Raw genomic sequence first — 288,358 nt, 5'->3', positions numbered from 1 at the left:
CTGATTCAACTCAGACTCTGGGGACAAAGTTCTAATTAAACTAGGACTCTCAGATTTTTGGATTTTATGAGAAAACAAATAAGAGAATTTTGAAAAATAGTTAAAAACAGGATGAAATGGAAGGAGATCTTCAGAAGCCGAAGATTTCTTTTCATGCCATGAAGATTGGGATTATCTAGGTCCCGGTCCGGCTATCACATGCTTTGCCCAGATAGTGAAAGTACACTAGGATCTAGGCAACGAGCACTAGAGGGGGGGTGAATAGTGCTTTTAAAAATTGTCTGCGGAATATTTAATGACTTTGCAAATCTCAAAGCAAACACACAAAGAACACAAGATTTTATCCTGGTTCGGTCTAACCCGACCTACATCCAGTCCCCAAGCAAAACCCGCTTGAGATTTTCACTATCAACCTTGTAAACTACAAGATCACACAGACCATAACTGGTCCCACTTTCAGTAACAACCCTACTGAAAGCAAACAACTCCTTTACACCAAGGAGTCCTTTTTTTTTTTTTTACAGAAAATAAGTAACAACTTACAAAACAACCTATGAGCCTTCCTTTTGAATGCAAATGAGATGCAATTGGCTTTTGAGGTTGTTGAAATACTCTACTCACGAATTCACTATCTCTCAAAGTGATTTGAGTGAAAAACTGAAGTGAAAATATCACGTGAGTGAGAAAACAAATACTTGAATGAATAGGAGTGAAAAGCAATAAGTAAATGATTCAAATCGATTGAATTCTTGTTGTTTTGAGTGTAAAATGCACTCATATTTATAGTTAAAGTTTTCCATACATTGAGGGTATGAAAGGGTATCAAAACTGTCCATTTCGAACGATCAAAACATTTGAAAAATGAAAAGATACGTCTTTTTGAAGTTTCAGGAAAACGGCAAAATTAGTCGACTGAAACATCAGTTAGTCGACTAATAGTTAGTTATTAGTAGACTGACAGTTATCGTCGGTCGACTGATCTGTTAATCGAGCCGTTTGAAAATCTGAACTTTTGAAACTTAGTCAACTTGAGAAAAGTTATTCGACTGATAATATCATCAGTAGACTGAAAAACCTTTTAGTCGACTGCTGCTAAAATCTTCTGAAAAACAAACATTCTGTTCGGTCGACTGATAAAAAGCATTAGTCGACTGCTGCTAAATTTTCAGAAAACACATGTTTTGTTCAGTCGACTGATATAACCATTAGTTGACTGCTGCTAATTTTCCAGAAAACAGACATTCTGTCCAGTCGACTGATAAAACCTTCGGTCGACTAATTTGACAAAAATGACTTTTTAGAAAATATGGCACGAAAGGATTAGTCGACTGGTAAGTCTATTGGTCAACTAATAAACATGAAAATTTAAGAAAAGAGTTTTCTAAAAAGATTTTCATGAGGGTTCTTTTTAGAAAAGTTTTTCTAAAGACTTTTAAGGTGAAATACAACCTAAATATGCACTCTAAGTAAGGCTCTTACAAGAATCTAAGACTTTTAATGAATTAAACATTTGCACACTAGTCTTCAAAGATTCTTCACTGAATTCTTCAATTTCTTCATAGCCTTAGCTGAAATACAGTTGATTCCACTTGCTCATCATCAAAACCTTGTACTTGAAGTATCATGTATGGCTTCATTGTCGTAACAATCTCCCCCTTTTTGATGATGACAAACTTAATCAAAGATGAAGCATTTAGATGCATAGATGGAGATTTTACTCCCCCTATCAATATGCTGCAAAACATTAAAAGTTAGCACATTTAAAGCACATATATCACATATTGATTGGTTTGCATTTCCATTCATCATTTCTTCATGCATTTAGAAATACATTCATTCAAAGCTTTCTTTTTCTCTTAATTTTGCATTTCTCATGCAAGATCTCCTGCAATGTAATTGCTATCATCTTTTTCTCCCCCTTTGTCAGAATAAAAAAGAGTAAGGGCAGAAATAGCATAAGCAAAATAGAGATACAAGTTTAAAATATTACAACCCATAAAGTATGAAAGTTCAGACAACAAAGATTAGAAAAGTGAGTTGAGCAAATCCTTGATTGAAGTAATCTCTTTCTGAATCGAAGATAGTTGTTGAGTCACATCTTCACGAAAAGTATGTTGATGCAGCTCTAAAGCTTCCAGTCTCTGCATAACTTCATCATGGTCTTGACTTGTCGAAAATTTCTTTCTTTTTGTATGAGATGAAGGTGTCGCAGAAGGTGAAGGTTCAAAAATTGATGGTTCATTAGGATCAGATGGTTCAGTTTGATCAACATTTAAAGGAGGCAGATATTTAATTTTCATTCTTTTAAAAATTGTTTGATCAAAGAACTCTTTTTGCTCAATGTATTTTTAATTTGTTAAAGGAACTTTGAAATGTCTAAAAATACGGGTTAAAAGACAACCATAAGGAATAAATGGTTTTTGTTTTCACAAATTTATAAAATACACATTGGCCTAGTTGACAGAAATATTTCCAAATAAAACATAAAGAGCCGTAGATAGATTTGTGGAATAATAATCAAAAGAACCAGTTTTGGGTAGAACATTGTGGGCAAGGATTCGTCCAGCAATGCGTGCACGAGTTTGAAGATTAGTATTTTTGAAAGGAGGGCAGTGAGGTGCTCCTGGAAGAAGAATTTGTTCAAAAACTCTTTCATCATTCAATTCAATAGTGTTGAAAAGAGTGTCTGAAGGTAGAATTTCAAGAATTTCTCCAAGTAATTTCGAATCAAACTCGATTTCAACATCACGAACAAGAGAGGACAAAACTCCAATTTCATGATCTATTTGTAAATTCGTGTAAAACAAGTGAATAAGAAAAGGATAGTGAAGGGTATCTGCACAAGCATCAAAAAGATGTGAAATACCAGGAAATAATTCTCTTATTTTGTAACGAGAAAACAAGTGAAATAGAACATTTCGGCCTGGTAAAATAGGTAGTGCAGAAATTGATCCAAAAGTATCATAGAGAAGAGGATTGCGAAGTAATCTTAGTGAAAATCCATGTCTTGAAGTAGGTGTAGGAGGAGGAGAACCTAAATCTTTTGCAGATGCAGACTTCGTACGAGGCATGGTTAAAAATAGAGTTACCAAAAACAATGACGACTTCCAAATGATTTCTGGCAGAAGTAGAACGCTGTCCGGCGATGTGAAACAGAACCAGAGGAGGATACAATGGCTGACGGTGAGTGAGAAGTCGGCCACAAGGGGATTCCGGCAATGCACTGTCACACAAGAGGGTTCCAGCGTGTTTTGAAGATGCGCCAGTTACTGCAGGAGGATTCCGGCGTTTTAAGATCACAACCAGAAGACTCCGGCGTCTCCTTGTCACGGCAAGAAAAATCCCAGCGAAAATGGGATCGAACGGCACTCCGAGGGTTTTTCGGAAGAGAGAGAGGAAAGAGACCAAAAGGGGTTTTTGTTTTTAAGGGTTTCGTTTTTAAGAAAAACGAAAAGATACGAAAACGAAGTGAAACGATGCTTATTTTAAAAAGAACGAGTGTTTTAAAAATCCAAGGGGTATCGGGTCCCTTCATTTAAAAATTTTAAAAAAATTTAGTCGACTAAACCTTTATCGGTCGACTAAGAATGTGCGACTCATTCTAAAAATATCATCAGTCGACTAGAAATATTTCGGTCGACTAATATGGTGCGATACATTCCAAAATTTAAAACACCAGTCGACTAGAATTTTATCGGTCGACTAATATAATGTGATTTTGAGATTTTGTTCAAAAATCAACATTTTTATAAATCCAAAAACGAGCAAATACCTAGTTCTCTCCTAATTCTCATAAAATCTTCATTTTTAAGAGGTTTAGTGAAGATATCGGCATGTTGTTCTTTAGTGGAAATAAAATTTAACGAAATATCTCCTTTTAACACATGATCTCTTAAAAAATGATGTCTAACTTCAATATGCTTAGTTCTTGAGTGCTGAATAGGATTTTTCGAAAGATTTATAGCACTAGTGTTATCACAATAAATAGTTGTTGTGGAGTAATTCAAACCAAAATCTTTTAAGGTCTGTTTCATCCAAAGTACTTGTGAACATGCTAAACTAGCCGCTATATATTCTGCTTCAGTTGTTGAGAGTGATACTGAATTTTGCTTTTTACTAAACCAAGAGACTAAGGAATTTCCTAAGAAATGACAAGTTCCACTAGTACTCTTGCGATCAGATTTACTTCCTGCAAAATCTGCATCACTATATGAAACTAAATCAAAGGAAGATGATTTTGGGTAAAACAAACCGAAATCTGAAGTATCTTTCAAATAACGAAGAATTTGTTTTACTGCAGTTAAATGAGATTCCATTGGATTAGCTTGAAATCTTGCACACATACAAACACTAAACATAATATCAGGTCGACTAGCAGTTAAGTATAATAGAGATCCGATCATACCTCTGTAGAGCTTAGTATCTACACTTTTACCATTTTCATCTTTATCAAGAGAAGTAGTTGTACTCATAGGATTCCTTCTTGATTTCGATGAGTCCATCCCAAATCTCTTGAGAAGTTCTTTTGTATACTTAGCCTGATTGATGAAGATTCCTTCTTCAGTTTGCTTTATTTGAAGTCCAAGGAAGTAGTTTAATTCGCCCATCAAGCTCATTTCAAACTCTTCCTGCATAGCTTTAGCAAATTCTTTACAAAGAGAATCATTAGTAGAACCAAATATTATGTTATCAACATAAATTTGCACAATAAGAATATCTGAATTAAGATTTTTAATAAATAAAGTGGAGTCTACCCGACCAATGGAAAAACCAGATTGTTCTAGAAAATTTCGTAGTCTTTCATACCACGCTCTTGGTGCTTGTTTGAGTCCATACAAAGCTCTTTTCAATTTGTAGACTTTTTCTGGATATTTCTCATTTTCAAAGCCTGGAGGTTGCTCTACATAAACTTCTTCATTGATGTATCCATTTAAGAATGCACTCTTAACATCAATTTGCTATAACTTGAAGTTCATGTAACTAGCAAAAGCAAGCATCATTCGAATTGACTCTAATCGAGCCACTGGTGCAGAGGTTTCATCAAAATCTATGCCTTCTTCTTGATTATAGCCTTGTGCCACTAGCCTTGCTTTGTTATGAATAACTTCACCATTTTCATCCAGCTTATTTCGGAAGACCCATCTTGTTCCAATTACCAGATGATCCTTTGGTCTATCAACTAGATCCCAAACATCATTCCTAGTAAATTGGTTAAGTTCTTCAGACATGGCCAAAAGCCACAAGCCTCATTGATATTCTTTGGTTCTAATTTAGATATGAAAGCAACATTTGCAATATATTTTTCTAATTGCCTTCTTGTTTGGACACCACTCTTTATTTCACCAATAACTTGTTCATGTGGATGATTAGGAACTTCTTTCCAAACCGGTTGAAGAGGAATATTTTCTTGAGAAGTACTCTCTATCAAGGGTTCTTCTTGAAGTATTACTTCTTCTCCTTTGCTTAGAGGTATAACCTGCTCACAATTCTCATCAAATGCAACATGTAAAGATTCTTCAATACAAGATGTTCTTTTATTGAAAATACGATATGCTTTACTTCTAGAAGAATATCCAAGAAATATTGATTCATCTGATTTTGAATCAAACTTATCAAGATTATCTTTGGTATTTAACAAGAAACATTTACTACCAAAAATTTTGAAATATGAGATCTTTGGTATACGATCATAATACAATTCAAAACATGTTTTATGTAAAATTGGTCGAATAAGAACACGGTTTAAGACATAACATGCTGTATTAATTGCTTCAGCCCAAAAGTATTTTGGTAAATTTTTATCTTGAAGCATGGTTCTAGCACATTCTTGCAAAGTTCTATTCTTTCTTTCAACAACTCCATTTTGTGGAGCCGCTCTAGGAAAAGCAAAGTTGTGAGATATACCATGTAAATCACAAAACTTTAGAAAAGATTCATTTTCAAATTCACCACCATGATCACTACGAATTTTAATAATAGATGTAGATTTTTCATTTGTAATTCTTCTACAAAGTTTAGAAAATTCTGAAAAGCATCATTTTTGCTTTTTAGAAAAATCACCCATGTAAACCGAGAATAATCATCTACTATAACAAGAGCATACTTGCTACCATTCAAACTTTGAATTCTAGATGGTCCAAATAGATCTAAATGTAAAAGTTCAAGAGGACGTTTTGTTGAAACTATATCTTTTGCTTTAAAAGAACTCTTGATTTGTTTACCCCTTTGACAAGCATCACATAAGTGGTCCTTTTTATATGGTATTCTAGGTAGGCCTCTTACAAGATCATTCTTGGATAACTTTGAAATAATTTTAAAGTTAACATATCCAAGTCTCTTGTGCCATAACCATTGAATTTCATTTGAAACAATAAGACATTTTTCATTAAAAAAGGGTAATTCATCTAGATATAGTTCTTACACATTGTTTCTTCTTTTACCTTTAAACATGATCCTTTTAGATTGAAAATCAGAAATTAAGCATAAATCATTTTCAAAAGAAACATGAAAACCTTTATCACATAATTGACTGATAGATATTAAATTATGCATTAAACCATCTACTAAAAGAACATTTTCTATCAAGGGAAATTTTGGATTACCAATATTACCAATACCTATCACTTTTCCCTTGTTATTGTCACCAAAGGTGACGGTTCCTCCATCCTTATTTTGGAGGGTGAAAAATAACTCCGGCCTTCCAGTCATATGTTTGGAACAGCCGCTGTCCAATATCCATTTGCTCCTTATGTTGTGTACCTACAACAAAATCAGAAAACAGAGCATTTGACCCCTTTCTATTTTTGGGTCCATGAGAGTTAGTCTTAGGAACCCATATCCATTTGGATTTTGGTTTCCTTTGATAATAAATATTCTTTCTATAAAAGGATTTAGAATAAACATGTCTAGAATAATCATATCTAGATGCATTTCTATTAGAACTAGAAAGTTTAGTTCTATGAACAAAAGGTTGAGAATAATGTCTTTGATTTTTCACCACATAGTTTTGTAAGACCCGCAATTTATCAGATAACTCTGAATAAATTCCTGAGGCATTTTTTCAGTGAAAAATAGCGTTTTTATCGTAAAGCGAATCAAACTGATTCCTGCGATCCAAATATACTTAGGATATTCGTATCTTCACGAATATATGCTCAAACGCTCTGGAGATCATAACTTCCTCCCTGATCGAAATCAAGAGATTCCTGCGAGCCAACTTTCTTAGTTGCATCAATACGAAGATAATGTCCTACTTAGAATTTTTCGGAAAAAAATGCCGAAAACTCAACTTTTTTGTGGGACCCACGAAAATGTTGGTGGGACCCACAGAAATATTCTTCAGAAAATATCCGGTGGGACCCACGAAAATATCTCAGATGGATAAGATCAAACAGTCAGATGGATAAGATCAAACAGTCAGATGGATAAGATCAAAGGGAATTTCTGAAAAAGCTATGGACTAAAATGGAAATTCTGAAACTTGGGGCTCAAGTTTCAGAATCTATAAATAGAGGAGCCCCCCTCCTTTGAAAAATCGTCTAGCCCTCTCTCTCTCCTCCTTTTCCAAACCTCCCCTACCTAGCCTAGCCCACCTGAGCCCACCTGACCTGGTCTGAGCCTGCCTGACTTAGCCTGAGCCTGCCTGACCTGGTCCTAACCCACCTGACCTAGGTCTGAACCCACCTGACCTAGCTCAAACCCAGTTGACTTGACTTGAACCTAGTTGGGTTGGAAGTCAAAGTCAAAGTCCTTTTTGGTCCAACTTTTGGTTTGGATTTCTGAACCCAGACTTAGCCTACTTGAGCTGAGTTCGAACCTGCTGAACCCAGTTGACTTGAATCGAACCCAGTTTGGTTCAAACCACTTAGGTTGAGTAGCTTGACCTGCTCTACCTCTTTCTCAACTAAGTCAGCCTCATCTGACTTAGTCTGACCTCTCGAAAGAAGGCTCGAAGCCAAAGAAGCAACCCGGAGTCGTTTCTTCCACGATTTGAAGTAAGTTCGCTTCATTAAACCATCTCTCTCAAGTATTTGATTGTTTGTATATAGCATATACTTTCTGAAGTAGTATCTTACTTTAGTTCTTGGTTGAGCCCTCTAGGACGCTTCGGTGTTCACGCGCTCGCCTCGTAACTATCGTCGGATATATATGTTCGAATACGCAGTATATGCGTTCTTCAAAATAGTATCTCACCCTAGTTCTTTGTTGAGCCCTCTAGGACACTTCGGTGTTCACTCGCTCGCCTCGTAACTATCGTTGGATACAGATCTAGGTGTATATCTGCTGATACTGCCGACGCGTCTTATATCGCACAGGCCATGTAATTTACCTTTGCCGTCGCGTCGTATGATGCCAAGGCTCCCTGCTTTCTGTACTTCCGATTACTGCACTTCCGATTATGCATTTACTTACGCCGTCGCGTCGAACGATGCAAAGGCTCCTGCTTTCTGCAATGTATTTACTTACACCGTCGCGTCGAACGATGCCAAGGCTTCTGCTTTGTTATATATGTAGAATATTTCGTTCAGTTACACACCCTGAACAATAGTATATGCATTTCCTTTACGCCACCGCTGTATAAAGCACAGGCTTCTGCTTATATTACATATATGGCGCGTAAGTGAGCGTTCAAATGGAGATCAACTCCAAAATCGCCCATGCGATTCCCTTACCGCTCCTCGTATAAAATTCTGCTTGACGAATGAAGCCCCTATTGGAAAGGCTTCGCCTTTTGGCAAAATGCTCTTTACGTAAAGACTAAATCAATTACGTATGGCCTGGCTATGACCCAAGGTTCCGGTAACCTTGATGAATGCAAAGTACGCACAACGGTGCGCATCCATTTTCCGAGTTAAGCGTAGCGATTTCCCACCAAAGAGGGGAGATGCCGCTGAAATGGATAAAAGAAAACGCACGCTTTCTCCGTTAAAGAGAGGAAGTGTTGCTAAAATTCTTGAAGGGCTAAGAATAGCTCAGAAAGAACGTAGCAAAAGTGCTACCCAGTTATGGAACGCCTTCTACGATGTAGAAAGGTTCGTCGCACCACTGCCGGTAGAGCACAGAAGGTGTTGACAGAATGGTTGGCAGAAGAGCTGCCAAAACCAGTTAAGTGGCACAATGATGTCCTTTGTTGGAACGATGTCAGAATGACTCGTCTCCCTGACATCTGCAAGGGCATCATACTTGTAAGAGCCGTTGCGCCAAAGTAGTGGTAGCGCCTTGACAAGGTCCTGAGCTCGTTGCGTAAAAATACGCTGAGTAGTCGATCCGTAGAGATCGAGTCATGTGCATGCTCATTGAGAATTATCATACAACCAGACTCGTAAGGGCCGCTGAGCCGGAGTGAGTTGTTTCCACCGAAAGAGGTGAAGTGCTCGTCAAGGCCGAAGTGTCGAGAGCAGAGTTAAGCATGCATATGAATAAAACCTTTGTTCCACGGTGAAAACCGTGTGGTTGATTGGGGTCGGGTACATACTTCTCAAAGGCTGCCCTATAGGCATGCAATGTTCGTCAAGTAATTGTAAGACCGGCAGGCCCCTTTCAGAATTTCTCACCGAGTAAGACGGTGATGGCGCAGCCTTGAGTGACATATATTTCACCCGAACCAGATAGAGTTCATTGATGGCCTTCGTCACTCAAAGGTATGGAGGTCGTGGTTATCCTTAAATATCTAAGGATTGAACCCAACTACTGCAGTAGCAGAATGCATTCGGATACCTAGTAAGGATCTCTTCTGGTATGTTGTACCGTCCTACTAGGGGGATGGGGTCAACAGGCCTCTAGGGTATCTAAAATACATAGAATAATCAACCCCCAGATCGTCGCGTTGTCGCCCAGATATGAGTCCCCTAAGCCCAGGGGGAGGTGCAATTATCGAAACAAAGCATTAGCTTAGGTATAACGCTACTTTGAATGTATGAGTGGATGACGTTGTTGAGTCAGTCCTGCATAACCTTTGTGAAGGTGTCATGGTCGGTATACTACTGGACCGATTGGGAAAGAACCCCATTGATATCCGTACGACTAAGTGAAGCTCGGAGAGCTGTCCTTAGATTCGTAGGATACGGATGTGCCAAGCATAAAGGCTTGAGCTAGACATCCATTCGTGACTCTGAGGAAGTCAAGGCTAAGTCGTAGAGACTTAAGAGGTTATTCTAACTCACAGCCCTGAAGAGGCTTATGCGAAGTCATGACGACTTGCGTGGATGTTCAACTCATAGCCCTGATGAGGCTTTTGCGATATACGCTAAGTCATGGAGGCTTGAGCGTCGTATTACGAACTGCGACCCTGAGTGGTCTATGCATTTACTTGAGTTGAATAGATAGGTGTTTGCCTACTTACCAGACCATCAGTGGTTCTGACCCCGTTTTATGGGGATTTCAGGTGTTGAACCTGCGTGGCGATATGCGGAGCAAGGCGGCATCGAGTTCCAGGGTTTCTCTAGACAGAGTTGTACTGCTTCCTTTTTATTGAACCTTCACTGCTTTTTTAAGCAGTAGTGTTGTAATAAACATGTGCTTTCGATAAAATGGAACACTTTGGTGGTCAATGAGTTGCTTGGCCACATACCTGCAACGTGCTCGGAGTTTTCTAAAACCGACGACTCATTATCGTCTTATTCCGCTGCTAAAAGCTTTTCTAAGTTCCGCTGCAAAGAAAAAAAAAAAAAAAAGAAATCCATGAAAATTTTAACTTAGCTTTGTTTTGGAAATCCGGGGCGTTACAGAATTGGTATCAAAGCATGAGTCTGAGAAACCTGGTTCAAGATCCGTCATGTTTGCGGTATCGCACTGTAAGTATAAATCTTATACTTTCTCTAATTTGGGTGTATTTGCATGAATAGATAAATGGCTCCTAAGGCGAGGAGAACCATGTCGAGCGAGGAGTCTCATACACAGGGCTTCCTGTTGGAGACGCTCAACAGGCTTGTGTCTGCCATTCGTGAATCAAGGCAAGCACCAACCCCGCCTCGCAATGAGCACTTTGGAGGAATAACTTATGAAAAGTTCCTCAAACTAGACCCACCAGTCTTCGTTGGCAGTGCCGATCCAGAGCTTGCAGAAAGCTGGATTGAGGAAACGGAGCGTGCCTTCCTGGTATTGGGAGTACCAGAAGAAAAGAAGACCAACTTTGGCACGTACAGGCTGAAAGACAACGCACGGAAGTGGTGGGATACCACTAAGATAATCCAGTTCTCTCAGCTTGAAGTCATCCCTTGGGATGATTTTCGGAGAACTTTCTTGGATAATTACTTTCCGATACACTCCAGAAATAAGAAGAAGATGGAGTTTCTGGAATTGGAGCAAGGTGTTATGAGTCTGATGGACTATACCACTAAATTTCAAAACCTTGAACGATATTGCTCCACGTTATTCGATACTGACCAAGAAAGAGCCGATAAATATATAAATGGATTGCAAGGAGGGTTGCGATCTCGTGTGATAACAAGCATGTCCTCGACTTTTCAAGCTGTTGTGGCAGCATCTTCAAAGATTAGCGAGGATTGGGCGCGATCTAAGGTGATCATAGCAAAGAGGCCCATAGTTGATGGTGGGAATAATAAGAGGACGTTCCCCGGTGGCCAGGAATCACGACCAGCTTTTTATAAGAGGGATTTTCGGGAGAACAACTTTACTCCACCGACCGAGCAGCCATTACAGATGGTAGAAGCTAATCAGCCCTACCAACAGCCTAATTTTCGATGCCCAAGGTGTAGCTCAGATCATCCCGGAGGGGTTTGTCCTCGCGATACGGGAGGTTGCCTGTATTGCGGCAAACCAGGGCATCGTGTGAGAGAATGTCGCAAGAAGGCCTCAGATCTTCAACAGAGAAATATGGGATCTGGAGGACCCTCTCAACAAATACAACGACTGCCACTATCCAGAATAGAGCAGAAACCTGTGGCAGGTCGTGTCTATGCAGTGACAGTCGAACAACTCACGAATGATGACCATATCAAGGAATCTGGATACCTTGATAGATAGAGTTGTAATGGGTAAAAAGCTATCAAAGGACAAGATCCAATAATCGCTCGAGACAAGAGGCTTATGACCTTGTGTACGGTCATCTGGATCGATATGTATCATTGCTCTCTAAAGTAATGTTGGATTTGTTAAATTAAATCTTAAGTGCTTATGCCCAAAATTTATGGCTATAGACCACATGATTGAGAAATTAAGTTTGCGTAATTAGAACGTTAAAAGTTACTTAATAAAATAAACCATCGAGGAATTGTTCTCAAGAAGAGAGTCCTGTGAGGTTTTACATATTCAAGATCAGATCGTCTAGCCAGAGTGAGCCTGTGAGGGTATACAGCTCCGTGCGAGTGTATATGTTCCAAAACCAGTAGCTTGGCTAGTATGATTCTGTGAGGGTGTACTGATCCAATATCAGGTAAGTCTGACGAAGGCGAACCTGTGAGGAGGTACGTTTCCAATACCAGGTAGTCTGACAGGGGACTTATTCCAATATGGTTAATCTCTACAAGAATGATCTGTGTGTACAAAATAGTTACACAAGATGGCTATGTTAAATAGCCGGTTGGAAGAACGTTGATTCAACAAACTATCGTGGTTGTAGCATGATTTGAACTCAGATATAAGAAACATACCTCATCGATCATGAATCATGATATGAGGTAATGATTGGAATAAATACAATGTTGAACTAAGTGAATAAAATTATGAATCTAACATATGGGAGAAATATCCCGAGTTACGCACTTAGTACTCTTAACTAAATTTCGCGGACGAAATTCCTTTAAGAGGGTAATGATGTAAGACCCGCAATTTATCAGATAACTCTGAATAAATTCCTGAGGCATTTTTTCAGTGAAAAATAGCGTTTTTATCGTAAAGCGAATCAAACTGATTCCTGCGATCCAAATATACTTAGGATATTCGTATCTTCACGAATATATGCTCAAACGCTCTGGAGATCATAACTTCCTCCCTGATCGAAATCAAGAGATTCCTGCGAGCCAACTTTCTTAGTTGCATCAATACGAAGATAATGTCCTACTTAGAATTTTTCGGAAAAAAATGCCGAAAACTCAACTTTTTTGTGGGACCCACGAAAATGTTGGTGGGACCCATAGAAATATTCTTCAGAAAATATCCGGTGGGACCCACGAAAATATCTCAGATGGATAAGATCAAACAGTCAGATGGATAAGATCAAACAGTCAGATGGATAAGATCAAAGGGAATTTCTGAAAAAGCTATGGACTAAAATGGAAATTCTGAAACTTGGGGCTCAAGTTTCAGAATCTATAAATAGAGGAGCCCCCCTCCTTTGAAAAATCGTCTAGCCCTCTCTCTCTCCTCCTTTTCCAAACCTCCCCTACCTAGCCTAGCCCACCTGAGCCCACCTGACCTGGTCTGAGCCTGCCTGACTTAGCCTGAGCCTGCCTGACCTGGTCCTAACCCACCTGACCTAGGTCTGAACCCACCTGACCTAGCTCAAACCCAGTTGACTTGACTTGAACCTAGTTGGGTTGGAAGTCAAAGTCAAAGTCCTTTTTGGTCCAGCTTTTGGTTTGGATTTCTGAACCCAGACTTAGCCTACTTGAGCTGAGTTCGAACCTGCTGAACCCAGTTGACTTGAATCGAACCCAGTTTGGTTCAAACCACTTAGGTTGAGTAGCTTGACCTGCTCTACCTCTTTCTCAACTAAGTCAGCCTCATCTGACTTAGTCTGACCTCTCGAAAGAAGGCTCGAAGTCAAAGAAGCAACCCGGAGTCGTTTCTTCCACGATTTGAAGTAAGTTCGCTTCATTAAACCATCTCTCTCAAGTATTTGATTGTTTGTATATAGCATATACTTTCTGAAGTAGTATCTTACTTTAGTTCTTGGTTGAGCCCTCTAGGACGCTTCGGTGTTCACGCGCTCGCCTCGTAACTATCGTCGGATATATATGTTCGAATACGCAGTATATGCGTTCTTCAAAATAGTATCTCACCCTAGTTCTTGGTTGAGCCCTCTAGGACACTTCGGTGTTCACTCGCTCGCCTCGTAACTATCGTTGGATACAGATCTAGGTGTATATCTGCTGATACTGCCGACGCGTCTTATATCGCACAGGCCATGTAATTTATCTTTGCCGTCGCATCGTATGATGCCAAGGCTCCCTGCTTTCTGTACTTCCGATTACTGCACTTCCGATTATGCATTTACTTACGCCGTCGCGTCGAACGATGCCAAGGCTCCTGCTTTCTGCAATGTATTTACTTACGCCGTCGCGTCGAACGATGCCAAGGCTTCTGCTTTGTTATATATGTAGAATATTTCGTTCAGTTACACACCCTGAACAATAGTATATGCATTTCCTTTACGCCACCGCTGTATAAAGCACAGGCTTCTGCTTATATTACATATATGGCGCGTAAGTGAGCGTTCAAATGGAGATCAACTCCAAAATCGCCCATGCGATTCCCTTACCGCTCCTCGTATAAAATTCTGCTTGACGAATGAAGCCCCTATTGGAAAGGCTTCGCCTTTTGGCAAAATGCTCTTTACGTAAAGACTAAATCAATTACGTATGGCCTGGCTATGACCCAAGGTTCCGGTAACCTTGATGAATGCAAAGTACGCACAACGGTGCGCATCCATTTTCCGAGTTAAGCGTAGCGATTTCCCACCAAAGAGGGGAGATGCCGCTGAAATGGATAAAAGAAAACGCACGCTTTCTCCGTTAAAGAGAGGAAGTGTTGCTAAAATTCTTGAAGGGCTAAGAATAGCTCAGAAAGAACGTAGCAGAAGTGCTACCCAGTTATGGAACGCCTTCTACGATGTAGAAAGGTTCGTCGCACCACTGCCGGTAGAGCAGAGAAGGTGTTGACAGAATGGTTGGCAGAAGAGCTGCCAAAACCAGTTAAGTGGCACAATGATGTCCTTTGTTGGAACGATGTCAGAATGACTCGTCTCCCTGACACCTGCAGGGGCATCATACTTGTAAGAGCCGTTGCGCCAAAGTAGTGGTAGCGCCTTGACAAGGTCCTGAGCTCGTTGCGTAAAAATACGCCGAGTAGCCGATCCGTAGAGATCGAGTCATGTGCATGCTCATTGAGAATTATCATACAACCAGACTCGTAAGGGCCGCTGAGCCGGAGTGAGTTGTTTCCACCGAAAGAGGTGAAGTGCTCGTCAAGGCCGAAGTGCCGAGAGCAGAGTTAAGCATGCATATGAATAAAACCTTTGTTCCACGGTGAAAACCGTGTGGTTGATTTGGGTCGGGTACATACTTCTCAAAGGCTGCCCTATAGGCATGCAATGTTCGTCAAGTAATTGTAAGACCGGCAGGCCCCTTTCAGAATTTCTCACCGAGGAAGACGGTGATGGCGCAGCCTTGAGTGACATATATTTCACCCGAACCTGATAGAGTTCATTGATGGCCTTCGTCACTCAGAGGTATGGAGGTCGTGGTTATCCTTAAATATCTAAGGATTGAACCCAACTACTGCAGTAGCAGAATGCATTCGGATACCTAGTAAGGATCTCTTCTGGTATGTTGTACCGTCCTACTAGGGGGATGGGGTCAACAGGCCTCTGTGGTATCTAAAATACATAGAATAATCAACCCCCAGATCGTCGCGTTGTCGCCCAGATATGAGTCCCCTAAGCCCAGGGGGAGGTGCAATTATCGAAACAAAGCATTAGCTTAGGTACAGCGCTACTTTGAATGTATGAGTGGATGACGTTGTTGAGTCAGTCCTGCATAACCTTTGTGAAGGTGTCATGGTCGGTATACTACTGGACCGATTGGGAAAGAACCCCATTGATATCCGTACGACTAAGTGAAGCTCGGAGAGCTGTCCTTAGATTCGTAGGATACGGATGTGCCAAGCATAAAGGCTTGAGCTAGACATCCATTCGTGACTCTGAGGAAGTCAAGGCTAAGTCGTAGAGACTTAAGAGGTTATTCTAACTCACAGCCCTGAAGAGGCTTATGCGAAGTCATGACGACTTGCGTGGATGTTCAACTCATAGCCCTGATGAGGCTTTTGCGATATACGCTAAGTCATGGAGGCTTGAGCGTCGTATTACGAACTACGACCCTGAGTGGTCTATGCATTTACTTGAGTTGAATAGATAGGTGTTTGCCTACTTACCAGACCATCAGTGGTTCTGACCCCGTTTTATGGGGATTTCAGGTGTTGAACCTGCGTGGCGATATGCGGAGCAAGGCGGCATCGAGTTCCAGGGTTTCTCTAGACAGAGTTGTACTGCTTCCTTTTTATTGAACCTTCACTGCTTTTCTAAGCAGTAGTGTTGTAATAAACATGTGCTTTCGATAAAATGGAACACTTTGGTGGTCAATGAGTTGCTTGGCCACATACCTGCAACGTGCTCGGAGTTTTCTAAAACCGACGACTCATTATCGTCTTATTCCGCTGCTAAAAGCTTTTCTAAGTTCCGCTGCAAAGAAAAAAAAAAAAAAAAATCCATGAAAATTTTAACTTAGCTTTGTTTTGGAAATCCGGGGCGTTACAAGTTTGGTCTATTTTGAGTATCAAAGAAGCTATATCCCAATCCGGTTTTATTAACCGAGCATCTTTGAGAACCAAGAAGTTTTTCTAGATTCTCTTGACCATTTGTGAATTTGGTCACTATAGAAAGAAGATCATTTGACTTTTCTTTAAGACTAGATATTTCTTTTTGTAAGAGATTGGTTCTAACTCCAATTTCTTGTATCTCAAGTGCTTGGCAAGAATTTTCCTTCTTGAGATCTTCTATTTCTTGAAGTAACACTTTATTTTGAGAGTCAAGAGTTAAATTTTCAGTTTTTAACTCTTTATTTTTAGACCTAAGTCTCTTAAATTTAGCATATAAATCATTAAATGCTTCAAATAACTCATCATAATCAAATTGACTTACTGAATCTTCTTGTGCTACAAAACACATGTTGGCAACTTCTTCATTTGATTCTTCATCGGAAGAGGAGTCACTATCATCCCAACATGCTTGAAATGCCTTTTTCTTCTTGAATTGGTCCTTGGGCTTGATTTTGAGAAGAGGACAATCTTTCTTGATATGTCCTGCCTTTTTGCAGTTAAAGCACTTTACTTCATTGGGAATGGAAGAATCTGCTTTCTTTGCCTTTCTTTGAAATCTTCCCTTTTTTATGAATCTTCTGAATTGCCTTGTGATGAGGGCAATATTTTCATCTTCATCTTCTTCTGAATTTTCTGAGTCAGAAGTAGCCTTAAAAGCAAGAGATTTCTTCTTAGGCTCTTCTTCTTGTCTGTCTTGAAGTTGGACCTCATATGCCATTAGGTTACCAACTAAGTCTTCAAGAGTGAGAGTATTGAGATCATTTGCTTCTTCAATAGCAGTGGTTTTTCTCTCCCATTCAGGAGTTAAACACCTTAGAATCTTTCTGACTAAATCCACTTGTGAATATTCTTTTCCAAGGGATTTCAAAGTGTTAGTTATATCGGTCATTCTAGTTACCATGTCCGATATAGATTCATTTTGCTTCATTTTGAACAATTCAAATTTATGAACTAAAGAAGCAATTTTAGATTCCTTTACCTTTGACGTACCTTCGTGAGTTACTAGAAGAGTATGCCAAATTTCATTTGCTGTAGAGCATTGAGAGATGCGATTGAATTCTATCTTGTCAACGCCACAATATAATGCATTCATGGCTTTGGCATTTAGTGAAGCAGTCTTCTTTTCATCATTGATCCATCGGCTGAAATTAGTTGATGGAGTTTGGTACTTTTCTGAAACAACTCTCCAGATATCGAGATCCATGGATTGCAAGAATATTGTCATTTTTACTTTCCAGTATCCATAGTTTGTTCCGTCGAAGAGAGGAGGACGAACAGAGGAGCTTCCTTCTTTGTGCTGAGATGTTGTAGTTGCCATGCTAGATGATGGTCAAATCAAAATAATAGCAAACCTGTGCTCTGATACCAAATGAAAGTGCACTAGGATCTAGGCAACGAGCACTAGAGGGGGGGTGAATAGTGCTTTTAAAAATTGTCTGCGGAATATTTAATGATTTTGCAAATCTCAAAGCAAACACACAAAGAACACAAGATTTTATCCTGGTTCGGTCTAACCCGACCTACATCCAGTCCCCAAGCAAAACCCGCTTGAGATTTTCACTATCAACCTTGTAAACTACAAGATCACACAGACCATAACTGGTCCCACTTTCAGTAACAACCCTACTAAAAGCAAACAACTCCTTTACACCAAGGAGTCCCTTTTTTTTTTTTTACAGAAAATAAGTAACAACTTACAAAACAACCTATAAGCCTTCCTTTTGAATGCAAATGAGATGCAATTGGATTTTAAGGTTGTTGAAATACTCTACTCACGAATTCACTATCTCTCAAAGTGATTTGAGTGAAAATCTGAAGTGAAAATATCACGTGAGTGAGAAAACAAATACTTGAATGAATAGGAGTGAAAAGCAATAAGTAAATGATTCAAATCGATTGAATTCTTATTGTTTTGAGTGTAAATTGCACTCATATTTATAGTTAAAGTTTTTCATACGTTGAGGGTATGAAAGGGTATCAAAACTGTCCATTTCGAACGATCAAAACGTTTGAAAAATGAAAAGATACGCCTTTTTGAAGTTTCAGGAAAATGGCAAAATTAGTCGACTGAAACATCAGTTAGTCGACTAATAGTTAGTTATTAGTAGACTGACAGTTATCGTAGGTCGACTGATCTGTTAATCGAGCCGTTTGAAAATCTGAACTTTTGAAACTTAGTCGACTTGAGAAAAGTTAGTCGACTGATAATATCATCAGTAGACTGAAAAACCTTTTAGTCGACTCCTGCTAAAATCTTCTGAAAAACAAACATTCTGTTCGGTCGACTGATAAAAAGCATTAGTCGACTGCTGCTAAATTTTCAGAAAACATACGTTCTGTTCAGTCGACTGATAAAACCATTAGTTGACTACTGCTAATTTTCCAGAAAATAGACATTCTGTCCAGTCGACTAATAAAACCTTCGGTCGACTAATTTGACAAAAATGACTTTTTAGAAAATATGGCGCGAAAGGATTAGTCGACTGGTAAGTCTATTGGTCGACTAATAAACATGAAAATTTAAGAAAAGAGTTTTCTAAAAAGATTTTCATGAGGGTTCTTTTTAGAAAAAGTTTTTCTAAAGACTTTTAAGGTGAAATGCAACCTAAATATGCACTCTAAGTAAGGCTCTTACAAGAATCTAAAACTTTTAATGAATTAAACATTTGCACACTAGTCTTCAAAGATTCTTCACTAAATTCTTCAATTTCTTCATAGCCTTAGCTGAAATGCAGTTGATTCCACTTGCTCATCATCAAAACCTTGTACTTGAAGTATCATGTATGGCTTCATTGTTGTAACAGATAGTTCATCGAAAATTCCTTTTTGACTCCGGTTCTGGCTATATTGTCACCATCTTCGGCATACGTTGGCAAACCCAGCACGTCTGTTCGACTTCTCGTACCTCGCTTTCAACAGCTGTCGAACGTGCTACTCAGGGGCCCCGAAAAATCTATTGCAGCTAATTTTGATTATTATCCTACTGGTGATCAGTCTATCATTATTCTCCATGCTCATGCTCATGCTCATGCCCATCAAGGTTTCTCTGTCAGTACCTCTGTGCTTTACACGACTAGCGCCCCTTCTGAAGGTGGATTGGCGGCTCGGTTAGACAGTCATGCAAAATGTGGGAAAGGGTTCACATTATAGCATTTAATGCTCATTCCAATGAGGCTCACAAATGCATGATTATTGGCCTATTAGTTCCTTTTTCTTTCTCAGTGGTCGTCACTGAGGCCACTACTACTGCCCCTGTCGTCATTGATTTCGTGTGTAGTTCTTGGGGGGGGGGCTCTCCCAAGTGTGTCTCTCCCTTCTGCTCCACCCCTTCCTCGGCAGTGCCCCCCTTTGTCGCCTTTGGGTGTTGAGGTTGAAGAGGTAGCCTGGATGCTTGATATCTCTCTCTCCTCATTGCAGCTGCTTCATATAGTTGTTGATATGGTATCTACCGTTTTGGTAGTCTCTACTATCCTATGTGGATCCCTAGGTCCTTCACTTGGTGTTGTCTCCGGTCTGAGGGGTGATTTTCCCAGTTCTTCAAGGGCTACTGAGCGTGCGGGGGTTGTTCGGCACTGACACGTTAACAGTGGTAGTAGAAGTAGGAGGAGCAACCCAATCAATGTTACGACTTTCGATGGTAGGTCTCCACAAAGGTCGGCAAGGCCACACACTCCCCAAAATTTTCTTGATTGTGTGTCATGAAGTCTTTTTGTTGGAATATCAGGGGCTTGAATTGCCCTACTAAGCATATGTTTCTGGCTAATTGGGTTAGACAGGAGAAGCCCGACCTGATTGCTATTTGTGAAACTAAGATGGATGACGTTTCTCATTCTATTGCCTTTGATATATGGAGGGGTGCTGACTATTTTTTTAAGCCTGTGGTCAACCATGCTGGTGGTATCCTTATTTTGGGAAAGCAGTCTTTAAATATTTCCAAGCTGGACATGAGTCTTTTTTCATTGTTTGTTGCCTTCACTTTGCAAGACAGTGGCAGGAGAGTCGTGGTCACTGTTGAGTATGGCCCTAATCACGCTGTCATGAAGCCTGCTTTTTAGAACGACTTAAATAAGATTGTCGTCTCAAATGGGGAGTACCATTTTCTTATGGGGGACTTTAATTGCCTTTTGTCTATTCAGGATTCTAATAACCTCGTTCTTCCCAATCCATCTATGCGAGGTTTTCAAGATTTTGTTCATCAACATCACCTTTACCCTAATCCTTTTATCAGGGAGCGTTTCTCTTGGTCGAATAGGCGGATTCGCCCATGCAGTAGAGTTCTTGATAAGGTTTTTGTCACTCCAAATCTGTTGGATCTCATTCCCGATGTCAAGTGTGTTTTGCTAGCTCCTTCTATCTCGGATCATGGTCAGTTAATCACTCTTTGGGGGGATGGTTTTAAATCTGTCAGGAGTTTTGTGTTTGAACAATGGTGGCTCCAGAAGCCAGACTTTCACACGATTATTTCAGACTCTTGGAACAAGCCCTCCAATGAGTAGTGGGCAGCTATTCGGTGTCATGAGAAGTTGTCTCGTCTCACTAAAGATATCAAAGCTTGACTTCATAATCGAGATGTGGTTAAATTTCAAAAAATGGCTACTTGTGAGTAAGAGATTTCAACATTGTATACAACTATCTCTTCCCCAGAGTCTCTATCTGATTTGCACCTGCAGAGTTTGCAGGCCAGATCTATTGAGTTATCAACGCTTTTGAAGAACTGGAGGGTCAAGGAGGAAATTAGATGGAAGTAGCGGGCAAGGGTGAAATGGCTTGCGGCTGGAGACGGTAACACTAATTTTTTTTCACTCATATGCTTCTCATCGTCATAGGAGGAATGTCGTCCCATCAATCACCATTGGGAGTGTTTTGTACTTAAATCAACACATTATTTTAGCTATCACTCAGTATTTTAAAGATTTATATTTTGTTTCTCTTACTGTGGAGGGTGTCATTGGTCCTGTTTCTGTTGGTTCGATTTAGCAAGATCAAGCCAAAATTATGCAAATGAAGTTCTCTGAAGATGAGATTTTTAGTGCCATCAAAGGTTTGTCGGGGTGGAAAGCTCCAGGTTCTGATGGGTTTCATGTGGATTTCTTTAGAATTTTTTGGTCTTGTGTGAAGCCTGATGTTATTAACATGTTTGATGAGTTCTATCGCAACTCCAGATTGCCTATTCAAACCCACTTGGCAATTATTTCTTTAATTCCGAAAGATGATGTTGCCACTGATATCTCTAGGTTTCGCCTGATTTCTGTTATGAGTGCTCTTTATCGGATGATTGCCAAGGTGTTGGCTAATAGGTTGAAGGTCGTGACTCACCAAATATTTTCGAACTTTCAGTTCGCTTTTATCCACAATAAGAGGATTCACCATTCATTCATCTTGACCTCTGAAGTCATTCACTCCTTATATCTTAGTTGTCAGCCCTACTTTTCTCTTAAATTAGATTTTCATAAAGCCTTTAATTTTGTGCATTGGCCCTTCTTATTTCAAATGTTATCCAATTTTGACATTGGTTGTCACTTTTCTAGGTGGGTGAGAGAATTGATCTCTAATGCTCAGGCCATGATTAAGATTAACGACATTAGAGGTGGCCAGATCAAGTTGGGGCATGGATTATGACAAGGCTGCCCTCTCTCACCTTTGTTGTTCAATGCCATTGCTGAGGGTCTTGTGGTGTTGCTCAAGCGTGCTGCGGAGAAGCGCCTGATAGATCCTTTCGATGTTTCAGATTTTTTGGACCATATTTTTATTTATGTTGATGATATGATTATTTTTGGGTGAGCAAACGTACAACAGATGCTTAGATTCAAACTTATTCTCCAGTTCTTTCTCTCTCTTTTTGGGCTTTCCCTAAATGATAGCAAATGCTCTCTTACTATGTTCAATGTTGAGTCTTCTATGCTTGTAGCGGGTCAACGGATTTTTAATTGCGCATTCTCTGAGTTACCGATGACGTATTTGGGCATGCCGTTACAAGTGAAGCGCCTCTCTTCCGCTACTTGGGCTCCAATTATTCAAAAAGTAAAAAACAAGCTTTTTTCGTGGCGGGCGTCTTATCTCTCCATCGTTGGCCGTCTGACTTTAATCAGACATGTTCTTTATTCTATTCCTGAATTCTTCATGTCAATGTTCGTGATGCCTGTGGGTGTGGAGAAGCAGATTTGTCGTTTAATGACAGATTTTCTTTGGTCTGGGTGTCAACTCCAGAGTAAGAGCCATTTGGTTGGTTGGCGAACGGTGGTGTTACCTATGTGTGTGGTTGGCTTAGGTGTTTTTTCTTCAAGATAGAGGAGTATTGCTCTTGTGGCCATGCAATGTTGGATGGCCCATCAACCAGGTTCTCCAGGTGCTTGTTTGCTTCATGCTAAATATGGTGCTCTGATTTATCTCTTTTTCATCATGGAACCCGGGGGTTGGCGATCTCGCACTTGCGAAGCATGTGGCTGAGAGCCTTATCGTTCTTCAGAGATCAAATTGGAGATGCGGAAAATTACGATCAGTGGATGCAATGGGTGATTGCACCAAATGGTGCGTTCCTCACCCACAAAGTGTATAGATTGTTGCTCCCCCCAGGGGAAAATTGGTTCCCTGAGTGTGTGTTATGGGCTAAGGGCCTGTAAACACCCCAAGTTTTTACCCTCATCCAAGCTTTACATTTTATATGTCATTGCATATTACTGCATGCATTCGACAAATCATTTCATTGTATTGCACAACATTGCATCTCATCATCGAGATCTAGAACTCCTGTTTTCAAAATATTAAATCCAGATTCGAGTTTTTAAAACTTTTCTTTCAAAGTCAATTTCAAAACCTGGGTTTTGAATCGACATTTAGCCATTTGCCAACTCTCAGGACACTTATATTTTAAATGTTTCGCTCAGAAAACAATCTGGATTAATTTTAAACTCAATTTCAATTGATTTCAATTCTCAGATGAGACCCATTTAAGTGGTGTCACTTCTGGATTCCTTTATTTATCAAAAAATCTTAAAAATTTCAGAGTCCTAGTTGGATCAGGACTCTATCTTTTTATCTTTTTGAATCTTTTCAAAACTCCATTCTGATTTTAAACCAGATGTAGTCATATCCCTTGCCTATTCTTGTCATTTTTGGCCAAAATCTCAGAATCCCAGTCCAATCAAGACTCTTTTTCTAGAGTCCTAGTTGGATCAGGACTCTTTTTCTAGTCTCAGTAGGATCTGAACTCTACATTTTACTACCATTTTACATGTTTTTGAGAAAATCTTTCAAAATTCTTCATTTTGGCCAAAATTCTAGAGTCCCAATTGAATTAGGACTCTTTCTCAGAGTCCTAATCGAATCAGGACTCTATCTTGATCTCATCCTTTACTCATGTTCTTCACCTGTTTTCGAAAACCCTCTCATCTGATTTTCAAAAGAGCCAAAATTCTAGAGTTTTAGACAGATTAAGACTCTTCCTTAGAGTTTCAATCGGATTAAAACTTTATCTTTTATCGCTATTCTGTCTGTTTTTAACCAAATCTTTTAAAGAGAAGTCAAAAACTCAGAGTTTTAGTCAAACCAGAACTTTATTCAAAGAGTCCCAGTTGGATCAGGACTCAAACCCTGATTTCAATTTTGAGAGAATCCTCCTAAAATTTCTTCATTTATCTTTCCAAATTTTTAAATTGTTGCATTTCTTTCACAGAGTTTCAAAATTCTGGGATTTTATCCTAGAGTCCTGATCGAATCGACAGAGTCTTGATCAAATCAGGACTCCATTCTGAGCTCATTTTCTCACTTCATTTTCACTGGTTTTCAAAAGTTCCTTTTAAAGTCTCATCATTTGTTTTCTAGAAAACCAAAATTTTTCAGAATCCTAGTCCAATTAGGACTCTTCCTTAGAGTCCTAATCAGATCAGGACTCTGAACTAGACTTCAATTTTATCTTATTTTCACCTGTTTTTAAGATTTCCTCATCTATTTTCTCAAAAAATCTAAAATTCTGAGAGTGCTTGTCTGATTAAGACTCTGTCCCTAGAGTCCCAGTTGGATCAAAATTCTGTTTGATTTCAATACTTGTTATTTTTATTGTTTTCACAAATTCATTCATCTGTTTTTTTAGAAAATACCAAAAAGATCTAGAGTTTTAGTCTGATTAGGACTCTATCCTAGAGTCCTAATCCAGTTAAGAGTCTATTCGAAAGTTTGTTTTTACTTCCATTTTCATTCATTTTCAATTGTTTTTCAAAAATTAGGTCATTTTGCAGAGTTTTAATTGGTTCAGGACTCTATTTCAAAGTTTCGGTTGAGTTAGGACTCTAACCCTGACTGTATTTTCTGACCTGTTTTACCAGTTCTAATAAAATCTTTTAAAAACTTCATCATTTGGCTTTCAAAATTTTAAAATCTCAGAGTCCAAATTGGTTCAGGGCTCTGGTCCAGAGTTTCAGTTCGCTCAGAACTCTGTTTTCAAAACTTTTGAATTTCACTTGTTGATTTTAACCCTTTTTCAAAGCTATTTTCAGTCTTTATTTTAGATTTTTTAAAACTTTGATGTGGAGCCCACTCAGTTGACACCATATCTGGACAAGTTTTGACCCAGTCAGAACTCTATGCCATTTCAAAACTGTCAATTTCAAGTTACTGTGAATATCTTTTGAAAAACCTCTCATTTTCAAGTTTTAAAATTGTTTTTGAAAATTCAAGTGGGGCCCACTCGAGGTGGCACCACATTTGCAAAAGTCAGGGTTAGACTAGGGTTAGTCAGTGTCCTACTTAGGTTAGATGTCTAGGTGATTCAAAGTTTGTTTTTAAAACTTTCATTTTTACCTTTTGTTTTTAACTTTGATTTTAAAGCTTTAAAATTTAGGGGTTTTTTTAACCCACATGAGGCCCACTTGGGGTGGCGCCACATTAGGTGTATTATAGGGTTTTGATTAGGGCTTAGATAGGTTAGTAATTAGGGTTTAATTAGGCTGAATCCTTTATAAAAAAATTGCCCCCACTAATGGTTTTGGATAAATTTTAAAAGGGGCAAACTTGGGATTAATTAACTTTTTTAATTAACCCTAATTATTTCCTATTTCAGAGAGCCCAAGTGGGGGTCAACCCCTATTCCTTTCTCAAGGGTTTCTTGGAGCTTCTCTCTCCTCCTAGCTACTTCCCCATTGCTGCAAGCATCCAAGATAATTTTCTATCATATTATTTCATGCTTTCACTAATTTTTTTGATGTTCTACCTTGGATTTCATTATGGGCGTCCCTTGAGTTCATGGATTCAACCATGATTTTTTATCAAGAACCCTAAAATCGACCCAAGAAAGTGATCTAACTCAGATTGATGGGATTTTCAATGATTCTAATCCATTAGAATCTATGAGAGATACATTTTTTATGTTCTTAACCAACGAAAGATGCGATTTACCCGTTGAATGGGCTTAATCCATCATTTCAATAGTAAAATCAATTTCTGTCATAGATTTGCTGTATTGTTTTTTTATTTTCTGTCATAGTAATGTTTATTTCATGTGTTTCAGCATTAAATTAGATTTTTCTTTGCTGTTTAGGTATTTTTTATTGTTTTTCATTGTTAAATCATGTTTGTTTTTTAAGGTTTTCTTAGATTTTCTTGTGTTTTGATTTTAGATCTGTAGAAATCATGATATTTCATATTTAAATATTTGTTAGAAATTTTTGATTTTTTTATATGCAGTTCACGAATATGTTAGTGAGCCCCTGTAAAAAAATCAGAGGTTTTGGGATTCAGGAACTCTATTAAGAAAATATAAAGTCGAATCGTGATTCCTATCGGTTAAAATCATTATTCATATTCAAGTATAACTTGTAGTTGCATTATTTTTGTCATCCGAGATTCGATTTACAATCCGTAAATTACAATAGCTTTGTATTAGAGTCTATTAGTTACTGTAAATTTTTCATAATTTTATGTCACTGTTTGATATTTTCCTTCTATCAGAGAGTCAGATCAACTTTTTAGAACTCGTTATGTCTTATTGAAACCCTAATTCAACTTGTGTTGATCGTATCTCCCAAACCGGATATCCGATCAATAATTCAAAATAGAGAAATTGTTTAGGTGTCTATCGGCTATTCACTGCCGAAATTTTAGAATTTTTTGATGAAGTCTGCTATTTTTCCTTGTATTTGCAACCGGAAGTATCTGTTTTGATAAGTTTTATATTCTCTAAATTCAAGTACTGATTGCCAGAACAATATCTCCCTAACCGAAGATGGTTTTTCCAATTTGTAAAAAATAGAATCTCTGTGTTTTTGTCTATTATATCTTTGTAAAGTTTTATACATTTCTATGGTGGATTGTCTCCTAATCCGGGTCTGACACTGAAACAGATACGTGCCCACGGACAAAAATAGCATATTTTAAGATTTTATGCAATTTTCATATTAAAATTATGTCAAAATTTGATATTTCTATTTTCAAATTAATTTTAGGGTTATAAGAAGAGCAGATGTCGATTTTTATTGATTTTGGATCTCATTTGATGCTTGCATGAGTTAAATTGCAAAACAGGGTGCTCGTAGGATCCCAAAAAACGTACAAAATCATGATTTTTATGATATTTTGGATTTTTTTATAGAAGTTCATGTTTTTAGGGTTTGTGTATGTTTTTAATCATGTTAGGGTGTTTTCTTATCCGATTTTATGTTTATTTGATTTCATTCAAGCCCCAAATCCAAAGTTGTTACCAAAATATTTTTTGAAAACCCTGATTTTAAGGCCATAGTCTTGCTATCAGAGGCATTTTGGTCATTTGACCTCATTTTAGAAATTCCTAACTTGGATTTTCTTATTTTCAATCATATTCTATCATCTTGTATTTGATTTATTTTCATTCAAATTTCAAAATCTCATTTTATAAAATATTTTTTTGAAAAACCCTGATTTCAAGGCCATAGTCTTGCTATCAGGGGTATTTTGGTCATTTTGACCCCAATTTCGATTTTTTAAATCTCATTTTCATATTTACAATTCAATTTCATCATTTATGTTTATATCAGGGAAGTATGAATTGGGTTTACATTTGGATAATATCCGATAATTTTCTAATATTTTCAGATAAATCCAAATAAACCTACATTTTTGTGTTAACTTGTTTTCTACTTTTGTAGGAATATTCAAGAAGAAGATTTTTCTTTATTTTCATTTATTCAATTCAATGTAATATCAGAGTTGTAATATTTGGAATAAGATTTACATTCTCTGCTTAGAATAGGACTGCATTGCATATAGTTTAATTCTGCAAATTTCAATATCTGATGTATGCTAATTCATGTATATTCTTACAAATCTACCTTGATCTACATGAATGGCATGTGCACAAGCTCTTAGGGAGTTGACAAACTTGGTGGAATTCGTATTCATGGCCATAGTTAGAATACAAATGAGACCAGATTTGTGATCTTCATATTAGCCATATTCAGCCTACACTCTTAGGCTAACTTCAAAATGCACTTCATTTCTCAAAAATACAAGAAGATTTTCTCAATTCTTCAAAACAATGTCTTTCAAATCCATATTCATTCATTTCATTCAATTTGCAAATTCTAATTCTAATTCAGAGAAATCGATTTTCTCAAAATTTTCTAAGTCTTACTTAGAAATTGATTTTCTCAAAACTCTGAGCCTTCAAATGGTATTTCAAGTATTTTCTAAACTCAATCCACGATTTTCCAAGTCATAATATCTTTAATTTCAAAGTCTGAATTCAGAGAAATCAAGTTTTTCCCAAAGTTATTTAAAATTCCTCAGAAATCGATTTTCACAAAACACTTGTATTTCTTCAGAGATCAATTTTTTTCTTCAGAAACTCTCTCCCAATCATGATTCATGATTTTCAAAGTGTTATATTTTTCTAGAGTTTTCCAATTATTTCAAATATTCAAAGCAAACATCATGTTTTCAATCTGCATTTTCAGAAAATTCATAGCACATGCCTGATTCTTTGTGCATTTAGGAAATAGAACATCGGTTTAGACAAGTTGAGCAAAGCTAAACATAGTTTTGATCCTTAGTTCAATTACCCCTAGTAAAGGTGCCAGGAATGGTTGAACCTCGTACCTACAGGCGAGTCTCATTCTATAGAATTTTTTCGCATTTTAAAACGGAGGTGAGTTATTTTCAAAATCTTTTTCAAAGGTCAGTTTGACTTGCAAAAGTAAAATTTTGCAACGATAACAGGTTTGACAACCACGATGGGACCTGTCTTCGTCTGATCAATTGTGTGCTTGACTTAGCTCAATTATCAAAATCATGTTCTATGGAATGTCAACTTTTACTTTCTGATATCATGTGAACCTAGGAGCCTAGGCTTGAACCCAGCTGACATGGACTGCATGTTGACTAGGCATGGTTTGGTAGGACTATATTGAGGAGGAAATTTTCATGCTCACATAGACTTAGGTCTAATATAACCCTCCTCAATCTAGGATTTGTATGTAAACAATGTTTGCTTCTTCAAAATTTTCAAAATTCTATCTCTTTTGGTTTTAGAGCCCTCTCATGTGCTCATTTTTCAAAAAACCACTCCACCTATGTCTACCCGGTCTACACGTTGTTGGGCTTTCTTCCAGAACTATAGTTCGGGACAAAGCCGCACAACTGGAACACTTATTTGGGCTACCCCCCCCCCCCCCCCCACCCCTCTGCCACGTACCAAAGGCTATAGTCCAACGTATATCGGTAGACACTCAAGGATGTTGGGAAAACACAAGCCTAGAACTGGAGATGAATCTTTTATGCAACATACATCTTGTCTCAGCTCGAGTATATCGACATATCATGATTGGACACAGATGATCTGAGCCTAGAGTCAGGATTAGGGTCCTACAAGCTCTTTCAAAACTGATGTATTTAAAGTCAGCTTTTAGGGAATGTTGTGTGTGCATACTTGTTTGTGCAAGATGTGATTGAATGTACTGTAGTCTTCCATCTTTTCCCCAATTTTTCTAAAATATTGGACGATTTTTCAAATGCCTTATTTTTTAATTTATGAAGCATTTCCTTGCATTTTCTCAAAACCCTGGACGATTTTCCAAATTCATCTCTATTTTCCTCAAAACCCCAGGTGATTTCCGTCCTTTCTTTCTTCTGGATCTCGAATTGCTTGCTTTATTTTTAACCTGCCTGCAATTTTTCAAAATTCTTGTATTTTCCTAAATCTAATTTCGATTTTCCCCTTTTTCTAGACTGATGGCATCCAGTCAGCTTGATTCTGTCTTTTCTGAGGGCCACATCTCCTACAAGGTGCAGCAAGGTCTTCTCGAGCATCAAGTCCTCAGCACCGGATCCTTCATTCTTCGGTGGTACTATTCCTGATTCAAAAATTTCTCTCGTATGTTTCTGGACCATTTGAGCAATTGTGGGTTAGAACTGGCATCCGCTGTAGGAAAACAGACAGTCAACAACAATTTGATCTATGCATTGGCAGAGCAGTGGAATCCGCGTACGTGTACCTTTTGGTTCCCATGGGGAGAAATGACCTTGTTGATGGATGAGTTTTCAGAAATCATGGGATTGTCCAAGCCAGCCGATCATCCAGGAGATCCATTGGAGCAACAGTTCTTGATCAATGTTAAGGGTCTAGATCCCCGAGACGCGTTAGCCCACGTGACAGGACGCAAGTCTTGGCCATTGATCGAGGAGAATGGACTTGAATATGTAGACCTGCTCGGACTTTATCACGAATATGGGGCATTCTCATAAGCCAGTTCATTATCCAGGACAACTCGAGAGAGGATCCAGCATGCCATGGTTTTGTGTACCGTGGGACTAGCTTTCTTTCCAGACGAACAAAATTATGTAGACATCAATATAGTTCAGCTTTTGAGTAGATGGGGAAGTCGACAGACTAACGATCTCTCGATAGCCATGGTCGCACTTGCTTTTCTATACCGAGGGTTGACTCGCTTCGCGCTTGGAGAGTCCATCTTAGTCAAAGGGTGTACATATGCCTTGCAGTCCTGGTTCCTCCAGCATGTGCCGACCAGAGCTAGTTCGTTCAGATACAATGGTGAAAAACTTCTTCCAGTGGCACGATACTGGTTCTTGATCGATAATCTGCAAGAAGAAGAAGTTGTGTGGGACTACTTTGATCGAGAGCTATCACCTCCCAGATATACTTATGCATACGGCAAGCGGTTCAGGCTACTTGGACCATTCTTTTGCGCCTACTGCCATTCAGAACGATGTGTCAGGAAGTTTTCTCAGAGACAAGTACATAGAAGCTCGTCTACTACCAGGGATCATGCCAGAGTTTGATCTCACTTCAGCACAGTGGTCCGGAGCATATCATTCTGCCAGATATGGCTGAGATTCTTTTGTCACTCTTACTCTTTTCTCGGGTCCTCGAGTATCTGCTGATTATTAGGAATATTGAAAAATTGTTTGTTCCCTTCCTCTTTGCCAAATTTATTATTAATACAATCATGTTTTTCCTTCAATAAAAATTCCTTTAAATTTTCATCCTATCTTGGTTTGACGACCTCGCCTAAGTAACAGGGCGCATTTTCAGTCATTTATTTTGCAAAAAATAGCAGCACAATTGTCGTGACTCCAGCGACGACTCAGTTCCTAGTGATGGGACATCTTCCCAATTGTCTACCAGATATCTAGCAAATATTTCCTATTCAAAACCATTTTCAGCAGCTAATCCTCAGTTTTGCCCTGCAGAGAGCGTTCGTGATACTTAATAGTTCAGACGAGGCAAGGAAAGAAAACTACACCAGTCGAGCACATCATATACTCAATGGCCTCAGAAGAAGAGATGGACTCCCTCCGGTCAGTCAAGAGCCAAGGTCAGCAAGTGTTATCATCGCAAAATTTTTACTTTTACAAATCAAACTGACCTTTGAAAAAGTTTTTGAAAATAACTCGCCTCCGTTTTAAAATGCGGGAAAATTCCGTAGAATGGGACTCGCCTATCGGTACGAGGTTCAACCGTTCCTGCCACCTTTAACAGGGGTAATTGAACCAAGGATCAATCTTATGCTCTACTCTATTCAACTTGTCTAAATCATATTCTAATTTCTAAATGCACATAGAATCAGGCATGTGCTATGAATTTTCAAAAAATGCACATTTGAAAACATGATGTTTGCTTTGAATGATTGAAATATTTAGAATAGGTATCACATGGAAAATCGTGAATTGGGATTTGAAATATACTTCTGAGAGAAATAAAAATCGATTTTGAGAAATTCTTGACATTTGGTGAAAATTGACTCTGAGAGACTTGGTTTCTCTGAATTCAAACTTTGAAATTGAAATTCTAACTTAGAAAATTTGAATTTGGAACTTGGGAAATACTTGAAATATCCTTTGAAATTCAATGTCTTTGGGAAAATCGATTTTGCTATAAGACTTAGGAGATTTTGAGAAAATGAACTTCTTTGAATTGAAATTTGAATTGGAATTGGCAAATGCATGAAATGAATGAATATGGATTTGAGGAATACTTTTTGTATTTTTGAGAAATGCAGTGTATTTTTGAAGTTAGCCTAAGAGTGTAGGATGAATGTGGCTAATGTGAAGATCATAAATCTAGGTATCATTCGTATTCTGACTATGGCCATAAATACAAATTTCACCAAGTTTATAAACTTCATAGAAGCTAGTGCATGTGCCATTCGTGTAAACCATGGTGAGTTTGAATATGCATGAATCATCATCCATCACACATTAACATTATTAAAAAAAATAAACTATATGCAATGCAACCTAAGCTAAGCAGGAAATGTAAATTCTTATTCCAAAGTTTAATTACAAATTACATCACTATTGAAATTTAAATACATGAAAAATAAAGTCTTCAATGTACCTGCAAAACTAGAAAACTTGGTTAATGAAAATATGTTGGCTTTTCTAGATTTATCTAACAATATCAGGAAATTGTTGGATTTTGCTAGATATAAGCCTTTTTGCCATGATTCCCTTAAATCAAAAGTGATAAAGTATGAAACAAAATGGAATAAATAAAGAATATAAGATATGAAATTTCGAAATTGGGGTTCAAATGACCAAAATACCCCTAATAACAAGACTATGGCCTTGAAATTAGGGTTTTTAGAAAGATATTTTGATAAAATGCAAGTTTTGAAATTTGAATGGAATAAACTTAAACCAAATATGCTATGACATGATTAAAAATATGAAATTAGGGTTAGGGATTTCGAAATTTAGGTCAAATGACCAAATTACCCCCGATAGCAAGACTATGGCCTTGAAATCATGGTTTTCTGAAATAGATTTTGGTAAAAACCTAGGTTTTATGCACTAAATGAAATCAAATGAGCATCAAATTAAACCTAGAGCATCCTAATATGATTATGAACATGATTAAACCCTAAAAATATATGCTTATGCACGAAAATCCAATAATATCACAAAAACTGTGATTTTAGCAGTGTTTTTGGATCTTTCAGGAACCCGGTTTTGCAATTTGCTTAATTCAGCCATCAAATGGATTCCAAAATCCACAAAAATTGGTACCTGCACTTTTTATAACCCTAATGTCGAATTGGATTTATAAAAATAATTTTTTGACATTAAATTAATCCGAAAATTGCATTAAACCCTAAAATATGCTATTTTTGACCTAATTCACCAACCAGTTTCAATCCAAGACCTGAATCAGGGATCAAATCTCCATGGAAATTTATGCAATTTTATAGAGACTAACTAGGAATAAAAACAGAGATTTCCCAATTTACAGATCGGAAAAATCATCTCCGGTTAGGGAGAAACCCTTCCGGCAATCTGAGCTAAAATATATCACTCTTAACAGGGATTAAAACGGCTATTCCAGATTGAAAATACAGACATAAATAGCAATTCTAAACAAAAATCTCTGAAATTTTAGTGGTGAATAGTAGACATAAAAATAACAATACTCACTTTTTACAGATCTAAAATCGGATCTGTGGTTTGGGATTTATGACTAACACAAGTCTGATTAGGGTTTTGGTAAACCCTAACGAGCTTTAAATTTAAAAACAGATTCTCTAAAAGGGAAAAAATACTAAACAGTGATAAAAAAATCCGCAAATTTCACATAAGACAGATCTACTCAATGTGAATCCATAGCACTTTACAGATCTAAAATCGGATATAAGATGAGAGAAATATCATCACAGCAAGTTACCTTCTTGATTTTAACCACGATTTTAAAGCTTTAAAAACCCGATTTGATGTCTGATTTTTTTGACAGGGTTCCCGAGATCCAAAACCTCTGATTTTTCTACAGTAACTCAATAACTCATGCATGCATCACATATAAACAAATCAGAAATAAACAATGAGAACTTCAATCCGAAATAACATTATCTTTACTGGTCTAAACCTAAAACACACAGAAATTTAAGAAACTTGAAAGACCATGCATTAACTAATGTAAATAAATAAAATAAACCATAAAACAGTAAATAAAACTTATTTCTATGCTATAGAACGTAAAACAAACATGAATAAACCATGAAAATAAATTAAAAACAGGGAATTAATGGCTGGAATTTGATATCACCTTTAAAACATAGATTTAACCCATTAAAAAGGGTAAATCATATATTTTATTGGTTAATAATGTAAAGAACCATATTAAAATCAATTCTAATGGATTAAAATCCCTGTAAATCACCCAAAACAGGGTTAGATCACCTTCTTGGATCGTTCTTGCTGATTCTTGATGGTTCTTGAGGTTGAATCCATGGTTTAATCCATGAAGGGGATGACACCAATGGCTAAAATTGATTTAAAACATGAAAAAGTATTAAATAAAACTAAAAAATATTAAAAATATTACCTTGGTGCTTGCAGCTGCAATGGAGGAAGGTGGAGGTGCTGGAGAGGAGAGAGAGGCCACGAAAATTTGAGAGAAAAGAGCCCTCCTTTTGGCCCCCCTTAGGTCCCTTTTTATAGTTTTTCAAAAAGTCACTTAATTAGGGTTAATTAAGAGGTTTTTCATTTTTTAGGACTCTTTCTAATAAATCCACTAAAGGCAACGATTTTTTGTGGTTTTCTAACCTAGGTGAGACTCTAATTAATCCCTAATTAGCCCCTAACTAAACCTAGAAAACCCCCAAATGTGATGCCACTTGGCATCTTTCACATTTGGGTTTTTAAAACACCTTTAAAAACATTTAAAAACACTAGTTTTAAAAACTAATTTTCAAAATAGTTTTGACTCTTCTAAACCTCTAACACTAACCAAGACATCAACTAACCCTAGTCTAGCCCTGACTTACTCGAATATGGCGCCACCCCGAGTGGGCCCTACTTGAGTTTTTCAAAAAGTGATTTTAAAACTTGAAATTGAAGGAGTTTTCAAAAGATTTTCAAAAGTAAACTTAAAATTAGGATTTTTGAAATGGCATAAGGTCCTAACTGAGTTAGAATTCCTCTGGATATGGTGCCAACTGAGTGGGCCCACATCGAATTTTGAACATTTTTGAAATAAACACTGAAAATGGCTTTGAAAATGGGTTAAAATTGACATTTGAAATTCAAGATCTTTGAAAATAGGGTCTCAAGCGAACTGGAACTCCGGGTTAGAGTCCTGAACCCTTAGGACTCTGAGATTTTAGATTTTAAAAGCTAAATGAAAGAATTTTCAAAAGATTTTATCAAGAAATGATGAAATAAGTCAGAAAACACAGTCAGGGTTAGACTCTCAACTCGACCGAACTCTAAAATAGAATCCTGAACTAACTGGACTCTGTAAAATGACCTAAATTTCGAAAACAAACGAAAAAGATTAAAAATGGAAGTAAAACAGACTTAAAAACAGACTCCTGACTGGATTAGGACTCTGAGACAGAGTCCTAATCGGACTGAAACTTTCAAAAATTTGAGAAATTTAATGAATAGAGGAATTCAGAAGCGGCACCACCACAATGGGTCTCATCTGTGAATTGAAATCGATTAAAATTTGAATTTGAAATGAATCCAGATTGTTTCCTTGAGAAAATATTTCGAAATATAAAGTCCTGGGGTTGGAAAATGACAGAGTATTGAATAAAAACTCAGATTTTGAAATTGATTTTGAAATAAAGCTTTAAAATTCAAATCTGGATTGAATGTTTTGAAAACAGGAGTGTTGGATCTCGAAAATGAGATGCAATGACATGCAATGCTATGCAATGACATGCAATGCTATGCAGAATACATGCAATGACATGCAATGATCTGTAGTGACTTATGAAATGGACAAACACTGGATGAGGGTGAAAATTTGGGGTGTTTACAGCAAGCCAAGGATGACATCGATTCCCAGATATACACCCTACTCCAAAAAATGATGAAAAAGATAATGAGTGAACAAGCTAGAGCCAGTTCAGAGAAGATTTTCTGCAAGAAGAAGGTCAAAGGTCGGACAATCAAGAAGCCGGTAGAGATATCCAAGAGGCATACTCAATATGAGAATACTTTCGATGAAACTGAATCAGTGCACAACACTGATGAAGAGTATGAAGCCCAGCAAGCATTTCAAAGATCCCATCATAGACAAGGGATAGCCTATAAATTGAAGAACCAAGCAATGGATGATCCAGTCCAAGTACAGTTGAAGGAAATGGGTGAGATGATTAAAGATTTGCAAGCCCGCGACAAGGGAAAGAAGGTCTTCATGAGCAAAGACGTCTATGAGGGCATCACCCCCGTCAGGAATAATCAAGATTAAAAAAAGAAGACAAATTTTGCCTTCTTCGCCAATGCCAACCTCAATGATTGCAAAGATAATAAGGGCAATCATATAAGTCAGAAATAAAAATCTTCAAAGCAGAGTGAAAAATTGAGTCAACAGAAAGAGAAGATAAAACATGATGGTTGGGGTTACGATCACAAATTTACTCTATATCAGCCTCTCGAAAAGATCCTTGAATAATGATGGTCAAGGAAATGGTTAAACTCCCAAAGATTGCTAATCCTCCTGTCGCAAAAGGCAAATGAAAAGATCGATTTTGCAAATTCCGCCAAACAACGGGGCATGATATTGAACATTGTTTCATCTTCAAGAACATTGTCCAAGATTATATCGATAAGAATTTCTTCATTGATGATGAGAAAGAATTCCAATCTGTTGAGAAATTCGGTTTTGATGTCACATAATATGATACACTGTCTCATTTGATTTTATATGATATGATAATATGTTCTCTTGAAATAATGTTATATTATGACTGAATATGTTTTGCCATAAATCTAACGAGTATTTGATGCAAGGATATCTCACCCAATAAGGATGGAGACTTCCTGTTCAAGTACAACAATGGTGCAATCATACTCCTTGAAGAAAAAGCTTGATGAGCCATGCTTTCCTAAAGTTCAAATGAAGAGATCGGCTACCTCAAGATGAAGATTTTTCTCTTCTTTAGAGTCATATGTAACAGAACCTTCAGGAACTTGCATATTGCATATTACATACTCATTCATAATCACTATATCATAAAAGTATACGATAGTTTCAAAAAGCTCCTTTTTGAAAACTAATAATTGTACCTTCTTACAACCTTTCATGAAACAGATACTTTGTCATATAATAATTGTACCTTATACTATATACAAGACAACATAAAAAAAAAAGGAATGTAGGAAAAAGACAAAAACATAACATCGACTACATGGAGAAAACAAATATAATATGTTTTTGAAAAGACTTTAGTTTCCCTCTTTAAAGAAATATGTTTTATAAGAAGAAGACAAAAACATAAAATCGACTACATAAGAAAAACAAATAAAATATGTTTTTGAAAAGACTTTAGTTATCTTCTTTAATGAAATGTTTCTTAATACAAGAAGAAGACAAAAACATAAATCAGCTACACAAAAGAAAAACAAATAAAATATATTTTTGAAAGGACTCTAGTTACTTTTTCTCATAACCATAGAATGTCGACTTACTTGAAGTCATCATTCTCTTTACAAAGCATTAAATGCCTCCTGTAACAAATCCTTGTTAATATCCTTCTCAAAGAATGTCGACCTTCTTTTGGTTCTTATTCTCTCTGGAGACTTTGAAAAACACAACATAAAGAAAACACTTGACATGACTATGTACAAATAAATATCTCAAAACACTCATAGTACTTACACTCATTTAAAGCAAAGAAGTACTAATGTACCTCAAATCATTAATTAGAATAAAGACAAAACTACAACCCAACGTTCAATGTACTATTGTAAGAAATAGACTTTTTACATAAAATATGTATTACCTAAAATAATACAACGACTAGTGTACCCTCTATTTTACTCTTATGGAAAAAGGCATTCTCGAACTTCTCTAAAAGATATTTTTGAAATGACATAACATTTCACATTTCAAAAAGTTACAATTCCAAAATGTAACGACTACTTTTTAAAGGCTATATAAACACACTCAAATAAACTATTCAAATGTGTTGAATGGAATAGACGTGTGAGCTTACAAAGAGAAAAATTTATATTCGTGATTTGAAAAGAGAGCCTTGAAAGAGAAAGAGAAAAAGAAAAAGAAAGAAAAGAGAAAAAGAAAAAGAAAGAAAAGAGAAAAAGTCAAGTCCAGCTCTTTGACAAAGAGTATCCTCTGAGTGACAAACAGATCATTCTGAGAATCCTTCATTTGTGCATTCATATCATTCTGAAGGTTCTATAGGAAGTATTGTAACTCTGTTATTCACTGTATTCCTTCTTTGTTTAAAGAAGTAGACCTCTGTGAAAGAGGGTGTTGCCCTTCTCTGTTGAGAGAAGAAGACCTCTTGGGAAGAGGGTGTGCCCCTTCTCTGTTGAGAGAAGAAGACCTCTTGGGAAGAGGGTGTTGTACTATTTATCCGGTGACTCGGATGTTATAGTGGAAATCTCAAGTGGTTTGCTTGGGGACTGGATGTAGGTCTGGATACTGACCGAACCAGTATAACTTCTGTGTTTTATGTGTTGTGCCTTATTGCTTAATTATTTTTATTTTATCGATCATTATCATATTTCACTATTCACCCCCCCTCTAGTGGAATTTCATTTGGTATCAGAGCAGGTTTGCGGGTTTCGACGTAACAAATCTTCCAGCACATATGGCATCTACCTCTTATGCTCGTGATATTGAAGGTCAACACACATCTCGTCCTCCTTTCTTCAATGGCTCCAACTATGGATATTGGAAGTGCAGAATGGCTATCTTTCTCAAATCCATAGACTTTGCTGTATGGAAAATTGTTGAGCTTCCATACACATCTCCATCCGCAGACTATAACTTATGGTCTGATGAAGAAAAGAAAATGGCAAACCTAAATGCAAAGGCTATGAATGCCTTATATTGTGCCATTGATCAGAATGAATTCAACAGAATATTTATATGTGAATCTGCATATGACATTTGGCATTCTTTGGAGGTTATTCATGAAGGAACCAACAAAGTAAAAGAAGCCAAAATCTCATATCTAGTTAGAAAATATGAGTTGTTCAAAATGAACAAAGATGAACCCATCACAGAGATGTTTACCAGATTCACCAATATCACCAATGATCTGAAATCTCTGGGTGTAACATATTCCCAGACTGAAAAGGTGAAGAAAATCTTGAGATCTCTCACAACTGATTGGGAGAAAAAGACTACTGCTATTGAAGAAGCTCAAGATTTATCTAAGCTTACATTGGACGACTTAATAGGCAATCTTATGGCCTATGAAGTCCACATGAAAGAAAGAAGGGAAGAAGAGCAACCAGTAAAGAAAACTCTAGCTTTCCCAGCCCTATCTGAGGATGAAGACTCAGATAAAGAATCAGAAATTGCGCTGCTTACCAGAAAATTCCAGCGCTTCATGAGAAGGAACCGGCTTCCAAACAGGCACAAGGAAAGAAAAGATCTTAAAGAAGATCCCATGTGCTTTCAGTGTAATAAGTCAGGCCACTTAAAACGTGACTGTCCTCTTCTCAAAAGAAAGTCCAAAACAGAGAAACCAAAGAAGAGGTTCTTCAAGAAAAAGGCTCTGCATGCTCAATGGGATGATTCAAAACCATCCACTAGTGAAGAGTCAAGTGATGATGAAGCCGAAACTGCAAATATGTGCTTCATGGCAAACGAAAGTTTGGTAAGTGAAATCTCTGATTTTTCCTTTGAAGAACTTTTAGATGCTTTTCAAGAACTATTTGAAGAATCTAGAAAATTGTGTTTCAAAAATAAAGTTTTGAAATCTGAAAATTTAAAGCTTTCCCAAGAGAATGAAAAACTCAGCAGTGAAAATTCTGATTTGAAAAAGAAAAATCTTATGCTTACATCTGAAATTTCTTCTACTAGCTCCAAAACTAAAAATATGCAAGTAGAAATTTCAGAGCTAAAAAGTAAAACTGAGAACCTCATGAAAACGATTTTCAAGTTTACTAAAGGTAAAGAGAACTTGGATAAACTCTTATCCTCTCAGAAGGTCTCTTTTTACAAGAATGGTATTGGCTATTCTCATTTCAAAAAACCTTCTTATATGAATCAAAAGACCACGTTTGTGAAAAGTTCATCTGAACCAAATAAGGAGTATTATAATGATAATCTTTCTAACTCCCCTAAAGATATAGACAAACCCAAATCCAAATGGATATGGGTTCCAAAGTCTAACAAAAAAGGACCCGATTGGGTACCAAAAAGGAGATTTACTTAATGTTTTGCAGGCTCCAAAAAAGAAGAACAGATGGATACTAGATAGTGGATGTTCAAAGCACATGACAGGACATCCAGACGTTTTTGTTGTTCTTCATCATAAAGAAGGAGGAACCGTCACCTTTGGAGATAACAACAAAGGTTTGATAATTGGTATTGGAAATATTGGTAACATAGATAAAACTCTTATCAAAGACGTTCTTCTTGTTAAAGGCTTAAAACATAACCTACTAAGTATCAGTTAAATGTGTGACACAGGTTATAATGTAAGCTTTAATCATGTTGCATGCCTCATAGCTGACTCCAATGAAAACATCATCTTAAAAGGTATAAGAAAGAATAATATATATGAACTATACCTAGAAAACATCACAGAACATTGCCTCATAGCTAATAATGACACTCAACATCTATGGCACATGAGAATGGGTCATGACAATTCTAAATATATGTCTAAACTAGCTAAAGATAAGTTAGTACGTGGGTTACCCAACATATCTTTTAAAAAGGATTATTTTTGTGATGCATGTCAATTAGGAAAATTGTCAAAATCTTCTTTCAAATCAAAAAATGTCATTTCAAGTAAAAGACCTTTAGAGCTTCTCCACCTGGACCTTTTTGGTCCTTCTAGGGTAGCTAGCCTTAATCATAATAGATATGCTTTTGTCATTGTAGATGATTACTCAAGATTTACTTGGGTAATATTTTTGAAAAACAAAAGTGACACGTTTTGTCAGTTTGAAATCTTATGTAAAAAATTACAAAACGAAAAATCTTGTTCTATTGTTAAAATCCGTAGTGACCATGGAGGAGAATTTGAAAATGAACTCTTTGAAAATTTCTGTAACTTGCATGGTATTTCTCATAACTTTGCCTTTCCTAGAGCTGCACCTCAAAATGGTGTAGTAGAAAGAAAGAATAGAATCCTTCAGGAATCTGCCAGGACTATGCTCCAACACAATAATCTTGCAAAATCTTTTTGGGCAGAAGCTGTTAATACTGCATGCTACATAACAAATAGAGTTCTCATTAGACCCTTATTAAATAAAACTCCCTATGAACTATTCTATGACAGAACTCCAAGAATAGACTATTTCAAAGTCTTTGGATGTAAATGCTTTATCCTAAACACAAAAGATAGCCTGGATAAGTTTGATGCTAAATCTGTTGAAGGCATATTCTTAGGATACTCAAGTCATAGTAAAGCATACAAAGTTTTCAATAAGAGTCATAATACTATTGAAGAATCTATGCATGTTAGTTTTTGTGAATCTATTGATCAATCTGTTCATATACAAACTAATGATGATGATGTTGAAAGTACAGATTTATTTTTAGATAACACAGCTAAGTCTAATGAAGATGATCATCAAAGAACCTTTGTCGATATCAAAGATCATCCTCAAAAGCAGATTTTGGGAGAACTAACAAAGGGGGTTCAAACTAGAGCTCAGCTAGAACGGATTGCAAACATGGCATTCATTTCTCAACTTGAACCAAAGAAGATTGATGAAGCCATCATTGATGAGTTCTGGATGCTAGCCATGACTGAAGAACTGAATCAATTCCAAAGAAATGACGTTTGGGATCTTATACCTAGACCCAAGGATCATCCAATCATTGGGACAAGATGGATCTTCAGAAACAAGCTAGACGAAACAGGTAATGTTATAAGAAACAAGGCCAGACTAGTAGCTCAAAGATACAACCAGGAGGAAGGTATTGATTTTGATGAAACATTTGCTTCTGTTGCTAGACTTGAATCTATTAGAATGCTTTTAGCATATGCAAGCTATATGGATTTCAAATTATATCAAATGCATGTTAAAAGTGCTTTCTTAAATGGTTTTATAAATGAAGAAGTTTATGTAAAACAACCTCCAGGATTTGAAAATGAACAATACCCAGATCATGTTTTTAAACTCAAACGTGCTTTATATGGTTTAAAACAAGCACCTCGTGCTTGGTACGAAAGACTTAAAACCTTTTTATTAAAAACTGGTTTTTCTGTTGGCAAAGCAGATTCTACACTATTTGTCAAAGTAGTGAATAATCATACCCTAATTATTCAAATTTATGTCGACGACATCATCTTTGGATCTTCTAACAGCACTCTCTGTGAAGATTTTTCTAAGTCCATGCAGAAGGAATTCGAAATGAGTATGATGGAAGAACTCACCTACTTTCTTGGACTGCATATTAAGCAAACCAAGGATGGAGTTTTCATCAATCAATCTAAGTATGCTCGTGAACTTCTGAAGAGGTTCAACATGAACTCAACTGCTTCAAAATCTACTCCTATGAGCACTACTACTGTGTTGGACAAAGATGAAGATGGTAAGTCTGTTGATACAAAGGTATACCGAGGTAATATAGGATCACTTCTTTATTTAACTGCTAGCCGTCCAGATATAATGTTTAGTGTTTGCTTGTGTGCTAGATTTCAGTCAAATCCAAAAGAATCACATCTTAAAGCTGTAAAAAGAATAATGAGATATTTAAAAGACACGGTTGATTTTGGATTATTCTATTAAAAATCCTCTACATTTGATCTAATCTCATACAGTGATGCTGACTTTGCTGGAAGTAAATCTGACAGAAAAAGCACAAGTGGAACATGTCAAATGCTAGGGCACTCACTAGTATCATGGTTCAGTAAGAAACAAAATTGTGTATCCCTATCAACTACTGAAGCCGAATACATTGCTGCTAGCCTAGCCTGTACACAAGTCATCTGGATGAAACAAACTTTAAAAGATTTTGGTTTAAATTTTGAAAATACAACTATTTTCTGTGATAATACGAGTGCTATCAACCTATCTAAGAATCCTATTTTACACTCACGAACTAAGCACATTCAAATAAGACACCACTTCTTAAGAGAACAAGTCTTAAACAACATAATTAAACTAGAATTCATACCCACTAATCAACAGTTAGCAGACATATTCACTAAACCATTAAAACATGAAGACTTCACACGAATTAGAAGAGAACTAGGAATATGTAAACTAAGTAACTTATAAATTAATCACACTTATTATAATACCTCTTATAAGTTTTGTTTAAATCTTAAATAGCTTTCCTTCTTATCGATTTTTTGTCAAACTAAGTTTCCATATTCACGTGCTCTTCATATTCTTATAAGACACATTCTTTATGTCTTTCAACTTGTCATATTTCAAGTACACATCCATTATGACTCCTTGTCCTATCTCCTTTCTCTCATATCCATAAAAAAAAACTAATTATATTAAAAGCTATCATAACAATGTTCACATCACTCAACTCCTTTATTATTTTTGACCTTTTATGAAAACTTTTCTTACGATAAATTGTTTCACCTCTCTACTTAGTTTATGAGAACTCATACTTTTCATTAGTTAGAATTGAGTGACTCTTTTTGGTCCTTTTACCTTTTTCTAAAAGATCTATTTGCTATATTCTCACGTAAATTGTTTTTACTATATCATTTGTTATATCATAGCCCAACAAACTATCTATTATCATCTCTCTCATATACAAATTGAGCCTCCATTCTTGTCAATTCGTGTTTAAAACTTAACCTTATTATCTAATAACTATAAACTTCCTCAAATCGAGTTTCTTTAAGAATATAAACAATAATTCATATCAATCATAACATTATGTCTTTCATCAATCATTTTTTATTACTTCTTTATCCTACACAAAAATCCATATATGTCATCTCATTTCTCTCTATGACAACTCACAATTATTACTCTTCACTCATAAATATTTCTTTGCCTCCTCATTTCATCTCTCGAATACATTTTTTTATATATATATATATATTTTTGAATCCGACTCCTCCATGTCTATTCTTATTTTTAATCTATCATTTATCAATTCTTATATATTTTTGACTCTTTCTCCTTTTTTGTCTCATCATCTCTCTTACCACTAGTCAAAGTCAAATTGTGTCCTTCTCATATCTACGTATACTCATAAAAATTACAAATATGAAAACACATTAATCATGAAACATTTTTTAAGGCACTCTTTTCCTTAAAATGTCATATCTTTCAAAGTACACATCACATGATCACCCTATGACCTATTTCCATAAAAACTATTTCTATATTAAATAGGCAATCATGACTTTTCTTTCCATCCGTGACCTTGCCTCTCTCTTATTGTATATCTCACTAAAATCGAGAATCATTAAAGTCTTGTCTCCAAGCAAACCTTTATTTATTCTAACTCTACTTTATGTCATATCTAAATCAAGTAAATGTTGTCCTTTATCACCTTTCTCTCCTTTCTACATATCCATATCATCTTTTTATGTCCTTAACTCTCCATTCACGAATTTAGAATCCCTCCACATAGAGTAAAAAGTTGCTTGTTTTATTAGGCCATTATTTTCAAGATCAATCATTTTTTTTTGGTTCAACATGACACCCCATACTCTATTAATGGCTTCTCTCACTAGTCGATAAACTCACCCATAGTAAAATCTATATATTTCAATAACTATGTCATCCTCAATCTAATATAATACACTATCCTCAAACATTGATTTGATTTGTCATTCACAAGTCTCTTAACTTACTACTCACGGATTTCCTTATTTGACTAAATTCTAAAAATCACTCACTTCCAAATGTCATTCAAAACATATCTAAATTATTGTCATTCTTCTATTTAATGGATTGGTTCATACCTTACCAATTCCACTCGTATCTATCAATTCTCCTACACACTATTACCCTCTTCAAACTCACTCTCCTTAGTTTTTTTTTTTAAACTCTTGCAATGGCCTCTTCCTCCTCCAACAATATGATTACAGCAGTCGATCTAAGGTATCCAGATTTGTTTCACACTTACAACTCACTATGCTCTCGTCCCATTCATGAAGGTAAATTGGTCAACTTTGACGACTTCATGCTCTTTGACTTAGACACCTATCTCCCTGAACTCAAACCTCTAATAGGATCTTCATCCCCAGCTGCCTTTTATCCCGAACTAGTCTGACTGTTTTATACCAACTTCTCTACTGATCATGAACAAACCTCAATCACCAGCAAAGTCCGAGGACAGCTGATGATTTTCGATGCTTCCGACCTAGGTAGAATTCTAAACCTACCTACCACCGGTACCGACCTTAACACCATAGTACCAATCGACCGATCGGTACTTCGAAAAATACTTCTCTGCACCAACTGCTACCAACTTCCGTGACACATGAGGAATCTCCAACCTCATGCTCAGCTACTTGCCCAGATTCTTCTCCACAACATCTATCCCAAGCTTCTCCGCCAGGGATTAGTTCCTCGAAAAATCTCTCTTCTTATCTATGCAATCTTTTCTTCTCTTCCGATAAATTGGTCATCCATTCTTTTCGACCTCTTTATTCGTTATCAGAAATTCGAGCCTCTTCTTTTTGGGTGTTTCATAACTCCCATTCTCAAATACTTCCAAGTACCACTTCACAACGAAGTCATCCTCCGTCCCTCTCAAGTCCTCGATGGTACCACCTTCAATCTAAGGTCCCTGCACATGCTCGGCTCTGATGAAGCAGATCCAATATCCTCCTTCAATTATTTTTCTGCTATGATGGATATCGAGCAAACTCAGGATCGAATCCTTCGTAATCAAGCCCTGTTGCAGCAGACTCGCAAGCGGAATCATGCCAACCGACCACATTCACCTTCGAGATAAACTCTTTTTTTTTATCTGTAATAACTTTTAAATTACTTTTATACTTTCGGTCTGTAATATTTTTTTTACTCTGATCCCTCCTTTTTGTCCATGACAAAGGGGGAGAAAACCTGTCTCCATTATTGGAGAAATATTCTCTTTAAACATTATTTCAAACTTTTTTATCATATTATTATTTCTATGCATAATGTCTTTTTGACAGGGGGAGCATATTTTGTCATCATCAAAAAGGGGGAGAATGTTGAGAAATTCGGTTTTGATGTCACATAATATGATACACTGTCTCATTTGATTTTATATGATATGATAATATGTTCTCTTGAAATAATGTTATATTATGACTGAATATGTTTTGCCATAAATCTAACGAGTATTTGATGCAAGGATATCTCACCCAATAAGGATGGAGACTTCCTGTTCAAGTACAACAATGGTGCAATCATACTCCTTGAAGAAAAAGTTTGATGAGCCATGCTTTCCTAAAGTTCAAATGAAGAGATCGGCTACCTCAAGATGAAGATTTTTCTCTTCTTTAGAGTCATATGTAACAGAACCTTCAGGAACTTGCATATTGCATATTACATACTCATTCATAATCACTATATCATAAAAGTATACGATAGTTTCAAAAAGCTCCTTTTTGAAAACTAATAATTGTACCTTCTTACAACCTTTCATGAAAAAGATACTTTGTCATATAATAATTGTACCTTATACTATATACAAGACAACATAAAAAAAAAAAGGAATGTAGGAAAAAGACAAAAACAAAACATCGACTACATGGAGAAAACAAATATAATATGTTTTTGAAAAGACTTTAGTTTCCCTCTTTAAAGAAATATGTTTTATAAGAAGAAGACAAAAACATAAAATCGACTACATAAGAAAAACAAATAAAATATGTTTTTGAAAAGACTTTAGTTATCTTCTTTAATGAAATGTTTCTTAATACAAGAAGAAGACAAAAACATAAATCGGCTACACAAAAGAAAAACAAATAAAATATATTTTTGAAAGGACTCTAGTTACTTTTTCTCATAACCATAGAATGTCGACTTACTTGAAGTCATCATTCTCTTTACAAAGCATTAAATGCCTCCTGTAACAAATCCTTGTTAATATCCTTCTCAAAGAATGTCGACCTTCTTTTGGTTCTTATTCTCTCTGGAGACTTTGAAAAACACAACATAAAGAAAACACTTGACATGACTATGTACAAATAAATATCTCAAAACACTCATAGTACTTACACTCATTTAAAGCAAAGAAGTACTAATGTACCTCAAATCATTAATTAGAATAAAGACAAAACTACAACCCAACGTTCAATGTACTATTGTAAGAAATAGACTTTTTACATAAAATAGGTATTACCTAAAATAATACAACGACTAGTGTACCCTCTATTTTACTCTTATGGAAAAAGGCATTCTCGAACTTCTCTAAAAGATATTTTTGAAATGACATAACATTTCACATTTCAAAAAGTTACAATTCCAAAATGTAACGACTACTTTTTAAAGGCTATATAAACACACTCAAATAAACTATTCAAATTTGTGGAATGGAATAGACGTGTGAGCTTACAAAGAGAAAAATTTCTATTCGTGATTTGAAAAGAGAGCCTTGAAAAAGAAAGAGAAAAAGAAAAAGAAAGAAAAGAGAAAAAGTCAAGTCCAGCTCTTTGACAAAGAGTATCCTCTAAGTGACAAACAGATCATTCTGAGAATCCTTCATTTGTGCATTCATATCATTCTGAAGGTTCTATAGGAAGTATTGTAACTCTGTTATTCACTGTATTCCTTCTTTGTTTAAAGAAGTAGACCTCTGTGAAAGAGGGTGTTGCCCTTCTCTGTTGAGAGAAGAAGACCTCTTGGGAAGAGGGTGTGCCCCTTCTCTGTTGAGAGAAGAAGACCTCTTGGGAAGAGGGTGTTGTACTATTTATCCGGTGACTCGGATGTTATAGTGAAAATCTCAAGTGGTTTGCTTGGGGACTGGATGTAGGTTTGGATACTGACCGAACCAGTATAACTTCTGTGTTTTATGTGTTGTGCCTTATTGCTTAATTATTTTTATTTTATCGATCATTATCATATTTCACTATTCACCCCCCCTCTAGTGGAATTTCACAATCAACTGTCTCGGCCAAGTTTCAGCAGAAATTAAGCATGCGGCAAGAGGTACAACATGACAGTCGGAACTAGGACCACAAGATGGCCCTATTGAATCAAATATTCAAGGGTTTCTTGGAATACATGCTCGCAAAAGATATGGTTTGGCCTCCGAAGGCTCACTTCACTCTTTCTGCCAACGATAACAAGGGTAACAAGAAAAATTGCGATAACAATTCGAAGGGATCCAAGGGCCAAAAGGAAAAATCCTCCAACAATAATAAGCTTCTTCAGTCTAGTCCTCAACATAAAGAGAAAGATCAGGGAAAACCAAAACACAAGGATTGGAACATTGATCGAAAGTTCACCCTTTTGGACCAGAAACTCGAGACTATTCTGGAATATATGCTCGCAAAAGATATGGTCCATTTACCTAAAACCGCTGATCCCCCGGCAATCATGGGCAAATTCAAAAAAAAATTCTGCAAATTTCATCGGGTAGTGGGGCATGACACAGAAAATTGTTTCGTTCTAAAGAACTGTTATCATCACAAAATTTTTCCCCTCCCTTGCGAGAGAGAAACGAATTTGCGAGTCAAACTCGACCAAAGTTTTGAAAATTTACTCGCCTCCGTTTTGAAAATTTGTGGGAAAATTCCATGGAATGGGATCCGCCTGTCGGTACGAGGTTCAACCGTTCCTGGCACCTTTACCAGGGGTAATTGAACCAAGGACCAATTATGTGCTTTAACTTGACTCAAATATCTAAATTATGCTCTATTTTTCCTAGAATGCACAAAGAATCAGGCTTGTGCTATGGAATTTTGAAAAATGCAAGTTTGAGAAAATATGATGTTTGCTTTGGAAAATTGAAATGCATTTAGAAAAGGACTGGAAAATGCTTGAAAGTGGAATTCCTGAGAAAATCATTGAATTTTATTGGAAATCAGAAATTTGCATTGGAAAGTGATTTCTCATGAAAATTTGAACTTTAGAAAATCGATTTTAAAATTTGGAATTGCTTTTCTGAGAAAATGGATTTGAGAATTCTGAGAAAATCTAAGAAATTCATTGGAAAATGACTTTTGAAATGGAAAATGAATTCTCAGGAAAACTTGAAAATATGAGAAAATCGATTTCTGAAAACTTGGGATTTTGAAATTTGAGAATTTGAAAACATAGGAAAATCTTGATTTGAACTTGGGAAATGCTTTGAAATGTCATTTGAAAACTTAGGATTTTGAGAAAATCAGATCCTGAGAAAGACTTAGAAATTCTTGAGAAAATTGATTTTTTTTTAAATTGAAATTGGAAAATGAATTTGAAAACAATGCAATTTGAATAATATGAATGAATGAATATGAATTTGAAAAGGGAATTTCATTGAGGAATTGAGAAATCCTTTTGAAGTTTTAAAAAAATGCAGTGCATTTTTGAAGTTAGCCTAAGTGTGTAGGCTGAATGTGGCTAATATGAAGATCATAAATCTTGGTTTTCTTCGTATTCTGACTATGGCCATATATACGAATCCCACCGAGCTTATAAACTCCATAAGAGCTTGTGCACGTGCCATTCGTGTAAACCATAGTGAATTTGAAATAATGTGCATGAATCATACATCACATATTGAAATTTGCATAAATTAAACTATATGCAATGCAACCCTATTCTAAGCAGAAAAGTAACTCTTATTCCAAATTATTACATTTGAGGTTACATTGAATTGAAATAAAAAAAATAAAAGCTAAGTCTTCTTCTTGAATGTTCCTGCAAAACTAGAAAACAAGGTTAGCACAAAAATGTAGGTTTTTTTGAATTTATCCGAAAATATGGGAAATTATCGGATATTATTCAGATATAAACTCAAATTCATACCCCCTTTGATATAAACATGATAAATAATGAATAAATTTCGAAAATAAACTTGAAAATTCGAAATTGGGGTCAAAATGACCAAAATACCCCTGATGACCTTGAAATCAGGGTTTTCTGAAAGAATTTTTATAAATTTTGGAATTTTGAAAATCAAATGAAATAAATCAAACATAATATGATAAAATATGATGATATGCATGAAATTTTGGAGAATTAGAAATTGAAAATTTGAAATTTAGGTCAAAATGACCAAAATACCCCCGATAACAAGACTATGGCCTTGAAACCAGGGTTTTCTGAAATAAATTTTGCAAAATTGAAAAATATGAAATACAAAGGAGATTGAAATTAACCCTAATATGATTCTACATGCTTATGTACATGATAAAAACCCTAAAATGGCGAAAATATCATAAAATATCAAATTTAACCTGATTTTCGCTTCTGAATTTAAAGATAAACTAACACATGACTCAAATGAACTTGGAATTAAACCAAATTTGGCATAGACACCTAAATTAACCCTAAAAACAGAATGGATCTCGAAAATCTAAATTTTTTGTATTTTTAAATATGGAAATTCAAATAAAAACCCTAAATTTTGTGATTTTTGCCTAAAATGTTGATTCTAAAGGAGATTTAGGATATCAAACTTCCATAAAATTTTCCTAAATTTTATGGGGTGACAGAGGACAGTAAGGCAAGGATTTTTTACTTTTAAACTTTCTAGTTTTGACCTATGGTCGGAGCTGTGACACTCCGGCAAGTCGGATCAGAATCCGGCGACTCTAGGATTTAGGGGAAACAGACAGGTTTCGGTAGAAAACATGAGAAAAATAGAAGACAGATGGGAAAAAGGCTGAAATTGTGGGGAAATGTCCCTAACAAATAGAGGAAGATTTTACCTTTTGACACCATTGTAATTAGGGTTATGGTTTGGAAAAGGCCATACTGTTATCAGAGACCAAGATCTCTGAGATTTCTGGACATTGGAATCTGTTAGACAGAAAGAGAAAATCCGGTAAAAATAATTACGTAGATTCAAAAATTCCCACATTTTGGTAAATGATAGAAAATTATGTTAGTAACAACTTTTATGTTGAAAGTTTTTGCAGACGGGCTACGGATTGGGCGGAATCGGTGCATTAGAATCTATCTATATCCTAACAAAAGAAAATTGAGATTTTCCCAAGGGTCTGAGAAATACGATTTTTTACAGAGAGTAAAACTAATTGGAAAAACCTCAAAATTTCCAGATCATTAGTAGATTCAATCATGAATCTACTGTGATTTTTAGAAAACAATTCGGATCTCCCATCTAGGAAATCTAAGGATGACAAACCTGCTAAAACAAAATTTAGAAATTCTGGAGGGTTCAAAACCCAATTTAGGTTCTGATTTTCTAAATGAAATTACAAAACCAGATTTGATTTGGGTTTTTTTAGATAAATGAATATTAAACCCATACATCTATAATAAAAATTTCGAAATTTATAGACGAACAATTAAACCTGAAACGAAGGCTGGACTGAATGCTTAAGATTCAAACCTATAGACTCTAGTCAAAGCACTAACAAAATATGCTATATGAATAAAACATTAATTCAAATAACAAAATGAACTTAAATGCAATGTAAAAAACTATATGGGAAAAAATAAAAGGAAAATGTAGAGAGGCATAAAGTATTTCATTGATTTTGGCTATTGAGAGGAGGGACTTGATCCATTCGTCGGACATATCCCTTCCTCTATGCAGCCCACAATCATGAGAAGCCCATGGAGTTCTAATAAAAAAAAACCAATAGAGCATATGCAGGCTTACCTTAGATTGGTTTGGATCAGCTGGAGGTCAATCAATCTCAATAACCAATTTCAATCATTTTCTCTTGCGAGAGACCCTTTTTAGGGAGAGTTCGAGGGAGCTCGTTCTTTTCGCATGCTATCCAATTCGTTCACTTAGCCCCTTTTCAGGGAGAGTTTGAAGGGACTCGTGTTTTGTGAACCGTTTGCAAAACAATTTCCAATTTCACACAAGGAACCTATTTAAAGGGAGAGGCTTGACGGAGACTCACTTTTCTTGTGACCCCCCTATTTCATACTAGGCCATTTTCGTCATGAAAGACCCTCTTTGCAGGGAGAGTGTGATGGACTCGTTCCTTTCATGACCCAATTTTCAGACCTCACTATTATCGTCCCCCTTTCCATAAGAGAAGCCTAATATTAGGGAGCTTTGACGAAAGCTCAATTTCTCTTCGAAAGTTTGTTTTGCAAACACCTCCTCTTCAGGGAAGAGAGGAGTATTTTCCATTTCCCATTCAGGTAAGGGCTAAGCCTGAGTCTCTCTTTTTAGGGAAAAAGAGAGGAGAATTTTCGTCACCGATGTATTAAGCTGGATTTCAAATACTCACTTTCACCAAGGATTTCAAGAAAATTTTGTCAATTTGTCAAATCAATTATTTGTTGATTTCAGAATCTTTACAGCACAAATCTTTATTTCAGTTTGCCTTTAGCATTACTTCCAAAAGAGCGAAGCTTTTGCGAAAAAAAGATTCAAAATTCAAATTCTTTCTATTGGCCAACCTAAAGGATGAAGGATAAATCCTCGATATGGCCAGAAAAAAAGATTCAATGTTAGTGAAAAGCCATGGATGATTGATATTGATCGCAGTCAATGGCACATCTTTAAAGATTATTCTTGTAAAATGAGGCAGTGGAAATATCCTGAGTGCTAGAAAAGAGAACATTTATCCAAGCCCTGTCTCCTCCAAATCACCTAAGCTGCAATTAAATATCTGCAAAAAGGATCTCTCACCTGTCGTCAAGATGAAGGCGAATTAGGCGAGTAGACCCCTGGGGCCAAATAAGATTCAAAACATCTCCAAGATGACGGAGTTCGTGATGGATCCTTCCAGGGAAAGTCCAAAGCACTATCGAGATGAAGGCAGATGCGATGAACCTCTCGACAATCCCTAAAAGATATTTAATTTCAGCTATCATCCAAAGATCTTCAAACCCATCGTCCAAGAAGGATCGAAACATCTCCAAGATGAAGGAGCTTGTGACGTACCCTTCCAAAAGAGAGAAAGAGAGAAAAAGTCAGAACATCTTCAAAATGAAGGAGAATATAGCCAAAACACCAGAGAATCAAAAAAGTGCAGAAAGATTATCAGGAGAGAAGCTCTCAGGATATCAAACTGCCAAGTTTATCTAGAATCCTCTTTAAATTTGTGAAATTCTATTATCAGTATTCTTTCATCAATTGCTTTCATAATATCAAATTCTCTTTCCTGTTCATATTAAGGAAACTGATAGCTTCCTTGAAGAAGGGCAATTGCAAGTAATTTGGGTTTCCAATCTCGATTCTACGAAGTGAACCTTGTTTGGAGGTAATGCTTTGGGTAGAAAAGAAAGAACATCTTTGCAACCATGTGCAACATTTTCAAAGAATTTTGAATCAACAGCAAAATTTCCAACACTTTGACAATATTTTCTAGCTATCCTGACGTGAAGTGAGAGCTTGATGTTCATTTTCGATGCATCCTGACACCAATTTTAAATCCCTCTTAAGGACTTGATTCCTTCCCTTCTTTGAGAGCATGAACTCTCAGATTTGCACACTTCCCTGTGTCCCCACTATCTCACCATAGACAGTCCCATTTCGGTTTGAGGTCGAACCACCAATCATTTTCCCGTAAAAGGCAATTTCAAAAGCTGATTTTAGTCTCAGCAATGAGACGCCCAAGATCAATCCATTTTCAAGCTTTAGGGACCCCATTTTCCTTCCTTTTGCGAAAACCCTGTCGGATTTATTGTGCAAAATCCAAAGGTTCCATCATGGTCTCTTCTTTCAAGGATTCCATTCCATTTTTTCGCCCGATCAGGATAAGGGTATAAACCTGAGCCTTAATCAAAGAGGTATTTCATTTTCCGCCCGATCAGGATAAGGGTATAAACCTGAGCCTCAATCAAAGAGGTATTTCATTTTCCGCCCGATCAGGATAAGGGTATAAACCTGAGCCTCAATCAAAGAGGTATTTCATTTTTCGCCCGATCAGGATAAGGGTATAAACCTGAGCCTCAATCAAAGAGGTATTTCATTTTCCGCCCGATCAGGATAAGGGTACAAACCTGAGCCTCAATCAAAGAGGTATTTCAATTTTCACCCGATTAGGATAAGGGTACAAACCTGAGCCTCAATCAAAGAGGTATTCCATTTTCCGCCCGATCAGGATAAGGGTACAAACCTGAGCCTCCTTTGAAGAGGTATTCCATTTTCCGCCCGATCAGGATAAGGGTATAAACCTGAGCCTCAATCAAAGAGGTATTTTATTTTCCGCCCGATCAGGTTAAGGGTACAAACCTGAGCCTCATTCAAAGAGGTATTTCATTTTCCGCCCGATCAGGTTAAGGGTATAAACCTGAGCCTCAATCAAAGAGGTATTTCATTCCCCGCCCGATCAGGTTAAGGGTACAAACCTGAGCCTCATTCAAAGAGGTATTTCATTTTCCGCCCGATCAGGTTAAGGGTATAAACCTGAGCCTCAATCAAAGAGGTATTTCATTCCCCGCCCGATCAGGTTAAGGGTACAAACCTGAGCCTCATTCAAAGAGGTATTTCATTTCCCTGCCCGATCAGGTTAAGGGTACAAACTTGAGTCTCATTTCTATGAGATATTTCATTCCCCAATCAGGTCAAGGGTTAAAACCTGAGCTTCGTTCCATGCGAGGTATTTCTGTCTCATCCAGGTTAAGGGCAAAAACCTGAACTTCGCTCTCACAGAGTAAATCTTTCCTCTTCATTCTTTGTTTCATATCTACCATCTTCCTCGGACTAATTTCTTCACACCCAGTCAGATCCTTCTAACTGGGGCATTTTTTATATATATAGCCCAAATTTGGTGTGTTTTTCTTTGCCACTAAGCTCCGCCACAAGCCGGATTAGTAGCAAAGAGGGGCATCTGTAAACACCCCAAATTTTCACTCACCTCCCCGACATTTCCACCAAGCATCAGCATCCAGCCTTTGAAATCGCCGGAGGGCAAAATGGTCATTTTCTGAGCCCGGACCTTGCAAAAGTCTAAATTTCATCTGTAACTCTCAAAATTTCTTTATTTTTAGCTCAGATGTTCAAAATTTTATTCCTGACAGGAGACAGGCATCTCCAAGTCTTGGTTCAAGATTCTATTGCATAAGACATGGCATTGCATATCATTGCATGAGCATTTCATATCACTGCATTGCACAGCATGTCATTTCGAGGTCCAGAACTCTCGATTTCAAAATTTTCAATCCAGATTTGAATTTCAACTCTTTTCAAAAGTGATTTCAAAACCCTGGGTCTTCAAAATTATCAACTCTTCACATTTTACCCCCAGGGCTCTGAATTTCAAAATATTTTCCGAGGAAAACAATCTGGATAATTTTTAATAAATTTCAACTCAGATTTTTCCTTTTTGTCAGCTATTTCAACTATCATTCTTTTATAAAATCGCCCTACAGGGGCCAACTCCTTCCAAAAATTTTTGTTTTACCAATTAGTCCAGATTTTATGAAAATTCCAAAAAGAAGTTTTTGTTCTATCCTTATTTCAATAAAGAAGCAATGTGGGACCCACACTGAGGTGGTGTCGCATAGGCTTTTCTTTTGAAAAAGCTGAATTTTTTAAAAACCCAAAAATATAGGAGCCTTGTCCCCTGGATTGGCACTACTTGTCTTTTCTCTCTCCTCCCATTTATCTGCCAAGTGTCAGTGTGGGGCTACCTTATGAAGCCGCCATATGTCATCCCATTTATCTGCCATGTGTCAGTATCCACCATCTTTACCCTGCGCCATGTGTCATTCCAAAGATCACTATGAGATGCCAAGTGTCATAGGTTGTCCTGTCCAGAAAAAGTGGAGCTTGTCTCCTCTGAGGTGGCACCATTTGAAGTGTGTCTCCTGCAGAGGACAAGTGTCAACCTCTCCCTCCTTTAGAAAAAGTAGACTGACACATGTCTCTTCCTACTTTTCTCAGAAGAGTAGGAGACACGTGTCACTCCTAGCTTCCTCCAGAAAAGGTAGGCTTGTCTCCTCTAAGGTGGCGCCATTTGAAGTTTGTCTCCTGCAGAGGACACATGGCATCCTCTACTCTTTTCAGAAAAAGCAGGTGACATGTGTCATTCTCTGCTCTTCTCAGAAAAAGTAGATGCCACGTGTCATTTCCTGCTCTCTTCAGAAAAAAACTGGAATTCAAATATTCAAATCTTTCCAGAGGTGGCGCAAATCCTGAACTTCACCTTTTCCATTTTGTCTGAGATGGCGCCACATGGCATGGACCTCCTTCTCTTCCCTCTGCCACGTGTCATTCTCTGCTTCTTTCAGAAAAAGCAGGATGACACATGTCTTCCCCTACCTTTTCTCAGAAAAGTAGGAGACACGTGTCACTTCTAGCTTCCTTCAAAAAAAGTAGAGGACACGTGTCACTCTTGGCTTTCTTCAGAAAAAGCAACCATTCAAAAATTTTCAGACAAGAACTAGGTGGCGCAAATCCTGGAGTTCTACCTTTTTCTACTTTGTCTATGAGGGCGCCACATGTTCCTTGCTTTTCCCTCCTGCCACATGGCATTGTAGGAGCCACTCTGAGGAACTGCCACATGTCCATCCTCCATTCCTCTAGGGCCAACCTCCATTTGAAATTCAAATCTCCTTCTGAGGTGGCGCCATTTGAGAAAACCCCTCCAGACAGCTGACACTTGTCTGCCACATGTCCAGACCTCCCTGCATCAGAAAAAGTAGAAACCCCCCCCCTCTGAGGTGGCGCATTTTGCTTATTTCAGTCCTGTTCTCCTACCACATGGCAGTGAGGAGCAACTTGGAGATGGCACCACATGTCAGCCTCTCCTTTCCTGCAGAAAAAGTAGAATTTGAATTCCTCTGAGGTGGCACAGTCTGCTTCTTCCACTCATGTCCTTCTGACATGTGTCAAGAGCTTCCAGAGGTGGCGCCACATGGCATGCTCCTACTGTTTCCAGCTTTACACCTCAAACCCCCTTTTGAGGTGGCGCCAATCTAGAGCCCCACTTGGCTTCATTTCTTTTATTTATTTTATATTTTTAATAAAAATAGCCCCTGAGGTGGTGCCATTTGAGAAGCTTCAGAAAATTAGGAATTTGAATTTCAAACTCCAAGAGAGCACCCTCTGAGGTGGCGCAATCTGGGAGCCTCCTGTAGAGAAAATCAAGCAAACCCCAATTTTGAAAATTTTCAAATTCTGCTGCGGTGTCTCACCCACAAATTTTCCCATTTTATTTTCTCAAAAAATCAAAATAGCACCTCTGAGATGGCACCACATGGAGGGCTCAGATTGAGCCTGTTTGAAATTCAAAATTTTTAGAAAAATTCTATAAAAACAAGACTCCACGCCCAGCCTAGGGGAGCTTTTTTTTGGGACTTTGAAATTCAACCTAGATTTTCTTCAAAACATGATGTTTGAACTTTGGAATTCACGCCCCCTTTGGCTCAGTGGAGAAGGTGCAGTGAAGTTTGTGCAGTGGCCAATTCGATTCAAGCGTAGATCGATTTTGGTGAATCATCCGAAGCCCGGATCGAAGGACGAACGAAGCCCTTGGTAGCAGTCCCTTTCAAGAGTTTTAAAGCTGCGTAACAAAGCAAGGTGCACCTCTTTTCCTCTTGATTTCATATCATGATTCGATTGAGTAGTCGTTTGAAGAAAGAGCTCATCCGAGGGATGGATTGAGCTATTCTCATAAAACGACATATATAAAAATACATGATTATGCTTCTTGGATGATTTTTTTAGCATTCATGCATTTAGCTAGATTTAATTTGCATTTTATTTCGTTAATTTAGCATGTTTCATGAGTTAATTAGGATTAATTTTGCATTTATTTCAATTCTGCTCAGTTTCAGTAGTCCTCTGTTTTTGTCAGTCAGTCCACACGTCATTTCATGCATTTATTTTTTATTAAAAATTCCAAAAAAATCATGAAATGCGCCGTTAGGTGTCCCTAAAAATGTGTCAAAAATTCGGAGAGATTTGAATTCGTTTACTGTGGTAAACGTTCAAAAAAGTGAGTTGAGTTTTATTACCCGGGATGCATTTTAAAATCTCTTTTCCGACTTGTAAAATCGAGATCTCCCTCATGGGAGATCTGATTTTCAATCCGAAAGATGTTATGAACTCTGGGGGATGTCTAGTTTTTAACCTGATGTTCTCAGATTTTTCTGATTTTTTTAATGTCTGAAAAAAATCCGAGAGTTCGGGACACATGTCAGAGCCTGATTTGGGCTTTTGAGACCTTGGATCGACTTAGGGCTATGAGTTCTCTTTGGGTATTGCTCCAAATCTGAATCTTTAAAAAGTGAATGTTATGTTCGAGATGTTCTCTGTTTGCATATAAAAGCTTGTGATTTTTAGAACAATTGTGTTACCTGTTTCAAATTTTTTTTTGTCAGTCTCCTGTTTTACTACATTTGTCTGTTCTGTCAATTTAGGAATGAAAAGTTATATTTTAATTCATGTTTATGTTGATCAAATGCCGAAGTCATAAACATGAAAGTTGTCCATGTAGGTGTCATGAGTAGCTCTGTTAAATATCAGAAATTTCCATGGTTGTTCTATTTTTTTAGCATTTTATATTAGATTAGGTTGATTTTTATCTCCGTCAGAACCAAATCCCTGTTATCGAACTCACCATGGCTTAAATCTCGAGACTGTAAAAACAAAAAATGTTCCATTTCGGGTCCTTTAGCAGTCTGCAAAATATCAGAAGTTTTCATGGTGTAAATCTTGCATTATCATATTAAGCATTGCATTTGGTTCGGGTCCATAGGCAAAATCCATCCTTTTTAGGATTTTCTTTAAATTTTAGCATGAAAATCATATCATTTCGTGATTTTCAGCATTCTAGAATGTTTATCAGAGTAGGTAGATGCTTCATACCGAATTTGGTGTAATTTGGAATTCATTTGAGGCTTGATTTAGCCATATCATCAAAATAGGGCCCCGCGGGACCCGGATCCAAGCGAAATTCGTTATTTTGGATAAATTGCAAAATGTCAAAGTCTGATTTTACAGTCCTAATGTGTTAAGCAGCATGTCATAATGTCTCATACTGCATTTCACCATCATTTGTTTCAATTTGAATTTCAAAATCTCAATTTTTACCAAAATTTCCTTAAAAAACCCTGATTTTAAAGGTATAACTTTAATATTAGGGGTATTTTGGTCATTTTGACCCCAATTCCGAATTTCAAACTATTTTCCACTGAATTTCTTGCATTTACATCATTTCAAATATCAATAAAGTATGAGAATATGGTTTATATCCAATTAAATCCAATAATTTTATAATATTATTAGAAAATCTTGGAAAAACCCACATATTTGAGCTATCCCTATTTCAAGTTTGGCAGGGACATTCAAATGAAGGAGCTAAAGTCTGCAATTCCCTTTATTTCATTTATTTAGTGATGTAATAATGTAAATTTTGGAATAAGAGATTCAATTTTCTGCTTAGACTAGGATGCATATCATATAGTTTAAATTTATGCAATATCCTGCTTATGTGATTCATGTATTTTATTTCAAAAGCACTATGGATGTACATGAATGGCATGTGCACCAACTCTTAGGGAGTTGATGGACTCGGTGGAATCCATATTTACGGCCCTAGTCGGAATATGGACGAGACCCAGATCCATCATCTTTCTACCAGTCACATTGAGCCTACACTCTTAGGCTATCTTAAAAATGCACATCATATTTCTAATATTTTCAAAGTATTGTGCATTAAATCAATTAAACTCTGAACATATTCATGGCCACAGTCAGAATATGTGAAGGATTTATTTTGACTTAATACACACTTTTCCAACAAATTTCTTAGAAAAATTTTCAAAGTGCATTCATACACTCATGTCATTTGCATCATGAAATCTTTGGTTTTCCCATGATTTTCTCAAGAAAATTTCATTTCAAGAAAATCGATTTCTTAAGAAACTCTGAGAAATTTTCAAAATCGGTTTTCCCAAGTCAAGTTTTTCCATAGTTTTCCATGGAAAAGGTTATTTTCTCAAGATTTTCAAAAGGAGTTTCCCAATCTTTCTCAAGAATCAAAAATCAATTTTCAAAGGGTAAGATTCCCAGGATTTCAATTTCCCAAGTTTCAGTTTTTCTTCTCCAATGAGTTTTCCTATGAATTTTCCATCATTTTCTTAAGAAAATCCTCAAAGTTCGAGTTTTCCTGAGAAGTGTTTCCCTTTTCAAATGTTCACCTTTTTCTCAAGAATCACTTCTATTTTCCTATGATTTTCAACTATTCATGATTTTCCCACATCTTTATGAACTTTCTCGTGATTTCAAAATCCCTTTTCATCTGAGTTTCCTGAGAAATTGACCTTTTCCTTGAGAAATATCTTTCAACTCCAAATATTTTCTGAGCATACATCATGTTTTCCAACTTACATTTTCCAAAGTTTCATAGCACATGCCTGAATTCTCTGTGCATTTTGGATAGAACACGATTTTGATGATTTAACTAAGTCAAGCACAATTTTGGTCCTTGGTTCGATTACCCCTGTTAAAGGCGGCACGAACGGTTGAACCTCGTACCGACAGGTCGAGCCCCATCCCATGGATTTTCCCGCAATTTTCAAAACGGAGGCGAGTATTTCAGAACAATTTCCAAAATCCGGTCAAGTTTGAATCGCGAAAGCGTTCCCTCTCTCTCTCTTCCGCAAGGAAGGGAAGACGGGAAAAATTTTGCGACGACAACAGAACCCAGATCCTTTCTTCCATCCATATTCCTCCATTTTCTTTCAAATGGAAGAAAGTATCATCTTTGTCAGCTCGAGCCTTTAGCTCCACGTACTGGGATCTTTTAATTGTTCGGCTACGATCAGATCCATGATCTCAGGCTGTATTGTCAGGCTTGACAATCGTATTCTGCCTGTATCAGCTAGGAATGACTTCTAGTTGACAAAATCCTCCATCAACTTCCATTGTCCGGTTAGGCTGGCCAGAGTGCCAACAGTCTTGCGACTATGGGCATCTGCTACGACTTTCGCCTTTCCAGGGTGATCAGAAAGCATGAATTCATAGTCTAAGGAATTTCAACCATCGTCGTTACTGCATATTGAGTTCTTTTTGATAAAAGAGGTATTTTAGGCTTTTATGGTCCGACATGACCTCGAATTTCTCTCCATACAGGTAGTGTCGCCAGATTTTAAGTGCGAACACCACCACGACAAGTTCCAGATCGTGGGTTGGATAGTTCTTCTCATGAATTCTCAACTGACGGGATGCATAGGCGATTACTTTGCCATGTTGCATCAGTACACAACCCAGACCCATTTCCAAGGCATCGGTATAAGTCACGAAGCCTCCTTGAGAACCTCAAAGCACTCCTTACACTGGTCAGTCCATTCAAACTTAACTCCCTTTTTTAATAGTTTTGTCATCGGTACGGTGATTCGGGAGAAGTCTTGTATGAACTTCCGATAATATCCGGCAAGTGCAAGGAAGCTGCGGACCTCAGTGATATTTTCTGGCTGCTTCCAGTCTCTCACAACTTTGACTTTTGCAGGATCTACTGTGATTCCATCCTTTGAGATTAAATGACCAAAGAACATCACTTTGTCTAGCCAAAATTCACATTTTGAAAACTTGGCATAAAGGTGATTATCTTGAAGGGTTTTCAAGACAATTGTCAAGTGCTCCTTATGTTGTTCCTTGTTCTCAGAATAAACGAGGATGTCATCGATGAAGACAATGACGAATATGTCTAAGTATGGCCTGAACACCCGGTTCATCAGGTCCATAAAGGCAGCAGGCGCATTAGTGAGTCCGAAAGGCATTACTACGAACTCATAATGGCCATATCTCGTTCGGAAGGCAGTTTTAGGTATATCCTCCTCCTTTACCCTGAGTTGATGATACCCAGACCTGAGGTCGATCTTGGAGAATACTCTCGCTGTTTTGAGTTGATCGAACAGGTCCTCTATCCGAGGCAACGGGTACTTATTTTTAATTGTTGCCTGGTTAAGCATTCGATAATCGATGCATAACCGAAGGGATCCATCCTTCTTCTTTACAAATAAGACTGGGGCTCCCCACGGTGACATACTCGATCGGATGAACCCTTGTGCCATCAGTTCTTCTAACTGACACTTCAACTCACTGAGTTCAGCTGGCGCCATACGATAAGGGGCTTTGGATATTGATGCAGTTTCAGGCAATGATTGAATTCCAAATTCAACCTCACGAAGTGGTGAAAGTCTTGGCAATTCCTCAGGAAACACTTCGGGAAACTCCCGAACCACTTCCAAATTCTCAAGGGATTGGATATTTGAGCTTTCAGCTGAAAGGCTAAGTAGGAAGGCTACACAACCCTTCCTAAGGTATTTCTGTACTTTAAGAGATGATATAAGCCGTTTTTGTGAAACTGACTTGGATATCCGGTATTCTATTTTAGGCATTCCTGGTCGTGATAGAATCACCCTGCACTCGTGGCATAAGATCCTGACATGGTTCTAGGCTAACCAATTCATTCCCAGGATGACATCGTATTGTACCATATCGATTAAGATGACATCAGTAGGCAAGTGTTGCCTAGCTATCTCTATATCCAAATTCTTGATGCAATGGATACATTTGGTGCGTGAACCCAACGGGTTGTATACTTCGATCATTTTATCAATCGGTTGCACCGAGGCGTGGAGTTGTTCGTTGAAATCATCAGAGATAAAGGTATGAGTAGCACCACAATCAAACAAGACGTAAGTTGCATATCCATTAATAGGTATGGTGCCTTCAATGAGGTCACCGGTTTCGACTTGTTCAGTCGTTATAGCGTATACACGACCTGCAGCAGGCCTTTGTTCTACTCTAGGTGGAGGTCGTTGGATTTGTGACCGCTGTGGTATTTGTTGAGAGGGTCTGGCAGATCTGGCATTCCTCCTTTTCTCATCTGCAGGCTTCTTTTTGCACTGTCTTGCAATGTGGCCTACCTTGCCACAATAAAAGCAACCACCAGTGTCACGTGGACATGGTCCTCTTGCATGATTTACATGGCATTTTGGGAAGTTTGGGTTGGACTACTGTAAACACCCCAAATTTTTACTCACCTCCCCGATATTTCCACCAAACATCACAACTCCTCCTCGGAGATCACCAGAGGGCAAAATGGTCATTTTCTGAGCCCAGACCTCGCAGAAAGTCCAGATTGCATCTACAACTCTCAATTTTTCTCTATTTTTAGCTCAGATGTTCAAAATTCTATTCCTGACAGGAGACGGAAATCTCCAAATCCTGATTCAAGATTACATTTCATAAGACATGTCATTGCATAGCATTGCATGAGCATTTCATATCACTGCACTGCACAACATGTCATTTCGAGGTCCAGAACTCTTGATTTCAAAATTTTCAATCCAGATTAGAATTTCAACTCTTTTCAAAAACGATTTCAAAACCCTGGGTCTTCAAAATTATCAATTCTTCCCATTTTACCCCCATGAATCTGAATTTCAAAATATTTTCTCAGGAAAACGATCTAGATAGTTTTCAATATGGATTTCAGCCACCTTATCTCAGATTTTGCCCTTTTGACAATTTCAAATATCTTCCTTTTACAAAATCGCCCTACAGAGGCCAACTCTTTTCAAAATTTCTGTTTTGCCAATTAGTCTTGATTTTATGAAAATTCCAAAAGGAGGTTTTACTGTCTTGTCTTTATTTCAATAAAGAAGCAATGTGGGACCCACACTGAGGTGGTGTCACATAGGCTTTTCTTTTGAAAAACCTGAATTTTGAAAAAACCCAAAAATATAGGAGCCTTGCCCCTGGATTGGCGCTACTGGACCTTTTTCTCTCTCCTCCCATTGCCCTGCCATGTGTCAGCGTGGGGTTCACCTAGGGGTGGCACCACATGTCATTTTCTCTCTCCTTCCATCCTCCGACACGTGTAAGTGTGGGGCCACCTTAAGATGCCGCCATATGTCATTAGACATCCTCTTCATTCCATGCCACGTGTTAGTGTCCACCATCTTCACCCTATGCCATGTGTCATTCCAAGGTCACCCTGAGATGCCACGTGTCATGTGCTGCCTTGTCAAGAAAAAGTAGAGTTGTCTCCTTCTGAGGTGGCGCCATCTGAGGTATTCTCTCCTGCAGCAGACACGTGTCATTCTCTGCTCTTCTCAGAAAAAGCAAGTGACACATGTCACTCCCTGCTTTTCTCAGAAAAAGCAAGTGACACATGTCACCCTCTGCTCTTCTCAGAAATAGCAAGGGACATGTTTCTCTCTCTGCTTTCTTCAGAAAAATCGAGTGACACATGTCACTTTCTGCCTCTTTCAGAAAAAGCAATAATTCAAATATTCAAACTCCAGGCTGAGGTGGCACAAATCCTGAAGTCTCCTTCCTAAATTCATTTTTGAGATGGTGCCACGTGTCCTTTTCTCTCCTTTTCCTCCCTCTTGCCACATGTCATTGTAGGATCCACCCTGAGGTGGCACCACATGGTCACCCTCTATTCTTCCAGAGCCAGCCTCATTTGAATTTAAAATACAACCTCTGAGGTGGCGCCATTTGAGAAGACTCCTTCAGCCAGCTGACACTTGTCAGATGCAGAGCCATCCTGAACTGCCACATGTCCAGACCTCCCTGCATCAGAAAAAGTAGAAACAACTCCCCTCTAAGGTGGCGCATTATGCTTCTTCTGTTCTTGTTCTCTTGCCACATGGCAGTATGGAGCCACCCTGAGGTGGCACCACATGTCAGCCTCTGCTCTCTTCAGAAAAAAGCATAAATTTGAATATTTAAACTCCTCAGAGGTGGCGCCACGTGGCATGCACCTTCTACTTTCAGCTTTAAACCTCAAACTCCCTTTTGAGGTGGCGCCATTTCAGAGCTCCCACTTGGCTTCATTTTTTATTTTAATTTTATTTAAAATAAAAGTAGCCCACCATGAGGTGGCGCCACATGAGGGCTCCCTGCAAAAAGCAAACTTTGAATTTCAAACCCCATGTAGCACCCTCTGAGGTGGCGCCATTTGGGAGACTCCTGCAGAGAAAATCAAGCTACATTTTGAAAATTTCCAAAAAAATCCCCTGCTGAGGTGTCTCACCCACAAAATTCTCATTTTTATTTTCTCAAAAATCAAAATGGCATGCCCTGAGATGGCGTCACATGGAAGGTCCAGATTCACTGTGTTTGAATTTTGAAAATCTCTAAAATTTCTACAAATACCCTAGCCCACACCCAGCTCAGGGAGAGCCTTGTTTGAGAACTGAACTTCATAATTCCATTTTTTTTTCTCGTTCTTGGTTTCCTCTGGATTCACGCCCCTCTGGGGTCCATTATCAAGGTAGCCGCTCATTTCGGGAGTTCCAAAACCACAAGAGAACACAAGGTAAGCCCTTATTCCAATCGATTTTATCATGATTTGATTTGTGTTGTCGTTTGAAGAAAGAGCTCATCTGAGGGATGGATCGAGCTATTCTCATAAAATGACATATATCAAAAAAATGTTTTAATGCTTTTTTTATTAGATTTCATGCATTCATCATGTTCATGCATTAAAAATAGGTTAGATTTATGTTTTATTTTATTTAAATATCATGTTTCATGAATTTATTTAATATCTCATGCATTCAACTTCATTTATGTAACTCTCTATTTTTGTCAGTCAGTAGGCGAAATTCGCCCTTTTTTAGGATTTTCTTTAAATTTTCGCATCCCAACTATGTCATTAAGTGAGTTTTATCATTCTAGGCTCTTTATCAGGATAAAGAGATGCTTCATACCGAATTTGGTGTGATTTGGAATTCGTTTGATACTCGGTTTAACCATATCATCAAAACAGGGCCCCGCGGGACCCTAATCCAAGCGAAAAACAAGCAAAATTCATTATTTTTGATGAATGGTAGCATGTCAAAATTCTGATTTTCAGTCCTAATGTGTTTAGCAGCATGTCATCATGCCTCATACTGCATTTCATTATCATTTGATTCAATTCGAATTTCAAAATCTCAAGTTTACCAAAATTTCCTTAAAAAAAACCCTGATTTTAAAGGTGTAACTTCAATATTAGGGGTATTTTGGTCATTTTGACCACAATTTCGAATTTCAAACTATTTTCTACTAAATTTCTTGCATTTATATCATTTCAAATATCAAGAAATCATGGAAATAGGGTTTATATCCAATTAAGTCCAATAATTTCAGAATATTATTGGAAAATCTTGGAAAAACCCACATATTTGAGCTAACCCCATTTCAAGTTTGGCAGGGACATTCAAAAGAAGGAGCTGAAGTCTGCAATTTACTTTATTTCATTTATTGAGTGATGTAATAATGTAAATTTTAGAATAAGAGATTTAATTTTCTGCTTAGACTAGGATGCATATCATAAAGTTTAAATTCATGCAATATCCTGTTTAAGTGATTCATGCATTTTATTCCAAAAAGCACTATGGATGTACACAAATGGCACGTGCACCAACTCTTAGGGAGTTGATGAACTCGGTGGAGTCCATATTTACGGCCCTAGTCGGAATATGGACGAGACCCAGATCCATCATCTTTCTACCACTCACACTGAACCTACACTCTTAGGCTACCTTCCAAATTGCATATCATATTTCCAATTTTGCAAAAAAAAAACATTGTGAATTAACTCAAATAAATTTTGAACATATTCATGGCCACGGTCAGAATATGTGAAGGATTTATTTTGACTTAATACACATTTTCCAACAAATTTCTTAGAAAATCTTTCAAAGTGCATTCATTCACTCATATCATTTGCATCATGAAATCATTGGTTTTCTTATGATTTTCTTAAGAAAATTTCATTCTCAAGAAATCAATTTCTTAAAAAACTTTGAGAATTTTTCAAAATCGGTTTTCCCAAGTCAAGTTTTTCCACAGTTTTCCATGGAAATGGTTATTTTCTCAAGATTTTCAAAAGTTATTCCCCTAAGGTTCTCGTTTCGAGGTGCGACTGGTTCTGACCTCATTTCACGGATGACAGTAACCAGATTGTTGAGCGTTTCTAGCAGGAATCCTTGAGTATGGGACTCCTCGCTCGGCATGGTTCTCCTCGTTGTAGGAGCCATTTATCTATCACTCACAAGCAACATGTTTTAGTTTCTCAATGTATATATTGAAGCAAAGCTTTATTTACATAATATACATCATATTTTACAAGCACACCCATCGCCCTTATATACAAGTGCCATGCCACTCTGGCGGACATAGGTGGCGAGAAACTATATACATGAGTCCATTGACTCCAAAACATTACCAGTATCTTCTAAGAACTGGGTTTCTTTCTTGACCAAAACTGTAAGATCCATTGCATTTCTAAAGAAATTTTATATGAAGTATGCTTTAGTGTTGAAAATTTTGTGTTCTAGGCGAGAATTGCTTATAAATTTGGCGTATATTGTTTTCTGAGGTTTTGAATCTCGTAAATTCGCTTTACGAGGCGATTCAAAGCTAACCATGATGAATTTAGCCTTGATAATTCTAGAGTTTATTTATATTATACTTAATTAGTTTCACCCCAAATTTGGGATCTAAACGAGAAATATATCTTGTTATTGCATGGAATTGGCGAAAAACGGGTATATCGGTAAATACGAGTCACGATGAGAGCGAATTTTGTCAGAATGGAAAACCTAAATGAATAAACTTAAAACTTAGGTTTTAATTTATAAATGATAAGGTTTGAAATGGAATTATTTAAACTATTGAAATGTAGCTTTTAAATGAAAAACCTACTAAGGTTTTATGAGATATTAAAATTGGATTCTTGTAAAGTTAAAAGAGACTTTTTCAAAAATCTCCAAGACTTGAATTGGAATTTGGAAAAGGTGGTTAGCATTAGGCCCACGTGAGCATGAGCTCATCCCATGCTACTTTTAAAAAAAAAAACTAAACTATAATACAATTTAAAAAAAATGGTATTTAATAGGCATTTTTGAAAAGGTTGAAAATTTTCAAAATGGGGGTTGGTTTTTGAAATTTAGAGAAGTGGGTGGCTTAGCCCCCATAGGCTGGACGCCCCTTAGGGGGTAGCTCCAGCCCAACATTCAAATATATATATATATATATATATATATATATATATATATATATATATATATATATATATATATATATATATATATATATATATAATTTGATTTTTTTTAAAAAGGTTTGACCTTTGGTCAAAAAAGTGGTCAAGGGAGACATACCCTCCCTAATTTAGGGAGAGTGGTTGGGAGCTAGGCTCAAGGGTTGTACACCCTTGAGCTAGGTCCATTATTGAAGGGGTCAAACCCCCTTGGACCTAGCCTAGCCTAAAGAACCTTGGGAGAGAGAGGGGGGGCGTGAGAGGGGAGAGCCCTCCATCTCCACCTCTCTAATCCCAACCCTCCATCTCAATGGAGGGCCTATAAGAGGGGGTGAGGAGAGAGAAAACCATTTTCTCTTCTCCTCCCCCATCCAATTTTCTCATTTTTCTAAGAGAGATAGAGAGAGATAGAGTGCAAGTGAGGTGGTGTGGGAGCTACTACAGCACTCCAACTGGAATCCATCTCCGTTCACTCGTTAGAAGACCTCTAGGTGAAGGATTTCAACCTCATTTCTTTTCCATTTTATTTTGGAAAATACATGTGAATAATGGGCATGATGCCCTAATTATTTTGTTTGCTTGGGTTATGCTGTCCCATGACAAAATGTGTATCACCTAAGCACGAGCACACACACACCGGATGTTCTACGCAATGGAGTTGTCCTTAGGTGTTTTCAGAGTTCTGGAACTCCGGAGTCCGCTCTGCTAAAAAGACCGTATTTCACTGGATACTGGTCCAAATGAGGCAATTTTGAAGTTTTTGGAAAGGGAAGACGATGCTCTCTAACACTCGTGTTTATAGTTTTTACTGGTTCGGTCTGAAAACCTATCTAAAAACCCCCGTTTTAGCAGATGTCCAAGGATTTATGTCAGTGTCCAGGAAGTCCTGGACACTGTCCGGTAATCCGGTGCTATCGCTCAGACCGATCGCCAGAATTTTTCACTCTAGGACTTTTTGGAAAGGTAAGACAATTATCTCTGACTTCGGTGTTGGCGATTTCTTTTGATTCGTTTTGTAAATCCTTCAAAAAGTTCCCTCTTAGCAGACTGGCGGGTCTCCGTCAGTGGTCCCAGAAGTTCCAGGCACTGTCTGGTAACCCTGTGCCACTTCCCAGACCGCTGGCCGGATCTGAGTGATCTTGGACTCTGTGCGAAGCTAAGAAATGGATCTACGAATTTTGTGTTGAAAACTTTCGCTGATTCAGTGCGTACAGACCCTGAATTGGGTCATCTTTTAGGCCATTTCAGGGCAACGTATAGGACTATGTATATATATATATATATATATATATATATATATATATATATATATATATATATATATATATATATAATGGTAATGGACTCGCCGTGTCCCACTGTGAACTCTGCAATGTCGTGTATGGCAAAGTGGTCTGACCCACCTCGGGGTTCAGACCCACCCGTAGGGTCTTCCCCAATCACGTGTGGAAGGGGCGCCACATGGGACGCTCCACGGTTTTGGGTAACCGCGTGCGCATTGCACCCGAGGCACCCTTTTGTTGGAACACGCTGTGATCATCGCAAAATTTTTCCTCTCGTAATATTCTCTCTCTTCCTTCTCTTTTCCTTTCCAACCTCTATTTCCTCCTTTTTTAAGGGAGAAAATAAAAGACAGAAAGAAAGAGAGAAGAGAAAAGAAAAGAAAATGAGAGAAGAGGAACTTTTTTTGTGGGGTCTCACTTAACCTTAATTTCAAAAATATTTAAGAAAATAACTCGCCTCCATTTTGAAAATATTTGCGGGAAAACTGGGAGACGGGATTTGCTCATCGGTACAAGGTTCGACCGTTCCTGGCGCCTTTACCAGGGGTAATCAAACCAAGGGTCGAATTCATGCCTTTTGCTTTGCCTTAATATTACTTAAGAATTTATCCTAAGTCTAAATGCACAAAGAATCATGTTTGTGAAATGCAAAAAAAATGTATGCTCTTTTCGAAAAAATGATTTTGGAAATCTCCAAGTGTTTCTGATGAAAATAGAGTGAAGAAATGGTTTTTAACTCAGAACTTAATATTTAAAGTTCTAAGTTTTGGAATAATCAGAGCTTGGGAAAATAATGTAGACTTTTGAAAGGAAGGATCTTGAAATTGAGATAAAAGGAGAAGAAAGGAAAGTCCATAGTCATAAATGGACTTTGAATTTAGGGTTTTAGAACTTGGGTAAATGTTTTGAATTCTAACTTTGAAGTCTGAAATGAGAAATGAGTTCTAAGAGATCCGAATAAGATTGAGAAATAGACTTGGCTTTTGGAATTTTTAGGAATCAAGATAAACTTGGTTTTTGAAATCTAGAATGAAATGGAGTTGGTTTTGAAGATTTGGAATTGAGAATGGGTTTTGAATCCAAGGTCTGGATCTAAGATAGATTTGAAATCCAAAATTGAATTCTGGATTTAGAGTGGAGTTGGTTTCTAGATCTGGGGTCCAAGATAGAATTTGGAAAAATCTGAGATCCAAGGTAAAATTGAATTCGGGATCCTAAAGGGATTTTGGATCTGAAGTCTAAGATCCAAGAGGGAATTGGATTTCTAGATCCTAAAATAGAGTTTGGACCTAAGATCCAATATGGAACTAGATTCTGGATCCTAAAATGGAATTGGATCTGAAGTCTGAGATCCAAAGTGGAAATTGAATTCTGGATCCTAAAATGGAATTGGATCCAAAGTCTGGGATCCGAAAGTGGATATTGTACTTGGAAATCAGGATCCAAGTTGGAATTTAGGATCTAACTTTGGATTTGGGTTCTGAAAGTCCAAATGGGACTTTTGAAGATGGATCTGGGTTTTGAAAACCCAGATTGGATTTAAAATTTATGAAGAGTTTTTGAGATTTAGAACCAATCTCAAATTTTGAACCTTATTTGAAATCAGAAGATAACTTAGAGGTTTCAAAGTTAAATTTAACTTTGAAAGATGGAATTTTGAGATATCTGAACTGAATTTGAATTTGAATTTGAATTTTGAAAATGAATCTTGAAATTTCAAGGTTGATTTGAGAATGAAATTTCGAATATACACATGAATTTCAAAATTGGATTTTTTTTTAATTTGAAGTTGATTTTGAAATTTAGAGAATGAATCAAGATTTTCAAAGTTAAATTGAACTTTGAATTTGTTTTCAAAGTCAAAATTTGGACTTTGAAGATGAGATAAAATTGATGAATTGAAAGAGAAATTGAAGAAAAGATATTCACAATCACTTGGGTTTTTTAAAAGGGGAATTTTGAAAACATGATGCAATTCTATCCTAAATGATGAATGAATTTAAATAACTTTGAAATTGAATTTTGAAAATCATATTTCATTCTTAAAATGAATGTAAATAAGATTAATGATATAATACACTCCTTACTATGGTCATTGAATGTATTATATAATAACCACATTTAAATTCAAATGAAGAATAAAATACATTTTTGGTGCTTTTATAGAATTTAAAATGAAATTAACCCTCAATATACCCTGACTATGGCCATTGGTATATGTATTGACTTAATTTTAAATTATATTCTGATAAAAGAAGAAAATATTTAAGGAAAACATGATGAATTTTGAAACTGATCTAGTGTGGATCCAGTGTTATTTTATAGAAGATAAGAATCCTAAGTTTTATCTACATCCTGACTATGGCCATTGATGTAAATCATCAACTTAGGATTAATTACCTCTTACGAAATGGTGCACGTGCCATTCGTGTTTCACCATTGTGAGAATTTGAAAAATAAAGGCAAAAAGCATGAAAATAAGTAATTTATGATATTTACAATGCTCATTCATTCTATCTAAAACAGGAAATATAGATTTTCATTAAGACCTAACTATTACATCAATTATAATTACAAAGCTTTTGATTTCAGAAGGAGGATAGCATTACATATTTTCTGCAAAACAGGATTAGTACCACATAAAAGATACATATAGGAAACAATTTACATCACATTGAGCCTAACTAATAAAACACTCACGCATACTCATGGAAATAATAATCTAAAAGGAAATTTACAGGTATACAACTAATAAGATGTATGCGTGTATGATGGTGTCAGTGAGTTAAACAAGAAGAAAGTAGATGCTAGTACTAATAACAATACAACAAAGTCCACTGAAGAGATGCAGCTCCTAGATACACAGCTATATGCAGGGTACAACATTGATCATCTAATGAATATGTATGGCATATGTGCAGCAATGGTGAAGGACTGGGGAAGTAAGGTGCAGTGTGTGAAGGTAAAAGATGCATGCTGGTGATCAGTAAGGTACCATGGTGAATGAAGATGGGGTATGTGCAGGGTATCGAGGTGATACTGTTGATGACATATCATGGGAAAAATCTGGTGGGAGTTTGAGCTAATTATAGCCCACGAACTTGGGTTGTCATGCATGACAACGAACTTTAAATCATCAAACCAGCGAGTGATGGACTCGTGAGACTAATTTTTGAAACAGGCATGGTCTAAATTGCGCCCAAACATTGAGTAGATCAGTTTGTTTTCATATATACATCTATACTTTCATCTAAAAAGAATGTTGACAGATTGTGAACACCCCAAATTTTTCAAAATGTGGTAAATATTCCCTTTTTGCCCCTGACCCCATTTTCTGAGTAACTGAATATATTTTAAATCTAAATACCATTTTATTTCTCAAATTTTACTGAAATTAAATTCATTTTATATGTCTGACTTGATTTCGGATCCAGATCCATTGTCCAGATCCAAATCTGAGTCTCATTGTCCAGTTTTTCAATTTAAATTATAGAAAATACCAAAAATAGTTTTTAATAGCTCAGACAGTCCATCCGGCATCCGTTTAGATCCATCGTGCTGTATTTCTCGATTCAAGTTTCAAAACTCAAACGTTTTCTGAAAACCTGGATCCAAACCCATTCTTCTGAAGAAATTTCCCCAAAATAACCCTGACTTTTCATAAAAACCCTTCTTTTGTAAATATCTTGAAATTTTGTAAAATCAGTTTAGATTCCTTAGTTTTTAGAGTTTTGTTTTCAAAAAATACAAAAAAATGTAGAAAGTTCAAGAAAAGAACCAAAAAAATAAGAAAAAAAAAACTATGCAGTTTACTCTCTTGCTTTTGTTAAAAACCCTCTCTTAAAACTCTTTTTTTTTTTAAAATCAAAGACCATTTTTTAAAAAAGACCCTTGAAGGAAGCCCTTTTTTGGAATTTTGGAAAATGGAAACGACCATCGCCTTCTCTCCCACTGGATCTCCCTCCACCCTCCATCTCCAACGACTCCCCTCTCCCGACTCTCCTTTTGCACTTTAAAAGGGGAGCATGCTGGAGGGAGAAGGCATCCATTCCTCATCCTTACACTGCATATTCTCAATCCATTCCATCGATCCAGCTTCACCCCACCATCGCCCTTTCTTTCTCTTTCACGAAGTTTCCCCTCTTCCCCTGCATTTTATATCCTGAAGGAAAACCCACAACAAAGCACCATTCTTCTCCTTCCTACTTCAGAATCCCTACAGCTATAGGGAGCTTGACCAGAGAGAGTAGAGGAGAACTCCCCCTTTCTCCTACAGAGCCACAGGTAAGTAATCGTTCTTTCCCCCCATTTTTTTTTCTTTTACAAATTATCCATGAATTTCTTGATTTTCGTAGATTTCTAATACCTGTTATAATTCAATTTTTTTTCTTTTCTTCTTTTTTTGTTTTCCTTGTTTGTTCCTTTCCACATCATCTCTTATTTGCATTCTAGGTTCTCATATTTATTTCAGCTCTGAAGTTACATGAACCCCTCGGTTTTATTTTTCATTAAAATGCTGGTAGACGATGATGCCTCGTAATGGCATCATCGACTCACCTGGGCTTCGAGTCTTTGAGTTTATCTTACTTTCTCCCTTTTGTTTTGATTTGCAGTTCCCCGTCTGTAGCCTAATTCCCCTTCTGATTTTGATCTCTTGTCCATATTTGGCTTTCTATCCTATTGTTTTACCTCTTATTTTCATCTCAATGAACATCTTCATACTCTTTTCTTTCTTCCCTTTTAATCTCTTTCACGAATCTCTGTTATTTGTCCTTTATTGTTCAAAGATAAGCATCATTGTAGAACCAGTCTGTATATAACAGTGTCGGTCTACACATTGTGATATCAATGGAATATTCATTCCAACATTCCTTTTTCTTGGTTTATTGAAATTCTCTGGTTTTCAGTCGAATGTCTATGTATGCCCGATTGTTTTCTTCTTTTTTTGTTTTTCTTATGTTTCTATTTTTCTTAGTTGTTTACATGTGACTTCTTATTTGCGTTTCTTTGATTTCTCACATTCATTCTAATCTCCAATTTACAGTGGATTCCTTGTTTCATTTAGGACATCAACATCAACATGTTCTGCACTAATTTCCTATTTTATCCATGTTTCCTTTCATTTACGCGTATTTAGCTACTATTATGATTCTACAACTTATTTCATTCCCTTCCTTTTTCTTGTTTTTATTTTTATTTTTATTTTTTATTAAATCATTTTGGGTCATCATGTTTACGTAGGATTCTACAATCCCCCTTTGTCTCTGTAGCACAAGAGTATTGCATAACCTTACATTTCAGTATCCATATGCATCGTTTGTTTTTTTATTTCTTTTCTTTTGCTATTTTCTTATTGTTTGTTTGCTAACTCTAATTATCTGTGGAGTTTTGATATCATGTTCTCTCTCTTGATCCATGCTTGTTCCTCTTTGCTTTCCTCAATTTTATGCGTTTAAGCATCTCAGCGTTTGGTTTTTGCATAATATTTTCTGTATGCAATGGTCCCTCGTTAGGCATATGGCACACACTTTATCCGCTCCCTCCCCCCTTTTTTTTAAGGCACTCCCTCTGCATCCAGCTGGTACGATGCACACAAGCACATCCGAAGGAACTACTACCCTGCGATGGCTGCCTCAATAAGAAATCCACCTCTACAATCTCTTCTTTGTCATACGACAACTTCACTTCAAACCCTGCAATGTTAGGCTGCGGTTGAGCCTTTGAGCAGGTTTCTGAAAGTTGGGATGAGTTAGTTGAATATTCTGACCAGTTCATGGTCGCATCCGATAGTTCTTCCAAAGAGCCTCCAAGTCTTAATCATATTATTGGCTCGCTACCAGATACTGATCGTGATGACAGAAATGTCATCTCAATGGTTAATATCTTGGATAATTCTGCCCATAATCCTTGTAATTCTAGATTTCATGAACAATATCAATCTCAATGGTGGTGCGAATGAATTTAGCCATAAAAGTGATGGGCCATCACCTACGGTTGAATAGGTTAGCAGTACAAATGATCCCTTTTGAAGATTTGAACTCGGAATTACAGGAATCTATTGCCAAAAAGACTGCTGGAAAGGGGAAAATCTAGAGTTATTTTTTTTTATTTGTCTTTGAATATGGCCTACCCAGATCTTTTTTTTTCTTTCCTATTTCTGTTCATTACTTTTTAGTTGATTGTTGGCTTTTGTAAATTTTTTATCCTCACCATCTTACTGTGGAGAGCTTCTCTTGAATTCTATGGTGAATTTTGATTTTGATGGAGTTTTACTGGTCATATGCTAATTGGTACTCTTTCTGAATATTTATTTGATTGGTTGATGAACAACATTCATAAAATTTACCTTTCTGTCAGTTGGGCGGGTTTTCTGGTTTATATGACTTAAATAATTTGTTTCCTCATGAGTTTTAGAAAATTGCCAAGACTCAAATTGAAGTGACCCGATTAAATTCATTCTATTCCTCTATCTTTTTTTTTTACTTTTTATTGCTTTTTCTTTTGTTGAAGTGAATGAGGTGCTTGGAGTGAAAAACCTTGTACGCCCACTGTATTTGATCTGCAAGTTGCAGGTACACAGCCTGCAATAGTTATTATTCAGGACAGAATCATATGCATATCTTCTCTTGGTTCTATCATTTCTTTGCTACTGACAAACTTCATTCTGAGACATAAATTTCAGTGTTATGCACCCTCTTTTCTCTTTAATTCATCTTTAATATACCTTGCCTCACCATCATCTACTTCCATCCATATTAACTTAGTATTCACTTTAGTACCTGCTATAGCTCACAGCAATACTGTTCATATTCTAGCACTAATTATATCCTCCATTCCCAACTGCCCTCTCCTTAATCATACACAATGCCCTACCCAACTGCACTCACACACTTGAATTTATCAGCAGTATCCCCTGCACCATTTCACTATGCTTATACCCTGTACATCTTATCTCTTTATGTTAAATTTTTGCATTAACATTATGAGCCAATACAAAATCTGCACATCATTTTACATATCATCGTACCATTTCCTCTTTAAATTCCTGTCACTAGGTAGATGCACATTATATGCATATAAACTATGTACCTGTACATTAGGCCCACAGTCATCAAGCACTTTTCACTGTATACCTATACATAACCCACATCATCCACCCACTACAACCTACGACTGCATCCACAAAAACCTTCACTTGTTATATTCTGCACTTTCACCGTGCCTCAACATTCCATATCCCAGCTTCATCATCAAATTCCTCTCTACTACAATCCTGTGCATGCTGCCAGCTACACGATTTCCAGTTATAATCCCCTATGCACCACCAGTTGTCATTACAGCCACCTTTCACACTACACGTACACCTTCCCCATTTCCTATGTTCTTACCGCACTACCTACCTGCACATTTCCATCATCAGTCACATTTCCTCCCCTTGCCACTCCCATAGCATGTACCCTCATCACTTCATCAACATCATTCTCATCCACCTATGTTGCCGATACATCATATGTAATATATATATATATATGCATATATATATATATATATATATATATGTATATGCTTATACATATATATATGTATATGTATAGGTATGCATATATATATATATGAATATAGGTATGTATATATCACTTCTCACATCCTGAATCACAAAAATCATGGCATAGGAGCATCTCATTTTGCATCTTTGAAATCAAGGTAATATTCTCTTCTATTTTTCATGCTAATCAGGTGTTTTGCAGGGAATATGTGGAAAATATCATTACTTGGAGTTGTAAATTCAATTTTATATGTTGTAATAAGTTAGGTCTTAATGAGAATTTATATTTTCAGCTTTTTTTTAGATAGAATGAATGAGCATTGTTAATAGCATAAATTATTTGTTTCATATCAATTTTCTCTTTATTGCAAAATTTCACAAATGGGAACACGAATGGCACGTGCACCATTTTTAAAAGGTAATTAATCCTAAGTTGATGATTTACATCAATGGCCATAGTCAGGATGTAAACAAAACTTACGATTTTTATCTTTTATAAAATAGCACTGGATCAACACTGGATCTTTTTCAAAATTCATCATATTTTCTATAAATATTTCCCTCTTTTATCAATGTTTAGTCTAAAATTGATTCAATACATATATCAATGGCCATAGTCAGGATATATTGAGAGTCAATTTCATTCTAAACTCTATAAAAGCACCAAAATATATTTTATTTTTCACTTGAATTTAAAGGTGATTATTATATAATACATTCAATGACCATAGTCAATGATGTATTATATCTGTAATCTCATTTACATTCATTTGAAGAATGAAATATGCTTTTCAAAACCAAATTCAAGTTCTTTAAATTCATTCATCATTTAGGATAGAATTGCATCTTATTTTCAAAATGCTTCTTCAAAAATCCAAGTGATCTTGAATATCTTTTTCTATTTCAATTCATCAATTCTATCTCATTTTCAAAGTCCAATTTGACTTTGAAATTTCTTTGTATATTCAAAATTCAATTCTCAAATCAACTTTGAAATTTCAAGTTCATTGTCAAGATTCAAATTCAAATTTCAAATTCAATTCAATATCTCAAAATTCCATTTTCAAAGTTCAATTTAACTTTGAAACCTCTGATTCATCTTTTGATTTCAAATTCATAATCAAGTTTAATTTCTTATCTTCAAAATCAAAGTTTATTCAGAACCAAGTTTATTTTCTTATTCAATCTGGGTTTTCAAAACCCAAACTCATCTCCAAAAATCCCAATCCAAAGTTAGAACCCAATCTCATCTTGGATTCCAGATCTTGGATCCAATTCCACCTTTAGGATCCAGAATCCACCTCCACTTTTTGGATCTCAGACTTCAGATCCAAAATCCAATTTAGGTTCCAGATTCCGGATCCAATCCACTTTGGATCTCAGACTTCAGATCCAATTCCACTTTAGGATCCAGAATTCAATTTCACTTTGGATCTCAGACTTCAGATCCAATTCCATTTTAGGATCTAGAATTCAATTTCACTTCGGATCTCAGACTCTAGATCCAATTCCTTTTTAGGATCCAGAATTCAATTCCATCTTGGATCTTAGACTTCAGATCCAAATTCCATTCCAAACTTTGGATCCAATTCCATTTTGGATTCCTAGAAATCAACTTCATTTTTTGGATCTTAGACTTCAGACCCGATCCCATTTAGGATCCAGAAATCAACTTCACTTTAGATCTCAGACTTCAGATCCAAGTTCCATTCCAGATTTCAAAATCTTAAAGTGTATCTTGAGTCTCAATTTCCAAAGATCAATTCCATTTTTTACATCTCATCCAATTCTATTCATACTCAATTCAGATTTCTTAAATCCCATCCTAAATCTAAAACTCCATTCCCCTTCAAATCTCATCTCCTCTCTTAAACCCAAGTTTAAAATTCAAATTCAAAGTCCATTTCTGATTTTGAAGCTTCATTTCTCTTTCTCTCAACTTCAAAATCATCTTTTTTCAAATTAAAGAATTATTTCCCCAAATCCTATCATTTCAAAGACTTAGAACTTCAGATGTCTCTCCTGATCTATCTCAAGTTCTAAGTTTAGATTGAATCATGTCTCCACTCTATTATCAAATTCATCTTAGAGAAACTTGGAAATTTTCAAAAACATTTTCTCGAAAAGCATACATTTCTGCATTTACATTACACAAGCATGATTCTTTATGCATTTTTGTGACCTAGAATAAATTCTTAGATACTATTTAGGCAAAGCAAAAAGGCATAAATTTGATCCTTGGTTTGATTACCCCTGGTAAAGGCGCCAGGAGTAGTCGAACCTCGTACCGACGAGCGAATCACGTCTCTCCATAATATATTTCAAAATGGAGGCGAGTAATTTTTTTTAAATATTTTCAAATCAAGGTCAAGTGAAACCTCGCAAAACAATTCCTCCTCTCTCTTCTCTTCTCTTCTTTTTCTATCTTTTATTTTTCTCCCTTCAAAAAGGAGGAAAATAGAGGTTAGAAAAGGAAAAGAGAAGGAAGAGAGAGAAACCATAAGAGAGAGGAAAATTTTTGCGATGATCACAGTTTTGGCGACCGTGATGGGACCCGTCTCCGTCCGGTCGAATTTATGCCTTTTCTTCTTTGCTTTAATATTATCTAAGTCTTTATTCTAACATATGTCAGCTTCATTTCCATGCAAACCTTAGAAGCCTAGACTCTGTCCTAAGCTGACATTATTTTCATATAGGATCTAAGTATGGTTTGGTAGGACCATATTGAGGAGATTATTCCATGTTCACATTAGATTTAGGTTTGAAATACAACTCTCCTAAATTTTAGGGATTGAATATAAAAAATCTATGCAAGTGTATGCTTCTTTTCATTTAAATCTATCCCTTTAGGACTTGCATTAGAGCTTTCTGGTTTTATCTGCATGTTGATCATGTTTTTGAAAACATCCCTACCTATATTGTCCCGGTCTTCACATTGCTAGGCTGTCTCACTGAACCATAGTTCGGGAGAGAGCCTCACAACTGGGCCACTTATTTGGGTTCGCGCCCCCTACCACGTACCTAAGGGCCATAGTCTGAGGTATATCGATAGGTGCTCAAGGATGTTGGGAAACCATTACCTTAGAACCGGAGAAATATATTTCTGCCACGTACTTCGAGCTTCGACTTGAGTATATCGACATACCTTGATTGGAATCAGATGATCTAAATCTTAGAGTTAGGATTAAGGTCCTACAAGCCATTTCAAATATTGCATATAGAGTCAGCTTTAGGGAGTGTTGTTTGTGCATCTTTGCTTGTATATCTATGATTATATGATATTTTATATCTTCCTTATATTTTCTAAAACCCTGGGTATGTATTTCAAAATTTCCTCTTTGTTTTTAAAAAACCCATGTGTATTTTTCTTTCTCTTCTTCTTCTAAAAATTTCTTCAAAAATTCTTCTGATCCTGCCTGCAAGTTCTTCAAAATTTAAATCTTTACCATTTATTTTCAAATTTCATTTTTTTTCTTATTTTCTTTTGATTTTATATTCTTGTTTATATTTTCATAAAAATCTCTTTTCGTCAAGTGATATCCTTTTCAAAATGGTATTTTCTTTCATATTTTTAGTTGGTTACTCTCCCTCGTAGAGTAAAACAACACAATTGTCACAAATTTTGTGGCGACTCAATCCCTAGTAATGGGATACAAATAATTTTTTTTAGATTTCAACCTAAATCCTTCCTCTTATCAAAACTTCTCCAAAAAGTTTCTTTGGTCTAAAAAACTCCACTTTCATCTACAGAGAGCATTGATATTTCAAAAATGGTTCAGACAAGAGCTGGAAAAGAAACACTTCCTCAACACAGCGACAGTGAGGCGGAAGGGATGAGCTCTCCTAAATCAATCAGGGGACAGGGTCAGAACAGGAAAGATGACATCGACCCCGCTATGTATGACATGTTCCAAAAGATGATGGCAAGAATGATGTCGGAGCGAGCCGAGGCCAAGCTGAAAGAGGCAGTTCCTAAAAGAAAGTTGAGGAAGAAGCCTGTAAAGAAGCAAGTCAGAATCATCAGAAAGAAGGTACAGCCAAACACTGCTTTTGAGGAATCAGAGTCAGTCGTGGAAGAGTCAGAAGAGGAAGAGCAGATTGTCTACAAACAGAATCCTCTGAGACAGTCGGTAAAGATAGCTGCAGAAGAGCCTGAATCCGTCAACAAGCCCAAGTCTGGGACCCCAGCAGAGGACCCAATGAGCAAGCAGATGAAGGAGATGAATCAAGCGATCAAGGGCATTCAAGCCAAAGGTAAGGGCAAGCAGACCTACACTGGCGAAGATTTTTACGATGGTCTAGATGGGGATGATAACCTGAAGAATCTTCCTCGCAAGTTTCTCAAATTTGACGGGACTGACAACCCTAAAGCCCACTTAGCCACATTTTATGCAGAGTATTGTCGTTTCAGAAAAGACAACAGGGCTCTATTCATCTGTTTTCCCCGCAGTCTAGAGGGTGTAGCAGCCAGGTGGTATGCTGACCACATCAATCCTATCGAACTACGAGAGTTCGATAAGGTAGTAAATTTGTTCATCGAGCGCTTCTTATTTAACACTGAAGCCTCACCTACATTAAATCATCTTTACAACCTGAAGCAAGGCGAGACTGAAAGAGCAGGAGATTTCATTCACAGGTGGAGAAGCACCTGTAATAAAATGAAGGTACCCATTCCAGAGGAGCATGCATTGCAGGTAATCCTCAACAATTTCTCTCAGCCCATAAGGAGCCTCATCGCCACTTCCCCGACGAAATCCTTCATCAAATTGATTGAGCAAGCCGAATGGCTCGAAGCAGGAATAGAAAGCGGACTTTACGAGGGCACGCCTCTGGTCAAGAATATCCAAGACCAGAAGAAGAAGGTGCAATTCGCTCATTCAGTTGATCCCTCCTGTAATAATCTTGGCAGTAGCAGCAAAGGAAACAAAAACAACAGTGGCAGTGGCCCGAGAATAGATCAGAGCAAGGGGCAGAAGGAGAGATCCTATAAGAACAATGACAAACTGCTTCCAATTGGCTTTCAGCAAAAGGGTGATCTTCAAGAGAAGCCCAAGTATATCAAGTGGGAGAAAGATCGAGTCTTCACCCCGTTAGCTCAAAGTTTAGAAGTGATTATGGATTACCTTTTAAAGCATGGGATGATCAAACTTCCTAAAATCGCAGATACTCCCGTAATGTTGGGAAAATTCAAAGACCAATTCTGCAAATAGCATAGGGCAACAGGGCACGACACAGAGCACTGCTTCGTCCTCAAACATATGATACAAGACTGCATTGACAGAAGTGAGCTGATAGAGGACGAGGAAGAAAAGCAGCCAATAGTCCTGATAGAATCATTTTTGGACCACTCAAAGCATTGTTAAAGCCAAAGTTTTTTGCTTTTGTCTCTTTTTGTTAGTCGTCTTGTAGGGGCAAGTCAGCCCAATCTTTTATGAATCTTTTCTTTCAAAGATCTTGTAAATATTCAGTCTAGTTATCGAACCTTTGCTTATCAATGAAATGTCAATTTTCTTTTTATCTTTTTTTCTTTCTTTTGCCATATTGGGGCATTTAAATTCATGTTCTTTTCAGAATGCAGGACAATCCTGACATCATTCATGAGAGAAATGATATTATCTATGAGGGCCTTTCAAAAAATCATGAAATTTTAAAAGTCTTCGTTATGACCAAAGAGTTCAAATATTCTTTGGTCCAACCTTTGTCAAAAATCAACCCTCGTGTTGATCATATTTTCAAAAATAAGTTTTTGAACCATTGCATTGAAAATTCAAAACTGGTGTTGATCTTATCTTCCAAAATAGATTTCAAATCTTTATATTCAAAGATCAACCCTTGTGTTGGTCTTACCTTCCAAAAATGGGTTTCAAATCATTATATCCAAATAATCAACCCATGTGTTGGTCTTGCCTTCTAAAATGGGTTTCAAATCATTATATCCAAAAGATCAACCCCTGTGTTGGTCTTGTCTTCCAAAAAGGATTTCAAAACATTATATTCAAAGATCAACCCTTTCATTGGTCTTATCTTCCAAGATTGGTTTTTAAACATTGTATTCAAAGATCAACCCTTGTATTGATCTTATTGTCAGTTTCAAACTGTTATTTTCATAAATCAGATCTATTGGTGATCTTTTTCAAAAATTAGATTTCAAACCATTACCTTTAAAAAATCGACCCTCATGATGATCTCTCATGTTTGATTTAAAGGATCAGATCTCGCGCTGATCATTCTTCTTGTGGTGGATTTTCTTCCCCCAAAATGATTTCTCACTTATCTTTTAAATAAACATTTTTCCTTTTAAGATCCCATATGCAGGCAGGATCAGAAAAACTCCTTTTTCTCAAATCTTAAAAATCTTCAGTTAATTTTGATATCTTTATCAGTTTCATTCATTTTATTCATATTTTTATCAAGTTTACATCAATTTTATCAAGTTTTATCAAATTTTCCTTAATTCTATTAAATTTTATCAAATCCATTACCCTTTCAGGTTAAGAAATAAACCTGACCCTCGTTATTTGAGGTGTTTCCCACTCAGGTTAAGGGATAAACCTGACCCTCGTTGTCTGAGGTGTACCCTTTCAGGTTAAGGGATAAACCTGATGCCTTTTTCCCATGATGTATTCTTTTATTTAATTTCTCCTTCAGGTTAAGGGATAAACCTGACCCTCGTTGTCCAAAGTGTTCCCATTCAGGATAAGGGAAAATCCTGATACCCCTCGTAGGAGCAATAACGTTACGTGTAAGGATTCTTTTGTAAATACAAGTTTTGTCAATCTTTATTGATTTTCTAGATTTATATCCATTTCCCTTCGTTAAATTTCCTTAAAATCTATTATTTTTCCCATTCAGGATAAGGGATAATCCTGAGACCCCTCATATGAGCAACAAGGCTACCTGTGAAAATTCTTTTCAAAAATAAAATTTTCATAAATTCATTCAATTTTCTCCACTTTTATAAATTTTATTCTTTCCCCTTTTAGGTTAAGGGATAAACCTGAGCCTCGACATTCAAGGTATTCTTTTTTTTAGGATAAGGGATAATCCTGAGATCACTCATAGGATCAACAATGCTACTTGTGAGAATTCTTTTACAAAATAAATCAATTTTCCTCAAATTTTCTCTATTTTTGTCAAACTTTCACCAAGTTTTATCTCCTTCTATCTTCTCAAATTTTATTCTTTCTCCCCCCCCCCCCCCCGTTCAGGATAAGGGGTTAATCCTGAAAATTGGACTGCATACCTGGTCCATCTAAATCATAGAGCATAAATTCTAAATCTTGTCATATCTCTTCTAAATTCAAGTCTCAGGTTATCTCTTCACCAAATCTTCTATTTTCCCCTTCAGGTTAAGGGATAAACCTGAATCATTTTTTCTAAATTCTCATCAAATGTCTATTCTATTTTCCCTTCAGGATAAGGGTTAATCCTGAAACCCCGACAATCATTCCTGTTTCAATCTCTAAATATCTTAAAAATGTCGGTTTCCTTCCTGACTCTCGGTTGGAAAACCCAGTCCTCGCACAGGGTTACTTCTTAAAATCTTCAAGTCTAAAGATCAAGTTCATTCACAAAACTCAGTCCTCGTGCTGTTTGTCTTTCAGAAAGTCTCAATCTTAGATCGAATCATTAAACCAAAGGTCGTTAAATGAAATGTCCCAGCTACTTCGCTGGTCATTAAATGAAATGTCCCAGCTACTTCGTTGGTCGTTAAATGAAATGTCCCAGCTACTTCGCTGGTCGTTAAATAAAATGTCCAAGCTACTTCGTTGGTCGTTAAATGAAATGTCCCAGCTACTTCGCTGGTCATTAAATGAAATGTCCCAGCTACTTCGCTGGTCGTTAAATGAAATGTCCCAGCTACTTCGCTGGTCATTAAATGAAATGTCCCAGCTACTTCGCTGGTCGTTAAATGAAATGTCCCAGCTACTTTGGTGGTCGTTAAATGAAATGTCCCAGCTACTTCGCTGGTCGTTAAATGAAATATCCCAGCTACTTCGCTGGTCGTTAAATGAAATGTCTCAGCTCCTTCACTGGTCGTTAAATGAAATGTCTCAGCTTTTACTGGTTGTTAAATGAAAAGTCCCAGCTACGTCGCTGGTCATGAAATGAAATGTCCCAGTTTTCACTGGTCGTTAAATAAAAGGTTCCAGCTACTTCGCTGGTCGTTAAATGAAAGGTACCAGTTTTTACTGATCATTAAATGAAATGTCCCAGCTACTTCGCTGGTCGTTAAATGAAATGTCCCAGCCACTTCGCTGGTCATTAAATGAAATGTCCCAGCTACTTCGTTGGTCGTTAAATGAAATGTCTCAGCTACTTCGTTGGTCATTAAATGAAATATCCCAGCTACTTCGCTGGTCGTTAAATGAAATGTCCCAGCTACTTCGCTGGTCGTTAAATGAAATGTCCCAGCTACTTCGCTGGTCGTTAAATAAAATGTCCCAGCTACTTCGCTGGTCGTTAAATGAAATGTCCCAGCTTTTACTGGTCGTTAAATGAAAAGTCCCAACTACGTCGCTGGTCATGAAATGAAATGTCCCAGTTTTCACTGATCGTTAAATAAAAGGTTCCAGCTACTTCGCTGGTCGTTAAATGAAAGGTATCAGTTTTTATTGGTCATTAAATGAAATGTCCCAGCTACTTTGCTGGTCGTTAAATGAAATGTCCCAGCTACTTCGCTGGTCGTTAAATGAAATGTCCCAGCTACTTCACTGGTCGTTAAATGAAATGTCCCAGCTACTTCGTTGGTCGTTAAGTGAAATGTCCCAGCTTCTTCGCTAGTCGTTAAATGAAATGTGCCAGCTACTTCGTTGGTCGTTAAGTGAAATGTCCCAGCTTCTTCGCTAGTCGTTAAATGAAATGTCCCAGCTACTTCGTTGGTCGTTAAATGAAATGTCCCAGCTACTTCGCTGGTCGTTAAATGAAAGGTCCCAGCTCCTTCGCTGATCGTTAAATGAAATGTCCCAGTTTTCACTGGTCGTTAAATGAAATGTCCCAGCTACTTCGCTAGTTGTTAAATGAAAGGTCCCAGTTTTTACTGGTCGTTAAATGAAAGGTCCTAGTTTTTACTGGTCATTAAATGAAAGGTTCGATCTACTTCGCTGGTCGTTAAATGAAAGGTCCCAGTTTTTACTGGTCATTAAATGAAAGGTTCCAGCTACTTCGCTGGTCGTTAAATGAAAGGTCCCAGTTTTACTGGTGAGAATGTCTATAATCATAAATGCAACTCAAGGTCACATCAAAATCTATATTGATTGATTATTTCACAAAGAATTCTCAAAAACTTTGCCAATTTGCTAAAAGTATTTGTTGATTCCAATATTCTTACTACATAAAAGAATCACCTCAAATTACCTTTAGTGTTCTTTCCAAAAAGGTGAAACTTTTTGCGAAAAAGAGGTAAAATTCAAATCTTTTTCCTATTGATCAACCGAAAGGATGAAAGAAACATCCTCGGTATGATTAGCGAAAGAAATATTCAATGATATTGAAAAGCCGGAAGCGAATCGATATTGATCATGGCTATGGCGCATGTTTAAAGACGGCTTCCTGGCAATTAGGCAGTGGAAATATCATGAGCGATAAAAAGAATCCACTCATCCAATCCAGTAAAGTTGCAATCAAATATCTGCAAAAAGGATCTCTCAATTGTCGTCGAAATGAAGACGAATATGCGAGCAGACCCCCGGGGCTAAAGAAGATTTAGATCATCTCCGAGATGAAGGAGTTTGTGAAGTATCCTTCCAGGGAGAGTTCCGATCACCGTCGAGATGAAGGCGAGTGTGATGGACCTACCAACAAACCCTAAAAGATATTTGATTTTTGCTATCATTAAAAGACCCTTTGAGCCTATATCATCAATACTTGAGATAAATGAAGGATCAGAACATCTCCAAGATGAAAGAGTTTGTGATGTACCCTTCCCCAAAAAAGAGAGAAAAATCAGGACATCTCCAAAATAAAGGACGATGTAAAAGCCTTAAAAGCCCAATGACTCAAAAAGAGTGCAAAAGATCATCATGGGAAAACACCCTGATATCAAACTGCCAAAATTGCCAGAAGTCATCTTTTCTTATGCGAATTTTTTTTATCAATATCTTTTCACTACTTGCTTTTATGAAATTAAGAATATTTATTCTCTTCTCATATCAAGGAAATGGATAGCTTCCTTGAAGAAAATCATCAACGCTAAAATTCTAAATTTGACTCTTAAAACCGATGAGTTAACCTTGTTGGAGGAAATACTCTAGGTAAAAGAGGGAATGTCTTTTGCACACATATGCACATTTTCAAGCGTTTGAGTCAACTATAAATTTATTTTATTGGCAAAATTTTCTAGCTATTCTAAGAATGAAATAAATATTCAATATCCATTTTGATGCAACCTAGCGTTGTTTATATCTTTCAAAAGAGTTGCCTCATTCATTTGAAGTATCTCTCCTGTCCCATCACGGTTCCTTCATTCAAGAAATCCGTATGGTTGTTCCCACTCAGGTTAAAGGTCAAAACCTATACTTTCTGCGAGAGGTCATCAATTTCAAAAGTTGATTTAGTCTCAGCGATGAGACGCCCATTTCATCCCCTTTTCAAAGATTTAGGGAACCCCATTTTCCTCCTTTCCCAAACCCCTTTCGGATTTGTTCGTCCAAACTCTGAAGGTCCCATCGTGGTTTCTCCATTTGAAGATTCCATCTTGGTCGTCCCCTTCAGGTTAAGGGTTAATCATGAACCTCGCTCATCGAGGTATCTTCCTTTTTCAGGTTTGGGTTAAACCTAAGTCTCGTTTTGACGAGGTTCCTCGTTTTGACGAGGTTCCTCGTTTAGACGAGGTGTTTTCCTTCTAGTCCCATCAGGGTTCCTCCCATCGAAGAATCCATGCTTTGTATATTCATCCAGGACAGGGTCCTACTTGAGCTTTATCTCACGAGGCATTTTTCCAAAAATGTCCCATCAATGTCCACTTATATTCCTTTCCCCATAAAGATTATCTTGAGATATCTTCGTCCCATCCAGGTTAAGGGCTAAACCTGACTCGTTCCAAAAGTTGATCTTGTCTCACCCACGAGACTTGATCTAAATTCCTATCTTTTATCATTTCGGGATCTTCACCCAAAGTCCCATCGCGACTTCCACATTTCTATCATTCAATCATATCATTGTCGAGGATTTCGTCCCCCAGGACCATTCAGGATAAGGTTTTTAGCCTGAAAAGGCCATGTTTTCGAAGTAATTCTTTCACACTCAGTTCAGATCTGCTGGCTGGGGCATTTTTCAAAATTTAGAGTGTTTTCTTTGCCACTAAGCTCGACTTTCAACCGGCTTAGTAGCAAAGAGGGGCATCTGTGAACACCCCAAATTTTTCAAAATGTGGTAAATATTCCCTCCCCTGACCCCATTTTCTGAGTAACTGAATATATTTTAAATCTAAATACCATTTTATTTCTCAAATTTTACTGAAATTAAATTCATTTTATATGTCTGACTTGATTTCGGATCCGGATAAATTGTCTAGATCCAAATCTGATTCTCGTTGTCCAGCTTTTAAATTAAAATTACAGAAAATACAAAAAATAGTTTTTAATAGCTCGAACAGTCCATCCGGCATCCGTTTGGATCCATCGTGTTGTATTTCTCGATTCAAGTATCAAAACTCGAACGCTTTCTCAAAACCTGGATCCAAACCTATTCTTCTGAAGAAATTTCTCCAAAATAACCCTGACTTTTCATAAAAACCCTTCTTTTGTAAATATCTTGAAATTTTGTAAAATCAGTTTAGATTCCTTAGTTTTTAGAGTTTTGTTTTCAAAATATTTAAAAAAATGTAGAAAGTTCAAGAAAAGAACCAAAAAAATAAGAAAAAAAAACTATGCAGTTTACTCTCTTGCTTTTGTTAAAAACCCTCTCTTAAAACCTTTTTTTTTTTTGAAAATCAAAGACCATTTTTTTGAAAAGACCCTTGAAGGAAGCCCTTTTTGGAATTTTAGGAAAATGGCAACGGCCATCGCCTTCTCTCCCGCTAGATCTCCCTCCACCCTCCATCTCCAACGACTCCCCTCTCCCGAACTCTCCTTTTGCTCTTTAAAAGGAGAGCATGCATAAGGGATAAGGCATCCATTCCTCATCCTTCCACAACATACTCTCAATCCATTCCATCGATCCATCTTCACCCCACCATCGCCCTTTCTTTCTCTTTCACGAAGTTTCCCCTCTTCCCTTGCATTTTATATCCTGAAGGAAAACCCACAACAAAGCACCATTCTTCTCCTTCCTACTTCAGAATCCCTACAGCTATAGGGAGCTCTACCAGAGAGAGTAGAGGAGAACTCCCCCTTTCTCCTACAGAGCCACAGGTAAGTAATCGTTCTTTCCCCCATTTTTTTTCTTTTACAAATTATCCATGAATTTCTTGATTTTCACAGATGTCTAATACCTGTTATAATTCGATTTTTTTTCTTTTCTTCTTTTTTTATTTTCCTTGTTTGTTCCTTTCCACATCATCTCTTATTTGCATTCTAGGTTCTTATATTTATTTCAGCTCTGAAGTTACATGGACCCCTCAGTTTTATTTTTCATTAAAATGCTGGTAGACGATGATGCCTTGTAATGGCATCATCGACTCACCTGGGCTTCGAGTCTTTGAGTTTATCTTACTTTCTCCCTTTTGTTTTGATTTGCAGTTCCCCGTCTGTAGCCTAATTCCCCTTCTGATTTTGATCTCTTGTCCATATTTGGCTTTCTATCCTATTGTTTTACCTCTTATTTTCATCTCATGAACATCTTCATACATCTTCATACTCTTTTCTTTCTTCCTTTTTAATTTCTTTCACGAATCTCTGTTATTTGTCCTTTATTGTTCAATGATAAGCATCGATGTAGAACCGGTCTGTATATAACAATGTCGGTCTACACATTGTGATATCAATGGAATATTCATTCCAACATTTCTTTTTCTTGGTTTATTGAAATTCTCTGGTTTTCAGTCGAATGTCTGTGTATACCCGATCGTTTTCTTCTTTTTTTGTTTTTCTTCTGTTTCTATTTTTCTTAGTTGTTTACATGTGACTTCTTATTTGCGTTTCTTTGATTTCTCACATTGATTCTAATCTTCAATTTACAATGGATTCCCTGTTTCATTTAGGACATCAACATCATCATATTCTGCACTAATTTCCTATTTTATCCATGTTTCCTTTCATTTACGTGTATTTAGCTACTATTATGATTCTACAACTTATTTCATTCCCTTCCTTTTTCCTGTTTTTATTATTTTTTTTTTATTAAATCATTTTGGGTCATCATGTTTACGTAGGATTCTACAATCTCCCTTTGTCTCTATAGCACAAGAGTATTGCATAACCTTACATTTCAGTATCCATATGCATCGTTTGTTTTTTTATTTCTTTTCTTTTGCTGTTTTCTTATTGTTTGTTTGCTAACTCTAATTATCTGTGGAGTTTTGATATCATGTTCTCTCTCTTGATCCACGCTTGTTCCTCTTTGCTTTCCTCAATTTTATGCATTTAAGCATCCCAGCGTTTGGTTTTTGCATAATATTTTTTGTATGCAATGGTCCCTAGTTAGGCATATGGCACACACTTTATCCGCTCCCTCCCCCTTTTTTTTTAAGGGACTCCCTCTGCATCAAGCTGGTGCGATGCACACAAGCACATCCGATGGAACTACTGCCCTGCGATGGCTGCCTCAATAAGAAATCCACCTCTGCAATCTCTTCTTTGTCATACGACAACTTCACTTCAAACCCTGCAATGTTAGGCTGCGGTTGAGCCTTTGAGCAGGTTTCTGAAACTTGGGATGAGTTAGTTGAATATTCTGACCAGTTCATGGTCGCACCCAATAGTTCCTCTAAAGAGCCTCCAAGTCTTAATCATATTATTGGCTCGCTACTAGATATTGATCGTGATGATAGAAATGTCATCTCAATGGTTGATATCTTGGATAATTCTGCCCATAATCCTTGTAATTCTAGATTTCATGAACAGTATCAATCTCAATGGTGGTGCGAATGAATTTAGCCATAAAAGTGATGGGCCATCACCTATGGTTGAATAGGTTTGCAGTACAGATGATCACTTTTGAAGATTTTAACTCAGAATTACAGGAATTTATTGCCAAGAAGACTGCTGGAAAGGGGAAAAACTAGAGTTTTTTTTTTTATTTGTCTTTGAATAAGGCCAGTACTCAGATCTTTTTTTTTCTTTCCTATTTCTGTTCATTACTTTTTAGTTGATTGTTGGCTTTTGTAAATTGTTTATCCTCACCATCTTACTATGGAGAGCTTCTCTTGAATTCTATGGTGAATTTTGACTTTGATGGAGTTTTACTGGTCATATGCTAATTGGTACTCTTTCTGAATATTTATTTGATTGGTTGATGAACAACATTCATAAAATTTACCTTTCTGTCAGTTGGGCTGGTTTTCTGGTTTATATGACTTAAATAATTTGTTTCCTCATGAGTTTTAGAAAATTGCCAAGACTCAAATTGAAGTGACCCGATTAAATTCATTCTATTCCTCTATCTTTTTTTTTTACTTTTTATTGCTTTTTCTTTTGTTGAAGTGAATGAGGTGCTTGGAGTGAAAAACCTTGTACGCCCACTGTATTTGATCTGCAAGTTGCAGGTACACAGCCTGCAATAGTTATTATTCAGGACAGAATCATATGCATATCTTCTCTTGGTTCTATCATTTCTTTGCTACTGACAAACTTCATTCTGAGACATACATTTCAGTGTTATGCACCCTCTTTTCTCTTTAATTCATCTTTAATATACCTTGCCTCACCATCATCTACTTCCATCCATATTAACTTAGTATTCACTTTAGTACCTGCTATAGCTCACAGCAATACTGTTCATATTCTAGCACTAATTATATCCTCCATTCCCAACTGCCCTCTCCTTAATCATACACAATGCCCTACCTTTCTGTCAGTTGGGTTGGTTTTCTGGTTTATATAACTTAAATAATTTGTTTCCTCTTGAGTTTTAGAAAATTGCCAAGACTCAAATTGAAGTGATCTGATTAAATTCGTTCTATTCCTCTATCTTTTTTGTTTTACTTTTTATTGCTTTTTCTTTTGTTGAAGTGAATGAGGTGCTTGGAGTGAAAAACCTTGTACGCCCACTGTATTTCATCTGCAAGTTGCAGGTACACAGCCTGCAATAGTTATTATTCAGGACAAAATCATATGCATATCTTCTCTTGGTTCTATCATTTCTTTGCTACTGACAAACTTCGTTCGGAGACATACATTTCAGTGTTATGCACCCTCTTTTCTCTTTAATTCATCTTCAATATACCTTGCCTCACCATCATGTACTTCCTGCCATATTAACTTAGGTATTCACTTTAGTACCTGTTGTAGCTCACATCAGCACTGTTCATATTCCAGCACTAATTATATCCTCCATTCCCAACTGCTTTCTCCTTAATCATACACAATGCCCTACCCAACTGCACTCACACACTTGAATTTATCAGTAGTATCCCATGCACCATTTCACTATGCTTATACCTTGTACATCTTATCTCTTTATGTTAAATTTTTGCATTAACATTATGAGCCAATTCAAAATCTGCACATCATTTTACATATCATCGTACCATTTCCTCTTTAAATTCCTGTCACTAGGTAGATGCACATTATATGCATATAAACTATGTACCTGTACATTAGGCCCACAGTCATCAAGCACTTTTCACTGTATACCTATACATAACCCACATCATCCACCCACTACACCCTACGACTGCATCCACAAAAACCTTCACTTGTTATATTCTGCACTTTCATTGTGCCACAACATTCCATATCCCAGCTTCATCATCAAATTTCTCTCTGCTGCAATCCTGTGCATGCTGGCAGCTACACCATTTCCAGTTATAATCCCCTGTGCACCACCAGCTGTCATTACAACCACCTTTCACACTACACGTACACCTTCCCCATTTCCAATGTTCTTACCGCCCTACCTACCTGCACATTTCCATCATCAGTCACATTTCCTCCCCTTGCCACTCCCATAGCATGTACCCTCATCACTTCATCAACCTATGTTGCCGGTATATCTCATTTTGCATCTTTGAAATCAAGGTAATATTCTCTTCTATTTTTCATGCTAATCAGGTGTTTTCCAGGGAATATGTGAAAAATATCATTACTTGGAGTTGTAAATTCAATTTTATATGTTGTAATAAGTTAGGTCTTAATGAGACTTTATATTTCTAGCTTTTTTTTTAGATAGAATGAATGAGCATTGTTAATAGCATAAATTATTTGTTTCATATCAATTTTCCCTTTATTGCAAAATTTCACAAACGGAAACACGAATGGCACATGCACCATTTTTAAAAGGTAATTAATCCTAAGTTGATGATTTACATCAATGGCCATAGTCTGGATGTAAACAAAACTTAGGATATTTATCTTTTATAAAATAGCACTGGATCCACACTGGATCCTTTTTCAAAATTCATCATATTTTCTGTAAATATTTCCCTTTTATCAGGGTTTAGTCTAAAATTGATTCAATACATATATCAATGGCCATAGTCAGGATATATTGAGAGTCAATTTCATTCTAAACTCTATAAAAGCACCAAAATATATTTTATTTTTCACTTGAATTTAAAGGTGATTATTATATAATACATTCAATGACCATAGTCAATGATGTATTATATCTGTAATCTCATTTACATTCATTTGAAGAATGAAATATGCTTTTCAAAACCAAATTCAAGTTCTTTAAATTCATTCATCATTTAGGATAGAATTGCATCTTATTTTCAAAATGCTTCTTCAAAAATCCAAGTGATCTTGAATATCTTTTTCTATTTCAATTCATCAATTCTATCTCATTTTCAAAGTCCAATTTGACTTTGAAATTCCTTTGTATATTCAAAATTTAATTCTCAAATCAACTTTGAAATTTCAAGTTCATTGTCAAGATTCAAATTCAAATTTCAAATTCAATTCAATATCTCAAAATTCCATTTTCAAAGTTCAATTTAATTTTGAAACCTCTGATTCATCTTTTGATTTCAAATTCATAATCAAGTTTAATTTCACATCTTCAAAATCAAAGTTTATTCAGAACCAAGTTTATTTTCTTATTCAATCTGGGTTTTCAAAACCCAAACTCATCTCCAAAAATCCCAATCCAAAGTTAGAACCCAATCTCGGCTTGGATTCCAGATCTTGGATCCAATTCCACCTTTAGGATCCAGAATCCACCTCCACTTTTTGGATCTCAGACTTCAGATCCAAAATACAATTTAGGTTCCAGATTCCGGATCCAATCCACTTTGGATCTCAGACTTCAGATCCAATTCCACTTTAGGATCCAGAATTCAATTTCACTTTGGATCTCAGACTTCAGATCCAATTCCATTTTAGGATCCAGAATTCAATTCCACATTGGATCTCAGACTCTATATCCAATTCCTTTTTAGGATCCAAAATTCAATTCCATCTTGGATCTTAGACTTCAGATCCAAATTCCATTCCAAACTTTGGATCCAATTCCATTTTGGATTTCTAGAAATAAACTTCATTTTTTGGATGTTAGACTTCAGACCCGATCCCATTTAGGATCCAGAAATCAACTTCACTTTGGATCTCAGACTTCAGATCCAAGTTCCATTCCAGATTTCAAAATCCAAAAGTGTATCTTGAATCTCAATTTCCAAAGATCAATTCCATTTTTTTACATCCCATCCAATTCTATCCATACTCAATTCAGATTTCTTAAATCCCATTCTAAATATGAAACTCCATTCCTCTTCAAATCTCATCTCCTCTCCTAAACCCAAGTTTAAAATTCAAATTCAAAGTCCATTTCTGATTTTGAAGCTTCATTTTTCTTTCTCTCAACTTCAAAATCATCTTTTTTCAAATTAAAGACTTATTTCCCCAACTCCAATCATTTTAAAGACTTAGAACTTCAGATGTCTCTCCTGATCTATCTCAAGTTCTAAGTTTAGATTGAATCATGTCTCCACTCTATTATCAAATTCATCTTAGAGAAACTTGGAAATTTTCAAAAACATTTTCTCGAAAAGCATACATTTCTGCATTTATATTGCACAAGCATGATTCATTGTGCATTTTTGTGACTTAGAATAAATTCTTAGATACTATTTAGGCAAAGCAAAAAGGCATAAATTCAATCCTTGGTTTGATTACCCCTGGTAAAGGCGCCAGGAACGGTCGAACCTTGTACCGACGAGCGAATCTTGTCTCTCCATTTTCCTGCAATATATTTCAAAACGGAGGCGAATAATTTTTTTTAAATATTTTCAAATCAAGGTCAAGTGAAACCCCGCAAAAGAATTCCTCCTCTCTCTTTTCTTCTCTTCTTTTCTCTTCTCTCTTCTTTTTCTATCTCTTATTTTTCTCCCTTCAAAAAGGAGGAAACTAGAGGTTAGAAAAGGAAAAAGGAAAAAGGAAGGAAGAGAGAGAAACCATAAGAGAGAGGAAAAATTTTGCGATGATCACACAGACCTATACCTTGCTTGACAACACTTGACATTGCTCTAATTTCAGAGCTTATACTGAGTTATGGACAATAATCTAAATAGGAATAAACAATCAATAGTGGGGGAAATATTTCAGAGGTTGTTGTTTCCAAAACTAGCTATAAATAGATTCTGAGATCCCAATTTTGATAAAATATATTCTTTTTCATTTCTGACACATCTATAGACAAACTGTTGAAGGAATTTTATTGAGGACAGTGAATTCAGGGGCCCTAGAGATACCCCTTAAAGACCATAATTGAAAGAATGTATAATCTTATCTACCAGGCTGTTTAGCAGGTATCGATTAGATGTTGTTTTGCGGACAAGCCTAAAGAAAATGTCAATAGTGAAGAGAAGGCAGCAGTGATGTAGGAAAATTATGTAATGGCTGTGTGATGTGAGTGAGAATGAGTGACATGTGCAGAGTGTTGGTAGTGTGAGTTAATATTGACATTTGCTAAAAATAGATATACAGCAGGGAAAAAAAATGTGCAGGAAATGCAGGAATCTCAAACAGGGGAGGCTAACACAAGGGTATATATGAAAATGAACTGATATACATATATTCTCAGGATATATAACAACAAAATTGCAACAAAAATTCTTAGAGAGTCCAATAGAAATTCGAATATGGAATCTGGATTCTACAGTAAATATTCTCAGGAAGTGATGAATGTATGTACACCTAGTATGTGTGTGCATAGTGGAGGTAGCAAGCATTATGAGGAAATGAAGATGCTATCCTAATGTAAGAAAACATGAATCTGATATAGAATAAAATGTAGTGAATTGGCAGCCTCATATCACTACTTAGATTCAGCTTATTAATTTAATCATCATTACCAAATGACAGTGCTAAAAAAAAATATCTTCAATCACTGTGCTTAGAAAAAAAAAAAAGGGAACCAAAGTTTATACAAGTGCAGGAACCTTGAGCACTCCTCGTGGCCATACAAAATAAAATTTTCAAAGATGTAGGCTGAAGATGGTTCTGATGCAGAGGGCCCGGATCATTCAAAACACAAAGTGAATTCAATCCAGATCCCATATGTAGGGTGGCATGGTCTCACCGAACCCTTGACAAAACTAAAAATTGACTAGCCTATGCATAATGGGTCTGTCAATTCCAGAATTTTTGGCATTTTTATGGAGTCCTCTTCAAGGCAATCTGTTTATGACCATATAGGATCATAACAGATATCAATCTGAGTGTCTTTATCTCATTTGTCTGCATGAAAATGCCGATTAACGCCAAACCATTAAGGATGACGCCTCCTCTTCTGATCTCTGCAGATACCTCATGAATCACCCCTCTGGATCCTGATGGCACTTTGATTCTATCGCAGATTTTTCAATGAATTTGAATTGATGACTGGTACTTTATCACAAGAACTAAATGTAATTGAACAGGACCACTTACATAGGGATCAATCATACAATAGGAACATTAAGCACTCAGGTGGCTGAAGGTAAAAGATACTTCCTGAACAGATCACATGTTGACGACCCCAGGTCTTAGCATATCCTTTAATGATAAGTTCGTTTATACTGGAGAGAGTGGTAGGTTAGGCCTAACTTATTGATTCATAAGGGGTTTCACTCTGCTGCAAAGGAGCCGAACTGAATGTAAATTCAGTATGTGTTCCAGATTATGACAATGCCAGCATATTGGCGGCTTACTTTATAGAGAAGTCACAGAACTTCTCAAACCAAAATGTGTGTGTCAAGTGAATGCAGGTGACACAGTGTAAATTAATGAGTGGATTAAAATGGGGACAACAAAATAAGAAGCCAATATGACAATATTTTAAGTGAGGGGAGTGAAACATACAGAGTTAACAACATAATGGGAGAGCTTTCGTGTGATAATGGTAACATTCAGATGAAAGCAAACATAGAGATTCAGGTTGAAACCTCAACCTCCAATCAAACCCGATAGGCTCTGAATGCTTGCAACCTTGGAATTCTTTTCACAAGAATACGATAAATCAGCAGGGAGTCATAACGAGACCTAAAGAGGAGCATATTGAATGAATGTAACGAGCATCAACTCAGCCTCATCATTAGGCAAAGCAATTCCCCTAGTGGTCGCAGCTGGAGATTTTACAGTGAAATCAGCCATAAGACATCATTCCACTGTAAAATCACATATCAAAGACGGGGTGCTATGATGGATGCAGATAGACTAATACTGATGGATCACACATGACGCAATACATGAAACGAAGCAAGGAAATGAACTTGTGATCATCGCAAAATTTTTTCTCTCTCTTGTGGTTTCTCTCTCTTCCTTCTCTTTTTCTTTTCTAACCTCTATTTTCCTCCCTTTTGAAGAGAGAAGAATAAAAGAAAGAAAAGAGAAAGAGAAGAGAAAAGAAAGAAAGAAAAAGAGAGGAGGAACTCTTTTGCGGGGTCTCACTTGACCTTGATTTGAAAAATATTTAGAAAATTACTCGCCTCCGTTTTGAAAATATATTGCGGGAAAATGGAGAGACGGGATTCGCTCGTCGGTACGAGGTTCGACCGTTCCTGGTGCCTTTACTAGGGGTAATCGAACCAAGGATCGAATTTATGCCTTTTGCTTTGCCTAAATATTATCTAAGAATTTATTCTAAGCCTAAATGCACAAAGAATCATGCTTGTGCAATGCAAAGATGTATGCTTCTTTCTAAAAATGATTTGGAAATTTCAAAGTATTTTTGAGATGAAATAGAGTGAAGAAATGATTGAATTTGACTTAGAACTTGAGATAGATCAAAGAATTTCTAAGTCTTTGAAGTAAATCGGAGTTGAAAGAATAAATCTTGACTTTGAGAAAGAATGATTTAAAGCTTTGAAATGAAAGGAAATGAAGTTTCAAAGTCAGAAATAGACTTTTGAATTTAGATTTAGGAAAAGAGATAAACTCGAAATGGATTTGAATTTAAATTTGAAATCAGGATGGAATTGAGAAATCCAAATGGTATAAAAAGATAGAAATGGATTTAGGAAGTTCAGACGAGATTTGAAAATGGAATTGGATTTTAAATCTGGAAGTGAAAATGGAATTGGATTTGAAAGTTGAAAAAAAAATAGAACTAGATTTGAAACCTGGAATTCAAGATAAAATTGGATTCTGAATTTTTAATGGAATTGGATCCAAGATTTGGAATCCAAGATGAAATTTGGATCTGAAATATGAGATCCAAAATAAAATTGAATTCTGGACCCTAAAATGGATTTGGATCTGAAGTCTGAGATCCAAAAAGTGGAATTGGATCTGAAGTCTGAGATCCAAAGTAGAATTGGGTTCTGGATCCTAAAATAGAATTGGATCTGAAGTCTGAGATCCATATGATGTGGTGTTGAAGTGGTGGCTGGATCGGTTGAGGGGGAGGCAGCTGCTAAAGGAAGGTTGCCGCCATGCGTGGAGGTTGCTGCTGGTGGTTGGAACTGATGGAGGAAGCTGCTGCAAGGTGGCTGCCAATGGTGGAAGTGAAGCAAGGATATGGCTGGAAGAGATGCAGCAAAGATGGCTGCAGCCAAAGGAGAGAGAGAGAGAGAGAGAGAGAGTTGAATGGGGAGCAGCCGTAGCCTCTTTTCCTTCCCCCTCTTTCAAAGTCTAAACTTAGGCTTTTGTATCCCCAACTTAGATCTTTGATAACCTAATGAAAAAGAAGATCAAGAAGTTTACGTGAATGGCTGGGCAAGAGGGAAAGGAAGGGAGGAAGGAAGGGAAGAAGGAAAGAAGGAAGGGAAGGAAAAAAAGAAAGAAAAGGGAAAAAGAAAGGAAAGAAAGAAAAGAAGGGAAAAAGGGAAAGGGAAAGAAAAAATGTGGAAAAAAATGGAAAGTGGGGCTGGAGGTTTGGGTGACCACCTTGTGGGTCCCACCTCCTCTCTAAAATAAAATAAAATAAAAAACATAAAAATCAATAAAAACAAAAACAAACAAATAAAAAGAAACATTTTTTTAATAAAGTAGAAATGTAAATGAATGGGCCATCTCAGAGCGAGTCCAAATTCTGATTTTGAAATTCATTTTGACGATTAGAGGGGTAAAATAGTCTTTTCAGAAAGTTTCCAGACGAAACGAGCTATTTTTGGCAGTTTTTGAAACGAGCTCGGATTTTGAAGTTCAATACCCCGTTGCGAAGCAAATCCAGTGTAGAATTTGAAAATTTGATTTTGAAAGAAATCCAGATTGTTTTTCTCGATAAAATATTTTCAAACGAAACGAGCTATTTTTGGCAGTTTTTGAAACGAGCTTGGATTTTGAAGTTCAATGCCCCGTTGCGAAGCAAATCCAATGTAGAATTTGAAAATTTGTGTTTGAAATAAATCCAGATTATTTTTCTTGAGAAAATATTTCCAAATTTAGACTCCTGGGGGTAAAAATGTCAATTTTGGAAACTCGGGGTTTGAAATTGATTTCTGAAAGCTTTTAAAAATCGATCTGGATTAAAATTTATAAAACTGGAGTTTTGGACTTCGAAAATGGAATGAAATGTGATGAAATGTTATGAAATGCTGAGAAATGATATGAAATGATGAGAAATGACATGAAATGCTATGCGAAATGCTAACCCTGAATGAAGAATTTTGGATGTTAGACCCCGATTGACACTTGTACCAGTTCAAAAAGTGTTAAAATTGATAAAATTTGCAAAATAGCTCAAGAAATGGTTTTCGGGACTCTATTGGGTCAGAGTGACACTGAAAATTGGGGTTCAGGCTGAATTGAACTGAGATGAGCTAGATTGAGCTGGGTTTTAGAGTTTCAGAATTCAAATGAACTCACCAGACACTGACTTGACCTTTCCGACTAAATTTTCAAGAAAAGTTACCATTTTTAGAGAAATGGTACAGAATGATCACTGGAGCAAAGTGAATTACGAACCTAAGCTGGGTTTGAGCTAGAACAAAGGTCAGTAATATTGATATGAACTAAAATCAAAGCTTGAACACTAGCTCAATTGACTGAACTCAATTCAATTTCAGCTGAAAGAGCTAAAATGGACTAAAATGGGCTCCTAGACACTTGGAAATGGTGTTGAACTAAAACTGGAGCGCTTGAACTCCTGGTGAGCTCAAGTTAGACTCTGGGGAATATGACTGACTGGGAATGACTGACTCAGAGACAATTGGTTTGGATTTGAGTGAGAAACGAGCTCATTTCTGAAGAAATGATTCCATTTTGGCAAGAATTGTCAGAAATGAAAATGGTTTGTTCATTGTGAGCTCAGATGAGCTTGAGATGACTGATATTCTAACTGTTCTGAACTGACCAATGAGCTTGGTTGACTCCGACTGACTGAGGTCCGGGATGACCTAGGGGTAAAATGGTAATTTTCCTAATGAAAATGGGTAAAATGGTGATTTTCTGAAACTGACTCGGGGTTTGACTCCTACACTGACCTGACAGGGTTGGCACTGCCTGAGGAGGATTGTTTGAGAATGGATGTGGAAAATTTGGGGTGTTTACATATGCCTCTCTTTGCTACTAAGCCGGCTTGAAGACGAGCTTAGTGACAAAGAAAAACACCCCAAATTTGGGCTATAAAAATGCCCCAGTTAGAAGGATCTGACTGGATATGAAAATATTAGCCCTGATGAAAATGGTAGATATAAAATGAAGAATGAAGAAGAAAATTTTACTTGAAAAGAAGTGAGATTCAGGTTTTTCCCTTAACCTGGATGGAACAAAAAATTCCTCGTGTAGAAACGAAGCTCAGGTTTAACCCTTAACTTGACCTGGAAATGAAATACCTCATCAAAATGAGGCTCAGGTTTAACCCTTAACCTGATCGAGAAATGAAATACCTCATCAGAATGAGGCTCAGGTTTAACCCTTAACCTGATCGAGAAATGAAATACCTCATCAGAATGAGGCTCAGGTTTAACCCTTAACCTGACCAGGAAATGAAATACCTCATCAGAATAAGGCTCAGGTTTGTACCCTTATCCTGATTGGGCGGAAAGTGAAATACCTCATCAAAGGAGGCTCAGGTTTGTACCCTTATCCTGATTGGGCGGAAAATGAAATACCTCATCAAAGGAGGCTCAGGTTTGTACTCTTATCCTGATTGGACGGAAAATGAATGGAATCCTTGAAGGAAGAAACCATGATGGAACCTTCGGATTTCCGCACAATGAATCCGATAGGGGTTTTGCAAAAGGATGAAATTGGGGTCCCTAAAGCTTGAAAAGGGGTTTGATTTTGGGCGCCTCATTGCTGAGACTAAATAACTTTTGAAATTGGTGACCTTTTGCGAGAAAATGATTGGTGGCTTAACCTCAAGCCGAAATTGGACTGTCTATGGTGGGACAGTGGGGACACAGGGAAGTGTGCGAATCTGAGAGCCCATGCACTCAGATTATACCAACAGAAGGGAAGGAATCTTAAAAACTCCCGTTATCAAGTCCTTAAAAGGGATAACAACTGATGTCAGGATGCATCAAAGATGAACCTCAAGCTCTCGCTTCACGCCAGGATAGCTAGAAAATATTGTCAAAATGTTGAAAATTATTGTTGATTCAAAATAATTGAAAGTGATGCACATTGTTTTGAAAATATTCCCTCTTTTCTACCTGAAGTATTACCTCTGACTGGGCTTAACTTCATAGAATCAAGATTCGAATTCAAATTTCTTGCAATTGACTTTCTTTCAAGGAGGCTATCAATTTCCTTGATATGAATAGAAAAGAGAGTATTCTTGATATTGTGAAAGCAATTGGTGAAGGAATATTGATAATAGAATTTCACAAATTTTAAAGAAGATTCTTGACAGATTCAGCAGTCTGATATCCTGAGATTCTTTTCTCATGATGATCTTTTTGCCCACTTTTTTTTTCTTGGCAGAATTAGAGCTCTCTTGGGCTTTTGGGGATTTTATTACACCATCCTTCATTTTGGAGATGTTCTGACATTTTTCTCTCTCTTTTTTTTTGGAAGGGTATGTCACAAACTCCTTCATCTTGGAGATGTTCCAATCTTTCTTTTTCTCTCAGGGATTATATCGATAGTTATTAGCTCATTGGTTGAAAATCTCTTGATGATAGCGGAAATTAAATATCTTTTAGGGTTTGTCGGGAGGCTCATCGCAGTCGCCTTCATCTTGACGGTGTTCTGAACTTTCCCTGGAAGGATCCGTCACAAACTCCGTCATCTTGGAGATGATTCAAATCTTCTTTGGCCCCGGGGGTCTACTCGCCTAATTTGCCTTCATCTTGACGACAGTTGAGAGATCCCTTTTGCAGATATTTAATTGCAGCTTTAGGTGATTGAGGAGATATAGGGATTGAATGTATTTTTCTGTATCACCCAGGATATTTCGACTGCTTTATTTTCCAATAATGATCTTTAAAAATGTGCCATTGACTGCAATCAATACCGATCACTTATGGCTTTGCAACAATATTGAATTTCCTTTGCTGGCCATATCGAGGATTTATTCTTCATCCTTTTGGTTGGCCAATAGAAAGAATTTGAATTTTGAATCCTTCTTCGTGAAAGCTTTGTCCTTTCGGAAGTAATACTATCAATTTCCCTGATATGAACAAAAAAGCGAGTATTCTTGATATTGTGAAAGCAATTAGTGAAAGAATATTGATAATAGAATTTCACAAATTTTAAAGAAGATTCTTGACAGATTCGACAGTCTGATATCCTGGGATTCTTTTCTCATGATGATCTTTCTGCCCACTTTTTTTTTTTTCTTTTTTTTTGGCAAAATTAGAGCTCTCTTAGGCTTTTGGGGATTTTTTTACTTCATCCTTCATTTTGGAGATGTCCTGACTTTTCTCTCTTTTTTTTTGGAAGGGTACGTCACAAACTCCTTTATCTTGGAGATGTTTCGATCCTTCTTTTTCTCTCAGGGATTATATCGACGGTTATTGGCTCAGTGGTTGGAAATCTCTTGATGATAGCGGAAATTAAATATCTTTTAGGGTTTGTCGGGAGGCTCATCGCAGTCGCCTTCATCTTGACGGTGCTCTGAACTTTCCCTGGAAGGATCCGTCACAAACTCCGTCATCTTGGAGATGATTCAAATCTTCTTTGGCCCCGGGGGTCTACTCGCCTAATTCGCCTTCATCTTGACGACAGTTGAGAGATCCCTTTTGCAGATATTTAATTGCAGTTTTAGGTGATTGAGGAGATATAGGGATTGAATGGATTTTTCTGTATCACCCAGGATATTTCGACTGCTTTATTTTCCAAGAATGATATTTAAAAATGTGCCATTGACTGTGATCAATATCGATCACTTATGGCTTTGCAACAACATTGAATTTCTTTTGCTGGCCATATCGAGGATTTATTCTTCATCCTTTTGGTTGACTGATTGAAAGATTTTGAATTTTGAATCCTTTTTCACAAAAGCTTTGACCTTTCGAAAATAATACTGAAGGTATTCTGAGGTATTGTTTTGTGCAATAAAAATTTTGAAATCAACAAATATTTAATGACAAATTGGCAAGATTTTCTTGAAATCCTTTGTGGAAGCGAGTATTTGAAGCACAACGCAATGCATCTATGACAGAAATTTTCTTCTCCTTTCCCCAAAGGAGAAGATTCAGAAATTGGAAATAGAAATTACTCCTCTCTTCCCTGAAGAGGAGGTGTTTGCAAAACGAACTTTCGAAGAGAAATTAAGCTTTCGTCAAAACTTCCTAACATTAGGCTTCTCTTATGGAAAGGGGGCCGGTAATGGTGAGGTCGGTGAATTGGTCATGAAAGAACGAGTCCATCACACTCTCCCTAAAAAGAGGGTCCTTCATGATGAAATGGCCTAGTAAGAAATTGCGGTCACAAGGAAAGCGAACTTCCGTCGAAGCTCTCCCTGAACTAAGGGTTCCTTGCATGAAATTGGAAATTTTTTTTGCAAACGATTCACATAGACACGAGTCCCTTCAAACTCTCCCTGAAAAGGGGCTAGGTGAACAAAGGATAGCATGCGAAAAGAACGAGCTCCCTTGAACTCTCCCTATAAAAAGGGTCTCTCGCAAGAGAAAATGATTGAAATTGGTATTGAGTGACCAAAAGGTCGAAGTTGGAATTTGGAAAATTTGAAATTTTGAAATTTGAAATTGGAAATTGGAAATTTAGAATTTGGAATTTGGAAATTGAAAATTGAAAATTGATTGACCCGAAGGTCGAAATTGGAATTGATTGACCCAAAGGTCGAAATTGAAATTGGTTGACTCAGAGGTCGAAATTAAAAATTTGGAAATTGGGAAATTGATTGACCCGAAGATCAAAATTGGAAATTTGGAAATTGATTGACCTGAAGGTTGAAATTGGAATCTTGGAAATTGGGTAGCCTGAGGGCCGAAATTGGTAATTAAATGGCCCGAAGGCCGAAATTGGAAATTGGATGGCCCAAGGGCCGAAACTGGTAATTGGAATTTGAACTTTGATGAATGATCAACACAAAGGCTGAACCCGAGAGGTTGAGTGATACGACCAACCAGGGAGACACTAACCACGAGTGCTCAACTTTGAAAGAACACCAGCATGAATACCGGGTTTTGAAACTATGTCAACATAGACATTGGATTTTGAAAATGTACCAGTTTGAGCACTGAATTTTGAAAATCTACCTTATTTTTAAATTGAAATTTGAATTTTTGAAAGAGACCTATGCTATTAAAATATTTGGAAATTGTAATGAGAATGATTGTCGGGGTCTCAGGATTATCTATTATCCTGAATGGGTAACAAACTTGATGCAAATGCATGCCAATGAATGCAGATGTATGCAAATATGAAAATGATATAAATGAGTGCACATGCGTGCAAAGTGAGAGATTTGTTTATCCTGCCTGCATATAGGATATTTGTAGATAAAAAAAAAATTAAAAAATGCCCCAGTATAACTGGGAAAAGAGAATCTGATCATTATTTGAAGAAAATTTGAGGAATTATAAAGAATAATTGAAGTATAGAATTTTTTCAAATGTCGAGCATTGATGGGATCTGGTAATCCCACTCCATTGGCATTGATGAGCCGATACAAATTACGAGGTAATGCCTCTTTGACAACATAGGGACCTTCCCAATTTGGTGACCACTTGCCACCTGGGCGGTGCTTGAGATAAACCGTTGATCTGAGCACTAGATCATTGACTCGAAATTTTCTTTCAATGATGGATTTTGCATATTGTCTGGCTATCCTCTGATGATATGATTGAGCATGCTCTGCTGCTCTGAGTCTTCTTTCATCTAGCAAATCAAGTTGTACTAGCCGTTGCTGCTGATACTGATCAAGAGGTAATTCGAGAAGTGATGCAAATTTCAGAGCAGGTTTCTGAACATGTAGAGGCAATACTACTTCGGTTCCGTAGACAAGTTCTGACGGAGTAGCATTAGTTGGAGTTCGAATGGTGGTTCGATACGCCCACAATGCATCATGAATCTTCTCATGCCAGTCACGACCTGTTTCCAAAGTTCGCTCCAGGATTCGAATCAAAATCTTATTGGTGGCCTCTGCTTGGCCATTTCCTTGAGGATAATAAGGAGCGGAGAAATGATGATGGATTTTGAACTTCAAACAGAAAGTCCTCATTCTCTCATTCTTGAAATGACTGCCATTATCTGACACAATATCATGTTGTATGCCAAAACGACATAGGATATTCTTGTGGATGAATGAGACTACATGTCGACCTTCTACTGTGCGTAGAGTGACTGCTTCTACCCATTTAGTAAAATATTCTGTTGCGGCAAGAAAATATTTGTGGCCATTTGAAGCAGAAGGAGTAATGGGGCCTACGACATCAAAAGCCCACATGGAAAATGGCCATGGTGAGACGACGGATTGCAAGTATGTCGCTGGCGCATGAATAGAAGGTCCATGCATTTGACATTGAACACACTTCTTCACAAAACGATACCAATCTTGTTGCATAGTTCTCCAGTAATATCCTGCTCGGATGATTTATTTGACAAGAGTTTGGTAGCCAACGTGACCACCACAAATGCCTTCATGTGCTTCTTGCACAACTTCTTTGGCTTCTTCATCCAAACATCTGAAATATTCAGAACTGAATCCACGACGATAAAGGATGTTGGCAAGAATAAAATATCGAGCAGACATGCGCTGAATTGCTCGCTGTTCTTTCTTTGAGAGCTCTGAAGAAAATTTGCCAGTTTCAATGAAATTCTTGATGTCATAATACCAAGGCTTCTTCTTTTGCTCAGCCTGATTTATCTGCTCTACTGGGACGAAAGCAGGTTGATCAAGTCTGCCAATTTTATAGGAGCGACAAGATTCTCCGCTCTTGAAAGACATGATGGATCCCAGATTGGCTAAACTGTCTGCAATTTGATTGAAGTCTCTCTTGACATGAAAAAGTTGGAATTCTTCGAAATTGCTGACAAGAGCTGAGACGATCTTCTGATAAGGAAGTAATTTTTGATCCTTCACTTGCCATTCAGCTAAGACTTGATTGACGACGAGCAAAGAGTCGCCATAAGCATGCACTTTTTTGACATTGAAGTCTTGTAGAATTTTCAGACCTTGTATCAAAGCTTCATACTCGGCCATATTATGAGTGCACTGAAAATCTAATTTGAGAGAAAAGGGGATCATCTCCTTCTCAGGTGTGATCAACAGAATCCCGGTTCCTATGCCTGCCATATTCTTGGAACTGTCAAAGAATAAATTCCAAATTGGGGATTGTTCAATATTGCAGATCCGCTCATCGGGGAAATCATCCTCGACTTTAACATCTTCTGCTAGAGGAAAATCTGCCAATTGATCTGCAATTGCTTGGCCCTTGATAGATTGTTGAGAGACATATTCCAAATCGTATTGCATCAATAGGACTTGCCATTTGGCAATCCATCCGCTGAGGAAAGGTTGCTCTAGAATGTACTTGAGAGGATTTAATTTGGATAGGATCTTGACTTCAGATGCCAACAGATAGTGTCTCAATTTCTGACACATCCAAACTAGAGCTAGACATGTCTTCTCTATCTGAGAGTATTTCTTCTCATAATTAATGAAGGTTTTGCTCACATAGTAAATGGCATGCTCTATCAGGCTGCCTTCTTCATATTGCGCCAAGAATTCGCCGCAAGCAACTTGATTGACTGAAATGTATAGGAGTAGGGGCTTCCCCAATTCTGGCGGTTTTAAAACAGGAGGATTGAGCAAATATTTCTTGATGCGTTCGAATGATTGCTGACACTCTGGTCCCCATTCGAATTTCACTTCTTTTCTGAGCAAATGATTGAAAGGCTCACATCTCCTGGCCAAATTGGATATGAATCGCCGAATTGATTGCATACGTCCCTGAAGGCTACGCAATTTTTTCAGATTAGTCGGGGGAGACATGTCAATGATAGCTTTGGCCTTAGCGGGATCAACTTCTATCCCCTTTTTACTGACTAGAAAGCCTAACAATTTGCCAGATTCGACTCCAAAAACACATTTTTGTGGATTGAGTCTTAGCTTGTAAAGAATGAGCCACTTGAAAACTTGATTGAGAGCTTCAATGTGATCTTCCTCTTCTTTGGACTTTACCAGAATATCATCGACATATGCATCCATGATTTTGTGCATCTGATCATGGAAAATGACGGCCATATCACGCTGATAAGTGGCTCCAGCATTCTTAAGCCCAAATGGCATGACTGTATAACAAAAAGTGCCCCAAGGAGTAGTGAAAGACATCTTGGACTGATCACGAGCGTCCAACTTGATCTGATTATATCTGGAATATCCATCCATAAAAGAGAACATAGCGTGACCTGCTGTGCTATCAATCAAAAGATCAATATTAGGAACTGGATAATCATCCTTAGGAGTCGCTTTATTGAGATCTCTGAAGTCGATGCAAATTCGAACTTTACCATTTTTCTTGGGAACAACGACAATATTTGCTAGCCAATCTGGATAGTCAATGGTTCGAATGAACCCTGCTTTGAGTAGGTCTTTTAGACCTTTCTTAACTTGTTGTTCCACTCGAGGATCCATCTTTCTCAGTTTCTGCTTAACCGGATTGACATCTGGTTTTAGGATGAGACGATGCTCAACCAATTTGGTATCTAGACCTGGCATGTCCTCATACGTCCACGCGAACACTTCTTCATGTTGCTTGAGAAAATGGGTGAGCCTTTCTTTCTCTTCCGGGCTCAAACTGCTGCCAATCTTGAGAATTTTAGGATCGTCTTCTGATCCAATATTGATATCCTCAGTCGGATCCTGAACTAAGGATGATGGCTCATCTTGTTTTTGAATTGCTGCAAATTCTGGTAATTCTTGAAGAGCTGAATCAAATTCTGCAGATTCTTCTGAATGCTTTGTAATCTGACTACATTCTACTCTTATTTTAACCTGATGAATCACTGTTGGCTTCAAAAAGGCCTCTGGATTAAGAACGAGCTTCTTGATAGATCGGGAAGACATTCTGAAAATTGAAGAATAAATCGATTCAGGGAAATCGCCCATCATAAAACAAACTGCTTTTATTGAGAAAATAATTGGAAAAATAAGAGAGCAAAATAATGGCAATTTTGTAAAGATTGGATAATGAGATGTAAAGAGACAAATGGCATCCAGATAGACAAAGGAAATTTGCAACTTTATTGAAAGATTGAATTGAGGACAATGATTGAAATGAAACGGGATATCATCCTAAATGTGAAAATAAAAGAATAGAAATGAAAAGACAAGCAGATGCCCTTAGTGCGTCCCTTTGACAAAGATAGTGCCCTTCTGAGATCTTCTGCCAGTAAAGCCCAATCCGGCCCTTTGAGGATAGTGCTGAGGAATTACTGGCTCGAGACGACCATTCCCATTTTTTCCCAGGCCTTGAAAAGGCTGATAACCATGCTTTACTAACAGATCAAATCCCTTTTTGGCCTTCATAAATTGGGAGAACAATGGATGATCTTTGAATGTGCTATAGTCAATTCGTCCTCCAATCTTGAAAAATTGTGGGTCTCTCCATCAAGTCATGGCCACTGTATGTGCTGGTTGTTCAGCCGTCTATAGTATTCCCGAATTTTCTTCAAAGTTGACCTCATCAATGCCCCTAATGCTAGGGATATCAGTAGTAAAAGTGGGCCTAGGAACCATGGGTTGTGCAAGCCTCTGTTCTGGATCCTCGCCCAAGACTGTTGTGATCATTCCACCTTTTGACCATTTAACACATTGGTGCAGAGTGGATGGCACAGCGTTCGTGTTATGGATCCAAGGTCTTCCCAACAACAAATTATACGTCGATGGCACATTGACCACATGAAAAAGGACAGAGTGGACTGAATAGTTGATGAAAATCTCCAAGAAAATTTTTCCTTTCGCTGTCTGACCATGATTATCAAACCCGTAGATAGTGATCGGGTCCGGGATATATTCCTCTTCTTTGATGCCCAAAGCTTTGGCTGTCATTTCTGGGCATATATTGAGGTTGCTGCCTCCATCTATCAGCACGTGAGGAACCGTCATTCCTCGTGCTCGAATCACAACGTACAAAGCATTGTTGTGAAATACATAAGGCTTGGGAAGATCTTCATCCGAGAAAGTTATCGGAGCATTTGTCATGGCCTGATTGACTATCTGGGCCATGTCTTCTGGAGTTATGCTCGGTTTCACTTTGATTTTCCGCAACAGATCATTCAACACCTGCTGGTGTTTGGTGGAAGCTTGAGCTAAGTCCAAAATTGAGACATTGGATAATGCTATTATCGGCTTTGGTGTGGATGTCTCACTTTTCTCCGGGGCGGGCTTAATAAAGTGTTTGGGGAGCCATGGCATTCTTTTAGCCACCTCAGGAGATACCCCAGCGGGTTTATCAGATACTTTCATTATACCAAAAGCTGCAATGAGATCCATTTTCTGAGCTTTGGACTGAGTCTGCTGCAGTACAAGGACCTGATGTTGGATTTGCATATCCCTTTTAGAGCATGGCCTAATATGCTCCTGCGGCTGAAAAGGTTGTTCAGAGATGACTGCCGTAGAATGATGGGGAAAGGGTTTCTTTAGAATATCCATATTTTCATCTTCGGCACCCTCTACCAGAAGATTCTTGTCGATGAGGTCTTGGATGATATTTTTTTAGAACAAAGCAGTTCTCAGTATTATGTCCCACTGTTCTGTGAAATTTACAGAACTGATCTTTGAATTTTCCCATGAGAACAGGGGGATCGGCCAGCCTAGGCAGTTTGACCATCTCCTTGGTCAACATATATTCAAGCACAGTCTCGAGGGATTGGTCTAGTGGAGTGAATTTCCTATCATAACTCCACCCTTCATGCTTTACTTTTTCTCGGGGCTTCGGTCCCTGTTCTAATTGAAGTGGTTTATTGTATTGAGACACTGACTTGCCTTTCTGATCGTTCTTGTTGGAACTTCCTGCCCCATAACATAAATCTTTGTTCTGCCCCTTACGGTGGTTCCAATTATTATTTCTGACAGAATGAGTGAAGTGAGTCTTCTTCTTCTGCTCAGTTTGGCCGTTGTTCTTAGTGAAGGTGAAACCTTCATAGAAACCATTTTCCATACTCAACTTGAGCCATTCGGCTCGCTCTGTCAGATCAATGAATGTCCTCAATGGTGCAGTAGAAATGAGACCTCTTAGAGGCTGTGAGAAGTTACTCAGAATTAGGGATAGAGCATATCCTTCTGATATGGGGTCCCTCATCTTGTTGCAAGCTGACCTCCAACGGTGAATGAAATCTCTGGCCTTCTCATTTTCTCTCTGTTTGAGGCTGCATAGGTGACTGAGGGTGGGAAGCGCCTCGGCATTGAAGAGGAATCGCTCGATGAACATGTTCACCACTTTGTCAAATTCTTTCAGCTCGATAGGATTGACATGTTCTGAATACCATTTTGTTGTTGTTCCCTCCAGACTGCGAGGGAAACAAAGGAAAAGTGCTCGGTTGTCTCGCTTGAATTTGGAGCATTCAGCGAAGAACATGGCGAGATGAACTTTAGGATCGCCAGAACCATCAAATTTGATAAACTTTTTGGGGAGATTCTCGAGATTGTCGTCCCCATCCAAACCATCATAGAAGTCTTCGTTGGTGAAGACTTTCTTGCCCTTGTCGCGGGCCTGCAGGTCTCAAAGCATTCTGACCACATCTTTGAACTGCGGCTGGTCAGAGTCATTGACGGACTGTTCTTTGAATTTGTGGGCTGACCCGTGCCCCTGAGTAGATTTGCGGAATGCCTGATGAGTCTCAAACTCTTCATCTGATTCCTTTGTTGATCCCTCTTCATCAATTGTATCAACATTCTGGGTAGGCTTTTTAGATATCTTCACGGCTTTCTTGACTGCCCAATCTTTTGTCTTTTGCTTTACTTGTGTTTTCTTTGTACTGGCTTCAGCTTGCTCTGCCAGCATGTTGGTCATCATCTTCTTGAACATGGCATACATCTGAGGATCAATGTCATCCTCAACCTGCTGCCCTTGATTTTTGCCCGAGCACGGGGAATCCATCTCTTCGTCCGAAGCTGTTGAATATGTGATGCCTTCAACTGATACAGTTTTCTTCCCTGACCTTGTGTGAACCATTGAATGTCACGAATGCTCTCTGCAGGGCAAGTTTGAGGGTTAAGCTTTCGAAAGAGATTTTGACTGGAAGAAAGATATTTGCTGAGAATTTTGGTAGACAATTGAAAGAATATCCCATTACTAGGGATTGAGTCATCGCTGGGATTACGACAATTGTGTTGTCATTCCTTTGCAAAGAAAATAAACAACTGAAAATCATGCCTTGTTATCTAGGCGAGGTCGTCAAATCAAGAATTGAAGAATTTGCAAGATTTTTATTTATTGAAAGAAAACATGATTGCATTAATAATAAACTTGAGAAAGAGGGGGCGGATAGACAATTTGCCACCACTCTTTATAACTAGCAGAGACACGAGGACCGGGAAAAGCGAAAGAGTAACAAAAGAGTCCCAGCCATATCTGGCAGAATGGTATGCTCCGGACCACTGTGCTAATGTAAGGTCGAATTCTGGCACGACTCCTGATAGCAGCCGCATCTCTATGTGCTTCTGTCTCTGAGAAAACTGTCGAACACACCGCTCTGGATGATAGTAAGCACAGAAGAATGGACTAAGCAACTTGAATCTCTTGCCATATGCATAAGTGTATCTGGGAGGCGATAATTCTCGATCAAAATAGTCCCACACCACTTCTTCTTCCTGCAGATAGTCGATCATGAATCGGTACCGTGCAACTGGAAGAAGTTCCTTGTCATTGTATCTGAACGAACTAGCTTTAGTCGGTACATGCTGAAGGAACCAAGACTGAAGAGCATAAGTACATCCCTCGACTAAGATGGACTCTTCAAGTGTGAAGCGGGTCAGTCCTCTGTATAGAAAAGCAAGCACGACCATGGCTATCGAAAGACGGCTGGTCTGTCGACTTCCCCATCTCCTCAGAAGCTGAACTATTCTGACATCCACATAGTTTTGTCCGTCTGGAAAGAAAGCAAGTCCCACAGTGCACAAAACCATCGCATGCTGAATTCTCTCTCGAGCTGTTCTGGACAGCGAGCTGACTTCTGCAAATTCTCTATACTGTCGGTAGACCTCGATCAGGCTCACGTACTCATTCCCATTTTCTTCAATCAGTGGCCAAGACTTGCGCCCTGTCATGCGAGCTACGACATCTTTGGGGTCAAGACCCTTGACATCGATCAAAAACTGTTGCTCTAACGGATCTCTAGGCTGACCGGCTGGCTCAGGCAGTCCCATAATCTCTGAAAATTCATCCATCAGTAGTGTCATCTCGCCCCACGGGAACCAGAACGTGCAAGTGCGCGGATTCCACCGCTCTGCCAGTGCATGAATCAGATTGTCGTTGACTGTCAACTTTCCCACTGCAGATGCCAATTCCAACCCGCAATCGCTCAAGTGGTCCGGAAACATATGAGAGAAGTTTTTGAACCAGACATATTACCACCGGGGGAAGAAGGGTCCGGTGCTAAGAGATCGATGCTCAGGAAGACTTTGTCGCACCTCGTAGGAGATGTGACCCTCAGGAAAAACAGAATCGAGCTGACTGGATGCCATTGGACTGAAAGACAAGAAGACTGGAATTAGACTTTGGAAAAATACAAGAATTTTGAAAATTGCAGGCAGGATAAAATGAAAGCTGGAAATTCGAAGTCCAGAGGAACGAAAGAATGGAAAATCTCCTGGAGTTTTGAAGGAAAAGGTGGATAATTTAAAAAAATCGTCCAGGGTTTTTTTAGAAAAAGGAGATATTTCACAAAAGATGGAAAATGAGGTATTTTGGAAAATTATTCGGTATTGTGGAAAAATTGGGAAAAATATGAGAAAATAAGACAAAAATGAATATATTCAATCACAAACAATTATGCACATACAACATTCCCTAAGAAGCTGACTCTAAATGCTTCAATTTTGAAAGAGCTTTAGGACTCTAATCCTGACTCTAGGCTCAGATCAACTGTGTCCGATCATGCTATGCCAATATACTCGAACCGAGGCTCGATGTACGTGGCATAAAAATTCATCTTCGGTTCTAGACTTGTGTTTTCCCAACATCCTTGAGCGCCTGCCGATATACGTTGGACTATGGCCCTTGGTACGTGGCAGGGGGCCGTTAGCCCAAATAAGTGGCCCAGTTATGAGGCTCTATCCCAAACTATGGTTCTAGAAGAGAGCCCAGCAACGTGAAGATCGGGTAGACATAGGTGGAGTGGTTTTTGAAAATATGAGCACATGCAGGCAAACAGAGGGCTCTAAGTCCTAAAGAGATAGAATTTTGAAATTTTTTGAAGAAGCAAACATTGTTTTCATACAATTCCTAGATTGAGGAGTGTTGTATTTCAGACCTAAGTCTATGTGAGCTTGAATAATTCTCCTCAATTGGTCCTACCAAGCCATGCCTAATCTATATGCAATCCATGTCAGCTGGGTTCAAGTCTAGGCTCCTAGGTTCTCATGATATCAGAAATTCAAAGCTGACAATTCATAGAGCACGATTTTGATAATTGAGCTAAGTCAAAGCACATAATTGATCAGACGAAGACAGGTCCCATCACGGTTGCCAAACCTGTTATCATCGCAAAATTTTTCCCCTCCCTTGCGAGAGAGAAACGAATTTCGCGAGTCAAACTCGACCAAAGTTTTGAAATTGGTTTTGAAAATTACTCGCCTCCTTTTTGAAAATTTGCGGGAAAATTCCGTGGAATGGGATCCGCTTGTCGGTACGAGGTTCAACCGTTTCTGGCGCCTTTACCAGGGGTAATTGAACCAAGGACCAATTATGTGCTTTAACTTGACTCAAATATCTAAATTATGCTCTATTTTTCCTAGAATGCACAAAGAATCAGGCTTGTGCTATGGAATTTTGAAAAATGCAAGTTTGAGAAAATATGATGTTTGCTTTGGAAAATTGAAATGCATTTAGAAAAGGACTGGAAAATGGAATTCCTGGGAAAATCATTGAATTTTATTGGAAATCAGAAATTTGCATTGGAAAGTGATTTCTCAGGAAAATTTGAACTTTAGAAAATTGATTTTGAAATTTGGAATTGCTTTTCTGAGAAAATGGATTTGAGAATTCTGAGAAAATCTAAGAAATTCATTGGAAAATGACTTTTGAAATGAAAAATGAATTCTCAGGAAAACTGGAAAATATGAGAAAATCGATTTCTGAAAACTTGGGATTTTGATATTTGAGAATTTGAAAACATAGGAAAATCTTGATTTGAACTTGGGAAATGCTTTGAAATGTCATTTGAAAACTTAGGATTTTGAGAAAATCAGATCCTGAGAAAGACTTGGAAATTCTTGAGAAAACTGAATTTTTTTGAAATTGAAATTGGAAAATGAATTTGAAAACAATGCAATTTGAATAATATGAATGAATGAATATGAATTTGAAAAGGGAATTTCATTGAGGAATTGAGAAATCCTTTTGAAGTTTTTAAAAAATGCAGTGCATTTTTGAAGTTAGCCTAAGTGTGTAGGCTGAATGTGGCTAATATGAAGATCATAAATCTTGGTTTTTTTCGTATTCTGACTATGGCCATAAATACGAATCCCACCGAGTTTATAAACTCCATAAGAGCTTGTGCACGTGCCATTCGTGTAAACCATAGTGAATTTGAAATAATGCGCATGAATCATATATCACATATTGAAATTTGCATAAATTAAACTATATGCAATGCAACCCTATTCTAAGCAGAAAAGTAACTCTTATTCCAAATTATTACATTTGAGGTTACATTGAATTGAAATAAAAAAAATAAAAGCTAAGTCTTCTTCTTGAATGTTCCTGCAAAACTAGAAAACAAAGTTAGCACAAAAATGTAGGTTTTTCTGAATTTATCCGAAAATATGGGAAATTATCGAATATTATTCAGATATAAACCCAAATTCACACCCTTTTTGATATAAACATGATAAATAATGAATAAATTTCGAAAATAAACTTGAAAATTCGAAATTGGGGTCAAAATGACCAAAATACCCCTGATGACCTTGAAATCAGGGTTTTCTGAAAGATTTTTTATAAATTTTGGAATTTTGAAAATCAAATGAAATAAATCAAACATAATATGATAAAATATGATGATATGCATGAAATTTTGGAGAATTAGAAATTGAAATTTTGAAATTTAGGTCAAAATGACCAAAATACCCCCGATAACAAGACTATGGCCTTGAAACCAGGGTTTTCTGAAATAAATTTTGCAAAATTGAAAAATATGAAATACAAAGGAGATTGAAATTAACCCTAATATGATTCTACATGCTTATGTACATGATAAAAACCCTAAAATGGCGAAAATATCATAAAACATCGAATTTAACCTGATTTTCGCTTGATTTTCGCTTCTGAATTTAAAGATAAACTAACACATGGAGCAAATGAACTTGGAATTAAACCAAATTTAGCATGAACACCTAAAATAACCCTAGAAACATAATGGAGGTCGAAAATCTTTTTTTTTATATTTTTAATTATGGAAATTCAAATAAAAACCCTAAATTTTATGATTTTTGCCTAAAATGTTGATTCTAAAGGGGATTTAGGATATCAAATTTCCATAAAAATTTCCCAAATTTTATGGGGTGACAGAGGACAGTAAGGAAAGGATTTTGGATTTTTACACTTTTTGGTTTTGACCTATGGTCGGATCTGTGCTACTCCGGCAAGTCGGATCGGAATCCGACGACTCTAGGATTTAGGGGAAACAGACAGGTTTCGGTAGAAAACAGAAGAAAAATGACAGACAGATGGGAAAAATGCTGAAATTGTGGAAAAATGTCCCTGACAAACAGAGTAAGATTTGATCTTTTGACACCATTGGGATTCGGGTTACGGTTTGGAAAAGGCCACACTATTATCAGAGACCTAAATCTCTGAGATTTCTAGACATTGGAATCTGTTAGACAGAAAATAACAAATCCAGAAAAAATACTGAAAAAGATTCAAAAATTCCCAAATTTTGGTAAATGACAGAAAATAATGTTAAGAATAACTTTTGTGTTTAACGCTTTTGCAAACGAGCTACAGATGGGGCGGACTTGATGCATTAGAGTCTGTCTATACCCTGACGAAGGAAAATCAAGATTTTCCCAGAAGTTTGGGAAATCCGATGTTTACAGAGATCAAAATTACTTGGAAAAACTTCAAAATTTCCAGATCACTAGTAGATTCTATTGTGAACCCACTGTAATTTTTTTGAGGACGATTTGGATTTTTCATGAGGGTGGTGCCGGAGGTTCTTGTCTGCTAAAGCAGAAATTAGAAGTTCTGGAAATGGGAAATCCCAGTTTGGGATTTGATTGGTTTAGATGAATTTTGAAACACAAAATGAATCAAATCTTTGACAGAAAATCAATAATACATAACCACAACTATAATACAATTTTCTAGGATTTTAGAATGAAAAGAGTTACATGAATTCATAATTGGAACTTACATAAAAAAAAACCTATATATTTTAGACAAGACTAATGAAATTTATATTATATGAATAGAACTACTAATTAAATCATGAAATGCAATGCTAAAATACGAAAAATGAGAAAATAACCAAGGAGGCATGACTTCTTTTGTGTTTGTGTCAGCCATTGAAGTGAGGAACTTCATCCATGGAACGGATGAAACACCTCATTTAATGGCCCTATTACAACAAAAAAAAAGGAAAAAGAAACAAAGATGTAGGAGAAATAAAAAAAAATGGCTCACCTTGGGGAAAAGTCTGCACCGTTGGAGGCCTTGAAGGTAGCTGGAAGGCAAGAGTGGAGGAGGCTGCTGATGGAGGTGGTCGGCTTGTACGGTTGGAGCTAATTGATGCTGCAAGGAGGTGAAGGAGTTGGCAACACCGGTTGAAGTGTTTCAAGGTGGAAGGAGGTAGATGCTCTTGCTTGGCTGGAATGGCTGCCAAGATGATGATGGTGCTGTTGGGTGTGAAGGAGGAGTGTTCTTCAATGGCTGGAAGTTGCAGCCAAGAGGAAAGGTGCTATGGCTGTAGCAGCAAAGGGGAGAGAAAGATAGAGTTCAAGGGAGAGAGAGAGAGAGAGAGACGTTGAATGGGGAGCAGCCGTGTAAAGCCTTCTTTTTCCTTTCTTTTTTTTTTGGTCCTCTTAACTTAGGTCTTAATTCATTTTCAACTTAGGGTTTAATGAGAAGGGAATGAGAGGGAAAGAAGGGTTTACGTGAGATGGGTTGGAGAATAGGGAAAGGAAGGAAGGGAAGAAGGAAAGAAAGGAAGAAAAGAAGAAAAGGAAGGAAGAAGGAAAAGAAGAAAGGAAAGAAAAGAAAGAAGAAGAAGGAAAGGAAGGGAAGAAAGAAAAGGAAGGAAGAAGGAAATGGGGTTGGAGGTTTGGGTGACCACCTTGTGGGTCCCACCTCATCTCTAAAAAAAAAAACATCAATAAAAACAAAACAAACAAATAAAAAGAAACATTTTTTTAATAAAGTAGAAATGTAAATGAATGGGCCATCTCAAAGCAGGTCCAAATTCTGATTTTGAAATTCATTTTGACGATTAGAGGGGTAAAATAGTCTTTTAAGAAAGTTTCCAAACGAAATGAGCTATTTTTGACAGTTTTTGAAAAAAGCTCGGATTTTGAAGTTCAATACCCCGTTGCGAAGAAAATCCAGTGTAGAATTTGAAAATGTAATTTTGAAACAAATCCAGATTATTTTTCTTGAGAAAATGCTTCCAACAAAATGAGCTATTTTTGGCAGTTTTTGAAACGAGCTTGGATTTTGAAGTTCAATACCCCGTTGCGAAGCAAATTCAGTGTAGAATTCAAAAATTTATGTTTGAAATAAATCCAGATTGTTTTTCTCAAGAAAAACTATTTTTAGAACGAAATGAGCTATTTTTGGCAGTTTTTGAAACGAGCTCAGATTTTGAAGTTCAATAGCTCATTGCGAAGCGAATCCAGTGTAAAATTTGAAATTTTGATTTTGAAAGAAATCCAGATTATTTTTCTTGAGAAAATATTTCCAAACGAAACGAGCTATTTTTGGCAGATTTTGAAATGAGCTCGGATTTTGAAGTTCAATACCCCATTGCGAAGCAAATCCAATGTAGAATGTAAAAATTTGAGTTTGAAATAAATCCAGATTATTTTTTTTGAGAAAATATTTTCAAATTTAGACTCCCGAGGGTAAAAATATCAATTTTGGAAACTGTAAACACCCCAAATTTTCACTCACCCTCTCGACATCGCCCTCAATCGGCACGTGTCAGTTCTCCAGAAGCAATGAAGGGCAAAATAGTCATTTTCCAAGATTGAACCTTGAAGAAAGTCCTAAATCTCATTCTTGAGCCTCAAAATTTCTTTATTTAGGTTCAGAGACATCTTCAAATTGCAAAATTTCAAAATCCTCTTTCTGGACAAAAGTTAGAATTTTCAAGTCCGAGCTCAGAGTGACATTTCACTGAAACATGTCTTTGCATCGCATTGCATGAACACTTTGCATCATTTCATTACATAGCATATCAGTTTGAGATCCAGAACTCCTGATTTGCAAAATTATCCATCCAGATTTGATGTTTAAACTTTTTATTGATTTTTAAAACCCTGGGTATTCAAAACTACCAAATTTTCCCATTTTACCCCCAGGACTTTGAATTACAAAAATTTTCTCAACAAAACAATCTGGATATTTGGATATTGATTTTAAAGATTTTATCTCAAAACTGTTTTTACAAAAGATTTTAAATCTCTTTACAAATTTTGTTTTTACATTTATCCATATTTTTGCCCTGAAAACCCAATTTTTCCAAATTCTTGAAAAAAAAAAAAAACAAAAAAAACAAATAAGGTTTTATCTCGTATCTTCAAATAAATGGAGCGGGACCCACCCGAAATCCATACCAATTTGCAAATTTTCTTTTTTTATTTTTCTCAATATTATTCATTTTTAGTTAGTGGGCCCACACACATGTGGCACCCCACTTGAAAATAAAAGATTTGCAAAAACAAAATAAAGCTTTATTTTCAAAAGGATTTTAAAAGTGAATTGAGGTGGCATTTCCATAAAAGCCTCTCATTTATTTCCTTTTTATTTTATTTGTTTTAATAAAAATTTTTTTTTTTTAGAAAGAGGCAGCCTTAAAGTGGCACAACCGAACTTCCAAAAAAAAAAAAAATATAATATAATAAATTTACCTAAAACTTAGGTAAATGAAGCAAAGTTTTGAAAAAACCCAAGATGCGCTTTTTTTTAAAAAAATAGCAAGTTTTAAAAATTCGGTTACAAAACTTTCAAAAAGTTTTCAAAAAAAAAAAAAGGAAAAGAAAAGGGTAACGGAAAGGAAAACCTGCGTTTTTTTTTTAAGAGGGGAAAGTTTCTTTTTAAAAAGGGGCAAAGGATTCACGAAAAGGAGGGGGGGATTTCTGCAGGGATTTCATCCTGGACGTGTGCTGGCTTTCCCCATTTTTTTGATTCAGCCCAACAGCAGAGGGGAGGGAGCTTCCCTTCTCAGCGTGGAGTCCCCTTTCATTGACAGCAGCCACCGGTCTTCACCACCAGCGCCCTTGTCCATTGAAGAGGAAGGAGTTTGCATCTTCTTCAGGCCAACCATCAGGAAACAGCCCATTTCCCTCAGCAGCCATCATCTCCCATCATTTCCTTCAACCCAGCAGGCTGCCATCATCCTGCCGCCCAGCCAACTGCCGGACATCCATCTTCAGCCCAGCGTTTTCATCCATTTCAGTCCAGTAAAAGCCCCAGCAGCAAGCTGCCCATCATCCACCATTTCAGCCTCCAGCCCCAGCCACGTCTTCATCCTCCCACCATACCATCCTTCTGCTTGCCCTCATCTTTTCCTTCTTCCAGTTTCTTCAACAAAGTTTTCAAGGAGCAGTCGAGGAGTGCACAGTTTTCCTTTTCCTTTTCTTCTCAATCCCACCTAAACCAAGGTAAAGACTCTCTCTCTCTCTGTATTTTCTTCATATTGACCTCTTGTTTCATCTCCCCTTTTGATTTTTTTTTTAAGCATAACATACACGATTGATCGGCTCATAGCTACATCGATCTGTATTTGTTGCAATAAAATTTTGGGCCTTTACTAGGCTACATCTTTTTCATCATCGGATTATATACCTCTCATCTTCTGCATATTCCTTATGTTTTTTTTTTTTTTCTTTTTCTGCATCTGATTTGTCCTACCAATTGTGTTTGTTCTTATGATTCACTAAGTTTTACCTCACTTATAATCAGATTTTTGCATCAGGTTTTGCTTTAGCGTCCTGTTAATTTGGATATTGTGGATCTACGATTACCATTTTGTATGTTTTACTTTAGATTTCTACATCATTCCTATGTTGAATGCTCTCTAACATATATCATCTTTCTCTGCTGGTACATATGTATTATTTGGTTTTAGCAGTTCGTATCACATATAATTTGCTTCATCTGTATAGCGCCACATTTTAGATATATATGGTGTTATTCCATACTTTGGTTACCCTCTTTATTGAATAGGCTTGCATATGATAGGTATAGAAGCAATCTCTGTTTTGCAGAATTTTCCTAAATTTTCTTCTCTGTGCAATTCTCGTAACACTTGAAGACCATTTGCAGTTATCGATTTATCTGTATTATACCATATTTCCATATCGTCTACATTATATCATCCTCTTATGTATGTTGCACTCACGTTTTCTGTATTTTATATGTCCTTATGTTAAAATTTTGCATCTTACTGTCCATGTTGCCGATCACTAAATGTCCCTATAGCAACCCATTCTATTTTACAGTATGTCATTAAAATTCTTAATAACACATCCTTGGTAGCATTACTGGGTCTCTTGATAGCCTTTCACTTAACATCCTCTTCACTCTATGCATCACTCTTGCCATTCATTTTCAGCATTACATAATGATATCATCACCCTTACATTTCCTCTGCATACTCAGCATTCATAGCATATTTGCTTCTGTAAATTCACATTGCCTCTTGCCATCACCTTTGCAACCCTGTTTAGGATTTTATATTTTTATTGCACCACACTCATACAACCTGTCACTTTGTCAAGTAATCACCTCTGTGCAACATAGTATATTTACTGAAGCCATTGAGGACAGTTGCAGAGTTATGCTTTTAATATATCAAGTCATTGTAAACCATAGGACTGCAAGATATTAGCCGAGTGCCATTAAAAAGTAGTCCATGGAATTACTGCGACAACTTAAGGTGTGTTAAAATCTGCATGACCATGATACTCACTCCATAGCCTTTTTTTTTTTTTTTTGTAAAAAAGTACTTTCCTTCGCAATTGCATGATCCCTTTATCACCTATATATGTTATTTCATGGCATTTGCCTCCAATCTATCATGACCTACACATTTCTCCTTTAGCATAAGTGATATCCTTAAGCATGGTCCTGAAAATCCCTTACTTAGCATACGCATAAACTTTGGTCATTGTATATACATTTCATCATTAGCATAGGTGTAATCGTATGCAGTTTAGTATAAATGTGAGGTTTTCAATTCCTTTGCCTACTTTGTATTTCTATTTCTCGTATTAACCCATTTTGCAGGAAAATCTAGAAGATGCTGATTCCTTGGCTCCATTTCATTTTTTTTTTATGTTATGAAATGTAATAATCCAATGTAAACCTTGGAATAAGATTTACTTTTACTGCTTAGATTAGGCCGCATCTCATATAGTTTGATTTCAGTAATATCTTGATTCTATGATGCATACATCTCAATTTTCCAAATTCACCGTGGATGAACACGAATGGCACGGGCACCAACTCTTAGAGAGTTGATGAACTCGGTGGAGTCCATATTTACGGCCCTAGTCGGAATATGGGCGAGACCCAGATCCATCATCTTTCTACCAGTCACACTGAGCCTACACTCTTAGGCTATCTTGAAAATGCACCTCATATTTCCAATGTCTTCCAAATATTGTGAATTAACTCAAATAAACCCTGAATATATTCATGGCCACAGTCAGAATATAGGAAGGATTTACTTTGGCTTAATCCACATTTTCCAATAAAATTTTCAGAAATCTTTTCAAAAGTGCAGTCAATCATTCACATCATCTGCATCATTTGTTTTTCTCATGATTTTCTCAAAAGATTTTCACTTCATGGAATCGATTTTCTCAAGAAACTATGATGATATTCGAAGTTGGATTTTCCAAATCAAAGTTTTCATATGATTTTTCTTGGAATGTTATTTTCCTAAGATTCTTTTCAAAAGGAATTTCTCATCTTTCTCAAGAATCCAAGTTGATTTTCAGATATTTCAAAAAACCAGATTCTCAGGATTTCAATTTCCTAAGTTTTGAATTTCCTTCTCCAACGAATCTTTCCTATAAATTTTCTATCATTTTCTTAAGAAAATTCTCAAAATCCAAGTTTTCCTGATAAGTGTTTTTCTTTTCAAATGATCATCTTTTCTCAAGAATTCCTTCATTTTCCTGAGATTCTTATTTTTTCATGGTTTTCTAAGTCTTTCTAAACTTTCTCAAAATTTTCTTGAGATTCTCATTTCTTCATGGTTTTCCAAAGACTTTATAAACTTTCTCAAGATTTTCTTGAAATTCTCATCTCTTCAAGATTTTCTAAGTCTTTATAAACTTTCCTGAGATTTTCAAACCTTCTTCGCCTGAGTTTCCTGAGAGATTGATTTCCATCTTTTTCCTGAGAAATACTTTTCAACTTCAAATATTTTCTAAGCATACATCATATTTTCCAATTTACATCTTTCAAAATTCTCATAGCACATGCCTGAATTCTCTGTGCATTTAGGATAGAACATGATTTCGGTAATTTCACTACGTCAAGCACAATTTTTGGTCCCTGGTTCGATTACCCCTGTTAAAGGCGGCAGAAATGGTCGAACCTCGTACCGACAGGTCGAGCCCCATCCCATGGATTTTCCCGCAATTTTTAAAACGGAGGCGAGTATTTCAAAACAATTTCCAAAATCCGGTCAAGTTTGAATCGCGAAAGCCATTCCATCTCTCTTCCGCAAGGAAGGGAAGATGGGAAAAATTTTGCGACGATAACAAGTTTGGCGACCGTGATGGGACCTGTCCTTGTCTGACTAAAATTGTGCTTGACTTAGTTCAATTATCGAAATTATGTTCACAAAATGTCAGCTTTTACTTTCAATATCATGTGAGCCTAGGAGCCTAGATTTTGACCTAGCTGACACTGATTGCATATAGACTAGGCATGGTTTGGTAGGACCCGATTGAGGAGATATTTTCATGTTCCCATAGACTTAGGTCTAAATACAACTCTCCTCAATTTAGGATCTGAATGCAAACAATGTATGCTTCTTCAAAGATTTTCAAAGTCTATCTCTCTAGGATTTAGAGCCCTCTATTTCTGGCATGTGATCATTTTTCAAAATCTCCATTACCTATTATTACCCGGTCTTCACGTTGCTGGGCTCTCTTCCAGAACCCTAGTTCGGGACAGAGCCTCACAACTGGGCCAATGATTTGGGTTAACACCCCCCTACCACGTACCGCGGGCCACAGTCCGAAGTATATCGGTAGGCGCTCAAGGATGTTGGAAAACCTTACCTTAGAACCGGAGTTAAAATTATATGCCACGTACCTCGAATTTCGGTTCGGGTATATCGGCATAACTGGATTGGACGAAGATGATCTAATCCTAGAGTTAGGATTAAGGTCCTACAGCTATTTTCAAATTGATGCATCTAGAGTCAGCCTTTTAGGGAATGTTGTATGCGCATAAATGTTTGTGCAGGATGTGATTGTATGGGTGTTATTTCTTCAATTCTTTATATTTCCCAATATTTTTCAACTCATTAGATCTTTTTCAAAATATCCTTATTTTCCACAAGGTCTTTTTCTCAAACCCTGGAAGATTTTCCCAAATATCCAATTTTTTTTCAAAACTCCAGGTGATTTTACATTCTACCTTTCCACTGGATCTCAAATTTCTAGCTGCATTTTATCCTGCCTGCAAAATTTTTCAAAATTTCTCATATTTTCCTAAGTCTCATTCTGAGTCTTTCTCTGTTTTCAGTTCGATGGCATCCAGTCAAGTCGATCCTATCTTTCCTGAAGGTCACATCTCCTTCGAGGTGCGACAAGGTCGTCCTGAACATCGAGCCCTTAGCACCGGAACTTTCATTCCCCGGTGGTATTATTCCTGGCTAAAGAGCTTTTCCCGAATGTTCCCGGACCATTTGAGCGAGTGCGGATTAGAACTGGCGTCAGCAGTCGGAAAGCAGACCATCAATGGCAACTTGATCCATGCAATGGCGGAGCGATGGAATCCTCGGACGTGCACCTTCTGGTTCCCATGGGGAGAGATGACCGTTTTAATGGATGAATTTTCAGAAATCATGGGGTTGCCAGAACCAACCGGTCAACCAAGCGATCCATTAGAACATCAATTCTTGATCAATGTCAAGGGTTTAGACCCCCGAGACTCCTTAGCTCGTATGACAGGCCGCCGATCTTGGCCCCTGATCCAGTTAGAAGGAAATGAATATGTTGACCTACTAGAGTTATACCGCCAGTACGGGACCTTCGTCGAAGTCAGCTCGTTATCAAGAACAGCCAGAGAAAGGATTCAGAATGCAATGGTTCTGTGCACTGTAGGATTATCCCTCTTCCCAGATGGACAGAATTACATGGACATCAGAATAATCCAGCTTATGAGAAGATGGGGAAGTCGGCAAACCAATCGTCTTTCTATAGCCATGGCAGCGCTCGCCTTCCTATATCGAGGTCTGACTCGATTCTCACTTGGAGAATCTATCTTAGTTGAAGGATGTATCTATGCGCTTCAATCCTGGTTCTTTCAGCATGTTCCAGCCCGAGCAAGCTCTTTTAGATACAATGGACAAGAGCTCCTTCCAGTGGCCCAGTACCGGTCTATGATCAACAACATTCAAGAAGATGATGTGGTATGGGACTATTTTGATCGACAACTATCTCCTCCTAGATACACCTATGCTTATGGTAAGAGGTTCAAGTTACTGGGCCCATTCTTCTGCACTTACTACCAACCGGAGAGGTGTGTCCGGCAGTTCTCCCAGAGACAACAGTACGTCGAAGCCCGATTGTTATCAGGTGTTATGGCAGAGTTTGATCTCACTTCCGCGCAATGGTCCGGGGCCTATCATTCTGCCCGCTACGGCTGGGATTCCTTTGTCTCTCTTAAAATTTTTCCTGGTCCTAGAGTGTCTGCTGATTATCGTGAATGGTGGCAAATTGTCTGTCCTCCACCTCTTTGTCAAGATCAATAAAATCATGTTTTCTCATTTTAATAAGATTCTCTCTTTTTCTATTATGGCTTGATGACCTCGCCTAGGTAACAAGGCATATTTTCGTTGTTTGTTTCTCGTGCCAAGAATTGACAACACAATTGTCGTGATTCTCGCAATGGGATATCTTCTTCAAATTGTCTACCATATTTTTCCAAAAGCCAATTTCTTCATAATCTAATCAGGTCTTTGCCCTACAGGAGAGCATCCACAGCAAAATCTGAGAGCATCCATAACATTTGATGGTTCAAACAAGATCAGGCAAAAGAACAACGGCATCGCAATACTCGTCAGCCTCAGAAGAAGAGATGGGCTCTCCCCGATTCGAGAAGAGTCAAGAGCAGCAACGAGAGGATGATGGCATAGACCCTCAAATGTACGCCATGTTCCGAAAGATGATGAATAAAATGATGAATGAACAGGCTGGAACTAGTGCAGAAAAAAATCAATTCAGAGAAAAGTTCCACGGACATAAGAATGAGAAAGCTCCCAAAAAGCAGATTCAGTCAGAAGAAATCTCAGATGAATCCGAATCAACTGAAGACACTGAGGAAGAATATGAGGTGCCTCCGGCATTTCAGAAACGTGGCCGAGAACAAAGGAGGAGCCGCAAAGCAAAGAATCAAGTCACAGAAGAACCTCTGCAGTCACAATTCAGGGAAATGGCCCGAGTTGTTAAGGATCTCCAAGCCCGCGACAAGGGCAAGAAAGTCTTCACCAGTGAGGACTTCTATGACGGCTTCGAAGGGGATGACGATCTCGAAAATCTTCCCCGAAAATTTATCAAGTTCGATGGTTCTGGCGATCCGAAAGCCCATCTCGCCACTTTCTTCGCAGAGTGCTCAAGATTCAAGAGAAATAACAGAGCACTGTTCCTGTGTTTCCCTCGTAGCTTGGAAGGAGTTGCAGCTAAATGGTATGCTGAGCATATCAATCCCATCGAGCTCAAGGAGTTCGATAAAGTGGTGAATTTATTTATTGAACGCTTTTTGTTCAATACAGAAGCGCTCCCGACATTAAGTCATCTCTGCAGTCTGAGGCAGAATGAGAATGAAAAAGCACGGGATTTCATTCACAGGTGGAGGTCAGCCTGTAATAAAATGAGAGATCCCATTTCAGAAAGGCACGCCCTGTCCCTAATCCTCAATAACTTTTCGCAGCCGTTAAGAGGATTAATCTCTACCGCACCGTCCAGGACCTTCATTGAATTAACTGAGCGAGCAAAATGGCTCGAGCTGAGCGTAGAAAATGGAGTCTATGAAGGCTTCACTTTTTCCAAAAATAACCCCCAAGGTGAGCAGAAGAAGAAAGCTCACTTCACCTTCTCTGCCAACAATAATAACAACAATAGCCGAAATCAGTACAAAGGGCAGAAGAAAGATTACTGTTACGGCGCAGGCAATCCCAACAATAAAGGAGATCAGAAAATGAAGCCTGTTCCTCAGTTCAGCAAGCCTTCTCAGCAAGACCAAGGGCCTAAATTGCGTGAAAAAGTTAAACATGAAGGATGGAGTTATGATCGAAAATTCACTCCTCTCGATCAATCACTCGAAGATGTGCTCGAGTATATGTTGTCGAAGGAAATGGTCAAATTACCGAGGTTGGCTGATCCCCCTGTGCCTATGGGGAAATGGAAGGATCAATTCTGCAAGTTCCACAGAACAGTGGGACACAGCACTGAGAATTGTTTCGTTCTCAAGAACATTGTGCAGGATCTTATCGATAAAAATCTATTGGTAGAAGGAGAAGAAGAAGAAAAAATGGACATTCTTAAGCAGCCTTTTCCTTCACACACCACAGCAGTAGTATCTGCCCAACCATTTCTGCCACATGAGCGCATCAAGCCATGTTCTGCACAAGATCTTCAAGTTCAACATCAGGTATCAGTACTTCGACAAGCAACTCCTGATTCTAAGAAAATGGATCTAATCTCAGCATTGGGTAAGATGAAAGTCTCCGAAGCATCGGTAAAGTCAGTCCCCAAGTCAAAGGGACTTCCTGATTTTCTCAATCAAATCATCAAGCCCAAGCCGGGGAATTCAAGTCAGAAGCCTCTGACCGCTTTGTCCAATATTTCCATTTTTGACTTGGCCAAAAGTTCCTGCAAGCATCAGCAAGTACTGGACGATCTGCTCAGAAAAATCAAAGTTAAGCCCAGTACCACTCCTGAAGACATGGCACAAATTGTGAATTCAGCCATGACTAATGCGCCGATCACTTTCTCAGATGAGGACCTTCCAAAGCCTCATTCCTTTCACAATAATGCTCTTTACATCGTCGTTCGGGTCAGGGGAATGACAGTACCCCATGTGCTAGTAGATGGAGGTAGCAGCCTCAATATATATCCTGAAATGACCGCAAAGGCGCTAGGCATTAAGGAAGAAGAATACATTCCAGACCCTATTACCATCTATGGGTTTGACAATCATGGTCAGACGGCTAAAGGGAAGATATTCCTGGAAGTATTCATTAATTATTCGGTACATTCCGTGCTTTTTCATGTGGTCAATGTGCCACCCACCTACAATTTGCTGCTCGGAAGGACATGGATTCATAATGCAAATGCAGTGTCTTCCACCTTACATCAATGCGTAAAATGGTCAAAAGGTGGAATGATTACAACTGTGCTCGGAGAGGACCCAGAAGAAAGGCTCCCACAGCCTATGATACCTCGACCATCATTTACTGCAGATATTCCTAGCATCAGAGAGAATGAAGAAATCAGTCTCAAAGAAAGTCAGGAGATATTCCAGGCAACATCAGAATTATCCTTGCACACTGTAGCCATGACCCGATGGAAAGGTCCCAAGTTCTTCAAAGTTGGAGGTCGTGTCAGCTACGACACTGTCAAAGATCATCCATTGTTTCCACAATTCATGAAAGCAAGAAAGGGATTTGACTTACTTCTGAAGCATGGTTATCAACCGTTTAAAGGACTGGGCAAAAATGAAGATGGTCGTGTCGAGCCAATAATCCAAAAGCATCGTCCCCACAGGGCAGGATTAGGGTTTTTCGGCGGAAACTCACCAAAGAAGACTGTTTTTGTCAGAGGGGCACATTGAGAATCGTTGTTGCATTTCCTTCTATTCCTTTCAAAATAAATGTCTCCATGTCTTTTATCAATTCAAATCAATAAAATGTCAATTTTCTCTGTTTATCTAGGTGCCATCTGCCTCTTTTGTCTCTACATTCTCATTTTATAACTCAATGTCATTTTATGCATAATTCTTTTTGAGGGTTTGTCGTATGATGGACGATTTTTCCTGAATCACATTTCTTATCCAAAATTTCAGGAATGTCTTCCCGAGCAATCAAGAAACTCGTTATCAATCCAAAGGTTTTCCAGAAATCGGCAGCAATTCACCGAGTCAAAGCAAGCACAGGAGACAGCAAGGTTGCAAAGCAGTTAGATGATTATGCAGAATTTGACCCGTCTCTTCAGGAATTACCAGAATTCACCTCAGTTCAGAAGCAAGATGAACCATCTGCTCTAGTACAAGATCCTACTGAAGATGTCAATATCGGCTCAGAGGAATATCCCAAGATTCTCAAGATCGGTATCAGTCTAAGTCCGGAAGAGAAAGAAAGACTTACAAATTTTCTCAAGCAGCATGAAGAAGTGTTCGCATGGACATATGAAGATATGCCGGGTTTAGATCCCAAATTGGTCGAACATCGACTCGTTTTGAAGCCGAATGCTAAGCCAGTTAAGCAAAAGCTGAGAAAAATGGATCCTAGAATAGAGCAACAAGTCAAAGAAGGACTTGAAGATCTGCTCAAAGCAGGATTTATCCGACCTATTGACTATCCAGATTGGTTAGCCAATATCGTCGTTGTCCCAAAGAAAAGCGGCAAAGTCAGGATTTGTATAGACTTCAGAGATCTCAATAAGGCAACTCCGAAAGATGACTATCCACTGCCAAGCATTGATCTTTTGATTGACAGCACTGCAGGACACGCCATGTTCTCCTTCATGGATGGATATTCCGGCTACAACCAGATTAAGTTGGCCGCCCGCGACCAATCTAAAACTTCCTTTACTACGCCTTGGGGCACTTTCTGCTATACGGTTATGCCTTTTGGGCTCAAGAATGCTGGAGCAACATATCAACGGGCAATGGCTGTTATATTTCATGATCAAATGCGCAAAATCATGGATGCGTATGTTGATGATATTCTCGTGAAATCTAAAGAGGGAGAAGATCACCTCGAAGCCCTTGATCAAGTCTTTAAGAGACTCATTCTTTACAAGTTAAGGCTTAACCCGCAAAAATGTGTCTTTGGAGTCGAATCAGGCAAACTGTTGGGTTTTCTGGTCAGTAAAAAGGGAATTGAAGTTGACCCGGCCAAAGCCAAGGCTATCATTGATATGCCACCCCCGAAAAATCTCAAAGAGTTGCGTAGCCTTCAGGGACGCATGCAATCAATCCGGCGATTTATTTCCAACTTGGCGATGAGATGTGAACCTTTCAACCACTTGCTCAGAAAAGGAGTGAAATTCGAATGGGGACCAGAATGTCAGCAATCGTTCGATAGAATCAAGAAGTATCTTCTCAATCCTCCAATCCTGAAGCCGCCAGAATTGGGAAAACCTCTTCTGTTATACATCTCAGTCAATCAAGTCGCATGTGGCGGATTCTTGGCACAATACAAAGAAGGCAGCCTGATAGAGCACGCCATTTATTATGTGAGTAAGACTTTCATAGATTATGAAAAGAAATACTCTCATATAGAGAAGACCTGCCTAGCTCTGGTATGGATGTGTCAGAAGCTAAGACACTACCTGTTGGCATCAGAAGTCAAAATCTTGTCTAAACTCAATCCTCTCAAATACATCTTGGAGCAACCTTTTCTCAGCGGACGAGTCGCCAAATGGCAAGTCTTATTGATGCAGTATGACTTAGAATATGTTTCACAACAATCAATCAAAGGCCAAGGAATTGCAGATCAATTGGCAGATTTTCCTCTAGTAGAAGAGGTGAAAGCCGAAGATGACTTCCCTGATGAGCAAATTTGCAATATCCAGCAATCTCCAGTCTGGAATCTATTTTTCGATGGTTCTAAGAATATGGCCGGAATAGGCATCGGAATTTTATTAATCACTCCTGAGAAGGAGATGATTCCATTTTCCCTCAAGTTAGATTTTCAATGCACTCATAATATGGCTGAATATGAAGCCCTAATTCAAGGTCTAAAGATTCTACTAGACTTCAATGTCAAGAGAGTACATGCCTACGGTGACTCATTACTTGTTGTCAATCAAGTTCGAGCCGAATGGCAGGTCAAAGATCAGAAGTTGTTTCCCTATCAAAAGATTGTTTCAGCTCTTGTCAGCAAGTTTGAAGAATTTCAGTTATTCCACATCAAGAGAGATTTTAATCAAGTAGCCGATAGTCTCGCCAGTTTAGGCTCCATTATAGCATTCAAAAATGGAGAATCTTGTCGCTCTTTTGAAATTGGCAGACTTGACCAACCTGCTTTCATTCCAGCGGAACAAGTAAACCAAGCTGAGCAAAGGAAAAAGCCTTGGTATTACAACATCAAAACTTTCATAGAAACTGGCGAATTTCCTCCAGAACTCTCAAAGAAAGAGCAACGAGCAATCCAGCGTATGTCTACTCGATATTTTATTTTGGCCAATGTCCTCTATCGTCGTGGATTCAGTTCAGAGTATTCCAGATGTTTAGACGAAGATGAAGCCAAAGAAGTCGTGCGAGAAGCACACGAAGGCATTTGTGGTGGCCACGTCGGTTACCAAACCCTTGTCAAGCAAATCATCAGAGCAGGTTACTACTGGAAGACTATGCAACAAGACTGTTATCATTATGTGAAGAAGTGTGTGCAATGCCAGATACACGCACCTTCCATCCATGCTCCGGCAACTTATTTACAGTCTGTTGTCTCTCCATGGCCATTTTCTATGTGGGCCTTCGATGTCGTAGGTCCCATCACTCCTTCAGCTTCAAATGGCCATAAATATTTCCTTGCTGCAACAGAATATTTCACCAAGTGGGTAGAAGCTATCACTCTTCGCACAGTAGAAGGCCGACACGTGGTCTCTTTTATTCACAAGAACATCCTTTGCCGTTTCGGCATCCCACATGACATTGTGTCAGACAATGGCAGTCATTTCAAGAATGAAAAGATGAAAACATTCTGCTCAAAATTCAAGATCTATCACCATTTTTCCGCTCCATATTATCCTCAAGGGAATGGTCAGGCAGAGGCCACCAACAAGATTTTAATTCGTATTTTGGAGCGAACTGTGGAAACAGGCCGTGACTGGCATGAGAAAATCCACGACGCACTATGGGCCTATAGGACCACCATTCGTACACCAACGAATGCTACCCCATCAGAACTGGTCTATGGAACAGAAGTAGTGTTGCCGCTACACGTTCAAAAGCCCGCTTTGAAATTTGCATCGCTTCTGCAATTACCCCTTGATCAATGCCAGCAGCAGCGACTGGTACAGTTAGACTTACTCGACGAGAGAAGGTTAAAAGCAGCAGAGCATGCTCAATCTTATCGCCAGAGAGTAGCCAGGCAATATGCGAAGTCGGTCATCGAAAGAAGATTCAAAGTCAATGAGTTAGTGCTTCGATCCACAGCTTATCTCAAGCATCATCCTGGCGGTAAATGGTCGCCAAATTGGGAAGGCCCATATGTCGTCAAAGAAGCATTACCCCGCAACGCATATCGGCTCATCAATGCCGATGGGGTAGAATTGCCAGATCCTATTAACGCGCGACATTTGAAAAAGTTTTATACTTGAAACATTTATTCTTCTCTTGTAAATCCTTCCTGTTTCCTTCAGATAATGATCCAACCTTCTTTCCCAGTTACACTGGGGGCATTTTTAAATTTTTGTTCTGTATGCAGGCAGGATAAACAAATTTCTCATTTCATGCACTTGTGCATTCATAGGCATCAATTCATATTCATTTGCATTCAACTGCATGAACAACAATCCAGTCAGTATTGGGATTTCAACAAACAGTCCCATCACAATTCCTAACGATTCAAAATCAAAAGGTCATCACCAATACTGAACCAAAAACCCAGCGCTCGGACTGGTATTATTCCAAAATCCAGTACTCAAACTGGCACATTTTCAAAATCCCAATTTTTCAGAAAACCGAGTTCCGACTCGGGTTTTATTTCAAATCATTTTCATTGGTTGATCCGGGTTCCGACTCGTGATCTCTGTATTTCATTCGAGCTTTGACTCAAATTCATTATTCTCATTTGTTTATCCAAGTTATTTCGATCATCAGAGTCTGTCAGTTGCTCAAAATTCGATGTTTTGCCCTCTAAATTCCAATTTAAATATTCAAATCAGGCAATTCTCCAATTTCGACCTCTGGGTCACCCAATTTTCAATTCTCAATTTCAAATACCAATTTCCAATTTTGACCTTCGGGTCAATCAATTTCCTACCTTCAACTTTCGGGTCAATCAATTTTTGATCTGTTGGGTCGCCCAATTTCCGAAATTTTGACCTTTCGGTTAACCAATTCCAAATTTTCGACCTTCGGGTCAATCAATTCTCAATTTCGACCGTTAGGTCATTCAATTCCCAATTTTGACCCCAGAGTCACCCAATTTTCAATTTCAAATCCCAATTTCCAAATTTCGACCTTCGGGTAACTCAATTTCCAAATTTCGACCTTCGAGTCACATAATTTCGATCTTTTGGTCAACCAATTCTCAATTTCGACCGTCAGGTCATCCAACTTTGACCTTCGGGTCAATCAATCTCAATATCTAATTTCAATCATTTTCTCTTGCGAGAGACCCTTTTTAGGGAGAGTTCGAGGGAGCTCATTCTTTTTGCATGCTATCCAACTCGTTCACTTAGCCCCTTTTCAGGGAGAGTTTGAAGGGACTCGCGTCTTTGTGAACCGTTTGCAAAACAATTTCCAATTTCACACAAGAAACCCTTTTAAAGGGAGAGGCTTGACGGAGACTCGCTTTTCTTGTGACCCCCCAATTTCATACTAGGCCATTTTCGTCATGAAAGACCCTCTTTGCAGGGAGAGTGTGATGGACTCGTTCCTTTCATGACCCAATTTTCAGACCTCACTATTTTCGGCCCCCTTTCCATAAGAGAAGCCTAATATTAGGGAGCTTTGACGAAAGCTCAATTTCTCTTCGAAAGTTCGTTTTGCAAACACCTCCTCTTCAGGGAAGAGAAAAGTATTTCCCATTTCCCATTCAGGTAAGGGCTAAGCCTGAGTCTCTCTTTTTGGGGAAAAAGAGAGGAGAATTTTCGTCACGGATGTGTTGAGCCGGATTTCAAATACTCATTTTCACCAAGGATTTCAAGAAAATTTTGTCAAATTGTCAATCAAATTATTTGTTGATTTCAGAATATTTATTGCACAAATCTCTATCTCAGTTTACCTTCAGCATTACTTCCAAAAGAGTGAAGCTTTTGCGAAAAGAGATTCAAAACTCAAATCCTTTCTATTGGCCAACCAAAAGGATGAAGGATAAATCCTCAATATGGCCAGAAAAGAAGATTCAATGTTATTGAAAATCGTAGGTGATTGATATTGATCGCAGTTATGGCACAACTTTAAGGATTATTCTTGTAAAGACAAGGCAGTGGAAATATTCTGAGCGCTAGAAAAGAGAGCATTTACCCAAGCCCCGTTTCCTCAAAATCACCTAAGCTGCAATTAAATATCAGCAAAAGGGATCTCTCACCTGTCGTCAAGATGAAGGCGAATTAGGCGAGTAGACCCCCGGGGCCAAAGAAGATTCGAAACATCTCCAAGTTGACGGAGTTTGTGACGGATCCTTCCAGGGAAAGTCCAAAGCACTGTCGAGATGAAGGCAGATGCAATGAACCTCTCGACAATCCCTAAAAGATATTTAATTTCAGCTATCACCCAAAGATCTCCGAACCCATCATCCAAGAAGGATCGAAACATCTCCAAGTTGAAGGAGTTTGTGACGTACCCTTCCCAAAAGGGAGAAAGAGAGGAAAAAGAAAGAGAGAAAAAGTAAGAGCATCTCCAAAATGAAGGAGAATATAGCCAAAAAAACTCACAAAGAGCCAAAAGAGTGCAGAAAGACTATCATGAGAGAAGCTCTCAGGATATCAAACTGCCAGATCTATCAAGAATCCTCCTTAATCTTGTGAAATTCTATTATCAATATTCTTTCATCAACTGCTTTCATAATATCAAATTCTCTTTCTTGTTCATATCAAGGAAATTGATAACCTCCTTGAAGAAGGTCAATCGCAAGCAATTTGGATGCTAAATCTTGATTCTACGAAGTGAACCTTATTTGGAGGTAATGCTTTGGGTAGAAAAGAAAGAATATCTTTGCAAAAATGTGCAACATTTTCAAATATTTTGAATCAACAGCAAAATTTCCAACATTTTGACAATATTTTCTAGCTATCCTGACATGAAGTGAGAGCTTGATGTCCGTTTTCAATACATCCAGACACCAATTTTAAATCCCTCTTAAGGACTTGATTCCTTCCCTTCTTTGAGAGCATGAACTCTCAGATTGCACACTTCCCTGTGTCCCCACTGTCCCACCATAGACAGTCCCATTTCGGTTCGAGGTCGAACCACCAATCATTTTCTCGCAAAAGGCAATTTCAAAAGCTGATTTTAGTCTCAGCAATGAGACGCCCAAAACCAATCCCTTTTCAAACTTTAGGGACCCCATTTTCCTTCCTTTTGCAAAACACCTGTCGGATTTACTGTGCAAAATCCGAAGGTTCCATCGTGGTCTCTTCCTTCGAGGATTCTATTTCATTTTTCGCCCGATCAGGATAAGGGTACAAACCTGAGCCTCAAGCAAAGAGGTATTTCATTTTCCGCCCGATCAGGATAAGGGTACAAACCTGAGCCTCAATCAAAGAGGTATTCCATTGTCCGCCCGATCAGGATAAGGGTATAAACCTGAGCCTCAATCAAAGAGGTATTTCATTTTCTGCCCGATCAGGATAAGGGTACAAACCTGAGCCTCATCCAAAGAGGTATTTCATTTTCCGCCAGATCAGGTTAAGGGTACAAACCTGAGTCTCATTTCGATGAGATATTCCATTCCCCAATCAGGTCAAGGGTCAAAACCTGAGCTTCGTTCCATGCGAGGTATTTTTGTCCCATCATGTTAAGGGTCAAACCTGAGCTTCGTTCCATGCGAGGTATTTCTGTCCCATCCAGGTTAAGGGCATAAACCTGAACTTCACTCTCACAGAGTGAGTCTTTTCTCTCCATTCTTCGCTTCATATCTACCATTTTCCTCGGGCTAATTTCCTCACACCCAGTCAGATCCTTCTAACTGGGGCATTTTTTTTTATATAGCCCAAATTTGGTGTGTTTTCTTTGCCACTAAGCTCGGCCATAAGCCGGCTTAGTAGCAAAGAGGGGCATCTGTAAACACCCCAAATTTTCACTCACCCTCTCGACATCGCCCTCAATCGGCACGTGTCAGTTCTCCAGAAGCAATGAAGGGCAAAATAGTCATTTTCCAAGATTGAACCTTGAAGAAAGTCCTAAATCTCATTCTTGAGCCTCAAAATTTCTTTATTTAGGTTCAGAGACATCTTCAAATTGCAAAATTTCAAAATCCTCTTTCTGGACAAAAGTTAGAATTTTCAAGTCCGAGCTCAGAGTGACATTTCACTGAAACATGTCTTTGCATCGCATTGCATGAACACTTTGCATCATTTCATTACATAGCATATCAGTTTGAGATCCAGAACTCCTGATTTGCAAAATTATCCATCCAGATTTGATGTTTAAACTTTTTATTGATTTTTAAAACCCTGGGTATTCAAAACTACCAAATTTTCCCATTTTACCCCCAGGACTTTGAATTACAAAAATTTTCTCAACAAAACAATCTGGATATTTGGATATTGATTTTAAAGATTTTATCTCAAAACTGTTTTTACAAAAGATTTTAAATCTCTTTACAAATTTTGTTTTTACATTTATCCATATTTTTGCCCTGAAAACCCAATTTTTCCAAATTCTTGAAAAAAAAAAAAAAACAAAAACAAATAAGGTTTTATCTCGTATCTTCAAATAAATGGAGCGGGACCCACCCGAAATCCATACCAATTTGCAAATTTTCTTTTTTTATTTTTCTCAATATTATTCATTTTTAGTTAGTGGGCCCACACACATGTGGCACCCCACTTGAAAATAAAAGATTTGCAAAAACAAAATAAAGCTTTATTTTCAAAAGGATTTTAAAAGTGAATTGAGGTGGCATTTCCATAAAAGCCTCTCATTTATTTCCTTTTTATTTTATTTGTTTTAATAAATTTTTTTTTTTTTTAGAAAGAGGCAGCCTTAAAGTGGCACAACCGAACTTCCAAAAAAAAAAAAAAATATAATATAATAAATTTACCTAAAACTTAGGTAAATGAAGCAAAGTTTTGAAAAAACCCAAGATGCGCTTTTTTTTAAAAAAATAGCAAGTTTTAAAAATTCGGTTACAAAACTTTCAAAAAGTTTTCAAAAAAAAAAAAGGAAAAGAAAAGGGTAACGGAAAGGAAAACCTGCGTTTTTTTTTTAAGAGGGGAAAGTTTCTTTTTAAAAAGGGGCAAAGGATTCACGAAAAGGAGGGGGGGATTTCTGCAGGGATTTCATCCTGGACGTGTGCTGGCTTTCCCCATTTTTTTGATTCAGCCCAACAGCAGAGGGGAGGGAGCTTCCCTTCTCAGCGTGGAGTCCCCTTTCATTGACAGCAGCCACCGGTCTTCACCACCAGCGCCCTTGTCCATTGAAGAGGAAGGAGTTTGCATCTTCTTCAGGCCAACCATCAGGAAACAGCCCATTTCCCTCAGCAGCCATCATCTCCCATCATTTCCTTCAACCCAGCAGGCTGCCATCATCCTGCCGCCCAGCCAACTGCCGGACATCCATCTTCAGCCCAGCGTTTTCATCCATTTCAGTCCAGTAAAAGCCCCAGCAGCAAGCTGCCCATCATCCACCATTTCAGCCTCCAGCCCCAGCCACGTCTTCATCCTCCCACCATACCATCCTTCTGCTTGCCCTCATCTTTTCCTTCTTCCAGTTTCTTCAACAAAGTTTTCAAGGAGCAGTCGAGGAGTGCACAGTTTTCCTTTTCCTTTTCTTCTCAATCCCACCCAAACCAAGGTAAAGACTCTCTCTCTCTCTGTATTTTCTTCATATTGACCTCTTGTTTCATCTCCCCTTTTGATTTTTTTTTTAAGCATAACATACACGATTGATCGGCTCATAGCTACATCGATCTGTATTTGTTGCAATAAAATTTTGGGCCTTTACTAGGCTACATCTTTTTCATCATCGGATTATATACCTCTCATCTTCTGCATATTCCTTATGTTTTTTTTTTTTTTTCTTTTTCTGCATCTGATTTGTCCTACCAATTGTGTTTGTTCTTATGATTCACTAAGTTTTACCTCACTTATAATCAGATTTTTGCATCAGGTTTTGCTTTAGCGTCCTGTTAATTTGGATATTGTGGATCTACGATTACCATTTTGTATGTTTTACTTTAGATTTCTACATCATTCCTATGTTGAATGCTCTCTAACATATATCATCTTTCTCTGCTGGTACATATGTATTATTTGGTTTTAGCAGTTCGTATCACATATAATTTGCTTCATCTGTATAGCGCCACATTTTAGATATATATGGTGTTATTCCATACTTTGGTTACCCTCTTTATTGAATAGGCTTGCATATGATAGGTATAGAAGCAATCTCTGTTTTGCAGAATTTTCCTAAATTTTCTTCTCTGTGCAATTCTCGTAACACTTGAAGACCATTTGCAGTTATCGATTTATCTGTATTATACCATATTTCCATATCGTCTACATTATATCATCCTCTTATGTATGTTGCACTCACGTTTTCTGTATTTTATATGTCCTTATGTTAAAATTTTGCATCTTACTGTCCATGTTGCCGATCACTAAATGTCCCTATAGCAACCCATTCTATTTTACAGTATGTCATTAAAATTCTTAATAACACATCCTTGGTAGCATTACTGGGTCTCTTGATAGCCTTTCACTTAACATCCTCTTCACTCTATGCATCACTCTTGCCATTCATTTTCAGCATTACATAATGATATCATCACCCTTACATTTCCTCTGCATACTCAGCATTCATAGCATATTTGCTTCTGTAAATTCACATTGCCTCTTGCCATTACCTTTGCAACCCTGTTTAGGATTTTATATTTTTATTGCACCACACTCATACAACCTGTCACTTTGTCAAGTAATCACCTCTGTGCAGCATAGTATATTTACTGAAGCCATTGAGGACAGTTGCAGAGTTATGCTTTTAATATATCAAGTCATTGTAAACCATAGGACTGCAAGATATTAGCCGAGTGCCATTAAAAAGTAGTCCATGGAATTACTGCGACAACTTAAGGTGTGTTAAAATCTGCATGACCATGATACTCACTCCATAGCCTTTTTTTTTTTTTTTTGTAAAAAAGTACTTTCCTTCGCAATTGCATGATCCCTTTATCACCTATATATGTTATTTCATGGCATTTGCCTCCAATCTATCATGACCTACACATTTCTCCTTTAGCATAAGTGATATCCTTAAGCATGGTCCTGAAAATCCCTTACTTAGCATACGCATAAACTTTGGTCATTGTATATACATTTCATCATTAGCATAGGTGTAATCGTATGCAGTTTAGTATAAATGTGAGGTTTTCAATTCCTTTGCCTACTTTGTATTTCTATTTCTCGTATTAACCCATTTTGCAGGAAAATCTAGAAGATGCTGATTCCTTGGCTCCATTTCATTTTTTTTTTATGTTATGAAATGTAATAATCCAATGTAAACCTTGGAATAAGATTTACTTTTACTGCTTAGATTAGGCCGCATCTCATATAGTTTGATTTCAGTAATATCTTGATTCTATGATGCATACATCTCAATTTTCCAAATTCACCGTGGATGAACACGAATGGCACGGGCACCAACTCTTAGAGAGTTGATGAACTCGGTGGAGTCCATATTTACGGCCCTAGTCGGAATATGGGCGAGACCCAGATCCATCATCTTTCTACCAGTCACACTGAGCCTACACTCTTAGGCTATCTTGAAAATGCACCTCATATTTCCAATGTCTTCCAAATATTGTGAATTAACTCAAATAAACCCTGAATATATTCATGACCACAGTCAGAATATAGGAAGGATTTACTTTGGCTTAATCCACATTTTCCAATAAAATTTTCAGAAATCTTTTCAAAAGTGCAGTCAATCATTCACATCATCTGCATCATTTGTTTTTCTCATGATTTTCTCAAAAGATTTTCACTTCATGGAATCAATTTTCTCAAGAAACTATGATGATATTCGAAGTTGGATTTTCCAAATCAAAGTTTTCATATGATTTTTCTTGGAATGTTATTTTCCTAAGATTCTTTTCAAAAGGAATTTCTCATCTTTCTCAAGAATCCAAGTTGATTTTCAGATATTTCAAAAAACCAGATTCTCAGGATTTCAATTTCCTAAGTTTTGAATTTCCTTCTCCAACGAATCTTTCCTATAAATTTTCTATCATTTTCTTAAGAAAATTCTCAAAATCCAAGTTTTCCTGATAAGTGTTTTTTTTTTCAAATAAGAATCTCAAGAATTCCTTCATTTTCCTGAGATTCTTATTTTTTCATGGTTTTCTAAGTCTTTCTAAACTTTCTCAAAATTTTCTTGAGATTCTCATTTCTTCATGGTTTTCCAAAGACTTTATAAACTTTCTCAAGATTTTCTTGAAATTCTCATCTCTTCAAGATTTTCTAAGTCTTTATAAACTTTCCTGAGATTTTCAAACCTTCTTCGCCTGAGTTTCCTGAGAGATTGATTTCCATCTTTTTCCTGAGAAATACTTTTCAACTTCAAATATTTTCTAAGCATACATCATATTTTCCAATTTACATCTTCCAAAATTCTCATAGCACATGCCTGAATTCTCTGTGCATTTAGGATAGAACATGATTTCGGTAATTTCACTACGTCAAGCACAATTTTTGGTCCCTGGTTCGATTACCCCTGTTAAAGGCGGCAGGAACGGTCGAACCTCGTACCGACAGGTTGAGCCCCATCCCATGGATTTTCCCGCAATTTTTAAAACGGAGGCGAGTATTTCAAAACAATTTCCAAAATCCGGTCAAGTTTGAATCGCGAAAGCCATTCCATCTCTCTTCCGCAAGGAAGGGAAGATGGGAAAAATTTTGCGACGATAACAGAAACCCGGGGTTTGAAATTGATTTCTGAAAATTTTTAAAACTCAATCTGGATTGAAATTTATAAAACTGGAGTTCTGGACTTCGAAAATGAAATGAAATGTGATGAAATGTTATGAAATGCTGAGAAATGATATGAAATGATGAAAAATGACATGCGAAATGCAGACCCTGAATGAAGAATTTTGGATGTTAGACCCGATTGACACTTGTACGAGTTCAAAAAGCATTAAAATTGATAAAATTTGCAAAATAGCTCAAGAAATGGTTTTCGGGACTCTACTGGGTTAGAGTGACACTGAAAATTGGGGTTCGAGCTGAATTGAACTAAGATGAGCTAGATTGAGCTGGGTTTTAGAGTTTCAGAACTCAAATGAACTGACCAGACACTGACTCAACTGACCTTTCCGACTGAATTTTCAAGAAAAGCTGCCATTTTAGAGAAATGGTATGGAATGGTCACTGGAGTGAAGTGAATTACAAACTTGAGCTGGCTTTGAGCTAAAAAAAGGTCAATAATACTGACATGAACTAAAATCGAAGCTCGAACACTAGCTCAATTGGCTGAACTCAGCTCAATTTCAGCTGAAAGAGCTAAAATTGACTCAAATGGGCTCCTGGACACTTGGAAATGGTTTTGAACTGAAACTGGAGCGCTTGAACTTCTAGTGAGCTCAAGTTAGACTTTGGAGAGTATGACTGACTGACTCAGAGACAATTGGCTTGGATTTGAGTGAGAAATGAGCTCATTTCTATAGAAATGATCTCATTTTGGCACGAATGGTTAGAAATGAAAATGGTTTGTTCGTGGTGAGCTCAGATGAGCTTGAAATGACTGATATTCTAACTGTCCTGAACTGACCAATGAGCTTGGTTGACTCCGACTGACTGGGGTCCGGGATGTCCTAGGGGTAAAATGGTAATTTTCCTAATGAAAATGGGTAAAGTGGTGATTTTCTGAAACTGACTCGGGGTTTGACTCCTACACTGACCTAGAATGGATGATGAAAATTTGGGGTGTTTACAGTGGTCCAGACCTGTCAAAAGTCGGTCTCACACCTGTTCGGTTGGGGCATCTTCTTCGCCTTCATTTCAAGTTTTTGGCGCAACCCTTCCGGAGGTCCCTGTGGGCCTGACATGGTCTGGACCAAACTCAGTCCAGACCTGTCAAAGGCCCTGGCCGAACCCTGTTCGGTTGGGGCGTTGAGCCTTTTTGTTTTCGGGCTTTGATTCGAGCCTTGCTGCAGCCCTGCAGTGGTTGGTGAGCCTGCACCCCTCCTTTGGCCGTTGGCTGGAGACAACTTGGGTCTGGACCAATCGGTCCAGACCTGGACTGTGTTTGGTGAGCCTGCTGCACCCAAGTCGCAGCAGGTGGGTCACTTTCGGGTGTAGGCTGTTAGGCCTACGCCCCTTTGTTTGTTGGTAGCCGAACCTCGTGGGGTCTGGACACATGGTCCATACCTTGTCAAGACCGAGTGCAATCATTTGAGGGTCTGGACCAATCGGTCCAGACATGGGTCTTCGCAGTGGCCGCAACCCGCGTGGTGCAGTCTTCCCTTGGACCAGATCCACTCGGTCTAGGGTGTTGGGCTCTTGCGATTTGCGGGACAACATAGCTTGCTGTCCACCTTCTTCTTCAGTTCGGTCCTTGCAGCACGTGGGTTGTTGTCACCTCGACGGGGTTGCTGCCACAGTTTGGCAGCACGACCCAAACCGGGCCTGCACGTGTTCGCTTGGTGCCCCATGGCACCAATGTGGCTGGTAAGAGTGCCAGCCTATTCTGGACAGCTCCAACCCAGCTGTTGGACATCCCTCCTTTTCGCCATACTTTTACTATTTTAGCAAGCTCCAGACTGCAGCCCATGGGGCTGCATGTGTGTTGCGGCACGGGTTCCAAATGACCCAGCAATTTCTCAATTATGGACTTACCATGGCATAGACAAAAACCACGAAATTGTTCAAAGCAATTATAGATATGCATACATAATTATGTGTGTAAAATGAAATGGTAAAAATCATCAAATGGTATAGTATTGATTCACCCTCGTTGTGGGTATGACAGTCTTTGCATAGAGCGTAAAAAGGTCGCAATGATCCTTTGTTTAATACCATTTTGTAAAAATAAGGTTTTGCATAACTACGAAACCTATGGCGCATGTCATCAAATGAATGTAGTCTCATGGTAGTGCTTGTTAAATTTGATTGCCCGAACCCACACTTCTAGAAACTTTGAAATCTTGGCAGAGTTATTGTATTGAGAATGGTTGTAAAAATTGTAAAATGTGTTAAATAAAGTTGTTTCAAACCTTGTTGTTTCACTCCTGCGACCCACCCCAGAGTTCGCCGCTTGTTTTCTACTTGTTTTGGTACTTTTGCACTTGCGCAATCGTTTTTAAAAAAAAAAGTTTACCCAAAAATCCAAAAGATTTTAAGGGATTTTCAAGTCGGGAATTCTGGGGGCGTCGCAGAAATGATCAAATTGCCTAGACTGGCTGATCCCCTTGTGCCCATGGGGAAGTGGAAAGACCAATTTTGCAAGTTCCACAGGACAGTGGGACACAACACTAAGAATTGTTTCGTTCTCAAGAATATTATGCAGGATCTTATTCACAAGAATCTTTTGGTGGAAGGAGAAGAAGAAGAAAAACTAAACATTCTCAATCAGCCATTTCCTCCTCACACCACAGCAGTAATATCTGAACAGCCATTCCAGCCTCAAGAGCACATCAAATCATGTTTCGTTCAAGATCTACAAGTTCAACATCAGGTGTTAGTGCTGCGACAAGCAGCACCAATCACTAAAAAGATGGACATAATTTCAGCATTTGGCAAGCTGAAAGTGTCTGAAGAACCCACAAAATCGTCCCCCAAGAAATTAAAAGGAATCCCGGAATTCCTTAATCAGTTCATCAAGCCCATGCCGGAAAAGGAAACTCAAAAGCCACTGACTGCTTTGTCCAATGTTTCAATTTTGGACTTAGCCAAGAACTCATGCAAGCATCTACAGGTACTGGACGATTTGCTTAGAAAAATTAAAGTCAAACCCAGTACCACGCCTGAAGACATGACTCAAATTGTGAATTCAGCCATGACAAATGCGTCGATCACCTTCTCGGATGAGGATCTTTCAAAGTCTCACTCCTTTCATAACAATGCCTTGTACATCGTCGTTCGAGTGAGAGGAATGACAGTACCCCATGTGCTGGTTGATGGAGGCAGCAACCTCAACATATGTCCTGAAATGACAGCAAAGACACTAGGGATTAAGGAGGAAGAATACATTTCAGATCCTATCACTATATATGGATTTGACAACCATGGTCAAACAACTAAAAGCAAGATATTTCTGAAGGTGTTCATCAATTACTCAGTGCATTCAGTGCTTTTTCATGTGGTCAATGTGCCACCAACCTACAATCTGCTGCTCGGAAGGACATGGATCCATAATGCAAATGCAGTACCTTCCACCCTTCATCAATGCGTAAAATGGTCCAAAGGTGGAATGATTACAACTATACTGGGAGAAGACCCAGAAGAAAGGCTCCCGCAGCCCATGATCCCTCGACCGTCATTCACAGCAGACATCCCCAGCATCAGGGAAAGTGAAGAAATCAGTCTCAGAGAAAGTCTTGAAATACTCCAGACATCGGAACCATCTCTGCACACTATAGCCATGACTCGATGGAGAGGTCCTAAATTCTTTAAGATTAGAGGTCGAATCAACTACAGTACTCTCAAAGATCACCCGTTGTTTCCACAGTTCATGAAAGCAAGAAAGGGATTTGATTTACTTCTGAAGCATGGTTATCAACCCTTCAAAGGACTGGGTAAAAACGAAGACGATCGCATCGAACCAATGATTCAAAAGCATCGTCCCCACAGAACAGGACTAGGGTTTTCTGGCAAAGGCTTACAAAAGAAGACTGTTTTTGTTAAGGGGGCATATTGAGAACCATTTTTTATTTCCACTTTAGTCTTTTCAAAATAAATGTCTTATTCTATCAATATCTGTGATGAACTTAAAATCAATAAAATTTCAAGTTTCTTTGTCTATCCGGATGCCATCTATTTCCTTTCTCTATCTCTTAATTTTATAATTCCAATGTCATTTTATGCATGGTTCTTTTCAAATGTTGTTGGTCTTATGATAGGGCAATTTTACCTAAATCAAATTTCTTATCCAAAATTTTAGAATGTCTCCTCAAGCAATCAAGAAGCTTGTTCTCAATTCGAAGGCTTTTCAGAAATAGGCAGCAATTCACCGAGTTAAAGCGAGCACAGAATATGGCGAACCATCTACTCTAGTACAAGATCCGACTGAAGATGTCAATATCGGTTCAGAAGACAAACCCAAGATTCTAAAGATCAGTACCAGTCTAAGTCCGAAAGAAAAGGAAAGGCTCATTAACTTTCTCAAGCAACATAAAGAAGTATTCGCATGGACATATGAAGATATGCCAGGCTTAGATCCCAAATTAATCGAACACCATCTCGTTTTAAAGCCGGATGCTAAGCCAGTTAAGCAGAAATTGAGAAAAATGAATCCCAGAATAGAACAACAAGTCAAAGAAGGACTCGAAGATTTGCTCAAAGCAGGATTCATTCGAACTATTGACTACCCAGATTGGTTAGCCAATATTGTCGTTGTTCCAAAGAAAAGGGGCAAAGTGAGGATTTGCATAGACTTCAGAGACCTCAATAAAGCAACTACAAAAGATGATTATCCACTTCCAAGCATTGATCTTCTAATCGACAGCACGACAGGACATGCCATGTTCTCTTTTATGGATGGATATTCCGTCTATAATCAAATTAAGTTAGCCGACCGTGATCAATCAAAAACTTCCTTCACTACGCCTTGGGGCACTTTTTGTTATACAGTCATGCCATTTGGGCTCAAGAATGCAAGAGCAACATATCAACGCGCAATGACTGTCATTTTTCATGACCAGATGCGCAAAATCATGGATGTGTATGTTGATGATATCCTCATGAAATCCAAAGAAGAAGAAGATCACATTGAAGCCCTTGATCAAGTGTTTAAGCGACTCATTCTTTATAAGTTAAGACTTAACCCTCAAAAATGTATTTTTGGAGTCCAATCAAGCAAATTATTGGGTTTTATGGTTAGCAAAAAGGGAATTGAAGTTGATCCAGTCAAAGCAAAGGCTATCATTGATATGCCACCCCCGACAAATCTCAAATAATTGCGTAGCCTTCAGAGACGCATGCAATCAATTCGGCGATTTATTTCCAACTTGGCAATGAGATGTGAGCCTTTCAATCACTTGCTCAGAAAAGGAGTGAAGTTCGAATGGGGGACCTGAATGTCAGCAATCGTTTGATCGAATCAAGAAATACCTTCTCAATCCTTCTATCTTAAAGCCGCCATAATTAGGGAAACCTCTTCTGCTATACATCTCAGTTAATCAAGTGGCATGCGGCGGATTCTTGGCGCAATATAAAGAAGGCAGCTTGATAGAGCACATCATTTATTATGTGAGTAAGACTTTCATAGACTATGAAAAGAAATACTCTCAAATAGAGAAGTCCTGCCTAGCCTTGGTATGGATATGTCAAAAGCTAAGACACTACCTGCTGGCATCTGAAGTCAAAATTTTGTCTAAACTCAATCCTCTCAAATACATTTTAGAGCAACCTTTTCTCAATGGACGAGTTGCCAAATGACAAGTCTTACTAATGCAGTATGACTTAGAATATGTCTTGCAGCAATCAATAAAAGGCCAAGCAATTGTCGATCAATTGGCAAATTTTCCTTTGGCAGAAGAAGTGAAAGCCGAAGATGACTTCCTTGATGAGCAAATATGCAATATTCAGCAACCTCCAATCTGGAATTTATTTTTTTATGGTTCCAAGAATATGGCTGGAATAAGCATTGGGATCTTATTAATCACTCCTGAGAAATAGATGATTCCATTTTCTCTCAAGTTGGATTTCCAATGCACCCACAATATAGCTGAGTATGAAGCCTTGATTCAAGGACTAAAGATTCTACTAGACTTCAATGTCAAGAGAGTGCATGCTTACGGTGACTCATTACTCATTGTCAATCAAGTCTGAGCCAAATGGCAAGTCAAGGATCAAAAGATTTTTCTTTATCAGAAAATCATTTTAGCTCTTGTCAGCAAATTTGAAGAATTTCAATTTTTCCATATCAAAAGAGATTTCAATCAAGTGGCTGATAGTCCAGCCAGCCTAGGCTCCATTATGACATTCAAGAATGGAGAATCTTGTCGTTCCTTCGAAATTGGCAGACTTGACCAACCTGCCTTCCTTCCAACAAAACAAATAAACCAAGCCGAACAAAAGAAGAAGCCTTGGTATTACAATATCAAAAACTTCATAGAAACCGGTGAATTTCCTCCAGAACTCTCAAAGAAGGAGCAGCGAGCAATCCAACATATGTCTACCCGGTATTTCATTCTGGCAAACGTCCTCTATCGTCGTAGATTCAGTTCAGAATATTCCAGATGCTTAGACGAAGACGAAGCCAAAGAAGTCGTGCGAGAAGCACATGAAGGCATTTGTGGTGGCCACGTCAGCTACCAAACCCTTGTTAAGCAAATCATCCAAGCAGGTTACTATTGGAAGACTATGCAGCAAGACTGTTATCATTTTGTGAAGAAATGTATTCAATGCCAGATACATGCAGCCTGTATTCATGCTCCAGCAACATATCCGCAATTTGTTGTCTCTCCATGGCCGTTCTTTATGTGGACCTTTGATGTCGTAGGTCCCATCACTCCCTCTGCTTCAAATGGCCACAAATACTTCCTTGCCGCAACGGAATATTTCACCAAGTGGATAGAAGCTATCACTCTTCGCACAGTAGAAGGACGAAACATGGTCTCTTTTATTCACAAGAGCATCCTTTGCCGTTTCGGCATCCCACATGAGATCGTGTTAGATAATGGCAGTCATTTCACAAATGAAAGAATGAACGCATTCTGCTCAAAGTTCAAAATCCATCATCATTTTTCTGCTCTATATTATCCTCAAGGGAATGGTCAGGCAGAAACAACCAACAAGATTCTAATTCGTATCTTGGAGCGAACTATAGAAACCGGCCGCGACTGGCATGAGAAGATCCACGATGCACTATGGGCCTACCGGACCACCATTCGCACTCCAACAAATGCTACTCCATCAGAGCTGGTCTATGGAACAGAAGTAGTATTGCCTCTACATGTTCAGAAGCCCGCTTGGAAGTTTGCATCATTTCTAGAACTACCTCTTGATCAATACCACCAGCAGCGGCTGATACAGCAAGACTTGCTCGACGAGAGAAGGCTAAAAGCAGCAGAGCATGCTCAATCCTATCGCCAGAGAATAGCCAGGCAATATGCGAAGTCTGTCATCAAAAGGAGATTCAAAGTCAATGATCTAGTACTTCGATCCACAACTTATCTCAAACATCATCCCGACGAGAAATGGTCGCCAAATTGGGAAGGTCCCTATGTCGTCAAAGAAGCATTACCCCGTAACTCATATCGGCTCATCAATGCCGATGGGGTAGAATTACCAGATCCCATTAATGCTCAACACTTGAAAAAGTTCTATACTTGAATCATCTATTCTTCCTTTGTAATCCTCCTATTCTCTTCGATAAGGATCAAACTTTCTTTTCCCCGTTACACTGGGGCATTTAAAATTTTTTTTTTGTTCTGTATGCTCTCATTTTACACACTTGTGCATTCATGTGCATCAATTTGCATTCATTTGCATCCAACTGCATTAACATCAATTTGGTCAATATTGGGATTTCAACAAACGGTCCCATCACAATTCCTAATTGTTATTCAAAATTGAAAAATAATCATTAATACTGAACCAAAATCCAGTGCTCGAACTGGTATTATTTCAAAATCCGATGCTCGAACTGGTATTATTTCAAAAAAAAAAATAGTGCTCGAACTGGTACATTTCAAAATCCAACTTTCAAGTTGGTCTATATTTTCCTTTGAAGATCCGAGTTCCAACTCGAGTTTTCCTTAAAATTATTTTTCCTTTGAAAAACCGAGTTTCGACTCGAGTTTTCCTTTAAATTATATTTTTCCTTTGAAGATCCAAGTTCTGACTCGGGTTTTCCTTTAAATTATTTTTTTCCTTTGAAGATTCGAGTTCTGACTCGGGTTTTCCTTTAAATTATTTTTCTTTGAAGATCCGAGATCCGACTCGAGTTTTCCTTTAAATTATTTTCCTTTGAAGATCCGAGTTTCGACTCAGGTTTTCCTTCAAATTATTTTTTTCTTTGAAGATCCGAGTTCCGACTCGGGTTTTCCTTTAAATCATTTTTCCTTTAAAAGATCCTAGTTCTGACTCGGGTCTTTTCTTAAATCATTTTCCTTTGTTGATCCGAGTTCCGACTCGTGATCTCTTTACATTATTTGAGCTCTGATTTGAGCTCTTCATTTTTCTTTGTTGATCCGAGTTCTGACTCGTGATCTCTTTACCTCATTCGAGCTCTGATTCGAGCTCTTCATTTTCCTTTGTTGATTCGAGTTCCGACTCGTGATCTCTTTACCTTATTTGAGCTCTTCATTTTCTTTTATTGTTTCGAGTTCCGACTCGTGAACCATTTACTTTATTCGATGCTCTAACCCAAGCTCTTTATTCTCCTTTGTTGATCCAATTCATTTCGACCTCAGGGACAGTCAATTTCTTAAATTTGACCTTTTGCCCACCAATTTCCAATTACGACCATCGGGTCATTCAATTCTCCAATTTCGACCCTCGGGTCATTCAATTCTTGTGAACACCCCAAATTTTTCAAAAATCTTTTTATATTCCCCTTTTGCCCCTAATATCATTTTCTAAGCATTTGAGTCTCTTTTAAATCTAAATTCCAATACATTTCTCAAGTTTTACTGAAATTAAATTCATTTTATATGTTTAAATTGATTTCGGATCCGGATCCATTGTCTGGATCCAAATCTGAGTCTCGTTGTCCAATTTTTAAATTAAAATTACATAAAATACCAAAAATAGTTTTTAAATAGCTCAGACAGTCCCTCCAACATCCGTTTGGATCCATCATGTTGTATTTCTCGATTCGAGTTTCAAAACTCGAACATTTTCTCAAAACTTGGGACCAAACCCATTATTCTAAAGAATTTTCCCCAAAATAAACCCGATTTATCATAAAAACCTTTCTCTTGTAAATATCTTAAAATTATGTAAAATCAGTTTAAATTCCTTAGTTTTTAGAGTTTTGTTTTCAAAAATACAAATATATATATATATATATATATATATATATAATTTCAAGAAAAGAACAAAAAAATAAGAAAAGAGAAAAGAGAAAACAATAGAAAAATTCCAAAAATCCAGAGAAATAGGCAATCAAAACTCTTTTTGAAAAATTGTTTTGTCAAAACCTCTCTTGAAAACCCTCTTATGAAATTTTTTTAAAAGGAGCCCCCTCTTGGGAATTTGAGAAAAATTTCAATGGCCATCTCCCGCGCATTTCCCCTCAATGAAGCCTTCATCGTTCTCCACCCTCGATCTCCAACAATCTCTTCATTCTCCTCCTCCCATCCTCAACAAACCCTCATTCCTGAAGCTTCCTCCCTCTGTTTTAAAAGGAGCACGAAGGAGAAAGGAGGGGATCGGATTTTTTTTCTCACCTCAACATTTCTTCTCTTCTTCACGGATCTCATTTTCTCTCCCGTTGATCTCTTTCCTTCTGAGTCACTGAAGAAGCCTCGACTCTTTCTCTCAGAATTCTTGCAAGTAAGGTAAGTCCTTTTAACCATCTCTCTATTGTTTCCTCTTTTATTTTTTTTATTTTTTTATTTTTTATTTGCCCCATTAACGCACTGGCGATTGCGTTGGGTTGCCTATAGCAACATCAACCATCTCCCTTGTGCAATAGCAAAATGGAATCTCTTAATTCCAATATCTATTTTTCTGCTCTACAATTTATTATTGGATTTCCATGGTTTATGTAAGAATAGATGTTTGTTTACGTTGTTTCAGGTTCAGTATTTCCTTTTCAGTCCCTTATATCAATTTTCTTATGTTATTTTCTATTTGCATATTTCATATTCCAACCATTTTTCCTTGCCTCTTGGCAGTTTTAGATTCAATCGATCTATGTTTCTCGAGGTTACCTTCATGTAAATTGTGATTTGAGGTTATTAGTTTGTCTTAGTGTTCTGTATTTCCTGAAATTATGATTACAATGGATGATCTGAAGATGGGCATGCATCCCGGTGACTTTTTTTTTACTTCCGTGATGAGTAATTTGGAGATATGCATTTTTTTTTCGTGATTTCTACTTCTGGGACTATGCTGCTATAAGGGATGATCTAAGAGCGTCGTTCATCTGAACAACTTGGGTCCTCTGGGTTGAGATCCCTGTAGCTTCATCACAGGCATGTGTTATACCCTGTCATAGCATGAAATACACACCCTCCCCCTGTTCGCTACCTGTAAAGCCCTATCACTAAGGAATAATTGGAGTCTCAAATTTAAAAGCCACCCAATTGTCCTCGATTATAGTATTTATGGAGCCAGCCGCTTCTGTTAGGACATCCTGAATGCCAAAGTCATCATAAACCAGTCTTAAAATTGATCCCAGGATGAAATAGTGTCTCACGGTGCAGTCTTTCACGTTAAACTCACCTCTGCATCCATCTTAAAGGTATGGATGACTTCCATCGGACGCTCTCAACTTCAGTCAGGAGCAAGAGGCTCGAATGACTTTAGATATGGGTGTCAATCCCAAGTTCTCAATTGGATTTGTAGAAAATCATGAGTGCTCTCGAGCAATAAAGCAAAAGCTCAATGAGCCAATTTCATTAAATTCTCCTTAGGTTCCCATAATTTTAATTTTCTTTTTGCTTTATTACATTTTTCTGCTCTGTTGTTTGTTCCCATCAAAGAAGCTCCCATCATAAAACATCGGCTACTGTAAGTATTTTTTTTATTAATTTCTTTCTTTTCTGTCATTTCTGTTTTTACTTTGATTTCCCTGCTTACCGACTATCAAAGGCCTCCTCATAACTTGTGATGTTAAATCTGTGTCTGTGCAGCATTGCACATCTATAAATGTTCCTTCACACAGGGATATTCAACAAGCTCTTGTGAGAATTGATGACAAGGACCCCTCTTTTATTAGATCAAGTGAATGGATTGGTGCCATTAAGTTGAGCTTTGTTCTTAATAAACTTTTTTTTATTGCAAGATTATAAAGGTGAGATCTGGTGCAGAGCTTCCTGAGAAATGTAGAGAGCTGGCTTTGCATTTTGACACTCAAGGGATCCCAGTAATGAAGAACGATTATCAGTTTACTTGGAACACTTATCAGTTCACTTGGAACACTATTAGTTCAATGAAGAACGATTATCAGTTCGCTTGGGAACACTATCAGTTCAATGAAGAACAGGGACCATTATAGAGAGTTGGATCATTTCTATGAATGGTTTCAGGATTATTCCCATATCCTGAACGGAGAATGAAAATTGGATGACCTGACGGTCGAAATTGAGAATGTGGTAATTTGAAAATTGGAAATTGGGTGACCCGGGGGTCGAAATAAAAGAATTGAATGATCCGAGGGTCGAAATTGAAGGATTATGGAAAATGATTCAGGTTTCTCCCTTAACCTGAAGGGGGAATTTGATGTAAATTTAATGCAAATGAATTGATGCAAATGAATGCAAAATTAATGCAAATGGGTGCATATATATGCAAAATGAGAGATTGGTTTATCCTGCCTGCATATAGGATGTTTTGAGGTAAAGATAAATTTTCAAAAAAAAAAATGCCCCAGTGTAATTAGGGAGGAAAATTTTGAATAAAAGAAGGATAATTGATGAATAAGGCGACATGCTTCTTGACTGAGAGACGTCCTCAAGGTCATTCCTCACAAAAGTCACATTGCAAAAAGGAAGGAGAAACAAATAAAATGGCGCCAAGCTATTGAAAAATTTGATGACTTTATTGATGCTTTAAAATCAAGGAAAGAAGAATGGGATTACATTATTCTTTTGAAAAAAGCAAGATGGGAAAGTGTTGGCATTGTCATGTTCTGGAATGATTGTGGGAAAAGCTTAATTAGGATGACTAGTCCTCCTTTTCATCTTCAACGAGGAGCTTCTTGTCAATGCAGTCTTGAACAATGTTCTTAAGGACGAAGCAGTTTTCTGTATCATGCCCTACTGCTCGATGAAACTTGCAAAACTGTTCTTTGAATCTGCCCATAATTGTTGGAGGATCAGCGACTTTAGGCAACCGGACAATGTCTTTCGCCAGCATATACTCGAGGATACTCTCGAGTGTCTGATCCAGAGGGGTGAATTCTCGATCAGTTCTCCAGTCCTTGCGCTTTGATTTTTCTTGATCTTTCTCCTTATGCTGAGGGCTGGATTGGAGAGGTTTATCACTATTGAAGTCCTTCCCTTTTTGCCTTTTGAATTTCTCCGAACTGTTGTCATGATTATTCTTGTTGCCTTTGCTATTATTGAAAGATTTGGCTGAAAAAGTAAAGTGAGCCTTCTTTTTGGCATCTTGACTGTTTCTTGTAATGGTAATGCCTTCATAGACTCCATTCTCCATTCCCATTTCGAGCCATTTAGCTCGTTCAATGAGTTCAACGAAAGACTTGGAGGGTGAGGTAGAGATTAATCCTCTCAGAGGTTGCGAAAAGTTATTAAGGATCAACGATAAAGCATGACTTTCTGATATAGGATCCCTCATTTTGTTGCAGGTCTCTCTCCATCTACGAATGAAGTCCTTGGCTTTTTCATTATCTCTCTGCTTCAGATTACAAAGGTGATTTAACATTGGTAGTGCTTCAGTATTGAACAAAAATCGCTCGATGAATAGATTGACCACCTTATCGAATTCTCGCAGCTCGATTGGATTGATATGCTCAGAGTACCACTTGGCGGCAGTACCTTCTAGGCTACGAGGAAAACAGAGAAATAGGGCCCTATTGTCTCTATTGAATCTAGAGCATTCAACGAAGAACTTGGCGAGGTGGGTTTTGGGATCACCAGAACCATCGAACTTGATGAATTTACGAGGCAGATTTTCCAGATCTTCGTCTCCCTCTAGGCCATCATAGAAGTCCTCGCTAGTGAAGACTTTCTTGCCCTTGTCGCGGGCTTGCAGATCTTTAACCACTTTGGCTATTTCCCTGAACTGTGTCTGCAAGAGCTCTTCTTGACCTTTTGATTTGTGACTCCTCCTTTGTTCTTGGCTATGTTTCTGAAATGCCGGAGGTACCTCATATTCATCCTCAGTGTCTTCCGCTGATTCTGATTCATCTAAAATTTCCTCCGGCTGAACTTGCTTCTTGGAAGTCTTCTTATCCTTGTGCCCGTGGAACTTCTCTCTGAATGGATTCTTTTCTGAATTGGTCTCGGGCTGCTCATTCATTATCTTGTTCATCATTTTTTGAAACATGGCATACATTTGTGGGTCTATGCCATCCTCCTCTTGTTGCTGCTCTTGACCCCTCTCGGATCGCGGGGAGCCCATCTCTTCTTCTGAGGCTGACGAGTACTGTGATGCCGTTGTTCTTTTGCGTGATCTTTTCTGAACCATCAAATGTTGTGGACTCTCTCTGCAGAATAAAGTCTTGATCAGACTCTGAGAAAGTTTTGGATTGGGAGGAAAATGATTATTGACGATATGGTAGACAATTGGAAGAATATCCCATTACTAGGGATGGAATCGCCGCTGAGATCACGACAATTGTGTTGTTATTCTTTGTAAGAGAAATAAACAACGAAAAATGTGCCTTGTTACCTAGGTGAGGTCGTCAACCACGAGGAAAACACCATTTTTAAAGGAAAGAGATATCTCTTGGAAAAACAATCCGCAAACGGATTTAGAATAAGGAGAAGGCAAGTGGGTAAACAATTTCCACCACAATAATCAAGGTATGCGCGAGGAAAATAAGGTGAAGAATCTTGCAAATAAACAGAAGGATTGAAAATCGAAGGAGAGAAAACATATGATTTTTGAAAATTACAGGCAGGATAAAAATACAGCTGGAAATTCAAGATCCAGTAGAACGAAAGAATGAAAAATCACCTGGAGTTTTGAAAGAAATTGGATATTTGGGAAAATCATCTAGGGTTTGAGAAAATATCTCGTGGAAAATAAGGATATTTTGAAAAAGGCCTAATATTTTGGAAAACATTGGGAAATATGATAAAATGAGGAAATAACATACATACAATCACATCCTGCCCAAACATTTATGCACATACAACACTCCCTAAAAGGCTGACTCTAGATGCATCATTTTGAAAAAAAAGTTGTAGGACCTTAATCCTAACTCTAGGCTCATATCATCTTTGTCCAATCCAGTTATGCCGATATACCCGAATCAAAATCTGAGGTACGTGGCATATAATCTCAACTCCAGTTCTAAGGTAAGGTTTTCCAACATCCTTGAGCGCCTACCGATATACTTCGGACTGTGGCCCGCGGTACGTGGTAGGGGGGCGTTAACCCAAATAATTGGCCCAGTTGTGAGGCTCTGTCCCGAACTAGGGTTCTGGAAAAGAGCCCAGAAACGTGAAAACCGGGTAATGATAGGTAATTGGAGGTTTGAAAAATGATCACATGCAAGAAATAGAGGGCTCTAAGTCCTAGAGAGATAGATTTTGAAAATCTTTGAAGAAGCATACATTGTTTGCATTCAGATCTTAAATTGAGGAGAGTTGTGTTTAGACCTAAGTCTATGTGAGCATGAAAATTTCTCCTCAATCTGGTCCTACCAAACCATGCCTAGTCTATATGCAATTAATGTCAGCTAGGTCAGAATCTAGGCTCCTAGGTTCACATGATATCAAAAGCAAAAAGAGCTGACATTTTGTTTCGATAATTGAACTAAGTCAAGCACAATTTTGATCAGACAAGGACATGTCCCATCACGGTCGCCAAACCTGTTATCGTCGCAAAATTTTCTTCCCTTCCCTTCCTTTGCGGGGAAGAGAGAGGAAAATGTTTTCGTGATTCAAACTTGACGGGATTTTGGAAATTGTTTTGAAATACTCGCCTCCGTTTTTTAAAATAGCGGGAAAATCCATGGGATGGGGCTCGACCTGTCGGTACGAGGTTCGACCGTTCCTGCCGCCTTTAACAGAGGTAATCGAACCAAGGACCGAAATTGTGTTCTATCCTAAATGCACAGAGACTTCAGGCATGTGCTATGAGATTTTGTAAAAATGTAATATGGAAAAGTCTGATGTATGCTTAGAAAACATTTGGAGTTGAAAAGCATTTCTCAAGAAAAGGATGAAAATCAATCTCTCAGAAAACTCAGATGAAAGTATTTAGAAATCACCAGAAAGTTTATGAAGATGTGAGAAAATCCTGAGAAAATGGAAAAAATTCTTGAGGAAAGGGTGAACCTTTGAAGGGATAATGTTTGTCAGAAAACTTCAAGTTTCGAAAGCTTTCTTTGGAAAATGGTTGAGATTCATTGGAAAACTCTTTGGAGATGGAAAATCAAAACTCGGGAAACTGAAATCCTGAGAATCTTATCCTTGAAATCAATTTTGAGAAAGATGAGAAATTCCTTTTGAAAATGATTTTTGAGCAAGGAATATTTTCAGGGAAAATCATGGGAAACTTGATTTGGAAAATCCAACTTTGAAAGTTTTTAGAGTTTCTTGAGAAATCAATTTTCTGGAGAATGAAATTTTCTTGAGAAAATCTTGAAAGAAACTAGTGATTTCATGATGCAAGTGATATGAATTAATGTCATTTTGTAAAAATCTCTTTTAAGAAAATATGCTATCTTAGGATTAAACTAAGTAGAATTGTCGCATATTCCGACTATGGCCGCGAATATGTTTATAATTTACTTAGTCCATTCTAAAATATTTTGTAGAATTGGAAATATGCAGTGGAATTTTGGAAGATAGCCTAAGAGTGTAGGCTCAGTGTGACTGGTAGAAAGATGATGGATCTGGGTCTCGTCCATATTCTGACTAGGGCCGTAAATATGGATTCCACCGAGTTCATCAACTCCCTAAGAGTTGGTGCACGTGTCATTCGTGTACATCCATAGTGCTTTTGAAATAAAATGCATGAATCACATAAACAGGATATTGCAGAAATTCAAACTATATGATATGCATCCTAATCTAAGCAGAAAATAAAATTTCTTACTCCAAAATTTACATTATTACATCACTAATTAAATAAAATAAAAGAAAATTGCAGACTTCAACTCCTTTTGAATGTCTCTGCCAAACTTGAAATGGAGTTAGTTCAAATATGTGGGTTTTTCCAAGATTTTCCAATAATATTCTGAAATTATTGGACTTAATTGGATATAAACCCTATTTCCATGCTTTCTTGATATTTGAAATGATGTAAATGCAAGAAATTCAGTAAGAAATAGTTTGAAATTCGAACTTGTGGTCGAAATGAAATACCCCTAATATTGAAGTTACACCTTTAAAATCAGTGTTTTTTTAAGGAAATTTTGGTAAAATTGAGATTTTGAAATTCGAATTGAATCAAATGATGATGATGAAATGCAGTATGAGGCATGATGACATGCTTCTAAACACATTAGGATTGTAAAATCAGAATTTTGACATGCTATCATTCATCAAAATAACGAATTTCGCTTGATTTTCGCTTGGATCAGTGTCCCGCGGGGCCCTGTTTTGATGATACGGCTAAACCGAGTATCAAACGAATTCCAAATGCTGTCAAATTCGATATGGAGCATCTACCTATTCTTATAGACATCCTAGAATGCAAAAACTCACGAAATGACATGGTTTAGATGCAAAAATTTATAGAAAATCTTAAAATAGGCGAATTTCGCCTGCGGACCCAAACCAAATGTAACACTTAATGCAGTAATACGAGAATTCCACCATAGAAACATCTGAGATTTTGCAGACTGCTAAATGACATGAAAATAAGCAATTTTGTCTTTTACATCCCCGGGATTTGAACTACTGTGAGTTCGGTAACGAGAATTTGGTTCTGAGGGAGGCAAAATCAACCTGATCCAATATAAAATTGCATAAAAAAATAGCATCCGACCATAGAAATTTTAGATATTTAACTGAGGAACTACCGACACACACAGGAACAACTTTCATTTTTATGATTTTGGCATTTGATCAACAAGAACAAAGATAAAAATACGACTTTTCATGCCTAAATCAACAGAGCAGATAAATATCACAAAACAGGAGACTGACAAGACAAATCCGAAACAGATGTTGAAACTATTTTAAAAATCATAAGCTTTCAGATTCAAATAGAGGACATTCTGAGCATGACATTCACTTTTTACAGATTTGGATTCGGAGCAATACCCAAAGAGAACCCATCGACTTAAGTCGATCTTGAGTCTAAGAGGTTCAAATCAAGCTCTAACACGTGTCCCGAACTCTCGGATTTTCGTCAGACATCAACAAAATTCAGAAAAATCCGAGAAAATCATATTTAAAACTAGATATCATCCCGAGTTCAGAACATCTTTTGGATCAAAAATCGAATCTCATATGAGAGAGATCTCGATTTTACAAGTCGGAAATGGATTTTCAAAACGTATCCCGGGTAACAAAACCCGACCTACCATTTTGAACTTTTACCGCAGTAAACAAATTCAAATCATTCCAAATTTTTGGCAGATTGTTAGGGACACTTAAGGGCGCATACTTGATTTTCTCATCATTTTTAACAAAAAATAAATGCATGAAATGATGTGTGGACTGACTGACAAAAACAGAGAATGACTTAAATGAAGCTGAGTGCATGAAACATAAAAAAAAATCATAGAGCATGCTATTTTAATGAAATAAAATATAAATCTACCCTATTTTAATGCATGAACATGATGAAATGCAAAAATTTAAATCAAGGAAGCATAAAAAAATATTTTTGATATACGTCATTTTATGAGAATAGCTTGATCCATCCATCAGATGAGCTCTTTCTTCAAAACGACCATACGAATCAAACCAAAGGAATTATCATGATAAAATCGATTAGAATAGGGGTTTACCTTGCGTTCTTCTGCAGTTTTGGAACTCCCAAAATGAACGGCTACCTTGATAATGGGCTCCAGAGGGGGCGTGAATCCAGAGGAAACCAAGAAAGGAAAAAAAATGGAATTTTGAAGTTCAGTTCTCAAACCAGAGCTCTCCCTATACTGGGCGTAGGCTAGGGTATTTGTAGAAATTTTGAAGATTTTCGAAATTCAAACACAGTGAATCTGGACTTTCCATGTGGCGCCATCTCAGGGCATGCCATTTTGATTTTTGAGAAAATAAAAATGAGAATTTTGTGGGTGAGACACCTCAGCAGGGGAGTTTGAAAATTTTCAAAATTGTAGCTTGATTTTCTCTGCAGGAGTCTCCCAAATGGCGCCACCTCAGAGGGTGCTATCTGGGCTTTAAAATTCAAAGTTTGCTTTTTGCAGGGAGCCCTCATGTGGCACCACCTCATGGTGGGCTACTTTTATTTTGAATAAAATAAAAAATAAAATTTGAAGCCAAGTGGGGTTCTGGAATGGCGCCACCTCAAAAGGTGTTTGAGGTTTGATTCTAGAGGAAGTAGGAGCATGCCATGTGGCGCCACCCTTGATGAGTTTAAACATTCAAATTTCTGCTTTTTCTGAAGGGAGCAGAGGCTGACATGTGGTGCCACCTCAGGGTGGCTCCACACTGCCATGTGGCAAGAGGACAAGAGCAGAGGAAGCCAAATGCGCCACCTCAGAGGAGGGTTACTTCGACTTTTTCTAATGCAGGGGGATTTGGACACGTGGCGGTTCAGGATGGCTCTGCTTCTGACAAGTGTCAGCTAGCTGGAGGAGTCTTCTCAAATGGCACCACCTCAGGGTTGGATTTAAAATTCAAATGATGCTGGCTTCTGGAGGAATGGAAGGTGGACATGTGGAGCACCTCTGGGAGATCCTGCAGTGACACGTGGCAGAAGGGGGGAAAAGGAGGGGAGCCATGTGGCGCCACCTCAAAAAAATAAAATAATTTTATGGATGAATATCAGCATTTGCGCCACCTAGGCCTTGTTTGAATTTTTTTGAATGGTTGCTTTTTCTGAAGAAGGCCAAGAGTGACACGTGTCCTCTACTTTTTCTGAAGTAAGCTAGGAATGACATGTGTTACTTACTTTTCTGAGAAAAGTAGGGAGAGACATGTGTCAGTCTGCTTTTTCTGAAGAAGGGAGAGATTGACACGTGTCCTCTGCAGGAGACACACTTCAAATGGTGCCACCTAAGGGGAGACAAGCTTTACTTTTTCTGAACAAAGCAGCACATGACACTTGGCATCTCATGGTGACCTTGGGATTTCACATGGCACAGGGTGAAGATGGTGGACATGTGGCGCCATTTTAAAGAGGCCCCAAACTGACACTTGGCAAAGAAATGGAAAGAGAGAGAAAATGACATGTGGCGCCACCTCTAGGTGAACCTCATGTTGACACATGGCAAGGAAATGGGAGGAGAGAGAAAAGGACAAGTGGCGCCAATCCAGGGACAAGGCTCCTATATTTTTGGTGTTTTCAAAATTCAGGTTTTTCAAAAGAAAGCCTATGTGACACCACCTCAGGGTGGGCCCCACATTGCTTCTTTATTGAAATAAGTACAAGACAGTAAAACCTCTTTTTGGAATTTTCATAAAATCTAGACTAATTGGCAAAAAACAGAAATTTTGAAAAGAGTTGGCCCCTGTAGGGCGATTTTGTAAAAGGAAGATATTTGAAATTGTTGACAAAAGGGCAAAATCTGAGATAAGGTGGCTGAAATCCATATTGAAAACTATCCAGATCGTTTTCCTGAGAAAATGTTTTGAAATTTAGAGTCCTGGGGGTAAAATGGAAAGAATTGACAATTTTGAAGACCCAGGGTTTTGAAATCAATTTTGAAAAGAGTTGAAATTCGAATCTGGATTGAAAATTCTGAAATCGAGAGTTCTGGATCTCGAAATGACATGTTGTGCAGTGCAGTGATATGAAATGCTCATGCAATGATATGCAATGACATGTCTTATGAAATGTAATCTTGAATCAGGATTTGGAGATTCCCGTCTCCTATCAGGGATAAAACTTTGAACATCTGAGCTAAAATAGGGAAATTTTGAAAGTTGCAGATGAAATTTGGGCTTTTGCAAGTTCCAAGCTCAGAAAATGACCATTTTGCCCTTTGGCAATCTCAAAGGATGAATGGTGATGCTGGGTGGAAATGTCGAGGAGGTGAGTGAAAGTTTGGGGTGTTTACAGGCACTCATTGAGATCCTCAAGAGCAGCATGGTTATAGGCATATCAGGATCTCAGTACAAGCTCCATGATGATACAAAATGTGATACTTTGGGAGCTATTTGGTGTATCTCAGAAGTTAACCATTCAGCACAGAGAGTTTTATTTTTTGGAGAAGCCACTGGGTTTTCACTTCTACTAATAATACTCCACAGTCTTCACACTGGAATAGGGAATGATGAGGGTCAATTTTCCTTAATCCGTTTGAAAATCTTTTTGTTTTACTGCATGTTGTGACTGCTGAAGTATGTAACAATGCTATGAACCGAGTCAGTTTACATGTGATCACATCATCACAAACATTTTATGATCTTTTAAGCAAATCTGGTTTGGTTTATGTTGATTATGAAAATGAAGTCATCCAGATGTTGCTGGAGCTTACCCTTGAAATTGTGATTCCACCTTCCTGCATCAATAATGTGCTACAAGCAGAAAGTGTTCCATCTGCTGAAATTATTGAAGATGGCTCAACAGGTTATCTTATTAATTCATCATCTGAGACCTGGCTTGTTTAAGACCTAGTCTATAACGCAGGCACTTGGTGCGTACAGATTGTCTTCAGCAGAGCTCCAAATCCTGGTTACATACATCCTTTAATAGAAGCTGATAAATTCGAACCACAACTTCCCTATATTCTCATACAGCCTATCACTCCCTGTTGGGTTCCTTTTTTCAACATTTGGATCCAGCAACCCTGGTTCCATGCCCATTCCCCCCCCTCCCCCGAAAAGAGAAGACACACCACCAAGTCATGGTCCTGAGGAGAATACTGTTCCGCCCAAGGAGTAAAATTTGAATAATGGGTGGCTCAATGGGTATGGTTGTTAAGGAGCCAATCAAAACCTCTGTTCTGCAACAAAATCACTATGAACCCAAAGGGGTTCGGATTCCTCCAGTTTGACATCTAGCACTTTCATAATGAAGCTACAAGGAAAGTTAGCCTACATCCCAGACATAGAAAGAAATTTGATTAGCCCTCGTTCTGCTGTGGAGCTAGCCGATCAAATGATGATCATATTTAGAGAGATGTGAGGAAAAGCTGATAAAATTTCAATGTTATGTTTGTTATCATCACCTTTTCAGTGCACTACATTACCCTGCAATATTCACATCAGCAAACTTTTCATCCATAATACTTGATTGCCTCACACCAGTCGGTTCCTTGCTGATTCTGGTTGCATCAGAGGGAAATTGCCTCCCATCTATTGCAACAACGGCTAACTCACTTAAGTAGCCAATAATAGCGGTCTCACATGCTATAACTTCATACATAGCACACACATTCTCTACACATGCATAACATTGGTCATAACCCCATTTTCTATGTCATGGTATTTTTGCTACAATAAATAAGATTGCTCTTATCATCCATACTACAACCTCACCTACATAGCCTCACATTGTTGCACCTGTCAGCTACTTTCATTATCACCTGCACACCATACTGCCATTTCTGCACATAGTACCTGCATATCATTTTAAGCCTTTGTTAGAATACAGAGTGCCCTGTAACTGGGCATGTCGTTCTCCTCTATATTTTGTAAAAAAAAATTGCATTTCGCTAACCCTGTTTTTGCAAGAATCTCTGGAAAATGTTGATTCCCCTCTTAGATTAGGATTTTATCATCTCCATTCCAATTTTTGTAATGGTTAGATATTAATGAGAATTTTATCTTTTCAAGCATAGATTAGAATGTCTGAGCATGTAAATATCATAAATTACCTGTTTCATATTATTTTGATTTTATTTCAAAAACCCACAAATGGTGAAACACGAATGGCACATGCACCATTTTAATAAGAGGTGATAAAATCCTAAGTTGAGGATTTGCATCAATGGCCATAGTCAGGGTGTGAACAAAACTTAGGATTTTCATCTTTTATGGAATAACATTGGATCTACATTGGATCCTCTTCAAAAAAATCATCATATTTTCAAATATTCTTCTTCTTTATGAGAGTTTAATTTAAAATTAACTCAAAATATATATCAGTGGCCATAGTCAGGATATATTGAGAGTTAATTTCATTTTAAACTCTATAAAAGCACCATAATATATTTTATTCTTCACTTGAATTTAAATATGATTATTATATAATACATTCAATGACCATAGTCAGGGATGTATTATATCTTCAATCTTATTTTAACTCACTTAAAGAATAAAATATGACTTTCAAATCCAATTTCAAAATCTTTAAATTCATTAATCATTTAGGATAGAATTGCATCATATTTTCAAAATTCTTTTTCAAAAATTCAAGTGGTTTTGAGTATCTTCTTCAAATCAATCCTTATTTATAGGTTCAAATTCAAATTCTATCTCGTTTTCAAGATTCAAAATTTGATTTCAAAGTCCAAATTGACTTTGAAATTTCAAATTCATTTTGTATTCAAAACTTCAATTTCCAATTCAAAAATCAAAACTTCAAAGTTCAATTTAACTTTGAAGTTTCTGATTCATCTCCTGATTTCAAATTCAAAATCAAGTTTATTTTCTTATCTTCAAATTCAAAATCAAAGTTTGAGATTCATTCTAAATCTCAAAATTTGACTCTTCCTAAAATTCTAAATTCAATCTGGGTTTTCAAAACCCAGACCCATCTTCAAAAGTCCCATTTGGACTTTCAAAATCCAAATCCAAAGTTAGAATCCAATTTCATCTTGGATTCCAGATCTTGGATCCAATTCCATTTAGGATCCAAAATTCAATTCCATCTTGGATCTCAGACTTCAGATCCAAATTCCATTTAGGATCCAAAATCCAATTCCATCTTGGATCTTAGACTTCAGATCCAAATTCCATTTAGGATCCAGAATTCAACTTCATCATTGGATCTCAGTATTCAGATCCAATTCCCATTTAGGATTCTAAATCCAAAATTCAACTTCCACTTGGATCTCAGACTTCGGATCCAAATCCATTTAAGATGCCAGATTCCAAATCCAAGTTTATCTTGATTCCCAAATTCCAAAAACCAATTTCATTTTCATATCCCATCTAGATCTCTTAAAACCAATTCTATTTTTCAAACTCAATTTGGATTTCTCAAATCCCATCCTGATTTCAAAATTTCGAAATTGGAATTCAATTCCATTTCAAACATTCATTTCCTCTCCTAAATCCAGATTCAAAGTCCAATTTCTGATTTTGAAACTTCCTTTCTTTCCCTTTTATCTCGGCTTCAAAATCATTCCTTTCAAAGTCAAGATTTATTCTCCCAAAACTCTGATTATTTTAAAGACTTAGAACTTCAAAATATCTTTTCTCGATCTATCTCAAAGCTCTAAGTCAGATTCAACTATTCAGAAAGCATTTCTTCATTCCATCATCACATTTTTACTTGGAAAATTCCAGATTTTCAAAATCATTCTTTTCAAAAGAGCATACATCCTTGCATTGCACAAGCATGATTCTTTGTGTATTTAGATTTAGAATAAATTATTAGATGATATTTTAGCAAAGCAAAAAGGCATAAATTCGACCCTTGGTTTGATTACTGTGATCATCGCAAAATTTTTCCTCTCTTGTATCTTTCTCTCTCTTCCTTCTCTTTTTCTTTTCCAACCTCTATTTCCTCCTTTTCGAGGGGAAAGAATAAAAGACAGAAAAGAAAGAGAAGAGAGAGGAGCTCTTTTGCGGGGTCTCACTTGACCTTAATTTGAAGATATTTAGAAAAAATTACTCGCCTCCGTTTTGAAATATGTTGCAGGAAAAATGGAGAGACGGGGCTCGCTCGTCGATACGAGGTTCGACCGTTCCTGGCGCCTTTACCAGGGGTAATCAAACCAAGGATCGAATTTATGCCTTTTGCTTTGCTAAAATAGTATCTAAGAATTTATTTTAAGTCTAAAGATGGAAGGGAAAAGAAAAGAAATTTCAAAGTCAGAAGATGGACTTTGAACTTAGATTTAGGAGAAGAGATAAAATTTGAAATGGAATTGAATTTTAAAATTTGAAATCAGGGTGAAATTTAAATCCAAAGTCTGGATCCTAAATAGAGTTGAAATCCAAGAGAAAATTTAATTCTGGATTTAGAATCCTAAATGAGAATTGATTCCGAAATCTGAGATCAATTGATGAAGTTGATTTCTAAGTTTTAAATGGAATTGGATCCAAGATCAGGAATCCAAGGTAGATTTGGATTTGAAATCTAGAATTGGGAATGGAATTGGATTTGAAATCTGGAATTTAAGATAGAATTTGAATTCTGAATCCTAAATGGAATTTGGATCTGAGATCCTAAAATGGAATTAGATCTGAAGGCTGAGATCCAAAATAGAATTGGATTTTGGATCCTAAGATGGATTTTGGATCTGAAGTCTGAGATCCAAAGTAGAATTGGGTTCTGGATCCTAAAACAGATTTGGATTTGAAGTCTGAGATCCAAAGTGGAAGTTGAATTACGGATCCTAAAATGGATTTGGATCTGAAGTCTGAGATCCAAAGTGGAAGTTGAATTCTGGATCCTAAAATGGATTTGGATCTTAAAAGTCTAAATGGGACTTTCGAAGATGGATCTGGGTTTTTGAAAACCCAGATTAAATTTAAAATTTAGAAAAGGTCAAGTTTTGAGATTCAGAATCAATCTTACGCTTTGATTTTGAATCTGAAGATGAGAAAATAAACTTAATTTTTGAAGCAGGAGATGACTTCAAAGTTAAATTGAGCTTTGAAGTTTTGGATTTTGATTTGGAAATTGAAGTTTTGAATATAAAAAATGATTTAGGAATTTTAAAGTCAAATTGGACTTTGAAATTGAATTTTTGAATTTTGAAATGAGATAGAATTGAATTTGAATTTATAAATAAGATTTGATCTGAGAAATGAAGAAAAAGAATCACTTAAAATTTTGAAAAAAGGAATTTTGAAAATATGATGCAATTATATCCTAAATGATGAATGAATTTGAATAACTTTGAAATTGGAATTGAAAATCATATTTCATTCTTTAAATGAATTAAAAATGAGATTGAAGATATAATACACCCCTGACTATGGTCATTGAATGTATTATATAATAATCACATTTAAATTCAAGTGAAGAATAAAATATATTTTTGGTGCTTTTATAGAATTTAAAATGAAATTAACTCTCAACATACCCTGACTATGGCCATTGGTATATATATTGAATTAATTTTAAATTAAATTCTGATAAAAGAGGAAATTATTTACAGAAAATATGATGATTTTTTAAAAGGATCCAGTGTGGATCCAGTGTTATTCCATAAAAGATGAAAATCCTAAGTTTTGTTCACATCCTGACTATGGCCATTAATGCAAATCATCAACTTAGGATTAATCACCTCCTATTAGAATGGTGCACGTGCCATTCGTGTTTCACCATTTGTGAGAATAATAAAAAAAAAACAGCATGAGAATAAACAATTTATGATATTAACAATGCTCATTCATTCTATCTAATGACTGAAAATATGAATTCTCATTATAATCTAATTATTACAACATTGACTTCAATTTAAAATTGCTAGAGTTTCTGGTTTTAGGGAAAGGAAGAGGGGCGATAATCTCCTTGTATTTCCCTGCAAAAACACTCAGTTAAATACAAAGTATATATGTAAAGAAAAGGCAATTTACATGGTGTCACACTGGGCCTAAGATAATACTTATGATGTACTCAAGTGTATGCCTCTTATAAAAAAAAATGCAGATTTGAATGATGAAGTATTCACTAGGATGATATATTCAAGCTGAATTTACACACAAAACCGATATGTGGTGCCTTAGGTGACCTAAAAGAGGGAAACTGGACATTTGGAGCATATACCAATTATTTTGTACTATGTGGAATGTATGCGGTATGGGCTAAATACTACCTATGGGGGTCACGAAAGAAGGGGTCCCGGAGGTATAGACAATGGCAACTAAATGAAGACGGAACATTTGTGGAAACAGGTTGGCAAAGGTGGAAAGTCTAAAGTAGTTTATGACATATGGCTGTGTACTTGTGAAGGTGGAAGAATACTGAGCAAGGCTGCACATGTATCTAGGGTAGCCATATCGCACCACTAACCAGAGGGTAGTTGTGAATAGCTTAACATTTAATTCAGGGGGAACAGAGCATTTGACAGGAATGTGGATTCCGAAGGCACTATGCAACAAGTTATAAGAAAGGAGACTTCATAATGTGAACCTGCCTATCTTATATGGCAAAATCACATTTGCACCAATGTTTGCCAATGAGATCATCCAGATCTCACAACACATCAGATGGGTTTGGAAGTTACATGATTAGCAGGATCTTGGGTTTTTGATGGCTCAATTAGGGTGGCTCATCATCATAGGCAAATGCAATTCCTACAAAGATTACAATTTCTAGAGTGACACTTGCAAGTGAGGCTGACAGGGGTGCCGTGGGAACTTCTACAGAGGTTAGCGCTTCTGCTAGTGCCCCTAGGGAAATTACAAACAGTGCCTAAGCACTGCTGCATGCCCGCAGAAAATTACAGGAGATGCTGTGGAAATTGCAGTAGTGCAGAGGTATGGTGGAGTATGTGGGAAGCTGTAAAGCATGGTTGTAGACATATGAAGGATTATAACAATGCTTGGTACTGTTACAAGAGGGTAAACATCATAGAATCTGTGAAGGCTTGGGATGTTCCAGTTTGCCAAGAAAAAAAAAAACAATTTACAAACAGTGTATACAATATAGTTTACTGTTGAGATAATGAGAATATGCATCATACATTTCCTATGCTCACGCCACCTGCACTTATATTAATGTGCTTATATTTACAAACAGCACCATTGATTATTTACTGAACATACACCATTGAAATTTTGGACAATGCATAACCCGAGAAATACTTACCCGGTTGGCCCCACACGCATTCATCTTGGCCAAATAAAATCAAGTTGTGCCTTGATGGATGATACACATGGTAACCAGCACACCATGTGTATACTATAGCAAATGCAACATAGTGAATCAATAATGCAAAAGGGGAAAACACAGTGCAGAATACCTGGGAAGGTGGAGTTAATGGGAGCTGTAAGTGATTTTTTTTTTTTGCAGAAGTAGACATATCTATTGCATGTTGGGAATAAAAAATGTTAATGGTAGGGATTGGGGTTGAGGACTACAGTATGTGATCAACACATAGGCTGTTATAACAAGACACAGGAAATGTAGAAACGAATGTGCTATGATGACCAAAAGATGACTGCTTTGCATAGATATAACAGATATTTCTATGAAAACAACATATAAAACATAAGCATGACAGTGCTAGAATCATAATTACACGTGATTATGTGCTATGATGAATTGAAGAGACAAGTGTTAAGCAAAAAAAAAAAAGTGCGAAAATATACAGATGATATTTTACATAAGAGTACAGTAAAAAAAAAAATGATGAGTCAGGCACTATCAGAGCAAGAAATAAAATGTAAACAGAAATGCTGAATATAGGTGTTTACAACAGTGATGTGGTGGAATTGTTTGCTCCAAATAATGCTGAGGGTAATGATGATCTTCAAATACACGTCTGCTTTATTGAACTAGGCTTATACCGACCCAGAACAAAGTCGCCAAGTTCTGATTTTTTTTTTTGACAGATCTAAAAACTTTTTCATTTTAAATGTCTTCACCATTAGAGCTCACAGAAGGTTCTATGGCAAACAAGGCGATTATTTGCATAATGTGACTATGGACAATGCCTCTTATAATCATTTGGCTTATCAAAATTCCACCCTCTTGATGTTGTTCCCCAATCTTCAAATAAGCTGACCTGAATATTGCGCATACAAATTCAGCTCCACGATAGCTCAAGAACAAAAAAAAAATCTCATAATGGTAGAATTTTCAATGATATTTCTTCTCAGCAAATAATCGACTTTGTATGTCGGCTTCCCCTTTCCAGTTTGAAAATTTTCAGCCAATGATGATACAATATCCAGAATTCTGACTCCTAACCAGCTCTCCTATTGCTCTAATAACCTTGATGCAAAGCGATGGTACATGAATGTTTGGGCCAATCGGGGGTTCTAATCATGCTGGACATCCAGCTTCCAGAGCACCCACGTCTCTGGGATCAGGGGAAAGGTCATAGAGGCTAGACATTTTACTTGAACATTTAAAATCACAAGCATATATCTGAATCCATATCTTCTAAGTGGCTTTTGTAGTTGAAGCCTCCAGAATTTTAAGTCACCAAAAGGATAGGTGAGACTTACAGGATAGGACCTGGATCGAGACTTTTGGCAAAAGGAAACTATCTAAAAAAAATGGGAAACCAGGTAAAAAAAAAAGGAAAAATAGTGTGCCCAAGATAGGGGCTGATGGAGGCATGGATGAAAATTTATGCTTAATGATCTATAGATTCCATCTTATGGGTGTAGGGGACATCAATAAGATATAGACGTTAATGGTAGATCTAGCTATGATGACACTGCTAAAAAAAAACAATGCATATATGACAAACTCAAGAAAAACACAGATCACAAAAGACAGGTGATGTTTGTAACAACACTAAGAATGCTAAATCATAATGAAGGTATTTTGCTAATCATAAAAAAAAAGGAAAAAAAAGGGAAGAAATGCAACCAGGAGTGTATTTAACAAGAATCAAGAAGAATGAGAAGAATAATAAATAAAAATAAAAATAAGAAAACAATATATAATGGAATAGAGGGTAACCCACGATGTGTTGTATCCATGGACAGGTATTAATGCTGTTGCAGAGGTATACCATCGATGCTGCTATAAGTAATTTAATGACACACGACATGCACTTGATGAATATTGAATGTTAAGAGAAGAAAAATAAAATAAAAGGAATACATTCATAAGGCATTCAAAGAGGAGAATATATAATGTTATACACAGAACGTAAAGAAAGTAATTAAAGATCTGACGCCAACAATAGTCAATGGAAACTGGAAATATATTATAGATTTTGGAAAATGCTGAAGAACCGCTTGAATCTAACATACAACAGATGCTCAAAGCAAGAAGAAACCAACGATAAAAATGAAAATAAAAAAAAAATGTTGGAACATGCATGTTCCATTGACTATCGCACATATATGGATTGGTGTTTGTGATCATCGCAAAATTTTTCCTCTCTTGTGGTTTCTCTCTCTTCCTTCTCTTTTCCTTTTCTGACCTCTATTTCTCCTTTTTGAGGGGAGAAAATAAAATATGGAAAAGAAGAGAGAAGAGAAAAGAAAGAAAGAGAAGAGAGAGGAACTCTTTCGTGGGGTCTCACTTGACCTTGATTTGAAAATTTTTAGAAAATTACTTGCCTCCGTTTTGAAATATATTGCGGGAAAAAATGGAGAGATGGGATTCGCTCGTCGGTATGAGGTTCGATCGTTCCTAGCGCCTTTATCAGAGGTAATTGAACCAAGGATCGAATTTATGCCTTTTGCTTTGCCTAAATATTATCTAAGGATTTATCCTAAATCTAAATGCACAAAGAATCATGCTTGTGCAATGCAAGGATGTTTGTTTTTTTGAAAGATGTTTTGAAAATTTCCAAGTATTCTGAGATGAACTTGATAATGAAGTGAAGGAATGGCTGAATTTAACTTAGAACTTTGAGATAGATCAGAGAAGTTCTAAGTCTTTGAAATAATCAGAGTTGGAAAAATAAATCTTTAAAAAAAAGAAAGATTTGAAGATAAGAGATAAAGAAATGAGGCTTCAAAGTCAGAAATGGACTTTGAAGTTGAATTTGAGTTTTAAACTTGGATTTAGGAAAGGAAATGAATACTTGGAATGGAATTGAATTTCAAATTTTGAAGTTTGAAATCAGGATGGATCTGAGAAATCCAAAATAGAAATGAATTTAAGAAATCTAGATGTAATCTGTAAATGGACTTAGATTTGAAATCTGGAAAATGAAATGGAACTGGTTTTGAAAGTGGGAATTGGGAATGGAATTGAATTCTGGATTCTAAGTAGAGTTGGATCCAAGATCTGGAATCCAAGATGGAATCGGGTTCTGAATCTTAAAATGGATTTTGGATCTCAAAATGGATTTAGGATATGAAATCTAAGATCCAAGATAGAGTTGGACTTTGGACCCTAAGATGGAATTTGGATCCGAAGTCTGAGATCCAAGATGGAATTGAGTTCTGGATCCTAAGATGGATTTGGATTTGAAGTCTGAAATCCAAGATAGAGTTGAATTCTGGATCCAAAAATGAAGTGGATCTGAAGTCTGAGATCCAAGATGAAATTGGATCCTAGATCCTAAGATGAATTTGAATCTGAAGTCTGAGATCCAAGATAGAGTTGGGCTCTGGATCCTAAAATGGATTTTGGATCTAAAGTCTGAGATCCAAAGTAGAATGGGGTTCTGGATCTTAAAATAGATTTGGATCTAAAGCCTGAGATCCAAAGTGGAATTTGGTTCTGGATCCTAAAGGTGGAACTGGATCCAAGATCTGGAATCCAAGGTGAGATTGGGTCCTAACTTTTGGATTTGGATTTTGAAAGTCCAAATGGGACTTTTTGAATATGGATCTGGGTTTTGAAAACCCAGGTTAAATTTAAAAACTTAAAAAAGGTCAAGCTTTGAGATTCAGAACCAATCTCAAATTTTGAATTTGAAGATAGGAAGATGAACTTGGTTTTGGATTTTGAAGATGAATTAGAAACTTCAAAATTAAATTGAACTTTGAAATTGAATTTTTGAATTGGAATTTGAATTTTGGATGTATAAATGAATTTCAAAGTCAATTTGGACTTCGAATTTAAAGTCAGAATCTGAAAATGATATTTGAATTTACAAGAGTTGAAAATTGATTTAAAAAGTGAAGAAGATATCTGAAGGAAATTACTTGGATTTATGAAAAAAAAAAATTAAAAATATGATGCAATTCTATTCTAAATGATGAATGAATTTAAAGAATTTTTGAAATTGGATTTTGAAAAGCTATTCTATTCTTTAAATGAATTAAAAATGAGATTGAAGATATAATACATCCCTGACTATGGTCATTGAATGTATTATATAATAACCACATTAAAGTTCAAGTGAAGAATAAAATACATTTTTTTGGTGCTTTTATAGAGTTTAAAATGAAATTAACTCTCAATATACCCTGACTATGGACATTGGTATATATATTGAATTAATTTTAGATTAGACTCTAATAAAAGCGGAAAATATTTAAAGAAAAAATGATGAATTTTGAAAAGGGATCCAGTGTGGATAGAGTGTTATTTTATAAAAGATAAAAATCCTAAGTTTTGTTTGCATCCTGACTTTGGCCATTGATGTAAATCATCAACTTAGGGTTAATTACCTCTTACAAAATGGTGCATGTGTCATTCGTGGTCCCATTTATGAAAATTTTAAGAAGTAAGATGAAAATGACATGAGAGTAAGTGATTTATGATATTTATATGCTCATTCATTCTATCTAGAACTGGAAATATAAATATTCTCACTTAGCATCTAGCCATTACAATCTTTGAACAGAACTTGAAATTAACATTCCTAAGAAGAATAACATTTTCCACCTGTTTCCTGCAAAAAGCACTCAGTTAGTATAAAAGACATAAGAGATATTGCACATATCACATGGATTTCAGAAATGTAAGTAATGAGATACTCATATACCTACTTTATGTTTAATACTTTATGAAACAACATTGATAATCTAGGGTATGGAAGGATAGCCATTGATGTGTTTATATACATATATATATGACATGTATATAGAGTAGGTGAGTGGAGTATGTGATAACTATGTGAGGGTTATACAACATAGTGTAATATTAGGTGTTGTGAAGGTGAAGGATGTTATGTGATATCTGGTGGAAGGGTGGGTGAGATGTATAGTGAGGACACTGGAAAATGTTTGTATGATAAGTGCTATTGATAGAGATAAGTGATGAAGGCTGTTGGTGTGAATGTCAGTGCTGCAAAAGTAAGGTAGCTGATAACTAAGATATTTAAAACAATAAAGTGCAGGTAGGTGTTGCTGCAGCGGGGTGACAGCAGTGTCATTTGTGACTGTGAGTGGAGGTGTTTGCAAGAACTGTAAGTTTGAGGATGCAGCTGTAATGTGGAGGAAGTATGTAACAAGGTATGGATACTGCAGTAGATGCAACGGTAGATGTTGCAGAATAGAAACCCAAGAGGTGGTAACAGGTAGGCGAGGATGGATATGTGACAGATATGGATGTTATTGTTGTAAGTAATACTGAAATATACTGAAATGAACAATGGGGATGGGATTGCTGGTATTGAAAGGGGTTAGCAAGAAATGTAGGTGAAAAAAAAAACAAATTAGAATGATAACTGCTGTAGATGTGTATGACAATGGTGAATGCTATGTAAATGATGTACCATGGATGAAATTGGGGTCATTCCAACTGCATGGTGGCACTGCTGTGATCAAGTTATATTTTCTCTACTTGACAACTTGCTTGAGATTGCCCAGGGGCATTCTCTAAAAGATTATAAGAATATGGAAAGGCTCTACGATTCTAGCGTTGAAATTGTTTATCAAGAGTTTTCTCTAATTGTTGAGCAAGCTATCTCCATTGCCCAACTTCTGTAGACTGTGGCTTGATGTCCTCACACGACTGGGTAAATATGAAAAGGTTAACATTAGAGGAAAGAAGTGTGATGAGATTCAGGAGCAGGTGCATGAACTTCTAAAAAAAAATGCTTCTTATGATGAAAAGCAGGGGAGGTGCTTATCCAGCGGAGTATTTCAGGTGGTGACAGCCTTGTGGGTGTATGTAGTTAAGTGTGAAGGTGAATGTTACTGGAGGGTGTCATGATAAAGAGAAGGGTGTGGGTAGTGTTTGGAGCTGCAAAGTGGGTGTGGCCGCTGTGGTATGTGCAAGATTGCCACAGTAGTTGCCTAAGGTGAATATCATACTGCTGGAGCTGTTATAGCAAGAGGTGCAGCAAGGTGAGGTAATGTGAGGGGTAAGAATGCCAATTACAAAAGAGAGCGTAGTTTAGTGAAGTAATGGGAAGAGAATAAAGAGGGTAATATGATGATGAGTAGTTGCAGACTGTTCCTAATAGGGACTAACAGAACCATGGAAATGTGAGGTTCTAACAGATCCATTAGAGCAAAGAGCAATGACCCTAATACTGTATTCAACCCAATGTGATAGGCAGTATTGAATCAAGCATAAGATTGTAAATTTTGATGCTAAATCAATTCATTAAACTAGATGCATCACAAGATTTAGAGAGAAAGAAAGCAACAATGGTAATATTGCATTTAGAAGTGAGAAACCAATCTTGCAAAATACATAAAAAGCAGATGTTAAAATGAATTTCTCATCAAATGTATTATAGAAAGAAGGACAAATATAAAGTGATGACATTGTATCCAAAACGAGGAGTTAATCTTGTAGATACAGAAACGTAAGTGATAGAATGAATTATCTACCTATAAAACGCAGGGACATAACATAACAAACTATATGTATATATAAAAAAAAATGGTGGCAATGTGTTGCAGAAAATAGACTGTTGTTATCGTCGCAAATTTTTTTCCCGCCTTCCCTTCCTTGCGGAAGAGAGAGGGAAATGCTTTCGCGCTTTAAACTTGACCGGATTTTGGAAATTGTTTTGAAATACTCGCCTCTGTTTTGAAAATTTGTGGGAAAATCCATGGGATGGGGCTCGACCTATCGGTACGAGGTTCAACCGTTCCTGCCGCCTTTAACAGGGGTAATCGAACCAAAGACCAAAATTGTGCTTGACTGAGTGAAATTATCAAAATTGTGTTCTATCCTAAATGCACAGAGAATTCAGGCATGTGCTATGAGATTTTGGAAAATGAAAGTAAAAAAAAACATGATGTATGCTCAGAAAATATTTGGAGTTGAAAAGCATTTCTCAGGAATGAATTTTCAAAGTTGAATTGAACTTTGAAATTGGATTTCAATTGGAAATTGAATTTTGAATATAAAAGTGAATTTGAAATTTCAAAGTCAAATTGGACTTTGAAATTGAAGTTTGAATTTCGAAATGAGATAGAATTTGAGAATAGAAAGATGAATTTGAATTTATAAATAAGAATTGAAGATTGATTTGAAAAATAAAGAAGATATTTGAAGAATCATCTCAAAATCACTTGGATTTTTGAAGAAAGTTTAAAAAATATGATGTAATTCAATCCTAAATGATGAATGAATTAAGGATTTTTTTGAAAATTAGATATTCTCTTTAAATGAATTGAAATAAGATTGAAGATATAATACATTTCTGACTATGGCCATAAAATGTATTATATAATAATCTATATTTAAATTCAGATGAAGAATAAAACACATTTTGGTGCCTTTATAGAGTTTAAAATGAAATTATCTCTCAATATATCTTGGCTATGGCCATTGATATATATTGAGTTAATTTCAAGTTAAACTCTAATAAAGGAAGAAAATATTTAGAAAAATATGATGATTTTTGAAAAGAGATCTAGTGTGGATCCAATGTTATTCCATAAAAGATGAAAATCCTAAGTTTTGTTCACATTTTAACTATGGCTATAAATGCAAATCATTAACTTAGGATTTAATCACCTTTTATTAGAATGGTGCACGGGCCATTCATGTTTTCATTCGTTAATTTTTGAAATAAAAGAGAAAAATATCATGAAACAAGCAATTCTAGAAGATGTGTATGCTCATACATTTTAATCTAGGACTGGAAATATAAATTTCTCATTATAATCTAGCTATTACAATTCTGATATTGAAATGAAAATTACAACTTCTAAGCTAAGAAAAGAAATAACATTTTCCATACATTTTCTGCAAATCAGGGTTAGCATAGAAACATGGGAGATGATGGAAGGCATTACACCAAAAGCCTACATGTATATATACAAATGGGATGCCTACATGAAAGGAGTATATGTGATGGATGGAATGTAGTGAAGACTGTAGATAGCTTGCATGAACGAAGGTTGTGCAAACGAATGCCAAGGATATGTAGTGAGTGAGATCGAGATACAATTGTAGAATCAAGATGACGCTGCATGAAGATGGTTGACAGGTGCCCAGTGTGAAGGCAAGTGTAAACTTGCCGTGAATAGTGACATAGTGCCATATAGTGGAGGCTGCCATGCTTGCAGCAAATGGGGGATGCTAAATGAGGGAAAACAGGGACTGTGCTGGGCAAACGGTGTTGCCAGCACAGTGAGCGTGTGAATGTGTTGGGTTGTAATGTACAACAAATAGGTGGGTGAGAGTGAAGATTGTGAAGTGGGTGTGGGTGGAAATAATGGTGACACATGAGCAGGTATGTTGAAGGCATATACAAGTGGATATATATATGAATTTTGCAGAAAAATTAAAAGAAAATGGGTATACTGCATGCGGTGGGGTGTAGTAAACTATGATGTTGTTACATAGTGCAATGAATATACACAGATAAAACAATGAAGATCTGCTGAAAATATTACCATGAAAGCAATGGTGACGTACTGGAGGTGAGAAAGTGGGTAAATAGTGACTGTAGAAGGTGATGGGTGTATATGCTGGAAGGTGGCTATTGGCGTGAATGGAGATATGTGGAAGGTATACTACTACATACTGTATGCCAGGTGATTTCAAACATCATGAAGGCAAAGGCAACAACTTGATGTCTTGATTCAGTCACAACATTGTATTGACTGCAACTTCCATGGCTTCATAACATTTGTAAACCAATTGACCCAGATTGGAAGCTTGTGCACATCTAGTTTTTCATGAGACTTGTTGCAAAAATGTTTGCAGTTTTTGACAAAGAGATATATGAATATCCTGGCCATTCTTGGCTAAATTCTCTCAGAATCTGGTTTACCTGGGTGGCAATGTGATGGGGCTGGTATATTACAATTGTAGGGGAATAGGTGAGTAATAGGGTGCAGGTGGAGAGACGAATGGTATCACAGGTAGCAATGCAAAATAGGTTGTGGGAGATGGTCAGCAATAGATTGATTCCTGCAGGCTGATTTTAATGGCAGCAATCAAAGGATTTGCAACAGATTACTTGCAGTCAACCAACTTCTGTAGCAAATCACTTTCAATAGCATCAACGGATGGGATTTTAGTAGTGTCAGCAATGTTAACAAATCTTATCTCAGCCAGCACACATGAGTGTTTTATTCATGTTCAATGAAATACTTGTCGCCAAGGTTGGATAACAATTGCGAACTGATATTTGAGTTCAAGAGCTAAATCTCTATTCAGATCGCTTTGGCGGAAGGGGCCAGCCACTCTGCAGTTATTGGCTTGTGCATAAATGGATTCAACAAGAGAAAAACTTCAAGCAATGAATATAATTAAAACACATGAAGAACAAAGGTTGCCAACTAAAGCCATTTTCCTAGATAAAGCCCTATTTTCCAAACAATCTAGGACAGTGAGAATACGAACAAGGTATTGCAGACTTAAAAGCAATTGTAAAATATTTGGCCCTGATTTCAGCAAAAATGGTGGCATGATCCCATCAATTGACTTCAGTTTGCTAGTAAAGTGATCCCATTTCGGCTTTATATCAACTAATATTATATTGTATCAGCAACCTGCAACTTAAGGTAAGCAAATCATTTCTCATCCAGCTCCCTTGCGCTTTATAATCACTAGCCCTCGCCATAGGCTTTCAAATGGCAATCTCCAAAGTAGATCACACTAGTGATAAAAACTTCGAACTATTTCATTTATTTATATCTCTTTTTTTTATTCAGAGGTTAACTACCTCATCTCAGTATACCTGAGAAGATATCTCTCTGTCATGTGATGGCATGCAACACCATCGTTATAGCAGCTTAGCCCGATTGTGAGAACCCCAAGAATCCTGCTTTTTTTTTGTTTGTTTCAAGAGCTATTCACCAAGGAAACCAATAGGCGTGACACCCACATACTGTCCCCTTCTTACTGACGTAGATTGATAACTTAGCTAGAATAACTCCCAAGAATAAGCCACAATGAGCATTCGACTGGTATTACCATGGGTTGGAACAAAGGTTTCCAAAGGAGCAAGCAGGGGAAAAGGGTATAAGACTCAGATATGCACAAACCACACCATGAAGATCCTTCGAAATTCTCGATGGTATTTAGGGATCTGATAAGAGCATTTTGCAGCAAGGGTCTGCAACGTCTCATGGACAAGGAATCTATGGTCCAACAGGTGCTCTGAACTATAAAACTCAGGTGAATCAGGTTGTGATGAGTCTGTATAACAACACATCTTAGCCATTTTGCCATTTGAGACTCTCTTTTGGTAATTTCTATCCGGATTGTAAATCACAAAGAGAAGAGAGAAAGATGATACAAAACATGATCAGAAGGGGTTAAAAATAATTATAGAAGGTAAAATCCAATGCCAAGGAGTGAGTTGATGCATTAAAATCAGTATGAATGCTAAAAGAGGAAATCTAGAACATGTTGTATTGAATCCAAATGCCCAAACATTAAAATGAAGGTAAGAACATACATAAGGGATAGATGATGCAGAAACAAGAAATATGATGCAAGAAATAACAATGCTGATGATGATTTCAGACAAATTGCAGGTTTCTAAAAGAACACCTACTCTGCAGAAATAGAGATGAATGCAATTCTAGGCTACTGATGGATTCGTGAGTAAACACCAACCGGATGGATTAGATGACAAAACACATATTCAAGGCGATTTTACAGAGTGTATCTAAATCGATTCATGTAAAAAAAAAGTGGAATGCATGATAAACAACTACAGTCATGTGATGCAACAAGAATCACGATGATGGTGCGATGATGAGCATTTTAGAAAGTTATGAAACAGTCACAAACAATCATTAATGTGATGGAATCAGGTGAATTTTGATGCTAAGAAATAAAGTACGACGCAGAGAGGAGGTTGAATCAAAACAGGAAATAGCTTACACAAGTGAAATGGTAACAAGGAATGACACATTGAAATGTAAAGCACCAAATGAATGGTATAGAGAACGATAAGATGAACGATAAAAGAAATATTGAACTTGAGATAACATAAACAAGCATCCATCCTTACATATACCGAGGAAATCCGACAAAATAAATCATAGAATAGAAAAATAAATGTTGGAATTAGGAAATTCTATTTTGCTATTGCACAAGGGAGAGGTTGATGTTGCTATAGGCAACCCAACACGATCGATAGTGCGTTAACGGGGCAAATGAGCAAGGAGAATAAAAAAAAAAAACAATAGAGAGAATGTTAAAGGGACTTACCGTGCTTGCAAGAATTTCGAGAGAGGGAGCCGAGGCTTCTTCAGTAATTTAGAAGGGAAGAGATCAAAGGAAGAGAAGGCAAGATGCATTTAATGGATGATGTGAATGGCTGTCTCCCCTTCTCTTTTTAGTGGCTTTGATTATATAGAGAGGGAGGAAGAATCGAGAATGGGGAGGAGGTTCGAGAGGTGGTTAGGGATCGATGGATGAGGCGGATGAAGCGTGATCGAAGGGTGGGAGATTTTAGGGAAGAATTGAGAAGGGTAGATGGAGAAAAAGGGTTGCACATGGAGGATGAAGAACTCAATGCTCTCCCTGCAGTTTCCCCTTCGCAACGAGAGACCGTTGGAGAATTTTTCAAAAGTGGTCCAAGAAGTTTTAAGAAAAATCCGAACAATGGTTTTCTTTAAAAAAATTCTTCTAAAAGGGGGTACTAAACTATTCCTTTTCTGAATTTTCTTTTCTATTTTGTTTTTTTTTTGTTCTTTTCTTTGTGTTTTCTAATTTTTTTGGTGTTTTTGAAATAAAAGCTCTGAAAACTAAAGGATTTTAAACTAATTTTGCGAAATTTAAAAATATTTACAAAAGAAAGGTTTTCTGAGAATTTAGGGTTATCATTTGGAAATTTCTTCAGAAAAACGGGTTTAGATCCAGGTTTTGAGATAATATTCAAGTTTTTAACCTCGAATCAAGAAATACAAAGTCATGGATCCAACTGGATACCGGATGGACTGTCTGAGCCATTCAGAAATTATTTTTGGTATTTTTTGTAAATTTGGTTTTAAAAATTGGATAACAAGGCTCAGATTTGGGTTTTAAACTGGATCCGGATCCGAAATTGAGTCAGATATATAAAATGAATTTGGATTCCAGTGAATTTGAGAAATAACTGCAATTTAGAGTGAAAATGACTCAATTTTCTTAGAAAATGGAGGCCAGAGGCAAAAAGGGAATATTTATAAAATTTTGAAAAATTTGGGGTGTTCACATATGCCCCTCTTTGCTACTAAGCCGGTTGAAAGCCGAGCTTAGTGGCAAAGAGAACAATCCAAATTTTGAAAAATGCCCCAGTCAGCAGATCTGAACTGGGTGTGAAAGAATTTATTTTGAGAGACATGGTTTCTCAGGCTTAAAACCTTATCCTGAATGGATTTAAGGAGACGAAATCTTCAAAAATGATATGACTAAATAACAAAAATGAGGAAATCATGATGGGACTTTTGGGTGAAGGTCCCGAAATGGTGGAAAATAAGAGATTTGATCAAGTCTCATGTGTGAGACAAGATCAGATTTTGGAATAACTCAGGTTTGGCCCTTAACCTGGATGGGACAAAGATATATCAAGATGAATTTCTGGTTCTACCCTTACCTGAATGGGAAAGGAATACACAAAGAACTTGATAGGACATTTTTGAGAAAAATGCCTCGTGAGATGAAGCTCAGGTATGATCCTTTCTAGATGGATATGAAGGGCATGGATTCCTTGATGGGGAAAACCATGATGGGACTGGGAGAACTACCTCTTCGAAATGCGTAACCTCGTCGGAACGAGGCTCAGGTTTAACCCAAACCTGAACGGAAGATACCTCATTGAGCGAGGTTCAGGCTTAACCCTTAACCTTAAAGAAACGATACCTCAAGGAGCGAGGTTCGGGTTTAACCCTTAACCTGAAAGGGACGACCATACAGAATCCTCAAACGAAGAAACCATGATGGGACCTTCAGAGTTTGGACGAACAAATCCGAGAGGGGGTTTTGCAAAAGGACAAAAATGGGCATCCCTAAAGTTGGAAAAGGGATTGATCTTGGCGCCTCATTGTTGAGACTGAAATGGCTTTTAAAAATTGATGACTTTTTGCAAAAAGTTTAGGTTTGACCCTTATCATAAGCGGGAAGGCAAGAAAAGTGAGATAGTAAGAGGAAGGTGAATAAGGCAATTCTTTTGAAGAAGGATAAGGTGAAAATTTATCAATGTGAACGGATAAATAAGGCAACATGAGGCAATTCTTTCAACAATGCAAAATATGAAATAAGGAAACATGAGGCAATTCTTTCGACAAAACGAAAGATGAACAAGGCAATATGAGGCAACTCTTTCGACAATGCGAAAGATGAACAAAGCAATATGAGGCAATTCTTTCGACAATGCGAAAGACGCATAAGGCAATCCAAAAGAAGCAGGGCGATTCTTTCGATAATGCCAAAGATGAATAAGGCAATCCAAAATGAGCAAGGCGATTCTTTCGACAATACGAAAGATGAATAAGGCAATCCAAAAGGAGCAGGGTGATTCTTTTGACAATGCGAAAGACGAATAAGGCAATCCAGAAGGAGTAAGGCGATTCTTTCGACAATGCGAAAGACGAATAAGGCAATCATTTTAATAATAACAAGGCAATTCTTTCGACAATGCGAAAGATGGGTAAGGCGATCCTTTTGACAGGAGCAAGGCGATTCTTTCGACAATGCGAAAGATGAGTAAGGTGATCATTTCAATAGGAGCAAGGCAATTCTTTTGACAATGCGAAATATGAGTAAGGCGATCCTTTAGATAGGAGAAAGGCGATTCTTTCGACCTCGTGAAAGATGAGTAAGGCGATCCTTTCGACAAGAGAAAGGCGATTCTTTTGACCAAAGCGAAAGACGAGTAAGGCGATCCTTTCGACAAGAGCAAGGTGATTCTTTTGACCAAAGTGAAAGACGAGTAAGGCGATCCTTTCGACAGGAGCAAGGCGATTCTTTCGACAATGCGAAAGATGAGTAAGGTGATCCTTTGGATAGGAGCAAGGCGATTCTTTCAACAAAGCGAAAGATGAATAAGGCAATCCTTTTGGCAGTAGCAAGGTGATTCTTTCAACAATGGGAAAGATGAGTAAGGCGATCCTCTCGACAGGAGCAAGGAGATTCTTTCGACCACGCGAAAGATGAGTAAGGAGATCCTTTGGACAGGAGCAAGGCGATTCTTTCGACCACGCGAAAGATGAGTAAGGCGATCCTTTTAGCAAGGAGAAGGTGAATCTTTCGACAAAGCGAAAGATAAAGAAGGCGATCCTTTTAGCAAGGGGAAGCGAAACTTTCGACAAAGCGTAAGATGAAGAAGGCGATCCTTTTAGCAAAGAGAAGACAAATCTTTCAACAAAGCAAAAGACATAGAAGGCGATCCTTTTAGCAAGGAGAAGGTGAATTGTTCGACAAAGCGAAAGATGAAGAAGTCGATCCTTTTAGCAAAAAGAAGGCGAATCTTTCGATAAAGCAAAAGACGAAAAAGACGATCCTTTTAGCAAGGAGAAGGTGAATCTTTTGACAAAGCGAAAGATGAAGAAGGCAATCCTTTTAGCAATGAGAAGGCGAATCTTTTGACAAAGCGAAAGATGAAGAAGGTGATCCTTTTAGTAAGGAGAAGGCGAATCTTTCGACAAAGCAAAAGATGAATAAGGTGATCCTTTTAGCAAGGAGAGAGCAAATCTTTTGACAAAGCGAAAGATGAAGAAGGCGATCCTTTTAGCAAGGACAAGGCTGAAAGTGCACCAGGATCGAGGCAACGAGTACTAGAGGGGGGGTGAATAGTGCTTTTAAAAATTGCATGCGGAATATTGAAGGATTTTGCAAATCGAAAAGCAAACACACAAAGAACACAAGATTTTATCCTGGTTCGGTCTAACTTGACCTACATCCAGTCCCCAAGCAAAACCCGCTTGAGATTTTCACTATCAACCTTGTAAACTACAAGATCACACAGACCATAACTGGTCCCACTTTCAGTAATAACCCTACTGAAAGCAAACAACTCCTTTACACCAAGGAGTCCTTTTTACAGAAAATAAGTAACAACTTACAAAACAACCTATGAGCCTTCCTTTTGAATGCAAATGAGATGCAATTGGCTTTTGAGGTTGTTGAAATACTCTACTCACGAATTCACTATCTCTCAAAGTGATTTGAGTGAAAAACTGAAGTGAAAATATCACGTGAGTGAGAAAACAAATACTTGAATGAATAGGAGTGAAAAACAATAAGTAAATGATTCAAATCGATTGAATTCTTGTTCTTTTGAGTGTAAAATGCACTCATATTTATAGTTAAAGTTTTCCATACGTTGAGGGTATGAAAGGGTATCAAAACTGTCCATTTCGAACGATCAAAACGTTTAAAAAATGAAAAAATACGCCTTTTTGAAGTTTCAGGAAAACGGCAAAATTAGTCGACTTAAACATCAGTTAGTCGACTAATAGTTAGTTATTAGTAGACTGACAGTTATCGTCGGTCGACTGATCTGTTAATCGAGCCGTTTGAAAATCTGAACTTTTGAAACTTAGTCGACTTGAGAAAAGTTAGTTGACTGATAATATCATCAGTAGACTGAAAAACCTTTTAGTCGACTGCTGCTAAAATCTTCTGAAAAACAAACATTCTGTTCGGTCGACTGATAAAAAGCATTAGTCAACTGCTGCTAAATTTTCCAGAAAACAGACATTCTGTCCAGTCGACTGATAAAACCTTCGGTCGACTAATTTGACAAAAATGACTTTTTAGAAAATATGGCGCGAAAGGATTAGTCGACTGGTAAGTCTATTGGTCGACTAATAAACATGAAAATTTAAGAAAAGAGTTTTCTAAAAAGATTTTCATGAGGGTTCTTTTTAGAAAAGTTTTTCTAAAGACTTTTAAGGTGAAATGCAACCTAAATATGCACTCTAAGTAAGGCTCTTACAAGAATCTAAGACTTTTAATGAATTAAACATTTGCACACTAGTCTTCAAAGATTCTTCACTGAATTCTTCAATTTCTTCATAGCCTTAGCTGAAATGCAGTTGATTCCTCTTGCTCATCATCAAAACCTTGTATTTGAAGTATCATGTATGGCTTCATTGTCGTAACAATCTCCCCCTTTTTGATGATGACAAACTTAATCAAAGATGAAGCATTTAGATGCATAGATGGAGATTTTACTCCCCCTATCAATATGCTGCAAAACATTAAAAGTTAGCACATTTAAAGCACATATATCACATATTGATTGATTTGCATTTCCATTCATCATTTCTTCATACATTTAGAAATACATTCATTCAAAGCTTTCTTTTTCTCTTAATTTTGCATTTCTCATGCAAGATCTCCTGCAATGTAATTGCTATCATCTTTTTCTCCCCCTTTGTCAGAATCAAAAAGAGTAAGGGCAGAAATAGCATCAGCAAAATAGAGATACAAGTTTAAAATATTACAACCCATAAAGTATGAAAGTTCAGACAACAAAGATTAGAAAAGTGAGTTAAGCAAATCCTTGATTGAAGTAATCTCTTTCTGAATCAAAGATAGTTGTTGAGTCACATCTTCACGAAAAGTATGTTGATGCAGCTCTAAAGCTTCCAGTCTCCGCATAACTTTATCATGGTCTTGACTTGCCGAAAATTTCTTTCTTTTTGCATGAGATGAAGGTGTTGCAGAAGGTGAAGGTTCAGAAATTGATGTTTCATTAGGATCAGATGGTTCAGTTTGATCAACATTTAAAGGAGGCAGATATTTAATTTTCATTCTTTTAAAAATTGTTTGATCAAAGAACTCTTTTTGCTCAATGTATTTTTCATTTGTTAAAGGAACTTTGAAATGTCTAAAAATACGGGTTAAAAGACAACCATAAGGAAGAAATGGTTTTTGTTTCCACAAATTTGTAAAATACACATTGGCCTAGTTGACAAAAATATTTCCAAATAAAACATAAAGAGCCGTAGATAGATCTATGGAATAATAATCAAAAGAACCAGTTTTGGGTAGAACATTGTGGGCAAGGATTCGTCCAGCAATGCGTGCACGAGTTTGAAGATTAGTATTTTTGAAAGGAGGGCAGTGAGGTGCTCTTGGAAGAAGAATTTGTTTAAAAACTCTTTCATCATTCAATTCAATAGTGTTGAAAAGAGTGTCTGAAGGTGGAATGTCAAGAATTTCTTCAAGTAATTTCGAATCAAACTCGATTTCAACATCACGAACAAGAGAGGACAAAACTCCAGTTTCATGATCCATTTGTAAATTCGTGTAAAACAAGTGAATAAGAAAAGGATAGTGAAGGGTATCTGCACAAGCATCAAAAAGATGTGAAATACCAGGAAATAATTCTCTTATTTTATAACAAGAAAACAAGTGAAATAGAACATTTCAGCCTGGTAAAATAGGTAGTGCAGAAATTGATCCAAAAGTATCATAGAGAAGAGGATTGCAAAGTAATCTTAGTGAAAAACCATGTCTTGAAGTAGGTGTAGGAGGAGGAGAACCTAAACCTTTTGCAGATGCACACTTCGTACGAGGCATGGTTAAAAAAATAGTTACCAAAAACAATGATGGCTTCCAAATGATTTCTGGCAGAAGTAGAATGCTGCCCGGCGATGTGAAACAGAACCAGAGGAGGATACAATGGCTGACGGTGAGTGAGAAGTCGGCCACAAGGGGATTCCGGCAATGCACTGTCACACAAGAGGGTTCCGGCGTGTTTAAGATCACGGCCAGAAGATTCCAGCATTTCCCTGTCACGGCAAGAAAATCCCGGCAAAAATGGGATCGAACGGCACTCCGAGGGTTTTTCGAAAGAGAGAGAGGAAAGAGACCAAAAGGGGTTTTCGTTTTTAAGAAAAACGAAAAGATATGAAAACGAAGTGAAACGATGCTTTATTTTAAAAAGAACGGGTGTTTTAAAAATCCAAGGGGTATCGGGTCCCTTCATTTAAAAATTTAAAAAATTTTAGTCGACTAAATCTTTATCGGTCGACTAAGAATGTGCGACTCATTCTAAAAATATCATCAGTCGACTAATATGGTGCGATACATTCCAAAATTTAAAACACCAGTCGACTAGAATTTTATCGGTCGACTAATATAATGCGATTTTGAGATTTTGTTCAAAAATCAGCATTTTTATAAATCCAAAAACGAGCAAATACCTAGTTCTCTCCTAATTCTCATAAAATCTTCATTTTTAAGAGGTTTTGTGAAGATATCGGCATGTTGTTCTTTAGTGGAAATAAAATTTAACGAAATATCTCCTTTTAACACATGATCTCTTAAAAAATGATGTCTAACTTCAATATGCTTAGTTCTTGAGTGCTGAATAGGATTTTTCGAAAGATTTATAGCACTAGTATTATCACAATAAATAGTTATTGTGGAGTAATTCAAACCGAAATCTTTTAAGGTTTGTTTCATCCATAGTACTTGTGAACATGCTAAACTAGCCGCTATATATTCAGCTTCAGTTGTTGAGAGTGATACTGAATTTTGCTTTTTACTAAACCAAGAGACTAAGGAATTTCCTAAGAAATGACAAGTTCCACTAGTACTCTTGCGATCAGATTTACTTCCTGCAAAATCTGCATCACTATATGAAACCAAATCAAAGGAAGATGATTTTGGGTAAAACAATCCGAAATCTAAAGTATCTTTCAAATAACGAAGAATTTGTTTTACTGCAGTTAAATGAGATTCCTTTGGATTAGCTTGAAATCTTGCACACATACAAACACTAAACATAATATCAGGTCGACTAGCAGTTAAGTATAATAGAGATCCGATCATACCTCTGTAGAGCTTAGTATCTACACTTTTACCATTTTCATCTTTATCAAGAGAAGTAGTTGTACTCATAGGATTCCTTCTTGATTTCGATGAGTCCATCCCAAATCTCTTGAGAAGTTCTTTTGTATACTTAGCCTGATTGATGAAGATTCCTTCTTCAGTTTGCTTTATTTGAAGTCCAAGGAAGTAGTTTAATTCGCCCATCAAGCTCATTTCAAACTCTTCCTGCATAGCTTTAGCAAATTCTTTACAGAGAGAATCATTAGTAGAACCAAATATTATGTCATCAACATAAATTTGCACACTAAGAATATCTGAATTAAGATTTTTAATAAATAAAGTGGAGTCTACCCGACCAATGGAAAAACCAGATTGTTCTAGAAAATTTTGTAGTCTTTCATACCACGCTCTTGGTGCTTGTTTGAGTCCATACAAAGCTCTTTTCAATTTGTAGACTTTTTCTGGATATTTCTGATTTTCAAAGCCTGGAGGTTGCTCTACATAAACTTCTTCATTGATGTGTCCATTTAAGAATGCACTCTTAACATCAATTTGATATAACTTGAAGTTCATGTAACTAGCAAAAGCAAGCATCATTCGAATTGACTCTAATCGAGCCACTGGTGCATAGGTTTCATCAAAATCTATGCCTTCTTCTTGATTATAGCCTTGTGCTACTAGCCTTGCTTTGTTACGAATGACTTCACCATTTTCATCCAGCTTATTTCGGAAGACCCATCTTGTTCCAATTACCGGATGATCCTTTGGTCTATCAACTAGATCCCAAACATCATTCCTAGTAAATTGGTTAAGTTCTTTAGACATGGCCAAAAGCCAAAATTCATCAACACAAGCCTCATTGATATTCTTTGGTTCTAATTTAGATATGAAAGCAACATTTGCAATATATTTTTCTAATTGCCTTCTAGTTTGGACACCACTCTTTTTTTCACCAATAACTTGTTCATGTGGATGATTAGGAACTTCTTTCCAAACCGGTTAAAGAGGAATATTTTCTTGAGAAGTACTCTCTATCAAGGGTTCTTCTTGAAGTATTACTTCTTCTCCTTCGCTTAGAGGTATAACCTGCTCACAATTCTCATCAAATGCAACATGTAAAGATTCTTCAATACAAGATGTTCTTTTATTGAAAATACGATATGCTTTACTTCTAAAAGAATATCCAAGAAATATTGATTCATCTGATTTTGAATCAAACTTATCAAGATTATCTTTGGTATTTAACAAGAAACATTTACTACCAAAAATTTTGAAATATGAGATCTTTGGTATACGATCATAATACAATTCAAAACATGTTTTATGTAAAATTGGTCGAATAAGAACACGGTTTAGAACATAACATGCTGTGTTAATTGCTTCAGCCCAAAAATATTTTGGTAAATTTTTATCTTGAAGCATGGTTCTAGCACATTCTTGCAAAGTTCTATTATTTCTTTCAACAACTCCATTTTGTGGAGCCGCTCTAGGAAAAGCAAAGTTGTGAGATATACCATGTAAATCACAAAACTTTAGAAAAGATTCATTTTCAAATTCACCACCATGATCACTACGAATTTTAATAATAGATGTAGATTTTTCATTTGTAATTCTTCTACAAAGCTTAGAAAATTCTGAAAAAGCATCATTTTTGCTTTTTAGAAAAATCACCCATGTAAACCGAGAATAATCATCTACTATAACAAAAGCATACTTGCTACCATTCAAACTTTGAATTCTAGATGGTCCAAATAGATCTAAATATAAAAGTTCAAGAGGACGTTTTGTTGAAACTATATCTTTTGCTTTAAAAGAACTCTTGATTTGTTTACCCCTTTGACAAGCATCACATAAGTGATCCTTTTTATATGGTATTCTAGGTAGGCCTCTTACAAGATCATTCTTGGATAACTTTGAAATAATTTTAAAGTTAACATGTCCAAGTCTCTTGTGCCATAACCATTGAATTTCATTTGAAACAATAAGACATTTTTCATTAAAAGAGGGTAATTCATCTAGATATAGTTCATACACATTGTTTCTTCTTTTACCTTTAAAAATGATCTTTTTAGATTGAAAATCTGAAATTAAGCATAAATCATTTTCAAAAGAAACATGAAAACCTTTATCACATAATTGACTGATAGATATTAAATTATGCATTAAACCATCTACTAAAAGAACATTTTCTATCAAGAGAAATTTTGGATTACCAATATTACCAATACCTATCACTTTTCCCTTGTTATTGTCACCAAAGGTGACGGTTCCTCCATCCTTATTTTGGAGGGTGGAAAATAACTCCGGCCTTCCAGTCATATGTTTGGAACAGCCGCTGTCCAATATCCATTTGCTCCCTATGTTGTGTACCTACAACAAAATCAGAAAACAGAGCATTTGACCCCTTTCTATTTTCGGGTCCATGAGAGTTAGTCTTAGGAACCCATATCCATTTGAATTTTGGTTTCCTTTGATAATATATATTCTTTCTATAAAAGGATTTAGAATAAACATGTCTAGAATAATCATATCTAGATGCATTTCTATTAGAACTAGAAAGTTTAGTTCTATGAACAAAAGGTTGAGAATAATGTCTTTGATTTTTCACCACATAGTTTGGTCTATTTTGAGTATCAAAGAAGCTATATCCAAATCCGGTTTTATTAACCGAGCATCTTTGAGAACCAAGAAGTTTTTCTAGATTCTCTTGACCATTTGTGAATTTGGTCACTATAGAAAGAAGATCATTTGACTTTTCTTTAAGACTGGATATTTCTTTTTGTAAGAGATTGGTTCTAACTCCAATTTCTTTTATCTCAAGTGCTTGGCAAGAATTTTCCTTCTTGAGATTTTCTATTTCTTAAAGTAACACTTTATTTTGAGAGTCAAGAGTTAAATTTTCAGTTTTTAACTCTTTATTTTTAGAACTAAGACTCTTAAATTTAGCATATAAATCATTAAATGCTTCAAATAACTCATCATAGTCAAATTGACTTACCGAATCTTCTTGTGCTACAAAACACATGTTGGCGACTTCTTCATTTGATTCTTCATTGAAAGAGGAGTCACTATCATCCCAACATGCTTGAAATGCCTTTTTCTTCTTGAATTGGTCCTTGGGCTTGAATTTGAGAAGAGGACAATCTTTCTTGATATGTCCTGCCTTTTTGCAGTTAAAGCACTTTACTTCATTGGGAATGGAAGAATCTGCTTTCTTTGCCTTTCTTTGAAATCTTCCCTTTTTGATGAATCTTCTGAATTGCCTTGTGATGAGGGCAATATCTTCATCTTCATCTTCATCTTCTTCTGAATTTTCTGAGTCAGAAGTAGCCTTAAAAGCAAGAGATTTCTTCTTAGGCTCTTCTTCTTGTCTGTCTTGAAGTTGGACCTCATATGCCATTAGGTTACCAACTAAGTCTTCAAGAGTGAGAGTATTGAGATCATTTGCTTCTTCAATAGCAGTGGTTTTTCTCTCCCATTCAGGAGTTAAACACCTTAGAATCTTTCTGACTAAATCCACTTGTGAATATTCTTTTCCAAGGGATTTCAAAGTGTTAGTTATATCGGTCATTCTAGTTACCATGTCCGATATAGATTCATTTTGCTTCATTTTGAACAATTCAAATTTATGAACTAAAGAAGCAATTTTAGATTCATTTACCTTTGACGTACCTTCGTGAGTTACTAGAAGAGTATGCCAAATTTCATTTGCTGTAGAGCATTGAGAGATGCGATTGAATTCTACCTTGTCAACGCCACAATATAATGCATTCATGGCTTTGGCATTTAGTGAAGCAGTCTTCTTTTCATCATCGGTCCATCGGCTGAAATCAGTTGATGGAGTTTGGTACTTTTTTGAAACAACTCTCCAGATATCGAGATCCATGGATTGCAAGAATATTGTCATTCTTACTTTCTAGTATCCATAGTTTGTTCCGTCGAAGAGAGGAGGACGAACAAAGGAGCATCATTCTTTGTGCTGAGATGTTGTAGTTGCCATGCTAGATGATGGTCAAATCAAAGTAATAGCAAACCTGTGCTCTGATACCAAATGAAAGTGCACTAGGATCGAGGCAACGAGCACTAGAGGGGGGGGTGAATAGTGCTTTTAAAAATTGTTTGCGGAATATTGAAGGATTTTGCAAATCGAAAAGCAAGCACACAAAGAACACAAGATTTTATCCTGGTTCGGTCTAACCCGACCTACATCTAGTCCCCAAGCAAAACCCGCTTGAGATTTTCACTATCAACCTTGTAAACTACAAGATCACACAGACCATAACTGGTCCCACTTTCAGTAACAACCCTACTGAAAGCAAACAACTCCTTTACACCAAGAAGTCCTTCTTTTTACAGAAAATAAGTAACAACTTACAAAATAACCTATGAGCATTCCTTTTGAATGCAAATGAGATGCAATTGGCTTTTGAGGTTGTTGAAATACTCTACTCACGAATTCACTATCTCTCAAAGTGATTTGAGTGAAAAACTGAAGTAAAAATATCACGTGAGTGAGAAAACAAATACTTGAATGAATAGGAGTGAAAAACAATAAGTAAATGATTCAAATCGATTGAATTCTTGTTCTTTTGAGTGTAAAATGCACTCATATTTATAGTTAAAGTTTTTCATACGTTGAGGGTATGAAAGGGTATCAAAACTGTCCATTTCGAACGATCAAAATGTTTAAAAAATGAAAAGATACGCCTTTTTGAAGTTTCAGGAAAATGACAAAATTAATCGACTGAAACATCAGTTAGTCGACTAATAGTTAGTTATTAGTAGACTGACAGTTATTGTCGATCAACTGATCTGTTAATCGAGCCATTTGAAAATCTGAACTTTTGAAACTTAGTCGACTTGAGAAAAGTTAGTCGACTGATAATATCATCAGTAGACTGAAAAACCTTTTAGTCGACTGCTGCTAAAATCTTCTGAAAAACAAACATTTTGTTCGGTCGATTGATAAAAAGCATTAGTCGACTACTGCTAAATTTTCCAGAAAACAGACATTCTGTCCAGTCGACTGATAAAACCTTCGGTCGACTAATTTGACAAAAATAACTTTTTAGAAAATATGGCGCGAAAGGATTAGTCGACTGGTAAGTCTATTGGTCAACTAATATACATGAAAATTTAAGAAAAGAGTTTTCTAAAAAGATTTTCATGAGGGTTCTTTTTAGAAAAGTTTTTCTAAAGACTTTTAAGGTGAAATGCAACCTAAATATGCACTCTAAGTAAGGCTCTTACAAGAATCTAAGACTTTTAATGAATTAAACATTTGCACACAAGTCTTCAAAGATTCTTCACTGAATTCTTCAATTTCTTCATAGCCTTAGCTGAAATGCAGTTGATTCTTCTTGCTCATCATCAAAACCTTATACTTGAAGTATCATGTATGGCTTCATTGTCGTAACAAAGGCGAATCTTTCGACAACGCGAAAGATGAGTAAGACGTTTCTTTTGACAGGAGCAAAGTGATTCTTTCGACAATGCAAAAGATGGGTAAGGCAACTCTATGAAAGAGGGGAAGGCAACTCTTTCAACTATGCGAAAGAAGGAAAAGGCAACACCAAGATGTATCAAAACGGACATCAAGTTTTTATTTCTCATCAGGAAAACTGGAAATATTGCCAAAATGATAAAAAATTGTAGTTGATTCAAGGTAATTGAAGGCAAGCACACTTGTTTTGAAGGATATTCCCTCTTCTACCTAGAGTATTACCTCCAATGAGACTAACTCTGTACAATCAAGAATCAGATTCAAATTTGTTGTTGTTGAGTTTCTTCAAGGAAGCTATCCATTTCCTTGATATGAAAAGAGAGGAAATATTCTTAGCTTCATAAAAGTAATTAAGTGAAAAGAGATTGATAGAGGAATTTCACATAAATAAAGAAGATTCTTGGCAGTTTGATATCTGAGTTTTGCTCACGATGATCTTTTTGGCACTCTTTTTGAGATATTGAGCTTTCTCGGGTTTTGGGGGAGAAGTTTATTACATCATCCTTCATTTTGGAGATGTCCTGAGTTTTCTTCTTCTTTTTTTGGGAAGGGTATGTCACAAATTATATTATCTTGAAGATGCTTCGATCCTTCTTTTTCTCAGGAATTATACTGATGATATTGGCTCATTGGTCAAAAATCTCTAGATGATAGCAGAAATCAAATATCTTTTAGGGTTTGTCGGGAGGTTCATCACATTTGCCTTCATCTTGACGGTGATCTGAACTTTCCCTGGAAGGATCCGTCACAAACTCCTTCATCTCTGAGATGATCCAAATCTTCTTTGGCCCCGGGGGTCTAGCTCGCATATTCATCTTCATCTTGACGACAATTGAGAGATCCCTTTTGTAGATATTTGATTGCAGCTTAAATGACTGAGGAGATATGGATTGAGTGAATTCTTTTTATCGCTAAGGATATTTTCACTGCCTTACTGCCAAAAGAATGATCTTTAAGAATGTGCCATAGCTATGATCAATATCAGTTTACTTATGGCTTTTCAACATCATTGAATTTTTCCTTCGCCAGTCATATCGAAGATTTTTCTTCATCCTCTTGGTTGACCAACATAAAATCTGAATTTTGAGTCTTTCTTCACAAAAGTTTCACCCTTTTGGAAAGAATACTAAAGGAGATTTGAGGAAATTCTTTATGCAATAAAAGCTTGAGATCAACAACTATTTTTATGGTAATTTGGCAAAATATTCCTGAAATCCTCCATAACAAAAATTGCTTAACATCGAGTTTTGACACATCAGTGGGATTCTGGAGGAAAGTCCAACACGAAGTTGAACTCCAAACATAAATCCAATACGAAATTGGAATTCTGAAGGTAAGCCATGGCAAAATACTGGATTTTGAAGGTAAGCCCGACTCAAAACTTGGTTTTGACAGAACATCCGAATCAGAACTCAAATTCTGCAAGGAAAGCTGAAAAATTCGAGTCAAAACTCGAGCCTTCAAAGGAAAACTAGGAAGTTTAATTTTTAAGGAGAGAAAATTCGGGTCGAAACCTAAATCTTCAAAGGAAAACTAGACCAACTCAGATTTTGAAGGAAAGAAAATTCGAGTCGAAACTCAAATCTTTAAAGAAAAGTTGGAAGGTTCGAGTTAGGGCTCGAATCTTAAAGGAAAATTGGAAAGTTTGAGTCAAAACTCGAATCGTAAAGGAAAATTGGAAGTTAAGTCGAAATTTGAATCTCAAAGGAGAACTAGAAAGTTTAGATTTTGAAGGAAAGAAAACTCGAGTTAAAACTCAAATCTTCAAAGGAAAGCTAGAAAGTTTGAGTCAAGCTTGAATCTCAAAGGAAAAATTAGAAATTCGAGTCGAAACTCGAATCTCAAAGGAGAATCAGAAGTTTGAGTCAGAACTCAAATCTCAAAGGAGAGTTGGAAGTTCGAGTCAAAACTCGAATCTTAAAGGAGAATCGGAAGTTCGGTTATTGAAGGAAAGAAAACTTGAGTTAAAACTCAAATTTTCAAAGGAAAGCTGGAAAGTTCGAGTCAGGGCTCGAATCTTAAAGGGAAATTGGAAAGTTCGAGTCAAAACTTGAATCTCAAAGAAAAAATTGGAAGTTCGAGTCGAAACTCGAATCTCAAAGGAGAATCGGAAGTTCGAGTCAGAACTCGAATCTTAAAGGAGAGTTGGAAGTTCGAGTCGAAAACTCGAATCTTAAAGGAGAATCGAAAGTTCGAGTCAGAACTCGAATCTCAAAGGACAGTTGGAAGTTCGAGTCAAAACTCGAATCTTAAGGGAGAGTTGGAAGTTCGAGTCGAAACTCGAATCTTAAGGGAGAGTTGGAAGTTCGAGTCAAAACTCGAATCTCAAAGGGAAATCTTTAATCAGAAGATTGAATTTTGAAAATTGCCAGTGCGAGGATTGGGATCGAAAGCTTTGAGAATGACCAGTTCGAGGACTAGATTATTTGACTTACAATGAAGAAGACTGTCATGGTTAATTGTATGTGGTCTGATTTCAGGACTATCCCCTTATCCTAAACGGGGGATGAATAAAATTGAGGGGAATTAATGAAAATAAATAGAAATTGATGAAAGATTGATAGAAATTGAGGAGAGATTGATGAAGATTGTAACCCGCAGACTTGAAATTGAGAATTGGATAACCCGAAGGTCGAAATTGGAACTAGAGCTTTGATTTTTGATGAATGGTTAGTGCAAAGACTAAAACTGGGGGGAGGGGGGGCAACTAATCAATCAGCCAGACACTAGAACGAGCGCTAGGCATACCAGTACAAGCATTGGAGTTTTGCAAATGTACCTGTACGAGCCGTGGATTTTTGAAAATGTACTAGTACGAGCACTGGATTTTAAAAATATACCAGTATGAGCACTGAATTTTGAAAGTATACCAGTACGAGCACTGGATTTTTGAAAATATACCAGTACGAGCACTGGATTTTTGAAGATACATCAGTATGAGTATTAGGTTTTTGAAAAATGCTCTAGTAGCACTGGGTTTTGAAATTGCACTAGTACGAGCACTGGATTTTGAAAATGCACCAGTACGAGCATTGGACTTAAAAAAAGGCACTAGTACTGGATTTTGAAAGATGTACCACTACGAGCATTAGATTTTGAAAGTATACCAGTACGAGCGCTGAATTTTTGAAAATGTACCAGTACGAGCACTGAAAAAAATGCCCCAGTATGAGTACTGGATTTTTGGAAAATGCTGACACTATTTTCCAATTTAAATTTTGAAAGGAGACCGACATTCTCAAGATATTTGGAAATCGAAGCGGAAATGATTGTCGAGGTTTTAAGATTATCCCTTATCCTGAAGGAGAAAGAATAAAAATTGATGAGAATTATGAAAAATGATTCAGGTTTTATCCCTTAACCTAAAAGGGAAATACCTCGGAGAGCGAGGTTCAGGTTTATCCCTTAACCTGAAGGGGGAAAGAAATACCTCGACGAACGAGGTTCAGGTTTATCCCTTAACCTGAGAGGGAAGAAGGAGATACCTCAAAGGTCGAGGTTCAGGTTTAACCCTTAACCTGAAGGGGGGGTAAGGATAGAATTTGAGGAGAATTAATGAAGAGAAATTGATAGAAATTTACAAAATAAAGATTGATGAAACTTGTCTTGCGAAAGAATTCTCATAGGTAGCATTATTGCTCCTATGAAGGGTCTTAAAATTATCCCTTATCCTGAATGGGAAGAAGGAAATACCTCGAAGGTTGAGGTTTATCCCTTAACCTGAAAGGGGACGAAGGAATTTGTGAAGAGATAACTTGAGACTTGAATTTAGAAGGGAAATGAAAGTTTTATGATTTATGATTTAGATAGACCAACATAGTTAGCTGTATGCGGTCCAATTTTTAGGATTAACCCCTTATCCTGAACAAGGAGGAATAAAATTTGAGAAGATAGAAAGAGATAGAATTTGATGGAAGATTGATAAAAATGGAGAAAATTGAGGAAATTGATAAAAATTTGTCTTGAAAAAGAATTCTCATAGGTAGCATTATTGCTCCTATGAGGGGTCTCAAGATTATCCCTTATCCTGAATAAGAATAGAATTGGAAATGAATACCTCATTGGAAAGAGGCATCAGGTTTATCCCTTAACCTGAAAGGGTAGAAGGAATAAAGATTGATAAAATTTCATAAAATTGATGAAAAATTGATAAAACTTGATAAAAATTGATAATATATTGATGAAAAATTGATCAAATTGAAAAATGAATACAAATGGATGAAACTAATAAAGATAACAAGATTAACTGAAAATTGATAAGATTTGAGGAAAAGGAGTTTGTCTGATCCTGCCTACACATGGGATCTTTAAAGTGAGAGGAGAATGTTCATTTGAAAGGCAAGTGAGAAATCATTTTGGGAAGAAAATCAACCGCAAGGTTGATTTTGAAGAATGATTAGCGCGAGAGCTGATCTTTGAAAGGGGAATCAACACGAGGGTTGATTTTGAAGAGAGATCAACATGAGGGTTGATTTTGAAGACGAATGGTTTTAAATCAATTTTGGAAAAGAAGATCAACACAAGGGTTGATTTTAAAGATAATGGTTCGAAACTAATTTTTGCAAAAATAAGATCAACACAAGGGTTGATTTTTGAAGACAATGGTTCAAAACCAATTTAGGGAAAGAAGATCACCGCGATGGTTGATTTTTGAAAAAGATTGGACCAAAATATTGAACTCTTGGTGATTATAACGAAGATTTTTGCAGAAATTTTCAAAATTTCATGATTTTGAAAAACCCTAATAGGTAATTTCATTTCTCTCATAAATGATGTTGGGATTGCCCCTCATCTTGAAAAGAATAGGAATTTAATGTGGCCTAATGGAGGCCGTTGGCAAAGAAGATTCTTTAAATGAAAATATAAATTTTCAAAAATAAATGCCCCAGTGTGGCAAAAGAAAGAAGTATTTGATATCAAAGATATGAAGAAAAATTACATTTTATTGATAAGCAAAGCTGATAACAAAAGACTGCATATTTACAAGTATTTGACCGAAGGTCACAAAAAAGACTGGGGCTGACCTGCCCCTACAAGGTGACTGGCAAAAAGAGATGAAAGCAAAAAACTTTGGCATCATCAATTTTCTGAGTGGTCTGGTTAAGGCTTGGTCAGGATGGCCAGCTCGTCTTCCTCTTCATCTTCAACAAGGAGACTCTTGTCAATGCAGTCCTGAACAATATTTTTGAAGATGAAACAATGATCGATGTCATGCCCCACTTCCCGATGGAACTTGCAGAACTGATTCATGAACCTTCCCATGATTGTGGGAGGATTCGTGGCCTTTGGAAGCTTCACTAATCCCTTGGTCAGCATGAATTTAAGGGCTTCTTCGAGCATTTGTTTGAGAGGAGTGAACGCACGATCATTACTCCAACCTTTGCACTTTATCTTTTCCTTTTGCGAAATGTTGGCCTGAGACAACTTGCTATTCTGCTCGGAAGACTTTTTCCCTTGAGCTCACTGTGGTTCTGGCCACTTTTACTGTTATTTTTGTTTCTCCTGTTGCTGCCATGATTATTACCGTAGGTATCAACTGAGTGAGTGAATTGCACCTTCTTCTTCTGGTCTTGGATATTCTTGACCAGAGTCATGCCCTTGTAGAGGCCATTCTCCATTCCTGCCTCGAGCCATTCGGCTCGCTCAATCAATTTGATGAAGGATTTCACTGAAAATGTGGCGATGAGACTTCTCAGGGGCTGAGAGAAATTGTTGAGGATTATCTGCAGTGCATACTCCTCTGGAATGAGAATCTTCATTTTGTTATAGGTGCTTCTCCACCTGTGAATGAATTCTCCAGCTTTTTCATTTTCATTCTGCTTCAGGTTGTAAAGGCGATTGAGCATAGGCGAAGCCTCAGTGTTGAATAAGAAGCGCTCAATAAATAGATTTACCACTTTATCGAACTCTCGTAGTTCGATAGGATTGATGTGGTTCGCATACCACCTGGCCATTGTACCTTCTAGGCCGCGAGGAAAGCAGATGAACACGACCCTGTTATCTTTCCTGAAACGGTTGCACTCTGCATAAAACGTGGCTAGATGAGCCTTTGGATTACCGATTCCGTCAAACTTGAGAAATTTATGGAGAAGGTTCTCCAGATTATCATCTCCATTTAGGCCATCGTAGAAATCTTTGCCAGTATAGGTTTGTTTACCCTTACTCTTGGCTTGTATGTTCTTGACTGCGCAGGTTACTTTTCTCAATTGCTCGCGCATCGGATCCTCGGCTACAATCCCATACTTGAGCCTATTCACTGATTCAGGCTTTTCATCTATCTTCACGAACTATCGTGGAGGATTCTGACTAAACACAAACTGTTCTTCATCTGATTCTTCTTCCTCTACTGACTCAGTGCCCTCAGAAGTACTGTCTGGCTGAACCTTCTTTCTGGTGATCCTGATCTTTCTCACAGGCTTCTTCCTCAGCTTGTTCTTAGGAGCTGCTTTCTTCAGACTGGCCTCGGCTTTCTCTAACACCATCTTGGCCATCATCTTCTGGAACAAACCATAGATAACTGGATCAACATCATCTCCTTTGTCCTGGCTCTTTCCTCTGAATGACCTAGGAGAGTTCATTTCTTCTATTTCACTATCGTTGTACTGTTGAAAAGTCTCATTTCCTGTCCTTGTCTGAACCATATTGAATACCAATGTTTTCTGCAAAGAAAAGGGAGGGTTTAGACTAAAAACATTTTTGAGAGAAATTTTTGACAAGAGAGGGAATCAGATTTATAGTTTTGAAAATGATATCCCATTACTAGGGATTGAGTCGTCACAAAAATTGCGACAATTGCCTTGTTTTTCCGTGAGAGGGAATAAACAATTAGAATGTGAAGGGAAATGTTATTTTGAAAAGGATATCTCTTGACGAAAAGAGATTTTATTTATGAAAAGGTAAACACGAATTTTTAAAATAGAATCAGAGGATACACTGGAAGATATAAAAAAAGAAGAGTTTGAAAATAGATGGCAAAGATTTAAAATTTGAAGGATTGCAGGCAGAATCAAAAGATTTGAAGAAATCAAAAAAAGAAAAATACACCTAGGTTTTGAAAATAAAGAGAATTTTTTTAATAGTATACCCAGAATCTTTGGAAAATATAAGGAAATAAAATAAATATCACAGAATCACAGTTGTATAAACAAGGATGCACAAACAACACTCCCTAAAGTCGACTCTAAATGCAATATTTGAAATGGCTTGTAGGACCTTAATCCTAACTCTATGGTTCAGATCATCTGATTCCAATCAAGGTACACTGATATACTCAAGCCGAAGCTCGAAGTATGTGGCATATAAATATTTCTCCGGTTCTAAGGTAATGGCTTCCCAACATCCTTGAGCACCTACCAATATACTTTGGACTATGGCCCTTAAGTACGTGGTAGGGGGGTGTTAACCCAAATAAGTGGTCCAGTTTTGAGGCTCTCTCCTGAATTATGGTTCAGTGAGACAACCCAGCAACGTGAAGACCGGGACAATATAGGTAGGAATGTTTTTAAAAAAAATGTTCAACATGCAATAAATCAGATGGCTCTAATGCAAGTCCTAAAGAGATAGAATTTAAATAAAGAGAAGCATACACTTGCATACATTATTTGCATTCAATCCCTAAAATTGAGGAGAGTTGTATTTCATACCTAATTCTAAGTGAGCATGAATAGATCTCTGAAATATGGTCCTACCAAACCATACTTAAATCCTATATGCATTATGTCAGCTAGGACAAAATCTAGGCTCCTAAGGTTTTGCATGGAAATAAAGCAAACATTTGTAGAATAAAGACTTAGATAATATTAAAGCAAAGCAAAAGGCATAAATTCGACCGGACAGAAATGAGTCCCATCACGGTCACCAAATCTGTGATCATTGCAAAAAATTTCATCTTGGTTTCCCTCTTTTCCTTCTCTTTGCCTCTATTCCCTTTTTGATGGGGAATAAAAGATAGAAAAGAAGAGAGAGAAGAAAAGAAAAAAAGAGAGAGGAACTCTTTTGCAAAGGTCTCACTTGACCTTAATTTTGAAAATATTTAAAAATTACTCGCCTCCATTTTAAAAATTTGTGAGAAAATGGAGAGACGGGATTCGCTCGTCGGTACGAGGTTCGACTGTTCCTGGCGCCTTTACCATGGGTAATCGAACCAAGTATCAAATTTATGCCTTTTTGCTTTGCCTAAATATTGTCTAAGAATTTATTCTAAGTCTAAATGCACAAAGAATCATGTTTGTGCAATGCAAATGCAAAAATGTATGCGCTTGAGAAAATAGTTTAGAAATTTTGGGATTTTCCAAGTGATTCTGAAATAAATTTGATAATGGAGTGAAGAAATGATTCAAAGGTTTGAAATTGGTTTGAAAAAGTTAGATTTTGAATCTAACTTAGAATTTGAAATAGATCTAGAAGAAGAGACTTGAAATTCCAAGTCTTGGAATAATCAGAGTTTGGAAAAATGGTATTTTGATTTGAAAAAATAAAAGAAAAGGAGATTTTGGAACTTGAGATCGAATTTGAAAAAAAAAATAGAGTTTAAAAGTCAAAATGGACTCCGAATTTAAATGGATCGATTCTGAAAAAGAAATTCTTAATTTCAGAACCTGAAATAGGAAGTGAATTTGGATTTAGACTTTAAGAAATAGATTTGAAAATGGTTTTGGAAATGGGAATTGGAAGTGGAACTCGGTTTGAAATTTGGAATCCTTGATGGAATTGAATCCGAAGTCTGGAATCCAAGACGGATTTGAATCCAAAATCTGGAATCCTAAATGAAATTGGATCTGAAGTCTGGAATCCAAGACGAAATTGAATCCAAAATCTGGAACCCTAAATGGAATTGAATCCGAAGTCTGGAATCCAATGATGGAATTGAATCCGAAGTCTGGAATCCTAAATAGAATTGGATTCGAAATCTGGAATCCTAGATGGAATTGGATCCGAAATCTAGAATCCAAGATGGAATTGAATCCAAAATCTGGAATCCTAAATGAAATTGGATTTGAAAATTTGAATCCTAGATGATATTGGATTTGAAAATCTGAATCCAAGGTGGAATTGGGTTCTAAATCTAGAATCCAAGATGGAATTTGGATTTTGAAATCTGGAATCCAAGATGGAATTGGATCCGAAATCTGGAATTCAAGATGGAATGAGATTTGAAATCTGAAATCCAAGATGAAATTGGATCCGAAATACAGAATCCAAGATAGAATGGGGTTTTAAATTTGGAATCCAAGATGGAATTGGATTTGAAACCTAGAATCCAAAATGGAATTAGAAGATGGATCTGGATTCTGGAAATCCAGATTGAATTTGAAAGTGAGCTTAAATTTAGAAAAAAATCAGATTTTGAGATTCAGAATCAATCTCAAAACTTTGATTTTGAATTGAGAATCAAAACTCAATCTTTAGATAGAACTTTTGGAGATTTTGAAAAATAAAGAATAAACTTGATTTTAAACTTGAATTTTGAAATCAGGAGATAAATCTGAAAATTTCAAAGTTTATATTGAACTTTAAAATTCAATCTGGAATATTAAATTGAATTTAAAATTGAATCCTGAAAATGGAAATGAATTTGAATTTTCAAAGTTGAATTGAACTTTGAAATTGGATTTGAATTGGAAATTGAATTTTGAATATAAAAGTAAATTCGAAATTTCAAAGTCAAATTGGACTTTGAAATTGAAGTTTGAATTTTGAAATAAGATAGAATTTGAGAATAGAAAGATGAATTTGAATTTATAAATAAGAATTGAAGATTGATTTGAAAAATAAAGAAGATATTTGAAGAATCATCTCAAAATCACTTGGATTTTTGAAGAAAGTTTGAAAAATATGATGTAATTCTATCCTAAATGATGAATGAATTAAGGATTTTTTTGAAAATTAGATATTGAAAATCATATTTCATTCTTTAAATGAATTGAAATAAGATTGAAGATGTAATACATTTCTGACTATGACCATAAAATGTATTATATAATAATCTATATTTAAATTCAGATGAAGAATAAAACACATTTTGGTGCCTTTATAGAGTTTAAAATGAAATTATCTCTCAATATATCCTGACTATGGCCATTGATATATATTGAGTTAATATCAAGTTAAACTCTGATAAAGGAAGAAAATATTTAGAAAAATATGATGATTTTTGAAAAGAGATCCAGTGTGGATCCAATGTTATTCCATAAAAGATGAAAATCTTAAGTTTTGTTCACATTTTGACAATGGCTATAAATGCAAATCATCAACTTAGGATTTAATCACCTTTTATTAGAATGGTGCACGTGCCATTCATGTTTCCATTCGTGAATTTTTGAAATAAAAGAGAAAAATATCATGAAACAAGCAATTCTAAAAGATGTGTATGCTCTTACATTCTAATCTAGGACTGAAAATATAAATTTCTCATTATAATCTAGCTATTACAATTCTGATATTGAAATGGAAATTATAACTTCTAAGCCAAGGAAAGAAATAACATTTTCTATACATTTTCAGCAAAACAGGGTTAGCATAGAAACTTGGAAGATAATGGAAGGCATTATACCAAAAGCCTACATGCATATATACAAATGGGATGCCTACATGAAAGGAGTATATGTGATGGATGGAATGTAGTGAAGACTGTAGATAGCTAGCATGAATGATAGGGATATGTAGTGAGTGAGATCGATATACAGTAGTAGAATGAAGATGACGCTGCATGAAGATGGTTGACAGGTGCCCAGTGTGAAGGCAAGAGTGAACTTGCCATGAACAGTGGCATAATGCCATATAGTGGAGGCTGCCATGCTTGCAACAAATGGGGGATGCTAAATGAGGGAAAACAGGGACTGTGCTGGGCAAATGGTGTTGCCAGCACAATGAGTGTGTGAATGTGTTGGGCTGTAATGTACAAAAAATAGGTGGCTGAGAGTGAAGATTGTGAAGTGGGTGTGGGTGGAAACAATGGTGACACATGAGCAGGTATGTTGAAGGCATATACAAGTGGATATATATATGAATTTTGTAGAAAAATTAAAAGAAAATGGGTATACTGCATGCGGTGGGGTGTAGTAAACTATGATGTTGTTACATAGTGCAATGAATATACACAAATAAAACAATGAAGATCTGCTGAAAATATTACCATGAAAGAAGTGGTGACGTACTGGTGAGAAAGTGGGTAAATAGTGATTGTAGCAGGTGATGGGTGTATATGCTGGAAGGTGGCTATTGGCGTGAATGGAGATATGTGGAAGGTATACTACTACAGACTGTATGCCAGGTGATTTCAAACATCATGAAGGCAAAGGCAACAACTTGCTGTCTTGCTTCAGTCACAACATTGTATTGACTGCAACTTCCATGGCTTCATAACATTTGTAAACCAATTGACCCAGACTGGAAGCTTGTGCACATCTAGTTTTTCATTTGACTTGTTGCAAAAATGTTTGCAGTTTTTGACAAAGAGATATATGAATATCCTTGCCATTCTTGGCTAAATTCTCTCAGAATCCGGTTTACCTGGGTGGCAATATGATGGGGCTGGTATATTACAATTGTAGGGGAATAGGTGAGTAATAGGGTGCAGGTGGAGAGACGAATGGTATCACAGGTGACAATGCAAAAGGGGTTGTGGGAGATGGTCAGCAATAGATTGATTCCTGCAGGCTGATTTCAATGGCAGCAGTCAAAGGATTTGCAACAGATTACTTGCAGTCAACCAACTTCTGTAGGAAATCACTTTCAATAGCATCAACGGATGGGGTTTTAGTAGTGTCAGCAATGTTAACAAATCTTATCTCAGCCAGCACATGTGAGTAATTTATTCATGTTCAATGAAATACTTGTCGCCAAGGTTGGATAACAATTGTGAACTGATATTTGACTTCAAGAGCTAAATCTCTATCTGGATCGCTTTGGTGGAAGAGGCCAGCTACTCTGCAGTTATTGGCTTGCGCATAAATGGATTCAACAGGAGAAAAACTTCAAGCAATGAATATAATTAAAACACATGAAGAACAAAGTTTGCCAACTAAAGCCATTTTCCTAGATAAAGCCCTATTTTCCAAACAATCTAGGACAGTGAGAATACAAACAAGGTATTGCAGACTTAAAAGCAACTGTAAAATATTTGGCCCTGATTTCAGCAAAAATGGTGGCATGATCCCATCAATTGACTTCAGTTTGTTGGGAAAGTGATCCCATTTCACCTTCATATCAACTAATATTATGCTATATCAGCAACCTGCAACTTGAGGTAAGCAAAACATTTCTCATCCAGCTCCCTTGCGCTTCATAATCACTAGCCCTCGCCATAGACTTTCAAATGGAAATCTCCAATGAAGATCGCACCACTGATAAAAATTTGGAACTATTTCATTTATTTATATCTCTTTTTTTTTTATTTAGAGGTTAACTACCTCATCTCAGTATACCTGAGAGGATATCTCTCTGTCGTGTGATGGCATGCAACACCATAGTTATAGCAGCTTAGCCCGATTGTGAGAACCCCAAGAATCTTGCTTTTTTTTGTTTGTTTGTTTCAAGAGCTATTCACCAAGGAAACGAATAGGCGTGACACCCACATATTGTCCCCTTCTTACTGACGTAGATTGATAACTTAGCTAGAATGACTCCCAGGAAGAAGCCACAATGAGCATTCAGCTGGTATTACCATGGGCTGGAATGAAGGTTTCCAAAGGAGCAAGCAAGGGAAAAGGGTATAAGACTCAGATATGCACAAACCACACCATGAAGATCCTTTGGAATTCTCGATGGTATTTAAGGATCTGATTAGAGCATTTTGCAAAAAGGGTCTGCAATGTCTCATGGACAAGGAATCTATGGTCCAACAGGTGCTCTAAACTATAAAACTCAGGTGAATCAGGTTGTGATGCGTCTGTATAATGACACATCTTAGCCATTTTGCCATCTGAGACTCGCTTTTGGTAATTTCTATCCGGATTGTAAATCACAAAGAGAAGAGAGAGAGATGATACAGAACATGATCGAAAGGGGTTAAAAGTAATTGTAGAAGGTAAAATTCAATGCCAAGGAGTGAGTTGATGCATTAAAATAAGTATGAATGCTAAAAGAGGAAATCTAGAACATGTTATATTGAATCCAAATGCCCAAACATTAAAATGAAGGTAAGAACATACAAAAGGGATGGATGATGCAAAAACAAGAAATACGATGCAGGAAATAACAATGCTGATGATGATTTCAAACAAATTGTAGGTTTCTAAAAGAATGGCTATTCTGCAAAAATAGGGATGAATGCAATTCTAGGCTACTGATGGATTCGTGAGTAAACACCAATCAGATGGATTAGATGACAAAACACAGATTTAGGGTTATTTTATAGTGTATCTAAATCGATTCATGTAAAAAAAAAAAGTGGGAATGCATGATGAACAACTACAGTCATGCGCAACAAGAATCACGATGATGGTGCGATGATGAGCATTTCAGAAAGTTATGAAATAGTCACAAACAGTCAGTAATGTAATGGAATCAGGTGAATTTTGATGCTAAGAAATAAAGTACGATGCAAAGAGGAGGTTGAATCAAAACAGGAAATAGCTTACACAGGTGAAATGGTAACAAGGAATGACACATTGAAATGTAAAGAACCAAATGAAAGGTATAGAGAACGATAAGATGAACGATAAAAGAAATATGGAACTTGAGACAGCATAAACAAACATCCATCCTTACATAAATCGAGGAAATCTAACAAAATAAATCGTAGAACAGAAAAATAAATGTTGGAATTAGGAAATTCCATTTTCCTATTGCACAAGGGAGAGGTTGATATTGCTATAGGCAACCCAACGCAATCGACAGTGCGTTAACGGGGCAGATGAGCAAGGAGAATAAAAAAGAAAAAGAAAAAGAAAAAAAAACAATAGAGAGAAGATCAAAGGGACTTACCTTGCTTGCAAGAATTTCAAGAGAGGGAGCCTAGGCTTCTTCAGTAATTCAGAAGGGAAGAGATCAGAGGAAGAGAAGGAAAGATGTGTTTAATGGATGATGTGAATGGTTGTCTCCCCTTCTCTTTTCAGTGGCTTTGACTATATAGAGAGGGAAGAAGAATCGAGAAAGGGGAGGAGGTTTGAGAGGTGGTTAGGGATCGACGGATGAGGCGGATGAAGCGTGATCAAAGGGTGAGAGATTTTAGGGAAGAATCGAGAAGGGTAGAAGGAGAAGAAGGGTTGCACATGGAGGATGAAGAACTCGATGCTCTCCCTGCGGTTTCCCCTTCACAATAAGAGACCGTTGGGGAATTTTTCAAAAGAGGTCCAAAAAGTTTTAAGAAAAATCCAAACAATGGTTTTCTTTAAAAAAATTCTTCTAAAAAGGGGTACTAAACTATTCCTTTTATGAATTTTCTTTTCTATTTTGATTTTTTTTTGTTCTTTTCTTTGTGTTTTCTAATTTTTTGGGTGTTTTTGAAACAAAAGCTTTGAAAACTAAAGGATTTTAAACTAATTTTGCGAAATTTAAAAATATTTACAAAAGAAGGGTTTTCTGAGAATTCGGGGTTATCATTTGGAAATTTCTTTAGAAAAATAAGTTTAGATCTAGGTTTTGAGGAAATATTCAAGTTTTTAACCTCGAATTGAGAAATACAGAGCCGTGGATCCAACTGAATACTGGATGGACTGTTTGAGCCTTTCAAAAATTATTTTTGGTATTTTTTGTAAATTTGGTTTTAAAAATTGGATAACGAGGCTCAGATTTGGGTTTTGAACTGGATCTGAAATTGAGTCAGATATATAAAATGAATTTGGATTCCAGTAAATCTAAGAAACAACTAAAATTTAGATTGAAAATGACTTAATTTACTCAGAAAATGGAGGCCAGGGGCAAAAAAGGAATATTTAAAAAAAATTGGAAATTTTGGGGTGTTCACACTTCCAAACTATAAATGAGGCCCTATATATAGGCCTAGGTAGGGCTTTTAAAGACCACAAGTTACAAGTCATAGTAAATTAGAAAAACCTAATTCTAGATAATACATTGAGAGCTTATGCTAACTTTGGTTAAGCCTACTTGGACTTATCCTAAAAATAGAGTCCACGTCCAAAAATAGGTCTAGCTCTTGGACTCCCTCTTGTCCATTTTTATTGAGAGTTTTCAAGAGGGCTACACGAGTTCTTTAGAGTCCAAAAATAGACTGGGGCATCCAAGGGATGGGTCCCACTAAGCCTTGACCTCCAAAAATGGGAGGGGGCTAATTTGGACAGACAAGGGTAACATGAGTTTTTAAGTGGATGAACCAATCCACAAAAGAATCTAGTATTTCCCATGGTATCGAGGAGTGAGTTTGTGAATGTCCCTCTCTTACCTAGGTATTTTTTTTCTGGATCTTCTTTTGAACCATACCAAGTCCTCAATTTGAAACTCTCTATCCATTCGATTTTTATCATGGAGTTGACTTATTCTATTTTGAGACTTGATCGAATTATCTTTTAGGAGATGAAGGAGTTCATCTCTAGTCCTCAGTTGTCGGTCTACATTAGGGGACTTGGCACTTCCTTCTTCATAGGTCAAGGTTTTGGGTGGGGGCTGACCATAGAGAGCCTTATAAGGGTCATTTGAATTGAAGACTGAAAGGAGGTGTTATAGGATTATTCAGTCCAAGAAAGGTAGCCGGTTCATGACTTGGTTTTTCACTAGCAAAACAATGAAGGTAGGTCTCAATGGTTCAATTAACTACTTCAGTATGGCCATCAGTTTGCGGGGGATAGGTTGTGTTGTATTTCATCTTGGTTCCTAACAGATTGAAGTACTCATTCCAAAATTAGCTAGTGAATAAGGAAATTTATCACAAACAATGGACTTGGGCATCCTGTAGAGTTTGTCTATATTTTGGTTCAGTATAGTTTGACTAAAGTACTTGCAGGGTAGGGCCATGAAACAAGAAAACTTGGTAAACCTATCAACTACCACATAGATGACTTTTTTTTTTATTAGAGGGAGGAATATCTACAATAAAGTCCATAGAGATGTCTGACCAAGTGCAGTCTGGTATGGGCAAGGGGAGGAGGTAGCCGAGAAGCTTGATTGCCTCATTTTGTTAGCATGGCATGCGAGGAACTCTCTAATAAACTTTATTACATCATATTTCGTCTTTGTCCAATACAATTCAACCTTGATCTGTTGTTGGGTAATAATGGAGGAGGTCAGAGATGATCTCGATATCTTTGGGATCTAAGAACCTTCCCTTGCAGAAAACCGTTTCACCCTTCACTTGGTGGTGTGGGTGGACACTCCGATCAAACTCTAAGGTATTTTTCAATTTATGATTTTTTTTGTCATTCTCTTGAATTTGACATGCCTTACTCCATAGCTCACAAGTTACTATGAAGAGCACATTCAATCTTGCTTTCTTGTCGGCATCCTTTTGACCTTTTGTTTAGAATCCGTAGGGGATGACCTCCTGAGTAGCTCTAAATTTTGATAGAGCATCCACAAGGCCTATGACGTCGCTTCCCTTTGGCCTATGGGCCCTTAGGCACGTTATTTCCTCATCTTTCTCATAGCTTATCTTCATTTTGTCAAAATTCCAATAGGCTTTTCCTAGGGATCAAAGCCAACTTATCCCTAGCACCACGTCCATGCCTTAGATGAGCAGTACATAGAGATCCACCTAGAATTTGGATCCTTGGAGATCCAAATCCATGTCAGAGCAGATACTCGTGCACTTGAGGTGATTGTCATCCCCAACCATCACACTAAACATGAGCTGCTACTTGATAGAGCATCCAAGGATCGACACAAGATCTTCCCGCATAAAATTATGGGTTGATCAAGTGTCAAAAAGTTCCTCAACTTGTTGTTGATACATCTTTCCTTTGACACAAGTGACTCTCCAAATCATGAATCGAGATGTCAAAAAAAAGTTTGATTCAAAAGATTTTCTGCTTCGAGGAGAGGATGAGCCAGTAGAAGCTCTAAAGAAGTTGGCTAAATTCAATGTAACAGAGAACCCCTATATACATATGAAAATATTCAGCAGTAACTACTCCAAATATTATTAAAATGATTGACTAATGATCAGATGGTTCCCACGAAGTCTAGAAGGCGATGTCTTAGTATGGTTCTCCATAGTGGACCTCTAAAGGATCAGGACTTTTAAAGAATTGATCAATGTGAATTAGATATGATATGATGTAATGTAGAAGCATTTTCAATAATTAATCATCTACGTGAAACTAGGCAAAAGGAAGCAAAATTCTTCAAGTTTCATCGCTCAGCAGGGCATGACACTGAAGAATGTATTACCTGGTCTAGAATAACCTCAAAGAAGGAAAGTTGGTTCTAGCTGAGTGCAACCAATCTTTCACATACCAAGACCTAAGTAACACTCTAGATTCCTTTCCTAATCATCAAGCCAACCTCTTAGAGGCAACTAGACAAACCTCTCGTTGGCCTAATGTCAAGATCCTACCATCTTTGAGTATTATAAAAATCTCTCCAGAGTTTTTTTCAAATAAAATCTTTCCCTCATAAAAAATTCTTGATTTTTCTTCTGCAAGCCAAAAAGAAGATTATATCTCACCTCCTACACTTGATTTTTCAAATAAAGGTCCTTTAGAAATATCAAACCAAAATGTAAATTTTTCAAATCTGGTTAAAAACTCTGAGCTACTTCAATCGACCCTTCCTAAAATTCCAACCCTACTAGCTCAAGATAAAATAATAGCCTCTCAAAAAGAAATTTCTTGATGAGATCCTAACTCTTTTATTTGAAAAAGAGAATTTCCCACAAAGCCATCTAACTCAATTGATTTTATTCTCTTGAATTTGAATAATAAATCAACCTATCAAGCTTTCACTTTCTCATTGATTTCAAAAATTTCTTATGAATCTTTCACTTTTGAAAATCAGTTTGATGAACTCTTTTCTAATGAAAACCCTTCTTTGGAAACCAAAGCTTCCTATGAAACATTTGCCTTTCCAAACCTAATCCAACTTTAAGCTTCTCAGTAACTTTTTATTTTCTTAGCCAAGCCAGAGTTTTTTCCATAATATAATTCCCATGAAACTGCCGATTACCCAAGTTGACCAAGAACTGTTTGTTATAAAAGGAACCCAAACTTCAGTCACACAAGGACCTCAACCTCAACCCATATTTTTTGGTATGCCCAATACCAAGACCATTCTTTGCAATAAGAAAGAAAAACAAAAAACTTGTGAAGAGAAATATCCATAATCAAGAAAAGCAAATTGTTGGGAGGAACGAGAGTTTCTCAAAAACAAGGATCAAGAGGGTCCAAATCTTAAATAATCTTTAATGAGTTCAAGCCAAGAGGTCATTGAATTGGAAAAATATCATATTTTAAAAAGTTAAAAGAGGGTCTCAACTGGGAAAAAATTCAAAACAAGTGAGAAAGGAGACTTATAGGTGACAGTGATAGGAAAAATAAGTAATCTTGATGATCTTAAGACCTATGAAAAGGAAGGTGAAATAGAAAATCTAAGCTCAGTGGAATCATCACCATGATGCATCAAAGCACCTCCCGAGTTAGGGGCAAAGTGCCTCACGATTATTAGGTTAGTTGCAGAAAAGGAGTTTAAGATGCCAATTCTGGTATGCAAAAGAAGGAAGAAGAAATGCCTTAAGCAAAGCCAAGCAAGAAATCAAAACATAATAAAGAAAGGAAAGGAATTCAGGAAATGAGAGAACTCCTCTTAGGAGGAAAGAGAATATAGATACTTCAAGAATTGGATCCTAAATCCTTGAGCTAGAAGGTTCGAGCACATAAGGCTCGAGCACATAAGTTTTGGAGTAAGATCTCTCAACCTAGAAGGAATTTTTCATAAATTCTTTTTTAAAATAATCCCAAATTCTCAATAAGGATGTGACCTTCTATCATTTCATAAATAATGATCTTCAAAATCCCATTAGTTTTGACCAAAGCTTTAGAATATATGTAATCATGGTGAAAAAAGAAAACTCATAGTTAGGTTGAGAATCCAGGTTCATTTGGACCATTTCTAAGTTAAAAGTCATGGATTAGTGGGTAATCGAATCAAGTTTCTAGATATCGGTATAAGACCACTAAGGAACCATGTTGGTTACCGAATTCTATATACCTAAGAAAATAAAAACAGAAAATGTTTTGAAGCTCAAGTCTTAAAAGACATTTGAGTGTGATGATAAACTAAAAAAAATGAAGAGAGATGAAGAGAAAGAAAAGAATGAAAAAAGATAAAATAAAAAAGAGACAAAACAAAATCATGTATAAAAAGAGAAGAAAACACATGAATGCACCAAGCACTAGTAATGAATGAGTGGTGCAGACAGGCCAAGGCTTAACCTAGTTAGGTTCCAAAAAAAATTGCTACCATGAGGTAGGGATTGGATTAATACACAAAAATCATAAAATACTGAAAATGACAGAAAGGCATGAGAGATGCACATAGGCAAGGCCCAGCTCGGGTAAGCTCTATCATGGGGGTAGAGATTGGATCTAAAGGCCAAGTCTCAACCTGGTTAGGCTACCATGAGGGTACAGATTGAAATAGAAAAATCGTGTGTGAGGCGTTTCATTGAAACTTTGCTTTCATGAGGCTTATGATTGCCCAGTCTCAGTGACAAAGGTGAGGATAAAGTCTTAAAGACCAAAGCAAATAAAGAAAAATGTTTTTTTATCTCTTATTATAAATAATTTCTCACCCTTAGAATCCAACTTTGGCAACTAGGTGTTTCAAGTTTGATTTGGGGCTACGTCTGTCCAATATTTCAAAACAAGAATTAGAAAGAAAAATAAGAATTTGATTATGCTTAATGGGTCCCTTATTCCCCACTGATTTTATGAAAAGTAGATGGAAGGAAATAAATTAGTTGAAGAAAAGATAGAATAAACATCTCGAAAGAGGTGGGATACACTCTTGCAATATTTTCAAGTAAATTAACCATGCCAAACCCATCTGCAACGTCAAATTTGCAAAAAACAACCCAAAAATCTTTTGTTCATTTGCGGTAAAGTTGTGGTAAACACAAAACAGAGTAGGCATGTACTTCATACTCTCTCTCTCTCTCTATATATATATATATATATAGAGAGAGAGAGAGAGAGTAATGGGTCCGTGACAGATGTGATCTATGTACTTGATTTTATAAGGATCAACTCTTGAAGCGTTTGATTCCAACACATGGATGGGTTTTTATAAAGTTTAAAAAATCAATGGTTTAAAATCTTTGTAAAATTTCAAGGCTCCAAACATCATTTTTTCATCAAAAACACATGATCCAGGTATGGATTCTTAGTAAATCGACCATGCCCAACACATTTATAGGGCTGGAACTGCATAAAAAGCATCGAAGATGCTGAAAAACCCATTTAGCATGCAGTTTAGCACCGACCCATTATATATATATATATATATAATATGTGTGTGTAAGCTCGCAACTGTGGATGAATAAAGCATCCACTGTTATCAGACACTTTTCTGCATTTTTTTTTTTGAGTTAAAATTAAAAGGCATTAGCGGTTATGCCAATTTTTTCACCCAAGTCATTACTCGTGACCGACGCTAATGAACTTAAATCTCATAAAATTGATGAATGATAAATGTTCGACACTCCTTGTTAAATCCGTTTAGTGTTACTGGCTCCAAACAACTGCAGTGCAGCAAATCTTGTCCTTATATATGTGTGTGTGGTGCGAGACGGTTACTAGCTCAGTTTAGGGTCAAATGAACAAAAATAATTGTGCAACGTAGTGTTTATGATCTATCTGATGGACATGAAAACCTGGTCAAAAGTGTTTGCAATAAACAAAAAAGGTCTGGTAATCTTTGGGAAAGTTCACACGTTTTTCTTTTCAATGACTCCCTTTCGAGCTACCAGCTTTTTACTTTCCGTACAAATAATTGCGTCCTTTTAAACGCACCAAACGATTTCCCAGTAAAATAAGGAATCAAAGTCCATAGTTAGGAAAGTTGAGAAAAAAGGGAATACAAGCTCTATAACTTTGACCAGTGGGAAAGGAAAACCATTTTGGTCCATAGATCAAATGGCTCACACAAGTGGTGCCATATCAATCAATTCTAGACCGTCCAGATCAATCTAGTTGGTTAGGGAATCTAGTTTGGTTTTTACATATTGCCACTAACTCTACTATAAATTGCGTCGAAACTTACATTGTTAGTGAGTGAAAGAGTAAAAAAAAACAAGTTGGTGTGTGAAAGAGAGAGAGAATGGCAGGAAAGAAGAGGCAAGTTAGAGAGAGAAATTCATCGTCTTCAATCTGGTCCATGCTGAACATATTCAAGATCCCTGGGCCAAAGCGCTGCAATGCCAAGTATGGGCGTGATGAGGCTCCTCGCAGAGGCCAAGTGAGAGACGAAGATGCCGGCTTCTGGGGTGCAGGTGAGCCTGACATAGACCAGAAAGCTTCTGATTACATAGACAGGTTCTACCAACACCGTGGTTGATGCCAAAAAGCAAAACCCACCCAGAACAGCACGCAAGTCTCTTAGTGCACTATAATTTTCCACACTAACAAACCCTCTGTAGTTATATCGTCGAAGTTGTAAAAGTTTCATGTGTAATTCAGTTCATATTGATAAATAAAATCTTTGTTCATACATGCATAAGTTTGAGGCTTGAAACTTAAAACTTTGGATGCTTGTATGGGCACATATATTCATAGGTTTAGATATTTATCTTTGGTTGGGCACGTTTGCTTTGGTCACACTTGGGGCATGTTTGCTATGCCGCGTGAAAGTTTGGTTTTATCGAGTGTCTGTGATTACAAATCACAACCAATTCAAGTTTAGTGAAATATGAGAAAGTGCTAATTGTTTCCTTCAAAACAAAGAAAAAGAAAAAATGCAAGTTGTGATTGTGATTCTCACTTGTGAATGCGCCTACCTTGAAACTTGTGAAAGTTGGCCCCAACACCATTGTGACCAACAGTCACAGCCTGAACTTTCTCAAGTGGGATGGCTAATCTCACCTGCAACCAGAGTCCTTGGAAGAAAGTTCAAGTGGTAACCGTTGGCTGCAAGGCGAGTGATCTTGTGACAGACTTTCTCGTTTCAAGAGAGGAGCATTTTGAAGCGAAAATCATAATCACAGCTTGTACTTTCTCACGTTTCACAAAACGTGAGAAAGAGGTGCAATTTTGATTTGCAATTACAAAAACTTGTGAAATCCAATTTTCACGGCATTGCAAATGTGACCTATATGTTGAGTTTTTGAAATTTCAAATATGCTTCCTTGCAATTACATGCGTTGATAATAAAGCCATTCACATTCGTCTTCATGCTTATGTACATAGAGTTTTAAAACATCAATGACATTTGATTGATTTATTCAAGTTTGGGGAGCATGGTATTCTTTCCACTAATAATGTTTTTTATCCTTCTTCCTGTCAAAAAAAAATATATATATAGAAGTTATTTATTTGATTGGCAAACTGGGGCCAGGCACAGCCCAACCAGTTACATATAAAATAGCACATTACATTCATGACGCATTAACTGTGTTTGGAAGCCAATCAGGCGGCTTCTCTTTTTCCAGATCAAATTCTCCTTATACATTTCCACCCGAGATAGACATCTGGGAATATAATTACGTTCTTTACCAACTAGCCAATACTAGAAGCCATCAAAGCTTAGCATGAGATCGGCAGTACGAGCATACATCGCATTTGATTGTATATACACAATTTACATTGCAATAAAAGAACTATCTTTTCACCAATGGGAGTTCCCCTTGTCTGGTAGGAGCAGCTAGTGCACGTCAACTTGCGTTGGGACGTTGCAAGTTCAAAACCCAATGGTATAGTTGTGTAACTGGTAAGGGGTCTGCCTAACCCCAGCTTGTCTTTCAAAAAACAAAAAAGAAAATATCTTTTCCACCTAGTCCTACTGTACTAGAGTGACAAGCACATAAAGCATCCATATCAGCGCCGTTGATCCAATTAGGATTCTAGTGATATGCCACATGGCATTCATACTATGGGGTATGCCCAGCACGGAAGTACAAAAGCAAAAAGTTAAAGAAACTAATGGGGTCATGAAACGTGACAATTCACAATCAAACCTTTCATGGTGACAGAAGTGCCTTTGGCTGGAATAATCTTCTTAGTTAAGCATTTGAGGATTCTACTCAATGAGGAGTTACTTTTATTTGGGGCCATATCTTTCCAAGTATAGGCATATTCATTATAATATTCTCTTCACATGACTGCTAAAGCACATAAAGCATCCATATCAGCGCCGTTGATCCAATTAGGATTCTAGTGATATGCCACATGGCATTCATACTATGGGGTATGCCCAGCACGGAAGTACAAAAGCAAAAAGTTAAAGAAACTAATGGGGTCATGAAACGTGACAATTCACAATCAAACCTTTCATGGTGACAGAAGTGCCTTTGGCTGGAATAATCTTCTTAGTTAAGCATTTGAGGATTCTACTCAATGAGGAGTTACTTTTATTTGGGGCCATATCTTTCCAAGTATAGGCATATTCATTATAATATTCTCTTCACATGACTGCTACTTCTGTGATGTTAGGACCATACAACCTTCCCTACAAAAATTCCTACTGTTGCTTTGCTTCTTTTAGGCTTTTACTTTGGCTACTAAGTCAGAGATGTGGAACTTATACCCAAACAGTTAAACCTGCTAGACACAGGGTTCAAGGTGCCAGACAGACCGAATTGTGTGCTGTAAAAATTCTCAGAGAGCCAATCTTCATCACTTGAAGGTCATTCAACAGTGATACTGCCTACCAGTGAGTTCCGGAGACTGATAAAAAGGCTGGAAAAACAATAAATGATAGCTAAAGCTTTATCTTGTCATTTAGAATGGAAGGCCGCGGCAGACTAACCACTTCCTTTGCTTTGTCCTTGTGTGTGTGGTAAGTATTTGCAGAGACGCAATGAAGTTTTTGAATAGCTCAAAAGAAAATTCTCAGTTGGATTTTTGTTATCACAAAAACCAGCAATCTGTAAGGAGAAACGAGGCACAACACCATGAAAATGGTTCCTTCTAAAAAAACACCATGAAAATGGTCTAAAACTTCCATTTTTCCTTTAAAAATATCAAGAGTCGCCAAAGACATTGGCATAGCTCTTCCTTTTATAAATGATATCCCAATTCCATTTTCCAAATTTGGTGCTATAGATAGTACTATACCTTTCACTTGAAAGGCCCAGACATAAGTATATACATACCAAACACTATAAATGTGTTTATCATGGCTTGTTTACTAAGAAACGTCCTTTGATCTAATTGTTTTAACAGTAGATTTATCTTTTTATTAAGCAATTTTGGTGCAGTATGGACCATTGGTTTAGATACCTTCATAAACATGCTCTGCTTATTTAAGACATTTTACCGCTAAAACAACTTTGGGGATCATGCCTGTAAGGTCACATCCACAAAACCACTACTGCAATATTGGAAACTCAGTGTGGCCATTAGACAATAAGGTACTGATCGACAATGCCAAAGATAAGCCCTTATAAGAGAGCTGCAGACTATGAGACTTGCCTCAAATGGTTGGGTCAAGCTCTAATAAGATGGAACGATTCTCTTATTGTCATTTCCAAAAGACAATCACCACAAAAAGACTGCATTAAGAAAGAGGCAAAGGAGATGTAACTAAGAATTTTCTCCAGGCAAGATCACTCGATTGATAGAAAATCCCGAGCCATAGATAAGAAAGAATTCCAATTTGTTAAAAAGTAACTGCCTGTTGGCCCATAAGTTGGTCAATCAACAAAATGTCCCCATCAATCAAAAAACCTAAGGGTGGCCATGCATCCAAGTTGAAAATGTTCTAAAAGCATGCTTCATATTATACTACGAGTTTTGAAAAAACTAGTTCTCAATACTTTGATCGAATTATATTGTCACAACTCATAAGATAACTCATACAAGTATGATAATTGGGCAAACATATCTAATAGGTTCGACCATGATATTTTATGGATCTAAAAACATTCAACTGGATCTTATGTAAACACCCCAAATTTTTCTCTTTCATATTCAGACACCCCCCTTTCACAGATGCCAACCCTGTAGGTCAGTGTAGGAGTCTAACCCTAGGCCTGTTCTAGTTTAGGTGTCATTTCACCCCTTTCTGTCAGTAAAATTCTCATTTTACCTTTAGGTCACCCTAGACCCCTGCCAATTAAACCCAACCAAGCTCATTTTAAATCTCAGAACAGTTAGAATGTCCATCATTTCTAGCTTACCTGAGCTCGCGATAAGCAAATCCTGTTCATTTTGGTCTATTTCAGCCAAAATTGGTTCATTTCCTAAGAAATGAGCTCAATTCTAGCTCAAATTTTAGTCAATTATTCTTGAGTCAGTCAATCTTGTTCTCTTGTGTTTAACTTGAGCTCACCAGGACTTTAATTGGCTCGGTTCTAGTTCAAATTCATTTCTCGCAGTCTAGGAGTCCATTTTAGCCCACTTCAGCTCATTTTAGATGAAATTGAGCTAAGTTTAGTCAGTCCAGCTAGTGTTTGAGCACCAAATTTAGTTTATCTTAGTATAATTAATCTCCATTCCAGCTTAAACACAGTACATTTCTGTCACCCACTTCACTCCAGTTCTCATTTCTCACCATTTCTCTGAGAATTGGGCCATTTCTCGATCATCCAGCCTAAAAGTTTAGTTGAGTCAGTGTCCTTTTAGTTCCTCTGAGTTTAGAAACCTGTTCAAACCTATTAAAACCTCATTTTTTAGTGTCATTATTGCCCTGCAGGGACAAAATCATTTCACGAGCATTTCCCATCAAAACTGTTTTTGAACCAGAAAAACGTTGTGTAAATCCAGGGTCATTTTGTGGGAGGCATATCTCCCCAACTGAAGATTGCTTTTCCGATCTGTAAATAGTAGCATCCTTGTATGTATGTTTAGTTTATCCTGTAAAAATTTCATAAATTTCTATGGTTGATTTTTGTTTTTCTTTAGCCCAAAATTAAACCCTATGTTTCTTGAATCGCCAGGCCAGTTTGAATCTTGTTTTGTCTTGCCAGAGCGATATCTCCCCAACCGGAGATGATCTCTCTAATCTGTAAAAAGGGTTGTTTTTGTTTGTGTGTCTATTTTCTATGGTGTAATTTTTATAAATTTTTATTTTCGTTTTCTATTTTCTTGAAGCCCGAGACCAGAGTTTATGTTTCTTGAACCTTCAGCCGCAGGTCATAGGCAAGGTCAACTTGTGCAGGTTATATCTCCTTAACTGAAGTTTTTTTTCCTGATCCGTAAAAAGTCATGTCTTCATCTACATGTGTATTATTTTCTATGAAATTTTTATAATTTTTTATTATATTTTTCTACCTTTTTTTAAATCTGAAACCGGATCTGTCTTTATTGTATCACTATGCATAGGCCGGAATCAGGTATGTATTGCCGGAGTCTTATCACCCTAACCAAAGATTGTATTCTCAATCTGTAAAAAGGCTTATCTTCATTAACTTGTCTAGTTTCTCCCTGTTAAATTTCATAAATTTTTATTGCTGTTTGATATCCAATTTTGGTCTGACACTGTGATAGGTATGGAACCACAGGTAAAATAACATATTTTTATCTTTTTATTTAATATTTATATCAAAATAATTCAAAAAATATATTTTTAGATTGCATCTTATTTTTAGGGTTATTAAAAGCGTTCATGTCAATTTTTATGATTTTTGAAATTCATTTGATGTATTATTTAGTTATTTCATAAAAACAGGATGCCTGTAGAGTTCTGATTTAACCGAAACACGGGCAAATTTTATTTTTTTTTTTGCATATTTCACTATTTTCATCCATTATTTTTGTAATTTTAGGGTTTTATCATCTTTATAATCATATTAGGGTGCTCTCCACTCGATTTTGCATCGTTTTGAATCTGTTTGATCCCCAGATTAAGCGTATTACAAAATTCTTTTCTGAAAACCCTTTTTTAACCTATTTTTGCAATAAATATCAATTTCAAGGGTATTTTGGCTATTTTCCTCCAAATTTTGAATTTCAAACTTGTTTATTTTCATTATTAATTCAGTTATGCATCATCCATTACGTTATTTAGTTAGTTTTATTTTACAAAAGCATGAAAAAAAGGCTTATATCTGGATAAATCCCTCAATTTCAGATATTATTAGATAAATCTAGAAAAGCCGACATTTGTCTGCTAACAAGTTTGCAAATTTTGCAGGAAAGCTCAAGATTGTATTTTCCTTATTTTATTTTTTTCTTTCTTCAGTTCATTATTGATGTAAATTATAATATTTGAATAAGAATTTACTTTCCTGCTTTGTTTGGGCTGCATTTGCATATAGTTTAATTTCAATATTAACTGCTATTGTTTGATCATTCATGCAAATATTTCAAATTCACAATGGTCAACATGAATGGCACATGCACTTGCTTTTAGGGAGTTGATAAATTTAGTGGAGTTCGCATTTGTAGCCATAGTCAGAATATGAACGGAACTCAGATTTATCAATTTCTTGTAAGTTACAAACGACCTACACTCTTAGGCTATCTTTAGAAATCATTCATATTTTTTAAAGTTTTTCCAAGTATTTTTTCTTTTAGAATCAAATGAGATATATTCAATATATATTCGTGGCCATAGTCAGGGATATATAGCGAATTCATCTAAATTCTATAAGGCACACAAAATCCTTTTTACAAATAATTTTCTCAAATTCTTTAAAAAATATTTTTACAAACTGCAATCATGTATCATCTAGGTTAGATTGCATCATGAAAAGAGTTTTACATGGCCACACGCCCATCCCTTTTCAATTACATCTCAGAAAAATCGATTTTCTCTAAGTCTTTTTCCTCAAAATTGATTTTCTCAGAAAAATCCTTAGTTTTTCAAGAAATTTCCAAATATTTTTCTAAGTCCAGTTCACGATTTTTCAAGCTTTCTTTTCTTCAAAAATATTTTCCAAGTGTGAAAAACGATTTTCAAAGTGTCCCATTTTTCAAAATATTCGAAGCATACATCATGCTTTCAGTCAAAATTTTCCAAAGTTCATAGCATATGCCTGATTCTTTGTGCACTTAGGAAATAGAACAACGATTTAGACAGTTGAGTAAAGAAAAACACATGATTGATCCTTGGTTCGATTACTCCTAATTATGGCATTAGGAACAGTTGAACCTCATACCGACAAGCGAGTCCCAATCTCCCAGTTTTTCCATATTTTCAAAATGGTGGTGAGCTATTTTCAAATCTTTTTTAAAGGTCAGTTTGTCTTACAAAAGTAAAATTTTGTAATGATAATAGGTTTGGCAACCGTGATGGGACCTGTCTTCGCCTGATTAATCTAGTGCTTTGCTCTATTCAACTTGTCAAAATCATGTTCTAATCCTTGTCAGCTTTATTTCATGTGAACCTAGGGGCCTAGAATAAAACCCAACTGACATGAAAGCATGTAGACTTAGGCATAGTTTGGTACGATCGATTAAGAAGACATTATTCACGCTCACATAGACTTAGGTCTCATACAATCCTCCTCAATCTAGGATCTGATTGAAAACATTGTTTGCTTCTTATAATTTTTCAAAAATCTACTTCTTTACGTCATTAGAGCCTTTTGATTTCTGTCCTATTGATCATTTTTAAAAAACAACCCCACCTACTTTTACCTGGCCACCACGTTGCTGGGCTTTCTTCCAGAACCATTGTTTATGACAAAGTCTCACAACTGGGCCACTATTTGGGTTGACCCCCCTCTGCCATGTACCGAGGGCCATAGTCCAAAGTATATCAGCAGGCACTCAAGGATGTTGAAAAACACGATCCTAGAATCAGAGAAATTATTTTTATGCCACGTACATCAAACCTCAGCTCAAGTATATCAGCATAGCATGATTGGACACAGATGATCTGAGCCTTAGAGTTAGGATTAGGGTCCTACCGCTATTTCAAACTTGTGCATTTAGGGTCAACCTTTTAGGGAATGTTGTATGTGCATACTTGTTTGTGCAGGATGTGATGTGAATATATTTTAGACATTTTTCGATTATTTTCCCTTTATTTTCCTCATATTTTACAATGATTTTATCAAAACCCTTGATGATTTTTCAAAAATCTTCTATTATTTCTTCAAAACTCCAGGCGATTTTCTTTTCCTTCCTCTAGATCTCAAATTTCTAGCCTTGTTTCGATTGTGCCTGCAATTTTTCAAAAAATCATGTATATTCCTCAAGTCTTGCCCTTATTTTTTTTCTCTATTTTCCAATCTATCCTGATGGCATCCTTTTACCTTGATTATGTCTTTCCTGAGTGTCATATCTCTTACAAGGTGCGGCAAGGTCTACCTGAACATCGGACCCTAAACACCGAACCTTTCCTTCCCCAATGGTATTATTCCTGGGTAAAAAAACTTTTCTCATATGTCTGCGAACCATCTGAGTGACTGCAGACTAGAGCTGGCAGCGACAGTTGGCAAGCATATCATCAATGAAAATTTGATTCAAGCACTGGCACAACGATGAAATTTGTGCACTTGTACCTTCTGGTTCTCGTGGAGAGAGATGACTCTACTACTGGATGAATTTTCATAGATTATGGGTTTACATGAGTCAGCTAGTCAATCAGAAGATCCATTAGAGCAACATTTTTTTATCAACGTCAAGGGACTCGACCCTTGAGACGCTTTAGACCGGATAACAGAAGGCAGATCCTGGTCACTGATATAAGCATATGAGAGTCAGTGTGTCGACTTGTTTGAGCTATACCGACATTATGAGGCATTTAATGAAGTCGATTCTTTATTCTAAGTAGCGTGAGAAAGGATTCAACATGCAATGACTTTGTGCATAGTAGGACCAGCCTTCTTCCAGAACGGACAGAACTATGCAGCTTTTGCGAAGATGGGAAAGTCAGCAGACCAACCGTCTCTTGATCGCCATGGAGACACTTGCCTTATTGTACCGTAGATTGACTCGCTTCACGCTCAAAGATTCGATCTTTGTGGAAGGGTGTATCTACGCATTGCAGTCTTGGTTCTTTCGGCACGTGCCAACTCAAGCGAGTTCATTTAGATATAACAACAACAAGCCACTACCTATTTCTCGGTACCAATTTTTGATCGAGAACCTCGATGAAGAAGAAATCGTGTGGGACTACTTCAACCATTGAGAGTCGCCCCCTCGATACACCTATGTGTATGGCAAGCGACTCAAGTTACTCAGACCATTCTTCTTCATCTATTACCAGCCAAAGTGATGCGTCACGCAGTTCTCGCAGAGGCAGAAGTGTATTGATGATCGAATGTTATCAGGCATTGTGCCAGACTTTGACCTAAAGTTTGCTTAGTGGTCTGAAACATACCACTCCGCTAAATATAGCTAGGGTTCTTTTGTTGTCCTTACTATTTTTTGGGGTCCTCGAGTGTCCTCTGATTATCTTGAATGGTGGCAGATTATTTGTCCACCCCCTCTTTGTCGAGTTTATTATGAATAAAATCATTTCCTTTCAACAATTCTTATCTTATCATGACTTGACGATCTCGCCTAGGTAACAAGGCACATCTTAGTTGCTTACTTCTTTCATCAAGAATGGCAATGCAATTGTCGCAATTCCAATGACCACCCAATCCCTGGTAATGAGATATCCTTTAAATTGTCGACCTGATTCTCACCAAATACTTTCCCTCTATTCATTTCCATCCAAAATCGTCATCCTCAAATTTCAACCATCTACCTCATTCTGCAGAAAGCATCGGTATTCCTGAGTGATTCTGACAAGATCTGGTTAGAAGACTGCATTATTTCAGCATGTCAGTTAGAGCAGCAGTAGCGAGCAAGAGATGGATTCTCCAAGATCTGCCAGAGGACAGGGTCAGACAGGCAGGGATGACATTGATCCCGCTACATATCAATTGTTCAAGAAAATAATGATTAAAATGATGTCTAAGCAAGCTGAAGCCAGTTCTAGAAAAGTTTCTGTCAAGAAGAAGGCACCTGTCACCCTTTCTATGAACACCACTTGCAACAACAACGACAACAGCATGAGAAACACCTTCAAGCAACATTGAAAGCAAAAGGAGAAACACCTTCAAGCAAGACAACAAGCCTTTCCAGTCGAGCTCTCGCTAGAAATCAAGCACTCAAGAGAAAGCAAAGCATGACAATTGGAGTTTCACTCATGATTTCACTCCTCTAGATCAACTGCGTGAAGAAATTCTCGGGTATATGCTAGCCGAGGAGATGATTAAACTTCCAAAGATTGTTGATCCTCCTGTCGCCATGGAAAAATGGAAGGATCAATTCTGCAAGTACCATCGAGCAATGGGGCATGACTTAGAAAATTGTTTCATCTTCAAGAACATTGTGCAGGATTGCATCGATGAATGACTTCTTGCAGAAGATAAGTTAGAGAATCAATCAGCTATCCTGCCAATATCTTTTCTGGACGCGAAGAAGAAGGGTGACGCCAATGCTCTCTCATCTCTTTCATTTTGCTTTCGTCATTTTGAATGGACGATGTAGTCTCAATTCTTTCCTTGATTTATTGTTTCTCTTCCAATGCAGAAATAAGATATCAATTTTTGTCATAGTTGGCATCATCTTCTTTATATATTATAACTCTTTGTCCTTTTGCAAAATATCTTTTATGAGGAACAACCTCTTTCAGAGTGCCTCCCAAATCAATCATGAAGTTCGTTGCCCTGTTACCTTCAGAGAGCATTCGTCAATGTCATTCTTCTTATTCTCCTCTTACACTGGGGTACTTTTTTTTGAAAAATTGTCTTTACCTCAAAACGTCTTGTATGCAGGTAGGATCAAACAAAATCTCTCACCATTCATTTGCATTCATTTGCATCAAATTCATTACCCATTCAGGATAAGGGATAATCCTGAGACCCCGGTAGTTGTCTAAGTCATCGTGAGGGTGAAGATTGAAAATCTCCCATCACAATCATCAAGCACTTTCAAAACACCAGTCTTCTTCAAATTCGACCTTCGGGTCAAGTCTTTTATCGAAGTCATTTTTCTTGATTTGCATTCATGTGCATTGATCAGCCTTTTATTTGCCTGATCTGCATTCATTCGCATTGATCAACCCTATATTTGCCTGATCTTAATTCATTTGCATTGATCGACCTTTTATTTGCCTGATCTGCATTCATTCGCATTGATCGACCGTCTATTTGCCTGATTTGCATTGATTGGCCTTTTATTTGCCAGATCTGTATTCATTTGCATTGACCGACACCAATTTGCCTTGATCTGCATTCATTTATATTGATCGACATCCATTTGCATCGACTTGCATACTTTTGCATTGAATCAATTCCCATTTAGGATAAGGGATAAATCTTGAGTCTTCGGCAGTCATTTATGACAATTCCTCATGAGAGTGAAGATGAAAATTCCCACCATAATCTTCAAATATCTTCAGAGCGCCGTCCTTTTTATAAATCCAGTCTTACATTGGTCGAACCTATTAAACCTGATTTTTACTGGTCAATGTTTCCAAACTCAATCCACACTGGTCTAGTTTTTCCTTGAAGATTTGATATTCGACTCAAACCTTCTTTCAAATCCAATTTCCGAATTGGTTTAGTTTTCCTTTGAAGATTCAAGATTTGACTCGAATTTTCTTTTAACTTCCACTTTGGTCTGGTTTTCCTTTGAAAATTTAAGTTTTGACTCGAATTTTTCAGTTTTCTTTGAAGATTTGAGTTCTGACTCAAACTTTCTTTCTTTCAAAATCTGAATTGGTCTAGTTTTCCTTTAAAGATTTGAGTTCTGACTTGAATTTTCTATTTTCCTTTGAAGATTTGAGTTTCAACTCGAATTTTCTTTCCTTTAAAACTGAATTGGTCTAGTTTCCATTGAAGGTTCGAGTTCTGACTCAAGTTTTCTTTCTTTGAAAACCGAATTGGTCTTTTGAAGATTCGAGAATGGGTCTACTTTTTTTTTGAAGATTCGAGTTCCGAATTAAACTTTTCATTCAAAAACCATCCTTCGAGTTGGTCAAACTTCTAGATTCAAATTCATGCTTAGTTCCCACTTTTATCAATCAGACCCCCGGGTCATTAGAGTTTGTCGAGCTGACCTCCAGGTCACCAATTACATCATACAAACCTTCGGGTTACCAATTCTATCAAATTCAATTATTTTTCGACTCATGGGTCATATTTCCCAATCATGGTCATCCAAGATTTGACCGTCGTGTTAGACTCGTTCCTAATATCAAATATCATACATCTTTTTTGCAAGGGACCCTTTTCCGGGAAGAGTTCGAGGGAGCTCATTCCTTTCACATGTCTTTATTATTTGTTTGTTGAACCCCTATTTCAGAGAGAGTTTGGAAGGACTCATGTCTTCGTGAACGGTTTGCAAAACAATCTTTATTGTTACACAAGGACCCCTTTTGTCAAGGAGAGTTTCAATGGAAGCTCATTCTCCTTGTGCCCCCCCCCCCCCAATGTCTTTTGTTAGGTCATCCTGTCATCGAGGACCCTTTCCAAGGAGAGTATGATGGACTCGTTTCTCTATGACAATTTATCGACCTTATCCAATCAACCACCTTTCCATAAGAGAAGCCTAAAGTTAACGAGTTTTGAAAAAAAGCTTAATTTCTCTTCGAAAGTTCATTTTGCAAACACTTCCTCTTCAGAGAACAGAGGGATAAGTTTTATTACCCATTTAGGTAAGGGTCAAGCCTGAGTCTCCTTTGGAGAAAGGAGAGGAGAATCCAGTCATGAATGTGTCAATTTGATGTCAAGAAATTTTTTTCACCAAGGATTTCAAAAATATTTTGCCAATTTGTCATAAAAAATAGTTGTTGATCTCAAATCTTTATTGCACAAAATTTTACCGCAAATTACCTTCAGTATTCCTTCCAAAAGGGCAAAAACTTTTGCAAAGAAAGACTCAAAATTCAAACCTTTTTTGTTGGTCAACCAAAAGGATGAAGAAAGATCCTCAATATGACCGGTAAAGAAAAATTCAATGATATTAAAAAGCTATAAATGAATTGATGTTGATCATATCTATGAAACATTTTTAAAGATCATTCTTCTGGTAATAAAGCAGTGGAAATATACTGGGTGACAAAAAAGAATACACTCAATCTCAATATCTCTTCAATCAATTAAGCTGCCATTAACTATCTGCAAAAGAAATCTCTCAATCATCATCAAGTTGAAGACTGATGGATGAGTTAGACCCTTGGGGCCAAAAGAGTCTCGAATCATCTTCAAGTTGAAGGAGCATGTGACGTGTCCTTCTAGAGAAAGTTTAAATCATCTTCAAGTTGAAGGGTGATGCGATGAACCTCCCGACAATCCCTAAAAGATATTTGACCAATGTTATCATCAAGAGACCATATTATCAATATAATTACTAGGATCAAAGGAGAGTCAGATCATCTCCAAGTTGAAGGAGCATGTGACGTGTCCTTCAAGAGAAAATCAGAACAACACCAAGTTGAAGGTTGATGTGATGAAATTCCCCCCAAATACCAAGAGAGCTCACTTTTCATGTCTCAAAAGAGCACAAAAGATCATCAAGAGATTTCAATCAAATAGACAACATCATTATTATAATTCCTGAGACCAAATAAGACTCAGATCATCTCCAAGTTGAAGGAGTATGTGATGTGTCTTTCTAGAGAAAATCAGAATGTCACCAAGTTGAAGACTGATGTGATGAAATTATTGCCAAACCTCAAGAAAGCTCAATCTCTACGATGCAAAAGAGTGTAAAAAGATCATCATGGGTAAACCCCAGATATCAAACTGCCAACAATCTTCTTTATTCATGTGAAATTCTTTTACCTATATCCTTCCATAAGTCACTTTTATGATACTGAGAACAAGTTTCCTTTTTCTTCATATTAAGGAGATGGATAGCTTCCTTGAAAAAACCCAACAACAACAAAATTAAAGTTGATTCTGGATTCTACGAAGTTAGCCCAGTTGGAGTTAATACTCTAGGTAGAAAGAGGGAATATATTTTTTACACAAATGTGTTAACATTTCAATCATTTTTAATCAACTACAATTTTTATCATTTTGAAAATATTTTCAAGCTATCCCGACATGAAGTGAAGAGCTTGATGTCCATTTTGACATATCCTGGCGTTGTTGTTATCCCTCTTTAGGACTTGATAACAGGAGTTTTTAAGATCTTTTGCTTCTTTTTTTAATCTGATCGCCCAGGCTCTCAGATTTGCACACTTCTCGGTGTTCTCCACTGTCTCGCCATAGACAGTTCATGCTTTTTTTCGGTTTGAGGTCAAGCCAACATTAATATTTCTAGCAAAAGGTCATCATAAAAGCTATTTAGTCTCAACAATGAGACGCCCAAGATTAATCCCTTTTCAAAGCTTTAGAGAATTCTCCATTCATCCTTTTGCAAACCCCTCTCGGATTTATTGTGTGAAATCTGAATGTCCCATCATGGTTTCTTCATTCGAGGATTCCATTTTCCATGCCCGTTAAGGTTAAGGATTACACTTGAGACTCATTTCATGAGGTATTATCCATGCCCGTTCAGGTTAAGGGTTACACCTGAGCCTTATTTCATGAGATATTTTCCATGCCCATCTAGGTTAAGGGTTACATCTGAGCCTCATTTCATGACGTATCTCCCATACCTGTTCAGGTTTAGAGTTACACTTGAGCCTCATTTCATGAGGTATTTTTCATACCCGTTCAGGTTAAGGGTTACACCTGAACCTCATTTCATGCGATATTTTCCATACCCGTTCAGGTTAAGGGTTACACCTGAGCTTCATTTCATGAGGTATTATTCATGCCCGTTCAGGTTAAGGGTTACACCTGAGCCTCATTTCATAAGGTATTTTCCATGCCCATTCAGGTTAAGGGTTATACCTAAGCCTTATTTCATGAGGTATTTTCCATGCCCATTCAGGTTAAAGGTTACACCTGAGCCACACTTTGTAAGGTATTTTTCCTTTCCGTTCAGGTTAAAGGTCAAGCCTGAGCCTCATTCCGATGAGGTGAATCGTCTTCTCCGTTATCCATTCCATGTCTACCATTATCACCAGAGCAAATTCTATCATACCCAGTCATATTTTTTTACTAAAGCATTTTTATAGCCCAAATTTGGTGTGTTTTGAAAGTGCACTAGGATCGAGGCAACGAGCACTAGAGGGGGGTGAATAGTGCTTTTAAAAAAATGTCTGCGGAATATTGAAGGATTTTGCAAATTGAAAAGCAAACACACAAAGAACACAAGATTTTATCCTGGTTCGGTCTATCTCGACCTACATCCAGTCCCTAAGCAAAACCCGCTTGAGATATCCACTATCAACCTTGTAAACTACAAGATCACACAGACCAAAACCGGTCCCACTTTCAGTAACAACCCTACTGAAAGCAAACAACTCCTTTAAACCAAGGAGTCCTTCTTTTTACAGAAAAAATAAGTAACAACTTACAATACAACCTATGAGCCTTTCTTTTGAATGCAAATGAGATGCAATTGGCTTTTGAGGTTGTTAAAATACTCTACTCACGAATTCACTATCTCTCAAAGTGATTTGAGTGAAAAACTGAAGTGAAAATATCAAGTGAGTGAGAAAACAAATACTTGAATGAATAAGAGTGAAAAACAATAAGTAAATGATTCAAATCGATTGAATTCTTATTGTTTTGAGTGTAAAATGCACTCATATTTATAGTTAAAGTTTTCCATACGTTGAGAGTATGAAAGGGTGTCAAAACTGTCCATTTTGAATGATCAAAACGTTTGAAAAACAAAGAGACACGCCTTTTTGAAGTTTCAGGAAAACGACAAAATTAGTCGACTGAAACATCCGTTAGTCGACTAATAGTTAGTTATTAGTAGACTGACAGTTATCGTCGGTCGACTGATCTGTTAATCGAGCTGTTTGAAAATCTGAACTTTTGAAACTTAGTCGACTTGAGAAAAATTAGTCGACTGATAATATCATCAGTACACTAAAAAACCTTTCAGTCGACTGCTGCTAAAATCTTCTAAAAAACAAATATTCTGTTCGGTCGACTGATAAAAGCATTAGTCGATTGCTGCTAAATTTTCAGAAAACACATGTTTTGTTCAGTCGACTGATAAAACCATTAGTCGACTGCTGCTAATTTTCCAGAAAACAGACATTCTGTCCAGTCGACTGATAAAACCTTCGGTCGACTAATTTGACAAAAATGACTTTTTAGAAAATATGGCGCGAAAGGATTAGTCGACTGGTAAGTCGATTGGTCGACTAATAAACATGAAAATTTAAGAAAAGAGTTTTCAAAAAAGATTTTCAAGAGGGTTTCTTTTAGAAAAGTTTTTCTAAAGACTTTTAAGATGAAATGCAACCTAAATATGAATTCTAAGTAACACTCTTACAAGAATCTAAGACTTTTAATGAATAAAACATTTGCACACTAGTCTTCAAAGATTCTTCATCGAATTCTTCAATTTCTTCATAGCCTTAGTGTGATCAACACAAAATTTTTCCTCTCGTAATATTCTCTCTCTTCCTTCTCTTTTCCTTTCCAACCTCTTATTTTCCTCCTTTTTGAAGGAAGAAAAGATAAAAGAACAGAAAGAAAGAGAAGAGAAAAGAAAGAAGAGAAGAGAAGAGGAACTCTTTTGCGGGTCTCACTTGACCTTAATTTTGAAAATATTTTGAAATAACTCGCCTCCGTTTTTGAAATATTTACGGGAAAATTGGGAGACGGGATCCGCTCGTCGGTACGAGGTTCGACCGTTCCTGGCGCCTTTACCAGGGGTAATCGAACCAAGGGTCGAATTAATGCCTTTTGCTTTGCTAAGAAATTATCTAAGTATTTATCCTAAGTCTAAAAATGCACAATGAATCATGCTTGTGTAAATGCAAAGATGTATGCTCTTTTTGAAAATATTTTAAAGAATTTTCAAGTGAATCAGATAAAGTGAAGAAATGTTTTCTAACTTAGAACTTAAGATTTGAAGTTCTAAGTTTTTAGAATAATCAGAGCTTAGGAAAATGAATTTGGATCTTTGAGAGAAATGATCTTGAAACTGAAAGAAATAAAATTTCAAAGTCATAAATGGACTTTAAATTTGGAAATTTGAACTTGGATGAATATTTGGAATGGAATTGAATTCTAACTTTGAAGTTTTGAAGTTAGAAGGAAATGTGGGGGATCTAAAGGAATTGAGGAATGGGATTTGGAGCAGTTGGAATTGCAAGATGAAATCCGAATCCAAATTATGGATTCTGAATAGAGTTTTGAGTTGATTTTTGGATTTAGGATCTGAAATAGGAACTTTGGTTTGAATGAAAAATGGGACTGGCTTTGAGAATTGGAATTTAAAGTGGAATTTGGATTTGGAATTTTGAATGGAATTGGATTCAAGATTTGGAATCCAAGATGGTATTTGGATCTAAAATCTGAGATCCGAGATAGAGTTGGACTCTGGATCCTAAGATGGAATTGGATCTGAAGTTTGAGATCCAAAGTAGAATTGGATTCTGGATCCTAAACTGGACTTGGATCTGAAACCCGAGATCCGAGGTGAATTGGGTTCTAGATTCTAAAGAATGGATTTTGGATCTGAAGTCTGAGATCCAAAGTAGAATTGGATTCTGGATCCTAAGAATTGGAATTTGGATCTGAATCTGAGATTCAATGGTAGAATGGGATCTGAATCCTAAATGGATTTTGGATCTGAAGTCTAAGATCCAAAGTATCATTGAGTTCTCGATCCTAAAGGGAATTTGGATCTGTAATTCGAGATCCAGAGTGGAATTAGAATTTTGGACCCTAAGATGGATTTGGATCTGAAGTCTGAGATCCAAAGTAGAGTTAGATTCTGGACCCTAAGAGTTGGAATTTGGATCTGAATCTGAGATCTCATGATAAAATGAGGGTCTGGATCCTAAATGAAGTTTGGATCTGTGATTGGAGATCCAAAGTAGAATAAGGATTTGGATCCTAAATGGAATTTGGATCTGTGATGGGAGATCCAAAATGGAATAGAGTTTTATACTTGGAAATCTGGGTCCAAGTTGAGATTAACTTTGTATTTTGGGTTTTAAAAGTCCAAATGGGACTTTTGAAGATGGATCTGGGTTTTGAAAACCCAGATTGAACTTTTAGGAAGGTTTGGATTTTTGAGATTCAGAATCAATCTCAACTTTGATTTAAAACTTCAAGAAAACTTGATTTAGAATCAGAAGATGAATTTAGAAACTTCAAAGTTAAATTGAACTTTGAAGTTGAGTTTTGAATTGAGTTTAGAATTTTGAATATGAAATAATTTTGAAATTTCAAAGTCAAATTGGACTTTGAAATTGAGATAGATTTGGAAAATAGAAAAGATATTCGAAATCACTTGGGTTTTTGAAAGAATTTTGAAAAATATGATGTAATTCTACCCTATATGATGAATGAATTTGAATAAGTTTGAATTTGGACTTTGAAAAGCTTTTTCATTCTTTAAATGAATTAAAATAAGATTGAAAATATAATACATCCTTGACTATGGTCATTGAATGTATTATATGATAATCTATATTTAAATTCAAAAAGAAGAATAAAATACATTTTTAGTGCTTTTATAGAATTTAAAATGAAATCAACCCTCAATATACCCTGACTATGGCCATTGATATATATTTTGAGTTAATCCTAAGTTAAATTCTGATAAAAGAAAAGAATATTTTGAGAAAATATGATGGATTTTGAAAGTGGATCCAGTGTGGATCCAATGTTATTTCGTAAAAGATAAGAATTCTAAGTTTCGTTCACACCCCAACTATGGCCGTTGATGTAAATCGTCAACTTAGAATTAACTTACCTCTTACAAAATGGTGCACGTGCCATTCGTGTTTCACCATTGTGGGGATTTTGAGAAATACAGAAAAAAAAATGCATGGAATAAACAATTCATGGTATTCTATGATGCTCATTCATTCTACCTAAAGCAGGAAATGTAAAGAATTCTCTAATTTATTACAAAGTATAGTTTTGAAAATACAACTCCCAGGAAGTGACATTTTTCACATATTTCCTGCAAAAACACTTAATTAGTCTAAAAGCATATGAAGGATAATTCACATGACAACATTTTGGACCTAAGAGGTTACTCCTGAAGCAATTATGTATGTATCTTATATTATGGAAGATGCAAGATAAATGATACAATCTATGTTAGAATGGCACATTCAAGTCAATTTATACATGAGAACCGGCGTAATGCCTTAAAGCAACTAAAATAGATATTGAAATCCATAAAAGATGTCCTAAACTGCTTGGGATATATGACATGGGCTAAATATTTATGTAATTACATAGGTGCTGGATGGGTTGTAATGGGGTTTATGCTGCAGTGGTGACCTTGCCGCCACCACTATCTGTAACTGTATCCACTTCATCCATTAAACCCACCTTCTCCCACTGCTACATCTACTAACATACAGCCGCCGCCATTCATATCCACTGCAGTTGTTGTAATTTCCTACAGCCACCTTCACAGCACCATTGCTGCGATTTATCATGTTTTCAGGATCATGTCAAGTGCCACAACAGTATGTTGTTCAAGACAAAAACCCCATTTGTCCTTGCCGTGTAATCACTACTTTTATGGTAACATTTTCAGCAGATCTTCATTATTTCATTTGTGTGTGTTCATTACACCATGTAATGGCATCACAACACTTTGAGTGCGCATGAAAACCTATGATGCAAATGATGGTGGCGGCATAACGGGGCAGGGCAATGTCATGGGAGTTCCAATGGTTTTAACCACTACAGAATGTATGACAGGGCATGGAGGTCTAATAATGAAAACACAATCTTTGCAGAAAACAGATATTATGAAATTGCAGGAACCTGTGGTAAACAATAAAATACTAACGAAACAGGCTATAGAACAAACAGGCAAACTGAATTTTAAAAGAAATTACTACTATACCAGGCATTGGAAGGAAGAGCACCTATCAATTTCTGAATTGCCAATTGATTCTCAATCTTGGTCAATAGCCAAACAATGATGGCGCACATGAACAAGCAGAAATAAGAAGAAGAAGAAAAAAAAAAAAGTGATCACTGTATTGTACATCTCCATTAATGATAACTTTGAAGCATACGGGTTACGACCATCAGTATCTTCATCTAAGAGAAACATGAAGGTGGTATGTCAAGTGTGATTCTAGTTAGAGTCTTTGCATGGATCGATGTTGGGCAGGCTTAACATCAGGACTTTTAGACAGTTCATATGATGCAAAAATATCAACAATTTCTTTTCATTGGTTTTCATCAAAAGACAACATTCCTTCAGAACATTAAAATTGCACTTACCAAGAGCAGTTTTTCATTCTCACTTACAGCAGAACAATTGAAGGCAGAGAGATTTTTCCCATCAAGTGTTGATGACCCAAAGGCAGAGGGAACTTAACCCATCTCCAACATTTACTATTTAGGGTTCTGCCATAGTGGGAAATTTCCTTCACTCGACAGCCATTTACCTGTCTGATGTGCCGAAAAGAAAACTTCCAGAACTGCTGGTATGTCTGACAGCTACTCCATCGAGAGCCAACAATGTCTCACCAATACTTTGGTGCAATTCTTCGATCGATTGGTGGAGATTGCTTGACCGATTCTGTGGTCTGATTTCAGACCTTTCATGGTGGATTACTTGCTCCCCCTGTTGAAGCCTAAGATTTTAATTCTGACCTACCTTGACTGCGTACAGAAGTGATGCCAGAGGCATTGGGAATGAAGGTGCTGCTGCAAAAAAACAGGTAACAAAGCATTGTCATGCCATAGGGAAAAGGGAATTGCCAGCTATACCAATTACGATTTCCTGGTTGTCAATTTAATCCTTCATTTGCATGCTCCCTCAAATGGCCAACAGGCCCATGCGTAAGAATTTTGTCAACAACATAAACCAGCTGCGAATTTTGGGGCAGTTATGCCATTGCCATGGCATGAACATGCTTTTCTGGAGTACTGGAAACAGGCATTGATTTACATACCCCTGCAATAACTGAACACTATCGTCGATTAGAGACAATAGGAAACAATAAGGAGATAGTTCTGAAACAACATGCATTCCTATCAGACTAAGGTTTTTTCTTTTCTTTTCTTTTTTCTTTTCTTTTTTTTCTTTTTTTTTTTTTACAACAGATTCGTGAGATGCTGGGTCTCTTTATTCTTGATACTGCGTGACTATTGAAAGTCCAGTGAAAGTCAGAAATCGTTTGGCTGGAGAAAAGGTCTTGAAGCAGATCCAGATACATCCCATTGTTCCTCCTTAATTAGGTATTCAGAGCCATTTGCAACCATTAAGCTGGTAGGGAATTCCACTAACCTTAACCCAATTTTGCTTCTCATGTACTAGATCAACATCTGCATAATGAATTAGTAAACACGAAATATTTGATATGATGATGATTTTAACCTGCGAATCATAACATGCTGGGCAATGACGCTCGGCGCTGCTGAGTATTGCCGATGGACCATAACATCTATGAAGCAATGGTGTCAATGGTGAAGCATCAACGTAATATAACATAATGCTAAACCGAAATATCAATAGATGACGACGGGTATGGGGATTTTAAACAGAAATGCAACATATAACATGAATAGCCTATAAACAAATGCACAATAATCGGTAATGAACAGAGGTACAAATGTTGAATATTCAATCCTGTTTCCACTATCAATTGTAGCACCCTCAACTACCTGATGAAACCCAGAGGGATATCCGCAATGTCACAACCTTTGGTGGTATACCCTATCCACGGCGAGATGCAGAAAGAGGATTTTATCGTACGAAGTGGGGGGGAGTCAAATATGCTAAACCAGTCGCAGATCACAAGCATAATCGATAGATCCAGATGATGATTCAAAACAAATTATGTCAAAACGAAAGGAAAGATAAGGAGAAATAAGCAAAACAAAAACAACAAAGAAGAAAAAAAAAAAAGGGAGAAGAAAAGAGTAACAGCATAAACAGAAGTAATAAACAGAAAATTCAGAATAAATTATAAAAGAAGGAAAGAACTGTAGGAATATTTATTATTCCGTTGATATTACCCTGTGTAAACCGATGTTGTGATAAACAAATCGGGATTACAAGGTGTGTGTTAATGAAGCCAAAAATCAGAAGATCGAAAGAAGAACAAAAGAAAAGAGAAAAAAAAGAAAAGGGTAAGAAAGGACTCACAGACGGGAGAAATAATTACCTTGATTTTCTTGATTTGGAAGAAAGAGGTCGGCTGTAGAGCCTTCGTGGCTAGGCCTTGACTGAGAAGGGAAAGGGACTACTTCGTATATGAGGCAACGAGGAGATGTTCCTGTAGCTCTACAGGAGTCTGGTTTATAGGGAAGGCGCTGCAGAGAGAAAAACCTCGAAAAATGGCCGAAGGTGGAGGGATAGAAGACGATGTAGAGAAGAAAGAGATAGTGCAATGGGGAAGGATGATAACGGATCATGCATGAAGAAGGGTGCGGGGGTGAAGTGCGGTGACTCTCGGGTTCCCTCGAGTGCTTCTCTTAAAGGGGGAGAAGGAGGTTCGAGAGGGAGGGGTTCGGTTGAGGATTGAGGGTTGAGGAAGAGGCCATCCCTGATCGAAGGGTGGATGGTGCGATGGGCGATGGAGGAGAGAGAAGGAGAGAGAGGGGAAAGTGGCGAGAGTGAAAGAGAGGGGGGCGATTAGGGTTTGTTTGTGAAAAAATTTTGATTTTTCCGAAAAGAGGCTCCTTTAACAAAATTTTTCATAACCATGGTTTAAAAATGATTTTTTTAGCAAAAATCAATTTTAAAAAGTTTAAACTCATTCATTTTTCTTGAAATTTTCCCTTTTTTTGTTTTTTTTTGTTTTATTTTTCAAATTTTTGTATTTTTAGAATAAAATTCTAAAGTTTGTGAGTAAACAAAGATTAAAACTAAATTTTTTTTTGTGTTTTTGCAAAAATATTTACAAAAGGGAATTTTTCTGAGAATTAAAAGCTATTTTTGAGAAAATTTCTTCAGAAATGGATTTTTGATCCGGATTTTGAGGAAATATGGATTTAAAGTGCTGGATTCGTATCCGGAGTTGATTTTGAGTATATCAATATGGATTTTAATTCAGAGAATCTGAAGAAATGACTTGATTTTCTCAGAAAACGGGGTTAGGGGCAAAAGGGTCATTTTTACAAAAATTTGAAAAATTTGGGGTGTTCACAGGTGCCCCTCTTTGCTACTAAGCCGGTTGAGAGCCGAGCTTAGTGGCAAAGACAACACTCCAAATTTTGAAAATGCCCCAGTCAGCAGGTCTGAACTGGGTGTGGAAGAATTTATTTGAAAGATGGCTTCTCAGGCTTAAAACCTTATCCTGAATGGTTTTGGGGAGATGAAATCCTTGAAATGACATGATTGAGTAGAGAATGAGGAAATCGTGATGGGACTTTGGGTGAAAAATCCCGAAATGGTGGAATAAGAATTTTGATCAAGTAAGATATACTTTTTTGAATGATTCAGGTTTAGCCCTTAACCTGGATGGGACGAAGATATATCAAAAAATGAATTGAATGAGGAAAAGGATACATGAGAACCTTGATGGGACATTTTTTGGAAAATGTCTCGTGAAATGAAGCTCAAGTAGGATCCTATCCTGAATGGATATACAAAGCATGGGTTCCCTGGTGGGAAGAACCGTGATGGGACTGGAAGAAATCATCTTTAAAACGAGGAATTTTGTAGGAACAAGACTCAGGTTTAACCCAAACCTGCAAGGAAGATACCTCACGAAGCGAGGTTCCGGGTAAACTTTTAACCTGGATAGGAAATCTACCATACAGATTTCTCAAATGGAAAAACCATAATGGGACCTTTGGAACTTGGACGAACAAATCCGAAAGGGGTTTTTGCGAAAGGAGGAAATATAGGGTCCCTAAAGCTTCGAAAAGGGGAAGAAATGGTGCGTCTCATTGCTGAGACTGAAATAGCTTTTGAAATCAAATGATCTTTCGCAAATGGTTCAGGTTTGACCCTTATCCTGAGTGGGGACACCATACGGAATCCTTGACTGAAGAAACCGCTATGGGACAGGAAGAGATACTTTCTTCAAAGGCAACTCTTTTTTTTTGGAAAATATAAACGCTAGGTTGCATCAAAATGGATATTGAATATTTATTTTATTCTTGGAATAGCCAGAAAATTTTGCCAATAAGATAAAATTGTAGTAGATTCAAACGCTTGGAAATGTGCACATATGTGCAAAAGATATTCCCTCTTTTACCTAGAGTATTTTCCCCAATGAGGTTAACTCCTCAGTTCTAAGAGTCAAATTCAAAATTTTAGTACTGATGATTTTCTTCAAGGAAGCTATCCATTTCCTTGATATGAGAATAGAAGAAATATTCTTAATTTCATAAAAGCAAGTAATAAAAAGATACTGATAAAAGAATTTTGCATGAGAAAAGATGATTTCTGGCAACTTTGGCAGTTTGATATCTGGGTGTTTTCCCATGATCTTTTGCACTCTTTCTGAGTCATTGGGCTTTCTCGGTTTTTCACATCATCCTTCATTTGGATGTCCTGACTTTTTTTTTTTCTTTTTTTCAGGGAAGGGTACGTCACAAACTCCTTCATCTTGGAGATGCTCCGATCCTTCTTTTATCTCAGGGATTCTATATGATATTGGCTCAAAAAGGTCTTTTAGATGTAGCTGAAATCAAATATCTTTTAGGGTTTGTCGGTAGGTTCATCGCATCTGCCTTCATCTCGACAGTGATCTGAACTTTCCCTGGAAGGATCCGTCACAAACTCCGTCATCTTGGAGATGTTTCAAATCTTCTTTGGCCCCGGGGATCTACTCGCTTAATTCGCCTTCATCTTGACGACAATCGAGAGATCTTTTTTGCGGATATTTGATTGAAGCTTTAAATGAGGAGATATGGATTGAGTGGATTCTTTTTATGGCTCAAGATATTTTCACTACCTGATTGCCAGAAAGTCATTTTAAAACATGCGCCATAGCCAAGATCAATATCAATTCGCTTCTGGCTTTTCAACATCATTGAAGATTTCTTTCATTGATTATATCGAGGACATTTCTTACATCCTTTTGATTGATCAACAAGAAAAAGATTTGAATTTTACTTCTTTTTCGCAAAGAGTTTTACCCTTTTGGAAGGAAATACAGGAGGTAATCTAAGGAAATTCTTTTTTGTGTAGCAAGAATATTGAAGTCAATAACTGTTTCTAGCAAATTGGCATAATGTTCCAGAATTCTTTTGTGAAATAATTACTCAATATAGATTTTGATACATCTTTTAGCTGAAATTCTGGAGGAAATAACATGAAAATACTGGTTTTATCACACAACATTGGCTCAACAGGGACTCAACCTAAGAGCCGTAAAGAATATAGGATCTGTAGGGATTCATCCTACAAATTGAAATTTTTTGGACAAAAATGAATTTTAATTTAATAGGAATTTCAACCCAAGAATTTTGTAAAAGAATTTGTGACTAATAAGAATTTATCTATAGACTGAATTTTCAAAAGAATGAATATGGTTCAATAGGATTTCAACCTAAGAACAACAAAAGAAATATGGATCAGTAGGAATTCAACCTTCAAATTGGATTTTTGAAAAATGAATGTTGGTTTAAGAGGATTTCAACAAAAGAATATAGATCAGTAGGAATTCAGCCTACAAAAAAAATGAATTTTGTTTAATAGGAAAAAGAATATAGGTCAGTAGGACTTTATCCTTCAGATTGATTCTTTTGAAAAATGAATTTTTGGTTTAATAGGATTTCAACAAAAGAATATAGATCAGTAGGGATTCAGCCTACAAAAAATGAATTTCGTTCAATAGGAATTCAACCTAAGAACTGCAAAAGAATACATATTAGTAGGAATTCAAACTACAGATTGGATTTTTGAAAAATGAATTTTGGTTTAATAGGATTTCAACAAAAGAATATAGATCAGTAGGGATTCAGCCTACAAAAAAAATGAATTTTGTTCAATAGGAAAAAGAATATAAGTCAGTAGGACTTTATCCTTCAGATCGATTCTTTTGAAAAATGAATTTTTGGTTTAATAGGATTTCAACAAAAGAATATAGATCAGTAGGGATTCAGCCTACAAAAAATGAATTTCGTTCAATAGGATTTCAACCTAAGAACTGCAAAAGAATACATATTAGTAGGAATTCAAACTACAGATTGAATTTTTGAAAAATGAATTTTGGTTTAATAGGATTTCAACAAAAGAATATAGATCAGTAGGGATTCAGCCTACAAAAAAAATGAATTTTGTTCAATAGGAATTCAACCTAAGAACTGCAAAAGAATACATGTTAGTAGGAATTCAAACTACGGATTTGCTTTTTGAAGAATGAATGTGGTTCGATAGGAATTCAGCCTAAGAACCGAAAAAGAACATGGGTTAGTAGGAATTCAACCTATAGATTAAAATTTGGAAAACTGAATTTTGGTTTAGTAGGAGTGCAACCTAAGAACTGCAAAAGAATATGGATTGGTAGGAATTCATCCTACAGATTTACTTCTTGAAAGATGAATGTGGTTCGATAGGAATTCAGCCTAAGAACCGTAAAAAGAATATGGATTAGTAGGAATTCAACCTATAGACTGGCTTATGAATGATCTGAAGGGAATTTAAAATGAGAACTGCGAATTAGAAGGAGTTCGACCTGAAGATCGCGAATCAGTGGGAGTTCAGCCTAAAGACAGAAAAAAAGGGTCCTGAAGGATTTCAACCTAAGGACTGCGAAGCAGTAGGTGTTCGACCTAAAGCTCGCTGATCAATAGGGGTTCGGCCTAAAGATTGAGGGATGGAATGGTCCTAAAAGATTTTAACCTAAGGACTGCGAAGCAGTAGGTGTTCAACCTAAAGATCGCAGATCAGTAGGAGTTCAGCCTAAAGATCGAGGGAAGGAATGGTCCTAAAGGATTTCAACCTAAGGACTGCGAAGCAGTAGGTGTTCAACCTAAAGATCGCGGATCAGTAGGAGTTCGGCCTAAAGATCGAGGGGAGGAATGGTCCTAAAGGATTTCAACCTAAGGACTGCGAAGCAGTAGGTGTTCAACCTAAAGATCGCGGATCAGTAGAAGTTCAGCCTAAAGATCGAGGAAAGGAATGGTCCTAAAGGATTTCAACCTAAGGACTGCGAAGAAGTAGGTGTTCAACCTAAAGATCGCGGATCAGTAGGAGTTCAGCCTAAAGATCGAGGGATGGAATGGTCCTAAAGGATTTCAACCTAAGGACTGCGAAGCATCAGGTGTTCAACCAAAGACTTGTTGATCAGTAGGGATTCAGCCTAAAGATCGGAAGAAAAAGGGTCCTAAAGGATTTCAACCTAAGGATTGCGAAGCAGTAGGACTTCGACCTAAAGCTTGCGGATCAGTAGGGGTTCGGCCTAAAGATCGAAGGAAATGGTCCTAAAGGGTTTCAGCCTAAGCACTGCAAATCAGTAGGACTTCAACCTAAAGCTCGCTGATCAGTAGGGGTTCAGCCTAAAGATCGATGGAAATGTTCCTAAAGGATTTCAACCTAAGGACTGCGAATCAGTAGGACTTCAACCTAAAGCTCGCTGATCAGTAGGGGTTCAGCCTAAAGATCGAAAGAAATGGTCCTAAAGGATTTCAACCTAAGGACTGCGAATCAGTAGGACTTCACCTAAAGCTCGCTGATCAGTAGGGGTTCAGCCTAAAGATCGATGGAAATGGTCCTAAAGGATTTCAACCTAAGGACTGCGAATCAGTAGGACTTCAACCTAAAGCTCGCTGATCAGTAGGGGTTCAGCCTAAAGATCGATGGAAATGGTCCTAAAGGATTTCAACCTAAGGACTGCGAATCAGTAGGACTTCAACCTAAAGCTCATTGATCAGTAGGGGTTCAGCCTAAAGATCGAAAGAAATGGTCCTAAAGGATTTCAACCTAAGGATTGCGAATCAGTAGGCTTCAACCTAAAGTTCGCTGATCAGTAGGGGTTCAGCCTAAAGATCGAAAGAAAGGGTCCTAAAGGATTTCAACCTAAGGACTGCGAATCAGTAGGTCTTCAACCTAAAGTTCGCTGATCAGTAGGGGTTCAGCCTAAAGATCGAAGGAAATGGTCCTAAAGGATTTCAACCTAAAGACTGCGAAGCAGTAGGTGTTCAACCTAAAGATCGCGGATCAGTAGGAGTTCAGCCTAAAGATCGAGGGATGGAATGGTCCTAAAGGATTTCAACCTAAGGACTGCGAAGCAGTAGGTGTTCAACCTAAAGATCGCGGATCAGTAGGAGTTCAGCCTAAAGATCGAGGGATGGAATGGTCCTAAAGGATTTCAACCTAAGGACTGCGAAGCAGTAGGTGTTCAACCTAAAGATCGCGGATCAGTAGGAGTTCAGCCTAAAGATCGAGGGATGGAATGGTCCTAAAGAATTTCAACCTAAGGACTGCGAAGCAGTAGGTGTTCAACCTAAAGATCGCGGATCAGTAGGAGTTCAGCCTAAAGATCGAGGGAAGGAATGGTCCTAAAGGATTTGAACCTAAGGACTGCGAAGCAGTAGGTGTTCAACCTAAAGCTCGCTGATCAGTAGGGGTTCAGCCTAAAGATCGAAAGAAATGGTCCTAAAGGGTTTCAACCTAAGGACTGCGAATCAGTAGGACTTCAACCTAAAGCTCACTGATCAGTAGGGGTTCAGCCTAAAGATCGATGGAAATGGTCCTAAAGGATTTCAACCTAAGGACTGCGAATCAGTAGGACTTCAACCTAAAGCTCGCTGATCATTAGGGGTTCAGCCTAAAGATCGAAAGAAATGGTCCTAAAGGATTTCAACCTAAGGACTGCGAATCAGTAGGTGTTCAGCCTAAAATTCGCTGATCAGTAGGGGTTCAACCTAAAGATCGAGGGGTTAAGAAAGAATTTTGGTTTGAGAAGGGATGTAACCTACGAGTCCTATTGGTTTGACAGGGGTTCGACCTATGGGCTTTTGATTCTATAGGAATTCAACCTAAAGAAAGGATTCAACTTGTTGATAGAAATAGACCATCATAGTTAAGCTGTATGTGGCCTGGTTTTCAGGATTAAACCCTTATCCTGAATGGGGCAGAAATAAAATTTTGGCAAGAATTGATAAAAGGTTTGATAAAGAATCAAAAGAATCAGCAAAGCTTGAAAATTTGATAAAGAAAAAGATTTGGCAGAGATTAATGAAGCTCTAAAAGAAGAGGAAAGACATTCAAGACTATCCCTTGTTTTGAAGAAATGAAGACCTCGTAGGATGAGGTTTCAAGTTTATCCCTTAACCTGAAGGGGAGGAGAAGAATAAAAAAATAATACCTCATTAAAAGGAGGCATCAGGTTTATCCCTTAACCTGAAAGGGTAATTTTTGAAATAAGAATTTTGACAAAAGAATTAATAAAATGAATGAATAAAATAAAATTTGATAAAGATGAATAAAACTGATAAGACTGAAAAGAAGATTTGATAAATGAAAATTTTGATAAAAGTTTGAAAAAAAAGATTTGATCCTGCCTGCATGTGGGATCTTCAAAATGAGAGAAGAATACGAGAAAATCATTTTTGGAAAGAAAGATTTTCTGCGAGAGCTGATCTTTTGAAAGGGGATCATTCATGAGAGATCATCATGAGGGTTAATATTTGAAGCAATGATTTGAAAATCAATTTGTAGAAAATATGATCAACACGAGGGTTGATATTTGAATGCAGATGAAATCAATTTTTTGGAAAATGACATCAACACAAGGGTTGATGTTTTGAATGCAATGAAATCAAATTTTTTTGGAAAATGACATCAACACAAGGGTTGATGTGTTGAATGTAATGGTTCAAAACTATTTTTTTAGAAAATATGATCAACACAAAGGTTGATCTTTGAATGTAACGATTCAAAGTCAATTTTTTTTTAAAATATGATCAACACAAGGGTTGATCCTTGAATGTAATTATTTGAAAACCAAATTTTTTAGAAAATATGATCAACGTAAGGGTTGATCTATGAAATGTAATGGCTTGAAAGACCATTTTTGGAAGATATGATCATCTCAAAAGTCGATCTTTGAAATGCAATAATTTGAATTTAATATGATCAACACAAGGGTTGATCTGTGAAATGCAATGATTCAAAATCAATTTGTAGAAAAATATGATCAACGCAAGGGTTGATCTTTGAAAAAAAAAGGTTGTAATAAAATATTTGAATTAAAATTTTCATGATTTTCGAAAGAACCTCATAGGTAATATCATTTCTCTCATGAATGATGTCAAGATTGTCCCGTATTTTGAAAAAGAATAGGAATTTGGTGGCAAAAGAATACCTTGAAGTGTAAATGAAAATAAAAGGTGCCCCAATATTGCGAAAAGAAATAAGAATTGAACCTCAAAGAAAGGAAATTGACATTTCATTTATAAGCAGAACTGATAGAAAAGACTGAAATATTTACAAGTATCTTTGACCAAAAGGTCGCAGAAGATTCAGGCTGACTTGCCCTTACAGGATGGTTTGATAAAGAAAATGGAGGATAACAGAAAAGACTCTAGTGTCATCAGCCTTTTGAACGATCTGAAAGAGGTTATGCCAGGATGGCGGGCTGCTCTTCAGTTTTCTCCTCTATCAGAAGGTGTTTATCGATGCAGTCTTGTACAATATTTTTCAGAACGAAGCAATGCTCTGTATCGTGCCCCACTGCTCGATGATACTTGCAGAACTGTTCCTTGAAGCTGCCCAAGACTACTGAAGGATCGCCAGCTTTTGGCAGACGAATCATATTCTTTGTGAGCATATATTCCAGAACTTCATCGAGTGTCTGCTCCAAAGGGGTGAATTCGCTGTCAGGACCCCAATCCTTGTGTTTTGGTTTTTCCTGATTCTTTTCTCGCTGCTGAGAATTAGGTTGGGAAGGCTTATTGTTGTTGGAAGACCTTCCTTTTTGACCTCTGGATCCTTCTGAATTGCTGACATAATCATCCTTGTTACCCTTGTTGTCGGATGAGGGACCAGCGGAAAGAATGAAATGGGTTTTCTTCTTTGCATCTTGATTGCCCCTTGCCAAGGTGGTACTGTCATAGAATCCGTTATCTATTCCCATCTCGAGCCATTCAGCTCGCTCAATCAACTCAATAAATGACTTGGAAGGGTATGGGAAAATGAGGCTTTTCAGAGGTTGAAAGAAGTTATTGAGGATGAGTTGAAGGGCATGTTCCTCTGAGACGGGGGTTCTCATCTTGTTGCAGGTATCTCTCCACATACGGATGAAATCTATGACCTTTTCATTGTCATCCTGCCTCAAATTGCACAAGTGATTGAGGGTTGGCGGTGCCTCAGTATTGAACATGAATCTCTCTACAAACAGGTTGACAACTTTATCAAAATCTTGCAGCTCGACAGGGTTGATGTGCTCCGCATACCACTTAGCTGCTACGCCCTCCAAACTGGGAGGAAAGCACAAGAAGAGGGCCCGATTGTCTTCACTGAACCTGGCACATTCGGCGAAGAACATTGCAAGATGAGCCTTTGGGTTGCCGGACCCATCGAACTTAATAAATTTTCGGGGGAGATCTTCCAAGCTGTTGTCCCCATCTAAGCCAAGGTAGAAATCTTGTCTGGTATACACCCTCTTCCCCTTATCTCGAGTCTGCAGATCTTTGACCATTTTAGTTAATGCTTGAACTGAATCTTCTGCTGGGACTCCATCTTTAGGTTCGTTGACTGATTCAGGTTCTTCTGCCACTTTCTTGGGTTGTCGCAGATGTCTTGGGATGAATACGAACTGTTCTTCCTCGGAATCCTCTTCTGCTGATTTTGTTCCCTCAGATGTGCTGTCTTGCTGGACCTTCTTCTTGCTGATCCTGACATGCTTCTTCACTGGCTTTCTCTTGGTCTTGCTCTTAGAGGATGTCTTCTTTGAACTTGCCCCTCCTTGCTCAGACATCATCTTTGCCATCATTTTTTGAAAGATCTTATACATCGCCGGGTCAACATCATCTTCCTCTGATCTATGTTTTTGAGACAATCTGGAAGAGTTTATTTCTTCCACTTCGCTGTCATTGTGTTGCTGAGCTGCCCTTCTTCTCGCTCTCGTTTGAACCATGATGAAATGTTGACGTTTTCACTGTTGAATAAATGGAGGGTTTTTTTAGAAAAAGATCTAGGAAGGAAATTTTAATAAAGGAGGAAATCAGAATTTGATAATGAAAATATCCCATTACGAGAGATCGGGTTGTCACCAAAATTTGCAACAACCGCATTGTTTTTCTGAAAAAGGATAAACAAGTAAAAATATGAACAAAAGATTAATTTTGAAAAGGACATCTCTTGACAAAGATGTTTTATTGTAAATGAGGGTAAGAAACAGAATATAGAAGAGGATTTCAAAAATTGCAGGCAGGATCAAAAAAGAATTAGAAGAATTTAAGAGAAGAAAAAAGGAAAATACACCTGGGTTTTAAAATAAAGAGGAAATTTTGAATAATATACACTCAGGGTTTTGAAAGATATAGGGAATATCATACAATCATAGATATATAAACAAGGATACACAAACAACACTTCCTAGAGGCCGACTCTAAATGCAATATTTTGAAATGGCTTGTAGGACCTTAATCCTAACTCTAGGGTTCAGATCATCTGATTTCAATCAAGATATGCAGATATACTCAAGCCAAAGCTCGAAGTACATGGCATAGAAATATTCCTCCGGTTCTAAAGTAATGGCTTCCCAACATCCTTGAGCACCTACCGATATACCTCAGACTATGGCCCTTAGGTACGTGGTAGGGGGGGCGCGAACCCAAATAAGTGGTCCAGTTGTGAGGCTCTCTCCCGAACTATGGTTCAATGAGACAGCCCAGCAATGTGAAGACCGGGACAAAATAGGTAAGGAGGTTTTCAAAATATGCTCAACATGCAAGAAATCAGAAGGCTCTAATGCAAGTCCTAAAGAAATAGATTAAAATGAAGAGAAGCATACACTTGCATACATTGTTTTGCATTCAATCCCTAAAATTGAGGAGAGTTGTATTTAAGACCTAAGTCTAATGTGAACATGAATAATCTCCTCAATATGGTCCTACCAAACCATACTTAAATCCTATATGCAATGATGTCAGCTTAGGACAGAATCTAGGCTCCTAAGGTTTGCATGGAAATGAAGCTGACATTTGAAGAATAAAGACCTAGATAATATCAAAGCAAAGTAAAAGGCATAATTCGACCGGACGAAGACGAGTCCCAATACGGTCGCCAAACCTGTGATCATCGCAAAATTTTTCCTCTCGTAATATTCTCTCTCTTCCTTCTCTTTTCCTTTCCAACCTCTTATTTTCCTCCTTTTTGAAGGGAGAAAAGATAAAAGAACGGAAAGAAAGAGAAAAGAAAGAAGAGAAGAGAAGAGGAACTCTTTTGCGGGTCTCACTTGACCTTAATTTTGAAAATATTTTGAAATAACTCGCCTCCGTTTTTGAAATATTTACGGGAAAATTGGGAGACGGGATCCGCTCGTCGGTACGAGGTTCGACCGTTCCTGGCGCCTTTACCAGGGGTAATCGAACCAAGGGTCGAATTAATGCCTTTTGCTTTGCTAAGAAATTATCTAAGTATTTATCCTAAGTCTAAAAATGCACAATGAATCATGCTTGTGTAAATGCAAAGATGTATGCTCTTTTTGAAAATATTTTAAAGAATTTTCAAGTGAATCAGATAAAGTGAAGAAATGTTTTCTAACTTAGAACTTAAGATTTGAAGTTCTAAGTTTTTAGAATAATCAGAGCTTAGGAAAATGAATTTGGATCTTTGAGAGAAATGATCTTGAAACTGAAAGAAATAAAATTTCAAAGTCATAAATGGACTTTAAATTTGGAAATTTGAACTTGGATGAATATTTGGAATGGAATTGAATTCTAACTTTGAAGTTTTGAAGTTAGAAGGAAATGTGGGGGATCTAAAGGAATTGAGGAATGGGATTTGGAGCAGTTGGAATTGCAAGATGAAATCCGAATCCAAATTATGGATTCTGAATAGAGTTTTGAGTTGATTTTTGGATTTAGGATCTGAAATAGGAACTTTGGTTTGAATGAAAAATGGGACTGGCTTTGAGAATTGGAATTTAAAGTGGAATTTGGATTTGGAATTTTGAATGGAATTGGATTCAAGATTTGGAATCCAAGATGGTATTTGGATCTAAAATCTGAGATCCGAGATAGAGTTGGACTCTGGATCCTAAGATGGAATTAGATCTGAAGTTTGAGATCCAAAGTAGAATTGGATTCTGGATCCTAAACTGGACTTGGATCTGAAACCCGAGATCCGAGGTGAATTGGGTTCTAGATTCTAAAGAATGGATTTTGGATCTGAAGTCTGAGATCCAAAGTAGAATTGGATTCTGGATCCTAAGAATTGGAATTTGGATCTGAATCTGAGATTCAATGGTAGAATGGGATCTGAATCCTAAATGGATTTTGGATCTGAAGTCTAAGATCCAAAGTATCATTGAGTTCTCGATCCTAAAGGGAATTTGGATCTGTAATTCGAGATCCAGAGTGGAATTAGAATTTTGGACCCTAAGATGGATTTGGATCTGAAGTCTGAGATCCAAAGTAGAGTTAGATTCTGGACCCTAAGAGTTGGAATTTGGATCTGAATCTGAGATCTCATGATAAAATGAGGGTCTGGATCCTAAATGAAGTTTGGATCTGTGATTGGAGATCCAAAGTAGAATAAGGATTTGGATCCTAAATGGAATTTGGATCTGTGATGGGAGATCCAAAATGGAATAGAGTTTTATACTTGGAAATCTGGGTCCAAGTTGAGATTAACTTTGTATTTTGGGTTTTAAAAGTCCAAATGGGACTTTTGAAGATGGATCTGGGTTTTGAAAACCCAGATTGAACTTTTATGAAGGTTTGGATTTTTGAGATTCAGAATCAATCTCAACTTTGATTTAAAACTTGAAGAAAACTTGATTTAGAATCAGAAGATGAATTTAGAAACTTCAAAGTTAAATTAAACTTTGAAGTTGAGTTTTGAATTGAGTTTAGAATTTTGAATTTTGAATATGAAATGATTTTGAAATTTCAAAGTCAAATTGGACTTTGAAATTGAGATAGATTTGGAAAATAGAAAAGATATTCGAAATCACTTGGGGTTTTGAAAGAATTTTGAAAAATATGATGTAATTCTACCTTATATGATGAATGAATTTGAATAAGTTTGAATTTGGACTTTGAAAAGCTATTTCATTCTTTAAATGAATTAAAATAAGATTGAAAATATAATATATCCTTGACTATGGTCATTGAATGTATTATATGATAATCTATATTTAAATTCAAAAAAAAGAATAAAATACATTTTTAGTGCTTTTATAGAATTTAAAATGAAATCAACCCTCAATACACCCTGACTATGGCCATTGGTATATATTTTGAGTTAATCCTAAGTTAAATTCTGATAAAAGAAAAGAATATTTTGAGAAAATATGATGGATTTTGAAAGTGGATCCAATGTTATTTCGTAAAAGATAAGAATTCTAAGTTTCGTTCACACCCCGACTATGGTCGTTGATGTAAATCGTCAACTTAGAATTAACTTACCTCTTACGAAATGGTGCACGTGCCATTCATGTTTCACCATTGTGGGGATTTTGAGAAATACAGAAAAAAAAATGCATGGAATAAACAATTCATGGTATTCTATGATGCTCATTCATTCTACCTAAAGCAGGAAATGTAAAGAAATCTCTAATTTATTATAAAGTATAGTTTTGAAAATACAACTCCCAGGAAGTGACATTTTTCACATATTTCCTGCAAAAACACTTAATTAGTCTAAAAGCATATAAAGGATAATTCACATGACAGCATTTTGGACCTAAGAGGTTACTCCTGAAGCAATTATGTATGTATCTTATATTATGGAAGATGCAAGATAAATGATACAATCTATGTTAGAATGGCACATTCAAGTCAATTTATACATGAGAACCGGCGTAATGCCTTAAAGCAACTAAAATAGATATTGAAATCCATAAAAGATGTCCTAAACTGCTTGGGATATATGACATGGGCTAAATATTTATGTAATTACATAGGTGCTGGATGGGTTGTAATGGGGTTTATGCTGCAGTGGTGACCTTGCCGCCACCACTATCTGTAACTGTATCCACTTCATCCATTAAACCCACCTTCTCCCACTGCTACATCTACTAACATACAGCCGCCGCCATTCATATCCACTGCAGTTGCTGTAATTTCCTACAGCCACCTTCACAGCACCATTGCTGCGATTTATCATGTTTTCAGGATCATGTCAAGTGCCACAACAGTATGTTGTTCAAGACAAAAATCCCATTTGTCCTTGCCGTGTAATCACTACTTTTATGGTAACATTTTCAGCAGATCTTCATTATTTCATTTGTGTGTGTTCATTACACCATGTAATGGCATCACAACACTTTGAGTGCGCATGAAAACCTATGATGCAAATGATGGTGGCGGCATAACGGGGCAGGGCAATGTCATGGGAGTTCCAATGGTTTTAACCACTACAGAATGTATGACAGGGCATGGAGGTCTAATAATGAAAACACAATCTTTGCAGAAAACAAATATTATGAAATTGCAGAAACCTGTGGTAAACAATAAAATACTAACGAAACAGGCTATAGAACAAACAGGCAAACTGAATTTTAAAAGAAATTACTACTATACCAGGCATTGGAAGGAAGAGCACCTATCAATTTCTGAATTGCCAATTGATTCTCAATCTTGGTCAATAGCCAAACAATGATGGCGCACATGAACAAGCAGAAATAAGAAGAAGAAAAAAAAAAGTGATCACTGTATTGTACATCTCCATTAATGATAACTTTGAAGCATACGGGTTACGACCATCAGTATCTTCATCTAAGAGAAACATGAAGGTGGTATGTCAAGTGTGATTCTAGTTAGAGTCTTTGCATGGATCGATGTTGGGCAGGCTTAACATCAGGACTTTTAGACAGTTCATATGATGCAAAAATATCAACAATTTCTTTTCATTGGTTTTCATCAAAAGACAACATTCCTTCAGAACATTAAAATTGCACTTACCAAGAGCAGTTTTTCATTCTCACTTACAGCAGAAAAATTGAAGGCAGAGAGATTTTTCCCATCAAGTGTTGATGACCCAAAGGCAGAGGGAACTTAACCCATCTCCAACATTTACTATTTAGGGTCCTGCTATAGTGGGAAATTTCCTTCACTCGACAGCCATTTACCTGTCTGATGTGCCGAAAAGAAAACTTCCAGAACTGCTGGTATGTCTGACAGCTACTCCATCGAGGGCCAACAATGTCTCACCAATACTTTGGTGCAATTCTTCGATCGATTGGTGGGGATTGCTTGACCGATTCTGTGGTCTGATTTCAGACCTTTCATGGTGGATTACTTGCTCCCCCTGTTGAAGCCTGAGATTTTAATTCTGACCTACCTTGACTGCGTACAGAAGTGATGCCAGAGGCATTGGGAATGAAGGTGCTGCTGCAAAAAAATAGGTAACAAAGCATTGTCATGCCATAGGGAAAAGGGAATTGCCAGCTATACCAATTACGATTTTCTGGTTGTCAATTTAATCCTTCATTTGCATGCTCCCTCAAATGGCCAACAGGCCCATGCGTAAGAATTTTGTCAACAACATAAACCAACTGCGAATTTTGGGGCAGTTATGCCATTGCCATGGCATGAACATGCTTTTCTGGAGTACTGGAAACAGGCATTGATTTACATACCCCTGCAATAACTGAACACTATCGTCGATTAGAGACAATAGGAAACAATAAGGAGATAGTTCTGAAACAACATGCATTCCTATCAGACTAAGGTTTTTTCTTTTCTTTTTTTTTTCTTTTTTTTTTTTACGACAGATTCGTGAGATGCTGGGTCTCTTTATTCTTGATACTGCGTGACTATTGAAAGTCCAGTGAAAGTCAGAAATCGTTTGGCTGGAGAAAAGGTCTTGAAGCAGATCCAGATACATCCCATTGTTCCTCCTTAATTAGGTATTCAGAGCCATTTGCAACCATTAAGCTGGTAGGGAATTCCACTAACCTTAACCCAGTTTTGCTTCTCATGTACTAGATCAACATCTGCATAATGAATTAGTAAACACGAAATATTTGATATGATGATGATTTTAACCTGCAAATCATAACATGCTGGGCAATGACGCTCGGCGCTGCTGAGTATTGCCGATGGACCATAACATCTATGAAGCAATGGTGTCAATGGTGAAGCATCAACGTAATATAACATAATGCTAAACCGAAATATCAATAGATGACGATGGGTATGGGGATTTTAAACAGAAATGCAACATATAACATGAATAGCCTATAAACAAATGCACAATAATCGGTAATGAACAGAGGTACAAATGTTGAATATTCAATCTTGTTTCCACTATCAATTGTAGCACCCTCAACTACCTGATGAAACCCAGAGGGATATCCGCAATGTCACAACCTTTGGTGGTATACCCTATCCACGGCGAGATGCAGAAAGAGGATTTTATCGTACGAAGTGGGGGGAGTCAAATATGCTAAACCAGTCGCAGATCACAAGCATAATCGATAGATCCAGATGATGATTCAAAACAAATTATGTCAAAACGAAAGGAAAGATAAGGAGAAATAAGCAAAACAAAAACAACAAAGAAGAAAAAAAAAAAAAGGGAGAAGAAAAGAGTAACAGCATAAACAGAAGTAATAAACAGAAAATTCAGAATAAATTATAAAAGAAGGAAAGAACTGTAGGAATATTTATTATTCCGTTGATATTACCCTGTGTAAACCGATGTTGTGATAAACAAATCGGGATTACAAGGTGTGTGTTAATGAAGCCAAAAATCAGAAGATCGAAAGAAGAACAAAAGAAAAGAGAAAAAAAAGAAAAGGGTAAGAAAGGACTCACAGACGGGAGAAATAATTACCTTGATTTTCTTGATTTGGAAGAAAGAGGTCGGCTGTAGAGCCTTCGTGGCTAGGCCTTGACTGAGAAGGGAAAGGGACTACTTCGTATATGAGGCAACGAGGAGATGTTCCTGTAGCTCTACAGGAGTCTGGTTTATAGGGAAGGCGCTGCAGAGGGAAAAACCTCGAAAAATGGCCGAAGGTGGAGGGATAGAAGACGATGTAGAGAAGAAAGAGATAGTGCAATGGGGAAGGATGATAACGGATCATGCATGAAGAAGGGTGCGGGGGTGAAGTGCGGTGACTCTCGGGTTCCCTCGAGTGCTTCTCTTAAAGGGGGAGAAGGAGGTTCGAGAGGGAGGGGTTCGGTTGAGGATTGAGGGTTGAGGAAGAGGCCATCCCTGATCGAAGGGTGGATGGTGCGATGGGCGATGGAGGAGAGAGAAGGAGAGAGAGGGGAAAGTGGCGAGAGTGAATGAGAGGGGGACGATTAGGGTTTGTTTGTGAAAAAATTTTGATTTTTTCGAAAAGAGGCTCCTTTAACAAAATTTTTCATAACCATGGTTTAAAAATGATTTTTTTAGCAAAAATCAATTTTAAAAAGTTTAAACTCATTCATTTTTCTTGAAATTTTCCCTTTTTTTGTTTTTTTTTTTGTTTTATTTTTCAAATTTTTGTATTTTTAGAATAAAATTCTAAAGTTTGTGAGTAAACAAAGATTAAAACTAAATTTTTTTTTGTGTTTTTGCAAAAATATTTACAAAAGGGAATTTTTCTGAGAATTAAAAGCTATTTTTGAGAAAATTTCTTCAGAAATGGGTTTTTGATCTGGATTTTGAGGAAATATGGATTTAAAGTGCTGGATTCGGATCCGGAGTTGATTTTGAGTATATCAATATGGATTTTAATTCAGAGAATCTGAAGAAATGACTTGATTTTCTCAGAAAACGGGGTTAGGGGCAAAAGGGTCATTTTTATAAAAATTTGAAAAATTTGGGGTGTTCACACTTAGCTAAAATACAGTTGATTCCACTTGCTTATCATCAAAACCTTGTACTTGAAGTATCATGTATGGCTTCATTGTCGTAACAATCTCCCCCTTTTTGATGATGACAAACTTAATCAAAGATAAAGCATTTAGATGCATAGATGGAGATTTTACTCCCCCTATCAATATGCTGCAAAACATTAAAAGTTAGCACATTTAAAGCACATATATCACATATTGATTGGTTTGCATTTTCATTCATCATTACTTCATGCATTTTATCTTTTTCTCCATATGAGATTTTTCTCTTGCAAGATCTCTTTGCAAATTCAATTTAATGCTATCTTTTATCTTTTTCTCCCCCTTTGTCAGAATAAAAAAAAATTAAGGGCAGAAAGCGATACAAGTTTAAAATATTACAACCCATAAAGTATGAAAGTTTATGGATTCCGGCAATGGCGGAAAATACACTGTCACGGCAAGAGAGTTCCGACGTGTTTTGAAGATGTGCCAGTTACTGCAAGAGGATTCCGGTGTTTCAAGATCACGGCCAGAAGACTCCGGCGTCTCCCTGTCACGGCAAGAAAATCCCGGCGAAGATGGGATCGAACGACACTCCGAGGGTTTTTTGGAAGAGAGAGAGGCAAAAGAGAAAGAGGGTTTTCGTTTTAAGGGTTTCATTTTTAAGAAAAACGAAAAGGTACGAAAACGAAGTGAAACGATGCCTATTTTAAAAAGAATGGGTGTAAAAAAAAATCCAAGGGGTATCGGGTCCCTTCATTTAAATTTTTTTTTTTTTTAAATTTTAGTCGACTAAAACTTTATCGGTCGACTAAAAAATGTGTGACTCATTCTAAAAATATCATCAGTCGACTAGAAATATATCGGTCGACTAATAAAGTGCGATTCATTCTAAAATTCTAAAACATCAGTCGACTAGAATTTTATCGGTCGACTAATATAGTGCGATTTTGAGATTTTGTTCAAAAAATAGCATTTTTACAAATCTAAAAACGAGCAAATACCTAGTTCTCTCCTAATTCTCATAAAATATTCATTCTTAAGAGGTTTAGTGAAGATATTGGCATGTTGTTCTTTAGTGGAAATAAAATTTAACAAAATATCTCCTTTTAACACATGATCTCTTAAAAAATGATGTCTAACTTCAATATGCTTAGTTCTTGAGTGCTGAATAGGATTTTTCGAAAGATTTATAGCACTAGTGTTATCATAATAAATAGTTGTTGTGGAGTAATTCAAACCAAAATCTTTTAAGGTCTGTTTCATCCAAAGTACTTGTGAACATGCTAAACTAGCCGCTATATATTCAGCTTCAGTTGTTGAGAGTGATACTGAATTTTGCTTTTTACTAAACCAAGAGGCTAAGGAATTTCCTAAGAAATGACAAGTTCCACTAGTACTCTTGCGATCAAATTTACTTCCTGCAAAATCTGCATCACTATATGAAACTAAATCAAAGGAAGATGATTTTGGGTAAAATAAACCGAAATTTGAAGTATCTTTCAAATAACGAAGAATTTGTTTTAATGTTGTTAAATGAGATTCCTTTGGATTAGCTTGAAATCTTGCACACATACACACACTAAATATAATATCAGGTCGACTAGCAGTTAAGTATAATAGAGATCCGATCATACCTCTGTAGAGCTTAGTATCTACACTTTTACCATTTTCATCTTTATCAAGAGAAGTAGTTGTACTCATAGGATTCCTTCTTGATTTCGATGAGTCCATCCCAAATCTCTTGAGAAGTTCTTTTGTATACTTAGCCTGATTGATGGAAGATTCCTTCTTCAGTTTGCTTTATTTGAAGTCCAAGGAAGTAGTTTAATTCGCCCATCAAGCTCATTTCAAACTCTTCCTGCATAGCTTTAGCAAATTCTTTACAAAGAGAATCATTAATAGAACCAAATATTATGTCATCAACATAAATTTGCACAATAAGAATATCTGAATTAAGATTTTTAATAAATAAAGTGGAGTCTACCCGACCAATGGAAAAACCAGATTGTTCTAGAAAATTCCGTAGTCTTTCATACCAAGCTCTTGGTGCTTTTTTGAGTCCATACAAAGCTCTTTTCAACTTGTAGACTTTTTCTGGATATTTCTCATTTTCAAAGCCTGGAGGTTGCTCTACATAAACTTCTTCATTGATGTATCCATTTAAGAATGCACTCTTAACATCAATTTGATATAACTTGAAGTTCATGTAACTAGCAAAAGCAAGCATCATTCGAATTGACTCTAATCGAGCCACTGGTGCATAGGTTTCATCAAAATCTATGCCTTCTTCTTGATTATAGCCTTGTGCTACTAGCCTTGCTTTGTTACGAATGACTTCACCATTTTCGTCCAGCTTATTTCGGAAGACCCATCTTGTTCCAATTACTGGATGATCCTTTGGTCTATCAACTAGATCCCAAACATCATTTTTAGTAAATTGGTTAAGTTCTTCAGACATGGCCAAAAGCCAAAATTCATCATCACAAGCCTCATTGATATTCTTTGGTTCTAATTTAGATATGAAAGCAACATTTGCAATATATTTTTCTAATTGCCTTCTAGTTTGGACACCACTCTTTATTTCACCAATAACTTGTTCATGTGGATGATTAGGAACTTCTTTCCAAACCGCTTGAAGAGGAATATTTTCTTGAGAAGTACTCTCTATCAAGGGTTCTTCTTGAAGTATTACTTCTTCTCCTTGGCTTAGAGGTATAACCTGCTCACAATTCTCATCAAATGCAACATGTAAAGATTCTTCAATACAAGATGTTTTTTTATTGAAAATACGATAAGCTTTACTTCTAGACGAATATCCAAGAAATATTGATTCATCTGATTTTGAATCAAACTTATCAAGATTATCTTTGGTATTTAACAAGAAACATTTACTACCAAAAATTTTGAAATATGAGATCTTTGGTATACGATCATAATACAATTCAAAACATGTTTTATGTAAAATTGGTCGAATAAGAACACGGTTTAGAACATAACATGCTGTATTAATTGCTTCAGCCCAAAAGTATTTTGGTAAATTTTTATCTTGAAGCATGATTCTAGCACATTCTTGCAAAGTTCTATTCTTTCTTTCAACAACTCCATTTTGAGGAGCCGCTCTAGGAAAAGCAAAGTTGTGAGATATACCATGTAAATCACAAAACTTTAGAAAAGATTCATTTTCAAATTCACCACCATGATCACTACGAATTTTAATAATAGATGTAGCTTTTTCATTTGTAATTCTTCTACAAACTTTAGAAAATTCTGAAAAAGCATAATTTTTGCTTTTTAAAAAAATTACCCATGTAAACCGAGAATAATCATCTACTATAACAAAAGCATACTTGCTACCATTCAAACTTTGAATTCTAGATGGTCCAAATAGATCTAAATGTAAAAGTTCAAGAGGACGTTTTGTTGAAACTATATCTTTTGTTTTAAAAGAACTCTTGATTTGTTTACCCCTTTGGCAAGCATCACATAAGTGATCTTTCTTATATGGTATTCTAGGTAGGCCTCTTACAAGATCATTCTTGGATAACTTTGAAATAATTTTAAAGTTAACATGTCCAAGTCTCTTGTGCCATAACCATTGAATTTCATTTGAATTATAAGACATTTTTCATTAAAAGTGGGTAATTCATCTAGATATAGTTCATACACATTATTCTTTCTTTTACCTTTAAAAATGATCTTTTTAGATTGAAAATCAGAAATTAAGCATAAATCATTTTCAAAAGAAACATGAAAACCTTTATCACATAATTGACTAATAGATATTAAATTATGCATTAAACCATCTACTAAAAGAACATTTTCTATCAAGGGAAATTTTGGATTACCAATATTACCAATACCTATTACTTTTCCATTGTTATTGTCACCAAAGGTGACGGTTCCTTCATCCTTATTTTGGAGGGTGGAAAATAACTTCGGCCTTCCAGTCATATGTTTGGAACAGTCGATGTCCAATATCCATTTGCTCCTTATGTTGTGTACCTACAACAAAATTAGAAAACAGAGCATTTGACCCCTTTCTATTTTCGGGTCCATGAGAGTTAGTCTTAGGAACCCATATCCATTTGGATTTTGGTTTCCTTTGATAATAAATATTCTTTCTATAAAAGGATTTATCATGTCTAGAATAATCATGTCTAGAATAATCATGTCTGGAATAATAAGCATTATAGTTTCCATGATTAGATGCATTTCTATTAGAACTAGAAAGTTTAGTTCTATGAACAAATGGTTGAGAATAATGTCTTTGATTTTTCACCACATAGTTTGGTCTATTTTGAGTATCAAAGAAGCTATATCCCAATCCGATTTTATTAACCGAGCATCTTTGAGAACCAAGAAGTTTTTCTAGATTCTCTTGACCATTTGTGAATTTGGTCACTATGGAAAGAAGATCATTTGATTTTTCTTTAAGACTAGATATTTCATTTTGTAAGAGATTGGTTCTTACTCCAATTTCTTTTATCTCAAATGCTTGACAAGAATTTTCCTTCTTGAGATCTTCTATTTCTTGAAGTAACACTTTATTTTGAGAGACAAGAGTTAAATTTTCAGTTTTTAACTCTTTATTTTTAGAACTTAGACTCTTAAATTTAGCATATAAATCATTGAATGCTTCAAATAATTCATCATAGTCAAATTGACTTACCGATTCTTCTTGTGCTACGAAACACATGTTAGCAACTTCTTCATTTGATTCTTCATCGGAAGAGGAGTCACTATCATCCCAACATGCTTGAAATGCCTTTTTCTTCTTGAATTGGTCCTTGGGCTTGATTTTGAGAAGAGGACAATCTTTCTTGATATGTCCTGCCTTTTTGCAGTTAAAGCACTTGATTTCAATGGGATTGGAAGAATCTGCTTTCTTTACCTTTCTTTGAAATCTTCCCTTTTTGATGAATCTTCTGAATTGCCTTGTGATGAGCGCAATATCTTCATCTTCATCTTCTTCTGAATTTTCTGAGTCAGAAGTAGCCTTGAAAGCAAGATATTTCTTCTTGGGCTCTTCTTCTTGTCTGTCTTGAAGTTGAACTTCATATGCCATAAGGTTACCAACTAAATCTTCAAGAGTGAGAGTATTGAGATCATTTGCTTCTTCAATAGCAGTGGTTTTTCTCTCCCATTCAGGAGTTAAACACCTTAGAATCTTTCTTACTAAATCCACTTGTGAATATTCTTTTCCATAGGATTTCAAAGTGTTAGTTATATCGGTCATTCTAGTCACCATGTCCGATATAGATTCATTTTGCTTCATTTTGAACAATTCAAATTTATGAACTAAAGAAGCAATTTTAGATTCCTTTACCTTTGACGTACCTTCGTGAGTCACGATAAGAGTATGCCAGATTTCATTTGCTGTAGAGCATTGAGAGATGCGATTGAACTCTACCTTGTCAACGCCACAATATAATGCATTCATTGCCTTGGCATTAAGTGAAGCAGTCTTCTTTTCTTCATCGGTCCATCGGCTGAAATCAGTTGATGGAGTTTGGTACTTTTCTGAAACAACTCTCCAAATATCTAGATCCATGGATTGCAATAATATTGTCATTCTTACTTTTCACTAACCATAGTTTGTTTCGTCGAAGAGAGGAGGACGAACAGAGGAGCTTCCTTCTTTGTGCTGAGATGTTGTAGTTGCCATGCTAGATGATGGTCAAATCAAAGTAATAGCAAACCTGTGCTCTGATACCAAATGAAAGTGCACTAGGATCGAGGCAACGAGTACTAGAGGGGGGTGAATAGTGCTTTTAAAAAAATGTCTACGGAATATTGAAGGATTTTGCAAATTGAAAAGCAAACACACAAAGAACACAAGATTTTATCCTGGTTCGGTCTATCCCGACCTACATCCAGTCCCCAAGCAAAATCCGCTTGAGATATCCACTATCAACCTTGTAAACTACAAGATCACACAGACCAAAACCGGTCCCACTTTCAGTAACAACCTTACTGAAAGCAAACAACTCCTTTAAACCAAGGAGTCCTTTTTTTTACAGAAAAAATAAGTAACAACTTACAATACAACCTATGAGCCTTTCTTTTGAATGCAAATGAGATGTAATTGGCTTTTGAGGTTGTTGAAATACTCTACTCACGAATTCACTATCTCTCAAAGTGATTTGAGTGAAAAACTGAAGTGAAAATATCAAGTGACTGAGAAAACAAATACTTGAATGAATAGGAGTGAAAAGCAATATGTAAATGATTCAAATCGATTGAATTCTTGTTGTTTTGAGTGTAAAATGCACTCATATTTATAGTTAAAGTTTTCCATATGTTGAGAGTATGAAAGGGTGTCAAAACTGTCCATTTTGAATGATAAAAACGTTTGAAAAACAAAGAGACACGCCTTTTTGAAGTTTTAGGAAAACGACAAAATTAGTCGACTGAAACATCATTTAGTCGACTAATAGTTAGTTATTAGTAGACTGACAGTTATCGTCGGTCGACTGATCTGTTAATCGAGCCGTTTGAAAAACTGAACTTTTGAAACTTAGTCGACTTGAGAAAAATTAGTCGACTGATAATATCATCAGTAGACTAAAAAACTTTTCAGTCGACGGCTGCTAAAATCTTCTGAAAAACAAACATTCTGTTCGGTCGACTGATAAAAGCATTAGTCGACTGCTGCTAAATTTTCAGAAAACACATGTTCTGTTCAGTCGACTGATAAAACCATTAGTCGACAGCTGCTAATTTTCCAGAAAACAGACATTCTGTCCAGTCGACTGATAAAACCTTCGGTCGACTAATTTGACAAAAATGAGTTTTTAGAAAATATGGCGCGAAAGGATTAGTCGACTGGTAAGTCGATTGGTCGACTAATAAACATGAAAATTTAAGAAAAGAGTTTTCTAAAAAGATTTTCAAGAGGGTTTCTTTTAGAAAAGTTTTTCTAAAGACTTTTAAGGTGAAATGCAACCTAAATATGCATTCTAAGTAAGGCTCTTACAAGAATCTAAGACTTTTAATGAATAAAACATTTGCACACTAGTCTTCAAAGATTCTTCATCGAATTCTTCAATTTCTTCATAGCCTTAGCTGAAATGCAGTTGATTCCACTTGCTCATCATCAAAACCTTGTACTTGAAGTATCATGTATGGCTTCATTGTCATAACATGTTTTTCTTTACCACAAAGCTGAGCTTTTAACCGGCTTAGCAGCAAAGAGGGGCATCTGTAAACACCCTAAATTTTCCTCGTTCATTTTCAGACACCCCTCTTTCACAAATGCCAACCCTGTAGGTCAGTGTAAGAGTCTAACCCTAGGTCTGTTCAAGTTTAGGTATCGTTTTGTCCCTTTCTGTTAGTAAAATTCCTATTTTACCCTTAGGTCACCCTAGACCCCTACCAATTAGACTCAACCAAGCTCATTTTAAAGCTCAGAATAGTTAAAATGTCTATTATTTCTAACTTTCCTGAGCTCACGATGAGCGAATCCTGTCTATTTCAGCTAAATTTGGTTTATTTGCTGAGAAATGAGCTGAATTCTAACTTGAATTTCAGTCAATTGTTCTCGAGTCAGTCAAATGCAATCAATCATATTCCCTTGTGTTTAACTTGATCTCACCAAGAGTTCAATTGGCTCGGTTCCAGTTTAAATCTTTTTCCCGCTGTCTAAGATTCTATTTTAGCCCATTTCAGCTAAAAATTGAGCTAAGTTCAATCAGTCCGGCTAGTGTTTAAGCTCCAGATTTAGTTTATCTCAGTATAACTCATCTCCATTCTAGCTCAAACACAGTACATTCTCGTCACCCACTTCACTCCAGTTCTCATTTCTCACCATTTCTCTGAGAATTAGGTCATTTCTCGATCATCCAGCCTAGGAGTTTAGTCAAGTCAGTGTCCTTTTAGTTCCTCTGTGTTAAGAAACCCTAGAACTCGCTTCAATCCAGTTCAAACCTATTAAAACCTCATTTTTCAGTGTCATTTTTTGCCGTGTAGGGGCAAAATCATTTCACAAGCATTTCCCTTCAAAACTTTGGTTCTATCTGTCTTTCAAGCTGGTACAAATATCAATCTGGGCTCGAATCAATTCCTTTCTTGAAAATTTATGCTATATCTAAGATCCAAATCACATTTGGATCGGATCCAATGTCAGATCTGATATCCAATCATCAATTCTCATCCTCGAATATGAATTTTTTATTCTTTGGCTCTGCCAGGGGTTTGAGACTTCAAATTCCTCATCCAGGGTTTGCATTTGGCATATCATTTCATGTCATTTTGTATCATTTAATGTCATTTCATTATATTTCATATTATTTCATGTCATTTTTGAGATCCAACACTCTTGTTTTCAAAAACTCAAATCCAAATTCGAGTTTAAAAACCTTTATTTTGAAATTAATTTGATAAACCTAGGTTTTTAATCGACATTTTTCATTTGGTCAACTCCCCAGGGATTTATATTTCTTTATTTCAAAATATTTTCCTTGGAAAAAGGATCTGGATTCGTTTTGAACTTGATTTTTAATCAATTTCCATTTTTTATCAATTTCTTCAAGTGGGGCCCACCCTACAGGGGGCGCCAAACCCTAATTTTTTCATCTTTATTCCATTTTGTTTTATTTCATGTTTTATCTATTTCAAAATTACAAAAAAAATCATAAATATAGGTGTCTTTTTAAAGTTGTTAGAAAATCTTGCTTTAAACCCCTTTATTTCCCCCCTTTTTAAAATTGTTTTTGAAAAATCAAATGGGGCCCACACAAAGTGGCACCACATTTAAAGGTGTTTAGGTTAGTTTAGGTTTAGTTAGAGTTTTAATTAAGTTAGAAGTTTGAAAAGTCAAAGGTCAATCGATTTTAAAACTCCATCTTTATTTTGATATTTTAACCTTGTTTTAAACCTTTATTTAAAGTTTTAAAAACCAAATGTGGGCCCACATAGGTGGTGCCACATTTGAGAATTTATAGAGTTTTAATTAGGAGTCAATCAGGTTTAATTAAGATTAATTAGCTAGAGTTTGGATATGTTGAAACTCTCCAAGGAAAATCGCCCCTTTTGTTTTGGATTTTTTTGAAACTCTTTAAAACAATTCCAACTCTTTAATTAAGAGTTTCAAAAATCTACAAATAGTACACCCTAGATTTCGACCCCCACTTGTCTTCTCTCTCATATCTCTCAACCCTCTCTCTTTCCAGCAACCTCCATTGCAGCAACCCCAAGGTGAGTCTCATTTCTATTTTATTTTTTTTGCTTTTGGTTATTTATTTTAGTAGATTAGCCATTGTCGTCCCCCCTATGTGTTAGATTTTTTCTTTTTTTTTTCATTCAAGAACCATAAATATGATTCAAGAATATGATCTAATGCCTTTTTAACATGGTTTTCACATTTTTTATCCACTGGAAATGTTTAGATCGTGTTTATTTTGTTAAATGCTTGAAAAAGATCGAGATTCGACCTTTCTATAGGACGAATCCCTCTTTTAATGGCTAAATCAAATTTAGTGCATGCTTCAGTGTTTTTTTTTTTAATATTTTTCCATGCTGTGTTTATGTTATTTTCATCATCTACATATTCAAGCATGATCAAGAGCTCTTGATCTCATATTTTTATGATTTTTTACATGCACAAATCAGAATATATCATGATTAGGGTTTTATTTCTGAGATATGTAATTCTGGCCATCTAATAATGATGTCTTTTTGCCTGTTTATATTCGTTATTTAAATTCAAAATTTTTATGGTAGAATCATTCATTTGTTCATGGTTTTCAATAAAAAATCAAAATTTTTGAGATCTATAACACTGTTTTCAAAAATCCAAACCGAAGCCTGTTTCTGAACAAGAAAAACGCTGTGTAAATCCAAAGTCATCTTGTCGGAGGCATATCTTTCCAACCAGAGATCACTTTTTTGATTTGTAAATAATAACATCCTCGTATGCATGTTTAGTTTATCTTGTAAAAATTTCATAAATTTCTATTGTCAATTTCTATTTTTCTTTAGCCTAAAATCAAACCCTGTGTTTCTTCAATCACGAGGCCGGTTTGAATCTTGTTTCGTCTTGCCAAAGCGATATCTCCCTAACCAAAAATGATCTCTCCAATCCGTAAAAAGGGTTGTTTCTGTATGTGTGTTTATTTTTTATGGTGTGATTTTTATAAATTTTGACCATCATTTTTTATTTTCGTAAAGCCTGAGACTAGAGTTTGTGTTTCTTGAACCTTCAGTCGCAGTTCATAGGCAAGGTCAACTTGTGCGGGTTATATCTCCTTAACCAAAGATCTTTTTCCAGATTTGTAAACTTCCATGTCTTTGTTTGCACGTCTATTATCTTTTGTGAAATTTTCATAATTTTTTATTCTGTTTTGCTATCTCTTTTTAAACATGAAACGAGATCTATCTTTATTGCATCGTTATGCACATACCAGAATCAGGTATGTATTATCGGAGTTGTACCTCCTTAACCGAAGATTGTATTCCCAATCTGTAAAAAGGGTTATCTTTATTAACATGTCTAGTTTTTCCCTGTTTAATTTCATAAATTTTTATTGTTGTTTGATATCTAATTCTGGTCTAACACTGTGATAAGTACAAAATTGTAGGTAGAATAATATATTTTTCATCTTCTTATTTAATATTTATATCAAAATAATCCCAAAAATATATTTTTTGATTGCTTCTAATTTTAGGGTTATTAGAAGTGTCCATGTCAAATTTTATAATTTTTGAATTCCATTTGATGTGTTATTTTGTTATTTCATAAAAACAGGATGCCCACTGAGTTCCGATTTAACCGAAACACATGCAAACTTTATTCTTTTTGCATATTTCACTATTTTCATCCATTATTTTTGTAATTTTAGGGTTTGATCATCTTCGTAGTCATATTTGGGTGCTTTCTACTCAATTTTGCATCGTTTTGAATCCGTTTAATCCCTGAATTAAGCGTATTACAAAAAACATTTTTGAAAAACCCTTTTTTAACCCTGTTTTGCAATAAATGTTAATTTTCAGGGTATTTTAGCCATTTTCCTCCAAATTCTAATTTTTAAACTTATTTATTTTCATTATTCATTCAATTATGCATCATCCATTATGTTATTTAGTTGGTTTTATTTTACGAAAGCATGGAAAAAGGCTTATATCTGGTTAAATCCCTCAATTTCAGATATTGTTGGATAAATCCAGAAAAGCTAATATTTGTCCACTAACAAGTTTGATAATTTTGCAGTAAAGCTCAAGATTGTATTTTCTTTATTTCTTTTTTTATTTCTTCAGTTTATTATTGATGTAAATTGTAATATTATAATAAGAATTTACTTTCCTACTTAGCTTAGGCTGCATTTGCATATAGTTTTATTTTAATATTAACTGCTATTGTTTAATTATTTATGCACATTTTAAATTAACAATGGTCAACACGAATGACACATGCACCTGCTTCTAGGGAGTTGATAAACTCGATGGAGTTCATATTTGTGGCCATAGTCAGAATACGAACGAAACCCAGATTTATCATCTTCTTCTAAGTTACAAACGACCTACACTCTTAGGCTATCTTAAAAAATCATTGCATATTTTCTAAAGTTTTCCAAGTATTTTTCCTTTTAGAATCAAATGAGATATATTCAATATATATTTGTGGCCATAGTTAGGGATATATAGCCAATTTATTTCATCTAAATTCTATAAGGCACAAAAAATCCTTTTTACAAATAATTTTCTCAAATTCTTCAGAAAATATTTCACAAACTGTATTCATGCATCATCTAGGTCAGATTGCATCATGAAAAAAGTTTTACATGGCCAAACGCCCATCCCTTTTCAATTCTATCTCAGAAAAATCAATTTTGTCTAAGTCTTTTTCCTCAAATACGATTTTCATAGAAAAATCCTTTGTTTCTCAAGAAATTCCCAAATAGTTTTCTAAGTCTAGTTCATAATTTTCCAAGATTTCTTTTCTTCAAAAATATTTCCCAAGTGTGAAAAACGATTTTCAAAGTGTCCCCTTTTCCAAGTATTACCAAAATATTCGAAGCATACATTATGTTTTTAGTCAAAATTTTCCAAAGTTCATAGCATATGCCTGATTCTTTGTGCATTTAAGAAATAGAATAATGATTTAGACAATTGAGTAAAGTGAAGCACACAATTGATTCTTGGTTCGATTACCTCTGGTTATGGCCCCAGGAATGGTTGAACCTCGTACCAATAGGCAAGTCCCAATCTCTTAGTTTTCCCATATTTTCAAAACAAAGGCGAGTTATTTTCAAATCTTTTTTAAAGGTCAATTTGAATTGCAAAAGTAAAGTTTTGCAATGATAACATCTTATTCAGATCCATTCATGTTCAACCAAATCTAATATAGTTTTACTAGATCTCACGAGGTCTAATAGAATTTGGCCTTTGCCACGCATCAAATCCAATAATATTTATTCTAATTCAACTTGGTCTGCCATAAAGCTGAGCTAATAAAAGGCCATCCCATATCCAAATACTAAGCATACAAAAACAATATGAGATACACAAAGCATTTTAGGATCCAATATAGATTCATGCTTGTTTAGATTGCTTAAAGAAAAATATGATTATATGAGATTTGACTATAATTAAAATTTATTAAATCTGTGGATATATCATATTCCACTATATAGACCCATCAATTAAGAGAGGACATTGAATCTGTAACATATCCAGCTTGATATTCTAGGATTTGATGGTGTTAAAATAGCAAATTTTAAACATTCAAAATAAACCCAATTGCAAGTACAAATCTTATATTATGAGTCTATTACTTATTTGGATTTGTGCAGTATTATAGGTTCAAACTGATTATTTATTAAGTTCATTTTCATGTAAAATCATAGGTCACTAGGATTTGACTATAGTCTAAATCCATGCTCTTAGTATTCAAATTCATGCAACGTATAATTAGATCCAAGCATTATGTTATCTAAATCCAAAATTAAAACTTGATCCAATACCAGGACCATACCACAAAGACATCTAATGGAAACATACATTAAAAAATTTATAGTCACCCAAACTAAAGAATCTTAAATCCTCATAATGTTAGTTTGGATCCAAACTCAGCCATAACAAGTAGGGATCCAATCAAATCATAATAGGATCCAAGGTATACTTTGAGTTTTGTGTCAAAACAATTCTAAAGTTGGACCTCAGTATTCAGATTCAATATTGGGTAATCATATCCACTTCAAAATATACTCACAAACTCATAAGCTTACCCATTCAAGTAAGGTATTGACTATAGATCCAATAAACTAAGAAATAAAGTTTAAGGACTGACCTTGATTTGGGAAGTCCATCAGACCGCTTGTGTGTATGTATCGCTTATAGATACAGATATGGTCCACTTCAAATCAATTGGATTCAATCTGTTGACTGAATCCCAACTGATTCAACTATACCCAATCCGATTTTTATGAAAATATGACCCAATCAAGCTAGATTATGTTAAATTGAAACCAGCTGGATCCAATCAAATATATATATATATATATATATATATATATATATATATATATATATATATATATATATATATAGTAATGGGTCCGTGTTAAACCAATTTGGAGCTAAACTGCATGCTAAATGAGTTTTTAAAGCTTTTTTCATTTTATTTTTAAATTCTGAACATACAAATGTGATATATTTACTTGATTTTAGGGGGATCAGCTCTTGAAGCATTTAATTCCAACACATTTGTGGGTTTTTATAAAGTTCAAAAAATGAATGGTCCAAAATCTTTGTAAATTTTGGATGCTCCAAACATCATTTTTTTCATCGAGAACACATGATACAGGTGTGGATTCTTAGTAAATCAACTATGCCCAACACATTTATGGGGCCGGAACGGTATAAAAAGCACCGGAGAAGCCCAAAAAAACCATTTGCCAAATTGATTTAGCATGGACCATTAATCTCTCTCTCTCTCTCTCTCTCTCTCTCTATATATATATATATATATATATATATATATATATATATATATATATATATATATATATATTAACACACAGATGCATGATTGGTGGCCATTTCCACTTTTCCATCCCCATCACTGTGATTTGTTTCTAACAGCCAATCACGGAACATCACAAGTTCAAAACCCACGAGTGGTGTTCCTTGCCGCAAAATCACGACTAGGTGTATGTACTCCTCGGTGGGGAAGGGGACCTCAAGGGTTTTACCGACAAGAGGCCAGTCAATGTATGGATAGTGATGGGGTGTTTTTCCCTTGGATTATCTAAAAAAAACCACCATAACAAAAAAGTGGTCAAGAGAGAATTTAAAAAAAAAAAGATTAAGAAAAAGAAATCAGTCGTATCTTTATGAAACATCATTTTTGTCAACCTTTAACAACCTAATTTTACTTTTTATGGAATCATTGCGATAGCTGTGTGCTGAGAAACAAACAAGGTTTTTACTTCGATGCTACGCCACAAACATACACATACTACGTCAGGGCACAGCCAGGAATCTAAACTAGGGTGGGCACAGATAGGGGTTTTAACTGGTCGAAACTCCATCAAAATGAGTGGGTCCAAAACCGGTGGTCCGACTATGAGGTGTCAGTGCGAGTTCTGAATCCGGATCTCTTCAAGTCTTTCATAAAAAAAACGTATGCAAGTCGCACAAAAATCACACAAAAAAAACCAGTACATAACTAGTAAAGTTTTTTTTAGTTTTTTACATTAAAATTTTGTGAATCTTAATCAGAACTTAGAGTTAGATCTGGGTTTGGTATAAAATTTCATAAACCATATCCGTCCGATTAAATAATGGACCTCATGGGTGTGATCAAAATAGTTAATTGGACCCCTTCTTTTGTTACCAAACCTTGATCCTACCATATCTAGTATGGGTTGGGATCCCACCCATTGACACCATTAGGCACAGACACTACGGATGTATATGGTGCAAGTTCAAGTTAGATATCTGAGTGACCTAAACCCGCTAAGTTGGTTTCAGTAAAAAAATTAAAATTCAAATAAAAATTGACATATTTCAAACAGTTAATCCTAAAGAGGTTTGAACTTGGGAAATAAGGTACAAAAGAAGGTTTAAGTAGCTTATATAACCACATGCCCATTCACACACTTGTAATGAAGGTATATATATATTATTTTCTAATATATAGTGACAATGTAACATGTACATCTTGTATTGGATATTTTTGGGTCAAGCTAGAAACTCCGTCGTTGAACTATCTGGGTTCCACTTGCACCTTCAATTTTTATTTAGGAAAATAGGCTACGAGAACACAACATTTTTTAACTATTTAATTAATAAAAATATTTTTTATTATTTAATATTCAAAACTATTTTTATTAAAATAATATGCAGATATAATAAAAATATTAAAATAGTGGCCATGCATGTCAATGTCTGTATGTCTGTGCATGTTACTAGGGACACAACCAAAATGGCTTCACTCATTAGCATATAGCTGCTATGGCATGACTGGTCAAAAATCATAGGAGTTTAGAAGGTCAGACTAAGATTGAACCTAGTAGCTAGCTCGGGTTTAGCATCTATTCAACCTAGTTCTTTTAACGTGTGTTTGATTGTGCAGCATGCACATCGTGTGGGATGTGGTGGATTTATGGGACGCCATCACAACGACATATTGGATGCGAAGGAACAAGCATCTACCACGTCCCATGAATGGTGAAACACCATTCCATGCCTTTGAATGGCGAGGACTAGACAGGGTTCATGCATATTAAAAAAAAACTAATCAAGACAGGGGGTTGATGTGTGGCCGAGTTTGGGATTAGGTTTTAACAGCTTAAGCAGGCTCGGTCAGGTCAAGGATTAGGTGAAGGTCAAATTTGGGTAAACAGGGTTCTATTTTTCTAATAGATTTAGGTAGAAAAATTACTATCCCCAAACGATGAAACAAAAAATTCTTAAATTTTAAAAAATGTCTCTAAACAGTTAGGACTAGCTACTGTTAAAATTTCAAGGTTAGATGGTTAATATTTTGTGAGATATGATTAGCACAAATGACTGTTTTTTTAGGGTTTTCTACAGGCTGATTGGGTTTTGGTTCCGGTGGACCATAATTATAAATTAAAGATCTCCTCGTAAAAATCTCTATAAATTCTAAACTTCGAGTGGATGAAACTAGATATCTTAAGATGTGTTGATTCCCAATTTCAAACTTAAATTCCTTACGTATTGGGCTGGGTGATTTTGTTAATTTTGACAAAAATAGGGTTCATCAGATTTTTGGTTTTGGGTCTTTCAAACTCAGTCTGGGGTTAAGGCAAGGTCTGTGATGACTTACATAGGTTGGGGTTTGTTACAATCTTGGTTCAACTAGGAAAGGCCAAGGTTTCACAGTTTGGGCTAAGAACGGTCGAGACCACCATTGTTGATGTAGTTGATTGCATTGGTTCGGGTGGGCCTAGATTTCTGACTTTGTCCACTTGGAAGAACAAACCCACTGGAGATCAACCATCCAAAGAGAGAAGGAAGTAGCTCTCAGGGGGAGAGAGAGACGAGTCTAGGGGGTAGGAACTCACAATAGAGAGAAAATTAAGCTAAGAGAGAGATAGAGACTCGAGCTAGAGAGTGCGAGTGTGAGAAGATGTTGAGAGAGAGATAAAATTCAAGTTCTTTCTTGCCTTCCACACTACAAATGAGGCCCTATATATAGGCCTAGGTAGGGTTCTTAAAGACTACACAAGTTACAAGTCATAGTAAATTAGAAAAACCTAATTCTAGATAATACCTTGAGAGCTTACGCTAAATTTGGTTAAGCCTACTTAGACCTATCCTAAAATTAGTGTCTGTTATCGTCGCGAAAATTTTTCCCCGTCTTCCCTTCCTTGCGGAAGGGAGAGGGAGAAACGCTTTTGCGCTTCAAACTTGACCGGATTTTGGAAATTGTTTTGAAATACTCGCCTCCGTTTTGAAAATTGCGGGAAAATCCATGGGATGGGGCTCGACCTGTCGGTACGAGGTTCGACCGTTCCTGCCGCCTTTAACAGGGGTAATCGAACCAAGGACCAAAATTGTGCTTGACTTAGTTGAATCATCAAAATTGTGTTCTATCCTAAATGCACAGAGAATTCAGGCACGTGCTTATCAGATTTTGGAAAATGGAAGTAGGAAAACATGATGTATGCTTGGAAAATATTTGGAGTTGAAAGATATTTCTCAGGGAAAGTCAATTTCTCAAGAAACTCAGATGAAAGGGGTTTTGAAATCACGAGAAAGTTCATAAAGGTGTGGGAAAATCATGAATGGATGAAAATCCTGGGAAAATAGAAGGGATTCTTGAGAAAAAGGGTGAACATTCCAAAAGGGAAACACTTCTCAGGAAAACTTGGACTTTGAGAATTTTCTTAGGAAAATGATGGAAAATTTATAGGAAAACTCATTGGAGAAGAAAACTTAACTTGGGAAATTGAAATCCTGGGAATCTTAGCCTTAAACCCCTTGAAAATTTGATTCTTGAGAAAGATTGGAAAACTCTTTTTGAAAATCTTAAGAAAATGACATTCTCGAGGGAAAATCAAGGGAAACTTTGATCTTGGAAATCCAACTTAGAAGTTTCTTGAGAGACTGGTTTCCATGGAAAACTGTGAAAACTTGACTTGGGAAAACCGATTTTGGAAAATACTCAGAGTTTCTTGAGAAATCGATTTCTCTGAGAATGAAGTTTTCTTAAGAAAATCATGAGAAAATCAATGATTTCATGATGCAAATGATATGAGTGAATGAATGCGCTTTGAAAGATTTTCTAAGAAATTTGTTGGAAAATGTGTATTAAGTCAAAATAAATCCTTCACATATTCTGACTGTGGCCATGAATATGTTTAGAGTTTAATTGATTTAATGCACAATACTTTGAAAATATTAGAAATATGATGTGCATTTTAAGATAGCCTAAGAGTGTAGGCTCAATGTGACTAGTAGAAAGATGATGGATCTGGGTCTCGTCCATATTCCGACTAGGGCCGTAGATATGGATTCCACCGAGTTCATCAACTCCCTAAGAGTTGGTGCACATGCCATTTGCGATCATCCATAGTGCTTTTGAAATAAAATGCATGCATTACATAAACAGGATATTGCATAAATTCAAACTATATGATATGCATCCTAGTCTAAGCAGAAAATTAAATCTCTTATTCCAAATTTTACATTATTAAATCACTAAATAAATGGAAATTGCAGACTTCAGCTCCTTCATTTGAATGTCCCTGCCAAACTTGAAATGGGGTTAGCTCAAATATGTGGGTTTTTCCAAGATTTTCCAATAATATTCTGAAATTATTGGATTTAATTGGACATAAACCCTAATCTCATGCTTCCTTGATATTTGAAATGATGTAAATGCAGAAAATTTGGTGGAAAATAGTTTGAAATTCGGAATTGGGGTCAAAATGACCAAAATACCCCTAATATTAAAGTTATACCTTTAAAATCAGGGTTTTTTGAAGGAAAACTTGGTAAAATTGAGATTTTGAAATTCAAATTGAATCAAATGATGATGAAATGCAGTATGACATGCTGCTAAACACATTAGGACTGTAAAATCAGAATTTGACATTTTGCAATTTATCCAAAATAACGAATTTCGCTTGTTTTTCACTTGGATCTGGGTCCTGCGGGACCCTGTTTTGGTATTATGGCTAATCCGAACCTCAAATGGATTCCAAATTGCACCAAATTCGGTATGAAGAACTTACTTACTCTGATAAACATCCTAGAATGCTAAAAATTACGAAATGATATGATTTAAATGCTAAAATTTAAAGAAAGTCCTAAAATGGTGGATTTTGCCTATGGATCCGAACCAAATGCCCTGCTTAACATGATAATGCAAGATTTACACAATGAAAACTTCTAATATTTTTCAGACTGCTAAAGGACCCGAAATGAAACATTTTTGGTTTTTACAACCTCGGGATTTGAGCCACGGGGAGTTCGGTAACATGCATTTAGTTCTGATAGAAGTAAAAATCGACCTGATCTAACATAAAATGCTAAATAAATAGAAAACAGCCATGAAAATTTCTAATATTTAACAGAGATTCTCAAGACATCTATATGGACAACTTTCATGTTCATAACTTTGGCATTTGATCAACAGATACACAGGTAAAAATATAACTTTTCATTCCTAAATTGACAGAATAGACAAATGTAGCAAAACAGAGGACTGAAAAGAAAAATCCGAAACAGGTATCACAACTGTTCTAAAAATCACAATATTCCATATTAAAACAGAGGACATCTTGGACATAACTTTTACGTTTTACAGTTTTGTATTTGGAGCAACATATAAAGAGAAACCATAGCCCTAAGTCGATCCAAAATCTCAGAGGCCCAAATCAGGCTCTGACACGTGTCCCGAACTCTCGGATTTTTTTCAGACATAAACAAAAATTAGAAAAATCTTAGAAAATCCGTTTAAAAACTAGACATGCTCCCGAGTTCATAACATCTTTTGGATTGAAAATTGGATCTCCCATGAGGGATATATCGATTTTACAAGTCGACAAATGATTTTCAAAACGCATCCTGGGTAACAAAACATGACATGCCATTTTGAATGTTTACCGCAGTAAACAAATTCAAATGCCTCCTAATTTTTGGCACAATTCTAGGGACACCTAAGGGCGCATTCTTTGATTTTTTTGAGATTTTTAATAAAAAACAAATGCATGAAATGACATGTGGACTGACTGACAAAAACAGAGACCTACTGAAAATGAGCAGAATTGAAATAAATGCTAAATTAATCCAAATTAATTCATGAAAACGTGCTAAATGAATGAAATAAAATGCAAAATAAACCTAGATAAATGCATGAATGCTAAAAATCATCAAGGAATCATAATCATATATTTTTATATATGTTGTTTTATGAGAATAGCTCAATCCATCTCTCGGATGAGCTCTTTCTTCAAACGACTCCCGAATCGAATTATGAGATCAAATGAAGAGGAAAAAAGGTGCACCTTGCTTCGTTAGGCAGCGTTGAATCTCTTGAGAGGGACAGCTATCACGAGCTTCGTTCGTCCTTCACTTCGGGCTTCGAATGATTCACCAAGATCGATCCACCATGCCTTCTTCATTGAGCCAAAGGGGGCGTGAATTCCAAAGTGCAAAAATCGGATTTTCAGGAAGGCTAGGTTGAATTTCCAAGTTCACAAGAGCTAAAAAAAAATGGTCTCCCTATGCTGGGCGTGGAGCCTTGTTTTTATAGATTTTCTGAAAAAATTTGAATTTCAAACAGGCTCAATCTGAGCCCTCCATGTGGCGCCATCTCAGGGGTGCTATTTTGATTTTTTAGAAAATAAAAAATGAGATTTTTGTGGGTGAGACACCTCAGCAGGATTTGAAATTTTTCAAAATTTGGTTTGCTTGATTTTCTCTGCAGGAAGCTCTCAGATGGTGCCACCTCAGAGGGTGCTTTCTTGGAGTTTGAAATTCAAATTGCCTTTTGTAGGGAGTCCTCAGGTGGCGCCACCTCATGGTGGGCTACTTTTATTAAAAATAAAATAAAAAATAAAATTTGAAGCCAAGTGGGACTCTGGATTGGCGCCACCTCAAAAGGTGTAAAGCTGGAAACAGTAGGAGCACGCCATGTGGCGCCCTCTCTGGAGGCTCTTGCCATGTGTTAGAAGGATAGGAGTGGAGGAAGCAGGCTGTGCCACCTCAGAGGAATTCAAATTCTACTTTTCTGCAGGAAAGGAGAGGCTGACATGTGGCATTTCCTCAGAGTGGCTCCTACGATGCCATGTGGCAGGAGAACATGAAGGGAGGAAGCAAAATGCGCCACCTCATAGGGGGGGTTTTCTACTTTTTCTGATGCAGGGAGGTCTGGACATGTGGCAGACAAGTGTCAGCTGTCTGAAGAGGCCTTCTCAAATGGCGCCACCTCAGAGGAGAATTTGAATTTCAAATGGAGGTTGGCCCTGGAGGAATGGAGGATGGACATGTGGCGCCACCTCAGGGTGGCTCCTACAATGCCATGTGGCAAGAGGGAGGAAAAGGAGGGAAAGGGACACGTGGCACCATCTCACACAAAATAGAAAAGGTGAAGTTCAGGATTTTCGCCACCTAGCCTGGAGTTTGAATATTTGAATTCTAGCTTTCTCTGAAGGAGGTAGAAAATGACATGTGTCCTCTACTTTTTCTAAGAAGAGCAGAGAATGACATGTGTCAGTCTGCTTTTTCTGAGAAGATCAGAGAATGACACATGGCATTTGCTTTTTCTGAGGAAATGAGAGATTGACATATGTCCTCTGCAGGAGACACTTTCCAAATGGCGCCACCTCAGAGGAGACAAGCCTACTTTTCTGGAGGAAGCTAGGAGTGACACGTGTCTCCTACTTTTCTGAGAAAGGTAGGGAGAGACATGTGTCAAGCTACTTTTTCTGAAGGAGGGAGAGGTTGACATGTGTCCTCTACAGGATACACACTTTAAGTGGCGCCACCTCAGTGGAGACAAGCCTCCACTTTTTCTAGACAGGACAACCTATGACACTTGGCATCTTCTGGTGTTCTTTGAAATGACACATGGTGCATGATAGGATACTAACACATGGTAGATAAATGGGATGACATGTGGCTGCTTCTTAAGGTAGCCCCACACTGACACTTGGCATGGAAATGGGAGGAGAGAGAAAAAACAAGTGGCGCCAATCCAGGGGACAAGGCCCCTATATTTTTGGGTTTTCAAAATTCAAATTTTTCAAAAGAAAAGCTTGTGTGACACCACCTTAGTGTGGGTCCCACATTGTTTCTTTATTGAAATAAGGATAAAACAAAATCTGGACTAATTGGTAAAACAGAAAATTTTGGAAAGAGTTGGCCCCTGTAGGGCGATTTTTGTAAAAGAATGATAGTTGAATAGCTGACAAAAGGCAAAATCTGAGTTGAAATTTATTGAAAATTATCCAGATTGTTTTCCTGAGGAAATATTTTGAAATTCAGATCCCTGGGGGTAAAATGGGAAGAATTGATAATTTTGAAGACCCAGGGTTTTGAAATCAATTTTGAAAAGAGTTGGAACTCGAATCTGGATTGAAAATTTTGAAATCGAGAGTTCTGGACCTCGAAATGACATGCTGTGCAGTGCAGTGATATGAAATGTTCATGCAATGATATGCAATCTTGAACCCAGACTTGGAGTTGTCTGTCTCCTGTCAGGAATAAATTTTTGAACATCTGAGTTAAACATAGAGAAATTTTGAGAGTTCCAGATGAAATTTGGACTTTTGCAGGGTCCGAGCTCAGAAAATGACCATTTTGCTCTCCGGCGATTTCAAAGGCTGGATGATGATGTTTGGTGAAATAATCAGGGAGGTCAGTGAAAATTTGGGGTGTTTACAGATGCCCCTCTTTGCTACTAAGCCGGCTTGTGGCCGAGCTTAGTGGCAAAGAAAAACACACCAAATTTGGGCTATATAACAAAATGCCCCAATTAGAAGGATCTGACTGGGTGTGGAGGAAATTAGCCCGAGGAAAATGATAGATATGAAATGAAGAGAAAAGACTCACTCTGTGAGAGTGAAATTCAGGTTTATGCCCTTGACCTGGATGGGACAGAAATACCTCGCATGGAACGAAGCTCAGGTTTGAACCCTTGACCTGATTGGGGAATGAAATATCTCATTGAAATGAGATTCAGGTTTGTACCCTTAACCTGATCGGGCGGAAAATGAAATACCTCTTTGGATGAGGCTCAGGTTTGTACCCTTATCCTGATTGGGCGGAAAATGGAATACCTCTTTGATCGAGGCTCAGGTTTGTACCCTTATCCTGATTGGGCGGAAAATGAAATACCTCTTTGAATGAGGCTCAGGTTTATACCCTTATCCTGATCGGGCGAAAAATGGATGGAATCCTCGAAAGAAGAGACCGTGATGGAACCTTCGAATTTTGCATAGTAAATCCGACAAGAGGTTTTGCAAAAGGAAGAAAAATAGGGTCCCTAAAGCTGGAAAAGGGATTGATATTGGGCGTCTCATTGCTGAGACTAAAATCAGCTTTTGAAATTACCTCTTGCGAGAAATGATTGGTGGTTCGACCTCGAACCGAAATGGGACTGTCTATGGTTGGACAGTGGGGACACCGGGAAGTGTGCAAGTCTGAGAGTCCATGCTCTCAAAGAAGGGAAAGAATCAAGTCCTTAAGAGGGATTTAAACTTGGTGTCAGGATGTATCAAAGACGGATATCAAGCTCTCACTTCACATCAAGATAACTAGAAAATATTGTCAAAATATTGAGAATTCTGTTGTTGATTCAAAGTTTTTGAAAATGTTGCACATTGTTGCAAAGATATTCTTTCTTTTCTACCCAAAGCATTACCTCCAAGCAAGGTTCACTTCGTAGAATCGAGATTGGAAACCCAAATTGTTTGCAATTGACCTTCTTCAAGGGAGCTATCAGTTTCCTTGATATGAACAGGAAAGAGAATTTGATATTATGAAAGCAATTGATGAAAGAGTATTGATAATAGAATTTCACAAGATTAAAGAGGATTCTTGATAGATCTGGCAGTTTGATATCCTGAGAGCTTCTCTCATGGTAATCTTTCTGCACTCTTTTGGCCCTCTGGTGTTTTGCTACATTCTCCTTCATTTTGGAGATGTTCTGACTTTTTTTTCTCTCTTTCTTTTTCCTCTCTTTCTCTCTTTTGGGGAAGGATACGTCACAAACTCCTTCAACTTGGAGATGTTTCGATCCTTCTTGGACGATGGGTTTGGATATCTTTGGATGATAGCTGAAATTAAATATCTTTTAGGGATTGTCGAGAGGTTCATCACATCTTCCTTCATCTCGACAGTGCTTTGGACTTTCTCTGGAAGGATCCGTCACAAACTCCGTTATCTTGGAGATGTTTCGAATCTTCTTTGACCCCGGGGGTCTACTCGCCTAATTCGCCTTCATGTTGACGACAGGTGAGAGATCCCTTTTGCAGATATTTAATTGCAGCTTAGGTGATTTTGAGGGGACAAGGCTTGGGTGAACGCTCTCTTTTCTATCACTCAGGATATTTTCACTGCCTCGTCTTTACAAGAATAGCCTTTAAAGATGTGCCATTGACTGCGATCAATATCCATCATCTACGGCTTTTCAATAACATTGAATTTTCTTTTCTGGCCATATCGAGGACTTATCCTTCATCCTTTTGGTTGGCCAATAGAAAGAATTTGAATTTTGAATCTCTTTTCGCAAAAGCTTCACTCTTTTGGGAGTAATGCTAAAGGTAACTAGAGATTTGTGCAATAAAGATTCTGAAATCAACAATTGATTGACAAATTGACTAAATTTTCTTGAAATCCTTGGTGAAAGTGAGTATCTGAAGTCTGGCTCAATACATCTGCGACGAAAATTCTCCTCTCTTTTTCCCCAAAAAGAGAGACTCAGGCTTAGCCCTTACCTGAATGGGAAATGAGAAATACTCCTCTGTTCCCTAAAGAGGAGGTGTTTGCAAAACGAACTTTCGAAGAGAAATTGAGCTTTCGTCAAAGCTCCCTAATATTAGGCTTCTCTTATGGAAAGGGGGCCGATAATAGTGAGGTCTGAAAATTGGGTCATGAAAGGAACGAGTCCATCACACTCTCCCTGCAAAGAGGGTCCTTTATGACGAAAAATGGCCTAGTATGAAATTGGGGGGTCACAAGAAAAGCGAGTCTCCGTCGAGCCTCTCCCTTAAAAAGGGTTCCTCATGTGAAATTGGAAATTGTTTTGCAAACGGTTCACAAAGACGCGAGTCCCTTCAAACTCTCCCTAAAAAGGGGCTAAGTGAACGAATTGGATAGCATGCGAAAAGAACGAGCTCCCTCAAACTCTCCCTAAAAGGGGTCTCTCGCAAGAGAAAATGATTGAAATTGGATATTGATATTGATTGACCCAAAGGTCGAAATTGAAAATTGGAAAATTGGTTGTTGAAAATTGAATGACCCGAAGGTCAAAATTGGATGACCTAACGGTCGAATTTGAGAATTGGTTGACCAAAAGGTCGAAATTGTGAATTGAGTGACCCGAAGGTCGAAATTTGGAAATTGGGTGACCCGAAGGTCGAAAATTTGGAGATTGATTGACCCGAGGGTCGAAAATTGGAAATTGATTGACCCGAAGGTCGAAAATTGGAAATTGATTGACCCGAAGGTCGAAAATTTGGCAATTGATTGACCCGAAGGTCGAAAATTGGAAATTGGTAATTGAAATTGAGAATTGGAAATTGGGTGACCCGAAGGTCGAAATTGGAGAATTGCCTGATTTGAAGATTTAAATTGGAATTTGGAAGGCAAAATATCAAATTTGAACAATTGACATACCCTGATGATCGAAATGGCTTGAATCAATCAAAGGAGAATGATGAGTTCGAGTCAGAGCTCGAATAAGATACATAGATCACGAGTCGGAACCCGGATCAACAAAAGAAAATGAAGAGCTCTAATCAGAGCTCGAATGATGTAACGAGATCACGAGTCGGAACCCGAATCAACAGAGAAAAATGAAGAGCTCGAATCTGAGCTCGAAGGAGTAGAGAGATCTCGAGTCGGAACCCGGATCAACAAAAGATAATGAAGAGCTCGAATCTGAGCTTGAAAGGATAAAGAGATCTCGAGTCGGAACCCGGATCAACAAAAGAAAATGAAGAGCTCGAATCTGAGCTCGAATAAATAGAGAGATCTCGAGTCGGAACCCGGATCAACAAAAGAAAAGAGCTCGAATATGAGATCGAATGAGTAAAGAGATCTCGAGTCGGAACCCGGATCAAAAAATAAAAAATGAAGAGCTCGAGTTAGAGTTCGAATGATGAGATCTCGAGTCGGAACCCGGATCAACAGAAGAAAATGATTTGAATAAAACCCGAGTCGGAACTCGGTTTTCCGAAAAATTAGGATTTTGAAAATGTACCAGTTTGAATACTGGATTTTGAAATAATACCAGTTCGAGCGCTGGATTTTGGTTCAGTATTGGTGATGACCTTTCAATTTTGAATCATTAGGAATTGTGATGGGACTGTTTGTTGAAATCCCAATACTGACCGGATTGTTGTTAATGCAGTTGAATGCAAATGAATATGAATTGATGCATATGAATGCACAAGTGCGTGAAATGAGACATTTGTTTATCCTGCCTGCATACAGAACAAAATTTTAAAATGCCCCAGTGTAACTGGGAAAAAAAGTTGGATCGTTATTTGAAGGAAACAGGAAGGATTACAAGAGGAGAATAAATGTTTCAAGTATAAAACTTTTTCAAGTGTCGAGTATTAATAGGATCTGGCAATTCTACCCCATCGGCATTGATGAGCCGATATGAGTTGCGGGGTAATGCTTCTTTGACGACATAGGGGCCTTCCCAATTTGGCGACCATTTGCCACCGGGACGATGCTTGAGATAAGCTGTGGATCGAAGTACTAAATCATTGACTTTGAATCTTCTTTCGATGATAGACTTCGCATATTGCCTGGCTACTCTCTGGCGATAGGATTGAGCATGCTCTGCTGCTTTTAGCCTTTTCTCGTCGAGTAAGTCTAGCTGCACTAGTCGCTGCTGCTGATATTGATCAAGAGGTAATTGCAGAAGTGAAGCAAATTTCAAAGCGGGCTTCTGAACATGTAGCGGCAATACTACTTTTGTTCCATAGACCAGTTCTGATGGGGTAGCATTCGTGGGAGTGCGAATGGTGGTCCGGTAGGCCCATAGTGCATCGTGGATCTTCTCATGCCAGTCACGGCCTGTTTCCACAGTTCGCTCCAAGATACGAATTAGAATCTTGTTGGTGGCCTCTGCCTGACCATTCCCTTGAGGATAATATGAAGCGGAAAAATGGTGATAGATCTTGAATTTTGAGCAGAATGTCTTCATCTTTTCATTCTTGAAATGACTGCCATTGTCTGACACAATGTCATGTGGGATGCCGAAACGGCAAAGGATGTTCTTGTGAATGAAAGAGACCACATGTCGTCCTTCTACGGTGCGAAGAGTGATAGTTTCTACCCACTTGGTGAAATATTCTGTTGCGGCAAGGAAGTATTTGTGGCCATTTGAAGCTGAAGGAGTGATGGGACCTACGACATCGAAGGCCCACATGGAGAACAGCCATGGAGAAACAACAGATTGCAAATAAGTTGCCGGAGCATGAATAGAAGGTGCATGTATCTGGCATTGCACACACTTCTTCACATAATGATAACAGTCTTGTTGCATAGTCTTCCAGTAGTAACCTGCTCTGACGATCTGTTTGACAAGGGTTTGGTAGCCGACGTGGCCACCACAAATGCCTTCGTGTGCTTCTCGCACGACTTCTTTGGCTTCGTCTTCGTCTAAACATCTGGAATACTCTGAACTGAATCTTCGACGATAGAGGACATTGGCCAAAATGAAGTATCGAGTAGACATACGCTGGATTGCTCGCTGCTCTTTCTTTGAGAGTTCTGGAGGAAATTCACCAGTTTCTATGAAAGTTTTGATATTGTAATACCAAGGCTTCTTCTTTTGCTCAGCCTGGTTTACTTGCTCCGCCGGAAGGAAAGCAGGTTGGTCAAGTCTGCCAATTTCAAAAGAGCGACAAGATTCTCCATTCTTGAATGCCATAATGGAGCCTAAACTGGCTAGGCTATCGGCCACTTGATTAAAATCTCTCTTGATATGGAAGAGCTGAAATTCTTCAAAATTGCTGACAAGCGCTGAAACAATTTTCTGATAGGGAAATAACTTCTGATCTTTGACCTGCCATTCGGCTCGAACTTGATTAACAACGAGTAATGAGTCGCCATAGGCATGCACTCTCTTAACATTGAAGTCTAGTAGAATCTTTAGACCTTGAATCAGGGCTTCATATTCAGACATATTGTGGGTACATTGAAAATCTAACTTGAGAGAAAATGGAATCATCTCCTTCTCAGGAGTGATTAATAAAATTCTGATGCCTATTCCGGCCATGTTCTTAGAACCATCGAAAAATAAATTCCAGACTGGAAATTGCTGGATATTGCAAATCTGCTCATCAGGGAAGTCATCTTCGGCTTTCACTTCTTCGGCCAGAGAAAAATCCGCCAATTGATCTGCAATTGCCTGACCTTTGATTGATTGCTGCGAGACATATTCTAAGTCATACTGCATCAGTAAGACTTTCCATTTTGCGACTCGTCCGCTGAGGAAAGGCTGCTCTAAAATATACTTGAGAGGATTGAGTTTGGACAAAATTTTGACTTCGGATGCCAGCAGGTAGTGTCTTAGCTTCTGACACATCCATTCCAGAGCTAGGCAGGTCTTCTCTATTTGAGAGTATCTCTTTTCATAATCAATGAAAGTCTTACTCACGTAATAAATGGCGTGTTCTATCAGGCTGCCTTCTTTGTATTGCGCCAAGAATCCGCCGCATGCGACTTGATTGACTGAGATGTATAATAAAAGAGGTTTTCCCAATTCAGGTGGCTTCAGAATTGGAGGATTGAGGAGATACTTTTTTATTCGATCGAACGATTGCTGACACTCTGGTCCCCATTCGAACTTCACTCCTGTAAACACCCCAAATTTTCACTCACTTTCTTGACATCGCCCTTAATTATCATATTTCAGTTTTTCAGAAGCAATAAAGGGCAAAATAGTCATTTTTAAAGATTGAACCTGGCAGAAAGTCCTAAATTTTACTCTTGAGCCTCAAAAATTTCTATATTTAGGTTCAGAGACATCTTCAAATTGCAAAATTTCAAAATCCTCTTTCTGGATAAAAAGTTAGAATTTCCAAGTCTGAGCTCAGAATGACATTTCACTGAAACATGTCTTGGCGTTGCATGGCATAAACACTTTGCATCATTTCATTGCACAGCATATCAGTTTGAGATCCAGAACTCCTGATTTTCAAAATTGTCCATCAAGATTTGATTTTTAAACTTTTCAAATTGATTTTTAAAACCCTGGGTATTCAAAATTACCAAATTTTCCCATTTTACCCCCAGGACTTTGAATTACAAAAAAAAAAAAAAAAAATTCAAGAAAAACAATCTGGATATTTGGATATTGATTTTAAAGATTTTATCTCAAAACTTTTTGCAAAAGATTTTAAATCTCTTTACAAATTTTGTTTTTACATTTTTGCCCTGAAAACCCAATTTTTCCAAATTCTAAAAAAATAAATAATGTTTTATCTCGTATTTTCAAGTAAATGGAGGGGGACCCGCCTTTGAACTAGCATCATACTAAGACCCCCAGGTAAGTTTCCTATTCTCAAGCGGGACCCACCCGGAGTTCATTTTGCAAATTTTTCTTTATCATTATTTATTTATATTTTAGTTAGTGGGCCCACACACATGTGGCAACCCATTTTAAATAAAAGATTTTACAAAACAAAACAAAACTTTATTTTCAAAAGGATTTTAAAAGTGGATTGAGGTGGCATTTCCATAAAAAACTTTTATTTATTTCACTATTCATTTTTTTATTATTTTTATTTTTTTATTTCTTTTATTTCTTTGTATTAATTAGCTTACCTAAAATTTTAAAAGGAAACAACCCAAACGGCGCCACAGCCATATTTAAAAAAAAAAAAAAAAAAAAATACAGGAAGCGCCCTTTTGAAAACGGCTACCTTCAATGCTACGGTTTTAAAAAAAATTTCAAGAGGAGTATAACGGATTTTCAAAATGGAAAGGAGGCTGCGATCTTTGAAAAGGAAGGAAAATCTTTAAAAAGGGGGCCTGGGCCGATTGAGAAAGTGGGGAAAGGAAAAATTTGCGTTTTTTTCTTTTTGGGGTTTTGTTGGGTTTTTGCAGGAGCTTTCTTCCCAGCAGCAAAAGACGCAGGGATTCAACCTCTGCACCTTCTTCAACTTCCTACTTATCTTCAGCCACTACAGCCCAGCCGCAGGGGTCATCCACCTCCAAGCTGCAGGAAACTCCATCCAGCCGATTACCCATTTTCCTTCAGCACATCTTCAAGCCAGCCGCACATCCTTCAGCATAACGTGTGGATCCCCTCACCAGCCATTCATTTCCCCATTTGCCTTCAGCCAACCCAACGTTTGCATCTATTTCCTCCATCCCCACGTTGTCACCCATTTCAGCCCCAACAACGAAGGAGTTTCTTTCTCCCACAGCTGCTGCCCATTCCCCACTCTGCTTCAGCCCAACCAACGCCTTCAGTCCAGCCACGACAGCAGCCCAACCAACGTCTTCAGTCCAGCCACAGCAGGAAAGCCCAGCCAGCAGAAGACGTGGTCTTCATCTTCTTCAGCACGCCAGCTGCAGGAAATCGCCCCTTCTTTGCTGGTGTAGAAGATCCACAACCCGGTAAAACTGGTATATGTCTGGTCTGTGTGATGTAACCAAATGGTTAATACTAATCTATGACTGACAGTCCATTTGAACAATGTTCCTTGGCATTTATAAGTCCTGCAGCAAGCATAGATTCCAACATAGCATATTATTAATTGGTCATTATACTCACAGTGGGTTTTACTTTTTTTTTTTAGGACATCAGCATTTGCCCTTATGTATTGCTCACCTGTGTATAGTTCATTCTGTCATACGTTGTAGGCTCTGCATTTTGAGTTTAGTTACTAACCCATTCATAGCATATAGAAATCAGATTTTTATATTAATTACCATAAGATATTTAGCCATGTTATCATCAATAATCTGTACTATTGCTATATACCTATCATGATTCATCCTTTTACTATTTGTACATACTCTATATTGTTATTGTAATATATTGTTAAGGTCCCTTATACATGGCCTCTGTATATTCTTATATCTGTAATTTGCTTTAATACTCCATACCATCTCTTATATCTTAACATTAGCAATACTGGTATCTTCACATTACTGTTAGCACCATTGTTCAAGCCTCTCCATTAGGTAGTGCATCTGTTATCAGATGATGATAGCTGGACATCTACTGAAATTCCTGTTAGAGTTGGCAGCAACCACAGGCCTTCATATGTTCAACAATCTGCTGCCTCAACTGCAACCTATATGCTGCCAAGTATATCAAACAGCCTTAACATGGCTGAAGCATTAGTTCAATTTCCTGCGCATGCTTGTACCAATACACAGTTGTAAATTGAAATTCATAGATCACATTATCGTTTTATCTTGACCTTTTGCTACAGCTATTCCTATTAACATATGTATTAGTTGAATTATATTATCATTATGACTATGCATTCATAGTATAAAATTTCTGTAGGTTAAAACACCTCAATTTTATATAGGCATTGGTCCACTAATTTATCCACTGCGTGCATCCCATCTTCATATTTTCTTATATATTCCAACCCTATTGAACTATTCCACAGCATCTTCACATCTCCATTATGCTTTCATGATATCCTTGAAACATCCCATATTGCTTCCACAGTGCATTTCCAGTATATTATGTATGTTATATATTTATCATCTCTTTTCTACAAGTACCCAGTCTTGATAATCAGCCACCTTCATGAACGGATATATCCATATTCGTTCATGATCTATATGCCATCTTTTACAGGCTTCGTTATTGATATATAGGGAAGCTCCATACCTATTTTTATGGAAAATTATCTTGTAATTTGGGAAATACGGCTGTGTAAAATCACCTACAGAAACTGTATATACTTGTATTTTCTGATTTTACCCATTATATGGAATTTCCATTAATATGTATATTTTCTCATTATATGTATATATATATCTATATATATGTATATCTATGTATATCTACCTATATGTATACGTATATATGTATATATATATATATGTATATATATATATGTATATATATATATATACTTTTATATATATATATATATATATATATATATATATATATATATATATATATATATCCCTTCATGTGCACTTATTTCCATATATGAGCATCCATGTATCTATTTTCTCATGTAAATATATCTTCATTATCATATGTAATTTAGCACCAATTTCAGCACTTTGATATGTATATATATCTCTTCATTGTATATATTATATATATATATATACCCATTTTCTTGGTTATCTGGTACTAACTCTCATTTTGTAGGAAAATTTGGAGGGTGCTGATTCTTTCTACACTATGTATTTCATTTATTTTGATTTATGTCAGAGATGTAATAATCAAACTTGGAATAATATTTACTTTTACTGCTTAGATTAGGCCGCATCTCATATAGTTTGATTTCAGTAATATCCTGATTCTATGATGCATATATCTCAATTTTCCAAATTCACCGTGGATGAACACGAATGGCATGTGCACCAAATCTTAGAGAGTTGATGAACTCGGTGGAGTCCATATTTACGGCCCTAGTCGGAATATGGACGAGACCCAGATCCATCATCTTTCTACCAGTCACACTGAGCCTACACTCTTAGGCTATCTTGAAAAAGGCACCTCATATTTCCAATGTTTTCAAAATATTGTGAATTAACTCAAATAAACCCTGAATATATTCATGGCCACAGTCAGAATATATGAAGGATTTACTTTGGCTTAATCCACATTTTTCCAACAAAATTTTCAGAAATCTTTTCAAAAGTGCATTCATTCGTTCACATCATCTGCATCATTTGTTTTTCTCATGATTTTCTCAAAAGATTTTCACTACATGGAATCGATTTTCTTAAGAAACTATGATGATATTCGAAGTGGGATTTCTCAAATCAAAGTTTTCCCGTGATTTTCCTTAAAAAGTGATTTTCTTAATATCCATTTTCAAAAGGGAATTTTCACCTTTTTCAAGAATAAAAAGTTGATTTTCAGAAATTTCAAAGGTAAAATTCTCAGGATTTCAATTTCCTAAGTTTTGAATTTCCTTCTCCAAAGATTTTTCCTACAAATTTTCCATCATTTTCCTAAGAAAATTCTCAAAATCCGAGTTTACCTGAGAAGTGTTCCTCTTTTCAAATGCTCATCTTTTCTCAAGAATTCTTTCCATTTTCCTGAGATTCTCATTTCTTCATATTTTCCAAGTCTTTCTAAGCTTTCTCAAAATTATCCTGAGATTCTCATTTTCTAAGTCTTTATAAACTTTCTCAAGATTTTCCCGAGATTCTCAACTTTCTCAAGATTTTCTTGAAATTCTCATCTCTTCAAGATTTTCTAAGTCTTTATAAACTTTCCCGAGATTTTCAAACCTTCTTCGTCTGAGTTTCCTGAGAGATTGATTTCCATCTTTTTCCTGAGAAATGCTTTTCAATTCCAAATGTTTTCTAAGCATACATCATATTTTCCAATTTACATTTTCCAAAATTCTCATAGCACATGCCTGAATTCTTTGTGCATTTAGGATAGAACACACTTTCGGTAATTTCACTAAGTCAAGCATAATTTTGGTCCTTGGTTCGATTACCCCTGTTAAAGGCGGCAGGAACGGTCGAACCTCGTACCGACAGGTCTAGCCCCATCCCATAGATTTTCCCGCAATTTTCAAAACGGAGGCGAGTATTTTAAAACAATTTCCAAAATCCGGTCAAGTTTGAATCGCGAAAGCATTTCCCTCTCTCTTCCGCAAGGAAGGGAAGACGGGAAAAATTTTGCGACGATAACAACTCCTTTTCTCAGTAAGTGGTTGAAAGGTTCGCATCTCATTGCCAAATTGGAAATAAATCGCCGGATTGATTGCATACGTCCATGAAGGCTACACAGTTCTTTGAGATTCTTTGGGGGTGGCATATCAATGATAGCATTTGCTTTGGCTGGGTCAATTTCAATCCCCCTTTTGCTGACCAGAAAACCCAACAGTTTGCCTGATTCGACTCCAAAGACACACTTTTGTGGGTTCAGCCTTAACTTATAAAGGATGAGTCGCTTAAAGACTTGATCAAGCGCTTCGAGGTGATCTTCTCCCTCTTTAGATTTCACGAGGATATCGTCAACATACGCATCCATGATTTTGCGCATCTGATCGTGAAAGATAACGGCCATTGCTCGTTGATATGTTGCTCTAGCATTCTTGAGCCCAAAAGGCATAATGTATAGCAAAAAGTGCCCCAAGGCGTAGTGAAGGAAGTTTTTGATTGGTCGCGGGCGGCCAACTTAATCTGATTGTAGCCAGAATATCCATCCATGAAAGAGAACATAGCATGTCCTGCCGTGCTATCGACTAGAATATCGATGCTTGGAAGTGGATAGTCATCCTTCAGAGTTGCCTTATTGAGGTCTCTGAAGTCTATGCAGATCCTTACTTTGCCGCTTTTCTTTGGGACAACGACGATATTGGCTAACCAATCCGGGTAGTCAATAGCTCGGATAAATCCTGCTTTGAGCAAATCTTCAAGTCCTTCTTTGACTTGTTGTTCTATTCTGAGATCCATTTTTCTCAGCTTTTGCTTAACTGGCTTAGCATCTGGTTTCAAGACAAGACGGTGTTCGACCAATTTGGGGTCTAAGCCCGGCATGTCTTCATATGTCCATGCGAACATTTCTTCATGCCGCTTGAGAAAATCTGTAAGCCTTTTCTTTTCTTCTGGACTTAGACTGGTTCCGATCTGGAGAATTTTGGGATATTCCTCTGAACCGATATTAACATCTTCGGTTGGATCTTGTACTAGAGGAGATGGTTCATCTTGCTTCTGAACAGCGGCGAACTCTGGTAATTCCTGAAG

The sequence above is a fragment of the Nuphar pumila genome, chromosome 12, assembly GCF_984573655.1.
Source record: "Nuphar pumila chromosome 12, dmNupPumi1.hap1.1, whole genome shotgun sequence".
Taxonomy (NCBI): Eukaryota; Viridiplantae; Streptophyta; class Magnoliopsida; order Nymphaeales; family Nymphaeaceae; genus Nuphar; species Nuphar pumila.
Note: the sequence above shows the minus strand (reverse complement) of the source record.